Below are 288,358 nucleotides of genomic sequence, written 5' to 3'. Positions count from 1 at the left end.
CTATCCTACAGGGCATTGCATAAGAAACACAACTGCTTCTCTGTAACACTGAAGCAATTCCCACTGGTGCAGCATTCGATTATTCAAAACCGGGCGGTTCGTTCATGTGGCTCTGTTGCAAGCTATTGAAAGAAATCCTGTTATCAGCATGCAGTTCTGTGTTAGTGATGGTTGCACACAGGCACAGAGGATCTGAGCAGATGTACTGCACATCGTACACAAATGAGATGGAATATAATTTCCATGCCACACTGCTGACTACCTATTGAGAAAGTATATGGAGAGCTACATTAACTCCTTATCTGAGGGTAGTGCAGACTGAAAGGCAAAAATACAGTTATCAAGCAATTGGATGGGCAGTTATTTTCCGAAACCCTAAATGACTTATTGTCCAACATTGCTTGTTGAAATATGGATAAACCTCAGGACTGCAAATTCTCAAGTCCTATTGACGTAAAGTAAAACTACTGCAACGAGAAAGGATGTCAGGAAGCACAGCCTAGGATTTCCAAACTATGCATTGGGCTCCATTCCACATAACAAAAAACAACTTGAATAAAAATGTGTGAACTAATGATAAATGTAAACAATGTTACTCATTGTATGAGTTTGAGGAACTATATTGAATAATATTGAAAGGTATTTGTTATAAGTTCAAAAAAAGCAAATCAACTATGTCATTCAAAGACTTTAGAAGAAATAGGAAATTGTCACTCTGCAGCTGAAATCATAACTTTACTTCAATACAATCATTCATGAAACAGTAGAACCTTTGAAGAAATATCAAAGTGCATTCAAACACAGATGCCGGCACTCCAACAACTTTCCATCACACTAAAGAAATTCAGCTGATACCATGAAGTGGGTATTCCAGAGATAATACAACTTAGTTTTCAGAGTGAGCGAGAGACAAGAAGACAAAAAACAGCCTTTGTGATATTAGGTTCTACCTGGTAGGTTCTTTGATATAAAAGAGTTCAAAGATGTCTGCCAAATTCTAGTTCACATTTGTTCGAGTTTGAAGTGTGATGGTGTGTGGAAATGGCATCACGATTTGGGAAGCTCCCCATTGTGGGTTTTATCTTAGACATAGAGAACATTACCTCAATCTGCATTTATTATACATTTTATGAAATCAATATTTAATATATACATTATTTAAATGACTAAATGTAAGAAACCATAAATGTACTTCATGTCTGGGTCCATCTTGATTGCTCCCATAAGGAAACCTCTTCTACTCAGACCACATGTATAGACAATTTGGGGTTTGGGGGAAAATATCCACAGCAATGTATAGATATTTTGGGGTTTGGGGCAAATACCCCCCCGCAATGTAGATACAATTTGGGGTTTGGAGTCAAATACACTCAGCAATGTAGAGACAATTTGGTTTTGGGGGCAAATACCCATAGCAATGTAGTGGCATTTTGGGGGTTTGGGGCAAATACCCACAGCAATGTAGAGGCTTTTGGGATTTAAGGGTAAATACCCCTAGCAATGTAGAGACAAATTGGGGTTAGGGGAGCAAATAACCACAGCATTGTTGAGACAATTTAGGGTTTGGGGCAAATACCCCCAGCAATGTGGAGACAATTTGGGGTTTGGGGGGCAAATACCCACAACAACGTGTCCTTCACAAATGTAACTGGTGCTCATGTAAAGTGAATCAAGACCTCTGAGTGGAGTACAAGATGTAGAAAACAGCAAAAAATAAAGCCTAGGGTTACTTGATAGGAAATTCATACTCACACTGTTGAAACAAATGTAAGTGTTAAGTTTAAAGAATGGGCAGAGTGGAGATACCGGTGCAATAGGGACTGTTGAAAAACCACCAAAGCCACATCAGCTAGTAAATGGTCCCTTAAAAACATGTGAAATACTTGTGTACTGATGTGTGAAGACGATAGACCAGCCAGCCACAGAAGCTCAATACCTGTCTGCATGTGGGGGAATACACAATGGGGGGCCTGTTTCCATGAATCCTTATGAGCATTGAGTTCATTCAGAAAGTGTTCTGTATAGGCATGGATTGGGAATGTGCCCAATTAAGCATTGGTCGATCGGCCGTGCACCAGGCTCACCTGTGGTACATGGTTTTGGGCCTTTGTAAACCACACCAAGAGACTGAGTTAGTTCCACAGTCAACACCAGGCCACTGCAATGTGGGGCCAGTATAATGACGCTCCACAACTGTGCTGTAAATTGAGGCTGGGGTCAGCCTTTGGGACATACTCATCTTGGCGCCATGCCTCGTGTGCCCCGACAGAAGCAGCGTTATCTTCCCCAACCGCCCATCACAGTCAGGTCATGGCAGGGAGGTTGCGTTGCATGAAGCGGCTTCGCAGGGAGGCAAGTTTGATTTGGTCAGTCTACCATCCCTCACGCACCCTTGATCAGCAGCTGTGTGTATTTTTAACCCCTTCCATGCTCATGACGAGCTCAGCTCGTCATGCAGTACACTGCTTGTGTGCTCATGACGAGCTGAGCTCGTCATGAACAAAGGGATTAAATGAGTTCCAGCGCTGAGGGAGAATTGCTGTAGCATTGATGTGGTTAAAGATCCCTTGCCATGGAAATGCACAGAAGCTACAATGAAAGGAATGATCAAGGAATGTGTGGCAATGATTTTGAGAGTGCCCAAACATCATTTGGATCCCAGGCTGACCCTGGTTCTATAGTACGTTGTATATGTCAAATCAGGGAATGTCATCATCATGTATATACAGTCAGATTGCTGAATACTAGGAGAAACACAGATTTGATATTGAAACAGGAATGCCCATAGTCACACTTATGTATGTATCATAAAGTGAATGCATGAGTCCACCATAACACACTATGAAACTTCACAGGGCAACAGAACTTAAAAATACTCACAAAAGTATGTCCACAGAAACATAGTCACTGGTGCTAAGCCCGCACCTACATCCATCTGTGATTTTGGATAAATCCTAAGACTCCATCTAATTTCATAGGAAGGCACATTGCAGGAAGTGACATCATTTATCCATATTACCTTACCATTTCACAAACACCCTAGAGGAAGTACATGGTTTACTCTAGATAGCTGCCAAAGAAAATACAACATGTAGAAATCACACAGGAAAGTAAAGTCAAAAGAACTAGCTGATCTAGCAAGTAGCAAGACAATACATCCACACAATAGGATGGATGACCTAGGCCTAGCTATGTACTATCTCACACCTCACTTTAAAAAATGCACAAATTGTTGACAGAGCAATGCATGTCTACAAACAACAAATTCAATTCTACAGTTCAACCAGGGCAGACCAATCACATTGTCCCACACCTTGTGCCATGATGAGTGCACCAGTGCCAGAACAGGTCATCATAGGGAGACACAACCAGAATGGGATGTTGGATGTGTCAGGAAGAACAACATGGGAAGGACCGATCACAGCTCCAGAGCAGGACTCAAATAGATCAATCCCTTACATACAATCACAAACATGCACACAGATCAGATAGCACGTACACCCCACTCAAATACATATAGGACTGAACAATATGGGGGCACACTATGCTTTGCCAGGCCAGGTCAACACGGCCCTTGTGGACCCTTTACATACACTTATCCACTTGGCACAAAATAACAAGTTAAACCTTGTCTCACTGTGGCCCTGTCACATCCACATATGACTTCAATGCTCGATACCACCATTGACTTATGCACATCAATAACTATCCTCGCTCATTGGAAATGCACAGTTACAGTCATCTCTCACTGTAGAGGCACATACTACAGCTCTCGTCATCTGCTAGAATGAAAACCTTGTCTAAGTGGTTTAACACCTATCACAGCCACCTATTCATACCATACCTTGCACAGGATTTAACCAGTTGCATATTCTAAATCACATCATTCTATCTGTAAACACTAACATAGGGTGAATGTGGATATCTCATGTCTCCTACACAAGATCTGCCTATGCACTCAATTCATACCTTACACTCTCTGACAATCACTACATTTGTCCTACCCCCATGACGTAAGCATCTTCACTCCAACTGAAACTGTAACTACTAGTCACTCTCACATTTATCCTTGTTTAAGCAAGCTCAGCACATATAAAATGAACCCTTGATAATATGTCATGGAGCATCTGCACAGTACGTCTACTGCGATACATCCTTTCTGTGCACTGACTGTCCACTTGCCTTACCACACGTAGCACTTGACAATCCAACATACATCACAGTAATTATAGTTCAGCTCGGTGTGACATGAAATAGTATCTATCATAGCTTAAATTAACCAAATTGTCAGTCATCCACTAAAGACAAATTACACACAATCCATATGCTCAACTGCAACTGGTGTGTGTTTGTAAATATGAAAGCCAAGCTTGGACAATCCATTAGCACCATACATGTAATGTCACCAAAGAAAAGTAGGATAGCATGACTGACTTATAAATGAGTCAGCAATAGACTATTAAGTAACCCTGGCCGGTAAAGTCCGATCGGCTCGCAGAATTTGCATAATTTCGGCACTCTGCATTCCGCGTAGAATGTAGAATTAACATAAATTTTACAATACGCAGCGTAGCAGAATTATTTCCTTGATCGCGCTTAAAAATTGAGTTTTCGCTCACACGGTAGCAACTTACCGGGATACCTGCGTTCGCCGACAAGTTTTCCTATCCATTCACGTGTGCCACAAGAGTTTGGTAGCCGGCCGCGTGATCCCGCGAGAGTGTGCGATCGTGAACACGTCATTCACCATGCCAATGGACACCGCAAGAGTGTGCGATCGCGAACACGTCATTCAAACGTGCCATCGAATATCTGGCGGAAGTCTGGTGATGCTCGCGACTCCAAAAATGCAAAATTTACACACCGCAACACAGCCACACACCCACCTGGCTGCACAGCACGCCGTGAGGGCAACGGCCATCATCCAGCCACCAGGACCGCTGTGAGGGAAACGGCTCTCACCGCAGGACGAGCTAACCGGCAGCAGCGGGAGAACTACAACTCCCAGCTGCCCCGGATAGCCAGTGACGCCGGAGACGCGCCCGGAGGCGTTTGAAAACAGCGGAACGCCTCTCACCTCGCGAGTCGCACGCGGGAGCAGCCGGGAGAAGCCCGGGACAAGGGCGGGCCGTCTGTGGCCATCCGGGGCAGGAAGAGGCAGGGAAGGGCCCCATCTCTGACATCTACAGCTACAAATGGGTAAGAGAAAGAAAACACTGACCATGGAGGAGGGTGAGAAAAATGCTAAAGTACCAAGACACTCTAACTCTATAATGACATACCTCTCTTCTGCTGTGGGGGCCTTAACCAAGGAAATTGCTAACGCTGAGCATGAACTTGGCCTGTCATCTTCCTCCCCCCCTAACATTGTACCATCCCAACCCGTGGAGGTCGATGATTTAGGCTCAACTAACTCACCCACTTTACCATTGGAACCTGTTGTGACTATAGCTAATCCCCCCCTTCCCGGCCAAACAAGCAAGGATATCGCCCCTGTCTTGCATATGAACCCCACAAGACTGAACCCTCAGACGGGACCTCATCCAGCTAGGCGGAAGAAGGGGAAAAGCATCAATACGACCTCTAGTGAACAAGCGGACCTCTTAGGTGATGAACTCGAGGAACTCTTTGTGGCCAGGATCGAACCTCTACTTGTAGGAATTGCTAAAGACATTGTGGACACTTTAAACACCTGTCTGGAAGGTCTTTTAAAAAAATGCTCCCTCATAGATAGACTTGTTAACTCCTTACCCCCCATCATTGCTCCACTTAGTAAGGGCCTGATTGGGGATGGTGCAGGGAGTTTGGAGTTACCGGGCAACACGATAACTACACATCCGCCAAATAGGGTGGTGAATGAGGGTGCTAGTCCTCAGGTGTTTATACCTGCCCCCCCGTTCAATGGCCTGTGCTTCTATCATGGCGGACCAGATATCTTCCCTGCCTCAGACGAGCTCATCTGCCCAAAGTAAGGCTACCCCAAGCATATACAAACTCAATCTACCTCCAGAGGCGTCCCCATTGGTAGCAGTATTTATTAGGGTCCCACCACTTATGGAGGGGGAGAGGGAATCCACCTGGGACCTTATGGTTAAGGTGAACAGATGGCGCTCAGAGAAATGTTGCGGGGAAAACATTGCAGACATGATTATCCATGCAAGGAGGGTGGGTTGGATCGGTAAACAACCGAAAACCACGCAAGGGGATTGTGTTGTAGTAAACTTTTGTAGGGCGGACCTCGTTGATAGGCTGTTTTGGGACGGCTCGGTGATCTCTAGTAGGGACCACCTGAGACCTGTTCCCTTGGGTTTTTTCTATCAACCGCCAACCCGCACCAAACACACAACCAACTACCAAGCAAGATGGCAGGGCTTGAGGATATCATCAGGGAGGAGCAAGGCCAAAGATACTACAAAAACACAATTCGTCATGGAACCTAGTGCCCCGCTGATACCTCGCCCCCAGGCTCCACAGGATCTAGTTGAGGGCAGTGGGTTGGTTACGAGCAATCATTTTGCACCCTTGTCTGGTTTGGACGACACAGATTGACTACCAAACACAGTAACTACACCGATAGAGGGGAGTAGTAAGCTACATGGGGTTGCAGAATGTAAAATCCTAAGTTGGAATGTGGCAGGAATTAGATCTAAAATCGGCGACAATGATTGGGTTAGATTTGTCTCTGAACACAAAGTTATTGACCTACAGGAAACCTGGGATACCTCATCCCGCCTTTGGTTGGATGGATTTGCAGGTTTCGCTGTAGCTGCAACCCCCAGTAATGCAGGTAGAGCTAGGGGAGGCCTTTTGACTCTATTTTCACTTGACCTTAAAGGGCCTTTAAGGCAGATGGAATATGATTCTCCCAACTTTTTAATTGTCGAAAGGGAAATTAGCCCATCTAAGAGTACCTTGTTTATAAATTTTTACAATTCAGGAAACAGGGATTGTTGTGGTAATAACATTGCTGCCCTAGATTCCTTCTTAAATTCAGTCAGTCACAATACTCATACAAATTATGAATATGTGCTCATGGGCGATTTTAATATCCATCCTTGTGAACTTAGGTGTGGCTTAACTGACCCTAGGGGGACCACGGGACTGGAGGGATCCCACTTTGAACATTCCAAATCAGGTGAAGAGTTGGAAGAAATCTTGGCCAACTTTAACCTCTCAGAACCCACGATTACGGAAGGGGAGTCTAGAACACCTACCTTTAAGGGGTCAGTCCCAGGTACAATAATTGATTATATATTTGTGACCCCAGCTATTCTTAACAGGGCCATTTCTTACTGCACAGTCCCCTCTCTCCTTAGTGACCACAATCCAGTTTTCCTGGAGGTCGTGTGGGGGGACTCCATGGGTCCAACGCCGGGGCTAGCCATTACAGGGCCTGCGCTACGCACAATAGATCAGGGAAGAAGGCTTAAGTGGGCAAATGTGGTCCCTAACAATTTTTATGCTGACATTTGCCCGCAAATTGAGGATCAGGTCATGATCTGCCAGAACCCAATCTCTCAAGGCCATGAGATAATGGACGCCTTCCAAACCATTTGTAGTAAAATTTCTTCTAACCTAACGGTTAAACTGAGGAAGGGGGAAAATAAACACTGCCAATGGTTTGATGCCTCATGTTCAAAAACCCTTAAATCTTTAAAAATGGCGCTTAAAGCTAACCCAAGGGTAAGGTCAGACATCGCAATCTTAAGAAAAGAATACAATCGCGCTATCAAGGTCAGGCAGGATAACATTAAAAACGAGGCCTGGGAGAATTTACTCTCTATTGATATCTTGCGGGACAACAGGCAATTCTGGGCCGTAATTAACCAGCCTTTCTTCTCTGACTCGCCTAACTTAGACACGGACTGTGTCATCCCGGATGACAAGTGGTTGGCACACTTTAGATCAGTTTATGGAGATGATGACACGGCTGCTCAGCCGTTTAACACGACTGTCTCCGAGACCATCCCCATGTGCTTTAACAGGGTAGAGGTCGAGAAAGCTATTCAGGCCACAACAAGGAACAAAGCCCCTGGGCCAGACGGGGTGCCGGCTGATTTTTATATACATCCTCCAGAGTTATGGGCGGGCATCCTAGCTAACGTATTTACAGCTGCAAACAGTAATCCTCTCCCAACCACTTGGGTAACCTCCACAATTGTACCCATATTTAAGAAGGGGCACCGGGATGACCCAGGGTGTTACAGGCCCATATCCCTTTTGGACTCTGCAATCAAGATCCTAGGCAGAGTCCTCTTGGCCAGGCTAAGGGATAGTCTGGAGAGCTGTGGGGGTTTGGCCGATATTCAATACGGTTTCAGAGAGAAGAGAGGCACGATTGAGCAGTGCTCCAATTTACACCTGCTTATCTCAAAGTACACGGTGGCCAAGGAGGGGTCTCTGTACCTAGCGTTCATGGACCTCTCCTCGGCTTTTGACCTGGTGAATAGGTCCAAGCTGTGGGATATTCTCCTGAAGATTGGGATTGATGAGGCTCTGGTAAGGTTTATGGCTTCACTCCACCAAGAGCTTTTTGCAGTTGTGCGGGTCACAAAAGAAGGTAGATGCACGTCCCGTTTTAACTCTATGCGTGGGGTCAGGCAGGGCTGGCCCCCCTACTTTTTACAATCTATATCAATGGTCTAGGTATCCATCTAGATGGAGTGGCTAGAGATGTTCCGCGTGTAGGAGAAGTTAAGATCCCTGCTCTCCTATACGCGGACGACGCGGTGCTGATAGCTCGCACTGGCGTATGCCTCCAACAGCTCCTGGACGCATTTGGTTCCTTTATGGACCAACTAGACTTGAAGGTCAATTCAAACAAGTCACACACCATGGTTGTTGGTCCCCAGAGGAAAAGGGCCTTGGCAAAAACCTTTATATGTAAGGGTGAAGTCGTTTCTAGTGTTTCTGTCTTTCCCTACCTGGGGGGGCTTTTTGACAACAAGGGTACCTGGGGCCCGCAGGTAAGGGCCAAAAGCCTAGCGGTGATCAGGACATCATCGGCCGTTTTAGGCTTTGCTACAAGGTTGGGTCATAGACCGACGGAAGCCCTCTTAAAAATCTACAATAGCAAATGTTTTTCTGTGGCACTGTATGGCGCACCGTTATGGGGGTATGTTTGTCTGGATCCTATCCAAAAGGCGGAAAACAGATTTTTACGCTCCCTCTTGTCCGTACCCCAGTCGACACCTACTTTTTTCATACATGCAGAAGTGGGACTGGATTATGTTTATGACAGGTTAAATTTGGCGCCCCTAATTTTTTGGCTTAAAACATGGTTAAATACAGAATTAACTCTTAACCATTTGATAATGAAGGAAGTTATGTCTTTGGATCATAGCAGTAAAATACCGTGGATGGCCTACCTGAAGAAGTTCTTTAAGGATCTGGGCCGCCCGGAACTCTTTACAGACCCCTCTGGCATTACTATACAAGATGTAGATATCATTAAAAAGCAATTTATGTCAAGGGTTAGAATGTGTCGAGAGGAAAGGGAACTGCAAAAGCCTGCAGTAAGACGACATTATTTGTTAGTAAACTCCATCGCATTAGAACCCTATTTATGTTTTGTCACCAAGCCATTCCACAGGTTCCTTTTAACAAAATTTAGATTTAACCTCATACATTTTTATTTGGGAAATTTTAACACATGGATGAAACCAGAGTCAGCACCGCCCTGTACTTGTGATAATTTTTCTGTACAAGACACCATGCACTTTATTATGTTTTGTGATTTTTTTTCTGATGAGAGTAGAAAATATTTGTTACCTGTTTTAATGGAAGCAGGTTTCTCCCAGGTGAGACCAGCCATGTTTTATCTTCAATCATTGTGTAACATTCGCATCACATTCTGTATGGCAAATTTTTTAGTGGCGGCAGCTAAATCGAGAACACGTAAGACGTTATAAGATTTCCCCGTATGGATTGTTTTTATACTCCTTTTTAATTCTGTTTTAGCTGATACACTTCGCCATATGAATTCGATTGACATGAAATTGTTTAATTTGTGTTTTACTTGTTCATAAATGTTTTTATGCTCTTTGTATGATTTTTAACTAAATCGAATAAAGATTCTTTGACTGACTGGCAAAATGTACATTCTGTAGAAGAAGAATATCTTGAGCAGCATACAAACTTCTCTAAAACTATGATTTGGATGAAAAAAAATCCTCAGATTGACAATTGGCTGTACTTTTTTGTGCATTGAGTCCTTTTTTAAAAAAAACTTCCTGTTCCTGTCCAGCATGCTCCTCCCAGTGCTTTGTCCCCCTCCTGTTCATTCTTCACTTGGATTTGGAGCTTAAAGAATCACAATTTGTGTCTGCTCTCTGCTACATCATATATCATTGGATTGAGGACTTTTAGATTTCAGATTTTACAAGTAAGTTGTTGTTGTTGTTTGTTAGATTGGGGCATTTGAGTTGCTGCAACTACAATGTTGGTACTTTTCATCATTTGTTTAATAAAATGTATTGTGGGTAGCCAGTAGGCCCAGAGTTAGTCATGAGTGCATGATGAAACAAAAGTTCCTTTGGTGTGCGTTGAATTTATTTTAAACATTATTTAGGGCATGGATGGCATTCAATTGAATTGCAAAATGTGTATTTTTTGGGTTATTTCAGTTTTTAGGTGTGTGTTAAATAAATGCCTTTTTTGTTTGTGTGGTGTGTTGTGGACCTTCCTTGCACATCTTGTTTAGCTCTGTGGATTTTCGTTTTTGCAGTTTATTGCATTAAAGCTGTGTTGTTTAGCATGCCTCCTTTGCCTGGCTATTATAGGCCTATTTCAATTAATTGTTTTCCAGGCCTCCTGCTTGTTGCTTGTGACTGTGAATGTCCATGTGGCTGGTTGCCACTTTGCGGTGGTAGTTATACAAGTGTGCTGCTATTGCCATATAGGCCTGCATGTGTTTCCTTTGTTTCTTTTTGGCCTAGGCTTCTTGTTGTTGTGGGCCTGGCCATGAGGCTGGTGGCCATTTTGAAGCCAGGCAGTGTGATTCTGCCATAGGCCTGCAAGCTTGTGGCCTAGTCTGCCAACATACCTTTCATCCAGTAGCCTCAGAGGTAGTCTTGGGTGCATGAAGCAAATGTTTCTGTGTCTTCTATTGAATTTAAACATCATTTAGGGCATGGATGTCATTGGATTGAATTGCAAAATGTGTTTTTGGAGTATTTCACTTTTTGGGTGAGTGTTAAATAAATGCCTTTGTTGTATGTGGTGTGTTTGTTGTGTACCTTGCAAACACTGTTTAGCCCTGTGGATTTTTGTTTTTGCATTTTTTATTGCATTAAAGCAGAGTTGTTGTTTAGCAAAGCATGCCTCCTTTACCTGGGTATTATAGGCCTGTTTCAGTTCATTGTTTTCCAGGCCTCCTGCTTGTTGCTTGTGACTGTGAGCGTCCATGTGGCTGTTGGCCGTTTTGTGGTGGTAGTTATATAAGTGTTTTGCTTTTGCCATATAGGCCTGCATGTGTTTCCTTTGTTTCTTTTTGGCCTAGGCTTCTTGCTGTTGTGGGCCTGGCCAATGGCCATGTGACTGGCAGCCATTTTGAAGCCAGGCAGTGTGTTTTTGCCACAGGCCTGCATTGTCTGTGTTTGCTTTCTCATTGTTGTTGTGGGCCTGGCCATGTGGTTGGCGGCCATTTTGAAGCCAGGCAGTGTGTTTTTGCATAGGCCTGCATGTCTTTCCTATGTTCCCCTTGTCTTACAGTTTTTATCCATCCCCTTTGCTAGCTGCAACTCCCTGAATGACGTGATGAGCAAATAATGTAATGCCAAACAAACAAGTTCCACTTCCATTATATTTGTATTCTTGTTTTTGTTCTTCTTCGTCACTATCCTTCCTGAGTGTACACAGTATACCATGAAAGCCCTTGTTGTCAAAGTATCACAAATGGCTACATTGTTATGTTTTTTTTTTATAGCTTAAACTGAGTTAATACAATTTAATAATATATAACACTAACACGTGTGACCACCACACACTAAGATATATATTATATTTGTTTGTTTGTACTTGTAAAAGTTGAACCACAGCAACAAATGCAACATTTCACTGATGTTCTTCTCCTGGCTTCTTTGCTTTTAGGTGCACAAAAAGACAGATGAGGAGGTGTCATCATCACCCGTTGTACTGCCAGACAGAATTCCTGCTGCGCACAACGTCATGTGCAACTTGTGCAACAGCCTCCTGCTGACATCGGAAGAAGATGGCGCCAATGAAAGTTACCAGGTCCTCCAGTACCAAGAAAGTTGCCAGTGAGAAGAAGGAACAGAAGAAGGTAGTGGCAATTGCCAAGACTGGTGTGCCGCTCTCGTTGTTTTTTGGGAAAAAAAACTTACCCCTGCAGCAGCGGTGTTTGGCGGGGACCAAGCTAAGAGCACCACCTCCGCATCAGCGGGCCCACCCGACCAACCAAGGCCCAAGCCCATGAGTGTTGCAGAGGTAGCCAGTCTACTAACGAGCAGTTATGTTGAAATGTCATTATCGTAAAGTAGTACCGAATCAATGCAGGCAGAAACTCAGCAGATAAGTGGGCAACAACAGCCTAAAGTAGGGGCAGTTCAGAAAATCGAGCTTCCTGCAGACGAAGAGGAACACGCCACTCTTTCAGAAGAACCATTGTCTTTCAGATCCCCAGCTAGGAATAGTAGGGTTAGTCCATCAACTTCTTCTTCAAGCCCCGCTTCTGATGATCTAAATGCCACTTGGAATCCACCAGCTCAGTCTGACAGTGATGTACGCCACAACACAAGGCTAGTGAAAAGGAAGGTTCCAGAAAGCCTTAGAGATATGGAAGTAGATGTAGAAGAGGGGGATGATGATGATGATGAGCCAGTCATCATGAACATCACTCCCAGCCCAGAGGAGATGGAGACCAACATTATTACCGTATCCAAAATCGATGCAAGGGATGTAGCATGGATACCACCAAGTCAGATAACACCACCTCCAGCTTCCATATTTGCCTTTTGCTAAGGCCCAGCAGGGACGTTCATCTACATCCAGCTCAACCACCACCTCAGTAGGTAGTGGTGCTGTAAGTGCAGACTCAAATTCCACGCCCACCCTCCAGTTCATCTGACATTGAAAGTGGCACCTCCAGCAGCACCAGAAAGTACACCTCCCCAATTTGAGACTTCTTTTTGGTTAGCAGTACGGAGGAGAACATTGCTGTATGCTCAATTTGTCGAGACGCTGTTAGGCGGGGTAAGCTTGGTACAAACTATGGGACCATAGGCCAAACAAGTCATCTAAAAAAACACCACATGATACAGTGGGAGGCTCGCCTACTTCGCTTACAAAAAAGTAAAACTGAAAACATTGCTGTTGGTGGGGTTGAAGAAGTAGTAGAAGATATGATTGTGGTGAAAGGTGAACAAGAAGGAGTCATTTCTAGCCCAGTCCCCAGCAGTGTAGTGGTACCGCCCACATCCTCAGCAACATCGCTGTGGCACCGGGTCCGTAGTAAGAAGAGTCATACTCAGAGTCAGACTGAGACATCAAGGCAACCGAGTAGTGCAATGAAAAAAAGTGTGTTATGGAGGGTAACTGGGTTCAAGAAGACAGCTGCACCACAAAGGAAAATAATTCAGCCTACCATTGACAGCATGCTTAGGTCGGAGGGACAGTACATATGCAACCACCCAACAATTGCGAAGCTGGCTACAATGTTAGCGCTGGACCTTCTCCTTTCCTTTTTGTGGAAGGTGTGGGTTTCCTTGAATTTGTGTCAGCCAGCTGCCCTAAATGGAAGGTTCCCAGCCGGTCCCATTGCGCCAGAATTGCTGTGCTGGAATTGCTTGGCTAAGCTTTGCAGCAGAGTGCTGTTCACATTATCCACCTGACAACAGATGTGTGGACCAGTTGCCAAGCCACTGATTATATATGCTTCACTGCACACTGGATCTCTTTTGTGGGGGTTAGGGAAACGATATCTGAAACAGGTGCTGTTGACACTGCTGAGATTTGTAATGCTCCTCGGAAACATGCAACTGTAGCCATGTTCGCCATGGAGAAATCTCATACTGTTGCAAACATTTTGGAAGAATTTAACAGCAAGGTCTTTTTGAATGGCTGCACCCAAGAGGGCTTAACATTGGTTTTATTGCCACAGATAATGGTAGTAATATACTTAAGTCCATGGAGGATGGTGCCCATTTCAGGGTCCAGTGGTTGGCGCACTGTATTAACATTATTGTTCAAGCCTTTCTGAAAAAAGAAGCCATAGTCAACAACTTACTGACCACCTACCGAAGAATATGCACAAATTTCAGCCATTTTTTTTAAAGCCCGGAAGCAGCTGAGGATCATTCAACGTGAGTGTAGAATGCCAGTCAAAGCACTTATCCAGGAGGTGGCAACACATTGGTAATCAACTTATTACAGGCTTGACCATCTCAAAGTCAAAGTCAACATTTTTTTATTGCATGATTAATTAAAATCTTTACAATCATCCCAAGGAATAAAATGACTTTACAGTCACGATTAATAGCAAGCAACATAAAAAAATTACCCATTCATTTTATGACGTGTGATCCATGTAATTGGCTTACATATAAAGTGTTATAAAAGCGATCGTTAAAAATTAGATCTAGTCCGGCTTCTATGATCCTGCCGTCTAAGCAAGCTCTTAATATGTTTTACATTCAGTCCATGTGTTGCGGGGTTGGCCCATAAGGTCCGGGCCTGGAGGAACATTCTCCTCTGTTTTCCTCCTTCTCGACTTGCCATAAGCGTTTTCTTACCTCTGCCAGGAATTTTACTGCCCGGCAGGCCAGGATTATGGAGGAGCCTCCCAACCAGCTTATTACCGCCTGTTTGCATGTGCGAATGTTCTGTTCATTAAAGATGGGTTTTAAATATCGTCTCCTCAGGACCATGACTGCTGGGCATACGCATAATAGATGGGTTAAGGATTCCTTTTTATATCCACATAGTCGACACTGCGCTGTTAGTTGTTTGTGTTTCCAGGAAGGCTGAAGATCTTTTGAGACGTGCTGTCCCATCCGATAGTCTGTATAGCTTTTTTTTAAATGCCCGCTAAAATGTGATACTAAGTATGCCTGCGGTTTCTGTAGTTTGTAGGAGGTAATGATGGTCCACCCATGCCGGTGTTTGGAGTTTGTGTTTTTATCCTCCAAAAAAGAATTCCTTTTTGCTGCGTCATTGACTGCTCTGCCTCTGCAAATACTTGCTTTGTCTGCCCTGGTTTCCCAGACTGTTTCTAACTCAAGGACTGCAAAACAGGTTTTCAAATACCTTCCCCAGGCACTCGATGGTTCTTGGTCCACCTGATACGTGATTTCGTCCCAGCATAGACTGTCCATTAAGTCTGGGTCTGCGGACCGGAATTTTTGGCATAGCTTCACAAAGCCACTCATGCTCCGGAATTTCTGATGTTGAAGGCCAAATTCGAGCAGCACCTGTGATGGGGAGGCGGATTTTGGCAGATTGAAAATGGCCTTGTAAATCTTTGTCTGAAGGTCATTTAGTAGGTCCGCCTCCTTGCCGCACCAAGTAACTAAACCATAAGACAGGGTGGGCAAAATTTGAGCAGCCATCACCTTTAAGAGGTGGATGTGATTCGGGCAATCCAGTTTTGTTTTTAACAATCGATATGCAAAAGTTAGCGATTGAGCTTTGGCTTTTATTGCCAATTTATGCTCCTTGTGTGTTAAGCCTTGCCCTATTGTTATACCGACGTATTTGTAGGACCCTTGCTCTTCCACCGCGACCCCATTCCCCGTCCATTTGAACTTGATTTTTTTTGGATCCACTAAGCGAACAACTTTGTTTTTGCTTTGTTTAATTCCAATTTTTCCCGATTCAAATAGGATGCTAGATTATTTATTGCTCTTTGTAGCCCTATTGGTGTTTGACTTAGTACTACTATGTCGTCCACGTATTGTAATATAGTGATGGGTTTGTTGGCCATCAACTAATTTCATGCTTGTCCATCTGTTTGAGAAGTACAGACCAATCAATGAATATGTCATGCAAAGAGGGGATGCTACTGTGAAAGGCATAAAGGTCCTAAGCAAATACACAAAATAATTGGAATATAACCAATGATGGGTTACTCTAGCCATCCAGTGTCCAGCCGGACAATGGAGTTTTATTTTTACAATGGAGAGAATAAAGTCAGAAATACTTTGAACAGCATAAATAGTGAGGCACAAGCCTGTACCTTTAAAGAACCAGGAAGTGTGGGGGAAAGGGGGAATACAGAAAATCGAACAAAACCAGAAATACAGGCAAAGACTTTGAGCTTTGGCCACCTGCATTCAGTTTTAAATAACAGCACGTTTTGACCAAAAATAGATACCACAACAGTTAGGCACAATGGACATTTGTGGTTCTATTTAGAAATGTAGATGTTTCAATCCCTTGCTCATGGTAAACTCGAGTACCTGCTATCACGCCAGGAACCCCACGGCACATCCCTGCTGTCTCCTGATTCCAGCAATTATGCATTCCTAAGGAGCAAGCCCTATACCTAATCCGGTACGGCACTCACTCAATCCCCAATCTTGGATACAGGAGCGTACTGAGGAGAGCGGCGGCCGCCCTCTCGCTCCTTTACCCCCAGGACAACCATTCATGTTGTTATCGCTACTTACAGAGCTGTGGCGATCTTATTCTGGTTATTTCGTAGTCACAAACTCAATTTTTTATACTTCTGCGAACTGGCACAAACATGTTCTGAACCAGGCAAATGTTATTTTCTAGTCCTGATGATGATCCCAGTTTACCATGAGCAAGGGATCGAAACGTCGACATTTCTAAATAGAACCACAAGTGTCCATTGTGCCTAACTGTTGTGGTATCTATTTTTGGTCAAAACTTGAAATAGAATTGTTACCCGAGGTCCTCAGCCATTATTTCGGGTCCCCCTTGTCTGTTTAAAATAACTGTGAAAGGCATGACCCTTCAGATGGACCAATGGTGCCTAGTTACATGCCTGACAGAGATGCTTCTCCCTTTCAAGGTCATCACACGTGAAGTCAGGAAGGAGGACTGTACTATGGGCCAAGCTATTCCATTGTTGCACATGCTAAGCAAAAGCTGAAGGTGGTATCTGCAGGGTACAAAGGTGTGGAGGAAAAAAATTATCCCATTGCTTATCTGGAAATACAAAAGTCAAACTTAAATTGTGTCAGAAAAACATTATATTTGTGCCACAATTCTGGATCCATGGTACAAATCGGCACTGAACAGTAAGACAGCAATTCCTTTTTTAGAAGTGGACGTTGCCTGGTACAAAAGTTGGATAGCTGAGGTAGCCTCTCACTTTGAAAATGAATGGCTGGCAATTAAAGGCCCGCTACTCAAACCCACAACAAATACTGCAGCAGGGCATCCGGCGTCAAGTTCCACTTCAGAGCCTGAGGGCAGTGCGTTTGGCTCAGAGCAGTCACCAACACTATTGACAACAACAGCAAGAACCGGATCATCAGCCCCAGTAAAATCGGCACAGGATTGATATTTACAGCAAGGGCTTGCTAGGTTCAGTGCTGATGCAAAGACAGAAGAGGCCAAACAAAGTGTAGAACCCCTGAACATTGAGCGTATGGTCCAAGCCTATCTGGATGACCCTTCAGAGATGTACATTGATCAAAACCCATTGAGGTATTGTTATGGAATAGCCAGTCTGTCTTTCTGTCTCAAAACTTCGAATCACAACAAATCCATCACCACCGTCTTCTAGTTTTTTAATTGCCATATTGCAGTGACAGCTGTCTGCATTTCACTGAAGTCCACTCCTCTATCCTCCTGACTCGCCCTGAATCCTTTTCCCTCAAGTCAGATGATGATTGGATGTAGAATAGAAGAAAAAAGAAAATGTTGCCTTGTTGAGTCCCTCCAAAATAAGTGGAATAAGTGGAACATGATGACTACTATAGCTATCCTCATTTCCGAGCCTAACGATACTATCCCTTCTTAAGATGAGAAGGGACAGGTAATGAAGGATGGCATGCCAATGGACGCTGAATGAGTTATTTATGTTGTTCTTGTTTGTTGTACATGAAGTGAATTCATTGTGTACTATTATTTAATCTACACACTAAAAGTAACTCAAGTCAATGTTTTCTTTCTTGTTTTTTAATAACAAAATTGTACTTCTACTGCAGGCTGATCCATTGCATTTTGAATATGGAATGTGGACTCACTTTGTACACTGCACACAGAGTTGTACAACACTATAATGATGACCAGAGTGACATATATCTTCGAAGTCACTCAGTAGGATCGGAGATGATTGACTGAATAAGTCAGGGCGTTTCTTGAGTGGCATAAAAGGTAAACAAGTCAACAACAACCACACCAGATCTACATGTCTGTGTAGTGGTGGAGTCAAGTCAGTGTAGTGGTATGACTGACAGCGGTGCATTGATTTAGTCACCTAATTTGTAAAATGCTATGTTGCTGTATATGTGGTTTGTCAGCCTCTGTCAAAAAATGTACACTAAATGGAGGATGGGTCATGGGTGCCTTGGGCCTGGTCTGTCCTGTTGTTGTTGTTGTAGGTTAATGCTGGAAACAGAGTAGACATGATGTATCCATGCCGGCACTGAAAGTGTTTTTGTTGCACTCCACCGTAATTTATGCATTTTTTTTCTCCTTGATTTTTCAATATCCCTTTTGCTTTTGCATCTACAATTACAGTCCGGACCTTACCCTGTGCTATACTGGGAAAAACAACTCACATTTACCTTGCCAATCCACATCTGCCAGGCAGGCAGTGGTGTCACCCAAGATTGATGGATGGAGCATCCACGGAATAAAGGACCAAGAGGAATGCCAAGATACAGCTCCCCAATTTGACCAGGATAACAACATATAGTAACAGTATCAATATTCATCATCTTTTAAATGACCTGTTTCATTTTTTATCTTCAATCATTACGACTGTGTGTTGTTGGTATTATGTTTCCTCTCTGCATATAATTCATCCCTACAGATATTTTTTAATTTGTTGTCTTTAAAAGTAAGCTTGGTACAACAGGACAGAAACTATATGTAATTTGGGTCTTTCTGAGGGTAGACAGGCAAGGCACATTGCACAATATACTGCTGACCTGTACTGTGTAATTGTCTAGTAGTAGTTAGTAATTACAACTTATCATTAACCATCAAGTTATCAATATTATCATCATGCATGCATTTCCTTTTTCTCCCTTAACAGATTTATGGATATGGTCGTCAAACCCCCCTTCCCAATCATTCATCAAACTCGAACCCTCTTCCCCGGGGCTGTGTGAGTTATTGAGGTGTGCTTAAATTTAATGTACACCAATAATTGATTACATGCCTGCTGGGGCGGATGTGGCTAAAGCAATGCTAATTAAATTTCAAGGCAGGACGAGGATCTTCTTCTGCTTGCCCATCCATGATCAGTATATTTGCAAGGTAAATTACATTTTTCTCCAAAGGAACCTAATTCATCATCATTAATTGCAGGCATCAATTGGATTTGTTGTTGTCCTCCTACACAGCACTAATGGTAACGCTTGTGTCGAGTGTAGGACAAGTCGAGTGACTCGACACAACTACGGTTTATAACTTTTTGTATTAGTCTATCCTCGCCACCATTATGTTTTATTTTATTTTGGCATATTATTGTTTGGCAGTTAGTTCTGTACTGTACTTCATTCTACTCCTCCTCCAACAGCCTCTCTCAGGTGACTGACTGTCTAATTTTTTTTTTGCAAATTCTACTGCTTGTGTCTACTACTACTACCACGGTATGTTGGGAAACCAAACCATCATCACCATGCAGCCATTGATGTGCCTAAGTTATACATCAAGCACAGGTAAGAGAAGAAGTTTGGCGGAGGCATAATTAATAATGGAAATGTTTTCATTAATTCGCCCACCCCTTGAGTTCTGTTGCAGAATGCATAGACTAGGATGAGTGACTGACAGTACCAGTAGGACAAGTCACTCAGTGAGAGATACCGCTTCTATCTGTGTGTGTTGAACAAAGTCAGCCGATTATTTAAATCAAACACTGGCTGTGGCCCTGCAGCAGCAAGTGAACAGTGTGATGTAAAACACTAACCCCACCCACAAAATATTAACAACTTTTTATGTAAAGTATAAATATATAATTTAATCCCCTAACAAAAATGAACTATGTCAAAAATCCCACAACAACACCTGACCCACCCTCTCTCTAACCCCAACCATTGTCCGAAAAGAAAAAGTCCAACCAATTGAATGTCCATTTCCATAAATAAACCCTGAACTCCCAATTCCCACCCACCAAAAGAAGCAATAAAAAGGGGCAATCAAACAGGGTCTCAGTTGTTCATCGGCGGGCTTGCCTCGCCAGGACACGAATTTGCTCCTCTAGGCGGGCCATGCGGCGCATTAATGCATGATAACTGCATCCACGGGGGTCAGCAGTGCTAGAAAACAAAGTGCGTCAGCAGGCGGCTGCCAGACGGCGGCGCCGTAACACTGGAGGGAGCTTGCTGGGTCCCGAGGCATTGGAGGAGGCTGCAGCTGCTGCCTCCTCCAACTCCTCCGTTAGAACCACCAGCCTATGGTATTCTGTTTGTATGGCCTCCAGCTTCTGGCGCTGGGCCATGGCTGCCAATTCCTTCCTGTCTGGCTTCCCTTTGGAAGGAGTAGCTATATCAAGAAGACTATTGTAACAATATACACTTAGAAAAACAGTAAGGCAAATTAATTCTACACATAGTGGCACAGTAGCACTAGAAAGCACAGTACATAACATTTGTGGTATGTATCTATCCTCCCACTTCCTCGGTCTCTAACATTTGTGGGATTTTCAGGCATTCAGCCACCCATGTATCTGATTCCTATCAGCCACCTATGCATGCATCCCACGTATCCTTCTCTGCCAGTCATAAATATTACATCTCGCCCGTCCTTCCTCCTTCCACCCTTCTTTCCCTTTTTGTTCATCCCATCCATCAAGGTAATCTGATATGACTTTTAGTCTTCTCCATAAAACTTTCACAGCTGAGTTGAAGTCAGATAGAAGAGGCCATTGGTTGCCCAACACTCCCGCCGCTAATGGTATTGCTATTGCTAATGCTAAGTAAAGGGTGTCTTCTAAAACCGTTCACAACAACTTCATACTTAATAAGTCTCAACAGTACCGTGTACATCTTTGCCATGAGTGTAATGTCAATAAGTAAGGAATATAACTAACTCCCGCTCACCACTGCTGCTGGCTCACCAGCTGTAGCTCCTCCTGCAACTGCTGCATCTCCTCCTGTACGCTCAGCGGCCGCGTCGCCATCGCCGCTGGCCCTGGCACTGGTGGTCGGAAGTACGTCTATAAAAAAAATTACACATTTTTTAGATGCCATATACACCTCCCCTATATATTCTTTTTCAGTAGCAAGATTGAAAAAAAAGGTAATACATATACAACATACGTCACTAGTACAAATCAGGTAGTAGAATAGACACTAATAGTGTTATATGATCCCTAGAGTCATTCTAGTATTTGTTAAGTTAGCCTTAGCCATGCAGCCATTTTAGCTTTGTGTCTTTTATTTTTGCACACGTTACCTCGCAGCTTGTTGTGTGAGACGCCTTTGAGCCCACATGAGCTCATACTGCTAAGTCACTTTGTTATGGAGTTCTGGTGGTAGTCCGTATTGCTTAGCCAGTCAGTCAGTCAAATGCACTTTATTCGATTTGTTAAAATCGTAAAAGCAATAAAACTTTTATATACAGTTAAAAAACACTTAATTCATACATATACAGAGTCATTCCCAAATTCATTAATATTATATATTTAACACCTTGAACGCTATGGGGATTTTTCCCCTGTGCTGGAAAATCTGCAGATGCACTTTACATGACGAGCTGGGCTCGTCATGAGCGTAGCAGGAGGCTACTGCATGACGAGCCCAGCTCGTCATGAGCGTCGAAGGGGTTAAGAACAGGTGCAAAACTAGACATTTTATAGATGTTTTCAATGTTATTGCATGCTTAACTGTACAGAATCCCACAGGGGGCGTTTTTTTGATTTAATTCTATGAGCCGCCACTAAGAAACTGGCCACACAAAAGATGACACAAATACTACCTAAAGACTGTAAGTAAACTAAGGCAGGCCTAACCTGGGTAAAACCTGCCTCTGTTAGTAGAGGTGCCAGATATTTCTTCCTCCGGCCGTGTACAGGCTGCAAAACATAATAAAATACATAGAATCCTGTAGTGAGAATTCATCGCAGCTGCATGGAGGGCCACTTTCTGGTTTACACCATGAATGGTAAGTGCCCAGGGAGTAGTGTATCAAATTAAATCTAAATTTAGTTAATAAAAACCTGTGGAAGGGCTTTGTTACGATTCTGAGATAAGGCTCAAGGGAAGGCGAACTTAGTAACAAATAATGTTGTCTAACCATGGGTTTCATTAGTTCCTGCTCTTCCAGAGCTACTCTTGCCACAGCCAGAAAGTTCTTTTTGATCCAGATTACATCCTCCCGCCTAATGCTGGATGGGGCATTATATAAATCCGGGCGTCCTAGCCGTGCAAAAGTATGTCTTATATATTCTAGCCAGGGAATTTTCATTGCATGGTCTAGTGACATCACATCTTTCAGGATGGAGTGATTAAGTGTTAACTCGTCATTAAGCCACGTCTTTAGCCAGAATAATAGGGAGGCCATTCTGATTCTGTCGGTAACATAGTCATTTCCCACTTCTCCATGAATTGAGTATGTTGGAGTAGCTTGGGGGGTAGATAACAAGCGTCTCAAGAACTTATTTTCCGCTTTTTGTATCAGTTCTTGTGACACATAGCCCCATAGTGGGGATCCATACGTGACTATGGAAATACATTTAGAATCATACATTTTTAATAGAGCTTCCATGGGTCTGGCACCCAACCTTTTAGAAAAACTCAGCAAGGCTGAGGTTGCTCTCACCAGTGACAAACTTTTAGCCTTTATTTGTGGGCCCCACATGTCCTTCTTGTCGAAAATTACTCCTAAAAAGGGAAACACTTCCACCCTCGACACTGCTTCCCCCTTACAGAAAAAGGATAACGTTTTCCTCTTCTTTCTTTGTCGACCCACCACCATGGTATGTGACGTGTTCGCATTGATCTTTAGGTCAAGCTGGTCCATAACGGTACCAAAAGAATCAAGCAAGCGCTGAAGGCCCATCCCTGTACGTGCTATCAGTACGGCATTGTCCGCGTATAGGAGAGCCGGAATCTTCGTTTCTCCCATACGCGGAACATCCCCCTCCACTGCCTCTAGATGTTTGCCCAGGCCATTTATATAGATGGTAAAAAGGAGGGGGCCAGAATGCAGCCCTGGCGCACTCCTCTTAGCGACTTGAAATGACTTGTACATCTCCCTTCCTTCGTGACTCTCACTTGGGCGAATAGTTCCTGGTGCAAGGAAGCCAAAAAACAAACGAGTGGTTTGTCCACCCCCATCTGCACTAGGACCTCCCACAGTTTTGACCTATTCACAAGGTCAAAAGCCGAGGAGAGGTCCATGAAAGCTAAAAACAAGGGCCCCTCCTTGGCAACTGTATACTTAGATATTATCAAGTGGAGGTTCGAACACTGGTCCACCGTGCCCCTTTTTTCTCTAAAACCATATTGGGTGTTTATTAGGCCCCCACACCTATCGATGTTATCTCTGAGTTTGTATAGTAAGACTCTGCCTAAGATCTTAATTGCAGAGTCTAAAAGAGAAATTGGCCTGTAACACCCTGGATCATCCCGCTGGCCTTTTTTAAAAATTGGCACGATGATAGAGGTGGACCATGTGCTTGGGAAGACTTTACCCTTTGCGGCTTCAAAGACTTTTGTTAGAACCCCCGCCCATCATTTTGGGGAATGTCTATAAAAATCAGCGGGGACGCCATCCGCAAAAAGCATTGCAAACAAGTAATACACATTCCCGAACAGGAAATACTCATTGCGAATGGGCAGGAGCTCACAATACGTGACCCGGAACATGAAATAAGCATCGCGAGTGGGCTGTACAAATGAAAAACAAGATGGCCGCGCCCATTAGCGACTGCATGGGCAACTTAGCGATATATTTCCCCGCGAGCATGCAAAAACATATTGCGAATGGCCGGGACAAGCAATTCCGCGTGTTTGGGGAATTTCTGCATGCTCGATGAGATATTTTACAATTTCGCTGAATTTTGCGTAACGCGACTACGCAAATTCCTCCCACCCTTACTATTAAGACAACACACGCCTTGCCTAACAAAAGGCCGTGCACAAAGTGGAGTCCTTTTGAGGCAACAGGGTCGGAAGACTGTGATCATACTGCTTGCATTTAAACACAGCAAGGGCTCAGGAAATGCATAAAATGAGTTTACAGCCATGAAGGGATTTTGCCCACATTGGCATGCCACCTGAGGCAAGGTTGACATTGCCACTATTCCATCCGGATCTGAAAAAGACACAGACATGAGTCCACCACCATCAAGTCACATACGAATGTTGTAACATAATTCTGTGTACATGGGTGTGTTAAAAGTCACTGGAATGTACTCAAATGCTATATGTATCGAGGGGTATTGATAAGACAGTTGTCTTACTGCACATCATAAACATATGCAGCATGCTTCGACTCAAATGTTTTACTTTGATACACTTGCTCTATGTTGAAAAATGAAAGCATGACCTATGTGTAAGTGTGTTTTGAAAATGAAAATATTTGTGACTTCATGTCACATTCTTATCCAAAACTGATATTCATGATGACACCCAGGAAATATAGACACACAAATCTTGAATAAATAATGTAAAAATGCTCATACTCCATGGACCATATGCAATCCATGCCATACTAACATTACTGTATACGTAAACTACTAATTGCACATGTTATACAGTCAACTAAAAAACAGTTTGGTGGACATGGCCAATCCATCACTGTACATTGGTGTTCTGGGTTATGGTTGTCTGTAATTGAGATTGGTGCAGCTGTAGTGGTAGGGGCAGGAGGAGGTGGGGATGAGGTGTCCTTAACTATTTTGGGTATTTTGAAAAGTTTGAGGGGTGTGTCAGGATTTTGGATGGCACAGGTCTTTTTAGTGGGGGTATGGTTTGTGGCGGAGGTACTGGACATGTCTGGTGAACTATGAGTTGCCGGAGCTGATTTGTTCTTCTGAAAATGGGGGGATTTCCTGGTGTTTTTTTATGTTTAGGTGGTTTCTTCTCAGGGAGGGGGGCATATGCAGGTGCTGGAACAGGGGGAGGTATTTTCACTTCTTCGTTGGGGGTTGTAGGTTTGGAGAAGGAAGAATTCAATGGGAACAAGGTGGGGTGCCTAGGCTGAGGGTGGAACAGGAAAGGAAAGGGTAGTGGTTGTGGAGGCAGAGGGTTGTGAGGTATGCGGAGTGTCTGTGGATTTATGCGTGTCATCTTCTGTCATGTACCTGGTGAAGAGTGTGCTGCCTGTCTCCTAAGTGTGCATGTGTGTGGTTTGCAACTTGTGTCTGTGTCTTTCTGTGCTGCGTGTGGATGTTGATGTGTGTGCATGTGTGTGTTTGCCTTTGCTTGGGTCAGGAAGGGTAGTTGGGACAGTGGATGGGGAAGAGGTAGGGGCAGGAGGGACTGCTGGAGCAGGGACACTGCTGCCATCACTGTGGAGGCTAGAGCCTGATTGGATCTCTGTAGGGCAGACATGTTAGAGTGAATGCCCTCCAGGAATGAAGAGATTTGTGTAAACATAGTGGTATGTACATGGAGGATATTCAGCACGGATGTCTGCCCCACAGAGATCTGCCACAGGATGTCGTTGGGCTCCACCCTGAGGGCAGAATGGGAGACAGGGGCAGAGGTGAGGTGCCTGGCCCAAAGGAGATGGCTCCCCTGCTATGGACACTGGTACTGGAAGCAGCTGGGAGGGTGGAGACGGTAGTGGTGGTGGTGGTGGACTCTGAGGTTGAGGTTCCAGTTACTGTCTCCTGGGAGTTTTCACTGGAGCTGTGATCTTCTTCTGAGCCTGCTGATGGAGTTACAGAGCTGACCACTGTGAGGCTCCCCTCACTCTCTCCATTACTGGGTCCCTCCTCCTACGACTCATCACTGGACCCAGCCTGACAAATTACTCCTACCATATCAGTGGCACTGTCTCCTCCCCTGGCCACTGATGATGCTGTGACCAAGAATGAAAATTAATCACATAAGTCATCCACATATACTTGACATCACAAATCTTCACAGACCAAAAAAAAGACATTACATTGAGTTGTGCTATTAGCTCTTGCTACATTAACATGCATTGCACTTGTTAGTCTACCAGTTAAACATTGCTCAATCACACATGATGTGATCTGCAACATTGGGTGTATCAACATGAGATTACAGAGCCACAAAGTCCTCTAATGCACTATGTAGCAGGGTGTGTTTCGTCTTGTGCTCATGGCGGTCTTGTGTCCTGACATACCTGTCTCCTCTCCCACAATGGGAATATGATTCACAGAACTGAATTGAATTGAGACATGGTATCCATTCTGCTATCCTCCGTCATCAAATGGGGAACCATTGGCTCATATGTCACAGCTCAAATCTCTTCCTTGTCAAACATTCACATTGCGTAGTCATTGCATGAGTCATGTCACACAGATAACAGTGATTGATCCCATGTGTTTGTAACATAGATTCTCTACTGCCAGTTCACACATATGACTCTTATTGCGAAGACACCAAGGTAGTATGCATAGCTAGGGTGACAGGCACCTGGCACACTGCCCTGTGCCATCTATTCACTGTGTCATGTAGAAGAATTAGAATGTTTTGCACATTGAAAACAGCTCAAGTTTCACAGATGTGAAAAATGGTGCGCAAGCTTCCAAGTCTGATGACATCATTGCACTGGCACATCTGGGTGCATTGTCTGTAGGGACTATTGTTACTAAAGCAATATCCATCATTAGTATAGTCAACACTGTGTACCAATCATGTCTAGACTGCACAAGTCCCTTTTTGTAATGGGCCAAGTCTGAAAGTTCTGCACTTCGATTAGACATATTGCACACTTTGCACAGCTGATATTGCCACTGTTTAACATCTCATTCTGGTAACTAACTCCAAATTGAGGCATATTTGACATCTCTGAATCTAACAGTGATGCATCAAACACAAGTTTCACAAAAGCATCAAGTAGGACTAGTAAAGAACATTTACACACGTCAACTGTTGTGAATGTGTACCTCACATCATACCTCTCAATTGCAGCCATGTTCCAAACAGTGACCACCTGTGTTTGACACTGAATGACTTGAGTCCTCACCCTTACAGAGTCAGACACATGGACTCACATTTTAGAATTGAGGATTTGGAATATTCAACAATATAATGGGTAAGGCCAGAGTGAGATATGACCAGAATTAGCATAGCTTTGATTGTCCCATGGGATACATTTGATTACCCTTAGCAGCACGGATGGGACCAAACATTGGCACGCTTACCAAGTCAAACTCACCTAGGCCTGAACATAGACAAAACATTCTGCAAGAATATATAGCCTGGACTTTTCATAATTGTGTGGTATAATTACAACATACTTCAATGATTTGTTAAAACTACACTGAGTACAGGCTCACCCAACAGTCAATGTCCAGATACATGTCAACTTTGATATTACTGCTGAAGCTCATCCACATGCATATTCTTTTTTTTTTTTCCTTTTTTTATTGAAGTCCAAAAAGTTGCAGTACAATAAATACATTAAGACAAAAAAAACATCCATTTAAAAAAGATAACCTTAGGGCGAAACATTAAATTTCCATAGATTGTCAACTAGCACATAAATGTACCTAAAACAATAAAACATCAGGGAGAAATACATCGAAATCAATAGCCCCTCGCAAACTTTAATCAAAATATGTGGCCCAAATTTTTTCAAACTTCCTAAGACCACCCACCCGAAGTGCGTACGTGTGGTCACTTCTTCTAACCGCTTTCATCTTATGGACCCACTCCAGGACCGAGGGAATCGAATCTGTACGCCACCTTTGTAATAAAAGAGATCTAGCTACTGCCATTACAATGTATAAAAATTTCAACAGTTGGTCACAGAAAAGAAGATTTGGGTCAAAACCAAAAATAATTAACAATTCGTTCACTACTAATTGAATACAGCATTCAGATTCCAAGAAGCGAAAGTTGTCCTCCTAGAACTTCCGAATCTTAGAGCATTGCAACATAATATGGGACCAATTGGCTAAAGGATGAATGTTACAGCAAAAGCAGTGCGCTGAATGATTGGCATACATTTTTGAAAGAGGAAAAGGGGTTCGATAGAGTTGCCATTTACTAAAAAAACAACATCCTTTGCCAATTTGCCCCTCTTAGTGTACTAAAATTCAGTTTATTAATGGCCGACCATAAATTAATAGAAATTTCAACATCTTCATGGTCCTTCCATTTTTTAATTGCCTTCTGTCCAAGATCCATACTCCTGACAGAAGCTAGACGTTTTCTCCATGCCCCGGGATTACTAACAGATGTATCCACCAAGAGTTCAGTAACCAGCTGATATTGTTCGGCAATTTGAGAAACATCTAGTTCGCCAAGAAATAGTCAGCCAACTTCCATTCCTCAGAAAATCTGAAATCTTACGGAATGCTACAGAGGCCCATTTTAAGATGAGTTCTGGAATTTGCGTAATGCAAGCTAATGGTAAAATGCTAGATAGTAAGGTGGCTGAATTAATTACAGGGATGGAATATCTGTTATAAAGTGCCTGTCGTTTTTTTTAAAAACCACTGAAGACACTTATAACGGACCAGTTTTGGGGATTTGAAGATTAACAGAGGGGAGTGGATCTGACTTTCCTTGCACATAAGATTCACAAAAGTATTTATAAAAAGATTTGACTGTAATTCAGGTTTAAATCTAGATATATATTGTGCAAAATAAGCATAGTAATAATACCTGAGATATGGAAGAGCTAAGCCTCCTTGTTCCACTTCTTCATATAAAGTGCTCAGTGCAATATGTGATGACTTTTTTGTCCAAAGAAAGGTAGTAAACATTGACTCTACTTGGGTAAAAAAGGAGCCTGATAAAATACATGGGATAGTTGAAAACAAAAAATGAAACAAAGGAAGAACAGACATTTTAATCAGGGCCACCCGGCACAAGATGGATAATGGGAGAGAGTTCCAGCCTAAAAACAAGGCTTAAATTTTACGAAGGAGCGGGGAAAATTTAGATGGTATCGATCACTAATTCTTTCAGAGAAATATACACAGAGATATCTCTTAGGTTTGGTGTTAACGCAAGGAACGATATCAGGGTGGAGATCCCAGCTTGCTCTGCCACATTGTAAAATTTCAGTTTTCCTTTTATTAATGCGGTACTCACCTAAAGCCTCAAATTCTACAAAAAGGTGAAAAACTTTAGCCTGGACCTCTATCTCTGGCTTAATGATCAGCATAATGTCATCGGCGTATAGTTTCAGCTTCGCCATAGACGGAATTGGGGGACGGATATCCGCGCAGTTTCTTATTGCTATCGCCAACGGTTCGATAAAAAAAGCGAATAGAACCGGCGATAAAGGGCACCCTTGCCTTGTGCCTCGTTTTACTTTAACCCTCCCGATTACTGACATATTGATGATAACATTAGCTTCAGCATTCTTATATAGATTATTAATCAAAGTCTTGATCTTGGGGGGAATACCAAAATGACCTAAAATCCCATACAATGTCTCCCACACAACAAGGTCAAAAGCCTTCTCGGCATCTAATAGAAGAACTAACGCGGGTATCCTCTGTGTATCAAGGTAGTCCAGTGCCTCAGTTAAGTAATGTCTATCAGTGGCAAGCTGGCGACCTGCAGTAAAACCATTCTGATCTGAATGGATCCATTGTGCAGCATATCGATTAAACCGCAGTGATAGCAATGTGGTGGCCATTTTATAATCTGAGTTTAATAACGTTATTGGACGATATGAGTTTTAGTCCTCGCTGTTCTTATCTTTTTTCAAAAAGCTAACTATATTACCTTGCCTAAAGGTCTCTGGTATTTCCCCCCCTCCAACAAAGAATTAACTAGTCGAAGGAAAAACTCTGCAATTGGGCGAAAAAAAACTTTAAAAGATTGAGGTGGATACCCACCTGGGCCGCAGGCCTTGCCATTCGGTAGATTCCTAATGACCCCCTAACTCTTCAATAGTAAAGGGGCTTGCCATAGATGATTTTTCTAGGCTCGAGAGTCAGTAATCCATTATTTCGCAAAAAACTTTCTAACAAAGTCTGTTGTCAGCCATAAATGGATTCATAATGCTGTAGCATTATTTCACCAATTTTGGCTGGATCATCTGTACGCAAGGTGGTTAGGGGGCATTTTAATGCACAGTTTGATTTATGGCAGCTTGCTCCCTGGCCTGCCAAGCTAAAAATCTACCGGTAAAATTACTCTCCTCGTATGTTTTTTGGCGAAGTTGTTGGAAAGAGGCTTCACTCTGAGTATAGTAATTAGTGCTGAGCTCCCGCTTAGTCTGACCAAGCGGCGTTGGGTAAACACAGAGGGGTTTTTAACAAATGCAGAATAAGACACTTGGACCTTCTGTTCCAAGATTCTCTTGTCTTCCCTAGCTTTTTTTTTCAATTTCTGCATCTTTACCAATAATTAACCCCCGGATGAAAGCCTTAAGTGTATCCCACACCAAGCTCAAAGGTGCAGACTCAGTATTTCGTAATAAAAATTCCCTAATCTCAATCCCAATAAAGCCTACCTAATCCTCTTCATTAAGATACTGTCTGTTCAACGACCAATGTTTAGGGGACCTAACACAATTTCCTAGCTACACCTCAAGCACCAACATAGCATGGTCAGAGACTCCGTTATGTAGAAATCGCTGCTGGCTAAAACACAGCCTCCGGGAAAACAAAAAAATAATCAATCCGGGAAGAGGTACGAAATCTACCTGACCAGCAAGTGTACACTATTTCCGATGGCAATGTTGCACGCCAGGTATCCTGCAGATCTAAAGTTACCCCCTAATTTTGTATGGTTCTAAAGGATTTAGGTTTCAACTGCCTTTTGGCCTGTACTGAAGAGTCTATTTTAGGATTCATTGGAACATTGAAGTCATCCCCCAGGATCAACTCACCAGGTACCTGCAATAGGGACTGAAAAAGATCCTCATAGACCTTAGAGTTGTCCTCAACTGGAGCATATATACTAACAAAAGTTAATGGTCTCTGGCTTTCTTTGAGAATACAGGTAGGCCAACACCAGCGCCCCTGCTGATCTTTCTCAAAATTAAGCACCTCCGACTTAAGTTTTTTACTTAAAAATATTGCTGTCCCTCTATGGGATGCGGGAGACGAGGAAAACCCCCTATAAGTTGCCCAAGACCTAAACATCGAGAGATCTGGCAGTTTAGGAATATGGGTTTCTTGTAGAAATACCACAGCCGGGTTTTCAGTTTTAATCAATGATTCAATAACCCGCATTTTCTTTTTATTTTTGAGACCATTAACATTAAAAGAAACCACTCTCAGTACTTCTTTACTAGCCATAGTTAAAACCTAGCGGGAACCTAAGCCCCCTAAACATCTTACTCAGAATCAAATCAACCAATAAATGTATAGGAAACAATTCTACAAAACGGGGTACCATTATTTAACAGCCTACCCAGATTCAAGCTAAAGTATGGATGTATAAAAACATAAATGCATTTGCAAAGTTAAGGACTTCATTTTTTCCCTCCTTATGCTCCCATCCAACCCCACGTCAACCCTCCCCCCAAAATGCGGAAAACCCCCCACCAACCACGCTAACCACATTTCACCCCCCCTCCATGCTGGGTGTCATGTAATTACACCCAAGTGATCTTACCCCCACCCCTCCAGCGAATCGCAGTTTTATCAGAAATCATTAAGACATGCAAGCAAACGTATAATCTAAGTGATAGAACCTCGATTATGGACAATCTTAACCTCTTGAGTGCTCATGACGAGGTCAGCTCATCATGATTCACAGCGCTCCGGTGCTCATGACGAGCAACCGCGCCTGTTTGATGGAACGCTCGCACGCTGGGCTAATTCCCCTGCTGTGCGGAGCATTCCATTGGATCGGGCATGGTCATGATGAGCTCAGCTCGTCATGAGCACCGGTGCGCCGTGGCTCATGACAAGTTGACCTCGTCATGAGCACCGGGCGCCGTGCGTGCCCCCCGCCCCCCAGCACAGCGGGGGGAAACAGCCCCGCATGGAAGGGGTTAAGAAAAAAAAAAATGACAGTAACTAATATATTGCCTCCAGCAAATCCTTCTAGACCCTAGAGCCCTGTGAGATCTCTTTTAGTAAATCCTGGGCTTCGTCCAAATCGTAGAACATAACAAATTTGCCCTTAACCAAAACTCTCAATTTGGATTGCTGGGCAATAGAGGCCTGTGCCAGTTAGCTTTGAACAAGTGGAGGATCTTTACAAATACTTTTCTCCTGCGTGCTGCTACGGCCGTCATGTCGGAGAAAATAAGACATTTTACAGTTTCATTCACAGCAAACTGTCTCTGCTGAATTACTTTTGTCTATATTCTCTCTTTTATGCGATAATCAGCAAAATTTAACAATATTGTTCGTGGCATTGTGGAGTTAGGAAAGAGGCGAGCTGGAACACGGGGGCTCTTGTGATGCTAAGGTCGCCCTTGAACTCTGGAATAACCCTCTGTTTGATGAATGAGCTGACCCACTGCAAGGTTTGTGAACCCTCAATACCCTCCAGAATCCCGACTATGCAGAGGTTGGATCTCCGGTAATGTTTTTCTAAATCCTCCAGGTTGTTCTCGAGAAGATTTTAACTTTTAGCTGCCGCTTTATCTTCTCCTATTACGACTGTCATCTGATCCTCCAAAACCGAAATCCTTGCTTCAGCCTCCTAGAGTCTAACTGGAAAGTTTTACATTGTCTCTTCAATTTTCTCTAGTCGATGATGAAGAGAAGCAAGTTCCACTTTCTGAGTTCTCTACAGATCACGGACTTCATCCAAAATCAGATTCAGCATATCTTTGATATTCAACTGGAGTTCGCCGGCTGCCTCTATTTAGGGACTGAACAGCGTATGAGGAGGATCCACAGTCATAGAGAGACCCCCAGACACAATCTCCTCAGGCGGCCTCGGGTGAGTTAGAGGAGCCACTTCTTGTGGAGGAACCTGAAGGTGTGTCGGGGTCTCAGCTTGAGCCTGGGAGGTCAACAGCATACCGGGGGTACCGGTGGTAACAGCCGCGTGTCCCAACAATTCTGATGTTCCAGATAAATCTAGATGCCCCACTTGTCTCCCGACCTGAGCAATCGCCGAATTTAAGAAATTCAACTCATCCAGACTGGGTGTCTGTGCTACTGCTTTCTCCATGATTGCATGGGGATCGGGTCTAAAATTAACTTGCAACTTATCTGGATTCGCAGAGACCAAATCTGCTGGTGCCAAGGTAGGTGATAATAAGTGAATTAGAGGCTGAGCTAGGCCCCAAAGAGGGCAATTGTAACATAGGTTTTTTCAAAAATAGCGCAAATTGTTTGGCTTCTTTAGTCACTTTAGCTTTTTTATGACCTTCAGATCCCGCATTGTCCTGTAGAGATGTTGTAGGGATGGCTTTCGAAATACTTTTATCTGTCATGGCCGCAGTGTTCACCTGCTCTAAAGTTGCGACACAGGATAAATCCTCTTCTTCTGAGCTCTTGATCTGGCGGACTAGGGGTTTTCACCTTACTATACAGCCGGGCTACCTCCTTTGCTTCTTTAGCAAGAGCTCGGCGGGTTTTAACCTTAAGGCGAGCATTAAGAAGTTTCCCATTCTTAGCACTGCACTCGTGGCTTAACTTTCCAAAAGACAGTCCGCTGGCATTTACTACTTCATTCTGTGCCAATATTATGCTCAGCACCAGCTTTTTCCAGTACCATCAAAAGAAAAAAATTATAATTTCTGATGCATTTAAATAAAGCGCCAAAATGATGTGGGGAAAACACTCAATCAGATGGCATGAAGGAGACTTTACGAAGACTTGCAGACATAAGAGATTGGTTTTCTCACCTCTTAACTGCTCGGATGGCCACCAAGATGCTCAAAACAAACTGCCCATCAACAGTTGGAAATCTTCAACATTGCAGGAGGTTTTCATAAAGTCTAAAAAATGCCCCAAGAATTATAGTAGACTCGCAGACCGTCGAAGCATACAAACAATCCACCGTCCCAGAAGCCACCTAATATGCGCAAAAAACACTAGATCCCTCAGCTTACAGTTGCTCACCAGATGCTGCAAATGTGGCTTTAATCCAAGTATTCGCGCTCAATCCCAGTATCACGGTCCCAGTACAGCCGCCAGCGGTAACCGCAGCTTTTTTTTTCATGTTGCCGCTCAGTCTATTCTCTCCGTTTCTCCTCCTCTTGCCTGCCGCGGGCTCCGACCTCCGACCCTCCAAGGCGGCACAGACAAGCGCAGACGCCGCAATCAGGAACTCTCAGAGCAAAAGCTGCAGCGGCATAGAAAAACACCACGGAGGCCAGAGCCCACTTCATTCCACCGCGAAATCAACACATCGCCTCAGGCTGAGAACGCCAGCAGACCTGCACACCGGCAACAATCCACCATTGCTGGGGGAGGGGCAAAATCACAGGTGACTATGCGGAGGCATGGTACACCACCATCACCCCGACATATCAATGTCTATGCATATTCTTGTAGATCTTTCAATGTCCCTGGCCCCATGGTCTCTTTTCCTTCTTTTGAATCCTCATTTGCCACCACTCTCACATCAATGTACATCCAGGTTATCTGTACTCTCACTCAGCAAGCTGAGAGGCATAGGGGTATATGATTAAAAGAGCCAACCTACAGGTATAAAGACTTTTTTGGGTGGACATGAAGAAACCAACTGAGACAACTCTTCTGCTAAGCTCCAGGAACTAGATGGCTCTTAACATGGGGCAACCCGTACTAGAACGTAAGTTCCCAAAAAAGCCCAGGGAGTGAAGAGGCAGCATAATCATAGGACTCAGGAAAAAAAAGAAGAAAAAAAGAGGGGTTTCCCCCTGAGCCCTATCAGGATTGCAAGATGTTCCAAAAAGCTTTCTTTTTTTCTGCTGCCTGTTCTCATAAGATCCAGCTTAGCAACCACCAAAACTGAGGTCTACAAGTCAAAGAAAGAGGGGAAGTAGAATCCATCCATCTTATACAAATTTGTCTCCTGGCTAGTAAGATGGCATTAAAAGCAGTGATCTGGCAGGGCCCTTGACATTGTCTGCCAAGCCACATATGATTAGAGGTAAGTTGATGTTAACAGGGCTTGCCAAGGTATTTTCCAACATGTTTTGATACTGTCCCAAAAGGATACAAGAGCGGGGCACTCCTTAAACATATAGGTGTCGGAAGCTGAGTCCAGCAAACAGGTGAGCCTCTATTGATTTTTGAGAGTTTTATTGGAGAAAAGTGTGCATGTGTGCATGTGGATGGTAAACAGGTGGTTCCTTTTTAGCCATGCAGGTTTTACCACTTCATATACCATCTTACATGAGCTCTGCTATGTTGTATTGCAGTCCTGTGCGGGTAAAGACCCTCCCAACAAGTCCTTGGCCAGTTTGAATTCGCTGTTGACCGCCTCAAGGATGACTTGGTACCAAAAAGAGACTTCCTTCCTCCCTGGAAGCTTGGTGATGAGCTGATATTCCAGGGAATTACCAACTCCAAGTAAGCTTCCTCCAATTGTTTGAGAGAGTGAATGGACCCAACTTTTTAGCTGGAGGTATTTAAATCTAGATAAGCCAGCGTCTCCTTTATCCCTAAGTTGCTCCCAGGAAGCGAGAGAACCATGTATGATCAAATCCCTCCAAACCACCAGACCTGCTTCCCTCAGGGGAGTTGCCAGCCTACCCCGGAGGAATCCCAGAGTGGAGCTAAACTAGAAAAATAGCCGCATGCAACTGAACTCCTTAGTTTTACCCATGTTTTGGATAAGCCTTGAAGAACATTTAGCTTCATTTTTTTTTAAACTTTGGATCACCAAATTCAAACAGAAAATCCTCCACCGACAAATTAGCAGCCCTGAGCATGGCTTAAAACTTCGCACCCACTCCAGTATTGACTGGCGTTTTCAAGAGCATGCGCGAAGAAGAAAGTTGGAAGGCCCAAGCATACAGCTGAATATCTGATAGCGCAAGACCTCCCTTATTTTCTCCTGCGCCTCAATTTTTTCCAGGCGATTTATAGGCCCAGACAAACTAATTTATGTCCCTCTGCAGTTTGTCGATTAAATATTTCTCAAAGTAGAGGGGGATACAATTAAAAATAAAAGTAATTTTGGGGGGTAATAACATCTTGACCAGATTGACCCTACTAATAATGGATAGAGGGAGTGTGGCCCAAGATTTCATCAGCCTCTGACACTCTTTTGCTACTGTGGTCAAGTTAGTCTCAGCTATGCTGGTGATGTCCTGCTGAACGATTATCCCCAAATACTTCATTTTAGGACTGGTCTGGTACTGATGCTGGGATACTCCTAAATTCCAGCCCATAATCTCTGTTTTTGAGGCATTGATTTCATAGCCTGAAACAACCCCAAACTCCTGAGCCTGACGAACAACGGTTGGAAATGCTGCCTGTAGGTTTGCAGAGAGTACAAACGTATCTTCTGAATAAAGGGCTACCTTCCTCTCCCACTCTCCATATTTAAAGGGTTTGATATTAGGGTCATCCCTAAGTCATTGAGCAAATGGCTCTGTATATATATCAAAGAGGAGAGGGGAGAGTGGGCAGCCTTGTTTGGCACCCTGGAGATTTTAAATGAATCAGAGAGATTACCATTTAAAAGAAATTTGGCCATTGGAGACTGGTAACTAGATTGTATTGTGTGGCTAAATTTCCCTCCCAGATTGAATTTCTTCAAGACCTCCGACAGGTAGATCCAATTCACCCTGTAGAAGGCCTTGGTGGCATGGAGTGTCATAGCTGCCAATGGGATGGAATGTGCGGAGGCCAGGTCTATCGCCCCAATAAGATCATAAGTAGGATGGGAAAGCTGTCGACCCCTGACGAAACCCTTCTGGTCTAAGTGAAGGATATCTCCTGCCATTTGTCGCAGTCTTGCTGCCAATATTGAAGTGAAGATTTTGTAATCAGCATTCAGGAGTGAAATAGGTGTATAAGACCCACAATTTGATGGAGCTTTATCTGGTTTCAAGATCAGGACTATGGTGGCCTGATTCCAGGAAAGAGGGAGATGTAATCCCTCTTGTAATATCTGATTAAAAAGAAGTGTCATGGTGGGGACAAGCTTATCGCTCATAAGTCTATAGATCTCAGCTTGGAGTCCATCCGGGCCCGTCGCCTTGCCATTTTTGAGGCTTGAAATAGCCTCTCTAACTCAGCTTGAGAAAAGGCCTGATCAAGATGTTGCTGCTGGGCAGACTTGAGGGAGGGGAGGGAAATATCCCCAAACCACTGCTGTGCGCTGAGGTTGTCCTCCCTATTATCTAAGTATGGGCGAATTTTGCGGATCTGCGGTCCGTGAATTCGCGCGAAATCCACGAGTTCGCAGAAAAATCCGCAAACTTGCGGATTTGCAGAAATATATACTGGAGTACTTTCTACTGGCTAATCAGTACGTGCTAGCTCGTTGGGTAAATGTATAGCGCTTTTCCTACACTGCAGCTGCGTAAAGGGCCAGAAGAGTTGTCTCCAGTGACCATGTGTGTGTTACTATGCCATCGCGCCGAAGGGCGCATGGGTCCCTCGAGTGAGCTGTCCATCATAGTGGGTAAATGGCGGGAAGACGGTGCACACCGCTAGTGTGTGGGCGGGGCCAAACGAGCGTGGATTCTATGCGAGTTCACATGCAGCTTGTGTGTATAAAAGGTCAGAAAACGATCAGAGCAGCAGATGAGGAGAAAGAAGCTCCTGGTTACAGGAACTGCACGGGGATTGCGCTCCTGAAAGTGAAGGATGCAAAGGCCACCATCCAGCATCACAGCTAATTTTCGACGGTAGATATGGGGAGAAAGCACACCTTTTAATGATTTATGTTTTTTATGTAATACCTTTTTTTATATAATGTGGATATATGTTTATGTGTTGTATTATATTATTTTTATATAATGTGGATGTTTAGAAATATCTGTTTTTTAATATGAAAAGTCATTAAAAACGTTATAATTTTATACAAATAGTAATTTGTTAGATTTCTTTCCTTGCAACCACCCCTATATTTGTTTTATGATTTTTTGTGTACACGTTGGTTATTTCCCTGACAGATAAATTATCAATTTTTATCAGGGGGTCCTTGCTATTTACATTATAGAGAGAGCACACCTGCCCAGCCTCGACAAAGCTCACGATTGTTTTTGGGCTGATAAATGAGTTACTGAATTTGAGCTTCAACTAGGGCACCTGCTTGAATTATATCTGTAAGTGCTTCCTGTTGAGGTTTAATTTTTGTGACAGGAGCATCGAGCCAGAATGAACCCTGCCCTTCATATTTATCCACGAATATGCCATTGTTTTGTGCGATACCTCTAATCAACTGGAGTACTTTTTACTGGCTAATCTGTAAGTGCTACCTCGTTGAATAAATGTATAGTGCTTTTACTACACTACAGCTGCGTAAAGTGCCAAAAGAGTTGTCTCCAGTGACCATGTGTGTGTTACTATGCCATCGCGCCGAAGGGCGCAGGGGTCCCTTGAGTGAGCTGTCCATCATAGTGGGTAAATGGCGGGAAGACGGTGCACACCGCTAGTGTGTGGGCGGGGCCAAACGGGCGGGGCTTCTATGCGAGTTCACATCACATGCATCTTGTGTGTATAAAAAGTCAGAGACCGTTCAGAGCAGCAGATGTGGAGAAAGAAGCCCCTGGTCACAGGAACTGCACGGCGATTGCGCTCGTGAAAGTGAAGGATGCAGGGGCCTCCATCCAGCATCACAGCTAATTTTCAACTGTAGATATGGGAAGAAAGCACACTTGCCCAGCCTCGACAAAGATCACGATTGTTTTTGGGCTGATGAATGCGTTACTGAATTTGAGCTTCAATTTGGGCACCTGCTTTATTTATATCTGTAAGTGCTACCTCGTTGGGTAAATGTATAGTGCTTTTACTACACTGCAGCTGCGTAAAGGGCCGGAAGATTTGTCTCCAGTGACCATGTGTGCCTGAAACTTTGCCAAACTTGCGGGGCGTCTAAAACTAAAAAAAAATGCGCCCGCGAGCGGATTTGCGGATTTTTCAGCAATTTCGCTAGATTCGCGGACAGCGAAATTGTCGAAAATACGCAAATTTCGCGAGCGGAACAGATTTTTCGCCCATACTTACTATTATCTTCATGATATATATCCTGAAAAAAGACCTGTAAAGCTTCACAGATTTCATCGTCTGTAGAGTGGACACCATTGTTATTAACAATTTCCTTGATGTAACTCCTTGCACGGTCTGATTTACTCTTCCATGCAAGGAGCCTACCTGCCCCTTCTCCATACTCAAAATGAGAGATTTTACTTGGCTTCCATCTCCGAGTAAGCCGAGTGTTAAGAAAGTTTTCTAGCTGAGCCTTTAAACTATCAATCCCTGCTTGACGTGTTTGCAAGATTTTGAGGGGGACATGGCCGGAGATATCGGCTTCTGCTGCCTTCATCTTGTTTTCAATATGGGAGATCTCAGCTTTGTATATTTTATTTCTGTAGCTGGACCTACTAGTGATTTGTATCCGCAAAAACGCTTTTAATGTGTCTCAAACTGTCGTTATTGAGGCAGCACCAGAATTCACCTCCAGAAACCTTTCAATTTCTTGTGTAAGGAAGGAGATCTCCTCTTCCTCCAGGAGTAAAGTGCGATCAAAAGACCAAGTTCTGATTGAGCTAGGTGCAGGGCATTCAAGTCTCAAGAGAACCCCTGAATGGTCTGAAAGGTGAGGGGCCAAACATGAGTTATTTTTGACCATGGCTCTTAATGAATAGCTGATCAGCACAAAGTTGATTCTGGATTGGTGCCGATACTTAGAGTTACGGTATGAAACACCTAGCTGTTGGCCTGATCTGTCTCTCCAGATATCCGAGAGCATGAACTGTTTCATAGCTCCAATTAAGAAAGCTCGAGATTTGGAAGAGACCATAGCTCTATCATTTGGGGTTTTATCAACAATAGGGTTCAAAACAATGTTGAAATCCCCCGCCAGAACGATTGGTTCCGGAAAGTCCAACAAATGAGAAAAAATAGTCTTAAGGCTAGGGGAGTCATCATGGTTAGGTCCCTAATATCCTACCAGAGTTTGCAAAATCCCCATTATCGAAACTTTAACAATGACCCATCTACCACATGTATCTACTAACTGAGATAGGACCTGAGCCTTAGCCACTTTCTTAAATAAAATTAATACCCCTCTGATGTTTGCAGACTGGCTGGTACACACATACAAACTGATCCAACTCAGACGTTTAAGGAGAGAGATCGTCTCCTCCTTGAGCAAATGAGTTTCCTGGAGGACAATGACCTGCGCAAGAGAATCTCAGAGGTATTGTATGATTTTGTCTCCTCTTGGTCTAGTACGCAAGCCAGGGAAGGCTTACTTGTTAAAATCCGAATTAGTGGCGAAACTGGAGGTGTGGAGTGGCCTGGTAATAATCAAGGACCTGTCAGCTAGTCCCTCCAAGCATGTCCCACATTCAGTGACACCGATCTCATTTCTCTTCTCCACAGTTATGAGGTCCTGATGAGACCCCTCCCCACTTGTTAAGGGTTCGAAACGCCTAGACCGCCTATCCACACCATAAGAATGCTATTCTCCAAATAGCTTATTTTGATTTGAAAAAGTTGTTGTAATCGTACCAAATAAGTCTCTTTGGTGTTTTTGTCGAAAATTACTTTGTGACATGCAAAACTGTAAATATTGATTCGTGTATGTTTGGTATGTGTGAGAGAGTGAGATTCGAATGTGAATGTAAACCAACCACGTATGAATGTTGTGTCCCCATTAATGTGCACATTTTATGCAAATGTCATTTTTATGAAAATTGTATTTTGTATTGTCCGTTTTTGATAATTGTTGTGAACTTTATGGTGAACTTTAACCAACGAATAATTTGAAAACTTTCATAAATAATAAATGTGAATCATTCTGACAAATTGTCCAAACTCGCACTTAGTTCAATTCTTCGTGCGCAGAAATTCAAGTTGCTCTTCAAATAGTAGTTGCAGTACTGGCTTCTGTGTAGTTGTTTAGTGTATATCGGGTGGCATAAATCTTTTGCATTACATGTTCCTATTCTGTCTACCTATTAAACATGTAATTGTTCACAAAAACATAAATGTTTAATATTTTTCTTTGTAACAGTTGAGTATTTTATGCTTGCTCACATTTATGATGTCAGACACTAGTGTTGTGTACACTACACCACTCTAATTGCTGTGTCACCATACCTTGGTAACATGTCTGGGAAGGGTATTGTACCACCACAGGCAAATGAGGTGGTATATCGCAACCGCAAACATTACCATATCATCAGTGTCCAGGTAGTATGTTTGGCTGACATCCCCATCTCCCACATCTGTGCACATTTTCCAGGATTGGCACATAATGCATATATCATGAGGAACAGTTCCATCACCTGTTTGATGTTGAAGCTACAACATGACCATACCTAGCTTGTTGGTAGGTGATGTGGCTTGTGTGCTTTGTGTTGTGTGTTGATTGTATGTCAGATAATGCTCTGTTTAACATCAACTGATTTATGTTTTCAGTTTCCAATGTAGGAGACTCTGGGTACCCCTGCCAGCCGTGGTCACTGACACCACTCAATTACCCCTGCAGAAGTGCAGTTTAATGAGTCTCATGGCAGAAGCCGGTGAGTCATTGAGTGGACTTTTGGCCTCCTGAAGACAAGATTTCGCTGTCTGGATCTGACAGGAGGAGCCCTCCAAAATGCCGCATTGAAGGTGTGCAAGCCCATGCTCCACAACCTGGCTATACGGAGGGAAATAGAACTCATACAGGACGACGGATACCAGCAGCCAACAGCGAGGGTGGATCCTGGACTGGGACATGATGACAGTGGGGATGATGATGATGCCATGGATTTGAGACAACAGCTTATCCAGAACTTTTTCACATGAGTATAGGTATGCAATTAAAGCACGAAACTACCCCGAAATGTTTGTGTTGTTGTGTTGCTGGTGGACAATGTGTTTTTATGCTTATGTGTGTATGAAAATTGCCATGATGTTTGTTGTAAGATAAGTTTAAGATGGAAAAGTTGACATATACAGTGTTACTGTGAATCCTAGCTAGTCTCCACACTGTAAATCATGTGCTTCAGATGACATTATTTGCTAAATTGAACTAGCTCATTCCTGTGTACCTAACTGCGTTCTATGTTTGTCATTACCAGGGTACTTTGCAATGTCAACACAAAAGTTATGACCTCACCAGACCCCTGATGCTGTGACATACTCCAACCCTGGTCTGTTTTGGAAATCCATGGCCAGTACTTTCTTTTGGACTGATGAACATTTATCTTTACTTTAGAGCTTTTTGTTACTGTGTGATGTCATTTGACATTGGGTTAAGGCACCAGGTTGTATCAGGAAAATAACCCTGTGCTACACACTGATGTGCTTTGTCTGTTTTCACACATCCAAAGAATTTTTGAAAACAAAACATGCTACATGGTGACCTGGTTTGCTAATAATGATTGTTGATTGTGCTTGCAAATGGTGCAAGTATATTAAGCAATAGACTTGCATTGCATCTGTAAGTTGTCCTACGAGTTGTGTTATGACCTGGTTGTGTATATCTATCATGCTGTGACAAGGTACATATACTCACAAGTCAGTAGTTTTCATCTTTAAAGTGATGTGTTACCAATGTTTTTGACAAATTCTTCTTTGAGATGTTAAACTTCATTTACATTTTTACATATGGCATTTGAAGTCACAACATGAGCAATTTCTTTCTGCAAATTGATTTATTTTAGTGCATAACGTGATGAAATCAGTCCCCATCATGGTGGTGTACTCAACAAAAAAGTAAAAAACAAATTGAAGATAGGAGTTGGTAGTTTTTTTGGATGAGGTATTCCAAAGTAGATCCACAGTTATTTGAGTCCGTAGTCCAACTTAGACCCGTCAGCCAATGTGGGACAGTTTAGTTCCAGTCAACAAAGTGAATGCTTGGCACTCAATGGAGGATATCTGGAGCAGGTGACAGACTGCATGTTTTTCCGGAGTACCCTCAGGTGCAGGCAGCAGCGGTGCAGGGTGCTTTCCGCCAGAGTCGACATTTTTCCCTGTGGCTGGTGCAGATGTTGTTGCACTGGACAGTGTAGGCACACATGGAGGTGGTGTGGACATGTTGGTTGCCATCTGGCGGAGGCAGGTGACAATGTCCCTTTGCACCGCAGTCATGCCATCAATTTTTTACATGAACCTATCCAGTTTGTCATTTTGGGCTGCCTGCTGCTGTTGGATGGTCCTGAGGATCCCAACGACCTGGCCAAATTCTCCATGTGAATCCTCAAATGCCTGGAGCATTCTTGAGATGTCTTGGATCTCCTCATCAGTAGCACCAGCTGCATGACGGGGCCAGTCACAATGGTCCCTCCCACCACCCCTACCCACCTGAGCAGGTGCCAGTTGCTTCCTGCACAGTAAATACAGAGGCTCCTTCATTATTGACAGGGCTGTTGTTGTCCGGCAACTCCAGAGTGCCCTGTGTTGCTGTGCTGTCAGTGTTGTCCCGGGCTGCTGGGTATGTGCGGATAGGGGTCAACTGGGTGTTGTCAACTGATGTGGGAGTGGTCACAGAGGATCCTGATGTTGCCGCCGCTGGCGATGTGGGGTGACCCACACCAGATGGGCCAGGTCATTCCTCGTCGTCCGAAGATGGTTGAGAGGCATCAATGCTGGAGAGCTCCTGGTCAACAAGGGACTGGGACTGACTGTCCTGGATTGTTCCAGTGCTGTGGGTACAGAAACAACACAATGACTGTTATGAATGTCCACTGCCCCTCAAATAATATACATTACATAGACAACATACCCTAATGATGAGTTAATGTACATAGATTGACTTCCTTCATCCTTGATGCTGGCCTATATTTTTGGACAACAATGTAATTTGGACAAGATGGGGATGGATGAACATATCCAGCTAAGTGCATAAATGGGCATGTTGTGTTTATTTTACATTACATGTCCAAAGATATTGACTGGTTTGTGACACCTTGTGAATGACACAGGTGGGTTGTTGTTGTCAACATTTGTACTTTCATGGTGCCCTACATACTCTTTAGCTCCCAATGTTGGTATTCTTGAGGCCTGTGTACTGTGCTTGGTGCATGCCTTTAGCAGTCACATAGGTGTGTCTGCCTACACACTCACAGTCAGCTTATTTACCCAGACATTTGTGGGAAGGGTGTGAGTGTGGTGCTTCTTCTTCTCAACTGATTATACACATGTGAATGACTTTGTGGATCAAAATGTGTGACTGCTTAGCTTTGTGCCTGCACAGATCATGTTTTTTGTACATGTACTCCATAGTCAGATGAGATCACAAACTGTGCTTTCTGCCATTTTGTGGCAAACTACTTTAATGAACTGAGGTTTGAGTGCTTAGGCTTTATTTGTAGAAACGTACACTCTTCCTCCCACCCAGCCCAACCAGTCCACCAGGAAGAGTGTTGTCCAGACAATGTTTGTAAGTGTACTTGCAATATGGTTGTCACTGGTGGCTGGTGTTTATAGCACAAAGGCAAATTTGGAAGTTGTGATAGGTTCAGACAGCAGTCCCCAGTGTCAGCCATCTTGCTAGTACATTTACACTCACTCTCAGGAAAGTGGAGTCCCAGGTGGGCTGTTTGGGATGGGTGGGAGGAATGTGTGTGTGGGCCCAGGCATGGTTGTACTTTTATTGGCAGATGTGAGTTGCAGCCTTTCCAAATACTCCTCCTCCCACCCAGCCCAGCTAACTCCTCTGATACTATTGCTAACTGGCAGTGAGAGGAAGGGTACTAGCAAGGAGACTGACACTGGTGTATCACGTGAATCCAATTACCAACAAGGCCTTGTGCACCAACACCATGCAACAGTGTCAGCCATCTTGCTAGTGTGCTTCCATTCACTGCCAGGTAGCCATAGGCCTAGATAAAGTGGTTGGGCTGGGTGGAGGTAGGAATGTTTGCCATTACTCCAACTCCCATCAGGCTCTGTCCCACACACACTCTTCCCACCCTGGGAAAACTGACCACATAGCAGAATATTTTCCTGGCAGTGTTGGAAATGGATTATCAAGATGTGTGCCACTTGTGCCTGGTGCCTGAGTTGGCCACAAATCCCAACAGGGCCTTGTGGCCCACACACCGGTTCCCAGAGTCATCTATCTTGCCACTACATATCTGCAAATTGATTTATTTTAGTGCATAACGTGATGAAATCAGTCCCCATGATGGTGGTGTACTCAACAAAAAAGTAAAAAACAAATTGAAGATAGGAGTTGGTCGTTTTTTTGGATGAGGTATTCCAAAGTAGATCCACAGTTATTTGAGTCCGTAGTCCAACTTAGACCCGTCAGCCAATGTGGGACAGTTCAGTTCCAGTCAACAAAGTGAATGCTTGGCACTCAATGGAGGATATCTGGAGCAGGTGACAGACTGCATGTTTTTCCGGAGTACCCTCAGGTGCAGGCAGCAGCGGTGCAGGGTGCTTTCCGCCAGAGTCGACATTTTTCCCTGTGGCTGGTGCAGATGTTGTTGCACTGGACAGTGTAGGCACACATGGAGGTGGTGTGGACATGTTGGTTGCCATCTGGCGGAGGCAGGTGACAATGTCCCTTTTGCACCGCAGTCATGCCATCAATTTTTTACATGAACCTATCCAGTTTGTCATTTTGGGCTGCCTGCTGCTGTTGGATGGTCCTGAGGATCCCAACGACCTGGCCAAATTCTCCATGTGAATCCTCAAATGCCTGGAGCATTCTTGAGATGTCTTGGATCTCCTCATCAGTAGCACCAGCTGCATGACGGGGCCAGTCACAATGGTCCCTCCCACCACCCCTACCCACCTGAGCAGGTGCCAGTTGCTTCCTGCACAGTAAATACAGAGGCTCCTTCATTATTGACAGGGCTGTTGTTGTCCGGCAACTCCAGAGTGCCCTGTGTTGCTGTGCTGTCAGTGTTGTCCCGGGCTGCTGGGTATGTGCGGATAGGGGTCAACTGGGTGTTGTCAACTGATGTGGGAGTGGTCACAGAGGATCCTGATGTTGCCGCCGCTGGCGATGTGGGGTGACCCACACCAGATGGGCCAGGTCCTTCCTCGTCGTCCGAAGATGGTTGAGAGGCATCAATGCTGGAGAGCTCCTGGTCAACAAGGGACTGGGACTGACTGTCCTGGATTGTTCCAGTGCTGTGGGTACAGAAACAACACAATGACTGTTATGAATGTCCACTGCCCCTCAAATAATATACATTACATAGACAACATACCCTAATGATGAGTTAATGTACATAGATTGACTTCCTTCATCCTTGATGCTGGCCTATATTTTTGGACAACAATGTAATTTGGACAAGATGGGGATTGATGAACATATCCAGCTAAGTGCATAAATGGGCATGTTGTGTTTATTTTACATTACATGTCCAAAGATATTGACTGGTTTGTGACACCTTGTGAATGACACAGGTGGGTTGTTGTTGTCAACATTTGTACTTTCATGGTGCCCTACATACTCTTTAGCTCCCAATGTTGGTATTCTTGAGGCCTGTGTACTGTGCTTGGTGCATGCCTTTAGCAGTCACATAGGTGTGTCTGCCTACACACTCACAGTCAGCTTATTTACCCAGACATTTGTGGGAAGGGTGTGAGTGTGGTGCTTCTTCTTCTCAACTGATTATACACATGTGAATGACTTTGTGGATCAAAATGTGTGACTGCTTAGCTTTGTGCCTGCACAGATCATGTTTTTTGTACATGTACTCCATAGTCAGATGAGATCACAAACTGTGCTTTCTGCCATTTTGTGGCAAACTACTTTAATGAACTGAGGTTTGAGTGCTTAGGCTTTATTTGTAGAAACGTACACTCTTCCTCCCACCCAGCCCAACCAGTCCACCAGGAAGAGTGTTGTCCAGACAATGTTTGTAAGTGTACTTGCAATATGGTTGTCACTGGTGGCTGGTGTTTATAGCACAAAGGCAAATTTGGAAGTTGTGATAGGTTCAGACAGCAGTCCCCAGTGTCAGCCATCTTGCTAGTACACATCAACTCACTGTCAGGTAGACATTGGCCCGATAAAGTGGTTGTGCTGTGTGCGTGAAGAAAATTTGCTGTTATTCCTACTCTCATCAGGCCAAGTCCCACATATAACTTCCCATCAGCACAACCAACCAACCTAGATATATGCTTTATTAACAGTGAATGGCAATGTACTTGCAAGTTGTCTAACAGTGGGGACAAATGTCTGCCTTTAGACCACCTCCCATCAGTGGCTTGTGATCCTCACACCACTCCAGTGTCAGCTATCTTGCCAGTACATTTACACTCACTCTCAGGAAAGTGGAGTCCCAGGTGGGCTGTTTGGGATGGGTGGGAGGAATGTGTGTGTGGGCCCAGGCATGGTTGTACTTTTATTGGCAGATGTGAGTTGCAGCCTTTCCAAATACTCCTCCTCCCACCCAGCCCAGCTAACTCCTCTGATACTATTGCTAACTGGCAGTGAGAGGAAGGGTACTAGCAAGGAGACTGACACTGGTGTATCACGTGAATCCAATTACCAACAAGGCCTTGTGCACCAACACCATGCAACAGTGTCAGCCATCTTGCTAGTGTGCTTCCATTCACTGCCAGGTAGCCATAGGCCTAGATAAAGTGGTTGGGCTGGGTGGAGGTAGGAATGTTTGCCATTACTCCAACTCCCATCAGGCTCTGTCCCACACACACTCTTCCCACCCTGGGAAAACTGACCACATAGCAGAATATTTTCCTGGCAGTGTTGGAAATGGATTATCAAGATGTGTGCCACTTGTGCCTGGTGCCTGAGTTGGCCACAAATCCCAACAGGGCCTTGTGGCCCACACACCGGTTCCCAGAGTCATCTATCTTGCCAGTACATATCTGCAAATTGATTTATTTTAGTGCATAACGTGATGAAATCAGTCCCCATGATGGTGGTGTACTCAACAAAAAAGTAAAAAACAAATTGAAGATAGGAGATGGTCGTTTTTTTGGATGAGGTATTCCAAAGTAGATCCACAGTTATTTGAGTCCGTAGTCCAACTTAGACCCGTCAGCCAATGTGGGACAGTTCAGTTCCAGTCAACAAAGTGAATGCTTGGCACTCAATGGAGGATATCTGGAGCATGTGACAGACTGCATGTTTTTCCGGAGTACCCTCAGGTGCAGGCAGCAGCGGTGCAGGGTGCTTTCCGCCAGAGTCAACATTCTTCCCTGTGGCTGGTGCAGATGTTGTTGCACTGGACAGTGTAGGCACACATGGAGGTGGTGTGGACATGTTGGTTGCCATCTGGCGGAGGCAGGTGACAATGTCCCTTTGCACCGCAGTCATGCCATCAATTTTTTACATGAACCTATCCAGTTTGTCATTTTGGGCTGCCTGCTGCTGTTGGATGGTCCTGAGGATCCCAACAACCTGGCCAAATTCTCCATGTGAATCCTCAAATGCCTGGAGCATTCTTGAGATGTCTTGGATCTCCTCATCAGTAGCACCAGCTGCATGACGGGGCCAGTCACAATGGTCCCTCCCACCACCCCTACCCACCTGAGCAGGTGCCAGTTGCTACCTGCACAGTAAATACAGAGGCTGCTTCATTATTGACAGGGCTGTTATTGTCTGGCAACTCCAGAGTGCCCTGTGTTGCTGTGCTGTCAGTGTTGTCCCGGGCTGCTGGGTCTGTGTGGATAGGGGTCAACTGGGTGTTGTCAACTGATGTGGGAGTGGTCACAGAGGATCCTGATGTTGCCGCCGCTGGCGATGTGGGGTGACCCACACCAGATGGGCCAGGTCATTCCTCGTCGTCCGAAGATGGTTGAGAGGCATCAATGCTGGAGAGCTCCTGGTCAACAAGGGACTGGGACTGACTGTCCTGGATTGTTCCAGTGCTGTGGGTACAGAAACAACACAATGACTGTTATGAATGTCCACTGCCCCTCAAATAATATACATTACATAGACAACATACCCTAAAGATGAGTTAATGTACATAGATTGACTTCCTTCATCCTTGATGCTGGCCTATATTTTTGGACAACAATGTAATTTGGACAAGATGGGGATTGATGAACATATCCAGCTAAGTGCATAAATGGGCATGTTGTGTTTATTTTACATTACATGTCCAAAGATATTGACTGGTTTGTGACACCTTGTGAATGACACAGGTGGGTTGTTGTTGTCAACATTTGTACTTTCATGGTGCCCTACATACTCTTTAGCTCCCAATGTTGGTATTCTTGAGGCCTGTGTACTGTGCTTGGTGCAAGCCTTTAGCAGTCACATAGGTGTGTCTGCCTACACACTCACAGTCAGCTTATTTACCCAGACATTTGTGGGAAGGGTGTGAGTGTGGTGCTTCTTCTTCTCAACTGATTGTACACATGTGAATGACTTTGTGGATCAAAATGTGTGACTGCTTAGTTTTGTGCCTGCACAGATCATGTTTTTGTACATGTACCCCATAGTCAGATGAGATCACAAACTGTGCTTTCTGCCATTTTGTGGCAAACTACTTTAATGAACTGAGGTTTGAGTGCTTAGGCTCTATTTGTAAAAACGTACACTCTTCCTCCCACCCAGCCCAACCAGTCCACCAGGAAGAGTGTTGTCCAGACAATGTTTGTAAGTGTACTTGCAATATGGTTGTCACTGGTGGCTGGTGTTTACAGCACAAAGGCAAATTTGGAAGTTGTGATAGGTTCAGACAGCAGTCCCCAGTGTCAGCCATCTTGCTAGTACACATCAACTCACTGTCAGGTAGACATTGGTCCGATAAAGTGGTTGTGCTGTGTGCGTGGAGAAAATTTGCTGTTATTCCTACTCTCATCAGGCCAAGTCCTACATATAACTACCCATCAGCACAACCACCCAACCTAGAAATATGCTTTATTAACAGTGAATGGCAATGTACTTGCAAGTTGTCTAACAGTGGGGACAAATGTCTGCCTTTAGACCACCTCCCATCAGTGGCTTGTGATCCTCACACCACTCCAGTGTCAGCTATCTTGCCAGTACATTTACACTCACTCTCAGGAAAGTGGAGTCCCAGGTGGGCTGTTTGGGATGGGTGGGAGGAATGTGTGTGTGGGCCCAGGCATGGTTGTACTTTTATTGGCAGATGTGAGTTGCAGCCTTTCCAAATACTCCTCCTCTCACCCAGCCCAGCTAACTCCTCTGATACTATTGCTAACTGGCAGTGAGAGGAAGGGTACTAGCAAGGAGACTGACACTGGTGTATCACGTGAATCCAATTACCAACAAGGCCTTGTGCACCAAACACCATGCAACAGTGTCAGCCATCTTGCTAGTGCGCTTCCATTCACTGCCAGGTAGCCATAGGCCTAGATAAAGTGGTTGGGCTGGGTGGAGGTAGGAATGTTTGCCATTACTCCAACTCCCATCAGGCTCTGTCCCACACACACTCTTCCCACCCTGGGAAAACTGACCACATAGCAGAATATTTTCCTGGCAGTGTTGGAAATGGATTATCAAGATGTGTGACACTTGTGCCTGGTGCCTGAGTTGGCCACAAATCCCAACAGGGCCTTGTGGGCCACACACCGGTTCCCAGTGTCATCTATCTTGCCAGTACATATCCACTCACTATCAGGAAAGCATAGTTCCAGGTGGGCTTGTTGTGCTGTTTGGAATGAGTAGTATTTGCACTGACTACATCTCCAATCAGGCCCTGTTCTCCGCACAGCTTCCCAGCCTGTACAAACAGACCACCTGGAACTATACCTTCTTCACAGTGAGTGGCAATGTACTATCAAGATGTCTGAAGGCTGCCTGTTGTCAGAGTTGACCACAAATTCCATCATGGACTTGTGCTGCAAACACCAGCCCCCAGTGTCAATCATTTTGCCAATACATTTCCATTCACTGTCGGGTAAGCAGAGTTCCAGGTGGGCTGTTTGTGTTGGGTGGGAAGAGTGTGTGTAGAACAGGGTCTGCTGGGAGATGTAGTCAACCCAAGCAGCCCACCAGGAACCATGCTTACCTGACAGTAAGTTGAAATGTACTGACAAAATGTCTGACACTGCTGCCTATTGTTTGACTTGACTGCAACACCGAATAAGCTCTTCTGCTCCAGACATCATGCAGCAGTCTCAGCCATCTTGCTAGTCCACTTGCCTTCACTGTGAGATAGGAATAGGCCCAGAGGAGTTACCATTGCTGGATGAGAGGAGGAGTATTTGCAATGGCTACAACTCCCATAAGGCCCTGTGCTACATACACATTCCCACCCAGACCAAACACCCTAGCATGAGCTATGCTCACCTCACTGTGGTGCAAAATGTACCAGCAGGATGTCTGAGACTGGTGTCTGTTGTTTGTCGTGACTAAAACACCAATCAAGGCCTTCTGCTCCAGACACCATGCAGCAAAGTCAGCCATCTTGGAAGCACATTGCCACTCGCTGTCTGGAATGTAGAGTCCCAGGTAAGCTATTTGGGCTGGGTAGAAAGTTGTATTGGAGAACAGAGCCTGATGAGAGGTGTAGGCAGTACAAACACTCCTCCTCCCAACCATCACAAACAGCTCATTTAGGCCAATGGCTACCTGACAGTGAATGGAAGTGTACTAACAAGATGGCTGGCACAGCTGTATGGTGTTTGTTGCACAGGGCCTTGATAGGAGTTGGCTTCAATTTCAACACCGTTCACCAGTGTCAGCCACCTTGCCAGTACACTTCCCCTCACTGTGAGGTAAGCATAGGCACAGAGGAGTTAGCAGGGCTGGGTGGGATGATGAGTATTTGCAAAGGCTACAACTCCCATCAGGCCTTTTCCCATGCACATCTTCCCAGCACCAAAAGTCAACCTGTAACTCAGCTTCTCTGACAGTGAGTGGGAAGTTGGACTATACTTGCAAGATGTCTGACACTGATGACTGGTGTCAATTTGTACACAACTCCCAGCAGAGAGTAGTTGTCCAGACACCAGTCCAAGGTGTCAGCCATTTTGTCAGTACATTTCAACTCACTATCAGGTAAGCATGGTTTCTAGTGGGCTGTTTGTGTTGGTTGAGAGGAGGAGTGTTTGCCCTGACTACATCTCGCATCAGGCCCTGTCCTCCACATACCTTTCCAGCCAGATCAAACAACGGACCTGGAACTATGCAGTCCCTGACAGTGAATGGCTGGTACTGTTAACTGGGGTTTGGAGTACAAGGCCAAGCTGTGATTAGAAGTCAACTCTGACACCAGGCAGACATGTTGATAGTACACTACCCCTCACTGTCTGATTGCCACTCTATCTGGCGTGCTGCTGGAGCTGTGTGGGAAGGTGGGTATGAGCACATGCCTGACAGGAGTTGTCGTCACAGCAAACACTCCTCCTCACACACAGCCCAAACAGACCCACTGTAACTATGCATCCCTCACAGTGAGTGGAAATGTACTAGCAAGATGGCTGGCACTGCTGCATGGTGTCTGGAGAACAAGGCCTTGATGGGAGTTTTAGTCAAGTCAAACAACATGCACCAGTGTCAGACATTTTCATAGTAGACTTCCATTCACTGTCAGGTAGCCATAGGCCCAGATGAGCTGTTTGGGCAGTGTGGGAAGGTGTGTATAGGACAGAGCCTGATGATAGATGTAGTCAATGGAAACACTCCCTTCTCCCACACTGCTCAACAGCTCATCTGGGCCTCTGGCTACCTGAAAGTGGATGTAAGTCTTATATCAAGATGTCTGATACTGGTGCCTGTTGTTGACTTGACCACAACTCCCATCAAAGCCTTGTGCTCCTCCAGTCCCCAGTGTCAGCCATCTTGCCAGTACTTTCCACTCACTGTGAGGCTCACATAGTTCCAATGGGTCTGTTTGGGCTGTGTGTGAGAAGGAGTGTTTGCTGCAACTACAAGTCCCATGGGGCCTGTGACCAGATCCACCTTTCCATCTATCCCAAACAGCCTACCTATGAATCAGCTTTCCTGTGAGTGAGTGGATAAGTACTGTCAACATGTCTGACACTGGTGCATGATGTTTGACTTGACTACAACTCCACTCAGGCCTTGTGTCCCAGACACCATGCAGCCGTGTCAGCCATTTTCCTTGTATTCAATTTCAATGTCATCTTTATTTGATTACCTGAGACTGACGCACACGCACCGGAGTGGAAGCAGCCAGCAATATAGTCTGCAAAGACCTGTTTAAAGCTTCATTCAGGAGTGGCTTCCACCTATTTAGCTGTGACCATGATAAGGGTATACAGGTCCTACGCCGCCCTGATTGAGATAAGAGGGTAATTTTTACACTCACTATATCACGTGCACTTTATATATATTTTTTACTTGACGGTCCTGACGAAGCGCTAACGACCTATGGGCAACGGAAAGCGCGAAACATGTTGACCTTGATAATTGACATCTAGGCAAAATATGCCTCGTGGGTCAATATTTTTCAGCAGTATTGACTGCCAAGGGTATACTTTTGAACCTATCGCTGCATGTTTACCCTTGCTTTAATTTTAATCTATCACACCGGCACGTACTTTCATTACCCTCCTCTTGACCCATAACCAGCACACCCGCATGCAACATCCGGCATTCCTCTAAAAGATCTCCGATAAAGTGACCCTTCGGGGGACCCGTAGGGAATTGCAGCGCCGGCCCTACGAGGAGCAAACGCCCGATGATGAAGCATGACACTCTTCGGGGTGTGTGAGGGCAACAGAGGAAACACAGTGTCTTTCCCTATCATAAGTTTGGGTCCTTCACACCTAGGAATCCCCTTTTCTCCTTTTCCTTTCCTTTCCTTCCATTTTTTTAAGTATGGGTGACTTTTTTGCACCACAATGCATGGGTGACTTTTTGCACCCTGGCACAGGAACTTTGTCCTCCTTGTTGGTTAAACATTGAAATTAGGAGCACGGACACTGGACCTTCATTAGCTCCTTGGTCCCCCCTCTCTTCTTTTGATAAATATCTTTATTTGATTCACACAAAGTGTATCATAAAAGAATTCATAAAAAGACTCCAATTCATTAAAAACAGATATGGTACAATAAAACACAGTAAGATACATGTTACACTTTAGCATACCACAGGTAGAGACTTTATACTCCTTTGAGTTGCCCTAAGAAACCTTGCAAGTACCACACATGTATAAAGATTTGGAAGGAGCTGCAAATGTAAAATTGCTGGCCGACTTTGTTTAAAATGTAAAGATTTCAAAAAAGGTATAATAAAAGCTCTTCTCAAGGCTATATAAAATTTGCAAAAGAACACTATATGTATAGTTGATTGAGTAGACACGTTATCACAAGGGCAGAGCTGTAGATCATTTGACCAGTTGTTAACACTTGGGAAACTTATCTGGTGGTGGAATATATTTAGCCTGAAACACGTTAAGACAAATCTGTGCTGGACATTATGAACATTAAAAAGGTAAGGTTGAATTGTAGAAGTGGTCAAAACCATTTAGTTATGTTGAACAGTAGGTTTGGCCAGTTCCACGCACAATCTGAGATCCTCCAATAAATTTTACCACTCTGTCTTTAGTACTTTTCTCGAGATGTTTGTCAAAAATTCAGGTTGATCATAAAATTCAGGACGTCCAATATCTGACATAAAATTCTTAATGTCCCTTAGCTTTTGCTAGTAGATTTTCACTCACTGTGAGGCTCGCATACTTCCAGAGGGTCTGTTTGGGCTGTGTGTGAGGAGGATTGTTTGCTGCGACTACATTTCCCATGGGGCCAGTGCACACACCCACCTTCCCAGCCATCCAAAACAGCCTACCTGTGACCTAGCTTTCTTGGGAGTGAGTGGAAAAGTACTGGCAAGATGTCTGACGCCGGTGCATGTTGTTTGGAGCACAAGGCTTTGGTGTGAGTTTGTGAGAAGTATGTACATGGTTATAGTTTTGTGAGTTTTCAATTTTTTGAAAGGTATATTTGTTATCTAACTGACATACGTATCACATACTCTTTGAATATAGTCTATTTTCTATGTTAATGTTGTCATTTGTTTAACTGTATCATTTACAGTAATGTCTCTAGGGTTGTAATTGGTAACTTTATTCGAATGTGCATTGGGTATCTACCAGTCTCTGGTGCTTCTGCGAGTCCATAGATGCTCTCCGGTAGAAGGATGGTATGCACCTTCTCCTCCCAGGAAGTGAAGTGGACAGGTCGTGCAGGAGTGCCACCAACAGTCTGCTGGCTTTGGGCCTGTTCCCTGCCCAGCAGTTTCTTGACCCTCCTGCGCACACCGTAGTACCTGTTCCTTATATCATCCATTGTGCACATGCAAGATGCTTGAGCATTTACCTTGTTGACTATCCTCTCCCACATCCTATTTCTCTGGGACTGGGAGGGTTGTTGGACTTGGTTCCCAAATAACTGTGGCTCAACTCTAACAATTTAATCTACAGGCACTTCCAACTCCTTATATGTAAACCGTGGCTGTTTCCTTTTGGCCATGGTGAGGGTGAAATTGAAGGTGAGGGTGAGTGTGAATGTAAAAAGAGTGTGTGTCTGTGAGAATTTGTATAAAATAAAGTCTGTGCAAGTTGTGTGGTGTGTGATGTGTGAGTGTGTGAGGCAGAGAGGCAGAGAGCAGGGAATGTGTGGTGGACTTACACAGCCTTTCTATACTCCAGATTTGCCAAGTTGCTTGGGAAATGTGACTTAGTATTGCATTGCCTTTGTGTTATCTTGTGTGATGCAAGGGCAATGCAGCACTAAGATAAATACGGACCAATATGTAGAGCAACATGTGCATGAGAACATATAGACCCCATTTCAAATACTTGTTTAGTAACTTATTTGAGTGAGTAAGCATTGAGGCTGTCACTGTTTTGATTTAATCTGTATGTCACAAATGGATCTTTGCACAGTTGTCAAAAGCAGAAGAAATGTTACCTTAGGTGCCTCAACACAAAATGCATTTCAGGCAGACCGATTGATAAAAAATACAGTGGACAACTCCCAGCAATATTTCCTGGGAAAATATATGACTTTCAGGATATGATCTACAATCATGGACGTCAATTAGCAGTCGCTAGGGGTCATATCTATGACCCCTAAGCTGCCCGTTGCAACCCCTGCCACTTTGTGAGGCTCCTAGCTGTTTGACAGCCTTGGCAAGCACTATGGTGGCATAAAATCAGCAGCAATGTTAACAGCGCTTAATTGCACTGCTGTGTTGAAGCTCTGCCTGCAGAGACATCATCATGGCCTGCAAGCTGAACCTGGGTAGGGGATAGAACTTGTCCCACTTGTTTCTTTGGTGACCCTGGGCTGGGCCAGCCAGCACAGGCCTGGACTTGATACATTTCATGTATTTGCTGTGGGCCTGGACCAGGAAGCTGACCGAATGAACACTAAGCATGCACAGCATTGGTATTGGATATGTACCACTGTGTTTTGGGGACTGCCCACCGCATCTCCAGGCCGTCAAAATGGTAGCGTGTGAAAGTAATACCAATGATGACGACCCTGCCAAAATGAATGGACAGCCCCCACGTAGCAGTAAAAGCCACTGACGTGACGCATCCTTGGGGTCAAGCCGGATCAGTGCCTGCTGCATGGGTGCTGGGTGTCAAGACTCTTCAGTGACTGAGAAGAATCAATGCAAGTTCATGACTGAGCCATGAGTGGCTTGCTCCACTTAATTTCACTCTCTGACTGAGCCAGAAGGTCGGACCCCTGGCAGGCCGCAGGGCAGGTGAGGTTGTGTGAGAGTGAGACTGACTCAGTCGTCACATGGACTTTACTACAGTCTCAACTCTCTGAATCCCCCTGTGGTGGTGCCGGTCGTTGTGACTCCTGTGAGCTGCAAGCCCTGTGTAAACCTCAAAAGAAGAAGCATGTAAAGTAAGGTTAGAGTATCTGTCATTGGAGTTGAAACAAGATGTTCTAATGCTCTGCAAAATTTCAGAAATGATTGTTAAAGAGCACACATTTCGGGTCCAACCCTTCTAGCAGTCTGGTTGTCAATTAGGTAATGTGAATAACTCATTAATTGCTATTGTTTTATGTCAAACACTGCATCCGCTTAGCCATAGCATGCGCACAACTGTTAGTGATTCTTGATAGATGTGCCAAATAGACATTATCTGTTTTGAACACCACCAAGGCCGTAATCGGAAGATGGGCGAATGCTTCGGTGAGAGGCTGGAAGGGTGAGGGGCAGGTGTTGTTAGAGGAGGCCAATTTTGTAACAGTGCAGCAGTTTTAAATGCACTGAAAAGTTCCTTGTAAATTCTGAGGTTTTTGGGCAACAATAAAAGTGTCAAGTTAACTCTGGTGATTTGTTAATATACCTGCTGGAAAGAGACAGGAGTTTTGTCAAGTGGCAGTTTTCACTTATCTAAGGTAGCGCAGAGGGTTGATATGTCTGCTACAAAGAATGTGTACATTTTATTTGTATAGCTCAGTGGGTTACTCCTTTCTTTTATCACAGAGATTCTGTTGTTACTATGCAGTTCATAAGTTACATTCATAATGTAGCACAGTGAGCTATGAACTACCATCTAGGAGCTGCATGTAAGCTGTATGGTACTGGTTACATAGGTTATGTTTTTCCCAGTGTTTCTATCGTGATTTTGGTAAGAAAGGTTTGTTTGGCTAAAAATCAATTCTTATTATTAAAGTCAACTACAACCACTGTTTTATGTTCTGAATCCTGAGCTTGTGCTTCTCCAGACCAAGCACTCTTACAAAGTGCCAACCAGTATGAATGATATGTAAATCCTACACCTTCTAGTCTCCTTTGCCTTATACAACATATTCTATATATTGATTTGCACACATATGATTCATTGTCTCTGTATGTGTGTGTGATACATTTTGAAAATGTCGAACTTTTTGCTTTAGGTTCAGTGATTAATGGAGACATTTTTAAAAGCAGACCGTAACATCTGCATTTGTAAAGCAAGCATTCATGCTTTTGGGCAATCTGGCAATTAGATATGATGTTTGTTGCCGGTAAGGTATGCTACTGCAAAACAAGCATATTATTGACCAACACAAATCATGTACCAGTGAGGTGCATGTTTTCTGTATAAGGAATTAATGACAGTAAACCAGGAAAGGTTCAATTGCTCCTCTTCCATGTCATGGAATGGAAGGATGCTGGGAGAACTTGACCTGCATTAAATACCATTTTTATCTACGTTCCATGGCTGAGAATTAATTAAATGGTACTCTTTGTTTCTAAAGCAAATTATAAAATGAATTTATTCTGAACATTGTAGGCCCATCAACCTTCCCATTTCATTTGTTATTTGATATTGATAATAGCTGATTTCAACTTTACTAGCGTATTTTCCAGTGCTGTTCACTATTTTATAGGTTTCTAATCAATGCTAAATTATCTTGATTGTATATGTGAAAATACTACACGAAACAATGTATGTAGCTGCATTTTCAATAGTATTTGAAGTATGTATGTTAGTAGGGTACTTCTTTTGTATCTTTAGAGATGTTTCAGTCTCTTTGTCTGATGTAAGTAACCAACAGTTAGATGCATCACTTCCTGTGATAGCAGCAAGACAAAGGTCATGTAATGTCATTTCCTTTGATTTCATGGGGTCCTAAAGGTCACTTCATAAAATAGGAAATAATATGTGTTATTTAGGGTTCAGGCAGGCAAATGCTTTACTATTAATCAAAGGCCTACCACTGTTGGCAACCAACTCCAAAATGTTGAAAAACAAATACTGGTGTGACACACACAAGATGGCAGACCAAAGATGTTAGAAATGGTGGTACTTCTAGATACGATCCACCTGTTAGATTTGTTTAATTCTGTAGGGAGTGGAGCAGAGGCAGTGTATAAACTTCCACATCTAATTTGTGGTTATATAGGAAGCAAGGTATGGATTTCCGGAGCAAACTGCTGTACACAGAGTGCCAATTGTGTGGTGCAAGTGATTCATAAATGTAATTGCAGAAGAAAATAAAGGCACTCCCCTGAATGTGTAGGGAGACAATCTGTGATGTGTATGTAAGAAATTTAGGGCATCATGTTCAAAGTATTTTGACATTCGCAAACCCTCAGATTTGTCAAATCACAGGGTTTGCAACCACTAAAACACTTTTTGACTTTTGTACTAAGGAAAGGTTTTCTGAACCATTAAATGGGTTAATCAGAAAATAAAGACACTGATTGGAATCATCATGTTTAGGGCATCTCTTTTCTGAACAATTAAATGGGTTAATCGAAAAATAAACAATTGTGCATTGTGTTTAGGGCATCTCTTCCAAATCCGATTAATTATGGTATATATTAATATTCTAGGAGAAAAATCAGATCGCAAAACAATATTATTTTACACACCAACTCAAATGATGTGATAAGCCATTCCCAAGAGACAATTTCCCCCTTAGTGACTGGTGACACTGTTTTAGTTTTTTTAAGCTGGCAGTGGTATATGGCACAGGTAACTACCTAATTCTACAAAAGTTTTGTGTAACTTTCTTTTAGGTGCATCCCATCTTTTTTTAGGAACAATTGGTAGCTCTAAAAAAAAACAAAAAAAAAACGATTGCTTTATTTAAAAGCAATCATAGACATGGTGGTCTGCTGACATAAGCAGGCCTGAAAGTAAGGGGATGATCACACCCCTTTTTACCCCCCCAAAATATTACCATGGCGGGGGTTAACATGGCGGACGGAAAGTCTGTCCGACACTTTTCTGCCAGTCGGCATTCATCACGATTGCCGGCTGGGTGGAACTCGGGCATAATATGATGGGGGTGCCTGGAAGGCACCACCATCCATAAAATGATGCCTGGTGGTAAAGGTCTTTCCATTAAGGCGATGCCGCCATGGAAAGTATGGCGGGAATTGCTTTGGGGGCCTGTTGCGGGCCCCCGTGGGGGTGGGGCTGCACTTGCGGGGTACTTTGCCATGCACAAGGTGGCAGGCACCACACGGTGCTTACCACCATGTGCATGGCAATGCTCAGCATGCCTCTTTGGCATTGGGGTGGGTTCTGCTTACAGCAGCACCCATGGCAATGCTGGAGATGCGGGATGCGACCGCCAGGCTGGTGGTCGCATCTTAATTGGCAGTGCGGGATCGCCGCACCGCTGGTGGCAGGTCCCAGCACCTCTTATTGGGGCCCTAAGTGTTTAAGGGAGGTGTAAAAATTACGAATGAAGATTTTTTCACCAATGGGATTTTTTCTAACTAATTTTTAAATTTTTTTATTTTAACAGTTTCTTTTGAAAAACTTTGGAGGTGTCTAAACATCACTCCCAGCGAAATTCCGAATTGTGTCTACTTTTCAGTAATGTCTAGCTTTCCGGGTTCCCCATGGGTTACACACCTGTTTCAGTAGTTGAAGCCACATACATTTTAAAACATAGTCTACTTCCTAGAAAAATGCAAAAGTGTGATCAAAAATTGTTTTTGAATGTTCCTGAATACTGGGAAGATGGTGAACACACCATAACAAATCATTTGCTGTATTACCTGTTTAGAAAAAAAACATATGCTTTCTTTCACAGTAAATGTTTTAATTTTTAACCTGCCAAAACACCATTTGGTTATATTTTGGCATTATTCTCAGTTCCCTCCATGAGAATCCACAAATCATGGGTATCTTTAGAATTCTTTAGATATGAGGATGAAGGGCACAAATTTGGCCTGGGTACCTTATGTTTTATGTGAGATATCATATTAAGGCCTTATGGATGTAGAAGTATATGATATTGCAGAGCAGTTCAATTCTTCCCATGGACAGTATTTCGTGGTAAGCACAGATGTAGACCTAACAAACTATATATGCACTAGAAAAATACATTGTACTCCAAAAATCATTAATTTGTTCAAGAAAAATGAATATGCATCATATAAAATAATGATCACATCCAGTGTCTTTTAGCTGTAATGCCTGGAACTTTTCTAATCATGTCTGCAGAAATCTGGGAGCAGATTTACAAGAAAGTGACGCATCTGTAGAGATGAGTCACTTTCCCTGCGCCACCATGGATGCGCTATATTTACAATACAGCGCACCATGGTGCAAGGATTGACAGATGCGTTACAAATTCTGACACATCTGTTGGCACAAAAGTCACGCATTGCTGGAGTCGTTTCGCAAGCACAACGCAAGGCTAGCAATGCATGGGGAGGCCATCCTCATTGTGCTGCGTTACTCCTTACGCCTGCTCCAAACAGGCCTATGGGTTTGATGCAGTGGCGTCCCGGAAGTGGCGCAGCGAAATTTGTAGATTTCACTGCGTCACTTCTACTAGGCTTTTTTGCGTTGGAACACCCACCCTGCATACATTATACCAGATGCAGGTATAATGTGATGCAGGGCTTTACAACGTGACACATCTTCTTGACTTTGTTAAATGTTATTATGATAGCAGTATGTTATTTTTTCAGAAAAGTGAATTGGGAAGGCTTTCTTTAAGATGCAATCCGGCATGGTTGATGACTGTCCATCGCTATACGGCTCAGATGAGATTTTCTTACAGGCGCCCAGCAATGACAAACGCTGAGACAGTTTCAATCGCAGAGTTGTCTGGCGAAGTGATCATTTATAATGTACATGCTGACAGAAAAATGTGAAAAGTTCTCTCGAAGATGTGAGCACGTTGGCACCAACTAAAATGAGATAGATGACCAACATAAAGACATACAAACGTGTGAACTAATAATGAAAGGTTTTCTATGATGTTCTGAAACAATTCACCGCCAGTCAGCAATACATGTTTTGAAGTTAGGTCCTTTAGACAAACAAATCCATTTGTCAGCTTTGAAGTACCATAGCCGAGAGAACAGTGCAGAAAGAGACACAAGTCGCACCTAGGTTTATTGGCATGGCTGTAAATGTAACTGCGTGGTTTAGCAGGCTTCTGTGTGCAGGGACATCTTAAGGATTTTGGGGGCATTGGCCAAACGTACTTTAAGGGCCCCTGTTCCGAAGATGTTTGGATTTCTGATCCAATTTCAGCTCTTTCAAGGTCTCTTTGGCCTGGCAACTGACAGTGCACAGGCACACTCATCCAAATTCCAAATGTATTTGCATCTAATATCCGTTGTTTTTAATATTGTAATACAAATATTGTAATTCAGCAGCAGCTCACTAAAATAACTGCAAATAATCTCCGTGATACCCAAACATTTCTCATATCTGAGGTTTGTTTTGATCTAAAAAAAACATTTTTTATGGCTGTTGCATGAAAACGTATTTAAACCAATTTATTTAAGAATTATATGAAGTCATTGGGATAAGGATCTCCGCAGAACAGTGCTGCTCTATCAGGGGGCTCCCTGAAATGCTGGGCCAGAGCCCACTTTGCCCATGCATTAAAACATCTCTGTCTTTGTCATCTGCAGATTATGACTATCGCAAAAAGTTCTGTTGCCCCGAATATGGAAGTCTCACACACTTGCAAATCAGACTCCTGCAAATAGATTTCCTCCCCAATTGTCAATAAGACTTTTCAAACTGTTTAGATGTGATTCTTTTTAACACAGTTGACCTGGTCAAACTTGAAAATTACTGTAATAGTTTTTTGTTTTCTTTAGCAATTCTTATTCTTTACTGATTATTGACATGACTACAGTCTAAAATGTACACGTGTGACCAAGACACAAGAAGTGTCGAAACGCGTAGCGTGTGAACTGTGAATAATAAATCACCTTTCTGAAAGGGATTCCTGAGTGCGCAATTTCTTGCCTTGAGGCAACTTTGGATTTATAATTTGATTCGGCTTTTGCGGTCCGCCGGACTTCGTGCGCCACCTGACATGGGAGGGAGAATCCCAGCAGGACCCTGTTTTGGTTCCTTGGATATATAAAAAAATATATTAAATACATTAAATAATAATTAGCTATAAAAAAGAATGTAGATTTAATATACAGATTAACAAATATAGCAAATACAGTTAATTTAAAAAATGTAAACATACCTATATAAAATGTAATATATATATATATGTATTTACTTTAAAAGAATTAATAAACTATTACTTTTAGTTCATTTTATAAAAATATGAATATATAAAAATTTACAAATAAATATGGAATATTATATGCGAATATGCATAAGGCTTTATTACTGTGATACTTTGCTATGCTGCAATATAGTAGTTTGCCCACTTGGGCACTTCTTGAGGTAACTCAGCGCAAATGCTCATTTACTTACAACCCACATTGGTTTCATTGGAAATATGATATCACTTGAGATGGTGGCTAAATAAGATCAATATCAAGAAATAACAAGTAATACAAGTATCTTTCTAGCATGTACCTCGGCATCAATTATATCATGAAGGTATAGACTCCCACAATATTCGGATTGAACTGTATATGTTTATTGTTTATATTTTTTACCTATTCCAAAATGTCCGCCACACATTTTCACTTGGGGTGTATATGTGTAGTCCTCTGTTTATGTCTTCACTTTTTGATGTAAAAGGACTATCAATTAGAATCCACAACAAACGTGAGCAAGCCGTAAGGTGAAATGCGTTGTTTGTTTTTGCTGCCGAATAAATACTTTTGAAGCACAGCAACCCCTTGTGTGTCGTTGCACGTTTTCTTCTTATGGGAGAACTTTTGGATTGAGATTTGGGCCACCGGGACCCCATCAACGACCCACTCGCGAGCAGGTACTGGCCAGATACCGGAACTGTGTGTTTTGCTATTTAAAAGTGGCCGGTCCGCTCCCCTGCTGTAAAACAAACCCTGTGAAACGTCTCTAATATGCGGTTACTATTTACGAAGGAACCGCACCTCGACATCTGATAAAAAGAACTAACTGGTTTTACGTTTATCAAAGACGCTGCAAGGTACAAGGGATTATGGTCCCTGTGGTTCGACACTGCTGAGGTAACGAGACACGGAAGAGCGAACTGCTGTGCTGCCTACCCTTCATACGAGTGTGCCGGAAACGGGTGGGCTTACAGGACTCACATCTTGTTGCGCTACTCGCGGTACGGTACCCGTAATGGAGTGGAGGGCAGTCACTGCGGTTGGTGAAGTACGTGTATTGTGCCGTAGGCGTGGAGACACAGGACACTTACAGCGGTGGTAGAGAGCCGATCTACAAAAGGAGGAGGCGTCCTCTGAAATCGGCAGGAGTTGCACTATTTCAGAAGTGCGGTATAATAACAGAATGGCAGCAATGGATTCAAGACGTAAAGCAACAGCGGACAAACTTTTCTTCATGCAAGATGGAACAGTGACTGATCCGAAGGTACAAGCGGCGAATATTGGTAAGGAAGTACACCTACAGACCTTACTTTTCAAACTAGAAAAATTATACAGAAAAGAACTTGGAAAATGGTGGGAGGCCGAATCACTCCAGCGTTATATTGATGCAGGAAGAGCACCACGCGGATTGAGAATTTTTACGGTCCCTACCTTTGAAGATCCGGACCCCGATATGCTGGATGAATGGTCTAATAACTCAGCTGCATGCTCTATGATTATGATGCGCATTTTGGTTAAATATGCGCTCAAAGATCGGAAAAAACTGTTGGAGCAAATAGAAGGACTAATTAAGGAAATAATTCCGATAATGGGCAAAGATGCCTTTGATGACCATGCAAAAAACTTGGAAATCAAGATACAAAAACTTGAAGATGAAATAACTGTTAAAAAGCAAAGAAAGTTCCTAAGAGATTACAAAGACTATCAGACTGGCCGCACTCTAACCTTTCATCGGATATACAACCATCTTTTCGACAAATCAGCTCAGAAAATGATAACAAATGTAACATCAATGGCACAAGTAGAACCAGTAGAAAGCGATGCTTCAGATGGAAGCCTACAGGACCTCAACCTGGCGGGTCTCAATGAACCAACAAAGGATGATCAAGAAGAAGTAAGGAAGTGTTTTTTATTACAGTTCCAAGTGCTAAATCAGGGACGGACAGACCAACAACAAGACCAGGCAGGTCAGAGAGGTCGCGGCAGAGGAAATCGGGGAAGACCCAAAGGAACAAAAAAGCAAAAATCAGACAGCAGCGCCGGAAAACAACCCATGGGAATGATGACAAGGGGCAACAAGACTCAAGTATGACGGTAATAAATGTATCTACCAGGTTATTAACTGTGCATGAACAAGAGGTACTTTCCTTGGGATTATCGTTTTGCCCCTCTAGCAATTTTAATTATGCCCAGACAAGAATTGACCTTTTCTATTTTTCAAGAAAATTGAAATTGAAAAAATGGTTTGAAACTCACCCTTTCAAACCCCCATCTATTGGGGGAATGGGCGTAAAAAGTAATTTGGATCTAAATGACATGGAACTCATGGAAATTATCTCCTCTGGTGTAATTGATGGCAATGACTATCTATCTGATGAAGAGGTTGAGACTAATGTAAATCCAGGGAGCACTTTCAAAACTAAATCCAAGTTTATTCCGCAGATTGTATGTGAAGCTGTGGAAGTTTTTGAGAAAGGTGTCTTGTCTGACCTTAAAAAGCTGAGATCAGAATATATGCCTAACAACAAGAAGAATTTGTCCTTTGAACAACATAAAGCAATCAAAAATTTGAAAGATGATGAGAGTATTGTTATCCGCCATGCGGACAAAGGTGGAAATGTTGTAATTTTGGATAAAAGCAAATACCTAGCGGAAGGGTATAGGCAGTTGGGAGATGGAAATTGTTATGAACCAAGTACCTTTGCGGATTTCAGACATACAAAGGCTATGTTTGAAACTAAATTACAAAACTATCGTGACAAAGGTTTGCTTACATGGGAAGAGCATTTGTTTCTAAAATGTGACCATCCCAAAATTCCCATTCTATACCTCCTCCCCAAAGTGCATAAAAATGCCACTGATCCACCAGGGAGGCCCATAGTATCATCTATGGGCTCACTATTAGAGAATACTTCTCAGTATATTGACCATTTTCTAAGACCATTTGTAGCTGCCTTACCCACATACTTGAAAGACACAACACACTTTCTTAAAAGTATAGAAGGAATTGTCTGGGAAGAAACCTTCATCCTAGTTACTTTGGACGTCAGCAGTCTCTACACGTGTATCAAACATAATTTGGGACTGCAGGCTGTAAGACATTTTTTAAAGTCAAGGTCCATTGCATTTTTGGAACATTCCAACATGTTATTAGACTTGATTGAATTTTGTCTAACACACAATCACTTTATCTTTGATGAGTTGATATACCGACAGTCACAGGGCACGGCGATGGGCACCTGCTTCGCCCCCAGCTATGCCAACCTCTTTATGGGGTGGTGGGAGGAGCAGGTGTCCAACCAGGTGATCGCCTTTAACAACCAGGTTGTCCTGTGGCTTAGGTATATCGACGATATTTTTGTGATCTGGGATGGCACAGAGGAATCTGCAAGCCAATTTGTATGTCAGCTCAATAAGAATTCTATGAATTTGCAATTCACTGAAAAAATACATAGATCGAGAATAGAGTTCTTGGATGTTACTATCGAGATACAAGGGACTATGATGACCACAAGCCTATATAGAAAGACCACAGCAGGTAACAGCCTTCTAAATGCTAGAAGTGCACACCCCAGAAAATTGGTAGATAGTATCCCCTATGGGGAATTACTACGTGCGAAACGCAACTGTAGCACTACTGAGACCTTTGAAACAGAAAAAGAAATAATGATCAAACGTTTCAGGGAAAGGGGGTACAACAAAGAAACAATTCAAGGGGCGGTTGCAAGAGTGGATACTAAAATCAGGAGGGATCTCCTAGATACTAATGCGAACAAAAAAGAAGAATCTAACTTCAGATTCATAACGACCTTTTCGGGTCAGTCAAAAGAAATGAAAAAGATTCTGAATAAGCATTGGCATGTGTTGCTTACAGATCACCACCTAAGACCCCATTTAAAGAGCCATCCACAAGTGACTTTTAGAAAAAGTAGATAACTAAGGGATGAGTTGAGCCCAAACTCAGTGACAGGTATCATTAAATCCAAAGATACACCTGGATTTAGATGTTGTAGGTCATGCAAAGCATGTCGCAATAGCACCAACTGCAAAGAGATAACTGTGCCAAGCACCGGAAAAGTCTTTACTATACAGAAAACTTTGACATGCAATACTATGTATTGTGTATATTTGTTGATATGTCCATGTAATAAATGGTACGTGGACAGCACCACACTAAAAGCTAAAGAAAGAGTGCTACAACATATGAGAGCTATCAAAAACCATAATACACAGTACCTGGTTGCCAGGCACTTCTTTGAACAACACTACCAAAATGCAAGCCTTCTAAAAATGGTGGTGCTGGACAAAGTGGACTTAGGCACACGCGGAGGAGACAGAACCACGTGCCTTCGCAAATTAGAATCTAGATTCATTATTGATTTTGAATGCACATTTCCTCATGGCTTGAATAATCATGAAGAACTTTCTGTTCATCTTGAAAAATGATTAAGTATATATGAAAATGATTGTTTGAACAATAAGCTAGGGTAAAGAACTCTAACAATATCATGTCATATTTTTTGGATTTGTTTTCAGCTGTCGCAGTATACATACGTCTTTTTTAAAATAAAACTTGTTTTAAAATTCACAGATTTTCTGCACTTTGGGACATTGGATTGGTATTTTTCAATCAAGGAGCCTATTGAAAATAAGAGACATTGATGTAATCCGGACTAGAAGTATTGCTTGAGATCAAAGATGACTTACTTATCCATGTGATATATGACACAAAGGATTATTCATAGGACATGAGACTCAGTTGTATGAAAGAACTTTTTTCAATTTTTTCTATTTAGTCATTATCCGGTAATGCTACACTTAAAATACAGTGACTGGAACTTATATGTTGATATAATTTGAATCTACAAGTATTTGTGATGTGAAACTCATGCCCACTTGGGCGAAATATGGAATATTATATGCGAATATGCATAAGGCTTTATTACTGTGATACTTTGCTATGCTGCAATATAGTAGTTTGCCCACTTGGGCACTTCTTGAGGTAACTCAGCGCAAATGCTCATTTACTTACAACCCACATTGGTTTCATTGGAAATATGATATCACTTGAGATGGTGGCTAAATAAGATCAATATCAAGAAATAACAAGTAATACAAGTATCTTTCTAGCATGTACCTCGGCATCAATTATATCATGAAGGTATAGACTCTCACAATATTCGGATTGAACTGTATATGTTTATTGTTTATATTTTTTACCTATTCCAAAATGTCCGCCACACATTTTCACTTGGGGTGTATATGTGTATTCCTCTGTTTATGTCTTCACTTTTTGATGTAAAAGGACTATCAATTAGAATCCACAACAAACGTGAGCAAGCCGTAAGGTGAAACGCGTTGTTTGTTTTTGCTGCCGAATAAATACTTTTGAAGCACAGCAACCCCTTGTGTGTCGTTGCACGTTTTCTTCTTATGGGAGAACTTTTGGATTGATATATTTATATACATACACCTTTAACATAAAATCTAATAAAAATACATTATATTATAATTCAAAACATTAAACTATTTAAAACTCTTTAAATTAAGATTTTCGATCCAGTGAGTGCAACAGTAAAGAAAGTGTTGGATCGCGGCAGGATACAAATTACTATTCCCACTCCAGTTAGTGCAACATTAGGGAACATGTTGGATAGCGGAGCAGTAAAAATTATTATTCCCATTCCAGTGAGTGCAACAGTAGGGAAAGTGTAGGATAGCGGAGGGGTGAAAATAACTATTCCCACTCCAGTGAGTTCAACATTAGGGAATTTGTTTGATAGCAGAGGGGTAGAAATTACTATTCCCACTGAAGTCAGTTCAAAATTAAAAACAAACAAAATATCAACATGCACACAATATATTTTAAAAAACAAAAAATAAAACATATAAAAAAATAAAAAATATTACAAAAGGTAGTAACATATTATAATGTTAAATAGAAATACAAATGCCTAGAAAGATTATATTGAAAAAATGTAAAAATAATTTACAAATAACTCTTTTTAAATCAAAATTATTCATAAACAAAAACATTAATTATTAGATAAATGTAATATTTTTTATTTCCTACCCTATAACACAACACAATTCACAACACACATCTAAATTTAAAATAAATGTACCTCCATAATTAACATAATTAATTATCAATTAAAAAAATATTATTAATTAAAAGACAAATTAAAACAAATAAAAATGAATTGACGCGCCAAACATTACCCCTATAAAACCAAAACCCACACAAAAAATAGAAATAAACAATTACCCTAATTAATTATCAATTAATGAACTAATATTATTTATCAACTAATTATTATTTATTTAAACATAAATTACTTTCCCCACTCTACCCCAATAAACACAACAACCCACACCAAAAAAATCATTACACAATTTCCATATTTAATTTTAAATTAATATCAATTAACAACAACTAATTAAATAATTTAAAAGAAATTACTTTCCACCCTTTACCACTTCAAACCCCACAACTCACATCTCCCAGAGAACTCTTCAGGGCTATTAGATTTCTCCACTTTTGTCTGCGTCATGATATTTCCAACTCAATATTCTGTCTGTACACCATTTTCACTAGTCAGTGGGTAGGAGGTGACTTCTAGACACTCCCTACCAATGAGAAAATAATTCCCAGTGTCCGCCATTCCCACATTTGCAGCACATCCTGTTTGCTTACTACAAACTATCCTACAGTGCACTGTTCTGAGGCAACTCCAACATGGCACAAATGTTTCTGTCACTGAATGGAGTGTGTGTGTGCCATCCAGGGGCTTATTTCAGGAAATAACAAGTCCCCTTCTCCTCAGCTACACTAAGCTGGATCTGGCATCAGCTCACCCTCCCATTGGGCTGGTGCCAAACTGGTTACAGTGGGCCTGTAGAACAAAAGTCCTCTGTTCCCTAGATCGCCCTTTAACTCCAATATGAATGAGCAGGCATCAACCTGGTCCCTGTCAAATGAATAACGTTTCTGATTTCTCCCCACTTGCCCTTCTTCAGCTGTTATGTGTCACATACTTCAGCTTCAAGATGTTTTTTTAAAAGGCCTGAGGCATTGATCGGACAGGTAGCAGTTTCACATGCCATTAAGGGGAAGCTCTGGCTGTGCCATCTGCTAGCAGGCGAAAGCTAATTTAGCCCACTGAGAGCTTACACCGACAAAGGCTAACTTTTTAGAGGTCATTTTACCTAAATATTTATTACACACTGACTTCACTATTGGATTGGATTTACAATAAACTTTTAAATTAGTGTTTGAATTATTCCAGTAGCTTGTCCCAAACCATAGATGGGATTATAATTGTATTTTTCTCATAGGAAATACACAGCCCTTTTCAGTGAAAATAGCTGTTGGGATCTTTTCACAGTATGTACATGGAAACATTAAACTCTAGGCATCCTACCATTTGTGGCTACATGAATATTCAGTGGTGACTTATTTAACATTTACAAGTAGGATTCTTTTGTGTCAAAAAAGGGTTATTTCGACAAGTTGCCTGAATGCATTTGTCTTTTGCCAGCCTAGTGGATGGCAGGGCACACGTGCTGCAGTCCACAGGTGAAATTTAACGTTTCCATACCATTTGTGTATTTCCTGGACCATTTACAATGCCTTACTTGAAAAGCAAATATGCCAATTATTAGTTAGTCAGAAAATATGCAGTAGGGACTGGCCAGCAGTGCCCCAGTGTGAGTTAAAAAGCCAGCAACATCAGTCTAAAAAATACAATAGGGGTAATGATACAAAAAGAGGCATGTTTTCATACTAGACAGCTCACATATAATTGTTTTACATCCCACACATTTACACAAGTATACATATTAATTACCATACAAAATGAAACTACCTGTGGCACAGGGAAATGAAGCAGTCAGGTCAGAATCAAACATATTTTACTCAAATAAATCTAAATAGGAACTGAATTATCTGATACACTAAATGATCAACTATGCCACTGGACTAAAAGTTCATTTAAGAGCTGGGTGGCAACCAAGCCCACACCAAACATTTGTGTAAGCTGCCTCAACCAAGCTCTCGGTTTCCCTGCACATTTAGAAGTGGGGCAACCTGCTGTGTTTTCACAGGCAGAGTGTGAGGGCTTGATTCAGAGCAATAAGTGTGCACTTTTGTGCAAGTTTGTGCTTGTTTGCTATTCTCAAAGGGATTTATGTGTAGCATTCTTTAGGGCTGACCTTCCAACATCACAAACATCTTTTCTTTTTATATGCCAAAGACCTCCATTTAAAGCAAAAGTTATTGCTGTCCTCCATGAACTGTGCAAAACTTAACATTGCATGTGTGGCATTGTCTATTTGTCTTTTTTCATAATCAAACTCCCACTTCAAAGTTGTGTCTTTTAGAAAGGAAAACAGATCCTGCATGCCCTTAATGCTGCCTTATAGAGGATTTTTACCCATATTTTTCAGATTCAATGAAAACGGTCCTGCCATCTCTGAGGAACCTCTTTTGATGGAAATTCTCACCATGCCAATAGAATGTATATATACATTGGGAGGACTACTGTTGTGCTGGCAGAGACAATGCCTTCGCTACATAATCCGTTTGGCAGTGCACCATCTGACCTCTAAATAAGGTTCAACATGTTCTCTTAGCTTGCTAACATTTATTTTTTATGTATGAACAAATAAATGATATTGAGGAAGGCAAAGATGAGTATCACATCCCTAACAAAACACTAATACAAAGAAGAAATGTGTCCCATTTTTAAAATGTCAACATTCCTCTCAACTGCTTTCTTTAAAGCATTTGAACATTAAATCAAAGTACAAGTAAAAATGAATTACTAGAACTATGAACACTAATATAATGCAATATATCTTGCCATCTCTATGGTTGCTTCTTTCTTAAATCCATTAGCCCAATTTATGAAGGTAATTATAAAGGTACTATTAACACAGGCATTTTCAGATATGTAAAGCAGTAGTCCAATAGTACTCTTTTAATTATGTTTGCATACATTTGTCAAGTGGCCCCAACAGGTTAAACATAGCAATAAAATAGGAATAGTCTGCAAACATGTTTATATCATTGGTATAAATAGAAAGGACATTATATCTCTGCACACTTACACTAATAGTGAATTGGACATTTCGGTACAGGTTCAAAATGCTGTCTATGAGTGACTAAAAGAGTAATATTACAAAACAAATAACTGTGGGTCTCAAAAAGAGAAAGGTGTCTATGTGTATATTGATGACTCTGTGTGTGCCTTAAACTAAAGGCAAACAACTGGATATTTACACTGTGTGAAAGATATCCATCAGTTACTTTTCCTGTGCCGCCCAATTCATCATCTGGACCACTTCACAGAGTGGGAAGTCCGTGTTGTAACCACCTCAAAAGATATTATGATGAAATGGTTGACTACAATGATGTTGGTGCCCAGAGTGATCAGTGGCTGTTATGTAGTTGTAACTGGAAGCAGTGCTTAAAGAATTGTGAAAAAGAAAAGTGCTTGTGTTAAAATTGGAGAGTGTACGCAATAGTAACTTTATTCTGGAGCCATCCACTTACAAAGATATAAAAACATATGAGTGCAAATAGGTCAGCTAGTTTAAACAAATATCTACTGACTGGATTTACTGGTCGACATGTTTCTGCGGAGATTAAAGATCCAAAATGGTATCTACCGCTTCTTCAGGACCCATTAAATATTTGCTACTGCTCAAAATAATAAACATACAGTGAACGCAAAAATGATGATAGTATCACCTGTTCACTCTGGTGATCCTCCTGATTGAATAGAAGATATCCAGATGTCGAAGTTATCCAAACACACACACATAGACATAGACAAGAACAAATCAGGATAACAAAGCCAACATTAGTATAAGTTATCACAAACTGCATTTTAGGTTATTGTTCTTTTAACATATGGGTTCAACTGAACCTGATTAAAAACAGAGTTTAACCTCAGGCTCACCTCAGATGTGAGAGGAACGTGCTTCTCCTCACCTGGCATACAGCTCAGGATAATGGGCCACCGCTCTGTAGTATAGAAAAATATCTAGTCATGATAATCTTCGCGACCACTGAACAGATAAAGACTCTGTAGGTTTATTTGTTGAAAGAGTAGACCGAGAAACAATTCTCTCTCATTTGGTTCTCTGTACACAAAACCTAGCATGAACCTCTCTGAAGATCTTATTGATGATACAATTAAAAGGAAGGATCGTCTGTGTCTTCAGTTATAGAGGACTTAAGATGCGAGTCAAAAGCACGTACATTCTTAGATGTATGTGTTAACATAACGCCCATGTTGCATCGGGACGGTGCAGTTAACGTCCTACATTCCTTAGCGACATATCTACGATTTTTCGGGAAGTCACAGAAATAAGCGCCATTTCTCAGTGGTATCATGCTCCCATAAACAACACTGCTCTTAGCTCAGCCCTGTGTGTCAGATATACTTAACATGTAGTTTCACTAGTTAGTGTGCCTAACAGTTCTGTCAGGGTACGCAAACCATATGAGCTCCTCTCTGTTTGAACTAAAAATATTACTGCTATTGTCAGCTTTTAGTAATGAACAGGCAAACGCTGACGGTAATGTCATGCTCTTGGACCAGAATCGCTGATTCAAAAACGCTTGATGCCCAAAGCGCTTAGCCGCTATATTCATTAAGGGCATCAACCGTGGTGGGTAGCGATAATCCTACATTCGTCTGTGTAAGTCCCAAAAGAGGCAATATGTTCCATTGGGCTCGAAGGCACTATATTATGTGGACGACACAGGGAAGAGTTGCAATTAAGCCGTGTGCAGTTACAGGCAAGATGGACAAAAGAACTAAGCCATCTGCGAACTAAATCTATTATCCGCGTTACACTGACCTGTCCATCGGTACTCCTGGCAGCCAACTCGGCTGTACGGGGAGGTACCGGGACAGAGTCTTCCTTGTTTTCTCTTGCCGTCATCCGATTGGGTAGGGATGATGTCATAGTCCCGCGACACAGCATCATGGGAAATGTAGTTCTTAGCACAATACCATGGCGTGACATGTAGAATTGGTAATTGTTGTCTGATCTAATAGAAAATCATGATATCCTGCATGGTGCATCCTTGCGTACGTAGATGTAATAGTTTAATGGCAATTTCTCGTGAGATGTCTGATCTAGTAGAAAACTATGATGTCCTGCAATGTGCGTTCTTACAGTGTGTCAACTTCAAGTTAGAATACATGTAGTGTATTTGATGGTATCCTTAAATCCTGATTACACTGTGCATAGGTAGGTAGGTATACTCGAACATTCTTAATCACTCAAATTCCTTCTCTAGAGTGACATTCAAGGGATATCCTCGTTAATGCCAGCCTTATCACAGTTCAATTTATATACCCACTTCTGCTCTATTCTGAACAGATGCTTGGACACGACATCTGGATATCTTCTATTCAATCAAGAGGATCACCAGGAGTGAACAGGTGATACTATCATCATTTTTGCGTTCACTGTATGTTTATTATTTTGAGCAGTACCAAATATTTAATGGGCCCTGAAGAAGCGGTAGATACCATTTTGGATCTTTAATCTCCGCAGAAACATGTTGACCAGTAAATCCAGTCAGTAGATATTTGTTTAAACTAACTGACCTATTTGCACTCATATGTTTTTATATCTTTGGAAGTGGACGGCTCCGGAATAAAGTTACTATTGCGTACACTCTCCAATTTTAACACAAACACTTTTCTTTTTCACAATTCTTTAAGCACTGCTTCCAGTTACAACTACATAACAGCCACTGATCACTCTGGGCACCAACATCATTGTAGTCAACCATTTCATCATAATATCTTTTGAGGTGGTTACAACACGGACTTCCCACTCTGTGAAGTGGTCCAGATGATGAATTGGGCGGCACAGGAAAAGTAACTGATGGATATCTTTCACACAGTGCAAATATCCGGTTGTTTGCCTTTAGTTTAAGGCACACACAGAGTCATCAATATACACATAGACACCTTTCTCTTTTTGAGACCCACAGTTATTTGTTTTGTAATATAATTCTTGATAAGGGGGATGTAACTGTGCAGAGGTCGTTAAATATTCCCTTGGACCCTCAACCCATCTTTTTGTTCTTTATATGACTAAAAGAGTAACCATGCAGTACTGATTCCTGTATTCATACATGCTTTCATGAATCTGCCCTTAAATGTAAAGATCTAGTCATTTATAATTCTACTCATACATATTTGTAAATATTCAGTTTTTGGTTATTCCCATTTCAGCGTGGAGATTTAGGCCTAGGTTTCAATTGATGTAGAGGTGGATACTCCTCTTCCTATTTAGTGGAGATGTTTGCTACCGGAGTGGAGATTTCTGTCACCTAGATGGAGACTTCCAAATGTACGGAGAATAGCAAATACATTACATGATATCCAAATCACACACCCTTGACACCCATTCAGTCAAAAACACATACGTTTAACCACACAGTAGGCTTTGCCCTCTTCCCCTTAGGATACACATAGACTTTATACACGCACTCTAACTCACACTGTCAATTGTGATACTATTAATATTAATCAATGTTTACTCTTCCTTCCTCTCATACAGTCACCATTACAGTAATGTGGTTGCTAGAGATGGAACAGGAGTTTTTCTTATTGTGGCTGAGTGACACATGGGGCAGGCTCCCAAACCCAACCCTACAACAGACATGAGTATGCCTTTATGCCTTCAATGTAACTAACTCATTATAGGGGATTTGTATTCCTTTGTGTTTTGGGCTATAACAGTTTGGGGGCTGGGATTCTGTTTGATGAGTTACTTTGCTCAACTATATTGTACATTGTTATGTTTTTAACACATATATTCTAATCCACTTCCTGCTTATCCACTTTTAAGGGCCTGTGTTGTTGCCTCATCCACAGCTTGCCACCACCTCTACTTCTGCTCCTAGTGCTGCACCTAAACGAGGACTGGCTTTAATATTCAATAGTCTGGTAGAGACTTCTAAGTATACATATGTCCTTTTGGGTTGGAGTAAAATATATATCTTTCTTCATAAGTGACAGGCTTAAGACAGGATAAGTGTATGTCAACTCTCACACATTCCTTAATCTGCCCAAGGTTCCATTTTATTTTATTATGGACTGTAATAGCATCTGCGACTATTTTGAATGCTTTTCTGTGGCCTTGCCCTGAAAAAAAGTATTCAGGAGAGGACCCTGTGTGTCAATTTTACTGTGTATCCAACATGTCATCATACCATTAGAATTAATTCCCTTGGGTGTCTTATTTCTCTCTATAGGGCAAGGTTTTGTTGTTAGTAACAGTGAAACAACAGTCTCTGGAGTGCACATTTCATCCACTACCACAGATTACATCAGGGGACAGCCTGGAAGTAGAATGTTGTCCCTCTAGCATTTAACTGTTTTGGATTATTTTTTATCCTACATCCATATCTCGCTGCATTTGCATCATTTGAGTCACGTACATTTTTATCCCCTATTCCTAACTCTTTAATTCAGATTTCACATTAATTTTCCCCCGCCGACTGGATCAGGAAATACAATAACATCACGACTTATTAGGATGCTAATTAATCAGCTGAAGTCAAGGGTTCATCCGAAAAGCAAGTATCTATAACTGGAGTAGGTGAGTTGCCAATGCATTTACATATATTCTATGCAAGGACCCACACGTACATTCAAATGTCAAAGTACACTGTCACGTCAAGAAGCTAAAGTGTGGCTTTTTTCAGAAATCTGTTGTGAACAAGTCTGAATTGAGCACAGACTCTATTTTACGGATTTCAGCTTTTATCAGCTTCCTCTAGCAGCTACTGAGACAGTGAACTTGGCATTAATGTTGCACTAACCTCAAGTGGAGGAAGGAGGGCCTCCAAGCAATTATTTCAACTTTTTTAAAACTCTCTGCAGAAGATGAAAAGTAGAACCGAGAAGTCTTGGAGGAGAAGAAGGAAGAGGAAAAGGGTGACTTTGTTGGCCCCACACTGAAACCATCAGCCAAAGCCACCTCACATTTGGCCACCAGCCTTCATCCAGTGTCCCATCTAAAGATTGCTAGTCCCCAGCCACTGGTTAAGCAGCTGTAGATGCCTGTCACAGCCAAACAAGACTCACCTCTACACACTCCACAATTTATAGGTACCTCAATTGACTTTGCTTCACACTCTTTCCATGCAGGTGTATTTCCAATCTTCACCCAGTCATCAGAGGAAGAGTACAACCCTGATGAGGATATGCTCCTCTCCCTTTATCAATTACCTCAAGACCACTTACATAGCAACCCTCTACGTGATGGACAGCATGCTGGTCATGTCAATTGTCAAGATTCTACTCAACTAAACACCAGGGTTCCCACGTGAAGTCCACCATCCACCTGAGGCTAACCCTCAACACACAATGCACAATGGGTTTTAGCAGGTGGCCTCTAGGGAAGGGGGTTAGAAGAGAAGGGTTCATTGACTTGTGGCTGCAGAAACCTCTGGGCTTTCTGTGAGCTGGGCATGCTCAGTTTCTGGGAACTCAACCCCTTGTTTGTTGGGTCTTTCAGTTTATTCACTTTTCCTTTCAATTTCAAAGCATAGATGTGGCTTCCTCTAAAAAGCAGAAAGGGAATAAGCTGTGAGGATTATTTTTTGAAGTTGTCCTCCCCTAGTGCAGTATTGGGGTCTAGAAAGAGATACTCCAACTGCAACACCCATAAACCAATGTCCAGAGTTCACATCACCTTTAGGTCTTGAGTCTTGACCAAAAGTTCCCAACCTTATGGCTGTTACCAAGTGTTAGTATGTTAAAAGAACATTGAGTGCACTGAATTTTTTTTCTATGTTAGGCATGGTCAAGCTGTGTCCTGATCAGTGTAATTCTCTCTTTTCTTTTCTTGCAGGATATCAGTGATGGAGGGTAGAGTCCAGAAGAGCAGCTTGACAGAATGAAGATTGCTGCTGAAGAAAGAAGATCATGTTCGATGAAGGGCTGATTGTGCTGAAATTAAAAAGGTAAGTTTCCCAGAGAGCCAGGACAGGACATTTTCCAAGCAGGTGAAGTGGAAGCCAAGTAAAGCTATAGAGATGTGTGTAGTCTTTAAACTACAACATCACAAATGAATGCCAAATCTTGTGAAGTTGCATGTCTCGCATGATTTTGGGGCAAATATGAGTTGCAGCAGGAATTGGGGGGTAGCAGGAAGAAGACCTTAGCAGAAATGGACAACTGCAACTATTGTCATGAAGGGAGCTAGAGGGGGTGTAGAGAAAGGCAAACGGATGTGTATAAACACTGTACTTAAAATAGGTTGTGAAGGAAAGGGCCTGGAGTCAACGAAGACTACTGCCAGATTGGGGAGGGATTTACATTTCCAACAGTACCAGCAGAACAGAGAGCACAACAGCGCGAGTCGTGATAGTCAGATAACCACAAATGGAATAGTTGGCAGGGTCAAATCCTGTCCTCTGACAATATCAGTTTTTCAACAGCAATCCACTGTGTTGAGGATATGTGTAACAGGATGGCAATTCTGCATAAGCCTGTGCACCACTTTAAGGGCTCCCCCGGATGGCTGGAAAAAAAGACCCCTGCCATAGACATTGTTGTGAAATTTTAACAAGGCAGGTCGAAAATGAACCTTGGGTATCTATTTATATTTTTATGATGGAAAAGAGTGCAACGCAATATGCCACAAACATGAAAATAAGAGAGGTAATAACAATAATAAATAAATGCCAATGTGCAGGGTGAAGACATGCACAAGATTTACATGAGGCACCAAAACCTATGAGGCACACACCACTAGCAAATTCTGATGTTAATCCCTTTGCAGCACCCCCCAAATCATGCATCACCACCATAAACCACACCGTAAGCCCTCAATTTCCAGATGTGCAAATAGTACTGCATAGCCCAAGGTGTGGACAACTCACCACAGGAACATAGTAAAAACAGATCCCGATTCACTAAACTACATTCTTAACACTGACTTAAACACACATTTAGACTTATTATTGTCTGAAACTTATTTACACACCCATAACAATTGCAACTGTGACGATATTTGCAAATAAAACTTTGTAATACCTAGCCTAAAGTAAAATAGATGTATATGTCTTTATTACCATGTTAAGTGTTTATGCTGGGAGTATGTGTGAAGTGAAGATATGGAAGTATCTCTATACACTTTATAATCATGTCATATAATTACATAATCATCTATTTAGAACTACTTACTCCATAAATATATCAAAGTTTTCTTTCAAGTGTTAGATTTTTTTGTCTCAAAACAGTTGAATACAAAATGACATGAAACTAAAGAAATCATCCCTTGGTATTGAACAAAATTACAAAACAATGGTGCTTCATTTAGAGGGGGGAGTTAAACTTGGTGGGACAGGTAGTTTATAAACAGTAATGTATGGAACATCTGGGACAAAGTCCATTTACAACTGGTTATAAAAAAGAAGCAATATAAAAATGAAATGCCAGACAAATAAGTTGAACATGGTGAAAAAGTTCTAAAAGAAAGTCAATTGTCAAAATAGTAATTAAAGTCACTCCCATTAACCAAATGGGGTATCAGATCAAAGAACAAATATCCGGGTTTGGGAGCAAAGTTCCTGGTCATTGCTTCTCACAAACACAACATTAATTTCCTCCCTCAAATAGAGGTATGTGATTTGCCATTGGAAGACCAGACATTCCCTGATAAAGATGATGCAGAAGGCTAGAGGGGAAAGCAATGTAAGCAATTTACTTGGAGGTGTGACAACAACATATGGCAAGGGTTGTGGAGACAGATGAGACTTAATGCCTGCAATCAAATATGTCAGAACAAGTACATACATTCCTATGTTAGTCAGATAGTGAGTGACGACAAAAAATAAATAGCTGGTGCTTGTTCTTCCAGATGAGGCAGAATCAGTAACGCTGCCATTGGAATAACAGACAGATTTGACTTTGATGAAATACCAACTGTGTCTGTTGTGGAAAAGGTGTAATTTGTGATGAGATGGATGGAGTGTCACATGGGTACAATCAACGGCTCCTAGCACACTAGAAAAATGGCATAGCTATAAAACTATATTACTTTATTTTGCCTTTCTGTCAGTGACTATATCATGGTGATAAACTGGTGCACTCTGCTGGTGATTCATCTCACTACCTTGTAAAAAATGTGGAAATTGGCTTGCCTGTGAAATGCCTGCATTGTCAGAAGTGATCCTCTGGATACACCTAGTGGCCAGGAAATTAACTGCAGACAGTATTTTGATATGGACTGACATAATGAACCCAAAAAAAACTATTTAATGGGCAACTTCATTTCTATGTGATCAACCTGCATGAGATTGATATTTTAGTGAGTTTCATCTGTATTTGGGTGAAGGAGTCCTCACTCCCTTCTTGTGATAATGTTATTTTAAGAAATTTGTAAATAAAAAAATGCTAACTACTGTTAAGAAAATGTTCATGAGGTGTATATTTATCTTTGAAAAATTGGTCTTGTTTTCATTTGTTTTCCTATTATTCTAGCATATTCTTTAATGCCTCATTTGATTTGTATGAGGTGTGTTGCAGTTTCATTGATTTTCCACTTTTGGTGCTTGACTTACTCCAAGGCTTAGCTGGATTATATTGGAAGCATACATAAATACTATAGGCCCAAAACATTTATGATCTTTGGGTTGAAGATACAGACTAAAGTTTACATACAAATTATCACATCACAAAGAACTACGTTTGTATGCCTGTAAGTCGTGGTTTCAGAATATACAGGATTGGGATTGACATCTAATTGGGAGGCACCCTTTCACATGTTATGGATTTTTGGTAGGGTTTGACTTAATTCTTTGGTATCTTGAGACCATGGGAGGGATCCTGATTGGCTAGGGTGTGAACACTATTTGGTCATGCTGCAATTTATGACATTTACTTTTGTATTATAGTGTATCCTGGGTTTTTGACTGTAATTTCTGATTTTACTCCTCCAGTTTGGCAGACACTAGTGGATGGATGAAGCTGGTAAGGTTTTGTATATGATTTTCCTGTACGTGTCTGTGATGATGCCGCACTTCTGTGGAATGCAAGGCTGTATGCATGCCTTTCCATCTCTCCTTTTGGCTTTTGTTCTTTTTCTTTTTGTATGTTGTTTTAGGTTCCATTTTGTCTTGACTTTGTGATTAGTGTATTTTTTCAGAAACAATTTGGGATTATTGGTGGTCTCCTTTGAAGTTTTCTGGGCACTTATTGTCCTTTTCACTTGATGGGCTTTCAGATAATATGCATTAAGAGTTTCTTTGGTTTCTAAATTCTCCCTCCATCTTTTCCATGGTTTTACTCAGTATGAAAATGTAATTGTTTTGTGTATGCTATATTGTATTTGATTTGTATGTATGTGTGTGTTCATGTCTGTAGACATGATATCACGTGCCTCTTTTGAATTAGGAGACTTTTTTAAAGGCTTCCCTTTGAAGTGCTTGGAGTTTCCTGCCTTCCCTGATCTGGCTCTGGTCTTACTGCCTAAACAATGAGGTAGTGTGAAGTATTTTGTGTAAAGGCAGGGCTCAGCCTATTGACTTGTATGTGGGTCTCTGCACAGTTCTGCCCCTTCTCCTGGTAGTGATGGCCCGTCCTGGCACACCTAATCCATGTATTGTGTGGCTTTCTGGGAGGAATATGCAAAGTCTGATTGCCAACTACACCCAGTCACGTGACCCAGGATCAAGCAGCAGGAACCAAATAGCTGGGGGAGAAAAATGTCAACTTTCTAAAGTGGCACTTCCAAAATTGTAACTTAAACTCAGGCATTTCATTAAGGAGCATTTTTTGAATAAAATTTCTTAGACACCAAATATAACAATTCTACCTGTTTCCAATCAAAGGTTAGCACTTATTAAATGTAATAAGGCAACCCAGTGTTATCACATGTGAGAGGTAGAAAAAGGAATTTTGCCAACTCAGCGATGCAGTGCATGCAAGGTAAATAGCTTTATTTATTTAATTACTTACCTTACTCCTGTCCTTTGTATGTCTGTCATATGTTGGACTCCACTACTCCCCACCCTGCCTCTCCCAGAAGGGCCTAGCTAGTAGAATGCATCTGCTTCTCTAGTATAACTGTCAGGCTAATTTTGCTGCTGCATGGAGAAGTAACTCTCCTCCCACTTTGTTGAGCAAGCAGATCTTGTATGCCCATCTTAGTCATTTTTGCATGCTTACATGAGCCAGGACGGCCCCTTGGTCTAATGCTGAGTATGTAACCCTCAGCATGTATAAGGCCTCTATTTTCTGTACTCTTCAGACTGCCTCATTCAGTTGCTAAGGCTTCTGTGTGACGTAGTCTCACTCATTTGAGGTTAATAAAAATGCTCTTTTATATTTTAGCTTCTGTGCCAATTTCTTCTTTGTTGGTTTAAAAGGACCAAGTATCAGTGGGACCCATGTTTCAGGTTTCAATGTTCTTCAAATGGCGCTCCAACGTGGACCTCATCAGAGAAGTGGCTATCTGAGGGAGTGATCTTGTCAGGAGACGGAAATCTACTGTGGAGGACAGGACAGGACTCTACTAAAGAGGTACTCTGTGCACGGAGATTCTGGGGATTCTCTGTCTCTGCAGCCCAGTATATTTCTGGTCTTCCTGATTTTGATCCTCCACATGATGTCACCCCTGACTGAGAACATTTTTGGCGTGAGTATTTAACAAAAAGAAAAGACCGTTAGGTCATTCAGAACTTGGCAGTTGGAATATGGACAACCATTTGTTTGGTAAGAGTCGTTCTGCGGCTCTTGCTGTTGGTTTTGATGCCTTGGATTGGTAAGGTAGTTTAGTAACACTTACTGTGGCTTAGATTTGTGTTGGCCAACTTTGGATTAGTATGGGATAGATATGTAAATTGCAATTTATGTAGGCAGGTAATGAGGAGATTTTTCTCTGTCTGTTTGAACGGTGCAACGTACGAAGAGTACCTTAAGCACTACTTTGATTATAATATCTGCATATTTTGCAATATTTTTGGCATGCCTGTTTCAAGCACACATCGAAGAATGTGTTGCTTTTTGGAGGTACCTTAGTGAGATGTGAATTAAATTAGCCAGCTCCCTTGAGGGAATAGCTAGATGGGTTTAGGCATAAAAACATATTTCTTCCTTGGTGATTCTGTATCCCCAGGGAATTAAAATGTGGATCCTTTTTCTGCGCAATTTTATGAATGGAGATCTGTAGATCGATTTTCTGGTGTTCTGCCAGCCAAAGCTAGTGAATTGAGTGTATTTTGGCTTCTTGGAAATAAGACAGTCTGTTGGGCTGTTTTTTTTTTTGCAGTCTTCTGGAATACTATTGAGAACGTTTCTTGTAAATATGACTTACAACTAGTATTTACAAATGGTTTGGTTTAAGTACAGTCTGTAGGCTGTCCTTTGTTTCTATCTTAAGTGTTAATCTGTGGGTTAAATGTGTGTTTAAATGTCTATGTGGTTCGTGGTTTTACATTGCAACTTCTGTAAGTAAATAGCGATTGCACTATTTATGAAATAATGGCTATTAAAGCGCGCTGTATCATGTGTCCTGAGTGTTTGACCCTTCTGTATATGTCTAAAATGAGCTCAATGCGTGTGTTTGTGGTTTTTCTTGTTGTCTTCAGTCTGTTATGCAAAATGTCATTTAATTAATATTAAATAAAAATTAAATAAAAATGAACCATATGATATGCTAAATAAATTATATGTTACTATTTAAATTATAGAGTATGCAACTATGCACATGTACAAACTGCTAATGCTTAAAAGATAAAATTAGAATTCACATTCAATAGGAATAAAAAAAGGCCTCAAAAACGAAATTGTGTGTTTTGCAATAAATAAACTTACAGCATTTTCCTTAGATACACTGTATTAGATATTAACAGGCAAACACTTCATCTGAAGTACATTTTTGCTGGACTAAAATGCATATTATAGAACACGCATTGAAAGGCCTCAGTTTTAAATAGACAGTCACCGTGCTTCCATTTCAACATTAAGTAAAGCTTTCCTCAGCTGTGTTTTTACTGCCGCTAAGCAAGCAGCTGTTGTTTTTGTATGCCACGGAGAGACAGGAATGTTCACTCAGCCAGGAATTTGTCAGTTAAACATGGGTAAAAACCTGCATGTCAGACTGCTGTTTTAAAAAAAGTTACAAAAATCAGGTTCATTATTTTGTATAACAAGAAAACATTTCAAGTGAGGATTTCCTTTCTTAAAGCCGTTTCATAAGCACATTCTTGGTTCTGATGTTAAATAATTGTCCTTTTAAAAAAAAGTGGCGCAAAAATGTTTCATGTTTCAAGTTAGGCTTCTGTGCTTAGGCTTATGAATGAATGCGTCTAAATATAATAGGCAAGGGATGTAGCTTGCTTTTTCTATGTGGAATTATCAAAAATGATTGATATAATTAAAAAAAAATATATATTAATTATGAAATATTATTTAAAAAATAAGTGCTTTTAAATTAGTTTTTTAATATTTATAAAGCTTAATACACATACTGTGACCTCCTAGTAATAAAATTAAATTTAAGTTGTGTTGTACCGCATAATGAGGATATTTGCATATGGAATTTCACTCTACGCAGGCGTAAAAAACACATTTATATAAGGGTAAACGAGATATTTCTGATGTCTAATCTCTGGGCTATGTAGAGAACATTCTGATAATGAATATTATGCGAAGAAATTATAGGATATTCATTTTTAAGTGCCCCAAACATCAAGGTTGAAATTGGGTAAAAAGCACTATTTAAACAGCATTTTTTAAATTTAGAATAGCTTTTAAAGTGCCTTAGGCTTCAGTAAATGCATACATTTAGGTATTAACCAAATAGCTGACCTTTATATTGCTGCAAAACTATACTGCGCCCTGCTTATAATTGAAAATATGTATAAAAAACCAGCAGAAGTTATTAAACTGACAAACAGGGGAATGGGTCAGCTTTCCGTTTTCAGGGTGATTTTGAATAGGGAAAGCTGCATGGAAAATTTGCACACAGAATAGGATAGCTGGGAAGAGTTAAATGTCAGCTCTGTATTTAGAAGCCTGGCAGGGCTCCCAGAGAAGGTCTACGTTGACATTTTGTTGTTGGCAGAGCAAGTTTTTATGGATTCATATCAAGATACCACAATACAATTGCATATGTAAGCTTTGCCATATTTATACAGCACTAATGCTTACTAGGGCTGAGCCAATGGGATTTAGTTTGAATTCATTAGCCCTCATGTTTTATTTGTACATTTGTTAAAAGGATTGGGGTTTGGGTATTCATGTGTTTTCTAGCTCTCTCAAAAGTGCTATGTACCTCCTATAACTTTGTTTATGCCTAGTTGCTACAAATAGGAGTTGATAGTGTTGACAGAAGTGAAACCTGTTTCTGTGTAAATAAACTGACAGTCCTTATTAGAGCTGATGTTGTATAGTTTGGATCATGAATAGTACAACGCAGGGAAGATGCCCATGTGATCCTTAGGGAAAAAATGTTTTGAAGGAAATATTGTTTTGTAGATAAGAACCCTGTTAAATTAGCAGTTTTAGATGTTCCTGTTGCTCCTATAACATGAGAGCATGGTCATAAGCATACAGTGTAAGTATAGCCCTCAAATCTGTCACACCTATCTCACTTCTGAGCACTGAAGCTGACTATGATTGTAATCATTTACATGTAGGAGTAAGGGTAAGATGTTTTATTAGAACATTGGAATGTTGGGAGCTCCATTGAAAACAATAGAGTGCTCTGGGCTTATGATGGCTGGTATAAGCCTGGAGCTCCAACATTCCAATGTTTCTTTGTTCACAGCTCTGGCTGTGAACAAATGGTTCAGGGAGCCTGAGGAGATTCCAATCCCCTCACGCTCCCAAAAGGCTTTTTTTTTTTTTGTTAGAACATTCTGTCCTCTAGTGACAGAATGTTCTAATAGCCTTATAGCCCTTCGTAGATGGGCTATACCGCTATTAAAGTCCCTCTCCCTTGTTAAAGGCCCTCGCCTTCGGCTCGGGGCCTTTAACGCTGGAGAGGGCCTTTAATAGCCGGTATAGCCCTCTACGGCGGGCTATAAGGCTATAGTATTTCTCTGCATTTTATGTTGGTTTGTAGACCTTGTATACGCTGTAAAGCGCTCTGTCTGATACACTCACGGGTCAAGTTCGCGCTCTATAAGACACTAAAATAAATAAATAAGAAGAATCATTTTAAAAGTGTCTGCAGTCCTGTACAAGTAATGTAAAGTTTATGAGCAAAAGTGTGGAACATTTCTTTTTTTGAGGGTTTTCAGATTAGTACACAGGAATACACCAATGTAAGGATTTAGAGTATGTCTGTGTTGTTTTTCTATGAGTTTAGTAAATTAATATATGGGGCGTCCCAAGACTAGGACATTTTGAAACTATCCTCTCTGTTGATAGACTGTTTCTGTTCCTTGTCTAAAGACCTATTGTTATGTCATGTCCACCAATAGATATTTGCTGCTGTACAAACCACTACCAGAGGGGCCCGGACATCAGATGCAGCCTGGGGAGTCAGCATCAGCACCAGTCCAGCTTGAAGCCAAAGTGAAGATAACCAGCACAGGCATTGCTGGCAACTAGGACCTCACTGAAGGTGGAAGCCCTGTGATCAAGCATATACCCCTGCCACTGTCTTGGGCAAAAGACGGAGTCACAAATCAGAAAGGAGAAATTGTGTTTGATGCCCAGCTGAGAGTCACAGACCGACCAGAACGGCAAGGAGGCTTTGCTTGAGGTGACCCCTTTTGAAACAAGGATTGCTTCAGAGATCCTAGCATCAGGCCTTAGAATTCTGGTCGCAAAGTGAATACAAGTTTGCTCCTTTGTTTGTTGGTTAAGAGATACCTGGGTTCACTGGATGTAATATGTGGCCCCAACAAATGAGCAGTGCGCCAGCAGAGCAATACAGGAGTTAGGGAAGGACTTGAGATTAGGGTACAGGTGCTGTGTCTCTGGTGCCTGTTAGATTGAAGTGAAGAAAACTGGTGCACTTCCTGAGAACCTGGACATGATCGCTAAGAGCATTTGCCTGGTGGGTGACTGCCCTATCCTGAAAGAAGAGACTTTTTCCTTGAACCTGGACTGGGATTTTTGAGTTGTGAGTTGTGCAGCTCCACCATGGAAACAACAAGAGCCTGCCTGTGAGGCTCAAATGGACACAGGGAGAAGACTCCCCTCTGGCTTGGTTGTACAGCAGCTTCAATTTCCCCAAGGACTTTTTTTTTCTTTTTCTTGTCATTATTGTACCCCTTTAGTCGTCTCATTTTTGAGGAGGATTAGCCCTTTGCAACTCTTTGTTCTAATTCCTATCGCCCTGTGTGGTCCTCCTGGTCCCTTGGAGCCAGGATTGTTTTTTTAATAATATGTTTAGTCGCTTTAATATTTGCATTAGTTATACTTATTATGCACGAATAACATTTTTCTGAGCAATTGAAAAATGTGACATTGCCCTTTCCTTGAATGTATTAAATTGATGTTTTAGCCCTCATAAAAGGAAAATGGAACAGTCTAGTGAAGATATTTTTATTAGAGATGTCCTGTTAGCTATTCTGAAATTTAAAATGAATAGTCACTGAAATGCATATGAGCCCTAAAAATGTTTACTAGATGATTTTAGGATTTGCTTTAGCTTAGGACTAGAAAAATGATAATTCTGTTTGTGATAGTCGTCATTACTTTCTCCTGCTATCTGAATGTTAATTATGACCTAATGCTTCATTCCTTTGTATTCATGTTTATACCCGCTTAATGAAATGTTTAGAATGGAAAAATGCCCACCTAGCAATGAATTAGGATATTGATAAATGTATGAAAAATTAATATGAAAATATTTTCTATGTTCCTACTGGATCATAGGAATGTCTTTAGCTCATGCTAAAAAGACCATCTGTTAAATATTGCACGGATTTGTTAGCATGAGCTGAAAGCCATTTTGTATTTCTGGCAGCCATTTTGTTTGCCATGTGCTCGCCATGTGCTCTGTCCTCCCTCAGTGTTAACTGCTCTTGAAGTCTGCCTAGAGACAAATTATATTTAGCATCTTCTACCTTCGCACATGCCCAGAAGAGCCTAGCAAGGTTAGGTTAGGTTAATGACATTTGTTAAGCGCATGGTTGCACAAAGAACAGTGCGTCCCCGCGCTGACAGCCCTATCTACATCTCATCAGCTGGAACCCAGAAGGAGAGCCTGGCCTGCTATGCTGAGGTTAGCTTGGGGAAGAGGTTGGTTTTCAGCCTCTGTCTGAACCTGGTTTCAGACGGCTCCATCCTCAAATCGATGGGTAGGTTATTCCAGTCTTTGCTGGCATGATGTCTAAAGGAACGAGAAGAATGCACCTGCTTTTCTAGTATAACTGCCAGGCTATTTTTGCTGCTGCATGGAGAAGTAACTCTCCTCCCACTTTGTTGAGCAAGCAGATCTTGTTTGCCCATCTTAGTCATTTTTGCAGGCTTACATGAGCCAGGACTGTCCCTTGGTCTTATGCTGAGTATGTAACCCTCAGCATATATAAGGCCTCTGTTTTCTGTACTCCTCAGACTGCCTCATTCAGTTGCTAAGGCTTCTGTGTGACGTAGTCTCACTCATTTGAGGTTAATAAAAATGCTCTTTTATATTTCAGCTTCTGTGTCAATTTCTTCTTTGTTGGTTTAAAAGGACCAAGTATCAGTGGGACCCCTGTTTCAGGTTTCAATGTTCTTCACCTGTACAGTGCTTCATTGCCTTCTGCTTCCTTGCCTTCTGGATAGGTTTGCACTCTAGAAATACCACATACATATATTCATAAATACAAATAGTTGATACACTTATTTTTCATAATGTGCCTCATGAAATGTGGATGAACAACAGTTGTTTGTGTTATAAATTACTTGTTGCCATTCCTCTTCCCTAGCTGTGTCTTCTCTACTGCTCAGCCAGGATGAGTGCTGGAATGTGTGATGATGTCACAGAATGTTTGGTTGCCTGGATATGTGTGGAGTGTCCATTGGTGGATGCAGGCCGAGCAGCAGGGATGCTGCTCCTGTTGGGGCTATACTTCCATCTACCTATCTTCTTCTACTAAACGTACTCTGGAACTAAGCCAGAATAAACCTATGCTGTTTTATACACGTGGCTAATGGACTTTCTATTTACTACAGTTTTTTTCGGATTGTGCATATCATTTTAACACCTACCATTAGCATTTGTGAAAAAATCAGAATATATGAGTGCAAAAGTGGCACAAAAATATTTGCATCTATTATGCTCGTTTTGTTTAAGGAAATCTAACTTACGAGTAAATTAGTGTTGATATCCAGGTACAAATGCTACATATAGAGTGGAATTTCATTGTGGATGATTTACGGCTGCGGTCTCAATGCCTCATTTGACTTAGTACTTTTATTTGAGATCACATTAAAATTTACTCACTCTATAGATGTCAAAAAATATCATAGAAAATACCTTTTGAAAATGTGTGCTTTAATTTGCGGTAGAGCATAGTTAAAAGGCCTTTCTGGTATATCTGAGTAGAATGTAGCTTGATCTTTTTAAATCCATTTGTGATTCAGAGCAAACATTTGTGGTAGAGTCACTATATTATTGTGGAAATATTGACGTACAAAATTGACTGGCACTAAATTGTAGAGATATGTAATTGTGTACGTAAAGATTGAAAATTGGTACCTCCTCATATATTCTTTCCATAGCACCATAATAATATTGTCAGACTACAGCCTGCTAAATATTGCTGCCACAGAGATATCCTGTGAGGACGGGCAATTGTGACGTCGGGTATTCACATCGAGTTTCTTTTACCGCAGCCGTTCATTACACAGCTGACACAGACCAGTTTGGGCTTAACTGCCAGGCCCCCTGGGTCGCTTGCATATGTCCGCCGTAAGCACCGAGATCTACAAGGTTACACAACATCAGGGTGAAGGTTGGGCTTAGCACCGCACACGTTAACGGCCAGTTTGCAAGGACTCATTCTAGCTGGGGAACCTATTATCATCCCTGTGATGCCCTACACATTATATAGGGGGGGGCTCCTATCTAGATGACTTTCATCTACTCATCATTAAAACAAGTGTGAACATTAAAGCAGCTGTTTTCCACTTGAAAGATAACAAAAATATATGGCTACCTGATGAAGGCTCAGCGGAAACGCATACGATACGCATACGAAATGTATATTAAATTTCGCCATGAAATTTCTTGATGATTCATTTTTTGTGTTATCTGTTGGTACGAGTTTTTTTCTGTTCTTTTCTTTTTTATAATAGAATGTTTATTTGAAAATTCGAGTGTACCATAGTATAATTGGCGGTCTATCAATTAAATGAATTTTTATGCCAATAAGAGACTGATCAAGATACATGTTATCGTCAGCAGTATAATGAATGTATAGACATATACATATGGTTTCACTGTTTTATACTACTGAAAAAAAGTTTTTGTATAAATGAATTATGAATTTCTATTGATTAGTTTTCCTTGGGTTTGTGCATTTCTGTTTAAAGTACTGTGGTCCACATTTCAAGCTGTTTCCTATAGAGTTATTTACATACAATGTGTCTACCCTGATATAGGAAACGTTACCAGGGGTACCCTTTTTGTTACAAATTAAATATTGTATTCAAAACAGATTTTACAAAAATATTGACATGTTTATGTCATTATTTCTGTAGACGATATTATGAAATACATCAATATAATCACCTTGGTGATATAGTTGTATTCAGTATAGTGGATTCTATATTTTTGTAGATTGACATTAGTAACTTTGATATAGTGACTTACAACAGCAGATGTGGCGCTCAATTAACTTACCAGACAGGCAATTGAACAAGGGCCCCATAATGTTTTAGAGCAAAGTCCAAGTTCAGTGATGTCACTAATGACAGATCAGGCTGAACACAAAACTGGTTATCTGTAACCTCTGATAAAAGTCTGTCTACTGCAAATATTTGTGAGTGCACAAAAATGATAAATGGTGAATGCATTCATGTACGTATGTCGATGTTTATCTAGCACAAACCTAACTGTGAAGCATCTGAAAATTAAAGCAAGTTTAAAGCAGGGTAGGAAAATGATTCAAGGTCGTTTTCTATACTGGAGTCGCTTCAGGAACAAGGGCGTGGAGGATAACCACTTACTAGTACTTCCACTTGCACTCAGCATTCTTGGAACATTGACAGTACTGAGGTATAAGGTAATCTTTGGATGACGTGTCTGGAAATCTTTTTTAAACTGCGAGAGTTATGAAAGTCTTTAACACTAGTAAACCTTGTCCGTGTAAATTCTCCCTTCTGTTACTGTTGATTGTGCTAATCAAGGTAGAGTTAGTGAATTCATCAGAGAAACTTAAAGGCTGCTGCGTGGAACAAATTAAACTTACTCTTCAGTGTTGCTCAAAGTCAGGGTACAGAACATACGAATGTTTATTTATTAATTGCAAGGCAACTGAGGCTACCTTTCAGTGGTGCAGTCGTTTTCTAATTAGTTGCATGCATTCTGTTATATGTGTCCTTTCCAAATGATTATTTGTGTACATTTTCTGTTTTTATTAGATTATTTGTTTGCCTACAAAATAGCCTTTAGTTATATAAATCCAGTCTTAGATCGAAAAACAAGACTTTTATTGAATTGTAATACTTCTGGGAATACAATGGTGCATTGAGTGTCGTAAGACATTTTCAAGATGAATGACATTCGCATACTATGTTTATTTAGCAATATGATTTAATTGAAAGACACATTTAACACCACAAACAATGGACAGCTAACATGCAATTCGCAATGTATTCTGTACAATGCTGAAGTGGACTCTGATTACATTTTAACAATCAGTAGAGAATTCATAATTGTTACGGGCTGAAAGAATGAGTGAGGCAATCCATGACATTTAAATGTGAAGGATAAACACTTCACATCTCTCATGCAAAAGTACAGAATCAATTGTATTGTTTTTCCTATGTTTTTCTAAATATTAATTGTTTAGGAAGACATCATTTTCATGGCAAATGCATATTTCATCTAGAAGAAGGATGTAGGCAAATTATGTTCTTTAATGGGCGATAATTAGTTTAAACAAATACATGATTAGTTTATTATTTGAAACAATCGTTGTCAATTGGCTGCTGAAATGACACTGGAACTGCAACTGAACAAAACATATAATCAATTCAAGCTGATAAGTGAAGGAAATATGCAAGAACAATCTTCCTCAAAGTTAATTTTTTGACATAGAAATACTTTGAAACCACTGTTTCAGAACTGTGTCTCCTTGTGGAAATATTGCTCAGGCAGTGTAATGATGCCAAGGTCAGTGTGCCTGCATTAATTATCTCCTCTTATCTGCTGTGGTAGATGTTAAATCTACCCAGGGGCAAAATTTAGGTTTCACACACGTATATATTTCAAAATCTTTCAATATGTATTCATAAATCAATGTCACTTGATCTTTAATGCCAGGTCTTTCTTTTTTATCTCCCTTATTTTTGAACTTTAGTCTCCCCTAGAGCTTAAGGTGCACCATAAAAGGAAGCCCAAATACGCAATAAAATATGCACAATATCTTCAAAGTTGCATATAATCCAGCATACTGAAACCAGGTTCAGAAGAACTGAATTGTTCTCACTTTGTTCTTTTATTTTCTAGCGCAGTAATGTATGAAATAAAAGTCAGTAGGATGCGAGTTGCACAACACTTGTTCTAAAACATTTGAATCACAACAAAAGGGATCAAACTCTCTCTCATTCCTCACACTACAAACTTTACATTATTGTCTTCAGTACACGGGCATTCAGCCACTAAAGTTGGTACATATGGGCCTTGGTTTGCAAATGACCGCTAGTGTTGAAATTACAGTTCGCTGGATGTGTAGAGAAAAGTCTCTTGATTGCAGTACAGGTTTCTTTATTTGCCTCTGTGCAGACAGTTATTCAAGGTTTCACTATGGTGTTGGTCTCAGACAGGGACCTTACCCTACACTGTGCTGAATTCCACCCATAAGGAGGACTAAGTGATCAGTGCTCAAATGAATGGCCTTCACCGACGCCAAGCGTTTGTTGGCTGGAGACCCACTTGTGATGCCCGGTGCAACAATCTTTTTTGTTGCACCTCTAATACCTCTTTCTCCATGAATTTGCTCACTATCACCCTCCAACAATGCCCCTCGCATCTCTATAGACCCTCTCTCACATGCATGTGATTGTTTCAGTGATACCCATACCAGTGTAGAGTGTCACAACACTTTACATCCCACATACACTATACAGAGACAGTGAATCATATGTGTAGAAATCAGTCTATTGGAAATATTACATAAGACAATAAGGATTACATGGTGTAGGAATCACATGTCATTCATACTGGTAGGCAGAATATTTAAAGTGTTTTGTCTCGGAGAAGCACAGACTCAGGATGTAAAATGTACCACCGCGATTAGGTTTGGCTTTAGTAATAAAATGTATTTCTCTCCAAACAAACTCTATTTAGCAATATTAGGAGAATGAAATATTGTGGAAATAAACATGGTGTTCTAATCTATACGTTGGAGTTTGCACGCATCTCTTTGATGGCAGTTCATAGGCCACTGTGTTGTATTAGGATTGTAACTTATGAACTGCATGTTACAAAGGATCTCTGTGGCACAGGCAGTAACCCACTGAGCTATCCACATAAAGGGCATATTATCAAGGCGGGCGATATGAGATTATCGCCGATAACATCAGTTAGCGACAGCTTTTAGGTAATCGCGAGCGGTCTGGGGCCCGCTTTGCATGTCAGCGATATTTATAGCTAATGACATGCAAAGTGGGCGTACCCAACCTGTAAGCGACTGAAAGCAGTCGATAACATCGTTATTGCCTATTATCAACGCAGGCATCGCGATAAAAAAATTTGCGCTAAGTGCAAATATCGCCCAAAACCTAACGCCTGCTCAGACCACTTCTTAACCTGTATATTCAATGGGAGGTGGATATTCAGGTTAAGACCCTATTAGCGATAATGCCTGAATATCGCTGGAAATCCAGCGATATTCACGCATTTCGCCGTTATCGCCGGATATTTTATCGCATTTGAGATAAACGTTGCTAATAGCACGTTATCTCTGCGATAAAATTTGGCGATGCACGGCGATAGAGAAAATGTTGCTAAGCTTATTTAGCAATAAATATCGCTAGTTGTTGATAATATGCCCCACAGTTCTGTATGGTGGATGTTCTTTGCAGCAGCCATATGAACCTCTGAGCTACTTTATAATCAGTAAAAACTGCTGCTAGACTACACTTTAATCCCTCCCCAGCAGGAACATTAATTATCAGAGTTAACTTCACATTTTTATTGTTGCATGAAAATTGATGGACACTTGAGGATCTCTGGAATAGCTGCTTGTAACCCATACGTTTTTTTCTAAAATCAGCCCGCCCTCCCCCGCCTGATCTTTGCGCCAGTTGAATTTCTCACTTTGGAGTCAGTGCTAGCTTTCAATCACTGACCTACAACACTCCTTTGAAGCCCACAGAATCTACAAGGGCCAGCGCCAGGGGACCCCAGCTCCCAGAGTCCCCAGGGGCGCCAGAGGTCAGCAGCATCAGCGTGCGCCAAGAGGCGCTTAAATTACGAATTGGGCTCCCGCAGCGTGGGTTCCGTCACTGCCCTACAACACTCGAAGCCCGGGCCAAGGACAGGCCCATCCGCGCCCGTCAAAGCCCGGAGAAGGCTGGGCAGGGCCATTTCTCTTGGCTCTTCTTTTTTGGACCCAATATATGAAGATGGTAAGAAGAGCTTTATATGTACACACAAGAAGAATATACTAGATTTTATGAACATTGATAGTGCGGACATCTTATTCTTTTTATACTTGAAGAATCTAGATTCACTTTTTGAGCGTGTATTATTTTTTATGAGAACTTATTTGTTGTTGCCAGATATTTTGTAGTTATTACTCCTTTTTTCTCATATCTTGGATATATACATACTTAAAGGTACAAAACGAATTGTTGAAGCCTAGATAATTTATTCTGAAATAATCTATTGTGTGGTATCCCTGCTTGCTCAGTATTTCTATTTCTATTCCATCTATTAGAGTGAGTTGAGGTGCCATTTTTTAATTGTTTATACGAAATGGGGAAACGGAAAGCATCTGATACGATCATGGGGAAGAAAAAGATTGCTAAAAAGCAAAAACAATTAGTTCAGCGGCTGAGAATTGCACACTTGATGCTATTGATGAGTTGATTGAGGAGGTAGAAAGTATGCTATCATCAGGGAAAGAGATCAATGGTAAGGGAAAAGATAAGATCTCTTATTATAGCAGGAAAGAAATAATTGATACTAATCAAGTAAAAAGCCCTGCTATCGTTATCCACCAACCGCACAATAAAGCTCCTATACAAGCATTAAGTGTCCCCCCTTCAATTTCGAGATGGGCTATGGGTACATCCCCTTCGCCCGCCCTAAGCAATTATGGCACCCCAGGGAAGGAACAAGAGAGTATATTAGATAGTGAAGCAATTAACATAGAATACTCAATTAGATATTTGCCCTTAGCAACCAGTGAGGAAGGAAAACAAGGTGAAGACCCAGTAAGTGAAGTTGTAATCAGACAAAATAGGCTGGGCTTGGTAGAGGAAGATATCCAGAACATATTAAACCCCACTCATACGTTGGTGCAGGATCTTTATGCAAAGCTTAATATTGTTCAAGCTGAGGTTAATTCAATTAAAAGAATGATTGAGGTAATAATTAAACCCCCCCATGGATCCTGGAGTAGGAGCTATTGGACCAGGGGACACAAATATTAGGGGTAAGAAGGGTGCCCCCCAAAAATATAAGAAAATTGGGATTCAAAACTTTTGTTAGCTGTAATGAAAATCAAAATGCTAATCAGTTTGCCAACTATAAGTCCTGCCCCTTGCAAAGGACACAAATTAATCCTCTGGAAACCTCGGAGCCATCCAAGAAAGCTCCAGCAATAGAGCAAGTAGAGATCATTAACACCCTGGACTCGAGTAATTCGCACTACCAGGGAAAACAAAATAGTAGAGGAAATAGAATGGATGGATATGCAGATAGAAACTGGGAGACTCAACCTCCAATTGGGACTGGAATGGGGGTACCATGCCGGGGAAAGTGGTTGGACAATAGGGAGGTAGATTATAGACTCCCCCCATCTTTCCACATTATACCCAGACACAAGCAAAAACCACACTCTGTGTACCTAACCAGTGTACCGAGGCTAGCCCCGAATACCAGCGAAGATAGGGATTCCCTGGTAAATAAAGTAACCCACTGGTTTAGAAAGGTAAGGCAGTGTCACTCTATAATAAGATCCGACATAAAGAATGTGGGAAGGATTCCCCAAGATAACAGGAATCTTGATGATATAATGGTTTCTTTCTGGTCTAAAGATATCGCTGAGAATCTAATTGTTATGAACCTGAGATCTCATTCCCTTTGCCACTCTAAAATTGGCATTAGGCAAAGTAGAACGGACGGACCCATCTATTGGAATAAGTCTTATAACCAGCAAGGTTATAGCGATCTAGAAGCTATTGATTGACTAACACAACCGGTGCCCATTCATTCTAAATCCAACCCCTGATTTCAACTGCTGACCCATGTATTGATCCTTTTCCATCCTTTTCCATCTGAAGGCTCCAGGTCTGAGGGTAATCGGTTAGATGTTAATCTGCTCTTGGGGGCAGCAATGTCCCCTAACATCGATATGCAACTTGAAGCTCCTAATATGGGTGATAACTTTGATACTATAGCTGCACATCTTAAGATGGTATCTTGGAATATCGCGGGCCTGGCGGGAAAATTGCAAGAGCCGGATTGGCAGACTTATATCGACCTTTTTGATATTTGCCTTTTCCAAGAGTCTTGGGCAGTGCACCCATTATTTAAATGTGGTTATAGTACCTTCAGTATAGAGGCGGACCAAGCAGCCAGAGGCCGGCCATCTGGTGGCCTCAAAATCTGGATAAAAAATAACATCAATGTCTCCATAGCCACTATTCCTACTGCCTCTGATGACATTCTGAGCCTCAGATTTGAATTTCCTAGCAAATGTACATTTTACTTGTTTAACATTTATATAAGGCCTAGAGACTGTTATATGTTTACTATGGGAACTGTATCGATACTCCTATTCCTGACCCTTGTCCGGTTAATAAATCACTAGTAGCCATACAACGGCAGAGAAATCCGTTTTCTGATTAGGTCATAGCGCATGCTATCACATTAGGTAAGCACTATTCCTACAGCCCCCCTAGAAAGCATACCAAGTTCTCAAAACAAATCAAACCTCCAGCAGACCTCGGAAATCCCCGCAGCTATTGTTTTGATTCAGCCGAGAACTCTAGTAAAGAATGTAAGAACGACCAGTTCTTATGACATCCTTATTGACGTATTTATGTCCATCCTTACGTCAAACTCGGCACCTTTCAGGTATAAATATCACCGACATTGCCCTAAGCAAGACACGGTGGTGACGAGCTTGGAGCAGCGCTACTTGCCGGAGAGCCCAGCTGATGCAGGAAGCCCACGGACGCTGCCCCTCCCCTTTTGACGCGCTGAGAGAGACGCTGCCTTTTCTCCTGCCGAGAAATCCAGCCTCCGGCGTTTCCAGCCTCCCTCGCGGGTAACTGGGATATCGAGTCCTGAGACAGAGATACCAACCCTCCAGCCTTCTAAATCCCAGGTACTGAACTGACTAACCCCTTACAGAGAATTCTTGAGTCAGATCCTTGGCAAAGCAAACTTAACTTAAACTGCTACTTACTTACTCCCGCCCACGTATTAGCCCTAGGTCAGGTACACCGGGGTAGGCGTAGTTAGAAGCACAGTTGAGTACGATTAGTCAATGTATATATGTATGTATATCTTTTATCCATTTTAAGTATCATATGGCTAAGAAACCATATCAATGCTTTTACAGTATTATTTTATAATCTTGCTTTTACTGTATGCACTTTACTTAACCTTAAGTATTGCAATAATAGCGATTCATTTCTCTTGTATGAGAAAAGAGACTGATCAATAAATAACACCTTTTTATTGAACACGCCCGTCTCTTCCTTTTCTCTACAAACTGGTGAAACTAAGAATGCACGTACTGACTGAGTAAAATAAGTTGTCTTTTGTTTTCACACGACTCTAGAGATATACTCTTGATCAGGGAGAGCAAAGTTGTCATGTTCTATGGTTGTCAGAAACTAAATCCCTTCTTGTCTATCCAGGGAGGTTAAACTCCTCCTTGCCTATTCGAGAAAGTTTCTAGTGAACTCTGAGCTAGCTGGCACACATAACTTTAAGTCTAATATCGTCAGTAGAAGACCTAGTTAACCTCAGTCCTACGTCTATACTATTGAAGATATTATTCCAATGTGCAGAGCCTATTGGGAAAATAGGAACTACACTACATGGCTTGGATAGGCGATAAATCTAACGCAAGACATTAGAGTAACTCAGTCGTGCTTTTTCACACAGACCCTTTTTTCCCATAAAACTCCAAAGACGTCTGGAGTGGGTGAAAGGTTAAATCCGCTAAACTTAGTAGGAGGAGACTCCTATGTATGGTTCTTGGTTTATTCAACGTTGAAGGATACACTGTTCCAAAATATTGTGCATCTAATCTTTGTTTCCATAGAAACCTGATCCGCAAACAAACAGAAAAACCTACCTGTCAGTAAAATGTCAGACAGTGAAGTAGAAAGGGAGACAGCTAGAGTAGCAGCTCAACTCCTAGCGGATGACACAAGTCTTCTACAGCAAGACCCAGGTGCAATACTCATCCCGGTCAGCATAAGAAACACTATAACTTAAAAACTTATAGAAAATGGACTAACACCAAGAGGTGGTACAGTCATATTCGTAATTGAGGCACACGAATATCGGCAGACAGAGGTATTCTATTCATGGATATACTTTCCAGCAGCAAACGCTGTAACAAAGGAGTTCCACTATTACAAAATAGAGAAACCACCGGATATCTACACTCCTTTCGAGGAGGTGGAAATACCACTCAAATACCAAGAGCACCTGCTCTGGTTTAATGGTGCCCTAAAACATAATAATCACATCACCAGGCTCGGTCCACTAGGTAGACCAGGAGCAGCGTGGCCGGTTCTAGCCGGCTACACACCACATCCAGACATAGAAGAAATGTCAAATCCAGATCTTTTAGCACAGCTAAAACAACTGATTAAAATACACAGACAATTAGTCCAATATGTAATGCGGGTCTCAACAGTACAACCAGCTATTAAAATTCCACACCTGACCACTCATCAGGGGAATACAAATAAAATTACACCACAGAACATACAGTCCTGTCTAGGTAAAGTACCCGTTAAACGAGAACAAATTCCATTCTGGTAAGCACAAAAAATCACTCAAATAGAGGCGGTATTTCCAGATACCACCCCTGTTGAGAAACACAGAATTCTGACTATCTGTCTTCCAATGGGGATCGCACCACATGTGGAGGACTGTGACACTTGGGACACAGTCTTTGCTTCCATTTACACAAAAACACATGGTGTTCCATCCATGTCGGTAATACCAGATGTGCTAAAACAGATTCAAAGCGAATACGGTCCAGAACCTGCCTTAACTCTGGGTATGAAATTACTGAAAGACTTCAAGCAGGTCTCGGCAATATTACTAGCAAACATAAAGGGGGAAGCAGCAAATGTGGCGATCCGCCAGAGGTTGAAAGAAACAGATATAGCAGACCAACCATTTGAACTTGCCAGAATCATAGAAAAATCCTATGAAGAACTAGGAAGAGATAGTTTGGGTGGGAAACCAGTGAAACCCCAACTAATTGAAAATCCTGAAAAGGTATTTATTAAAAATAATCTAAACACTTCAAAAAAGAGCTGGGATGGAAATAAACAATCCACTCCCAAAGAAAAAAGATTCCAGTCCACAGGAAGGTCTCCTCGGCGGAGAGAAAGATCTCCGGACCAAGGACAAAATGTCTCCCCAGAGGGAGCCCTCTGAGAAAAAATACAACCTTAGAAATAGGGATAATCTGAAGAAACCTGATAGATATCAAGATATTGATACACGTCCCTCTCGATCTTTTCAGACTTCCTCGCAGAAATCGGAAAGAAGAGGACGGTCAGAACACAGGGAAGAGCACGTCAAGTCCAAAGACAAAGAACCTGCTCATCAAAGTAAAAAGTTACAATTTCCAAAGAAGAAGGTAGCTAGCATTAAAATAATCAAACATGCCGAGGATCCTGAGGACTCAGCTGAAAAACGGAGAGTGGGCTCAGACAATGCTAGACAGCGCAGCAGAAGTGAGCATAGCTCGCAAGATCCTGATGAATCATCTGGAGACAGTGGACACGAATGAATACATTCAAGTGGAAACTGCAGATACCAGAGTTAGCAAACCTCATAAAATATATGAAATAACATTACGTATAGAGGGAGATAAGACTAGGAAAATAAGGGGTCTATTTTGGGATAATCTCTCCAAGGGCTATGACATCCTTCTAGCTGAAAAAGACTGGCCACCAGAGTTTGTCAGGGAGTGCCCTCATGGCGAAGAAATGATTATGCCTGCCTTCTCAAATCATATTCCAATTCATAAAAAATATACACTTGCAAGAAAGTGGGCAGTAGCCCAAGCTCCTGCATTATATAAAAACCATGTGGGATGAGATGAGGACTCTCCTCCTCACAAAATCCAGTTAAAATCTCAACCTACTGCACAGAGGCAGTACCCAATTAAGCAAGAAGCTAAAAAACAGGTAAAAGAGATCTTATATCAACTTGAATACCAGGGGGTGATTGAAGCTTGCACCTCACAAATGAACAATCCTTTGTTTCCTGTCTCCAAACCAGATGATTCATATCGTCTAGTTTTGGACTACAGACACTTGAACTCATGTTGCAAAACCTTTGCAGTACAAAATTCACACAGTGCAGCACTAATGAATAACATAGTGCGCAAAAGATATAAAACAACATTAGACATCTCTAATGGATTCTTTTGTCAAAATATAGCACCAGAAAGCAGATATTTGACCGCGTTCTCATTAAACGGCTCGCAAAAAATTTTCTGTCGTTTGCCACAGGGGTTCAAGAACAGCCCAGGATTATTCTCAGCAAGGGTAACAGAGTTACTACAAATATATGATGATGAGGCATTATCTTATGTCGATGACATCTATCTAACAGATGATGATTTGGATACTCACTTGAAAAGAGTGAACACCATAATACTTGGGTTGGCAGCAGAGGGTTACAAATTTAACTTCAAAAAATCAAGAATTGCCCATCTAACGGTCCAGTTTTTAGGATATGAATTATCAAGTGAAGGCAAAAGCCTGGCTGACAATTTCCTAGCGAAATGTGCTGTAATCCAAGCACCTAGAATGCTGAAAAACTTACAATCAATTCTAGGTTTCCTAAATTTCGGAAGAACGTACATTATAAATTATGCAGAGAGGGTCAAACCCCTCTATGATCTAATAAAACCAGATTTTAAAAGAATCAATTGGACTCAAAAACACACACAAATTTTGAGAACTTTACAAACAGACATGTTAGTTAAAACAAAACTGCAAACACGCGATAACACACGCAACCTTGTAATTCGAGTCATCCCAGGAAGATGCGGATTCACGTACCTAACCTCTAATGAGGGAGAAACGGTACCAGTAGCATACAATTCACATTTGTACACAGAAGCTGAAAAAAGGTTCAGCATTAAGGAAAACATTGTTCATGCGGTTCAAACGGCTATAGCAAGAGAAAAAGACCAAGCTGACGGTAGACGTATTACAGTCAGAACAGCAGAATTAGCTTTCGAGGCGTTAACAAGCCCATGTAATTTACCTACTATGGCATTACATCCAGAATGGATACAATGGGAAAATTCTCTTGCTACAGACAAAGTAAAATACTATTTTGATCCAGAAATTAAAAAATTAAAAAATCTAGAATATGAAAGAGAATATCCTCTGCCAATCGACATTCTGCCCATACGACAGTACGCCTGTGTAATATATACAGACGGACATGCTCAAACCTCAGTTTGGGGAGAGCAGGCATACAACTCCACTTGCGAGATTGTAAAAGACGTGTGGCGCGGAGGTAAATTGAGACCTCTATTGACAAAAACACACTCAGTAGAAAATAATTCAGAAGAACAAACTGAAATAATAGCGTTAAAAATGGCGCTAGATAATGCCGATCGCGAATTCCCGACACTAATAGTGTGCGATTCGTATTACTGCGTCAAATCATACAATAACGATTTACAGAAATGGATTCAAAACGGTTACAAAGATGACACAGGTGCAACAATAAAGCAAAAATCGCTTTGGGAACAAATAGTTCTTTTACAGAAAGAACTACCAAAGACTCACGTGATGCACTCACTGAGTCATCAGTGTGATGGCGTTCACGCTGCAGGGAATTCATTGGCTGAGACAGCCACAGCGGAAACAACCAAATCGGCTTCCGTAGCTACAAAAAAGCGTTCAGTAAAATACATTGACGGGGAAATAATGCTGGCGGTAAAAACGTCATCAAAAGGCGACTGCTCAGCGCTACCCATCAATTATCCACTCAATTATACATACATAATCGATGCAAACTCCGTTCCTTTTGCTCAAATCCCTGGAGTGGGGGGTAGAGTAATTCCAAACATGAACAGGAGAGTCTTGTTAATAGCAGACGCATATATGGGGGAGGGTCTTAGACACCTTAAACTTAAGGATTCTCTGGAAGAATTACAATCAACATACTGGTGGCTAGGAATGAGCCTGGAACATCACCTATTCGCAAGAAATTGTCCGAACTGCAACAGAGATCGCAGTGATGACCGAGACGGTGTACTGCCATGGCGTTTCACCCAATAAAGATTAGGCTATCGACATAAAATACCCAGTATGAATAATGCGTCATATTAACATGTAGAGACTATTTTCACTTATAATGTAGACCACAGCTCTCGGCTGACGTCTGAACTGTTATACAAAGATTTGCGAGTCTATAATGGCATATACGCTAGGAGCATGCTACGTTCTGACCAATGTCTTGCCTTTAGCTCTCGAGCTTATGGGGAGGGCATGGCCAGAATGAGCATTGCATTGCGGGACTCTTCTCACTTCCTTTCTGAGGGAAACGGGATGGTGTAAAGAAAAAACCAGAGGCATAGAGCAATTTATAATGGCAAAGGTATTAGGTTCGGGAGCTGGGTGGGTCAAACATTTAATAAGTGTCCAACGTAGTCTTAATAATCTGCCAAGAAATTCTCTGAGAGGTCTCAGTCCGTACAAACTATTGTTTGGGACTAGAATGTTAGTCCGGGACCTTGATAGTCAGACTTCAGTGGTTAAAGAAAAATGCTTTGATATCAAAGATCGTTTGGCTATTTTACAGGACTTAAATGAAACAAGAAAAAACCTGAGCAACATAAAGTTGAAACAGCAACCAACAACCACTGAAGAGAAACCACTTGTCCCAGCAAGGCCTGTCTGGATTCCAAAAATCAGGGATCTGGTCAGAGAGAAGATCGCGGTTAAGAAGGAATTTGGGCCTTCTTACAGAAAAGCAGTACCTGTCTTGTCTGTCAACGGGACAAGATCAGTAGTATTACCGCCCCTTGCTGGTAAAAAGGAGAACCGAGTTGTATCCATCGACCTGGTTAAACGACAATCATGTGGCCGATAACAAGTAGTAGGCCAAGTGGACTCCCAAGAAGTAGCAGAACACCAAAGTTTGCTACAACCACAGCGGTTCAAACTGAAAGACTAATCACACCTGATAAACCTACAGTGATTCAACAAGGACTATGCAACAAAGCAATGGAACTTAAACCTCTTGAAACCCAAATCAAAGCTTTACATCAAGAAACTCCATTCTACAGTGATGTAACCACAGACTATGCTAATGAAACAAAGAAAATTCCAAAAACAAAAAGGAATCCAGAAGCAATTGAAACAATTGACAGAACAGCATCCGGCTACTTCATCAACTTCGATGATTTTTCTGAGGATCCAAGTGAACCTGAGGAACAGCCGACAACAAGAACTTTTAAAGACAAAGCAAAGGAACTCTTTCATCAACCAAAAGAAACCTATCTGATTTCTCCATGGATTGAACTTTGGGTGGCACAAGGTGTATTTGTCCTCATACTTTGGCTTATCATGGTATTATGCTTGGGACATTTCATTGAGGGAAAATATGTTACAATGGACACAGCAAGTCAGAAAATCAACTTGGTCCTGAAACCACACAAGTCTTCACACATAGAGAAAAGAGAACTTTCTTCAGTAAACTTCACAGCCAATCCTATACCCGGTGGGGTAGCATGAGACAAAACTGATTACGAAATATATGGTCCGGTTGAGCTCTTGAAGTATCCACATCAATTTAAGATTTCATTGAGTGACTTTGTAAAACCAAGCACATTCGCTGATGATTGGGACTTTGAAGGTATTAATGATATGATGTCTGATCTAGTAATTTCAGCTAAATTTACAGAACACGATTATTTGCAAGGTTAATCTAATTATGATCAAATGTTTTGTTACAACCATTATAGTAACCATTATCTGCATAAATCTACTCAACCTAGAAATGTTTTAAATTTTAACCAATGGGAACATTGTGCAACTCCACCAAAAGGCAGTTCAAAGACATTTTCTGAGAAATATTCATACTTTTCAGGGTTTAACACAAGTAATGCAGAAACATTTTATTTCAAATTGTTAAATAAGACAGGAGTGAAAACCATGCTTACAAACACAAAATTGATATATTCGGACTCATTTTTTGAAAAAATGAATACATTCGGGTTTGATTTCTGGAACAATAACATTGAAACGAAAACGATCTGGGGCACAAAAGATTGGCAAGTGCAAGGTATAGAATCATTATTTAGAGCCTGCATGATCCCAGAACAAATTATATTTTTGAATGACACAATTCAACAGACTACCTGTCTTGGCCTAGCCAAAATCAAACACTTAAACAAACCGTCTATTCCAAAACCAACACCTAACAGTAATAGCACTACGGATGTTGAGATAGACGTATCCCATATTTTAAACCCAAACAGAACACATCCTGATTGGAAACAATGGTTGATCTGGCCCACAGACACAAATAACTGTCAAGACAGATTCCTGAACAAAATACAGGGGTTCACATTGACCAGGCCAGACCCTAGATACTCCCAGAGACAACATCCAGGGATTGTAACTACTTACAGCGTGGGGAAACTCCGCCTTCAATGGCTACATACATCCACACTGTCAGAAATTAAGCAACACTTAACTTTACTTAAAGAAGGTGCTGACTTGCGTGATTTCATTATGGGACCACGCAAACAGCGTCAAAAACGTTTCATAGCGGCCTCTATATATGCAGCTTATAACGAAGCTTGGAAAGAAACTCAAATTGAGACAGCAGAAAAAATACGGGAAATTGACCGTGTTAATTTGGAAAAATCACTTTCTGTTGTGGACAATGGGTTAATGACTCTGTCTTCCAGAATATATTCACTGGACAGTATTGTATCTTCTGCAATCGATATAATAGAACAAGACTTACTGATGTTGCAACACGGTCAGTCTCAATTACGTTCTATTGTACAGCTTGGCTGGACGTTACAAAATCTGCGTTCATGCTATGTGCCTTGGCGTTTAATCAACACAACGTCACTATTTAATATCTTTAACCTTACTGATAAACAAATCAGTTTGGCACAAAAGGGTGCTGACTATACAATTCTGAGCATTGAAAAACTTGAGAGATTACCATTGACAATGTCAGAACGACCTGTCATTGAATGGATAATACATGGGATAATAAATATTCCGATAACAACTTTCCAGTTTCAATACTGCCAAAAATATATACAGGCAGGCCAGTATGAAAGGTTGGGTAAAGGATACATTAAGTCAACATGGAACTTGCCCTATACACACACATGTGTCAGTAATAAAGGACAGAGTGTATTTCTTAGTGGTACTAATTGTGAAAAATCACTAAGTGGTATACTTCTGTGTCAGGGTATAAGTTTGCATGGGGCCTGTGAAGGGACTTCAAATAACCTTTCATGTCACCAGCTAGGCACACCTGCAACACAAATAGAACCATTCTTTAGAAGACTTTCGAACGGGAGTTACATTCTAATTGTAGATCACAGATGTTGTGGCTTGTTGCCAGGAAAACCTTATCTCATAAACGTGACTACCAGGGTCATGTGCTGTGAAAGAGTATTGTTCCCGAATGATGCTCCAGACAGGGAGGGAAGGTTATGGCCCAGTTTAAAAATCTCTTCTATTCGAATTGATACTTAAAGCAGAATGAAGACTGTGCTCCTACAGACGCCAACCCAGTTGACGTCATCAAAAGAAACGTATGATCTCCAAGTTGCAAGGACAACGGCAGAGATTCATTCGCTGTTATCAACAAATTGCCCCCTACACTTCGCAGAAATGCTAAACGAAATCTTAAATATTTCTGATACAAGTGGTATCGCAAGTGTATTTAAGACAGTTTTTTCAGGCGCTTTAACCCCATTCAAAGCGTTCCTGGGTATTTTTCCAAACTTCGTCCATTCCATCTTTGGCGGACTTCCTCTTCTGTTGGGACTAGTAGCAGGCATCCTATTTTTGCTACTATTGCTTCGCTATGGCAAGCCATGTCACAGACAAGACTCCAGCAACAATGGAAGAAACAATCCTAGCTATTCGCTACCGGGACCGCATAACTAAAGTCCTTGGATTAGCCCGGCTACGAGATCTGAATATGACTTGGTTTCTTTCATTCAGACTCTTGTGGCAGAATTGTGTTATGCCTGTATTAAGGTGCATGCTATGCGGCGAGGAATGCGTGTTGGACACCTGTCTCACACTACAATCAGAAGTGCCATTGGATGCAGAAACTTTGTTAAGTCCAGTAAAGGCTCATGCATTGTGCTGTCCCCAGCGGCTACCTATCCTGATGACGGCATTCGTGGAGACTTCACCACTACGATTGAAGGGTATTGAAGTACTAGATGAAAGCAGCATGGACCAGGTACGACCTTCTGTCAGCTATGCTGATCAAACCATCACTGAAAGCAATGATGCACATGACTGCATGGTAGCGACATTTTCCAATCTAGTCGAACTTTCACCAGAAGCTGTTGACTGTTTTTTCGAAAATCTAAATGATATGATGTTTTCACCAGAACAGAGAGAATGACTTTAAGCAACGTGTACACAGCGTTCCCTGAACTCTGAATTTGGCCTTCAACTTTAAAAACAAAGCCACTAAGAATTTTTTTCGAGTCTGCTCCTGAAAACAAGAACTTTTTCTCCAAATCCAAAATATTTACCTTTTAGGCACTTATCTTCTGCTTAAAGTAAAACTATTCTTAGAGAACAGACATTCTATTTTTAGGGAGCTCTAGAGACATTACCTCAACCTCTTGCTTATTTACAAGTAAAGTTGTATTTTTTGTGTGATGAAATAGTCTCGCACTTTTTCTTCTGTATTAAGAGCCATTTCATGTGTTATTTTCACAATCATTCATGCTGATATAAAATGTGCATCCTTTTTGAATGATTACACTGCTTAAATGCATACAGTAGCTATACTCATTTTCGTGTATTGCGCAAAAACCATTTTTTAAATGCAAATTAATGTATTTTGGGGTGGTTTAATATACACATACACTGTTAGTTATGTTTACTATGCTTAGGTTAGTAAATATGGACATAGATTCCGTGGAGTGGGTGTTATATGTTTACTATGGGAACTGTATCGATACTCATATTTCTGACCCTTGTCCGGTTAATAAATCACTAGTAGCCATACAACGGCACAGAAATCCGTTTTCTGATTAGGTCATAGCACATGCTATCACATTAGGCAAGGACTATTCCTACAACCCCCCTAGAAAGCATACCGAGTTCTCAAAACAAATCAAACCTCCAGCAGACCTGGGAAATCCCCGCAGCTATTGTTTTGATTCAGCCGAGAACTCTAGTAAAGAATGTAAGAACGACCAGTTCTTATGACATCCTTATTGACGTATTTATGTCCATCCTTACGTCAAACTCGGCACCTTTCAGGTATAAATATTACCGACATTGCCCTAAGCAAGACACGGTGGTGACGAGCTTGGAGCAGCGCTACTTGCCGGAGAGCCCAGCTGATGCAGGAAGCCCACGGACGCTGCCCCTCCCCTTTTGACGCGCTGAGAGAGACGCTGCCTTTTCTCCTGCCAAGAAATCCAGCCTCCGGCGTTTCCAGCCACCCTCGCGGGTAACTGGGATATTGAGTCCTGAGACAGAGATACCAACCCTCCAGCCTTCTAAATCCCAGGTACTGAACTGACTAACCCCTTACAGAGAATTCTTGAGTCAGATCCTTGGCAAAGCAAACTTAACTTAAACTGCTACTTACTTACTCCCGCCCACGTATTAGGCCTAGGTCAGGTACACTGGGGGAGGCGTAGTTAGAAGGACCAGTTGAGTACGATTAGTCAATGTATATATGTATGTATATCTTTTATCCATTTTAAGTATCATATGGCTAAGAAACCATATCAATGCTTTTACAGTATTATTTTATAATCCTGCTTTTACTGTATGCACTTTACTTAACCTTAAGTATTGCAATAATAGCGATTAATTTCTCTTGTATGAGAAAAGAGACTGTTCAATAAATAACACCTTTTTATTGAACACGCCCGTCTCTTCCTTTTCTCTACAAACTGGTGAAACTAAGAATGCACGTACTGACTGAGTAAAATAAGTTGTCTTTTGTTTTCACACGACTCTAGAAATATACTCTTGATCAGGGAGAGCAAAGTTGTCATGTTCTATGGTTGTCAGAAACTAAATCCCTTCTTGTCTATCCAGGGAGGTTAAACTCCTCCTTGCCTATTCGAGAAAGTTTCTAGTGAACTCTGAGCTAGCTGGCACACATAACTTTAAGTCTAATATCGTCAGTAGAAGACCTAGTTAACCTCAGTCCTACGTCTATACTATTGAAGATATTATTCCAATGCGCAGAGCCTATTGGGAAAATAGGAACTACACTGCAAGACTCTTCAAAGGAATCAATCATCATTACCCAGTTAGAGGATATCATTGAAACCATCCATCTGGAGGATGTTGTTGTGGTGGGAGGCGATCTTAATTGTTGCTACGAGCCATTGCAAGGAATAAATATGGTCATTGAAGAACAAGACCTAGCAATGGGTGTTCCATTATTGGCAACAGAGAAAATTATACCACCTTCTGTTTCCTCATTACAAATTTTTTATTTCACTATCAAGAAGGGTTTTAGGTCATGTAACGGTAGAAGCCAATCAGATCTTAATTGCTCAAACACCTTTACAAGAGTGAGGTTCCGTAAAAATTATTACGACGTTCTGGGCATTTCCGACTATGGACGAGTTTGGTATCTACGAACCGTAAATGGCGAGTTCGGCAAGTGTGTGTATTTTCGCTACGCTACCTGCCAGGGTTCGTCTAATATTACACGTTCTTCATCTAAACCCTCGGGTTCCATTTTAGATACGGCATCCATTTTGTTTCTTGCCCTCACGTAGTCAGCGAGCAGGTAACTGTTCGCCCTCTGACCCTCTAGTTCCCAAAGCCTTGCGGAAGACGCATATTCCTTTCATGCGTCTTTATGGCCGGAGGAATGACACAGCGAAGGCAGATGGCCCCGCTTGAGGGTAATCTGGTTGTGCCGGTCTATTGTGACAGCCTTGCAGGCGATGGATCCAACTCTTTGATCCTACGATCATGCTTCCGATATTACCCCCACACTCTTTTCTCTACACGTGTCTGACTTCCTTGCAGCTGCTCTTGTCTCTTCTTCTTTGTCATTTACAACTCTAAATAGGTATGCCTAATGGTGGGAAGATGTACTTTTACAGTTGGGAACCGGCATTGCTATTGTAATTATGTTCCGGGATTCTGAACACATGAAAGCGACCTCTTTGAAGTTTACTGTGAGAACCGGATTGTAATCTTTTGTCCACATGTTATGCAATGGCAACATTCTGTATAAAAGAGAGCGACCTACAAACACAATTTGAAGCAGACTCGCAGAACCTACATGTCCATGTACTTCTTATGACTCCTGTTTCCCTGCAGTAATAAAAGCTGATCTTTGACGCCGAAGGAAGTGTCCCGTGTCTCTGTAGTTTGTGCGCCGAAACAGGTATCCCATGAAGGTTATAGGTGTTACTCCCTGGCACCGCTGGTACTGTTAAAAGTCCAGTCCTTCAGTTGGCGCCCAACGTGGGGCGACTTCAGCGGTACCGGTCCAAAGCCTGATGATCGTGAGGAACTACGTGTGAAATCTCCGAGGGAAGGTGCACCCCGCTTCATCGATCCTGTTGTCGAAATAAGTGGCCCGAAGTTTTTCCCTGCGAAGATTCCCGCCTCCTGACGGCTGCGACGGACCGATGCCCTGACTGTCGACCTGTCTTCGAAGCCCGGCGCAGACCTTACGTACAAGCGAGACGATAGACGGGCCTTCCTGGTGACGCCATTGAAGTTCTGAGTTAAGTATTTGTGGGTCGCTCCCAGTCCTTAGTGGTTGTTCTAGCTTCTTGAAAGCTTTGTTGTAGCCTTTAAGGCTTTGTTGTAATAGCTCACTGAGCTTTGTTATAGCCTCCTCAGGCTTTGTTGTTAGCTCTCCGAGCTTTGTGATAGCCTTAAGGCTTTGTTGTATTGCATGGTTCCATTGCATTTGTGGTTCTTAGTATTGGTTCTTAGTATTATTTGACAGTTGCAATTGCCAAAAACCGAGGGTTTTGACTTACACGAGGTTTAAATTACTTCGGTAATCCTTGAAGTTTGATACTAGGTTAGTGTGCACGATGCCTAGCCATAGTGGTTTGTTTCGTATTTTCCAATGTTGCGCAATAGATTCCCGGTTGGAGGACTCGTGTCCGATACCTCCAGTTGGAACTCTGATACATGATCTTTATAGTCGACATGGTGTGGGTCCTATAATATATAATGATTACTGGGTTCGCTATACAAAGAAAGACGGTGACCTTAGATGGCCACCACATGGAACTTTTGAACTTTCGATTTTAGATAATCTTGAGGCTAAATTATTTTTAAAGAAAGCTAGGCCAGCTATGTTTGATTCCTTTCGGATATGGCGTAAAGAGGCCAAGCAGAAAGAAATCAAACAACTTAAAAAGGATCAAAAGCAAGGGTTTGTTCCGATAATGCAAACTATACGAGAATGTAAACAGGACAAAGAAGAAAAGGAAATGGAAATCTCTACTAGATTGCATCACATGAAAATAGATAAATGTTACCCGGTTTTACCGAATAATCTAGAAAAGAAAGATGAAGATTTGAAGGAGGATTCCTTGTTGTCATATTTGATGAAATCACCACCTCCTTATGTACAGGGTGCTACTGCTCCTGTAGCTGCTCCTGTTGTACCCCTTGTTGCTCCAGCGGCTGCGGGTCAGCCCGTTGTTAACCCTACGTTTGTTCCACCACCTGTCCTTGTTCCTACTGCCCCTATACCTGTACCTTCGCAGACTGTTGTTTCTGCTACTCCGACTACCTTGTCCGTTCCTACTATGCCTTCCTTCACCTCCAGTGTTGTTGCCCCTGTTTTTCTTTCCCCTTCTGTTCGTAAGCGTGTTCCTAACTCTGTTGCAACCCTTTATTCACCTCTTTCTGGTCCATTATTTTCGAGTTTATCTGAAACTCCTCAAAGACGGAGTCAGATCCCTAGTGGTAGGGAGAAAGAGACGTTAGTAACCATGGCACATAGGTGGATAAGACATCCTGCTAATTACACTCCACGTGTGGTCTTCGACACGTTTTCTCAGTTTAATGAGCCTACGCAGAGATTCGTATTTGAAGAGATGTGTAACTTTTTGAGGGAAGAATGGTATAATGATGATGTAGATAATGTACCGTCCGACATAATTGAACTTCAGAATCACTTTTTGAACGGTATGATTATAGGAGAAGATGTACAACGTGCCGTGGAACGCTTATTAGCGTTCAGACCCACAGCACATTCTCGGGTGTCATCAGATGATACCACTGAGAACTGGAAAGCGGTTCCTGGTCAGTATCCCATGAGAGAGGTTCCGCCACTTTGGGTGCCTGGTGACCCTGCTGCTAACCATCCGGTTCTAGCCCATTTTCGAAGGGTATGGATACATCTTCCATGGAAACGATCGGAAGTTTTGCAAGTGAAGCAATCCTTACCCGATCCGCGTAAAAATCCGGCTGGTTATTATAAGGAGTTATCGCAACTGGTGGAAGCTTCTATTATGAACCTTGCCGATATCGACATGTTGTTTGGCAATGTTGTACCGCAACCAGTTTGGGCTAAAATTCGTCAAGCCGATCATGCAGTTGAATTAGGAGGTGATTGGGCTGCACTGATAACGGCTGATGGACTACAAGTTGGTGGGGCTAAGCCTGACCAGCTAATCTTAGATTTGCCTCAGAAAATAATTACGCTCATGAAAACTCTCATGCCAGCGATAAAGGTGAACTGGGATAAGTTATCGGCTTGTAAGCAAAAGAAAGACGAGAGTGTCTCGGATTTCTTTACAAGGTTTGAGGAAGCGTTTGTCGACCACAGCGGCCAGGACATGGGCGCTGAGGGAGGCCAGCGGTTATTTGTTGACAAATTCGTGTCGAATTTGTTGCCTGAGCTAAGCAACAAATTAAAGAATTCAGAGAGTGCGTGGGCAGTTTCAACCCCTGCGCAAATACTAGCAACGGCCCAGTATTATGAGAATAGGGAAAAAGAAGAAAGTGATCGTGTAGAAAAGAAAACGAAGGAGCTCAAAATGAAGGTTTTGTTGCAGCAAGCATACCCTCCACGATCAAACCAAAATGATTCACAACAGCAGTATCGACCACGAGCACAGCCTGATAGGATGCAGCCGCGCTCTGACAACTTTGATTACAGATCTTCACTTGGGTATAATCAGTGCGCATATTGTAGGAAAGAGGGACACCTAAAATATGATTGTCTTGCCTTACGGGACCGCCTGAATGGTGTGTCGACACGAGGAAACCGTGGTGGTGGTCCTCAACAGGCATCACGAGGTAGAGGTCGTGGTTCATCCCAAAATCAGATTGATCGCCATCAAAATCAATCGGATGCGAATAATTGTTTTGACCAGCGAAATGCGGGGTCAGTTCGATCTGCACAGTATAATGTGGATGATTATTACGTAGAGCATGAGACTTTTGCAAATGACCATTACTAGGACAGCCAACGACAAAGAGAGGGAGTAGTGTCAATTCCGGTCGATCAGAGTGGGCCTTACGTTGCAGTGGCTACATCGGGTGTAGTTGAGCCTTTTCTGTTAGACACTGGTGCGACGAAAAGTTCCATCATGCATTCGAAACTCCCTGGCGCACCTTTGTCTGGCTTAACGAACATTTCTGTTGGATTCTCCGGCGCCCCTGTTAGTAACCCAGTCTCTAATCCTTTGCCTCTTATGATTGGACCTTGTGAGCTAACGGCTCCACTGATTCTATCTACAGGTTGTGGTGAGAATCTTTTGGGCCTGGATTTGTTGAAACGATTATATGCAACATTGTATTGTTCCCCCGAGGGAGTGGAGCTTACATTGGGACGGAGAGTGATCTCTCCCATGTATTTGTCGGTCGATAAATTCCCACCGGAATTGAGTTCCCTCCCTGCGTCCTTATGGGCCACAGGTCCCAATGATGTGGGCCTGTTAGACATTCCACCCTATGTGATTCAATTGAAACCAAATGCGCGATTACCACGTTTACCTCAATATCGTATTTCTCTTGAGGGCGAACGAGCGCTGTTAGCAATCGTTCATGATCTCATTGGAAAAGGTGTTGTTGAAGAAACTCGTGGAAACGTGTGTAATAGCCCTGTATTGCCAATTCTGAAACGAACTGACCCAACTAAACCTCCTGTGTATCGTTTCGTTATAGATTTGAGAGAGGTAAATAAAATAGTGGTTCCACAATTTCCTGTGGTTCCTGACATTACGGCCTTACTAACAATGATTCCGGCATCTGCCTCCTGGTTCACGGTGATCGATCTAAAGAATGCTTTCTTTAGCATTCCGATTGCAGAGGAAAGCAGAGATCTATTCGGATTCTCATTAGGTGGTCGCAGTTTTAGGCTAAAACGCGCTCCACAGGGCTACTGTGAGAGTCCGTCAATCTACAGCCAAGCACTTAAAGGTCAGCTTGATGCCTTTGTTTTACCGACGGGTGCAGCTTTGATTCAATACGTTGATGATCTTTTAGTGGCAGCTGATACAGAAGCTATTTGCAAAACGGTTACGGTATCATTGTTACACTATCTACATGACTTACACCACAAGGTATCGCCTTCCAAGCTACAGTATTGTTGTCAAGAAGTTACCTATCTAGGTCACTTATTGTCAAGAGAAGGGAGAAGGTTGACCCCAGAGAGAATTGCAGCGATTACCCAAATGACTGTGCCAAAAACCCAGAGAGATGTTCGTGCCTTTTTAGGTATTACGTCCTACTGCAGACAATGGATTCCAAATTTTTTATTGTTGGCAAAACCATTGATAGCTCTTACGTGCAAAGATATTCCATCCCCATTGCCTTGGTCTGAAGAGTGTCAGAAAAGTTTTTCGGAATTGCGTGATGCGTTGTGTTCGGCTCCTGTGTTGGGTACTCCTGACTACAGTAAGCCGTTTACACTATACGTTCATGAGAGGGATGGTTGTGCGTTGAGTGTTCTGACACAACCTTTTGGCGACAAACAACGCCCATGTGCCTATTTTTCTTCGACTTTAGACCCAGTAGCAAGAGCCTTGCCAAGTTGTTTAAGGTCTACAGCGGCAGCTGCGGCGTCCATTCGACAGTCCGCAGGTCTAGTCATGGATAATATGCTTACGGTAATGGTTCCGCATGCAGTTGACACTCTATTGAATCGAACGAAAACTCAACATCTGACGAGCGCAAGATTGTCTGGATATGAGTTGACGTTGCTGGCCAGTCACATACGGATAAAACGATGTAATGTGTTGAATCCAGCAACATTGCTGCCGATCGACACAGAATCAAGTGGTGAAGCAGTACATGACTGCTATCTCAGAACTGAGGAGGAAACTAAGGGTCGTATTGACCTAAAAGATACTCCATTGATAGATCCCGATGGTACTTTGTATGTGGATGGTTCCTGTTTTAAGTTGCCGAACGGTGATGTGACAACTGCGTATGCTGTAGTAACATTGAGAACGATTGTGGAAAGCGCAAGATTAAGTCAGAATTCGGCTCAGGCTGCCGAGTTAATCGCATTGACGAGAGCGTGTGTGTTGTCTAAAGATAAACGGGTGAATGTGTTTACAGATAGCCAGTATGCGTTTGGTGTGGCACATAGTTTTGGGCGACTGTGGAGAGAGAGAGGATTCCTTACGTCGCATGGCACGAAGATTCAACATGGTCAGCTTGTAAATGATCTTTTAGATGCACTCACATTGCCTAAACAAGTGGCCATAGTCAAATGTAGTGCACATCAGAAAGTAACAGATGATGTGGGTCGTGGTAATGCATTTGCGGATGAAACGGCTAAAGAGACGGCTAAAGATTTGACGAATAGAATGTATGTTACGAGCTCAGTGAGATGGCCAACAGAGACTGGTATGTGTGAAGACACATTTGAAAGTGTGAAAGGAATACAGAATGAAGCCACTGAGACGGAAAGGACTAAATGGAGAGAGAGCACGGGAAGATTGGATGAGAATGGATGTTGGGTTGATTTATCAGAGAAGCAGAGATGGATGTTACCGGATGCGTATGTGCTCGCTGTTGTTACAATGGCTCATGGTATGGCGCACATCAGCACTAAAGGCATATGCAAGTTGTTGTCTCATGTATGGAAGAATGATGGGATTACTAAATGTGCAGAGAGAGTGGTTAAGAATTGTATGGTGTGTTTGATGCACAACCCTGGTAAGGGCACCCCCACTCCACCTGGCCATTTTGCCCCTCCTACATACCCTTTCGAAGTCATCCAGTTGGACTTTATCCACATGGACCGATGTAATAACTTGAAGTATGTGTTGGTTGTGGTGTGTGCATTCTCTAGGTGGATTGAGGCCTACCCCCTTAAGGATAATACGGCTTTATCCACGGCAAACATTTTGCTCAAAGAGTATTTTCCCCGCTACGGAATGCCTCGGGTCGTATGGTCGGACAACGGAAGTGAGTTTGTTGGGAGTGTGATGAAGAGTGTGTGTCGCGGTTTAGGGATAGTACAAAAATTTCATAGTGCAAATCATCCACAATCAGCAGGCTTGGTGGAAGGATATAATGGCACTCTAAAACTGAAATTGGCTAAAATTCAGGCAACAACTGGTTTATCATGGCCCGACGCTTTGCCTCTGGCTCTCCTGTCGACCAGGGCAACTGTACACTCTCGAGTAGGGCTCAGCCCATATGAGATTGTGTTCGGCCGTCCTGCTAATGTATGGGGAGTCCCAAGACCTAAAGAATTTGATAGAATCGAATACCCTATGTTGATTGATTATCTCTATGATCTGACTGCTAAATTGAGTTTGATTCATCAACAGGTCTTTGAGTCTCTGCCGTCACAAACAGAGGGTCCTGGTCATCGGCTCCAACCAGGGGACTGGATCCTTGTCCGAAACTACGGCCGAAAACGAAACCTTGAACCAAGATTTGTGGGCCCGTTTCAGGTGCAGCTGGCTACGAGGACGGCGGTTCGACTACACGGACGCCGGAACTGGGTACACGCTACCCACACCAAAAGAGTCCCGCTTCCTTTACCGTCGGACACCTGGAAGAAAAGAGGTTTTTCTTCTTGTGAAACAGACACTCCACAACACTTTGTTCCGTTCAGCGAAGCTCAGTCCATAGCTGACACCCCTCGAACAATTTCTTTGCCATCGCCATTGGAGAACTCTGAAAAATTGCCTGAACAAATGAACACTCATTTACCATCCAATCCACTGTTTGAAGATCAGACTTGCCCTGGAAGTAGCCGATATTTTCTTCGTCCACGAACAAGCCACAAATAAAAAGATTTTTTTTTGTTTCTAGGTTCTACATTGTTCTGAAAACAGTGGATATTATATATTGTGTATCTTTTTCTTTTTTCGTACAGCCAAGAACATTATTTAGCTAGAACCTACCATCCAGGTTGACCGTAAGGCCGTGCGGGTACTTCCTTCTGTTTAGCAGCTATCGACACAAGGTCGGTTTCTATTATCAATTTCTGGGAACTCCTGGGAATTGATAACCGCTACTCAGAACGAGGTGCGTCAAGAACGTCGCGGACGGTCGTTAGGGGATGGAATCATCATTGTCTGAGCTGTCGAAAAGAGAGGAAATTTTGGCGCAAAGATCTGCATTGCATAAAATATTTCATACGAAATGGTTTTTCTTACAGGTGGTCATACTATTCCTGACTATATCTATGTTGCTGGTGGGAGGAGTATATTATGGGTCCCAATTCTTATTGTCTTCTGCTACATCCACTCTCCCATCTCGTGATCTATACTTCGTTTCTACTGTCTCTCCACATTCCTTTTATCTACTGCCTCAACACGAACAAGTCAGACGTGCGGAATTCAGAAACAACTCTTTTATTCAACTCTTGCATCAGCATCAGTTGGTGGTAAACACTACCAACTGTTGGGTGTGTGGGTTAATGCCACATACCATGGATAAAGGTATTCCGTACTTAGTTCTGCCTTATAGTGCACAAGGGTCAGCTCGAGCATTACAAACTATGTTCCGTAGCGCACTAGATTCCTACCCCCATCGAGAACCACGCTCAGCAAACTCTGGTCCTGGCCCGTACCACAAGACTCTGGCGAGAGCTATTGCAGACTTAGATAGAGATATTTTTGACGCATCGCTCATCCCAGAGGAAGAGGTGCGAGCATATAAGGAACTAAGTGAGGCTGAGTACAGCTTATCAGTGGGTGAGAGGCAGCTTAAAAGCTCACCACCGATATGGATTGTACCTCACCTTGGTAATTTCTGCTTGAAAGGTCTTGGTCGAAATCCGAGAGCTCAGTTTGGGGAGAGTGCTTGTACCGAGACGTATGTCTTACCGACGCTCTCCTCCCCTGTCTTCCTGCCTGCCACGGGTACTTACTTTGTATGTTATGATCGAGCCTATACGTGGTTACCTCATGACTTCTCGGGTACCTGCTATATTGCAAATCTTTTGCCTCCGACTTTCACTGTGGCCTCTGATTACCACAGAAATAGAATTGTGAGAGGTGTGGTTAGCAAAGAAGATACTTCCGGACAAGAAGCGGGAGACTTCTTTAAGGGTTTCCTACCGTTCTGGGGACCGATGGTTAATAGCAGGAACTTGAGGCAGTTAACTCGTGTAGTAGAATCAACTGCCAACATAACTGCAAATGCCCTTGGTAATTTGACAGCCGAACTCCAGGCGGATAGACTAATGACGTTGCAGAACCGTATGGTTCTAGATATCGTTCTAGCAGATAGAGGTGGGGTTTGTAAAGTCATCCATTCGAGCTGCTGCGTATTCATACCTGATAACGCCCCAACGGTTTATCAAGCCATCTCTAAATTGCACAAAATTTCGGAGTCCATACACGTGGACGAAGGAAATTGGACGCTTCTGGGATGGTTTTGGGGTCTGATATCGACTTGGGGTTGGAAGATTCTGATGATCATAGGGGTTGTTGTAACATTTCTGTTCTCATGTTGTCTTTGTGTGCAATGTGGTCCTGCCTTATGTGGCCTTTGTGCTACGACGTGTATAAGGCAGCCCGTTGTCACCAAAGAGGCATTGAAGGATAGAATAATGTATCAACAACATCTGGATGATCTGATGAGTATCGAAATCGATTATGATTCCGACTAGTGTTTGCCTACATGAGGGCAAAAGGACCGTCTGAGGTTCCGTAAAAATTATTACGACGTTCTGGGCATTTCCGACTATGGACGAGTTTGGTATCTACGAACCGTAAATGGCGAGTTCGGCAAGTGTGTGTATTTTCGCTACGCTACCTGCCAGGGTTCGTCTAATATTACACGTTCTTCATCTAAACCCTCGGGTTCCATTTTAGATACGGCATCCATTTTGTTTCTTGCCCTCACGTAGTCAGCGAGCAGGTAACTGTTCGCCCTCTGACCCTCTAGTTCCCAAAGCCTTGCGGAAGACGCATATTCCTTTCATGCGTCTTTATGGCCGGAGGAATGACACAGCGAAGGCAGATGGCCCAGCTTGAGGGTAATCTGGTTGTACCGGTCTATTGTGACAGCCTTGCAGGCGATGGATCCAACTCTTTGATCCTACGATCATGCTTCCGATATTACCCCCACACTCTTTTCTCTACACGTGTCTGACTTCCTTGCAGCTGCTCTTGTCTCTTCTTCTTTGTCATTTACAACTCTAAATAGGTATGCCTAATGGTGGGAAGATGTACTTTTACAGTTGGGAACCGGCATTGCTATTGTAATTATGTTCCGGGATTCTGAACACATGAAAGCGACCTCTTTGAAGTTTACTGTGAGAACCGGATTGTAATCTTTTGTCCACATGTTATGCAATGGCAACATTCTGTATAAAAGAGAGCGACCTACAAACACAATTTGAAGCAGACTCGCAGAACCTACATGTCCATGTACTTCTTATGACTCCTGTTTCCCTGCAGTAATAAAAGCTGATCTTTGACGCCGAAGGAAGTGTCCCGTGTCTCTGTAGTTTGTGCGCCGAAACAGGTATCCCATGAAGGTTATAGGTGTTACTCCCTGGCACCGCTGGTACTGTTAAAAGTCCAGTCCTTCAAGAGGGTCCTCATCCTCTCGTAAAGATTATATCATGATAAACATCTGCAATTGGTCCCTTTTTCAAGGTTTCAACGTTGATACGAGTAGAAGAGAAAGTGATCACTACCCCGTGTGTTTAGATCTGAAGGGGGAAGCATTTTTGTTTCATATTTCATACTATCCAGATATGGATTTAAAGGTGTTAGAGCCAGTGGTTTCCAATAATAGGAGGGCATTAAGATGGTGTTCTATTTTAGATAAGATCGAACCATTAACACATGTATATAATATTTTTGCTGATTCTGTATTAAATTTCCTAAAAAACCATTCTGGTGAATAGACAATAATCTCGGTACATCATAAATGAATGGATAGTATAAGACCTTACCTAACCAAAGCAGTTTCTGCCAATGGTAAAAATAACGCTAAGACTGAGCAGTCCAATCCTTGGTTCGATATTGATTGTGCATCTGCTAAACGAAACTTGGTCAATGCTTTGAGAACAAGAAATTCGGCTTTGATAAGGCGTTGTAGGGACAACTATCGTAAAGTCCTGATAGTGGCGCGCATGAGGTGGGAAGATGATAGCTGGGGTGACTAGGTAGCAGCTATCAAGAAGGGTGACCAGTTTTTGTTCTGGAAGATCATTGCCAATGGTTCTAAGGCAAATGTTTCGGCCCAAAACTACAACTTGGACCCTAAATCTTGGTATCACCATTTTGCCCATCTATATGCTGCCCCAGGCCATGCAACTTTAGATCCTACAATTAATATCAGCACACTCTTGTAAACTAATCCCTCCTCTCCTCTGCATTCTAGCATGGCAGATACAATAAAGGCAATTGCTGCTATAAAACCGTCTAAAGCACCTGGAGCTGATAAAATTCCAGGTGATTTATTTAAACATGCGGTGGATGTATGGGCTCCCTATATTAATCTCGGACAGCCCATTCCTGATTCATGGAGAGGAGCGGAGATCGTCCCAATTTACAAGAAAGGTTCGAGGGACGAGCCAGCAAATTATAGACCAATTAGTCTCCTAGACATTTTGCAAAAAGTTTATGCTAAACAAATTCTAGACCGACTGAGTGAATGGATTGAAGACAATAATGCGCTCTCTCTCCCTGCTAAGCTGGTTTTAGAAAGAAAATAAGCACCATAGATCAGGTCTTTAGGCTTTTAATTTTATTATGGAAATATACAAGATTGCGGCATGGTCACCTTTATGTGGCCTTCATAGATTTGAAGGCCGTATTTGATTCTATACCTGGAGACCTTCTTTGGGCTAACCTACTAGGGCAAGGAGTTATGAACAACATTGTAACGCAGCTTGTTAGGCTCCACGAAAACACATATGCAAAAGTGCGTGGGGGAAATCAGGAGAATTGATGAAAGAGATACCCGTGCAAAGGGGGTGTGCGCCAGGGCTGTTTCCTGCGCCAACCCTATTTTTACTCTACGTCAATGACATGATTGAAGTTCTCAAAAAATCTACTCATGATTTCCCAAAATTAGGAGGTGAGCACATTTGTGCGCTAACTTTTGCAGGTGACACCATCTTGTTATCACAAACATCTAGGGGCCTCCAGAATATTTTAAACGCGTTGGATGGGTATTGTAAGCAAAAGGGTCTTGAAATCAATCCAGTAAAAACTAAATATATGACCCTCAGACCCCATAATTCTTTTATAAGTAAACTGCGATTAAATGACGTAACTTTGGAACTTGTCCCAAATTTCGTATATCTTGGGGTTACCGTCAATTCCGAATTATCAAGGAACCCCCAGATTTCGAAATCTAAACTGACTCTTATTCAAAATGCATCTCTAATCCTAAAAAAACTTTTTTATACTATGTCAAAAGCAATTATACCGGCACTGCATGTATATAAATCTAGAGCACAGTCAGCAGCCCTATATGGTTCAGAATTGTGGGGGGGGGGTACTATCACGATTAACTACTGGGGAAAATAAAATTATGATAAGATTCACTGCCCTCCCGCAAAATACCCCAGTGATTCCCCTTATGCTCGATCTTGGCATTAAACGTATAGAGCATAGGGCTATCGGGATGACCCTTTCATATTGGGTAAGAATATGGACAACGGAGGAACTTCATGTCTACAGGCAAGCTTTGCAAGAACTGCTTAGTTTGGATGCCTTTTTAGATGAGGTGGAGCCTCTTTTAGCTAAAACGCTGTATCTAAAGTTTAGATACGGCATATTGCAAATAAAGACATTTACTTCTAGATGGGGGACAAAGAGCGATCAGGTAGAAGATTGCATTTGCACAGAGTGTCTCCTGGGAAGAGATGAGGATATAGCTCATGTTTTATTTTTTTGTAAATTATATGAATTTCCCAGGAAAAAATGGATTTAACCTCTGGGCAGGAATTTTGGTATTAGAAAATATATTGAGATGCTGTGAATCCTCAAGTCTGACACATCTAGATTGGTTGTATTTGGAATGAGCAGATTTTTATTGGCTACTAATTTTATTAGAATAAAGCGAAGCTTAAGGTTTTGATGAACAATGAATTTGATAAATTAAGATTATGTGGTTCTCTTTGAAAGGAATGTACTTTTATATATTGATACTTTCATAATTGGATATAAAGGTAGCAAACTTTTGTAGCTTTGCTGATTCTTGAATTTGATAAATTAATTAATTTAATTGGCACTTGCACTTTATGTATCTAAGACTTCGCAGATGAATTCCTAATTGAATTATTGATATGGAAAATCATTTGGAATTTTTAAATAATTGCCCCAATTATTGTATCTAAGAAAGATTGCTGGTCTTGTGCTTTGTTAATACCATCTTATACTGCTAATTTCTAAAAATATCATATTTTTGGATACTTTTTAACAAGTTATTGTGTGTACTAAAAATCTGTCCTTTTGCTGCTAATAATCCAGAGTTTTAGAAATTGTTTGGAAGAAGATATTTGTTCGTTTTTATGTAAATGTGTTTTTCATTTTACTTTGATGATTCTGTGAATCGAATAAATATGCTTGAACAATATAATAATGGATTATATTGGTGCTAGCTGATGACACATTTGCTACATTGGTGGCTTTATCCGCTTGCAGGAGAATGGTGTAACTTCCACCGTTTACAAACTGTAAAATATTTTACATACTTGATATTTTACATTCAATGTCATATAATTCCAAAAGGAATACAATATGTCCTGTTATTCAACTTTACATTGCCGCTAATAAAACTTACCTCTTGAGACAACATGTTCCATAAACATGTCCTTCTCAATCATTCATACCATCCTACATGCCAAGAGTTGCAACACAATACTGCTTTCATCTGGAGAGTTACCTTTTAGAGGACAGAGAGGTGGCTTTGCCCTATAACCCCAGTGTTGAAAAGGATGATTAAAGGCACCCACTGTGTTCACATGGTGAATGGCAATGAAATCTTTGTAATATTTTAGGAACTGGACAAAATTAATGTTTAAAATCAGTAAACCTCAAAGGCCTCCTCTTCATTTTAATGCACAACACATTTCTGCAAATGTATCCTTAGATGTAGTCACATCCCGAATGACAATAATTGTGGCCGATTACTGTGAAACCTGCGCAATCTCTCTCAACTAAGCAATTTTCTAGTCTCTGACATTAACCTTCACTTATCACCATGATGCATGAAATAAAAAAGGACTCCTAAGCAGTCGTTGTTCATATTCATGTATTAATACTGCCTTAATGCACAACAGTAGAATAAAAAAAACAAGTGTCAATATTAGTTCCCTTCTACAGTATCTATAGTATCTAAAATCTAAATAAAGAACTGGTTTGTAGTAGTTTCAACAAGTTTAACCAACAAAGGCAGAGAAGGCTATGCCAATTAAATGAGCAAGGTTACTTCTCATGTTGCTGATGGTGAGCTGCTGTTTGAGTGCTCCTTACACTTCAGTCATAAACATAATTCATTCAATGTTTTGACAGAACTTTGTTGAGCACTAATTTGATGAACACCCAGTGTTACTGGTATCAATAGTCATCCCTCCCTCTAAGCAGTGTATATTCTATGTTCCTTCTGGTTAGTTGTCTCAGATAAACTTTGGGGTATGCAGAGGTTGAGCTAATTTCCTAAAGCAGTATTTCTTCTCATTAGCAAGGTTGAACAACCAAGCCTCATGACTGTGTTGCTCCCATCAAGCAAAGTCCCTGTTGAAGAGGTCACTTCTGACACCCTTAGGCCAGCACCGCCTGGTCCAGGCCCTGTGTTTACTAGATCTGCATACAGTTTTGTTCCTGGCCGGGAGCCCAGCGGGGAGTTAGGAAGTGGAAATCGTGATCCCGGGAGGTCGGGACACGTGGCGAAGTAAGAGCAGTGGGCGGCCTGGAGGCTTCATCCACGAGCGGGTGGAGGATGGCAGATCCATGAAGGAGAAGCATTTGAGTAGCCGGGGGCACCTCTGGACGTGGAGAGCTCTGTGGAGGGATCGGGGGAGGCCTCCTCCCATTGAGCCTTGCTGCATTGCCACGATCGGTATGCTGAGACACAGGGGATCTGCCATTTTGGAAATGTGGGTGAACCGCGACATAGGTCGCTAGCAGAGGAAGGCCCCCTGAGTTGACTGGCGGGCAGTGGCTGGTGGATGGGGCGTTGCTGCACCGGGTGGTGTGCTTGGCGGGAGCCCAGACTAAATAGGTGAGAAGGGGCTGCTTTCACACATCGGCGGTGTGGCTGGACCTGGTCAGGCTGTGGGGGGGGGGGGGGCCAGGAGCGCCGGATGGTGCTGAAGTGATTGGAGTGGTGGAGAACCTGCCCCGGGACGTGGTGTGTAGTGGAGAGACTGGCGAGGCTCTCCTGCCCCGGTCTCTGCACTACTGCCTGTAAATGGGAAATTGATAGAGGACCTGGACGCCAGATTGGGGGACTACCTGCCCAGGAGACATTGCACTAGGGGACAGGCAGGGGGGTGCATGCAGTGGCGGTTGTTGTGGCCCCTCCAGGAACTGATACATGATAGCAAAATGTGGAATCAGTGGTCTTGCAATTTTTGCTGCTGCCGTCTCTAGGTAGAGAACGTGCCTGGGACCGGAGCGCCTGTTGGGACCCTGAGGCAGAGTAAAATGACCAAAGAGGCAGCAATAGAGCTAAGGTGGACAAGGGGTGGTAGTGACCACTACCTAATCAACACACAATGACAATCTCTGAGCATACTCCTGATCCCTATCCTGACAGTGGAGTCCGAGCACTATGTCTGACGCCCGGTGGAGCTACTCTGTTCAGCTATTGAGGAGATCGGCCTTGGTTCATCCCCTGACCGTCACCTACCCAGCCGGACTTTGGGCACAGTTTTTCTCCCCATCTCCCTGCCTTGCCCACCCCCCATCGTATTTCTGAGACCCTGCTTTTTCCTTGTCTCCTATCTATCTGTTCCTATTCAGCATTATTTGTTCTTTGTCTACTTCCTTGCTCCTATCCCCTCTCACCTGAATCTTTCCCCTTGCCTGCTTTCACCACCTAGCCCCCTGTCTATTTGTGCCCTTTGACTAAGCACTCCTTCTCCCCTTTTTGGGGAAAGATCCCAGTGAGATACGCTGGAGTCTCTGCATACCCAGTGAGAGAGTCCACAGTGCCAAGGGAGCCACTCACAATTGAGGTATGGTACGGCACCCCTTGCCAAAGCACTCCCTCTCCCCTTTTTGGGGAAGGATCCAGTAAATAAGCCTTGGAGTCTCAGAGACCCCTTTGAGAGAGTCCACTGTGCATAGGGAGCCTCTCGCAACAGAGATGGGGAAATGATACCACTCCCCCTGGGATCACAACTTCTGGACTTTGGGCACAGCTTTGACTCGTCTACCGATTTGTGTCCCTGTCACCCTCCCCCTCCTCTGGCCATGCCGTGTCTTTAATCCCTCCCCTCCTCTTTCCCTCCTCCACTCTTTGTCTACTTCCCCTACTCTTACCCCCCCACTCCCGGAATATCTCCCCTTGCCAGGTTTTTCCCCTACCTATATGTTCCTTTTTGTTTGTCTCAACCTTACTAGTAACTAATATTGCCATGCTCTAATAACTGTGTAACCTTTGTAAAGCTGTAACCTGCAATTTATTGTCTGATACCCATGTAAAGTGCTCTGATTCCTCCGGGTCTAGCCAGCGCTATATAAAACCTTTTAAATAAATAAATAAAAATAAATAATGTGCCATATATCTATTTTTTTATCTTCATTTTAGGAACCTTCTATAATATTGTCAATTGTGGGTGTGCTCCCATTTGTTGGCCAGTAGTTCTGTACAGGGTTGATCACTAAAATCTAACATTCAGTAATAACAGGACATTCATATACTTGACGTAAGACTCCGGGATTCGTACAGGTGCTTCAAAATCAAGCTTTTGTTCAGGTACATTTGTGCACTTTGTAATATATTAAGGATTAATCCAATATATGCAGTCACTGTAAATTGTTAGGACCATTTAATAAATCCCCTGAAACATGCCATTTTGTTCTACCCTTCACATATTTCTGTTCATTATTGATCACCTATATACCTGCTTAACATCAATTTCCTTCGCTCCCCAATCTAAAATGTACATATAAGTGATTAGTTTGTGACATCCTTCTTCTCTTATCATTGATGCCCCAACCCACAAAATGTCTCCAATGTGGATATAAAAGTTCCTAATACAGTTTTTAGAATGTTTAACTGAGGTGAATCTGTATGTGCTACTTCCAGAGTCTGCAACATCGATATCCAACCCATAGAAGCCCACTCCACTGGAGTGGCGTAGTGGGCAAAACAACAATCGATTTAACCCAGATCTTTTGACTGGGGGAGAATGTTTGCATTGTCAGCATTCCGTCTATCATTTGTTTGCTGTAACACTCCACTGGAGTAGCATACTGCACCTTTATGGTACCCTGAGCCATCAATCATGAATGTGATTTCCTTGTTTGTATAATGGTTTGTATAACCCAGATTCAATCACTGTACAACATACTTACCACCACACATTAGCCAACCAAGTCCAAGAAAGAGACTTCCCAATTATTCCTGTCTCTGGTATGCATCTCAATCCAAATGCTTGAAGTAGTGCAATCACTAGTCAGCTTTCATTCAGTTTTCATTAACAAAAAAAATGCAACAGGATTTTAGTGAGCAGGCCAAGAATTTAGGCACTTATGATTATTGTATTTAGTTAGCTAGCAGAAGGCAAATCTGTTTATGAGTTGTACTGTAGGCTATACGGTGGAGTATATATATTATCAAATACTCCAACTCCCACAACCTTAGATACGAATCAAGAATTCTGTAACAAAATGGCTGATTTTTTCAGGACTAAGGTCACAGAAATCTTTGACAAATTTAATAACATTACAGAAGTGGAACCCCCGAGCTCACTGAACAACATATCGCCCACTACTCCCTCTTTGGTTGAATATAACCCTCCATCTCTGCTAGAAATAAAGGATCTCATTAAAGCCACCATGTCGGGTTCTCCTCTGGACCCCTGTCCACCGGCCATTATAAAATCATCCATCGACGTGGTGGCCCCAATATTGGAAAATATTTTCAATACTACCTGCAAATCAGGGAATTATCCTCAAAGCTGGAAATCAGCTATAATAAAGCCACTTTTGAAGAAACCTACTCTTGATACCTCAGAACTAAAAAGCTATCGTGCCTTTCCCTGCCAAAATACTTGAAAAGGTAATAAATAAACAGCTAGCGAGCTACATTGACCAGAACAACATGCTTTACAACACCCAGTTTGGGTTTGGAGGAGGCCATGGCACGGAGACAGCGCTTATAAAGGCCTCTGAGGAGATCAGACAGATCATGGACCAGGGTGGCACGGCAGTCCTGATTCTGCTGGATCTCTCAGCGGCCTTTGACACGGTCGATCATAACACTCTGATCGACCGTGTCACCGCCATGGGCATACAGGGCAAAGCTGTCGAACTCCTGGCTCTTTTCTGTCGAACAGGGAGCATTAGGTAAAGATGGGAAGTTTCTATTCGCCGACCTTTATGTTGCCCTGCGGAGTCCCCCAGGGATCCTCGCTAAGTCCGACACTCTTTAACATCTATGTGTCGGACTTGGCGAGGGTCATCAAAACCTTTGGGATAGGAGTGACTTCGTATGCAGACGACACTCAACTGGTGCTGGCAGTGAGAAAAAACGGTAGTGAGGTCGCAGCTAACTTCCAGTCAGGCATGAGAGCAATTAGTCAATGGATGGATAGGAAGTGCTTAAAACTAAACACTGATAAGACTGAGGTAATGGTGTTTGGAGATCTACAGCCATCTTGGTCTCCAACTTGGTGGCCTTCGGAGATGGGTAATCCACCTATCCCGGTTCCGAAGGTCAGAAATCTGGGAGTGTTGTTTGATAACAAGTTAAACTTTACCAGTCACGCCAACGCGGTGGTATCGTCATCCTTTTTTACGCTTCGTAAGGTGAAAAAGTTGTTACCATTCCTTCCTCTATCGGCTGGAAAAACCCTCATGTCCTCCTTGATGTTGTCCAAGGTGGACTATTGTAATGGGCTTCTGTTGAATGCCCAGGAGCAGGTTTTTAACAAACTACAAATGGTGCAGCTGCATGAATTCTGACCAAAACCCCAAGGTTTGCTTCCATTTCCCCCATTATACACCAACTTCATTGGCTCCCGGTCAGAAAGAGAACTACATTTAAAGCTTTATGCATAACCTACAAAGCATTAAACATCTTGGGACCTGAGTTTTTCAGGGAATCTCTGTGTAGATATGTCCCTAACAGAGTCTTAAGATCTGCCTCTTCTGCGGCTCTATGTATTCAACGGGTGAGAACGGTCACATGGGGAGACAGACGCTTCCTTGTGGCCGCATCTAAACTCTGGAACTCTTTGCCTACCCACATAAAAAGCAGCCCATCTTTGATGATTTTCAGAAAGAAACTGAAGACATGGCTATTTACTCAATAATTTACAGGGAGTGCCGCCTTTTTCTTCTGCTAACTCAGCGCCGAGACACCACTCGTGGTATTTGTTGCGCTCTATAAATCTTAAAAATAAATAAATAAATACATCACAAGCCAAGTTATCAACTCTGCAATGACATTCTTTAAGTTCAAGATAAGTGAATGTTTGTGACCCCATTGAAGGAAAACTCTTCCTCCTATTTAGTAGTTTAGTACAGTCAATAAGAACCCTCCATTCTTGCTCCTGATTATTTGGACGTCTGAGACACCCAAACTGGTCCACCATGCCTAGGGCTATTGGTAAACGAATCCTCTGTTCTTTCAAATAAAGCAGAATTTAATCTGCATGAATGGAAACAAAAATAGAGTAAATGGAATAGACAGTGGCTATGTCTTGTCAGCTCTATTCAACACATGACAGCGAAACTTTCAATAGCTAGAGAAATGGGCATTTCTTTAATCATCCAAGTGTCAATGAGGTAACCCCTCTGTGGTGGGGCATTCCCAATTCCCAAATGCCTCAGTACTAGCTAAAATAGGAATGTATGAAATTGGATTATTGGTTGAGTGGCTGGAAGGCCCACTCAGACATCAACCACAGTGCTTGACAGGGGAATAACAAAACACACTAAACGAACCTGTGCTTAATCCTCTGCTAGCTTGCCAGGCAGGGTTAGAATAGAGGCAAAGTGTGAAGTATTTATGCAGCACATAAACAAGAATAAAGTTAAACAAACACTGGACAAATCTCAAACCAATTTAGAGAAATAAAGTACATTTGAATAAATAAAATGAGACCAAAAAGGCAAAATGACAAACTCCCAATCAGTAGAACCAGGAACAAGCCGTTTCAGTAGTTTAAGGAGATATAGCTCCTAAAGGTGTAAAGTGCCATTCAAGGTCATCAGGCCCTGCTAGACCGGGAAAAAGACAAGCACCGGCCCACCATGATGGAGCGCGGGTCAGATACAGGTACCAGGTTTGTTGCAGTGAAATAGTTGCCTTTTCATAGTCCGGCTCAAGAGTTCAGTTCACGGTGGAGGAGTCCGAGAGGAGCAGGGAGAGAATTGCAGATAGTTGTTGCTGTAGCATGAAGAGCAGTCCTGGTGTTGTGGATGGTTGATGCTGTTGTACGAAGATCTGGTTGGGCATCAGAAATTGTCATTTATGGAGTTTCACATTAGCAGTCACTGCTGGCTATCATTGCTCTAGCATAAAGTGCCGATTTCGCATTGCTCTTCACTGCTGGTGGTCAATGTAACATAAAGAGTCAGCTTCATTGGACCTTTTTTTTACAATCATCACAGTCGGCAGATTCTTGATGCAAACTGGCTCCTTCGCAGTCACAAAGAGCCTAAAACATCAGGATTTAACCTTCTATTGTAGGGAGTGCACTTTGAGGCCAGTCAAGGGTCAAGGAATCACGGAATCAGGGACTCACTATAGCAGAGGCTAGCAGAGCTCAGTCAGGTCCAGTGCATCAGGCCACTGGGCAGTTGAAAGGAGGACTCTGAAGCTTGTTGTATCCCTGTAGCTTGGAGCAGAAGGTCAGCTAACTGACCCTTGGCGTCATTCTGGCTGGTCTGAGATGAAGGGAGCAAGTCCAGTCTTCCTACTCAGAGAGCAGGTCAGGCCTCAATCAACACGGCAGATCTTTGGGAAACAAGGTAGTTCTTCTGTGATGTCCACAGGTACAGGAGTGTACTGAAGTGGAATTCTTGGGGTCTAAAATGGCTACCTGGTGCCAGTCTTTGAAGAGGATAATTCCATGTACTAACCCCAAATCTGGTTCTGGAAATTTCTTCTCTTACCCCATCAAGGACCCACCCACTCTGGATCTCTACAAACTATTGTCAGATTCCTTAGTGTGTGCTGGGGGCAAAACCCTTTGAAATATTAATTGGACTGGGTACAACTCAACCACCAGCATTTCAGACAGTATAGTCCATCATGCCTAGCAGAAGGCACAAATGTTTTAGACAAGAAAATACCAACTTTCAAAAAGTGGCATTTTCAGAATTGTCACTTAAAATCCAGCTTTACTATTAAAGAGGATGTTAAATTATAATTCCTTTGAGTCTAAACAGCATATATGTATCTGCTCCGAATCAAAGGTTATCACTAATTAAATGTAATATGGTAACCCCTCATGTCAGTCAATAGGAGATGGCAGCCGCTTTTCACCGAACGGCGGTGAACTTTGTATTCGACATCTGGTGCTCCAATGTGGCGAGTGATTTCCGCATTTGGGGGCTAGTCTGAGGCAATCCGTGCCTCTCTCATTCATACACGCCTCACGCTGCAGGTACAGGAGTGTAGAACGGGGGCTATAATCCGAGCACGAACCGTCCGGCCCGCCCTCCGCCCTGGACCAGCAAACACACATGGACACCGCACTGCAGACTGGACCCTGCTCAAAAGCCTCGAAGGGAGGGCACATAGGCACCCCTCATCATCACCATCATGGGGTCTACCCAAGGTACAGTCCCGCACCCTCTGCCGCCGAAGAAGCTGCCCAGAAGGGAAGCTAGCCCGGAGCCTTGAGGGCTCCACATACCGAGTCCCGGTCCCGCGATGGGAGACCAGGTAAAGACTGGCACTGTGAAGGCGGGGATCTCGTGAGGAGAGAGAGCCCCGCAAGCGCCGCCGCAGGTGAAGAGACCGGAAGGAGAAACTTTCCCCAGAGCCGGTGAGTGAGGGCTCAAGGGGACGGGATGGTTCCGGTCACGGGACAAATTCCAAGCGGGCCCGCCACGAGAGCAGGCCGCTCCACCGTTGGTTAGCCCCCGCTTACCCGGGACCCGAGGAACCCATTCTTTCATTGTGCATGGGGGAGTAGTTGGTGACAGAGTCCCCGGAGGCTTCAACGTGGGGTACAATTGCTTTTCGAGCCCAAGTGGCTCCAGCAATGGCACTATTATCCTATGGTTGACCCAGAGGGGCCCATGATTTTCTCCCGCAATTGCTCCAGCCTCGGGCATACTACATTTTAAAATGCGCTAGTACACTCCACGTTCTTGGGGGCATTATTTGATATACAGAGCCCAGGTGGCTCCAACGTTTGGCAATGATATTGTCAGAGCCAGATGGCTCCAGCATTTTAATAATTATTTACTGAGCCCTGAGTGGTTCCAACAAAGGGGGACACGTTTGTCCTGAGGGCCAGTGGAGCCCATGCTGCATTTTCGCTTTCACAGCTGCCCAGCAAGTAGCGGGCAGCTGCACCATTTAGGTTCTTCTTTATTTCAGGGGACATGTCTTTTTACTCCAGGAGTGAGACATACTCTGTTGCCCCATCCCTACCTTGGCCTGCACAGCTGCGCAGCACTTAGTGCCAGCTGCAATGTTTAGGCCCTTCATTGCAGATTCCCAGATGCCCAGCAAGTAGTGGGCAGGGTCCACGTTTAGGTTTGCACCAAGTGCGCCCCTGTGACCGTCGCTGCTTTAGCAGCGCGCCCTGGCTTTTTGGACAGAGGGCATTTGAGATACATAGATGGCCAGTTGTCCCAGGGGACTATTTGGTTTGTAGGGAGCAAGGCCCTAGTGTACTTTTTATAGGTGCTAGGAAATATAATGTTTGTAGTGTAATTTATGCACCTTGATTGATGCTTATTGATGTGCGTTTACGCTTACTAGATTTTACATACTGTCTTATGTTTTCTACTGTGGTCAGGGTTTGGTTTATTCCCTACTGCAGGTTATGGTACTAAGTTTAAGTTTATTTCCTATTGCAAATAATGTTTAGGAGTTGTGGTCCACGAGATTTAGGCTTATGAGGTTAGTGCAGAATAGGGCTCCCTGATAATTGCAGAATGACTCTGGAGACGCCACGCCAGACCTGCCACTCACCCCCTCTGAAGACATGCGGAAAGTGGCCCTGTCCTCCTGCTGCTTCACGGCATAGATTACACCCCCTATGCTTTGTGAATTTTGGGGACCGACTGAACTTAACACCAAGGTCTCAACGCCCCTGCCTGACCTCAAGTTGGCAGCCTCAGTTGGTCTCTGCACGATGCTCTAACGCTCCCGGACAATAGATCTGGTCAGCGTCCTGAGCTTAACCACATCCCTCACCTGACCTTGATCCTGCTCTCCCTCCTGGACACTCTGAACCTTCCCTCGATCGTAGAGACCCTGCTATTTGTCCGATGTCCGGTGGAGCTACCTGTTTGCTGAAGAGGAGATTCCCCCACGGCTGTCACCTACCCAGCTGGATTTTGGGCAGACTTTCCTTCGTCTCTCTGTCGTTTCCCCCTCCTACCCATTCACCCTTCCCCCTCTACGCTCCCTTCTTCTCACCCTCTTCCCCTTTAATGTTTTTCTGTTGAGACCTAGCCATTTGACCGATGCCCGGTGGACCTACCTGATAGCTGAGGAAGAGATGGGCAGAGGATTCCCCCTCGGCCGTCACCTACCCAGCCGGACCTGGCCAAACTTTCCCTTCGTCTCTCCGCTGTATCTATACACTACCCCTTTTGACCTCACCCCCTTTACATTCCTCACCCCATTTTCCTTTTCTTCTATGCTCCTAAAAAAAATTCTGGTATCTTTTGTAACTATTTTGCCCTTGTCTCTACATCCTGCCTTCCTCCTACCCCTTTACCCTAACCCCTTGCCCTTCCTGCTCCATTTAACTTGTCCCCTATGTTATTTAAATGCTTTTCTTGATGCTTATGTAACATTTAACAGATGTAATTTGCTACATTATTGTCCCTCATGTAAAGCGCTCTGATTCCATTGGGTCTAGCCAGCGCTAAATAATAATTCTTTAATTAAATTTGTTCCCATTCGGTACTCTTTCTCCCTTTGTCTACCTCCCTAGCTCCTAGCTCCTATCCTCTCTCCCCTGAAACTCTCATCTTGCCTGCTAGTCTGCCTAGCCCCCTGTCCTTTGTGCCCTTTGACCAAGCACTCCTTCTCCCCTTGTTGGGGAAAGATCCAATATTTATACTCTGGAGTCTCAGCGTACCCGCTGCGAGAGTCCACTGTGCCAAGGGAGCCACTCACAGCTGAGGTATGGTATGGCACCCCTTGCCAAAGCACTCCCTTTCCCCTTTTAGAGGAAGGATCCAGTATGTAGGCCTTGGAGTCTCAGAGACCCCTCTGTGAGAGTCCACTGTGTAAAGGGAGCCTCCCGCAACAAAGATAGGGAAGTGATACCACTTCCCCTGGGATCACAGCTTACTGGACTTTGGACATTGCTTTGACTCGTCTACCAGTTTGTGTCCCCGTGGCCCTTTCATTCCTCTTTCCATGCGATGTCCTTCACCCTCCCCTCCTCTTTCCAGCCTTCATTACCGGTCTACTTCCCCAGCTCCTTCCTCCTCCCCTGAATCTTTCCCCTTGCTTGCTTTTCCCCTTTCGTATGTGTGCTTATTGTTTAACTTAACCTTACAAGTATGTATGTTGCAATGCTCTAATAACTGTGTAAACTTTGTAATGATGTAACCTCTAACTAATCTAATGCTCATGTAAAGTGCTCTGATACCTCCGGGTCTAGCCAGCGCTATATAAAACCTTTAAAATAAATAGGCCTGACAGAAGCTATTTTTTTCACTTAAGGATAATTAAAAGTTAAACCCACATGTTATACGTTTTAAATAGAAGGCATCCTGCCCTATGAGTCTTTAGGACCTACCTAGGGGTGACTTATATGTATTAAAAAGGAAGGTTTAGGTCTGGCTGTATGTCCAAAGGTTTATTCTGCCAGGACAAAATGAAAACTTAACACTGCACTTCAGGCTGCAACAGCAGACCTGAGACAAGTTTTAAAGCTTTACTTTAGTAAATGGTATAATGAGTGCTGCAGGCTCACTACTAGTATTTAATTTACTGGTTCTGGGTACCATGTAGTATAATATACTAGGGTTCTATAAGTACGTTAAATGGGCCAATCAAGTGTAGGCCAATTTTTAAATGTTTTAGGGAGAGAGAGCACACACCCTTTAGCACTGCTTAACAGTGGTAAGGCTTACAAAAATTATTTCAGAAAGCAAAAGTGGTGAAGGGAAAAGGTTTGAGGGTAACCCTGTAGTGAAGCCCAGGTCCAAGAAGGTACGACCATAGCACCAAGTCAAAAGCTTTGACAGCATTCTAAAGTGGAATATACTGCTTCTTTCCTCCTTGGCACAGACTGTGGACATTAACACATCCTGTGATATTGGAGGCTATCTATCTCCCTGATATTCATTCTGCCTGGTTAGCATGCACTAGCTTACCTGCCACTGAGACCATCTGAAAGCTATAATTATACCTCAGAATTTATCATCTGTATTTATTAAGAAAGAGAGATATGATCACTTTTCACAGAACATTTACCCCAGATTCATCAAGAACACATTTTGCTAATCCTTAATAGCGAAAAATACCGAATCGCCATTAAGGAATAGCAAAATGCTATGCATCAAGAAATCACAAAAAAAATAGCGCTTTCTAATAATTCCTTAATTGCGACTCGCAAATTGCGAGTCGCAATTAAGGAATATCTCTCCATTCATTCCTATGGGCCTACAGGCCCATAGGAATGAATGGGAAGACAATCTCAATTTGCTAATCGCAATTAGCGATTTGCAAATTGAGATTGCGATTTCAAGGGTGCAGGGGTGTCCAAAGGACACCCTGTTGCACCCCTGAAATGATGTGTGCACATATGTTGCGCACACACATGCCCTTAGGGCATGTGTATGCGCAACATGAAACTTTGAAAAATGCACTTTAGTGCATTTTTCAAAGTTTTTGCAAATTAACATGAAGTTGTACTTCATGGTAATTTGCGTGCCCTAATAGCGAATACGCTATTTTTTTCACTTTCATGCATTGGATTTAAGGAATTTCAATTTGAGATTACTTAAATGCAAAGAATCGCAATTTAGCGAATTCTTAATTAGCGATTTTTGCATTTGGGATGATGCATCCCAAATGCAAAAATACCGCTCGGAAAGGGCCAGATTCTCAGAATCTGGTTCTTTGCGAGCTGATTTTTGTTTGATGAATCTGTCTGTTAATGCAGATTAAAGAACAGTGAAGCTTGCCTTGGAATCTGGTATTAGCTTCTTCAAATATTCTCAGTAATTTAAGCACTAATGTTACTGCAGATGCCTTAAAAGATGAAGCATGAGCCCACTCAAGCCCACTGATTTCCTTGAATTAACGTCTAATATGACTTACACTCTATTTGCCACCGTCATTGGTTCATCCTGATTGGCCATATCTCAAGCCTCCATCCTTGTTAAACTTAAATAGTTCATACATGCATCACTTGTCTTTATCTTCTGACTGTATTTCCGTGACAAAATTCCCCTGAATCATAGTAATTGCCCTTCTTGTTGGGGGTAATTTAACCCTCCCACTGATTTTATGATTGCTCAGCTCTCCCAATCCTTGCTGAGGTACTCTCCATTCGATTTCCCTGTGCTTCTGGTTAGGCCAAGTGGTTCTGTGGTAAATGTTTGATTGCCCTTTTTGCCAGCTTATTCGATTAGCTTTTAATTTCCTTCCTAGCAATCAATGTGGCTTTGCCTTCATATTGCAGTTCAACAATTTTATTTTCCCTTTAGTCTTTTTTTGAAGTCCTGTTGGATGGACTTTAAAAGTCCCCTCTCCATGGGCAAGCACATGTCCCTAACGAAGTCCTTAAAAATATACCATAAAGTGGACGCTCACAAATCAGGGCATTCCTTGGCCTAAAAAGCATAGGGTATTGTGTTCAATCAATGTCAATTAAAATAGAAAATCAATCAGGAACTCTGCTTTAAACTAGTGGTGGGCAGAGCTCACCGAGTTTCACTCTGTCAAATTCGGCAGACTAACATAAAAAAATCTGTGGGATGCCGTGGAGTTCTGCAAGCAGGCAGATTTGGGCACATTGTGCTAGATTTTAGCACCAGCAGCTTGTTCCGCACTTCAAATCACCACAAATGGTAACGGGTGGCATGGCTGAGGGTGCTGCTCCTTCTGCTTCTCTAGTAGATTTTCTACTCAAGCTGCAGTTTTCTCAACAAGAACAAGTGCGACCTTCCTTCAACCACTCGTGTTTAGAATTTGTTTTACCAGTAGGCATTCTAGCACTTGAGAATCATGCTAGGGGATGCAAATTCTCACTCATGCTCACCAACTGAACGTTGTCGAGCCATGTGCAAGAAAAAAATCCACCACGGGGCGCATGTTGGAGTTTTTCTGGGACGCCACGATACTCACAGAGTAACTCGCAAACTGCGCAGGAGGAGCAGAATTGTCCACCCACCCCTACTTTAAACAGCAATTAGGCAATACAGCTTCTACAGGGCTGTGCTGTGAATTATGTGTGCTATAATTATGTCTTAGATCTGTTGAACAAATAATGTGTTTGATTCTAGATGATGAGTCATAAACAAATGAGTAAAATTTAAATTGACATTTACAACCACTTAGTTCCTAGCATACATTTCAAAGTTCATACATCTTCATGCTTTCCCGTTTGGCTATTACTTTAGAGTCCTGCCTGTTCACTGCGGTGGGCTTACTAGTCTAATCAATTTATTAATGTTGCAATCCAATTTCTCTTTCATAATATCAAATGCACACAATATGGGATAATGTAACGCCTGTTTATCAGTATAAGGATATTGCAAGGCACCATATAGAGAAAGGAGGCGGAGGGCCAAGTTCCTTTGTAAAGTAATAGAGCTCAGATAAGAGCCTTTTCCAGCTGCAGACTGAAACCAATGTCAGTGGTGTGCAGTGCATCATGTGTGACTGCTTGTCACTGAACTGAAAGTAGCCAAAGCCAAACACTTTGACTGATTTTTGACTGAACTTTTCCTGGGGGCATAGCTCAGACAATGAGCACAGATTAGAACAGGAGAGGTACAGGTGGAAAGGTGAGACTCCACTTTCAAGTGGTAACTCTTCCTAATGGATCCTTGCTTAGACATGGCTGCAGGAGGGTGGTTCACAAGCAGGGAACCAACCACTAGCCAACAGGGATAGTTTGAAGGGAGCTAATCCTACAGAAACCTTGCCAATAGTTCCTCCCAGCTATCCACCCAGGGGTCAGAAAGCATACCAGGCACCAGAGACAGGAATTAAAACATTAGGTTGAGGTCAATCTGTCCTGGGATCGAGCTGTAGAGTTCAAATAGTTTTTCTGCCCCAGGGAAATATAGATTCAGGAATTTTACCCAGAGAGTGCAGAAAAAGCTCCAGACAGCATGAGTTTGTTTAAAATTAAAGAATGGAATGGGGTTGATCATTCCTGACATTGGTTTAGTTCCCCAACCTCTAACGCCCAAGCCGTCTTTCGGTCTCATCAGGTCATGTTTGCGGATTTATGCCTAACCTGTCCTTACCAGGGGGACGAAATCACATAATACAAGTTGTTTCTTTTTTAAAGAAAGAATAAAGGATGGGGTGGCAGCTAGACCATCCTGTTATCGGCATCTGGCTCTCTAAGACTGTATGTCCGTCTGTTCCTTGCGCCTTGATGCCCTTTCGGGCTAAGTTTGCGCATTATAAATCTCATATTCATTCATCTGGCCACACTCCTAGTCCCCTGGATCCCAGAGCGCTCCGCCAGAGATCAGATTGAAGATTGTACGACCAACCTGCCCTCCCCGGGGGAAATCAGAAAAAGTGATACACAACAGACATTATTTTTTTTGTTTTCTCATTGACATGGAGTGGAGGCCTGCCCATCCTGGCAAAGGCCTGCAACCCACACCCTGATGCTCAATCAGTCGTTATGCCCCCCACAATCAAATTGATGGGTTTATCACCCAGGATGCATTAAATACACTGGACACCAGGGGCCTTATTTTAAAAATGTACCACTGGGTTACACTTGGTGTTTGCATTTTGCGCCACACTCCCCTGCCTCTACCTACTCCTTGTGCCCTGGTGCACTTTGGTATTACTGAGATAGCAGCAGATGCTTACCTGATCCCTTTCATAATACTGATTTTGTGAGTGCACTTCTTGCACCAGCATAATCATGAGAGGGTTCCCATAATACGGTTTGGCCCCTTGCAATGGGAGAACACTGTGCAACCCAAAAATATTAAAGACACAGGCAAAAGACCTGTCAGGGATGTCACTGGCTGTGCACCATGGCGGCATTAGGTCCATGCACCCCTCCATGGCAGCCCTTGGGATGTTGCCTGAGTTAACTGTGTGCATTACTTGAAAAATGTTTTAACACTCTTGTAACAGAGCTAGCTGTAATTGGCACAATGATAAACAATGTTAATATAGAAAAACAGCGTGGTCAAAAATGTATGTCCAAGAATATTTTCATGGTTTCACGGAACACAAACATTTCAAAACAATTTCAAACGAATTACACCATATGTTCTAATACACTTAATACGTGGTACAAAAACATGTGATTGAAGTACAGTCTTCTTGTTTCGTGTTCCACTCAATAGCGTGATACCCTATGCATTTCCGGACCGATCGCTCCACGACAAATTGGACCTAAGTCGCATTTTATAAACACCTCAATGTAGCCTAATGTTCTTTGTTATCCTCTCCACTATTTTATGTCCCCAATCATTTCATGGAATTGGTATCTATTGTGTCCTAGTGATCGACAAAAGCACTGACTGCGTGCTCATTTGAGAAGTAAAGTTTATTAACAGAGAGGGGCAAGTGCGTCTGCTGCCATACAATAATTTTCATCCAGTGGCATGATGCAGCACGCAATCCCGTCAGGCCCCACGGGGTCACATGGATCCTGATGTCAGGGGTGCAACACTAGAGTGCGACACCACATATCTCCCCCTTTTATCAATAACAAGAGGATTACAAAAAAGTCCACACATCTGAGGTAGTCCTGCCCCCTGGGCTGTGGGTGGTAGCTGGGGGGAAAGGAGTTCAGAGTGGGGAGAGGTTAGGATGTGAGTATTTAGTGGGACGTACCACTAACCGTCCTGTATGGGTGCGAGTGCCAGAATTTTGTTCCCTTTCGGGTGTGATGCCTGTGTTGTTCGGTGCCTGAGTTGTGTGCCTCCCTGGTCTGCTGGGGTGTACCTTGCTGAGTGTTGTTAGTGCTGGCACTTGGCTCAGGGCAACCCCCTGTCCCCCCGTCAGAGCCAGGGCGATCTGAGTTTCCAGACGGGCATCTGTCCACTGTTTCCTCTACTTCCCCATCATAATCCACTTCTGTCGCAGTGCCTTCCTTGCCCCATAAGAGGACTTTGTTGAATTTCGCCATGCGGCTGTGTGACCAAATTCTTGAACTTACAGTGGTTTGCTGTATTTGCTGTCTCCTTTCATGCAAAGTTGGCCCAGCTTCACCCTGGCTGGAAGAGGTTAGTTTCAGACTGGATGGGTGAAGTGGGATCTGGTGGTACGCTGCCGTGAGGTCAATTGTGGAGAACCATTTGATATCTCTGGTTTGGGCCAAGAGTTTGCAGATGCGTGGCAGGGGAAACTTGTCTACGAAGATATTTTTGTTTAATTCTCGAAGGTCAATGTATAGGCGCACATTCCCGTTGGGTTTCCAACCATTCGGCACTGTCTATGGGTTCAATGACTCCGCTCTCTTCGAGGCGTTGCAATTCTTGTTGCACGCTTCCCATCAGTTGAAAGGGATGTTGTGCACCTTGTGGCTGACAGGCACAGCCCCTTCTTTCAGAACAATCTTGTGCATATATTGGGATAGTTGGCCTATGGTGCCTCCGAAGACGCTGGGAAATTCTTTTCGCAATATGTCTTCTGCAAGGGAGGGAGGCTTGACCGTCATGAGGACCTGAATGTCTCATCTGGGATTGAGTTGGATGCCCAGGGCGCCTTGGTCAGCCATCCCAGAAGCAAGCGGCCTTACTCTGTGACATACAATTTGCCTGGGGCCACTCTGCCTTTGAACTCAAATGTGAGGGGCCTGAACACCACCATGGGGATCTTCTCGCCGGTGTAGGTGACCGGGTGTATGATTGTAGGGTGGAGTTGGGGTCGTATGATGTAGGCAAATTCTGAATTTCCAGACAGCCTTTTGTATTATGATGAACAGGGAACCTTAGTCCACCACCATAGGTACCAGGATTCCTCTAATAGTCAGTGTGCATGATGGTTTCTTCTTGGCGTTGCAGTCGATGCCCCATACCTGGTCGTCGATACATAGTATGCAGTCGTCATCCCGATGCCCTTCTCCTCCTCGGGTTAAGAGTCCTACATGATGCATTTCACTGACGTGTTACTGGGTCTTCTCCTTCAGGCTTTGCCGAAATGTCCTACTACACCACAGAAGGAGCATTTGACGCAAAATGCGGGGCAACGTTAGTTGCTGGCCATGTGGGCGGAACTGGTGATAGGGTGTGCAAACAGGCAGCTTGTCACTTGACCCAGTGGAGTCTCTAACTTTGCAGACGGCATGTTTTTTTTTTCCTGAACGTTGGAGCTTGTTGTGTGCATTATTATTTGGTCTCTTATTAAATCATCATGCAAGTGCCCAAATTTGCGGTTTATTGTTTATTTCTTGAGTGCGGCCACGTAATCGTCCACTGTTTCCATGTCATTCTTTTTCTGCTGGAAGAAGGTGTACCTATCAATGGCCATACAGATGACTGGCTGGTAGTGGGCGTCTAAGTCCTATAACGCATGTTGGAACATATCCACCTCAGTAGGGGCTTGCGTTTTTTTCACCATGTTGTCATAGACCCGCAACCCTTCCGGTCCCAAGTTGGGTAGTAGAATCTTCTTCCTGCATTTGCTGGAGAGCACTTCCTCCCCTTCATCCTCCATCGCCGACAAGTAGTTTAGGAAGTACCCCTTCCAGTCTGCCCACTTCATTGCCTGTTCCCCTTGTTTCAGGAGGAACGGCACCGGGTTCGTGAGGGAGAAGGCCAGGGCACACATTGCAATGGGTAGGAGGCACCCTGAGGCGAGGAACACCCTGGACGTAGACGCAGGCCATGTGGACTTCAGGAGCACAGGCGGCAAGGCTTGTTGGCCCTCAAGTAGGGTAGTGGCTTGTAATAGAAGCGGCTGTCAGTGGTGTGCTTTGATGAAGGCTGTTGCAGACTAGTAGATGGTGGGCTGAGGCATGCAGGACTTCCTGGGTCATTGGAGCGGATGGTGCCTTACATGCACCGGTGGCAGGTTGTGACCGCTAGCGGTGGGAGTTGCTGGGTAATGCCTTGTGGGAGGTTGCTGGCTCCCCCTGGTGGATAGTTCCTTGCTGTGGGGCACGTGTGTTGTTTACAGGAGGCCTAGTCAGGCTGTATGCAGGGGAGCGCCGGCATCTGTCTGTGCTGTAGGTGCTGTGAGGAGCTTGCGGGGATCACAGCTGGTCTGCTGTGTGGCGGCAAGGTGACTCATTTCCTCTCTCTCGTAGTCCGTGGTGGCTGCATGCAGCGATCCGGGAGTGCGGCCGGAAGCTGAGAAGTACATAGAGGCCCAGACGGTAGGTCTGAGTGCACTCGTTGCTAATTTATAGTGTCATAGTGATGGACAAAAGCACTGACTGCGTGCTGATTTGAGAAGCAAACTTTATTAACAGAGAGGGGCAAGTGTGTCTGCAGCCATTCGATAATTATCTTGCACTAGCGCAACGCAGCACGCAATCCCGTCAGGCCCCACCGGGTCACTTGGGTCCTGACGTCAGGGGTGCAACACTAGAGTGCAACACCACAGTATCCTTTTTATTATTCCACGTCCTTGATCACCACACATAATAGGATTTAGTTTTTTAACATGTATTTTCATACATTCTTTTATTGTTCTGTGAATGACACTATTGTATATATGGTTTTAATGACCCTGTAATATGTTTGTTGATCTGAATTCAGTTTCAGTTGTTGTTGTTTATATGTGATGTTACACCCATTGTAGTAATCAATCACTCATGACCAACAGATGTAACTAATTTAATAGAATGGTGTTTTATTTTTGGACACTAGTTTTGTCCGACAGTATGGTACAATTCAATGATATCCCCGATCAATTAAATCAATCAATCAATCAATCAATCAATCAGCAATTTGTATAGCGCGCTACTCACCCAGTAGGGTCTCAAGGCGCTGGGGGGAGGGGTCCGTTACCGCTCGAGAAGCCAGGTCTTGAGTTGTTTCCTGAAGGAGAGGTGGTCCTGGGTCAGCCTAGGTGGATGGGGAGGGAGTTCCATGTCTTGGCCGCCAGGTAGGAGAAGGATCTTCCTCCAGCGGTGGCTCTGCGAATGCGTGGTACGGCGGCGAGGGCCAGGCTGACCGATCGCAGCTGACGGGTGGGTGTGTAGAAAGTGAGGCGGCTGTTGAGGTACTTCGGGCCCATGTCGTGGAGAGCCTTGTGTGCGTGGGTGAGGAGTCTCAACGTGATCCTCTTGTTGACGGGGAGCCAGTGCAGGTCTCTCAGGTGGGTCGAGATGTGGCTGTGGCGAGGGATGTCCAGGATGAGTCGTGCGGAGGCGTTCTGTATGCGCTGGAGTCTTTTCTGTAGTTTGACAGTGCTTCCCGCATAGAGGGTGTTCCCGTAGTCCAGTCGGCTGGTGACGAGTGCCTGGGTGACTGTCTTCCTGGTTTCGGTGGGGATCCATCGGAAGATCTTACGGAGCATGCGCTGGGTGTTGAAGCACGATGACGAAACGGCGTTGACTTGTCTGGTCATCGAGATGGAGGAGTCCAGGATGAAGCCCAGGTTTCGTGCGTGGTCCGTTGGCTTGGGGGTGGTGCCCAGGGCAAGGGGCCACCAGGAGTCGTCCCAAGCGGAGGGCGATGATCCCAGGATGAGGACTTCCGTCTTGTCTGAGTTCAGTTTCAGGCGGCTGTTCTTCATCCACTCGGCGACGTCTTTCATCCCTTTGTGTAGGCTGGCTCTGGCGGTGGCGGGGTCGTTGGCGAGGGAGAGGATCAGCTGGGTGTCGTCGGCATAGGAGATGATGTTGAGGCTGTGTTGGCGTGCGATGGCTGCGAGGGGGCTCATGTAGATGTTGAAGAGGGTGGGTCTGAGTGAGGATCCTTGTGGTACGCCGCAGATGACTTCGGTGGTCTCAGATCTGAACGGGGAGAGTCAGACTCTCTGGGTTCTTCCGGCGAGGAACGAGATGATCCACTCCAGAGCCTTCCCTTGGATTCCGATGTTGTTAAGGTGCTGTACTAGGTTGCGGTGGCAGACAGTGTCGAACGCCGCAGATAGGTCGAGGAGGATGAGGGCCTCTGTTTCCCCGTTGTCGAGCAGGGATCTGATGTAGTCGGTGGCTGCGACGAGGGCGGTCTCGGTGCTGTGGTTGGCTCGGAAGCCGGACTGCGAAGGGTCGAGGGATCTGTTTGTCTCGAGGAAGCTGTCTGTTGACGGTCTTCTCGATGATTTTGGCAGGAAAAGGGAGGAGAGAGATGGGGCGGAAGTTCTTGAGGTCGGTGGGGTCCGCTGTTGGTTTCTTCAGGAGGGCGCTGAGCTCGGCGTGCTTCCAGCTCTCCGGGAAGCTGGCGGTGTTGAAGGAAATGTTGATGATGTCCCGGAGTTGGGGTGCGATGATGGTGCCGGCCTTGTTGAAGACGTGGTGGAGGCGGGGGTCAGTTGGTGATCCAGAGTGGATGGTGTTCATCGTGCGGGTGGTGTCTACGGTGCTGACCGGGGTCCAGGTGCAGAGGGTGGTGGTGGGGGGTGTTGGTTCGATGTTTGGGTGCGTGGTTTGTGCCCCGAAGCTGTTGTGTATGTCGGCGATCTTGAGGTGGAAGAAGGTGGCGAGTGAGTCGCAGAGGTCTTGCGAGGGTGTGATGTTGGTGTTTCCGGCGTTGGGGTTGGAGAACTCTTTGACGATGCTGAAGAGTTCCTTGCTGTTGTGGGTGTTGTTGTCCAGTCGTTCTTTGAATGTTGTCCTTTTGGTGGTGTGGATCAGCTGGTGGTGTTTGTGGGTGGCGTTCTTGAGGGCAGTCATGTTTTCTGTGGTCTGGTCGTGGCGCCAGGCTTTTTCAAGGGTGCGGCAGTTTTTCTTGGATGTTTTGAGTTCGTCGGTGAACCACGAGGCTTTCTTGCTGCCGGGTCTGCTGGGAGGGTTCTTCAGTGGTGCGAGGTCGTTGGCGCAGTTGGTGAGCCACTGTGTGAAGGTGCGGGCTGCTTCGTTGGGGTCTGTTGCGCTGGCGGGAGGGTTCAGGCTGAGGGAGGTGGTGAGCTGGTCGGCGGTGATCTTGCTCCAGCTCCTGCGCGGAACCTGTTGCGGGTGGTGGTGGGTCGTGGTTCTTCTGAAGCTGAAGTGGACGCAGCTGTGATCCGTCCAATGAAGTCCGGTGGAGTGGCTGAAGGAGATGTGCTTGCTGGAGGAGAAGACAGGGTCAAGCGTAAGGCCGGCGTAGTGGGTGGGGGTGTTCACCAGTTGCTTGAGTCCGAGGTTGGCGAGGTTGTCCAGCAGGGTGGTGGTGTTGGTGTTGTTGTTTTTCTCCAGGTGGAAGTTGAGATCTCCTAGGAGGATGTAGTCAGCTGAGGGGAGGGCGTGCAGGCTGATGAAGTCTGCGATGTCTTCGCTGAATGGGTGCGTGGTCCCGGGGGGTCTGTAGATGCGGGTGCCTCTGAGGGTGGTCTTGGGGTCGGTGTGTATCTGGAAGTGGAGGTGCTCGGCGGCGGTGAAGGTGTCGTCGGAGTTGGTCGTGATGCGGGTTGTGTTCCTGTGGACGATGGCGATGCCTCCTCCGGTCTGGTTGACGCGGTCCCTCCGGGTGATCTTGTATCCGTCCGGGATGGCTATGGCAATGTCGGGCGCTGAGGAGGCGTTCATCCAGGTTTCCATGAGGAAGGCGACGTCTGGTACTGTTGTGTCGAGTAGGTTCCAGAGTTCGACGGCGTGTCTGTGGACGGAGCGGGTGTTGAGCAGGATGCACTTGAGGTGGCTGTTGCTGGTGCCTGGTCTTTTGGGTGCGGTGCAGGTCCGGAGGCAGGTGAACTTGCAGGCTTGGCAGCTGAAGGGTCCGTGGGTGCGTTTCGGGGTGGCTCGGTAGCAGGCGGGGTTCTGGTCGGGATTGAGTGCGTTGAGGGTGGCGGCGTCATAGGTCCGTTGTGTGGGCTGGCATCGTCGGGGGCCAGGGGTCCTGGCGCTGGGTGCGGTCCAGGCACGGACGGGCGTAGACGGGCTTGCCTTTGGCGCGCCTTAGGCGCACAATCGGCGCACCCGCTGCACCCGTCCGCTGCGCTCCCGTGCGGCGACCTCCATAAATGGCAAAGTGGGAGGGAGGAGCAGCTGGGAGGTGGGAGCGGGGTGTCCAATGGGCGGGATACAAAAAAGAAAAGTGGGCAGGGCCGCAGGGGAGCAGCGGCAGGGAGCGGGGAGTGGGAGAAGCGGCGGGAAAGGGCATGGGGACGGTGAAAGTGCGACAATACCAGCAGACAGGCACTACAATAGAACAAAACTAAACAGCCTAAAAACAGGGGCACAGGATGCAATTAAGCAAAACTAAATACAGGGGCGCAGGTTACAATAAGCAAAACTAAATACAGGGGCACAGGCGAAGACGCAGGCTGAAGAACTGGCAGCAGCGCTCCAGGCACACAGCTGTAGCGGGATAGCAGCGGAGGGGTCCTGGCACTCACGGGGGGAGCCGTGCGGTGTGTGGAGCGACCAACCCTGCAGGCAGGGAAAAAGGTCCCTGCAAGTTACATTTTGGAATTATTACTTATATACATTTTCAATTCAGACATGTGTCTTACTCGTACCAGTAGTAGATACGATTTTCGCATTGTTCATATTCTTTACGTTAAGTTACTTTAGACTCAAATCACCAGTTGTCTTTTCGGCAGGTGGGTTTACTTTTTTTGCCACCAGCACTTTAGACTATGCACAGTATTGTGGTACTATACACCTCTTTAAACATCGCCTCCACCATTGTTTAGATGTTGAGACGGTTTGCAATCAGGGTGTTCATGTGACCTGCACTAGACGGGCACAGTCACCACTTTATATATATTCTGAAAACCAATAGTCAGCCTCTTCTCAAGCTCGCGTACTTGCCGTCTTTAGCGGAAGATTATTCTCACGTTCCGGTAAACCTAGCTCTCCAGGGCAACTAACTTGCTTCTTGCAATTGGTTATTTCATGGTGCTGACGTGCAAGTTTTCTTTTTACGCATTCCAGACTCTGCCAAGTGTAGCGGTTATTGCAACAGGTATTTTGTGCAAAACTCTCCACTATGTACTGCATCTATCATCATACTTAGTTTTAACATACATGTGGTTGTGTTTTTAGGAAGACACAGCCTCACCGTTCCCTCATAAATTCTCCATGCAGTCCTCATGTGACAGTAAGTATAGAACGCTTCATAATTATAAAGGACAAGTTCAACCATCTGATAAGGGGGACACTAATGGCTCTCAACCTAGGTGAGAGCTACTGAGCGCCAGTGTCTGCGTGTTCCAATGTCCAGTTTGGTGAGCGTATGATCACCTAATGTGGTGTACATGTGGTGTCCTGATTGTGTTCTAACCACATGTGGCATCTAACTTTGTGATATTTTGGGAACATGCACCTTTGGCCAAACATGTTTTACTAGGGCCAGTCTCCTGGGTCCTGTTTGTGGGTTGACTACCTATCCGTGGGATCAATCAGGGTTTTGCCTGGGTGTGCATTTGTCTTTGGGCTAACTCCACCTGCGACCTTTCAATCACAAGGCTTGGGTTTGGGCCGCAGGGCCTGTCTGACTATGTATTTCTGATCTAGAGTCCATGGGAGGTCATCTCATATGAATCCGACAGCAATGGTATGGGTATGTGAGTGCGTGCATGTGTAACATGGTGGTCATTGATATCACATTTACCAATATTCTCATTATCATACATAAATTTGTTACATTGTACATTAACTTTGCATTCACTGAGAAGGACGTCATTATGTGTGCCTAAGTTACGGTGCACATCAACATTGAATTTACTGGTATTTACATCATTGTGCAAGCATAGGGTACAGCGTACATCGGCATCTTACTGGTATTGACATCATTTTACTTTCATAGATTACAGAGTACAATGTTATTGCATTTATTGGTGCTGCCACTGGTATGTGTACATAAATCAGGGTGTACATTGCTATTTTATTTGTCAATCTCAGCAATGTCATTGATGACATCACTGATGACATCTCAAAATACATCTTTACAGAAATCACTGATCACATCTGCTCGGGGAGTGCTCTTCTTTCATCATAACTTCTTTCCGCAGTTGGTATCCTGGCCAAATTTGCATTAATGTTATTGAAGATAAATGCACCCATGGTTTGTGAATTCCCCTTGATAAAACTGAGAAAATGGGCAAAATATCATTATTTGGGGAGAAATGAAGAACTTTAGGCAGCATCAGAAATTGTATGGCTTCTTTTAATAAAAATGTCAACCAAAAAGATTTGCTATGCTAAGATTACCCTCTTTACTGTTTCAGGAACAGATAGTTATAAACAATAATTTCCTTCAATTTTTTAATTTTCTTAAGTGGTAGTCCATTTTTCCAATTTTTTTAGCTTTTACCAACTTGCTATTTGGTTTTGAAACAGGTATGAAACTCATGGGAGTGTCTGAAAAGCTGTGCAATTTGGAATAGGCAAACTTCAGAATTCAGCAAACTGTTGTCTGTGTAGCTCATTTATGCTCTAACAAAATAAGTGAATCATTGAAAGAAAAAAATAATGAAATAAGTAAGAACAATAAATAAGTAAAAACAATTTCAAATTAGTGGTAATATTCCCATCTGTAATTTTAGTTTTTTGGCCTGATGGACTGGTGGAAACTGGGTATTAGTTAAGAGGGTTGTGACCCACCTTAAGTAATATTCCTGGTGGACGACCGCACTGGGAACAGCTCCAACACCCAACGATCACGCACGCAACCTAGGGGTCATCCTCGACTCCACCCTAACCATGACTAAGCAGGTCAATGCTGTCTCTTCCTCCTGCTTCAACACCCTCCGCATGCTCCTCAAGATCTACAAGTGGATCCCCACCAAAACGAGAACATTCACCCAGGCCATCGTCAGCAGCAGGTTGGACTACGGAAACGCCCTCTACGCTGGAGCCTCGGCCAAACCCCTGAAACGGCTGCAACGCATTCTGAATGCCTCTGCACGCCTGATCCTCGACATCCCTCACCGCAGCCACATCACAACCCACCTGAGAGACCTGCACTGGCTTTCCGTCAACAAGAGGATAACCATCAAGCTCCTCACCCACGCAAAGAAGGCACTCCACAACACCGGACCAGTGAACCTCAACAGTTGACTCAGCTTCTACGCCCCCACCCGCCAACACCGCTCCGCCGACCTCTCCCTCGCCACAGTCCCCCACATCTGAAGAGCGACCTCCAGTGGCGGATCATTCTCCCACCTCGCCGCCAAGACCTGGACCACCCTCCCCATCCACCTACAGAAGACCCAAGATCCACTGACCTTCAGAAGACTCCTCAAGACCTGGCTTTTTGAGCAGTAGCATCATTCCCCCCCCCAGCACCTTGAGACCCTCACGGGTGAGTAGTACGCTTTATAAATGCTATGATTGATTGATTGATTGATTGGCAATCTGTTTGGGTGAACCAGTAAAGTTACAAAACTGATTAGAGCTCAGCCCCCTGGTACCTAAAGAGCAGACAGGCTTAACTTAGAGGGATGTGTAAGGTATTAATGCAGTACCAAACCCATAATAAAGTCAAAACACAACATAGGCCATCCAAACCAATTTATATAAATATAAAAAATATATAGTCAATTGTAATAGATACACTGATACAAAATGGCAATCCAATTAGGGAAACAAGAAATATGATTTTTTAAAGTTCAAGGTTCAAATAGTTCCAAAAAGCATTTCACACCAATCACAGTCAATTGGTTGCGGTAGACTATGACCTAGACACAACTTGAGGCAATGATGGACAACAGGTTGGCTAAAGAAACTAGCTTCAACCATGTCAGAAGTTTTATCTTCAAACTAAGGGGCCCATTAGGATGGCGGGTGGCTCGCCACCGCCGGCCCGGCGGGGGCGATCTGGCCGCCATCCTTCCATGACTGACTCCCCGCCACATTAGGATGGCTGGGGTGTCCACGGCGGACGGAAAGACCGTCTGCCGCTTTTCTGCCGGTCGACTCGTTGACCGGGAGGAAAACATGTGTAATATGGTGGCGGTGTCTGCAAGACACTGCCATCCATATTATGATGATGGCGGGAATTGGCCTTTCCATAGCGGCGATGCTGACATAGAAAGGCAAGCGGTCTTCTGTGTTGGGGGCCCGTTGAGGCCCTCTCGGTGTTGGGGGAGTTGGGGGTGCACTTGGGGGGTACCTGTGGTACCCCTCTACATTGGCATGGACAAGGTGGCACGCACTGCGTGGTGCCTGTCACCTTGTGCACGCCAATGCACAACATGCATTCCCAGCATTGTGACCGCCCACCACAATGCTCGGAATGGGGGATGCCCCGGTGGCATCCTAATTGCAGGTACGGGACTGCCGCACCCCTGGCGGATGGTTTCGCATACCGTTACGGTGGCGGGCGGATCATAATGATGCCCTTAGACTCTGAAATGGAAGACTCTGAGGCAAGGCAACAGGCTCTGACTGAGAAGTGCTCCTCGAAGTCGGAGAGCTGCTGGATGGGGTCACTGTGAAGCCAGTGGCTTTTGGCAGGAATGCTTATGGCAGGAGAAATTTGAATTTCATGCACAGAGTTTTGCTGGGCTTCGGCTCAGTACCAAAACTATGCTTGGGACCATAGAATGTTAGACGGTAAGGTCTGAGTCACCATGCCACCTCAGTCCCTTGGAGCCCTAGTCTGACTAGCTATAGTGTCTCACTTGCCCTCCTAACCATATCCAGGGAGACAAGTGAATTGACACCCCAGAACACAACACTCCCGACCCTCTCAAGGATCGAGATAACACTCTCAAACTTGTACTCATCCACAATAAGATATACGAGAGACATAAAGGAAGTTTTAAATGTTTATTTTAACTATTGTGCTCTAGAATGCAGTATTCGTGCCACAATAAGACAACAAATACTTAACAAAAATATCATCAGCATTGTCAAGTCAAGTCAAGAACACTTTATTCTATCTAACAAACACATAGATCATAAAAGCACAAATCACATAATTTTCATATAAAACGATGTTTTTAAAAATTCATCATCTTATTAAAAAGGGAATAAATATATCAAATAAAATATATCAATAGATTGACTATATGTCAGCATTGTCAGTAAACCATATATTAGGTAAAGCCCTGTCTTATTATAAAACAGATTAGCCTACCCCCTTCCCCTTCTACAGAAGCAGAATGATCATTTAACAAAGATCTCTGGGATTAGTAGCAGACCTCGTACCTTAGCATCCACAGATGGACGTTCTACATCTCAGGTACAGCTGTGTACTATCAGTAAGTCTCTCTCTCTCTATGTATGTCATATTAGTGCGCATACCTATATGACCACAAACAACAGCTGCACACATGTGTTGTGTGTAGGTGCTAGTGCCTGACCAGAACAAAATAACAAGGGACATTATTGTTTGACCTTCTCTGCTGTGTTCAGACAAAAACCAAAAAAGAAAGCTTAAACAGCTTCAAGTTCTGTCTGAAAATACAATGTGGTACAAAGATAAACGTGTTTATATAGTAGCTTGTGCAAAGCAGATGCAGCCTGTAACATGCACAGTTAGGCTAACAAAGGGAAAACTACAATGGGCGATGCACATGACACTGTATACTTTTGGCGCCTTCATCCAGTGAAGTTTTCTATGTTCTAACATACAGCCAGATGTAGGTGGCCAAATAGCGAGCACTAACGCTGAAATTCGCAGAATTTCAGCATTTGCGATTGCTATTTGCAGTGAGCAATGTAGGTAAGTCGAAACCTACTAGCAAAATAAAGAATCGCAAAATTGTGATTCCTTATTTTGCTCTTGCATTTAAGGAATAGCAAATTGTGGTTCCTTAAATGCAATCTAAGTAGCACAAAAGAAAGTGCACTTTAGCCTTAAGGAATCACTAATTACCACCAACTTCAAGTGTTTTGCTTTTTTTCAAGTGCCATGTGGCACACATTCATGCCCATAGGGCATGGAGTTGTGCCACACGTGCATACATGCACATTTCAGGGGTGCAACAGTTTGTCCATTTGGAACCCTGGCACCCTTGAAATTGCAAGTGTCTCTTGGTGACTCGCAAATTACGGGAGCAATTCCTATTCATTCCTATGGGCCTCTTGGCCCATAGGAATGAATGGGAAGGTATTCCTTAATTGCGAATCGCAATTTGCGATGATTCACAATTAAGGAATATTAAGGAATCGCTAAAAATATTGCGATTCCTACCTACATGGCATTTTGCGATTCCTTAATAGCGATTCCCTAAAAATCACTATTAAGGAATTGCAAACATGCATTTACCTACATCTGGTACCTTTTTGGAGCTCGGATTCTTCAAAGGGGGCAAGACTGGACATTCCAAGCAACCTTGAAGGGCTCCACAAGGTGGCATACCTTGTCTACAAGGTCCCATTGAATTAGATGTACTGCTGCAGAAAATCTATGGAACCTGAATCTTCAGAACAGGCAACATCCCTTGGTTGTGTCAGCTTGACAGGTTTGTCCTGGTCCTCTAGATGTCTTGGGAGCCAAACCTTTTTTAACCCAGGTATAAGGAGATGCTTGGAGGTGTACAGTTGGGCACAACCAAGGGTTTTAAACCACTGGAACCGCAATTGGGAGTCAAAGACTCACTCCAGCAGAAGCCACCAGCAGGGTCTTGGGCAGGTCCAGTTAAAAAGGGTCAGCTGGGCTGTTGCAGGATACGCCTCTTGTTGTGTCCATGTAGCTTATATAGTGGATCAGCCTTATGACTCTATGAGTCTATTTCTTTGTCTGGGGGCATGAGGCAGAGTAGGTCCAGGCTTCTAAGCTCTACTCGGGTCTCAGTTCCGTCCTCTTCTGCTCCCCTGCAGGTCCTGTAGTGTTATGAAGAGGGCACTGTTGATGCTGCATTTATACTTGCCACCAGCATGTTGGTGTGAGTGATTTCTAGCCCCTCCCTAACCAAAAGAGTAAAGGTCCTTGGGGAATCCACCTACCTATGTTTGCAGCAGTTCCTGTGTGATGTGCCCTACAGCAAACCATCCCTCTCTGCCTAATTCAATATAGCGAAACAATTATTTCCCAGTTCAGAGTTTGTGTGCCCACCCCAGAGGTTCAGCAAGGGAATTGAGCAGACCCTCCCATGTGGTCATTCAAAACCAATTCTGATAGGATTCTTCCTGGATGCGGGAACAAAGGAGGTCCCTGTCCAGGTGTCAGGTAAGTGACAGGGTAGTATGTCTTTGCAATTAATCAGGTTCCTGAGCACAGCCCAAATGATCATCTTACTAGAGGAACAGAAGCGCCTCCCGGCAGTCTAGCCTTTGCCTCCTGCTCTGGAACAATTTTCACATCTCACTTAGGGTTAAGCATTCAGAGGGCTGCATCTGGAGGCTAGTGCAAATTAGCCTCAAGAGGCTTTACGCACAAAAAATGTTACATTTAACTGTACTTTTCTGGTAATATTAATAAAAAATATGACTTTCCCAGTGAATTGGGCTTTTAATACATATTTAAAAGAATTCAGGAATGTATTTCCCAGCGGCTTCCTAACCGACAGTAACATAACTAAATGTAGTACTGCATTCCAATGCTTACCTGTGGAACAGTCAGCTTTTCTACAGAGAAAATAGCTTTTGATGCTGATTCACTGTAAGGCATGTGTAACATTACATTCCAACATGGCCTAATTTTTAAATACCATGTTTCCTGCGTTATGGACAGTAAGGCCTACTTAATGGTGACATAAATATTTAAAAGGAAGGTTTGAACCTGTCAAAGAGTTAATTTTGACAGGCCGAATTGCAGCTCAAAACTGACACAGCAGCAAGGCTACAAATGATAGACCTGTATTCATGTTTGAACCGTCACTATAGTGGATGGCACAATGGGTGCTGCAGTGCAAATACGTCATTTAGCTCACAGGCCATGGGTATACTTTGTACCAAATATTAGGGACTTCTAGGAAATATATGGAGGCAATTAGAGGTACACCAATTTCATCATGGAGAATGAGCACAGCCATATAAGTGAATACAGTTCTACAGCCAGTGAAAACAGTCAAGGCAATAATCTGGGATATACCACGTAAAATATGGTACTTTTCGAAATGGCAGATTTGCAAAACTCATACACTGTTATGTCAATCAGATCCATCTAGCCTCAGGGATAGAGAGGTCTATATTATACGTTTCAAACCATCACACTTGCACAGTCAGTGAATACCAATTCCAAAGGGTTTGCTACCTAACAGCTTTTAGGGGCTTTTACCCTGCACAGCTGGATCAATATTTACAGCACATTTAAATACTGAATGTGTGCTATTTACCAGTTGTGGTAAATACCACATCCAATGAATAGCACATGCACAAGGTTTCAAGAAGTGCTTATTTTCAGGCATTGCAAGTTCTTGGAGTAATTCAATAAATCCATTGGGCATGCAAACAGCCAGAGCAACATACAGAAGGACCTCAGGACACCCCAAAGCACAATTACAAATTATACTTCTCTGGAAGTGTGCTGGTATTTGTTTCTTGTAAACAATGCACCTTAATACATTTACAACTGAATTTATCGTTATCTGATATCACAAGCAGAGTTCTGCTAAACTCTTTCATCATGGATCCCAGCAATCTAAGGAAGTACATGGTATCTGAACCTGAGCTTGAGGTGTGGCGTTGGAGGAAGTAAGAAACTATAACTATCCAATGTGCCATCTCATGCAGCAGACACCACCAAAAACAAATAAGACGATGCCTCTGAAAGGAGATAATAGACAGAATCAATACAACATTAACATATCCACATTGTGTTGACAATAATAACAGGTTCCAAACCTTAACATGCTAGGCAAGGTAGCTACCAAGCACAAGAACAAAGGTGCTGCAACCAATGGTAGTTCTCTTCCTCAAGCCTTAATAAGAATATATTATGACCATACTCAACATGTCTAATGTGGAAGCCATGAAATAAGGTGTCAGGTTTGGAGGAATCCAGACCAAGATACATGGGAATTGTCATGGAAGTACATGTAGTTGTTAAAAAGTTGACTTGGCTGAGAATTATCATCATTGTGCGGAAAGACCTATGTAATTTGTCATACATATTCAAACTATTCCATGTAGGTGCCGCCATAACAACCCCCTTATGGTTTGCTGACAGATATTGGGATTCAACTGCAACAATCATTGTAATCTTAATGATGAAGAGTTGATTTATCTGCCCAGTACGTTGAGGGCAATCAGTCAATGCAGTATAACTAATCTTGCTTCTCCACAAGTTCATTGCATTGTGTTGTGAGCCATGTCACCTAAAACAGCAGCACTGTATACACGGGTCCACTTCACACACATTTTAATTTTGCAGCGCATTGGTTCCTATCTATTTGAGGGTGCCCGGTCTACATTAATGCAGTCAATTGACTACAAGGTGTCAAAAATCCCATTGTGGCATAGAAGTTTGCTTTGCTGGCATTGGGTGGGTACGTGTCCAAGGAGAACTGTATGTGCTGCCCAACTCATTTTTAGCATAATGCCCATTACTTAGAAGACTATTTTACTGATGGTCTATTGAAATGTGTTGGAGAAAAAGCATTCGCCAATCCTACTGTCTATTGTGTGGTGCCTTTTGCATAGAATTCTAGCTCTGCTGAAAGGCTCCAAAGTATCCATAATAATTAAAATATGTTTTCCATGTTGCCCATATCAAGCCTACAAATCCTTCGGATCTCAGCATGACTCGTGTTCACAGTTTCCAACATTACTCTGTCAATCCTGGCTCTCATCCTTGTAGGAAACTGGGATTTATTTGCACTTTTTGCCCCCTTTTTTTGACTACTAGATGCTGGTTTTCAACTCTGGTGGCGCACCGAGGCCTCCTAACAAAATGTCAGTGCTCTTTCCCCTACAACAAGGTAAAGTTGAATTGTAACCGAATTGGCAAGAACTTTAGCACCCCTGTAAGTCCTTAGTAAATGGTACCCCTGTTACCTATGGCATAGGTGCTAAAGAGGGTCCCTCAGGGCTGGTGCATGTCTTATGCCACCCTAAGGGACCCAGACACAAATTACATGCAGACTGCCATTGCCGGCTGTGTGAAATGGTGTAAACCAATCTGAAAACATGAATTGGCACCATATGTATGTGTCACCCCTACAGAAGGACTTGGATCCCTAAGGCAGGGTGCTTTATAATATATGTAAGGACGTACCTGCATGAGCAAATATGCTGCTGTGATGTCTAGTTCTATTATTAGTTATTGGAAATGCTTGGAGATGCCATTTTAAGATATATATCCGTGCTGGATCACAAGTTACTCAGCTACATGATGGCATCGGTGAAAATACCGGCGTTTGGTATCAAACTCCTTGACTCAATAAATCTACTCTGTACTAGATTTATTATAAACTGCACCCAGAAGACACCTTAGAGGTGTGTCCTAAAACCTATTAGCCCTTTAGTGTGCTGGCTGACTAGTAATGCACAGTCTGCCACCACAGACAGGTTTCTGTCCCCCTGTAGGTGAGACACTAGGGTCTCTGAGGGAAGAAACAATGCCTGCTCCACAGTAAGGTGTTATAACCTCCTCCAGCAGTGTGTTAGCATATCAAGGCCAAGAGCTTTAAAGCCCCTGCCGCCTTTGATATGTGACCCCCGACTTCCCCCAGAACTGGGAAATGCCACCTCCGGCCCGAGGTACTTTTGGCACTAGAACAGGTGGGAAATTTGCTATGCATTAGGAGTGTTGCACCACCAGGCTAGTGACACCCCCACCCCCAAGGTGGGCTATCTGATGTGCTCAACAAAAAAATGGTTCCTTCAACTTGCCTTTGCTGAAATTAGGAACAGGCTTATGCCCACTCTCCACAGGAAGTGGTCAAATAGGGGGTGTAGTGACCCCAAGGGTCAGTAGCCCTTTGACTACTATTCTACACTCCCCTTACCACCCCTACATTGAGTATTTAGGTGTCCCTTTGACACCAGGAAAACATATTCACCTGACTTAAGAAGAAGCACAAAGAAGAGACAAACCCTACCTGCCTGCTCCTGTCTCAACAAATGCAAAGACCAAACTTATCCTGCAGCTGTGCATCCTCAAAAAGCCTTGGAGGTCTGCCAGCACTTTTCAAACCGGCCAGCATCTCCCGTGAAGTGGAAGAGCCACTTCCCTGCAGCCTGCAGACACTGGCTGCATCAATCCGGTACCCTGATCTGCGGACCATCGGGTCCTCCAATGCAGCAGCCAATAAGGAAGAGGTCATCATTCTCCAGGAGTCTGATCCATCTCCTTACCAAGTTTGGAATTGCCAGGACCCCCAGGAGTCACCCAGCATGAATACCAGGGGTGGTGGACCCCTTGCAGAAGCCAAGGCTTGTTCAGTGTCCAGCTTGGACACCAACACCGTCAAAACCGCATGTTGGACTTTTTTCTGACCTAGTGTTTGTGGTTTTAGGACTCTGGGCACTTTAGAACTGCTGTCCAGTGTAAAGTGAATGTGCTCTCTGTGGTAAACATGGTAAGATTGCTCTACACCTGTTTGGTGGATTTAATTTGCCCGTCAGTCCCTTGGAAACTGATATCTCAGATACCCAGGGCCAGTAAATTAAATGTTACTGGTGGGCTTGCAGCTCTGATTGCGCCACCCACCAAAGTAGCCTTTCAAAACTGTTGCAGGCCTCTGGCATTACAAGGCCTGCGCATGCAGTTTACTGCTGCTGTGACGTGGCACAGAAAGTGTGTGCCACATTTGTGACCCCCTTTTACTGCAAGTCAGTAACCCCTAAGGTAGGCCCTCGCTAGCCTAGCAGGGTGCATTGTAGGTAAAAGGTAGGACATGTACCTTAAGTGTGTGACATGTCCTGATTGTGACAAACAGCCATTTTGGTTTCTCACTGCTGTGAGGCTGTCCTGTCATATGAACGCATTGGGGATTCCCTGATAAGTGTTTCAGTGGTAATTCCTGAAATGAAAGGAGCAGCTTGGTCAAGTTTGGTATGTTTGAAATAGTGATAATAAATGCAGATTAATTATCACTATTTTAGAAATGCCACTTTTAGAAGTTGGCATTTCTTTGTGCTATGCATCTTTGCCTTCCTGATATGTATTGAATGTCTGGTTCTGGAGTGACAGTAGCTGGTGAGGTGTGTGGCTCCAGAGGTGCTGAGTGAGTCAGAGCTAGGCTGAATGGGCAGATCTGCATTTGGAGTAATGGGAGGAGTATCCCCTGACCCAGAATAGGTCTGTGCCTGCCTTGTTTAATGCGGACTCTGCCCCCCTGTGGTGTGTCTGAGTACGGAGCCCAACCTGACAAAGGAGGGTGTGAGCACTGTACACAGGGACTTGTCTTTAGGGGCTGGATGAAGTGGTTGTATATATATATATGTGTGTGTATATATATATATATATATATATATATATATATATATATATATATATATATATATATATATATATATATATATATATATATATATATATATATATATATATATCACACTGTATGGCTCGTTTTTTCCCCAGAACGGCGCTGCAATTGTGGCCGCGGTATTCCTGCGGATGAGCCCGCCCGCTAATTATTCAAAAACAAGGATTCCTCCGTCAGAGGATATCGTGGAGTCGCGGGAAAATCCAAATATAATCCACACGGTTTACTTCAAGTTCGTTTTATTTGTAATCCATTTGGTGTCAAAAAAACAAGGCAAAAACCAACGCGTTTCGACAGCCTCCACTGTCTTGGTCACGGTCACTTCCCTGCAGCCTGCAGACACTGGCTGCATCAATCCGGTACCCTGATCTGCGGACCAACGCGTTGGTTTTTGCCTTGTTTTTTTGACACCAAATGGATTACAAATAAAACGAACTTGAAGTAAACCGTGTGGATTATAATTGGATTTTCCCGCGACTCCACGATATCCTCTGACGGAGGAATCCTTGTTTTTGGATATATATATATATATATATATATATATATATATATATATATATATATATATATATATATATATATATATATATATACTTGCTCCCAACGATACACCAGCCTGCTGCACTCACGAGCGGGTGCTCCCTTAGGTGGGGGTGTGCCCATCCGATTAAGACCCCCACATAGGTTTTGGCTTCCTCTATTGTCCCATCAAATATAATCAACAGATCGTCGATGTAACGATTCCATGATTTGATTTTCCCATTCCATGTATCATTATTGTCATTCCAGGCTATCTGTTCCTCCCACCAGCCAACGCTCAAATTCGCGTAGCTGGGGGAGGAGCAAGAACCCATGGCTACACCTGACTGCTGTTTGTACAGTTGTCCCTTAAAGACAAAGATGTTGTTGTGTAGACCAAAAGTTATAAATTCCATGAGCATTTTATTATGCTCATAGTATTCCACACCTCTAGTTTGTAGAAAGCTGTGTATGGCCCGTAGACCATCTGTGTGTGCAATACTTGTGTACAAGCTGGTGATGTCCATCACCAGCATACAATAACCTGGTTTCCATGTGAACTCATCTAGTACATTTAGAAGATGGGTGGTATCCTTCAAATATGACTTCAATGTGATAACAAATGGAAACAAAAACGAGTCCACATACATAGATAAATGTTCTGTTAACCCCCCTAGAGAAGATACAATCGGTCGTCCAGGAGGGTTTGTACTGTCTTTGTGTACCTTGGGAAGATGGTAAAAGGTTGGAGTAATGGGGTTCATACAACGAAGAAACAGAAATTCGTCACTATTTAGCATATCTTTATTGTACCATTTGCTGATCATGTCATGATAGTCTCTTATGCTATTTTGGTAATCCAAGTTCGTAATTTTGATATAGCATGTGGTATCATTTAATTGTCTAAAAGCTTCATTCTCATATTGTGCGACTGTCATGAGTACGATATTTCCTCCTTTATCTGATGGTTTGCATATCAGGGAAGACTCATCACACAAATCTTTGAAAGCCATTTGTTGTTTTTTGTTAAAATTCATTTTCTCGTTCTTTTGATAATGTACATCATGTCTTAGTTTTCTCAGATCTTTGATCACCGTTTCTGAAAATATATCTATGGCATCCGTTGTTGTTGGAGGCATAAAGACCGATGCTGGTTTGAAAGAGGAGATCCCTCCTTTAAGTTGGACATCCATTGCTGAAACCATTTGTGTATTTGAGATGTTTATATTTTCCTCTCCCAAGCTTTCTGCTCGCAATTCCTCCATGGTAATGATACCACTTAGGTCTTTGCATAGAAGGCCTTCTGTGCATTTTTGTGGAGCTTTCTTGGTATTGGGTTTTGTTGATATCGGTTTCAATTTGTGGAATTTATGTAGCTTTAACTTCCTCACAAATTTGAAAAGATCAATGCGTGTTTGCGCAAATTCAAATTTCCTCTGCGGACAAAAGGAAAGACCTAGTTTCAATATATTGGAGCACATGCGTGCCATCAGCAACTTAGACGAGTCGTATCCTGTGGCACGACACTTCGACAAAATGCATGGTCGCAACAGGGATCTGTTGGCCTACTTTTGTCTAGATAGTGTCCCACCCTTACCTCGTGGGGGTGATCGCCTACAAAAATTACGGCGGCTAGAGTCACGGTACATTATAGACCTACAGAGTAAGAGTCCTCATGGACTTAATACACATGAGGATTTAGCAGTCCATTTAGGATATTAATACTATGTAGATATCTCAAATCACTGAATTTTGAAACACTAATGAATTGGTCTTGTGCTTCTTGTATGTTCTTTTCTTTTTCTCTGTCCTTTTCTTTTCTTTTCTTTTCACCTTAAAAATCTTTTTTATTTTTCCTTTATGTGTTTTCATCAGAACATGGGTTGCTTCATAAACTGCCTTTTTAATTAGTATGTGTGTATGTAATCATGTCAGCAAAAAGTGGTGGCAGAACATAAGCCCATCCAAGGGCTTAATTATATGTGGATAAGATATATGCCCATTCAGGGCTGTATTACATGGTTTGGGGATGGCCAAATATGTATTTGACGCATTCATACCCCTAACTACAGGAAAAGCGAGTGATATATATCTTTGTCGTTTTTCACTTTTCAAATGTACTCTCAAGATGGCGCTCATTGTAGCCCTCGAGTAGTCCTTTGTTTTTGTCTATGCCATCACTGTGACGATTGCATTGTATGTGTTTTAAAAGTAATGGCGGCGCGTTCCAAGTTGCAATTGACGAAGGCTCATCGCCGAAACGCGTCTTGTGTGTGCTGGTAGCCAAATAAAGAATCTTTGGCTTTGTACCCCCCTGTGAGTGCCGTTTCTAATTTCGCAGGACTGCGTATTGGATTTTGTAGCAAGAATATATATATATATATATGTATATATATTCACTAAAAATAGGTTTCACAATCATTATAGTTAGGAATTAGCATTTAAAAAACCTTTGAAATTCACTGAAAAAACCATAGGTTTCACACCAGTTATAGTTGGCTGAACATTTTACTCATACAAGACCATTGAAATTCCCACGTTATAGTTAGTTGGACTCACTATAACTCGCGCGCCCGCAATCCGCTGCTGATGATGTCAAATATTACATAATTCATGACATGGTCAGTGACATCACTGATGAAATCACTGATGACATCTCAAATGACATCACTGATGACATCACTTATGACATCATCCAGTGTCTGTGTGTTCCTGTAAAGTTAAAATATGTTTTACATATTGAAGAATGAGTGTATGCATGAGTGTCTGCATGAAGGATTTAGTAGGTGCGTAACTGACTGTATGAGTGAATGATTAAATGTGTCTTACTGAATGCATAGGTTAGTGACTAAACTGTCTGAATGTGTGCATCATTATGTCTGTTGTGTAAGCTGCTGCATGTGTTGATTAGTAGCTATATGACTGGCTATATGGGTTATTGATTGGTTGCCCATGTATTTGTATGTGAGGGTGAGTGTGTGTGGTAGTGGCTGGGAGGTGTGTGACTCTGTGCATAGATGTGTGAGCAGTTGATTCACTTGGTGTTTGGGTTCAAGAGTACATGTGGAAACAGCTGTATGTGCGGTTGACTGTGTGCATGGGTGTGTTGGTGAGTGAATGGATTTCTCAGTGCTACATGTCCAAGTAAGTACATATTTAAAAAACAGTGCATGTGACAGTTGGCAGATATCAATGACTATACATGAGAGCCTGTGATTGCGTGACTGTATGGATCAATGTGTACTTGTATCAGTGATTGTAAAAGAGAGTAAGTATGTGTTAGTATATGTTTGAATAAGTAAGGTTATGTGTGTATAAATGTATAGATGAGGAAATGGGAGTGTGATTGATTCTTTTCATTACTGAGTAGATTAGAGAGTAACTCCATGGATGAGTGGCACTGTGTGAAAATCTGTATAGGTGTATGAGTGCATATGATAGCGTTCTATTGATGAGTGACTGTATGTATGAGTGATTGTATGGGTGAATGAGTGGATGTGTGTGTAGACTTATGAATCAGTGAGTGTGTATGTAGTAAGTGGTATTGCTGTGTCAATGGTTTCAGGAATGGTAGTCTGTATTGAACACTGCATGTATAAAAGGTTAGATTAGAGTGTGAGGAGGTGCATCGTATTATTACATGGATGATGTCATCAGTGATGTCATCAGTGATGTCATTTGAGATGTCATCAGTGATGTCATCAGTGATGTCATGGACCATGTCATGAATGATGTAATATGTGACATCATCAGCAGTGGATTGCGGGCGCGCGAGTTATAGTGAGTCCAACTAACTATAATGTGGGAATTTCAATGGTTTTGTATGAGTAAAATGTTCAGCTAACTATAACTGGTGTGAAACCTATGGTTTTTTTCAGTGAATTTCAAAGGTTTTTTAAATGCTAATTCCTAACTATAACGATTGTGAAACCTATGGTTTTTTAGTGAATTTCAAAGGTTTTTTAAATGCTACTAATTCCTAACTATAACGATTGTGAAACCTATGGTTTTTTCATTGAATTTCAAAGGTTTTTTAAATGCTAATTCCTAACTATAACGTTTGTGAAACCTATGGTTTTTTCAGTGAATTTCATATTTTTTGTAAAAGTTAATTCCTTTGTATATCGACTTTGTTACCTATGTTTTTTTTAATTTTTTTATTAGCTGTTTTTTATAACTATTAATTATAATTATTTTTAAAAAAAATTATTTGTTCACTGTATTTTTCTTTATTTTTTAGCATTTTTTCCTGGCGCGCGCACCGGTAAGCTTACCCGTGTCATTTTGACTTGGAGCGATCAGGGTGCGCGCACCGGTAAGCTCTCCCGAGAGCGCTATTTCTGCGTTCGTAAAAAAAAATATGTATGAAAACTAAATAATAATGCAAGACATTCAGTACCATGCTTATAAAAGTAGTATTTTTGATTTTCCGAATGAAAAGGATTTAGCATTTCCGTAAAGCTACCAAAACGTCACTCAGGCGCGCCGCGTAAGCGCCCCCTGTAGTGTAGTTCCTATCTTCCCAATAGGCTCTGCGCATTGGAATAATACCTACAGCAGTAAAGGCCTAGGCCAGACGTTAACTAGGTCTACTACTGTCGATACTAGACTTAAGTTTTGGGTTTGCCAGCGTAGCTCAGAGTTCGCTAGAAACTTTCTCGAATGTTCAGGAAAGAATTACCTCCCCTGATTAGACAAGAAGGGATTTAGTTTCTGACAACCATAGAACATGACAACTTTGCTCTCCCCTAATCAAGAGTGTATCTCCAGATTCGTGGGAGCACAAGGCAATTATTTTACTCAGTCAGTACGTGCATTCTTAGTCTCATCAGAATGTAGAGAAAAGGAAGAGACGGGCGTGTTCAATAAAAAGGTGTTATTTATTGATCAGTCTCTTTTCTCATACATGAGAAATGGATCGATATTATTGCAATACTTATAGTTAAGTAAAGTGCATACATTAAAAGCAATAGTATAAAATAATACCGTAAAAACATTGATATGGTTTCTGAGCCATATGATGTTTAAAATGATTAAAATATATTTACATACACATATACATTTGACTAAACGTACTCAACTGGTGTTTCTAAATACGCCTACCCCGTGTACCTGACCTAAGTCTAATGCGTGGGCGGGAATAGAAAGTTACAGTTTAAGTTAAGTTTGTTTTTGCCAAGTGAATAACTAAAGAATTCTCTGTGAGGGGTTATTCAGTTCTGTACCTGGAATTTAGGATGAATGAGGAATGGTATCTCTTTCTCTGTTCTCGATATTCCAGGCCGCCTGCGAGGGCTGCCCGAAAGCGCCGGTGCTGGGTCTCTCAGCAGGAGATAGCAGCGCGTCTCTCAGCGCGTCAGGAAGGCGGGGCTGCTGCCAGCGGGGTCTGCTCTGCTCTCGGCTTCGGCAAGTGTGGCTGCTCCGTCTTGTCACCACGCGTGTGTTTGCATAGGGCAAGATCGGCAATATTTATACCTTAAAGGTGCCGAGATTGACGTAAGGATGGACATAGATACGTCAATAAAGATGTCATACGACTTGCTCGTTAGCACATTCTTTTACTGAAGTTCTCTGTGAAATCAAAACAATGGCCGCACGGATTTTCCAGGTTGTCATAGGTTTGATTTGTTATGAGAACGTCGTATGCCTTATCAGGGGCTGGAGGAATGTCGCTTGTCTAATTAGATCTCAAGCGTTATGACCTAATCAGATAACACGTTCCTGTGCCGTAGTGTGACTGCGTCAGATAACGGTATCTGCATCATGGGGGCTTGTCTTGCCTCATGGGCTGACTGTTAGTTAACTTGATAGTTAGTTTAACCAGAATAGGGTCAGGAATAGGGGGATCGATTCAGAACCTATAGGAATACATGACACCCACTCCACGCTAACTATGGTCATATTTACTAATCTATGCATAGTATAACATAGTACAACATACTATAGAGTATAGTGTATACCTTACCACCCCAAAATACATAAATGCATTTTGAAATTTTCAAATATACTGAAAAATTGCAGTCATATATTTTGTATGCACTCAAGCTATGAATTAAACGCTAAAGTAAACACGCATTTGTATACATTATTGCTTATTTGGTATATGAGAAATACACATGAAATGGCTCTTAATATGGCTATACAGAAAGAAAGTTCGAGACCATTTCATCACATAATAAAATGTTTGTGAACATACCAGCGGGCAACTAAAGTTTATAAAGTATCTAAAAATAGAAATCTTAGTTCTCTAGGAATAGTTTCTTACTTTAAGCAGAAGATAAGTGTCCCGAAAATTTTGTAAAAAATAATTTGGGGCTTCTAAAAAATTGCTGGCCGTGAACTGGTGGGAAAAATTGTTCATGTGACTTTATTTTTAAAGTTGAAGGCCGAATTCAGGGAACGCCGTGTGCGAGCTTGCTCAAAAGTCTCTATTTCTGTTCTGGAGAGAACATCATATCATTAAGGCTTTCGAAAAAACTGTCAACAGCTTCATGGGAAAGTTCCACTAAGTCGGAAATAGGTGTAACCATGCATTCGTGCGCATGATTGTCTCCATTGACATTCTGATTCGCATTGCTGACAGAAGGTCGTACCTGTTCGATGCTGCTTTCATCTTGAACTTCACTACTCTTCAATCGTAGTGGTGAAGATTCCACGAATGCCGTCATCAGGATTGGCAGCCTTTGAGGGCAGCACAAAGCGTGAACCTTGGTAGGAACCAACAATGTATCTGCATCCACTGGCGCATCCGATTGTAGCGTCAGACAGGTGTCTAACACGCATTCTTCTCCGCATAGCAGACACCTCAATACAGGTAAAACACACCTTTGCCACATTGGTCGAAATGATAGAAACCAAGTCATGTTCAGGTCTCTAAGCCGGGAGAGTCCCAGGATTTTTGATATCCGGTCCCGGTATCCAATGGCTAGGATTGTATCTTCCATTGTCGCAAGAGTTTGATCTGTGACATGGGTTGCCATAACGAAAAATAAGGACTAAGAATAGGATTCCTGCAATTAGTCCCAGGATCAGGGGAAGTCCGCCAAAAATCGAATGGACGAAATCTGGAAAAATACCCAGTATGGCTTTGAATGGTGTTAATGCCATCGAAAATACTGTCTTAAATACCTTTGAGACCCCTGTGGTATCAGAAATATTTAAGATTTCGCTCAGGATTTCCGCGAAATGTACGGGGGAATTAGTTGATAATAATGTATGTATCTCTGCAGTCGTCCTTGCGACTTGTAGATCATACGTTTCTTTAGATGACGAGAGCCTTGTAGGCGTCTGAAGAAGCACTGTTTTCATTCTGCTTAAAGTATCTATTCGAATAGAAGTAATTTTCAAATTGGGCCATGCCCTTGCCTCCCTGTCTGGAAAGGAGCTGGGGAACAAAGAACGTCCACAGCACTTGACCTTCGCAGTCGTAGTGACTAGATAAGGAGTCCCGGGCATAAGACTACAACATCTGCGGTCTACAATAAGAATGTAACTCCCATTATAGAGTCTTTGAAAGAATGGTTCTATTTCAGTTGCAGGTGCGCCTTGCTGGTGACATGAAAGGTTGTATGAATTCCCTTCACAGGCTCCATGCAAACTAATTCCGTTACACAGAAGCGTGCCGCTTAGTGACATAGCACAATTGTTGCCACTAAGAAACACTTTCTGTCCTTTATTACTGACACATGCATGTGAATAGGGCAGGTTCCATGTTGTTTTAAGGTACCCCTTTCCCAATTTCTCGTACATGCCAGCCTGTATATATTTTTGGCAGTATTGAAACCTGAAGGTTGAGATTGGAATATTTATGATTCCGTGTATTATCCATTCACTGACAGGTCGTTCTGACATTGTCATTGGTAGTCTCTCAAGTTTCTCAATGCTCAGGATTGTATAATCAGCACCCTTTTGTGCCATACTGATTTGTCTATCAGTAAGGTTAAAGATTTGGAATAGTGACGTTGTGTTGATTAAACGCCAAGGCACATAGCCTGAACGCAGATTTTGTAACGTCCAGCCAAGCTGTACAATAGAACGCAATTGTGACTGACCATGTTGTAATAACAGTAAGTCTTGCGATAATATATCGATTGCTGACGACACAATGCTGTCCAATGAAAAAATTCTGGAGGACAGAGTCATTAACCCATTGTCCACTACAGAAAGTGATTTTTCCAAATTAATACGGTCAATTTCCCGTATTCTCTCTGCTGTTTCAATTTGAGTAACCTTCCAGGCCTCATTGTATGCTGCATATACAGAGGCTGCTATGAAACGCTTTTGACGTTGTTTGCGTGGTCCCAAAGTGAAATCACGCAAGTCAGCACCATCAGTAAGTAAAGTTAGGTGTTGCTTAATTTCAGGCAGTGTGGAAGTTTGTAGCCATTGAAGGCATAATTTCCCCACACTGTAGGTTGTTATTATCCCTGGGTGATGTCTTTGGGGATATCTAGGGTCTGGCCTGGTCATTTTGAACCCCTGTGTTTTATTCAGGAATCTGTCTTGACAGTTATTTGTATCTGTGGGCCAGATCAACCACTGTTTCCAATCAGGATGTGTTCTGTTTTGGTTTAATATATGGTTTACATCTATCTCTTGATCTGTATCAGAGCTATTGCTAAACATTGTTGGCTTTGGAATAGACGGTTTATTTAAATCTTTGATTTTGGCTAAGCCAAGACAGGTGGTTTGTTGAACAGTGTCATTTAAAAATATCATTTGTTCTGGGATCATGCAGGCTCTAAACAAAGCTTCTATACCCTGTACTTGCCATTCTTTTGTACCCCAAACACTTTTCAATTCAACATTTTTGTCCCAATAATCAAATCCAAAAGTATTCATTTTTTCAAAAAATGAGTCTGAATATAACAATTTTGTGTTGGTTATCATCGTTTTCATCCCTGTCTTGTTTGACAATTTGAAATAAAATGTTTCAGCATTACTTGTGTTAAAACCTGAAAAATATGAATATTTGTCGTAAACGGTTCTGGAGCTCCCTTTTGGAGGTGTCGCACAATGTTCCCATTGATTATAATTTAAAACATTTCTAGGTTGTGCAGATCTATGTAAAAAGTGATTACCATAGTGGTTATAGCAATACATACTGTCATAATTTGTTGAACCTTGCAAATAATCATGGTTGGTAAATTTAGCAGACATTACTAAGTCAGACATCATATTATTAATGCTTTCGAAGTCCCAATCATCAGCAAATGAGTTTGGTTTTGCAAAGTCATTCAATGAAATCTTAATTTGGTGTGGATATTTCAGGATCTCGACCGGACCATACATTTCATAGTCAGTGTTGTCCCAGGCTACCCCACCAGGTATCGGATTGGCTGTGAAGTTGGCTGAAGAAAGTTCCCTTTTCTCGATGTGTGAAGATGTGTGTGGTTTGAGGACCAAGTTGATGTTCTGACTTGCTGTGTCCATTTTAGCATATTTTCCCTCAATGAAGCGTCCCAAAGTTAATACCATGATGAGCCAAAGTATGAGGATAAATGCACCAAAACCCACCCAAAATTCAATCCATGGAGAAATCAGATATGTTTCTTTCAGTTGGTTCAAAAGTTCTTTAGCTTTGTCTTTAAAGGTTTTTGATAATGGCTGTGTCTTTGATTCACTGAGGCTTTCAGAGGAATCATCGAAGTTTATGAAGTAGCCGGATGCAGTTCTGTCAATTGTTCCAATTGGTTCAGGATTTTTGTTTCTTGCATTTTCACTACTTCATTGTAGATTGGTGTGTCTCTGCTAAATGTTTTTATTTGGGTTTTCAGAGGTCTTAGTTCTATTGCATTGTTGCATAGTCCTTGTTGTTCTTCTGTAGGCGTTTCGAATGTGATGAGCCTCTTCGTTAGGACCTCTGTACTGGTAGCAAACCTTGGTGTTCTGCTACTTATTGGGAGTCCACTTGGCCTACTGTTTGTTATCGGCCACATGTTGTGGTTTTACCAGGTCGATGGATACAACTCGGTTCTCCTTTTTTCCAGCAAGTGGCGGTAGTACAACTGATCTTGTCCCGTTGACAGACAAGACAGGAACTGCTTTTCTGTAAGAAGGCCTAAATTCCTTCTTTACCGCGATCTTCTCCCTGACTAGATCCCCGACTTTTGGAATCCAGACAGGTCTTGCTGGGACAGGTGGTGATTCTTCAGTGGTTGCTGGCTGTTGTTTCAACTGTATGTTGCTCAGGTCTTTTCTTGTTTTGTTTAAGTCCTGCAAAATAGCCAAACGGTCTTTGACATCAAAGCTTTTTTCTTTAACCACTGAAGTCTGACTGTCGAGGTCAGAGATAATCATTCTAGTTCCAAATAATAATTCGTACGGACTGAATCCCTTCAGAGAATTTCTTGGCAAGTTATTTAGACTACGTTGGACACTTATTAGATGTTTGACCCACCCAGCTCCCGAACCTAATATCCTTTCTATTATAGATTGCTTTCTGCCTTGGTTTTTTCTTTACACCATCCCGTACCCTCAGGAAGGAAGTGAGAAGATTCCCGCTGGGCTGTGCTCATTTGGCCATGTTTCCCCCCAGGCTGGTGGGCCTGAGTGAAAACAATGGTCAAACGTAACATGCTCTTAGCGTATATGCCATTTAGACTCGCAAATCTTTGTATAACAGTCCGGACGTCAGCCGAGTGCTGAGGATCTACATTATAAGTGGAAACTAGCCTGTATATGTTAATCGCAAGCCATTCTTTTTACTGGTCATATTATCTGCCGTAATGCGACGAGGTATCAAACTCTTTCTCTCCCCACTGCGATCTCTATTGCAGTTTGGGCAGCGTTTCACAAACATGGTGTGACGCAGGCTCATGCCTGGCCACCAGTACCGTGATTGTAATTCTTCCAGAGAATCTTTTAATTTAAGGTGTCTGAGACCCTCGCCCATGTGTGCGTCTGCGATTAACAAGTTTCTCCTGTCCATGTTTGGAATCACTCTATCCCCCACTCCAGGGATTCGAGCAAAAGGGACGGAGTTTGCATCGATTATGTATGTATAATTGAGTGGATAGTTGATCGGTAAAGTTGAGCAGTCGCTTTTTGATGACGTTTTCACCGCCAGCACTGTTTCACCGTCAATGTATTTTAATGTACGCTTTTTTCGAACTACGGGAGCCGATTTAGTGGCTGCCGCTGCGGCTGTTTCAGCCAATGAATTCCCTACAACGTGAACGCCATCACGCTGATGACTCAGTGAGTGAGTCACGTGAGTCTTTGGTAGTTCTTTTTGTAAAAGAGCTATTTGTTCCCAGAGCAGTTTCTGCTTTATTGGTGCATCTGTGTTATCTTTGTAACCGTTTTGAATCCATGTCTGCAAATCCTTGTTGTATGATTTGACGCAGTAATATGAATCTGACACTATAAGTGTCGGGAATTCGCGATCCGCATTATCTAGCGCCATTTTCAATGCTATTATTTCAGTTTGTTTTTCTGAATTAGTTTCTACTGAGTGTGATTTTGTTAATAGAGGTCCTAGTTTACCTCCGCGCCACACTTCTTTTGTAATCTCACATGTGGGGTTGTATGCTTGTTCTCCTCAAACGGAGGGTTGAGCATGTCCGTCTGTATAGATTACACAGGCGTAATGTCGTAGAGGCAGAATGTCGATTGGCAGAGGGTATGTTTTTTCATATTCTAGATTTTCCATTTCTTCTAGTTCTGGATCAAAGAAGTAGTATACTTTGTCCGTTGTGATTGAATTTACCCATTGTAACCATTCTGGATCCAATGTTGTTGTTGGTAAATTACACGGTGTTGTTAATGCCTCAAAGGCTGATTCAGCTGTTCTGACTGTGATATGTCTACCGTCAGCTATGTCTTTTTCTCTAGCTATTGCGGTTTGAACTGCATGAACAATTTTTTCTTTGTTGCTGAATCTCTGTTCAGCTTTTGTGTACAAGTGTGATTTGAATGCAATTGGTACCTTTTCTCCCTCATTAGAGGTTAGGTATGTGAATCCACATCTCCCTGGGATGACTCGAATCACAAGATTGCGTGTGTTATCACGTGTTTCTAATTTTGTTTTAATTAGCATGTCTGTTTGTAAGGATCTCAAAATTTCTGTGTGTGTTTGAGTCCAACTGGATCTTTTAAAGTCTGGTTTAATTAGATCATAAAGGGGTTTGACCCTTTCTGCGTAATTTGCAATGTATGTTCTTCCAAAATTTAGGAAGCCTAGAATCGACTGTAAGTTTTTTAGTGTTCTAGGTGCTTGGAGTACGGCACATTTCTCTAGAAAATTGTCAGCCAGGCTTTTGCCTTCACTTGATAACTCATATCCTAAGAATAGGACCGTCAGATGGGCAATTCTGGACTTATTAAAGTTGAATTTGTAACCCTCTGCAGCGAACCCAAGTATTATGGTGTTCACTCTTTTCAAGTGAGTCTCCAAGTCATCATCCGTTAAGTAAATGTCATCGACATAAGATAATGCTTCATCATCATATAGTTGTAGTAATTCTGTTACTCTCGCTGAGAATACCCCCGGGCTGTTCTTGTACCCCTGGGCTAACCGACAGAATTGTTTTTGAGTGCCATTTACTGAGAATGCAGTTAAATATCTGCTCTCTGGTGCTATATTTTGACAAAAGAATCCATTGGAGATGTCCAAGGTAGTTTTGTATTTTTTGCGCACTATGTTATTCATTAGTGCAGCACTGTGTGAGTTTTGCACTGCAAAAGTTTTGCAACATGTGTTAAGGTGTCGGTAATCCAAAACTAGACGATATGAATTGTCTGGTTTGGAGACCGGAAACAAAGGATTGTTCATTTGTGAGGTGCAAGTTTCAATCACCCCCTGGTATTCTAGCTGATCTAGTATTTCATTTACCTGTTTTTTAGCTTCTTGCTTAATTGGGTACTGCCTTTGTGCAGTTGGTTGTGATTTTAACTGGATTTTGTGAGGAGGAGAATCCTCATCCCATCCTACATGATTTTTATATAAAGCAGGTGCTAGAGCCACTGCCCACTTTCTGGCAAGTGTATATTTTTTATGAATCGGGATTTGATTCGAGAAGGCAGGCATAATTACTTCTTCGCCATGAGGGCACTCCCTGACAAACTCTGGTGGCCAGTCTTTTTCAGCTAGAAGGATATCGTAGCCCTTGGAGAGATTATCCCAAAATAGTCCCCTTATCTTCCTAGTCTTATCTCCCTCTATACGTAATGTTATCTCGTATATCTTGTGGGGTTTGCTAACTCTGGTGTCTGCAGTTTCCACTTGAAGATATTCATTCGTGTCCACTGTCTCCAGATGATTCATAAGGACTTTGCGAGCTATGCTCACTTCTGCTGCGCTGTCTAGCATTGTCTGAGCCCATTCTCCGTTTTTCAGTTGTGTCCTCAGTATTCTCGGCATTGTTAACTACCTTTCGTTTTTTAGGTGAGCAGGTTCCTTGTCTTTGGACTTGGTGTGCTCTTCTCTTTGTTCTGATCGTCCTCTTCTTTCCGATTTCTGCGAGGAATTCTGAAAAGATTGAGAGGGACGCGTATCAATATCTTGATATCTATCAGGTTTTTTAATATTATCCCTATTTCTAAGGTTATATCTTTTCCCAGAGGGGTCACTCTGGGGTGACCTGTGTCTCTGGTTCGGAGATTTCTCTCTTCGCCTTGGAGACCTTCCTCGGGACTGGAATTTCTTTTCTTTAGGATTGGATGGTTTGTTTCCATCCCAGTTCTTTTTTGGTGAATTATTATTAAAAAATATTTTTTCTGGACTTTCAGTCAGTTGCGGTTTTACTGGTATTCCACCTAAACTGTCTCTACCTAGTTCCTCATAGGATTTTTCTATGATTCTGGCAATTTCAGCTGGTTGGTCTGCTATATCTGTCTCTTTTAACCTCTGGCGGATCGCCACGTTTGCTGCTTCACCTTTTATATTGGCTAGTAGTATAGCCGAGACCTGCTTGAAGTCTTTTAGTAATTTCATACCAAGAGTTAAAGCAGGTTCTGGACCATATTCGTCTTGAATTTGTTTTAGCACATCTGGTATTACCGAAATGGATGGAACACCGTGCGTTTTTGTGTAGATGGAAGCAAAGACTGTACCCCAAGTGTCACAGTCCTCAATGTGTGGTGCGATTCCCATTGGAAGACAGATAGTCAGTATCCTGTGTTTTTCCAGCGGGGTGGTGTCTGGAAACACCGCCTCTATTTGGGTAATTTTCTGTGCCAACCAGAATGGTATTTGTTCCCGTTTAGCCGGTACTTTACCTAGGCAGGATTGGATGTTCTGTGGTGTAATTTTATTTGTGTTCCCCTGGTGAGGGGTCAGCTGTGGAAGATTTATCGCTGGCTGAATTGTTGAAGTCCGCATTACATACTGTACTAATTGTCTATGAATTTTTATTAATTGTTTTAGTTGTACTAAAAGATCTGCTGCAGGCATTCTTTCGAAGTCTGGATGCGGTGTGTATCCGGCCAGTACCGGCCACGTTGCTCCTGGTCTACCTAAAGGACCGAGCCTGGTGATGTGATTATTATGTTTTAGGGCGCCATCAAATAAGAGCAAATGCTCTTGGAATTTGAGTGGTACTTCCACCTCCTCGAAAGGAGTGTACATTTCAGGAGGTTCCTCTATTTTGTAATAGTGGAAGTACTTTGTTACAGCATTAGCTGCTGGAAAATGTATCCATGAATAGTATACCTCTGTCTGCCGATATTCGTGTGCCTCAATTACGAATATGACTGTGCCACCTCTAGGTGTCAGTCCATTTTCTATAAGCTTTAGGGTTATAGATCTCCTTTTAATGACCGGAATGAGTATTATCTCCGGGTCTGCGTCTTGCATAGTAGCATCCGCTGCTGCGAGTTCAGTTGCTAATCTAACTGCCTCTCTTTCTTCATCACTGTCTGTCATTTTACTGACCGGATGGTATTATATTTGTTTGCAGATCAGGTTTCTTATGGAAACAGAGATTAGATGCACAATATTTTGGAACAGTGTATCCTTCAACGTTGACTATACCAAGAACCATACATAGGAGTTCCCTCCTGCGAGGTTTTGGAGGATATAACCTTTCACCCACTCCAGACATCTTTGGAGTATGTGGGAAAAGGGGTCTGAGTGAGAAAGCACGACTGAGTTACTCTAAATGTCTTACGTTAGTTTTATCGCCCTTTCCAAACGCGTTGGGCGCCATGTAGTGTAGTTCCTATCTTCCCAATAGGCTCTGCGCATTGGAATAATACCTACAGCAGTAAAGGCCTAGGCCAGACGTTAACTAGGTCTACTACTGTCGATACTAGACTTAAGTTTTGGGTTTGCCAGCGTAGCTCAGAGTTCGCTAGAAACTTTCTCGAATGTTCAGGAAAGAATTACCTCCCCTGATTAGACAAGAAGGGATTTAGTTTCTGACAACCATAGAACATGACAACTTTGCTCTCCCCTAATCAAGAGTGTATCTCCAGAGTCGTGTGAGCACAAGGCAATTATTTTACTCAGTCAGTACGTGCATTCTTAGTCTCATCAGAATGTAGAGAAAAGGAAGAGACGGGCGTGTTCAATAAAAAGGTGTTATTTATTGATCAGTCTCTTTTCTCATACATGAGAAATGGATCGATATTATTGCAATACTTATAGTTAAGTAAAGTGCATACATTAAAAGCAAAGTATGAAATAATACTGTAAAAACATTGATATGGTTTCTGAGCCATATGATGTTTAAAATGATTAAAATATATTTACATACACATATACATTTGACTAAACGTACTCAACTGGTGTTTCTAAATACGCCTACCCCGTGTACCTGACCTAAGTCTAATGCGTGGGCGGGAATAGAAAGTTACAGTTTAAGTTAAGTTTGTTTTTGCCAAGTGAATAACTAAAGAATTCTCTGTGAGGGGTTATTCAGTTCTGTACCTGGAATTTAGGATGAATGAGGAATGGTATCTCTTTCTCTGTTCTCGATATTCCAGGCCGCCTGCGAGGCCTGCCCGAAAGCGCCGGTGCTGGGTCTCTCGGCAGGAGATAGCAGCGCGTCTCTCAGCGCGTCAGGAAGGCGGGGCTGCTGCCAGCGGGGTCTGCTCTGCTCTCGGCTTCGGCAAGTGTGGCTGCTCCGTCTTGTCACCACGCGTGTGTTTGCATAGGGCAAGATCGGCAATATTTATACCTTAAAGGTGCCGAGATTGACGTAAGGATGGACATAGATACGTCAATAAAGATGTCATACGACTTGCTCGTTAGCACATTCTTTTACTGAAGTTCTCTGTGAAATCAAAACAATGGCCGCACGGATTTTCCAGGTTGTCATAGGTTTGATTTGTTATGAGAACGTCGTATGCCTTATCAGGGGCTGGAGGAATGTCGCTTGTCTAATTAGATCTCAAGCGTTATGACCTAATCAGATAACACGTTCCTGTGCCGTAGTGTGACTGCGTCAGATAACGGTATCTGGATCATGGGGGCTTGTCTTGCCTCATGGGCTGACTGTTAGTTAACTTGATAGTTAGTTTAACCAGAATAGGGTCAGGAATAGGGGGATCGATTCAGAACCTATAGGAATACATGACACCCCGGAAGCGCCTACGTTTGCACCGCGTAAGGGCCCCCGGAAGCGCTCCGGTGCGCGCAGCGTAAGCGTGTCAAGTCATGTGACCTTAGAATAACTCTTTTCATTGGTTGTTAACAGTTTTTTTACAACTAATGAAAACCCCACCCTTTTCCTTCACTTCTTCTTTCACTTTGGTGAGAGCAAGACCTCTTTTTTTCTGTGCTAACAATTTGTGGATAGAATGGCTGCCAGACCATCCAGCAGCAGTGAGGATTCAGATGGTTTCATTGATGAAGAGCCTCCTCAGCCGAAGGTGAAAGAACATTTTATTTGGAAAAAAAATTCTATACCTGAGGGACTTAAAAAAGTAAATGCACCAAAAGTTGAATGCAAAATCTGCCAAACTGTACTTTCCCGAGGAGACCCCAGAAGGAAGTACAGTTTTGGTAATTCAACCATGATTCGACACGTCCAGAGGAGGCACCCCCAGAACTATGCCCGGGAGAGTGTCAGGGCTCTGGCACGAGAGGCTCCAAGGGATGGTGCTTCTACTTCAACTGGAGGAGCAACTGTATCGGTGAGGGGGCGACCAGAACAGCTGATCCCAAATATTCAGCCTGTTTTTAATGAAGCCACAATCAAATGCAAACATTGTGATCAACTACTTTGTTATGGTGAACAAAGTATTTTGAACATTGTTCGAGCAATAGAGAACCACCGCTGCCGTCCCCAGCCCTAATTTTGATTATTTTTTTTTGCTCCTGTTGAGCAGTTTGCCATTCCCTGTTTTTGTTTTTGTTGAAAAAAACGAAAAAAGAGGAACAAAAAAAGTTATTTTTAGAACTACCTCCAATTCTCAAAAAAGAGCTGTATTCGTAAAAAAATGAAAAAGAGTAACTGAAGTGGAGTGCAGTGAGAGAGGAGAGGAAAATGAGTGAGAAAGCATAGAAAGGGACGAGAGGGGAAGGGAAGTGAAGTAGGGGGACTGAAAGAAGGTGAGTGTAGGGAAGTAGAGTGAGGAGAAGAAGAGTGAACATGGGGAATGAGGATAAGTGAAGAAAATGTAGTAAAGGAACGGGGGTGTGGAAGGGTAAGAAAAGAGCAGGGATGTTTAGGAAAGAGTGGAGATACAGACTGGATAAAGACAAGTGAGTGTGAGACAAGTTGAGTAAGGGAGTGAAGAGACAGAGAAAGTGAAAGAAAAAGTGAGAGTAGAAGACTGAAGGCCTCATTTATGAGGCCATGCGTCACTTTCACACCGCCGGTGCATCACTTTTTGTGACGCACCAGTGGTGTAAAAAATGCACCTTGTTGAGTCATATTTACAAAGTGACGCATCTAGGTAGATGCGTCACTTTGTAAACCCCTGCGCCACATTATACCTGCTCCAGGTGTAATGTATGCAAAGGAAGGGTCGTAGAAGTGATGCAGTGAAATCTATGAGATTTCACTGCGTCACTTTTAGGACGCCGTTGCGTCAAAATCTTGCGCCTGCCTCACAGCAGGCGTAAGACTGACGCAGGCCCTTTCACAAGGGGCTGGTCCCATGTGAAAGGATGCATTGCTGGAGTTGCGTCACTTTTGTGACACACTCCAGTAATGCATCACTTTTGCGCTTACAGATACGTCGGAAATACTGACGTATCTGTAACTCCTTGCGACATAATGCGTCATTCATTAAATATGACGCATCAGGAATGTCGCAAGGAGAGCGCACTGAGAAGTGATGCATCGCTGCTTTCACGCAGCGAAGCGTCATTTCTCATAAATGAGGCCCTGAGTGAGAGAGGAAAGAAACATAAGTGAGGGAGTGTGGCTATGTTATAGGGAGTGAGCGTGATAGAAGAGGAGTGACAGACTAAGGGGTCAGAGAGAATGAGGCTAACAGAGAGAGAATGAGGGAAGGGGATTTTAGAAGTAAGAGGACAGAGGGAGTAAGAGAAGGAATTAGTGAAGTGGAGTAAGGAGAGTAAGGGAAGGGAAAACAGTGAAGGAGCGAAGGATGGGAAGAGAGAGGAAGGAAAGTAAAGGAGAAGGTCTGACAGAAGGTGATTATGGGAGTATGGCTGAGTTATAGTCAGTGAGCGTGATAGAAGAGGAGTGAGAGACTAAGAGGACGGAGAGAATGAGACTAACAGAGAGAGAATGAGGGAAAGGGAGTGTAGAACTAAGAGGACAGAGGGAGTAAGAGAAGGAGTTAGTAAAGTTGAGTAAGGAGAGTAAGGGAATGAGAAGGAGTGAAGGAAGGGAAGAGAGAGGAAGGAAAGTAAAGGAGAAGGTCTGAAAGAAGGTGAGTGTGGGAGTACGGCTGAGTTATAAGGAGTGAGCGTGACAGAAGAGGAGTGAGAGATTAAGGGGACGCAGAGAATAAGGCTAACAGAGAGAGAATGAGGGAAGGGGAGTGTAGAACTATGAGGACACAGGGAGTAAGAGAAGGAGTTAGTAAAGTGGAGTAAGGAGAGTAAAGGAAGGGAAAAGAGTTAAGGAGCAAAAGAAGGGAAGAGAGAGGAAGGAAAGTAAAGGAGAAAGTCTAAAAGAAGGTGAGTGTGGGAGTATGGGAGTAGTAAATTATGAAAATTCTGAACAATAAATTAATATTTACAAATTCAAAATTAGTTGACATATTATTCATTTTTATTTCTAATTTATAAAGTAGTAGCGAAGTGATTGTATTGAATTGAATTTTAGACTCTGCATCGGTACCTACTTGTAGGTACTTAAATCACCCACATAACACAACAGCTCTTTTTAGAGCTACCCTACCTCTAAGCACTCCAAATTCTTATTTTACACTATTTTCTTTCAATGTTTTTCCCTGTGGTACGCTCTGGGTGCGCGTACCGGTGAGCGTACATGGGAACGCACACAGCGCTTACCCCGCGAAAATTGAAAAAAAAAAGTTTTTTTGCCCTTCAGGGTCCTTCTAGGCCCCCCTCAGAAAACCTAAGGGGTCAGGGAGTGTCTACCCTGCCCCCTTTTAATAATATCCCCTTTTTTTTCACCTCTTGTGTCTCGATTCTACCGAGACACAAGATGGCGGACTCTCCGAACTGTTTAGAATGTTGACAGACATCTGACAGCCAATCAGCTTTCCGCTCGCACACTCCCGTAGCGCGCCGGGTTTTTTTAAGTTAATTTTCACTGGAGCAATTTTCACCAAATATAGCAAAGGCACATCTGCGTACCAGTCCCTACAATTTTGCAAAGTTTGGCGTAATTCCGTTCAGCGGTTCGGGCTGTAGACGTGTCAGATGGAAATTAACATGGGGAAAACACGGCCCCCACTTCACGAATCCCCCCAAAACTTTCAGGGAAGGAGCGGAGCGGAGCGGAGCTGGCCAAAATTTTGGAAAATTACACACAAATTCCTCAACCGGCGCCAGAGTTATTCCCAATAGAATGTTGCGGATTTCCTATGGTACCTAGGTCCTAACTATAACTACCTACTGGCGACCGCCAGTAGGTTATATATATATATATATATTCACTGAAAAAACCATAGGTTTGACACCAGTTATAGTTAGCTGGAAATTTTACTCGCATAAAACCAATGAAATCCCCACGTTATAGTTAGTTGGACTCACTATAACTTGCGCGTGCAATGCACTGCTGATGACGTCACATATTACATCACTCATGACATGGTCAGTGACATCACTCATGACATGCGAGTAAAATTTACAGCTAACTATACCTGGTGTCAAACCTATGGTTTTTTCAGTGAATTTCATAGGTTTTTTAAAAACCAAATTCCTAAATATAACTGATGTGAAACCTATGGTTTTTTCAGTGAATTTCATAGGTTTTTTAATAGCAAATCTCTATAGGTATGAAATGTAATAATTTTTATAATGAATTTGATATTTTATAATTATGTAATATTTTTTTTTAATGTTTATTTATTTATTTCTTTTTTTGTGTCCCGGAGCGCTCCCGGAGCGCGTACCGATGCGCTCACCGGTGAGCGCAGTGTTACGGTGCGCCCCAGGGCGCGTACCGGTGAGCGTCCCGTTAGCGCTATTGCCGCGAACGAAAACAACATCGTGACGTATCGCGTAGCCGCGTGATGCGTCATATGACGCACGGCGTAACCGCAACCGGAAGCACCCGAGCGCATACGATCGCGCAACGTAAGCGCCGCCGCGCGCGCCCCAGGGCGCGACTACGGGCGCGCCCCCGGGCACGCACCGGGGCGCGTAGCGTAAGCGCGTCGGGTCATGTGATCTGAAAATAACACTTTTCATTGGTTCAGATCAGTTTTGGTTTCCAAATGATGAAAGCCCGGATCATGTGACTTGAAAATAACACTTTGCATTGGTTCAGAACAGTTTTGTTTTCCAAATGATCAAAGCCCCCACCTTTTTCTTCATTCTCACTTTGTTATTTGAGTGAGGAAGACCTGCTTTTTCCTTATAGAGATGGCTACAGTCATATCAGCAGCTGGAGCATCTGCCCCAGCAACACCACCACCACCATCAAAAAGACCACCAGAAGATCGCATTGGTGGTCAAGAAGAAGAGGAGGAGGATGATGAAGAGGAGGAACAGACAAGGCACTTCCTGCCTGAAAATAATCCCCCATACAAACCCAAAGAGGACTTCATATGGGAGTATTTAAAAATCCCAAGGGGTTTCAAAAAAGTCAACGCTGCGAAGGTGACTTGTCTGATCTGTGGTGCTGAGCTGTCCGGGGGGAACCCTAAAAAAATATTCCTTTGGGAATCATACTATGATTCGGCACATGATGCGTTTGTACTCTAACAACTATCCTGCAGCAGAGGTAAGGGACCTCTGCAGTAAGCTACCCCAATCAACAGCCAGACCCTCAACATCGAAAGAACCCACTCCATCGGGACCAGATGTAAGGGAGACAGTCCCAAATATACAAACAAAGTTTGGGGATTACAAAATTGTTTGTATATATTGCAACAAAACAATTAATTATGGTCAGCAAAGCATCACACTAATTAATGTTGCTATGGATAACCACAAATGCCCGAGGAAACCATCATTTTTCCTGATTTTTTTTGTGCTCCAGTTGAGCCATTTTCAATTCCCTGTTTTTTGTTTCTCCCCAAAGAAAATACAAAAAAATATAAAACTGTTCAGAAAAGCCAAAAAAAGTTAAAATGTTCAAAAAAAATAAAAAAAATATAAAACAACAAAAAGCATAAAAAAAACAGTTCTTTTTAGAACTACCTTTAATTTATAAAAAAAAATACATTTTTAAAAAACTCTGTCATTCTTTTTTCTCAACGGTACGCATACCGGTACGCTCCCCGGTACGCGTACCCGGGCGCGCACCAAAAGAAAAAAGAAAACAAAGAAGAGTGAAGGAGTGAGCATGAGGGAAAGGGACAGAAAGAGTTATGTTAAGAGAAAGAGAGCTAGAGGGAACAACACAAAGGGACTGTGTATTAGATAGTAAAACAGTGAGGGAGGATTAGAAAAGAGAAGTGACTCTAAGTAAAGAGCGGTAAAAGAGGGTGGATAAAAGTGAATAAGGGTAAGACTTGGGGAGTGACAGACAGAAAGGAGAGAGACAGTAAAGGAAGGAGTCACTGAAAGGGAGTGAGTGAAGCAGCAAACAAAGGTAAGTGAGGGAGTGTGGGTGAGTTCTAGGGAGTGAGCATGACGAAAGAGTATTGACAGATTGAGGGGAGAGAGACAGCGACGATAGAGAGACAAAGTGAGGGAACGGAAGTGAAGAACTGTGAGGACAGACGGACTGAGAGAAGGAGTGACAGGAGTAAAGTAAATGATTAAGGGAAAGGGAATGAGTGAGGGAGCAAAGGAAGGGAACAGAGGGTAAGGGAAGTAAAGCAGGGGGACTGAAAGAAGTTGAATGTGCGAGGGGAGTTAGGGAAAGGGGAGTAAACATGGAGGATAAGAATAAGTGAAGGAAGCAGAGTAAGGAAACAGGAGTGAGGTAGGGTGAGAGAATAATAGTGAGGTTAAAGGAAAGGGTGATGACAAACTAAATGTTTTTAGTCATACTTACCATATAATTAATGTAACTTTAATTACATTTTTTTACTACACTTTGTATCTGTGAAACAGAGAAGAAAAATTAAGTTATAATTATTAAAATATGTATTTTAAAATAAAAGATACAAATGAAGAGGTTAAAAATCATAACAGTGTATTTAGAAATAAAGTAAGAGTGAAGGACACAGAAAGGGAAATAAAGTAAGGTAGAAGGACAAAAAGAGGGAAAAAGAAATAGAAGGAGAGCAAATTACTAAGAGTAAGGCATATAGATTCACTGACAGAGAGGAAGAGAAGAAGAGAGAAATGAAGGTAAGAAAGATACTAAAAGAATGTGAGTTAGCAAAACTAAATCAGGAAACAGGAGTAAGGAAAAAGATAATGACTGAGAAGGAAGGGAGTCTAATTAAGGATGCATTTGGAAGAATGAGGAATGGAAGATAACTGAGAGTAAGTGAAGGAGAGTCATAGAGTGAAGGGATGAAAGGAGAGAGGATAATATAGAAGGATTGAGGGAAAAGGAGTGAGGAAGTTAGTAGACAAAGAAACTAAGGGAAGGACTGAGTAAAGTGGAGTACAATGAGTGAGGAAAGGAAATAAGTAAGGGAGCAAAAAAAGGAAAGAGAGGAGAAGAGAACTAAAACAGTGGTACTGAGAGAAAGTGATTCGGTGATGAAAGTAAAGAGAAGGACACTGAAAGATAGGAAATGAGGGGTAGTAATGGAACCAGAGTAAAAGAAATGGGATGAAGAACGATGAGAGAGGAGCAGAGAAGTTGTTGTAAGAGAAATGATAGAAGGTAGATAAACACAAGTGAACATAACACAAGGAGAGTGAGGGACTGAGGACATAGAGGTAGTGAACGGAAAATAGAGAGAAGAGGTCAAAAGAAAGGAGCAAACAAAGATAAGTGAGGGAGAGTAGGTGAGTTATAGTGATAGAGTGTGACAATACTGCTCAGTGAGTAAAGAGGAATTACTAAAAGAGCAAAGGAGGAAAATACGGAAAAGGGAAGTAAAGCAGAGAGACTGAAAGCTGAAAAGTGGTGCAAGGGAGAGAGCGGATGTAGACAGTTGAAATGAGAATGAGGGGTTGTGAAAGAAGTGGAGTAAACGAATGGGTGTGAAACAGAGTGAGAGAAAGGCAGTGTGAGTGAGTAAAGAGAGCTGAAAGAGAGAGGAAAAAGGAAAGTGAGTGTGAGACAATGGGAATACAATATAAATCACACAATACAAACTGTAGAATAATTTATGCAACATGTTAGATAGTTTATTTTTGCTGTTCTCAGAACATATTGAATTTCAATAAAAACAGTGAGTTCAAACTATTCATCATATGACAGCGGGAAAAAAACACAATCAAAAAGATTGTGTTTAAAAAAAAACATATAAACTTACAAATCACATATCTACACTAATCTTTGATTCACTTACTTTTCCTTTAGGCCAAATAGTACATCATGAAGGTCCTTTACGTTGGAAGGTACTCTGCTGTTCTCTAAAAATTCCATTTCATCGACCCTCTAGAAAAAAAGCTCCAAGAACATCTGAAATATGTTTCAACGTTTTCATATACTCCTTCTGTTCAGTCATGACTCTTTCCTCATTCCTTCACCTTTCCTTAAGGCCAAATAGTGTCAGATGTATCAGTATATTTTCAAATTAGTTAAAACAAACTCTAAAATTACCGTTTTCCCGACGTTCTGAAAGAAAGGCTCAAACAACATTTTCACAATATTTAAATATTCATAATTCCATCTCTGGCTCTCTCATGTTGAACATTTCCTATAATACTGATATCACTTACTATGCGATCCACTTACCATACCTTTATGAGAACTATAATTTTTATATTATCTTCATCACTGTTACTCACAATATAATTTTAAACAGCAAACTAACTTTTATTAACCGCTCCCGTCTTCATAGGGCAATTACCTTTACTTAAATGTTGGTTCTAAAAACACTAGGTGTGATTTTTTTAAGTCAAAAGGCAAACATTGTTTGAAAGTCAAATGAGTGTCATTACAGTGGGTCCAACCTTTACGACATTTTAAATAGCATGTGTAATGCCCTGATGTTGTTGAAGGACCGTCATGATAAATAATAGCTACAGTTGCAAAAGTTCTTCCTGAAATTGATAACTGAGAAGCCACGAAATTTTTAATAGAAGTTGTCAATTTACTTCCATCAGGTCTACATCGTTGGAACATTAAAATGACATACTGACCATCATTTTGTATAAATAATGTGGACAGCATTGCAGACTTACATTGGCTACACACCATATTGTGATCAGCTGCTTTAACTAGATCATTAAAAGACACTGATTTGCAGTCTGGTAAAGTCAAATATATAAATCTTTCAGTGTCTATTGTAGTACTACTTGATAAACTACAGTTGTCGCAGTCATGCTGCCATTGATAAAAAAGGCTAAAAAGATTTTTTATATCTACACCTTCATCTTCCAATACATCAAACATATACATCAAAAATTCCTGACAATCCTGCTGAATATTCTGTGAAAATTGATTTTGACCAGAACATATGTCTAGAAGATTTCGAATTTCTGAAACACTTTCTATTTTTGCTCTATCACTGCTACATTCTCAAACACAGAATTCAATAAACAGCAGAATGTTTCATCCCGATTTTCTACAATCTGTTCTTGTAAATTTTGAAGAAAAAAAACAACATTAACCACTACATTAGCATAGCAGTTGACACCAGAACTGTTTTCAAACTGAAATCCAACAACATCTTCAACAGAATCCTTTTTCCTTCTGCTTACAATTACAGTTTCCTCTACTTTTTGTCTTTTTGCTACTACCTCACTACAATTATTCTCATTTCTTCTTTTTCGGCCTACCACACGTTTTTCAAACAGAGGATATTGAGGCAAATGTGGAGCAAACTCTCTTCTTAACCTATTGTATTCTTTAACACAATCTAGATCTGCATAAATCTTTGTTTCATCACACTCAATCAAGTATGCTCTATTTTATCTATAGCTTCCAGTTTCACAATCTCTTCATTTTCTAACTTTAACATTTTGTTGTTGAAGATGGAACATTCTTTCAGAGTTGGCATCAAACATATCCAAGATTTCTTCTCGTTAATTTTCTTAAAAATATTCTCTGGAAGAATGTTTTCATTTGGGTACAAATTTGAAATTAATCGTGCATGTAAATCTTCTTTCCCATGCTGACTTACTTTTCCGATTCTTACATCTTGTAGAATATTTTTATAATCTTCATCCTTTGCCTGTCGCATATTTTGGAGTAGTTCTGCATATTTGAAATTTAACCATATATTAACGTTTCCAATGCTTCCTAGGCACTTCCTGGTATCTTCATGCGTGACCATTTTAAACACTGGTTGTCCTTTCACTGGAGTCAACTGCAGTAGATCTCCAAAAACAATAATGTGTTTCCCTCCAAATAACACATCATACTCTGTTCTAAGAATTTCTTGCATTCTCAAATGCACAAAAGCAAGCATTAGATTTGAGACCATGCTTACTTCATCAATGATAAGAAGTTTCATTTTCTTCAGGACTCTGGAAACTTCGGAACACGCATCTCCAGATAGCTTGTGGTATTGTCATTTGTTATCATGCTCGACTGGTAGCATCAGTAAACGATGTAAAGTAATCCCTTTAATGTTATGAGCTGCCAGCCCAGTTGGAGCGGTAACAACACAAGACAACGGTGATTCAGTCCTTTTCTGCAGATAAGTTGCAATTGCTTTAATCAGAAAACTTTTTCCAGTTCCCGCTTCTCCACTCACGTACAGTCGGACAGGCTTAAATGATGTACATGAGCACTCTTTTTTCTCATGACTGAATCCATGTTCAATCTGTTCTGTGACTTCGTCATATATCTGTTTGTGCTCAAGGTTTAGTTGTTTCACCAACTCTTCTAAGTTAACTACATCATCTTGAGCTTGTTCCATAGCTCTTTCCACCTCATCCATGGCAGTGGCAGCTTCATTTTGAATAATTGGTCCTCCAAGTGGATCCTGACTCAATGAAGCAGAACTCTGACTGTCTTGAGAACTGTCTCTAGCAATCTCTACAGCAATTGTGGCTTCTTGCTCTATTTCTTCGTTCAACATTTGCAGATAATTTGGAAAAACAGGACATTCTATGGTATCCTTGGTTGCATTAAAAGAATCTTCGTAACAGAGAAAATCTCCAAGTAGTTCCTCTTCTGTACGCCATGGCTTAAAGAGTTGCAAAAGAGCAAAATAGTAAAATTCCCTTTTCTCTGGATTTTCGCAACTCATTTTTCGATGATTAATGAAATGGCCTTTTCTCTGCTTCACTAGACATTGTTCACAGCCAATGACAGCATATATTCCATTATTGATATCTTCTCTGATGTTCCTCTTATAAATATATCTTTGCAGAACTTCAAAGAGACAAGCGTTCTCAAGGTAAGGACTTCTATTTGGATAGTATGTATCCAACATGTTTGTCTTCAAAATATCTGTACTTTCTGGTTCTTTCTCCGCCAAATACTCTATTTCTTGTACAGATTTCAAAACTCGGTTTCGTGTTGCAGCAAGACCTAGACTCACCCAAATGATGGTTCTAGATTTGGCATATAGACTTGCTGATGACAATCGATCAGAACATTCAAATGCTCCAATTTCTCGATGTGACAACATCTTCAGACTGTAACTGTATAATTTCTTGCTTAGACTCTTTTCATGTGAAATATCCTCCCACATTTCCTTCAGTTCTATCTTTTCTTTTTTTGTGATGTAAGACGTCACATATCGAGCCACAGCAATAGAGTTGTCAGCAATGAACTGAATATCCATGTTAGCATTCCACATGGACAAAATCACTGGGTTGTAGTCGTTGATGTACTTGGACTCTTCGTTTCTTTTTAAATTGTATGTATTTTTTGGTGATTTCCTCGTCACAGTATGTCGCAGAGAAGACATCAAATTATTTACTCTTCCTTTAGAAATCACTAATCGTGGAAACCCGAAACGACATTTTGTGTAGAACTTGTCCTTGTTTTTGAATTTTCGACGACAGTACTTTCCACAACGATGGGCTTGAAAGCATAAAACTTGTTGCCTTAAACTGTTTTCTTCTGTAGTTTTCGGAACAGCACATGTTGAATACTCTTCAATGAACCTCATCACTGTCTCAACCGAATCTGTTCCAAATTTGGGTGCATCTTTAATCCACAACAACATATGTATGTGAGGAGCACCTCTTGCTTGATACTCCTTTCTCCAAAAGAAATCCAAAACCTCTCCAAGGGGAGGATTTTTTTTGTTGGTAATAAAAGACATCATAGCTTCAAATCTATGATTGAAATATCTGCATACATTCACTGGATCCAAAGAACACAGTTCTCCAGCAGTTTTGAATTCTATATTTTGTATATTTACATTTGCCTCTCGTAGAAATTGAAGTAAGTCGTCCCATGCATACTCTGCACAGCTAAGAGTGAGGAACCATGTAGGAGTTCCTAAGTTTCTTAGCATACATTTCAATTCCCCATGACGACGGTACCAATATTCATTTGTACCACGCTGACATGCCATGAGATTGATTAGATGAGATTCCAAAATATTATCTTGCAGATTCACTTTCTCCATAAAGTCCCTCGCCGAAACATTTTGAAGATGTGCTCCACTTTTCAGTATATGGTTTACTGCATAAGAAAGCCCAGACAAGTCACTTTCATACAGTAGATGAAACAAATATGGAATGCATTGACGAAACCTTGGATCTTCAGCATATAATCTTAAAGTTCGATATTCAGATGCAGGAATTTGAAGTGGTCGATCGTCATATCGTCCACCTCGACCTGTTGGAAATAAATGTGGAAAACAACGAGCTTCCAAACTTTCTTCCCATACACTAATGGGACTTCCTTTTGCTGCTTTCATTTGAAACAAGTCAATTGCATTCCCCATCACTTCTTTGGAATGCAAAGGATGAACAGTATAATGTTCATATATTTCTTCACTTCTAGACACATCAACTTTTTCAATTTGGCCAGCTGAACAATCACTGTCTTCATCTGCAGCTGTTTCCTCTGCTTCAACACATACATGTTTGTAGTACTCATTGTTTTTGACCAAATACAACGTTGCCTTTTTGACTTTTCTAACATCCACTAAATCTTACCAGATTTTCTTACTCTTTTTCGGAACCCCATTAACTAGAATAACCAGAGGTTCCTCTTCCACTTTCTCTACACCAATGGTATCAATATTTTTCTTGAAATCTAGAGGCAAATAGACAACTCTTCCCCTTAATCCTCTCTGTAAATCTGAAGGAGGCAATTTCCCTATCTTAGGCTCCATGCAAACAATAGCCTGAAAAGGATGGACACATTGAATCAAAATAGACTCATATGTATTTAAATCCATCAATTCAGGAGGAATGTCTACCAACTCCAGATTATTATGAACAGCTCTAGCAGGCATTCTGTTTTGATTTAATTTATCATAACAATATTTACAAATACGCTGATCAGAACTCAAATCAAAACAGTTCTCCACCCACAAATAAGTTGCAAAATCCTTCCGCTCATAATTATTTATCTTTTCACTTTTTACGTATAAATCAACTAATCTAGTTTGATGCTTATAATGAGTTTGTCGACAACACACACAAGTAAAATTCGGCCTTTCACTTGATTTCAACTTAAACCTGGTCATTTCCTGGTCAAACTTTTCTGTACTTGAAATCTGTACATTGTCTTCCACATTACCTTGAATTTCTGTGTCAATTTCTACACTGTCCTCTTTTTCACCAAAATAACAAATCTCAATTTCTTCACAAATCTTCTTCACATCTAATTCAGTTCCATGCAAAAGAGCACTGTTTAATTGTTTAAGCTTAAGTGCTGGACTTTTTGCATAATACAACCTTCTTACTAATTTCCTCATTTTGTTATGATGCACTGCTAACATCCTAAAATGATGAAAAACACTCTGACAGACTTTTCTAGAAAGACAAGCCAGCGAATGCCCTTGCAAACCTGTGTTTTCTCTCACTCTGCGAGGATCTAAGGGTCCGATTCACAGAATGAACTTAAGACTAAATCCTAAACTTACTACTATTTGGTATTCCCAGAATGCACTTACTACTTTCGGGATTCACAGAGTGAACTTACTACTTTCGGGATTCACAGAATAAACTTACTACTTTCGGTATTCACAGAATAGATTTAAGACTACTAACTCTAAGTCCGAAATCGGGGAGTAAATTCCGTCCCGGAGGCGGAGCTTCCGGCCCGGAGTCGGAGCTTGCGGCCCAGAGTTGGAGATTTCAGCATGGCAAAAATCCCCACCTCCGAGCCGGAAGCTCCGCCTCCGGGCCGTAAGCTCCGCCTCCAGGCCGTAAGCTCCGCCTCTGGGCCGGAATTTACTCCCCAATTTCGGACTTAGAGTTAGTAGTCTTAAATCTATTCTGTGAATACCGAAAGTAGTACGTTTATTCTGTGAATCCCGAAAGTAGTAAGTTCACTCTGTGAATCCCGAAAGTAGTAAGTGCATTCTGTGAATACCAAATAGTAGTAAGTTTAGGATTTAGTCTTAAGTTCGATCTGTGAATCGGGCCCTAAGTCTTGCAACATCTTCATTTCTGCTTTAGACTTTTCTTACTATATGTACGTAAGAAATTACAAAACAAATCGATTGATTCCTGTCGCACACTACAAATACTACTACACTTCCAAAAGTACACTGGACCCTTAGTATGTCTCCCTAAAACTTCATCAGTTAACACCTCTTCTGGTTCTCTAGGCACAAGTTTCTCTTTTTCAATCGGACAACCGTCTTTCACCTCATATGCTCGACCACTGGCATCAACTGCATGCACTAAATCGTTCTCCTGGAAGTAGCTCTCCTCATTAAAAAATGGCTCACAACTTGAACTGTGCATCCATTCTCCTGAAAAAACTTTACAAAAATTAGTCCGATTAATTACTCTTTTCCATCTACTGTTTGATTTGAAAACATCAATTGTCTTGTTAAGTGTCCTAATTTTATTGATTATTAAAATAAATAATTTTTTCTTAACTTCAAAAGCCTGATCAACAATCTTCTCTACACTTTTCTTTTTCTTATAAAAAGCAGCTCTCTGTTTACCTTTCCTAATGTTTTTTAACAAATTTAAAACCACCCTATTGCGAAACATTCATTTACGAATGTCTCTAAACTGATTCTGCCTTCTATTTCTATACATATTATTCTCTCCTGCTCCAGTAGTAACATTTTTTGAGGGCCTCTCCTTCCTTTTCAAATTTGCTCTCTCCTTCTCTTTTTCTACATTCTGTCCAACATTTTTTTTTGATGTACATATGTTCCGTAAGAAAGACTTAGTTGTCTTACCAGCAGCTTTTTTCCTGTTTTTTGAAGTATTTGTTGTAGAGGAGTGCTGTAATTCCGTTGCTGTTTTTGATTTTTTCCGCTTCACATCTTTCCTTCTCCTCTGCCTTGAGGGCATATTTCCTTACAATTGAAATCTTGATTTCAATATGTGGTAAAGAAAAAAATACCACATTATAGACTACTATTACCAAACAACAAAGCAATGGCAATAAGCAAACGGTCTATTCAGGGGTACAGATCAGGTGAGGATTGTCCAGGGGTGCAGAGGAGGTGAGGCCTGTATTGAAGAGTGTAGTGGAAGAGAGGTCTGTCCACGGGTACAAAGAAGGTGAGGCCTGTGTCTAAGAGTGCAATGGGGGATAGGCTTCATGAAGTCTAGTCCACTCCACTCTTACACACAGGCTTCACCACCTATGCTCCCCAGGAAAGGCCTCTCTCCCACTACAGTCTTGAACATAGGCCTCACCTCCTCTGTACCTCTGGACATGCCTCACCTCATCTGCACAATCTACTTCCTAATCTGACATAACACAGGTGACATCATTGTGAAAGGTTGAAATATATTTATTTAATCATGCAGACACTATTTATTCCTTCTCAAAAATCTAAAAGTCATTGATTTGCCCCAAAATCGTTTTTTAAATAACATTTTAGACACAGAGTGCAGGACCTATGTACAAGCATTCAGTGTCCATGAGTACAGTGGAGAGGACTGACCTCCTCTGACCCTTGGACAAGCCTTACCTCATCTGTGTCCTCTGGACAGGCCTCAATGTATTGAGTATAATTGATGGTAACTGGGTGCAGATGAGGTGACGCATGTCCAGGGGTGTAAATAAGCTGAGGCCTGTCTAAGGAGGCAGATTAGTTGAAGTCTATTCAGGGTTGCAGATGAGGTGAGGATTGTCTAGGGGTGCAGAGGAGGTGAGGCCTGTATTGAAGAGTGTAGTGGAAGACAGGTCTGTCCAGGGGTACAAAGAAGGTGAGGTCTGTGTCTAAGAGTGCAGTGGGGGATAGGCTTCATGAAGCCTACTCCACTGCACTCTTAGACACAGGCCTCACCACCTATGCTCCCCAGGAAAGGCCTCTCTCCCACTATAGTCTTGAACACAGGCCTCACCTCCTCTGTCCCTCTGGACATGCCTCACCTCATCTGCACAATCTACTTCCTAATCTGAGGTAACACAGGTGACATTATTGTGAAAGGTTGAAATATATTTATTTAATCATGCAGACTATTTATTCCTTCTCAAATATTTTAAAGGTCATTGATTTGCACCAAAATCGTTTTTTATATAACATTTTAGACACAACGCGCAGGTCCTATGAACAAGCATTCAGTCTCCATGAGTACAGTGGAGAGGACTGACCTCCTCTGACCCTTGTACAAGCCTTACCTCATCTGTGTCCTCTGGACAGGCCTCAATGTATTGGGTATAATTGATGGTAACTGGGTGCAGATGAGGTCACGCATGTCCAGGAGTGTAAATAAGCTGAGGCCTGTCTAAGGATGCAGATCAGTTGAGGTCCATTCAGGGTTGCAGATGAGGTGAGGATTCTCCAGGGGTGCAGAGGAGGTGAGGCCTGTGTCTAAGAGTGCAGTGGGGATAAGGCTTCATGAAGTCTAGTCCACTGCACTCTTAGACACAGGCCTCACCACCTATGTTCCCCAGGAAAGGCCTCTCTCCCACTACAGTCTTGAACAAAGGCCTCACCTCCTCTGTACCTCTGGACATGCCTCACCTCATCTGCACAATCTACTTCCTAATCTGAGGTAACACAAGTGACATCATTGTGAAAGTTTCAAATGTATTTCTTTAATCATGCAGACACTATTTATTCCTTCTCAAAAATGTAAAAGCCATTCATTTTCCCCAAAATCGTTTTTCACATCACATTTAAGAAACACAGCACAGGTCCTATGTACAAGCATTCCATGTCACTACTGAAACTTCACAATTTCACAAAATACAAATCCTCTATCTTGCAAATGTTGATACCAAGCATTATCAAAAAACATGACACAAACCAACAGCAAAGAAGCTCAATCTGCTTCCTAATCTGAGGTAACACAGGTGACATCATTGTGAAAGGTTCAAATATATTTTTTTAATCATGCAGACACTATTTATTCCTTCTCAAAAATGTAAAAGCCATTCATTTTCCCCAAAATCGTTTTTCACATCACATTTAAGAAACACAGCACAGGTCCTATGTACAAGCATTCAATTTCACTACTGAAACCTCACTATTTCACAAAATACAAATCCTCTATCTTGCAAATGTTGATACCAAGCATTATCAAAAAACATGACACAAGCCAACAGCAAAGAAGCTCAATCTGCTTCCTAGTATGAGGTAACACAGGTGACATCATTGTAAAAGGTTCAAATGTATTTCTTTAAGAATGCAGACACTATTTATTCCTTCTCAAAAATGTAAAAGCCATTCATTGTCCCCAAAATCGTTTTTCACATCACATTTACGAAACACAGCACAGGTCCTATGTACAAGCATTCAATTCAACTACTGAAACCTCACTATTTCACAAAATACAAATCCTCTATCTTGCAAATGTTGATACCAAGCATTATCAAAAAACATGACACAAACCAATAGCAAAGAAGCTCAATGTGCTTCCTAGTATGAGGTAACACGGGTGACATCATGGTAAAAGGTTCAAATGTATTTCTTTAATAATGCACACACTATTTATTCCTTCTCAAAAATGTAAAAGCCATTCATTTTCCCCAAAATCGTTTTTCACATCACATTTAAGAAACACAGCACAGGTCCTATGTACAAGCATTCAATTTCACTACTGAAACCTCACTATTTCACAAAATATAAATCCTCTATCTTGCAAATGTTGATACCAAGCATTATCAAAAACATGACACAAACCAACAGCAAAGAAGCTCAATGTGCTTCCTAGTATGAGATAAAACATGTGACATCATTGTAAAAGGTTCAAATGTATTTCTTTAATCATGCAGACACTATTTATTCCTTCTCAAAAATGTAAAAGCCATTAATTTTCCCCAAAATCGATTTTCACATCACATTTAGGAAACACAGCACAGGTCCTATGTACAAGCATTCAATTTCACTACTGAAACCTCACTATTTCACAAAATACAAATCCCCTATCTTGCAAATGTTGATACCAAGCATTATCAAAAAAACATGACACAAACCAACAGCAAAGAAGCTCAATGTGCTTCCTAGTATGAGGTAACACAGGTGACATTATTGTAAAAGGTTTAAATGTATTTCTTTAATCATGCAGACACTATTTATTCCTTCTCAAAAATGTAAAAGCCATTCATTTTCCCCAAAATCGTTTTTCACATCACATTTAAGAAACACAGCACAGGTCCTATGTACAAGCATTCAATTCAACTACTGAAACCTCACTATTTCACAAAATACAAATCCTCTATCTTTCAAATGTTGATACCAAGCATTATCAAAAACCATCACACAAACTAATTGCAAAGAAGCTCAATGTGCTTCCTAGTATGAGGTAACACAGGTGACATCATTGTAAAAGGTTCAAATGTATTTCTTTAATCATGCAGACACTATTTATTCCTTCTCAAAAATGTAAAAGCCATTCATTTTCCCCAAAATCGTTTTTCACATCACATTTAAGAAACACAGCACAGGTCCTATGTACAAGCATTCAATTTCACTACTGAAATTCAACCATTATCAAAAAACATGACACAAACCAAAAGCAAAGCAACTCAATGTGCTTCCTACACTGAGTTAACACAGGTAACATCATTGTGAAAGGGTCAAATGTATTTCTTTAAACATGCAGACACTATTTATTCCTTCTCAAATATGTAAAAGCCATTAATTTTCCCCAAAATCGTTTTTGACATCACATTTAATAAACACAGCACAGGTCCTATGTACAAGCATTCCATGTCACTACTGAAACTTCACAATTTTACAAAATACAATTCCTCTAAGCAAAGAAACTCAATGTGCTTCCTACACTGAGTTAACACAGGTAACATCATTGTGAAAGAGTCAAATTTATTTCTTTAAGCATGCAGACATTATTTATTCCTTCTAAAAAATGTAAAAGCCATTCATTTCCCCCAAAATCGTTTTTGACATCACATTTAAGAAACACAGCACAGGTCCTATGTACAAGCATTCCATGTCACTACTGAAACTTCACAATTTTACAAAATACAATTCCTCTATGCAGTAAAAACTTTTTACCAAGCATTATCAAAAAGCATGACACAAAGCAACATTAGAAAACCACAATATGCTTCCAAATCTTCTCCATAGAGTATACAACTCTCTAACTATATTAAATGAATCATTACTCACCTTTACAAATGCTTTAGGAAATTGAGAACAGTGTCAGACACACACACCAATATTTCTTTAGCAAAGCAAAAGGTATGTACTCCAGCCACTGCAACCATGAATGGCACAGAGAACCTCTAATTCTACACACATATTCCTCATGGTAACCAATCAAAACTCTTCCCTCTCTATTTTCAAATCAACACCCTTCCCCCCCTCAGCCCTTTCTACCTGTTACCATAGCAACTCCCTCCTCACTGAGCTCTCAGGTTTACAACCAATTAAAATGTTACTTTCATTTTCTACTTTTTTTTCCTGACATTTGATTGGTTATGTACATAAATATAAATGAAAAATAAGAGGGAAAAACGGCCATTTTGACTACACCTACCTGAGGTACATCTTGAAAGAATTTTCTCCATTTATCTTCATCGCCATTTAATAAGGTAAGTTGTTAATTTGTAAGGGGCACTTTAAGTTAATTTGTAAAAACGTTTTCTAATAGTTATTTACTGTCCCTCTGTTATAGTTATAGATTGAGATAGGCTTCTCTGTTATAGTTATAGATTGAGTTAGGCTTCTCTGGTATAATTATGAAATTACTTAGGCTTCATCACATACACTTTTTTGATATTTCTACTTCCTGCCTGATACCATACACTGCCCAAAGATAACTTCACTGTTAAAAAATCAGAACTACCTGAACTTAAACCCAACAGTGCCCTAACTCAACTGATAAAGTTATTTTTTATGCAATTTACAGAAAGAAAATGGAAGAAAAACAACAATCCAATGTTATTTCTTTCGAAGTAAAGATTGAAAACAATCCAGATGAAAAATCAGAAGACTTGAATTTCATGGATGACTCTATAGACCAACAATTAATTGACTGTTTGGAACAAATTGAATCATGCAATGATAATTATGAGGAAATTCCAGACAATATAATGTTAGAAGTTTTATTAAATTTTGAAAAAGAATCAGAAGAATACATTTATATTTATTAATCAAAAATTGTTTGAGACATTATTCATTTTTATATGTAATTCATGAAGTACTACCAAAATGATTATAATATAAAGTGAGACTTATAGTATTCTGTGCAACTTTTTTGTCTTACATAGTAAGTTTACTCGTTTTCATCATCATAAGGGAGCAGGATAGACCACACATGATTTGATTTGATTGATTTGATTTGATTTTAAGTTTTCTTAAGCGCGCAGCTACCCTGGGGCATCCCGGCGCTGAAAAAGACTACGGAACTGAGGGAAGGAAGGGTCAGGAGGTGAACTCAGGGGAACAGTAGAGTTTTTAGGCGTTTCCTAAACCTGAGGTAGTTGTGTTCTTGCCTCAGGGAGAGGGGGAGGGCGTTCCACAATCTAGGAGCATTATAGGAGAACAGGCGACCGCCTGATCTGGCCTTCCTGATTCTGGGGACATTGGCGAGGGAAAGAGAGTTGGACCTCAGATGGCGACTCGACTGTTGTAGAGTCACCAGTGTCCTGAGTATGGGAGGGCCCTCATGATCCCCTAGGTCTTCTCAGGGAGTGCTTAAAGTATCTATTTCTGCTTTCCTGACAGACTATGATATGGATTCCATATACCACAATAACTTCTGTAACAACATGCAAGATATCTACAGAGGAAGTGGTGTACATTAAATTTAAGACTCTGCATTGGTACCTACATGTTGGTACTTAAAACACCCAAACAACACAACAACTCTATTCAGAGCTACCCTACCTCTAAGCACTTTAAATTATTATTTTACTGTTTCACTGGGTTTTCCCCATGTGTGTGTGGGGGGGTGAGGTGTGTGTGGGGGATGTGTGGTATGTGTCTGTGAGGTGTGTGTGTGTGTGGGGGGGGGTTGAGGTGTGTGTGTGGGTGTGTGGGGTGTGTGGGTGGGGGTGTGGGTTTGTAAGGTGTGGGTGTGGATGTGGGTGTGTGGGGTGTTTGGGTGTGGGTGGAGGTGTGGGTTTTTGAGGTGTGTGTGTGTGTGTGTGCGTGGGGATGTGTGTGGGATGTACTTGTAGGTACCTAAATCAGCCACAGAACCCAAAAGCTCTTTTCTCAGCTACCCTACCTCTGATCACTCAAAATGATTATTTTACAATAACTTTTTTCACTATTTTTCACCAAAGTACGCTCCCTGGTACGCTCCCCGGTGCATTGCGGGGGCGCAAGTTATAGTTAGCTGAACTAACTATAATGGGGGAATTTCTATGTTTTGTACGAGTGAAATGTCCAACTAACTATAACTTTCTTTGAAACCTATGGTTTTAAATGATAATTTCTAACTATAACGTGCCTGAAACCTATGGTTTTTCCAGTGAATTTCAAAGGTTTTTAAAATGCTAGTTTCTAACTATGCCTAAAGAGCTAGGACATGTGATGAAAGAAGTTGCAAAGCACAGAAAGAAAAAAAAGAAAGCAACAGAAGTCCACAAAGACGAAGAAAAGTGCAGGAAGAAGAAGAGATGTTCAGAAAGAACCATCAGAGGAGCAGAAAGTCCTCCTGTGCCCACAACTTTTTCAGATGGATACTGGTGGTAACTGACTCTGACTAACCAGGCCTAGAGCCAGTGCTATGCTAAAAGACACTTAGAATACAGTGAAAACACCTACATACACTAGGGAACACTATGCGTTGGGGTACCCCTGTGATTAGCATGACCTCCTCAGTAGGACCCTAGTACATAATAGGGCAGAGGGATTAAAAATACCTCTTAAAACGCGCCACTGGGCGCGTTTGCACACTGGTGAGGGGAGGGGGGCCTGAGGTGACGTGTGCAAACATGACCTGTGGCCGTTTTAGGTTGGGGGATAAAGTCCCCTTGAATCCTGAGGGTAACTTGGGTCCAACTAGCCCACCAGGTACCTCCAGTAAGCGCCACAGAGCTGCGTTGCAGAGAGGTGTAAAAGGGGACACGGCCTGGACCACCTCTCTACAACACAGCGCAGTGGCGCTTACTTGAAGCACCCGGTGGGCAAGTTGGCCCCCAGGAGTCCTCGGGATTGAAGGGGAATTAATTCCCCAACTTAAAACGTGCCACAGGGCGTGTTTGTACACGTCACCTCAGGCCCCGGCCCCTCCCTTCACCACTGTGTAAACACGCCCTGTGGCCATTTTAAGTTGGGAGATTAAGTCCCCTTGAATCCTGAGGGTCCCTGGTGTCCAACTAGCCCACTAGGTACCTCCAGTAAGCGCCACAGAGCTGCGTTGCAAAGAGGTGTAGAAAGGAGCGTGGCCTGGACCACTTCTCTGCAATGCAGGCCTGTGGTGCATACTGGAGGTACCTGGTGGCCTAGTCGGCCTCCAGGGGCCCTCAGGATTAAAGGGGACTTAATTCCCCAACTTAAAATTCACCATGTCACCTCAGGCCCTGCCCCCTCCCTTCCCCACTTTGCAAATGCGCCCCGTGGCACGTTTTAAGTTGGGGGATTAAGTCCCCTTGAATCCTGAAGGTCCCTTGGGTCCAACTATCCCATGAGGTACCTCCAGTAAGAGCAACAGAGCTGCATTGCAGAGAGGTGTAAAAAGGGGCATGGCCTCTGAACACCTCTCTGCAATGCAGCTTCCTGGTGCATACTGGAGGTACCTGGCGGGCTAATTGGCCCCCAGGGACCCTCAGTATTTAAGGGGAATTAATTCCCCAACTTACAACTCACCAGGGGGCACATTTGCACAGTGTTGAAGGAAAGGGGCGGGCCTGAAGTGACATGTGTGCAAACACACCCTGTGGCGCGTTTTAAGTTGGGGAATTAATTCCTCTTCAATCCTCAGGGTCCCTGGGGGCCAACTAGTCCACCAGATACCTCCAGTGTGCGCCACGGTGCTGCGTTGGAGAGAGATGTTCAGAGGCCATGCCCCTTTTTACACCACTCTGCAACGCAGCTCTGTGGTGCTTAGTGGAGGTACCTGGTGGGCTACTTGGCCCCAGGGACCCTCAGTACTCAAGGGGAATTGGTTACCCATCTTACAACGTGCCTGGGGCGCATTTGCAAAGTGCTGCAGGGAGGGGGCGGGCCTCTGGCACGATGCCCGTCTTTTTTTAATTTTATTTTTGTGGCCCCCCTTCCTTTCAAATGTTATTGGCCCTGGGGACCCCATCCCCCAAGGGCCTGACCGTTATTTATTTTTTCCTTAAAAAATTGGAAGGGGGCACCCCTCCCCAGGCCTTATTCGGCCTGGGGACCCCATCTCCTGGGGCATGGCCAGGTTTTTTTAAATTAAATTATTGGTGGGGGGCTGTGTGGCCCGCCCTCCTCAGGTCACTTATGGCCCTGGGGACCCCATCCCCGGGGCCTGGCATCTCTTTGGGGACCGTGGGTGGTTCCCAATTCCCCCACGTCCCACCGGCTCCCCGCCTCCTGCGGGAGCCGGCATTGCTTTTCCTCACAGGGAGCTGCTAAGATGCAGCTCCCCTTGTGGAAAAGCAATATGGTTTGGATTTTGAAAGCGAGAGCAACTTTCAAAACCCAAACCAGAGTTTGCGATTACAGGGCGGGAGCTGCAAGGCACACGCCCTGTCATTGCAAACAGCAGTGTCCCGGTGGTGGGCACCCCGGGACACTGCAGGTGCCGGCCCTAGGGGGTGGCGGTCCCCAGGGCCATCACTGGCTCCAGCTAGGGGGCCCCCTCCCAACATTAGCAAAGCCCTGGGGAGGTGGTGGTCCGTAACAGACCCCCAAATTTGCATAGTTAGTTGCCCCGGGGAGGTGATGGTCCTGAGCCATGTGGGGGGGCTCAAACCCCCCACACAGGTAGGAATTTTTTTTTAAACAAGCCCCGGGGGTGGCGGTTCCCAGAGCTACGAGGGGCATGTGCCCCCTCAAATATTTAAGGAAAGCCCCAGGGGGTGGCGTTCCCTGGGGCTTGGGGTGCCTTGGAGGCCCCCCATCCATTTAAGATACAAGCACCGGGGGTGGCAGTTCCCGGGGCTGCGGGCGGCTGTGTGCCCCCACAAATATTTATAGAAAGCCAAATATATTTGAGACATGCCCCCGGGACTTGGCCCACCCGGGGACTAATTACTAACAAAGCGTGATTACCCATGCTTTGTTTTTTTTCATTTTCGCAGCCAGATCCGCGGATCCTCCACGCATCTTGCAATTTTTTAGATTTTTTTAAATGCTTTTTTTGGCCCTGGGGGTCCTTGTGGGACCCCCTAAGCAGGCCTAGGGTGTCAGGGTGTTTCAACCCTGTCCCCTTTTCTTGTTTTATGCCTTTGTTTTTCTGTTTTCTTGTACCTCAGTTACCGAGGCACAAGATGGCTGCCAACACTTCCTGGTTTGGAGTGTTGACAGCCAATTAGAATGCAGCTCGTGATCGGCAGGGTGCGAGGATCCACCAAGTCTCTATATATCGAAACTTTTATGTTTTGATTTTCTCAGCAACTACTTAACAGATTTACACCATTTAAGAAAAATAGTTCTTTCTGAGGCTACGGCTACCTTCATGACAAATTTGGTTTAATTCCGTTCAGCAGTTCGAGCTGTAGCCGTATCTAAATTTGCTATGGAAAATGCATTTTTTGACCTCTTTTTTTCAATTTCTCAGTAACTACTGAACGGATTTATGCCAATTAATAAAAAGAGTTCTTTCTGAACCAAGGGCTACCTTTTTGCCAAAGTTGGTGTATTTCCATTCAGCAGTTCGGGCTGTAGCGTGTCTAAAGTTTCCAATGGGAGTTAACATGGAGAAAACACATTTTGGGACCTCCTTTTTACTCACCTCCCCATTCCAAATCCCCCTGAAACTTTCAGGACAGGAGCTGGCCGGAGCGGGCCATGGGTTTTGAAAATTTCGTGAAGATTCGTCAACTGGAGCCAAAGTTATTGGGAAAAGAAAATACGCTTTTCCTATGGACAATAAGTCCTAACTATAACTGGCGACCACCAGTAGGTAACATATATATACATATCCTCCAACACGTCCTGAATTACAGCTTTGCCACCGCAATACGTTCAGGTACAGACCACTCAGGCGCGATAAGCTCCAATAATTACAGCTTTATTTCTCCTCTTCTCTCCAGCATGACGCGTTTCAGCTGCATCACTGCAGCCTTGTATACATATATATATATATCCTTTACTTCTCGCTATCACCTCCAATTCGCTTATGGAAAAACGAGCGTAGACTAAGCATGGGCGGATCTAGCGGATCTCGCGTACGCGAATTTGCGAATTTACGGATTCGCAATACGCAAAATCCGCGAACTCTCGCGGATTAGCGGATTTTTACGTTTTTTGTGTTGGCGAGCGTTCGCGAGGATTTGTGGACCATTTTGCAATTGCGAACTTACTTTTCGGCTCGCAACGGCCGCGACTATGTTGTTTCTACGTCTGGTTTATCATCACAGGTTCACAGCACCCTCTGTTTCACCACTGCCACCCTCTGGTACACCCATGCCACCCTCTGGTACATCCTCACTGCCACCCATTATGTTTGTTTATCACTGTAGATTATGGGGGTGAAAAAAAGCAAGCACACCTGCCCTGCTTCAACTGCCATGAATTAATTTGGGGTTGATTAATGTGTCAGTGATTTAGAAACTTCCAGTCTGGCTGGCACCTGCTTCCTTCCTTATCTGTAATTTGCTTTCTGTTGCAATGAAAGCAAGCACACCTGCCCTTCTTCAACTGCCATGAATTAATTTGGGGGTGATTAATGTGTCAGTAATTTTGAAACTTCCAGTCTGGCTGGCACCTGCTTCCTTCCTTATCTGTAATTTGCTTTCTGTTGCAGTGCAAATTTTTTTCACAGGACCTTTATGGTCTACTTGTAGCTATTCTATGAGCCTGCTGTTTGGGTCATAGCAGGGTCATAGAATAGTTGCAAATAGGCAACTGAACTCTGGAGGGGCCCCTCAGGAAGCACTAGAGTGAATGGTTACTAATGTTAAGTTTGAACTTTTGCACCTGGTGATTGCTTTCAGTTTAGCAAAAAAAAATTTCTGCAATTTCGCGCAATTTGCGGGGCGCGAATCCGTGCGAGATCGATTTCGGAAGCCGCGAATGCGTACGAATACACAAATTTTTTTTTGCGGCATGTATGTTCGCGTGATTTTTTACGTGTTCGCAAGGCGCTTGTACTGATACGTTTGCGAACTTACCCACGCGGTCGTACACGGGCGCGGCCATCTTGTTTGCGTGACGTAATTCCGTTTCCGGCCGCTATGTGTAATCTCGCAAAGTGTGCTGCTCGCTAGTACAATTTCGCGCGTGATCGCGAGGAAAATCTCGCGCGAACTTACCCACGCGGTCGTGAATGGGCGCGGCCATCTTGTTTCTCATTCATTGCTATGGTTCTGGGCATGCTTTCTGTATCCTCTCTGAATCTCTGCCATCCTTTGCTTGTTTGAAGTTTATTTGATCTATTTTACTTATTATCTATCTTTCTAGCTCTATATTTTTGTGTTTTCTGCTACTTTTAGTTAATTTTAAACGACTTTTTTAAACTCTTTTCTTTTCTTCTTCCCTATTCTATTTCTTCTTTATCATTTAACTTCATTTCTGCCCAGACCATGGTAAAGGGAGCCGGGAAGCACCCTGAGAAGGGGAAGGGTCCCGCACCCCGTGCCCGGCTCCCGTGCGGGCGTTTGAGGGGGGAGCAAGTGATGCCACGGGAGATCTTTAGCGCGGAGGAGGTGGGCGCACTAATCTTCTACGTCCAGCGCCGCCTCCCCAAGACCATCCTGGGAGGCGGCAAGATTGCAACCGGCTATGGCATCCGGGAGCGCCGGAAGCGGTGGGAGAAGGTGTGCCGAGCCATGTTTAAGCTCTCTGGGGTCCGGCGCACCTATAACCAGGCCACCCACCGCTGGACGGATGTCATGGACCGGGAACAGGACTTGCTGGACGTGCTCGGCGTAGAGGTCCCCGGGCTCGGTGAGTAGTAGTAGCTATTTCTAGCTATTTCATCACTACTCTGTTTTATCCGGCTCTGTTATTTGCAAATCTTTGTTCTTTACCAAGAGCAATAATGCTGCCGATTACATTGTAGGTAAATTATATTTCAAAATCTTCTATGCATTTCAGGTGCACTGCTCTCCTTCTCAGTAGCCTTGCTTGCTACTATGCTTATTTGTTTTGTATTTTGTGTTCATTTCATTGGCCTGAGAAATTATGTATGAGTGTAGTGTAAAGATAAGAACTGCGTAATGCTAGACACTAAGGGTCATATTTTCAATTACCGGCGCATCCCTGCAAAGTAGCAGGGATGCGGCAGTAATTGTGCGCCATGCCACCACCACCCATTGGCCCAAAACGTCACAGAAGCCTTACGCATCTGTGCCGTAAAGGCGGTGCATTGCTGGAGTTGCGTGCCAACGATGGCGCAGCTCCAGCAATGCTCTGGGGTGCCCTATCTCCCCAATGCTGCATCAAGCCGTACGTCGGCTTCAAGCAGGCGCAGGGTTTGAGTCACGAATCATTGTCCTAAAAGTGACTGATTGACATCTTGTAGATTTCCCTCAGCCACTTTTACGATTCGTTCCTGCACAGGAACGCCCTCCCTTGCGCCGGAACGCCCCCTGATGGCGCAGGGCTTTACAGCGTGATGCATCTCCCATATGCGTTTTTTTTAATATATACGCCGCACCATGGCGACTCTTTTGTTCTGCCGCTGCGTCACAAAAGTCACGCAACAATGGAGGAAAATGAGCCGCAAGGGACTTCTAAATCAGCCCCAACAGACTGAAGTCCAGTCCTTCCTTTAGACACATGGCTATAAGAAGAAATAGTGGTGGTGGTCGGTGGATTGATAGTTTGAGTATTCACTGATCTGCAAGCAGGATGGACTTTGTCTGTCACTTCGCGTGCTGCAGACTACTGCCTGCCAGGCCTAGGCAAAACTTTTTAGTAGTCTGTTTATTGAGTTACATAGGAACTTTCAAAGTCAACGGTCCGCAAATCAGGCAATACGAATAACGTAGTATACCACATGAGATAGGTCAATATATCCCGTGGAATAGTTGTCTATCTATTTGCTATTTCTCCAAAATATTTTGTTATTGTTCTTTTGAAATGTTTGATTTGGTTGACAAATCTCATCCATGTTTTCTGGTCTTTCTTTCTTTCTTTCATGTTGTACATCAGCTCCCCCAAGTGCAAGAGGACACAGGAGGAGGAGGAGGAGGGTGCTGTTCAGGAGGATGCAGGCCAGGATCGGGCAGGCGAGGGCTCCTTTGCTGGCCCCAGTAAGTTTTAATTTTAATAAAGAGTACCTATTTTTTCCTAGCGTTCCTCATTCGATTTTTTCTAAATCGTCTTTGATCTTCTTGTAGACTGGATCTAAATTCTTATCCTGCCTGGACTATGACTCCCTGTGTGTAGGAAGGTGGCTACCTGACTATGGTTACCCCAGATTTTTTGCCTGTGTTTAGCTGGTTTTTTGACTTAGTTGACCTGGTTCCCTGCTAATCAGGGCCCCAGGCCATCTGCTCTCTCTGTAAAATGGATTCCATGTACCCTAGGTACATACCACAATTGGAAATGGACTCCTTGTCAGCCCCTGTATAATGCACTATAGGTGCCCAGGGCATAGGGGCCACCAAGGCCTACCAGGGGCTGCAGCATATCTTTTGCCACCCCTGGCTGGTTCTTAAATTGACACAACTGGCTGATCACTCAGCTGGGGTAAGGTGGTGTAATCACCCCTTACTTAGATATAGTATACCTATATCTAAACCTATATCTGGACACATATAAACCTGTGAGCCACTCCTATGGAAGGCCTCATCAATCCTGGAGGCAGAGTGCGTGGTTTCATGTGAGATGGAGCTCTAGCATGAGCTGAGCCTGTCTGCAGCTGTCGGGAACAACTCCCTAAGCTGTTTCAGGATAACGCCATACCATATACTCTTAAGTGCCTTATAATCCTCGCGGTTATATAGCATCTTTGGTTTGGCTTTATCAAAACATGTCGTGTAAGGTGTCATACGATTTGGAATACTATCCCCTCGCCAGTTCTGGCGACGGGGATAGCATTCCACCCCTCTAGCGGGGTAAGACATGTTACTTTACTTAAATGTGGTTAATTTCTAAAAGGGCCTTAGATCCACAAAATGGATGCCTCTGCCACAGACACGGGTCTGGACCCCTGCAGCTGACCGAAACTCCGCCAAATGGGGCCTGGACAAAGGGTTTCCTGTCGCAGGGGGGTTTTACCACCCTCCAGACAGGAGATAGTGGATTGTAGCAGGGAGGTCTGAAAGAAACCAGACACTGCTTGGGGCGCACAAGGCTGCCCCTTGCACAATCCGGCCAAACCGGTTCTGGGGCACTCCAGCCCTCGTGCCAGGGCGGCCTGGATCAAAGGAAGGGGGTGTATCCACCCACTTCCTGGGTCCCACCCATAGGGGGGGACCTAGCAGGTAATCACGCCCCCCAGATTCGAATAAGAGTGGGAGCAGTGCCAATGCACTTTAGATTTCCTGACGAAACATAAGAAACAAAACTCTGGACCCTTGGACCTCCTACTCAACGTGGAAGCCCGAAGAATCTCCCTTGTGGTCAAGGAGTGACCACCCTGTGTAAACAGGCACCATCCAGCCCTCGACGTCTATTTTGTCGCAGTTCCCGCCGGAACTCGAGCGACTGAGATCGACGAGATCAAGCTTGCCTGCCTTCCTACAGCCCGATCCACAGTCCCTGCAGAGCTGAGACCCGTGGAGACGACCGGAAGCGTGGGGCACGCCATCTTGAATTGACCACGAGATGCTGACCGTGCAGCCCACGAGTGACCCTCGAAGCTGTACACCAGGGTTTGAGAAGCCCCAACCCTGAGCCACTCTTGCAACGAAGTTCAGCCCTCCACACTCGACGAGTGCTGCGTGGGGCCCTTCTGCTCCATTTGGCTCAACGCGTTGGCCCGGTCACTTGCCAGCCGGCTAGTGGTCCCTGTGCCGACGAAACTACAAATACGACTTGTGAATCTGGTTGCTCCAGATCTACACCCGCTCCCCTGAAAAGGAGCCCCCACTCTGACCCTCCTGGTTCGAGTGAGAAGCAATCTCCCGGTTCCGCGTGGATTGCTTTTGCCAAGTGTTGTTTGCTCCAATCTTAAAGCCGACAGCGCCGACGGCGAGAGCCTGCGTGGGACAGATTGTGACCCGCTCCTGAACATCGCAGATGCCCCAGAGCCCACGTGACAACGGAGAGAAGCTCCTCGACGACCACCTGATTGCGCCCGACATTGCCTGGTTCCATCCTGGTTCCACCCTGGTCACTGCTGAGTGACCCAGACTCTGTCCCCTCTGCTTTCAGGTACTTTTCGACTTGAGTCCACCCTTGGACTCCACCGGACACTTCTCTTTCACCCCGCCTGCAGCCCTTTCAGCTTCAAGCACCAAGAGCCTGCGTGACGAAACCCGACTCAACTTCGACCCTGTGCACCCGCTTCCTGTGGGTGAGGTAACTTTGCTCCGCCGGTGTTCCCACACTGGTACACATCTCTAGGGTCTGTGTCTTAAGTTTTGTTCCTCTAGGTTCAGCGGAAGTGTCCTTAAACTTTAACTTTACAACTTTTACGCACCATTGGTTAACATTGGTGCACGCGTGTGCTTTCCGCACTGCACCCGAATCCCGTGGGCCATTCCCGACTTCAGCATTGCTTGTCCCGACTGCTCCCAGCGATTCCCTAGGCCCTAGGCCTAACCACTGTTCGATTGGTATCTCTTATACCACTTGTTTAGTATATGGTTTGAGTGGCCCCCGCCCTCATCCATAATCGTGCAACTTTGTATGTTTAAACAGTGCTTTTGATTTAACGCTTGTGCCCCTTTATTCATAAAGAATACTGGGGATTGTTTTTAGTAATAAACACATATATTTTTATAATATATACTTGTGTGGTGTCCTTTCATTTGATATTACAGGATTGTATGTGGTAAAACAGCTCGCTTAACACGACCTCTTAAGTTAAGCCTTTAGGCTGCTTAGTCCATGCTACCCCTAGGATAGCTTGTCTAATAAGGTTGACTTACAACCAGACACCATAAGGGATTGTTTGGTCTGATAATCGGTGGTTCCAGAATTGGAAACATCACCTATCAGGCCAACTTCTCACACTGTGGTATTACTAGATCATTCTTATTAGTCTGTCTGTGTAGCTAAATAAGATTGCACATTTGGCAATTCCATTGGACTCCCATTCTAGTCAGCAATAGCTCTATGCACTGAGTGCAGTCCTCTGGGATTGTCCATAATGTCTTTTCAAGTCTTCTAAATGTTTATGCTTTGACAATTGCCAACAATAAAAATGTGAATGACCACCAAGAAATAATAAGATACTACTTTACTTTTGGTTTGGATAGGAGGACAATCCATTCTACTACTGTTGCAGGGACAAATCTGCACAAACCGAACTATGAACACTAAATAGTGCATTGTTTATCAATTATATTAGGCACAGGTAGACTTTCTTTCCACATACCTCAGTGATATCAGACTTTGAAGAACCCCCAATCTCCTTACTGACTAGATAGTGTGGCAGAGTCATTTAGCTCCCTAAGTCACCGATGATTGATCCCCAATGATCATTAGATTATCCTACGCAGGACAAGAGTACGGAGTCACAGTCAAGAAGTGTCAGAGGCACTCATGCTGGCAAAAATTCCAAAACCTTTAGCTCATCCACTCTAGTCTGGAGGACCAAAAACCACAGGGTCTATTTAAGTTTAAAAGCTTTATTAAAACTAAACACATTTATTAAAATCAACTTTGTCATAAAAGTAAACGTTTAACTGAAAATGGAAAAGTGCTTAGTGCTAACGATTAATTGGACACATTTCTTGTGGTCGAGCTGAGCTCTCACCTGGTTTGAACTTGAGCTTGACCCTGATCATGTTCTTAGAAGTAAAGCTTCTGTTAGGATAAAAAGTGTTGTGTGTTAAAAATAAAAAGCAAGCATTCATCAGTTGTGCCAAAAAGTGCAGCAAGACAACAGCCTTCCCTGGAAAAAGGGACATTTTTACTGTAGAGTATACAGTTACAAATTATTACATTGTATTTCGTTTTTTTTAAATTTCTTTATTCCTCCTAGACCAAATATTATATAGTAGTGAGTGGTGTATTTCTAACATTCTTAAATGTACTTTGTAGGTGTAACATCTGGCGGCGGGGCCAGCGCGGAGGTGGTGGTGTTGGGCGAGGACTCTGGGGAGGATGTGGTGGAAGTGCCGGCGGACGTTCCTGTGAGGGTTCGCGCGGTGGTGGCGGGAAGAGGTAAGCTATATATTCCTTACTTATTGAGATTGAAGACTGCATAGTGTGCTTTCTGCACGGGTGTATTACAAATCAAACAGGTAGTAGCCTCCTCGAAATGTACTTCGACTTAGCTGTGAAGTTTTTGGTGAGAAGAATCCCAATAAGATCTTAGATGAACTTGATGGATGGGATGAACGAAAAGCGAAAGAAGGGTGTAAGTAAGTGTGGAAGGACGAGAAATTTTATGATGGCTGGCAAAGAAGAATGATATGTGTTTGCTTGGCCCCCGAGGTGGCTGGGAAGGAAAGAATATGGTATGGTGCATGGCTGGGTCAATGATGAAGCAAGGATGGGTGGAAGGACAACAGCCTGGGTGGGTGAAACAGAAACTGTATGTGTGCATATACTTTGAATGGATGGATGCCTGGAGCATGGTATTATCTGACTCTTAGATAGCACATGTGTATCTAGAGAGAGTAGATGGTCGCTGGATGAACTAAGTGTTACCTTGAAGAGCATGTAACAACGCACCCGCACGTCCGTTCCAGTGTAGGGAAGGCAAGGAAAAGAAATTGTAAATTTGTCCAATACTACCATGAATAGTAGCAGTAGTTTGTATTGCAACTGCAAGCACAGCATATATCCGGTTATTACGGTGGACACTCCGTACCTCTCTTAATAACTTTAGTTTAGTAGTAGTACGTCATTCATGTGTGGGTGTATCACTGTTCACTCAATAATAAGCAAAGCACCTAAAGTCATCCCATATGTCATCAAATACATCCCATGTGAAGTGATAGATAATCTAATTATTTAGCTTCTTCATTTTCCTTTTCTAGTACTCATTTGCACTGTAGGGTGAAAGGTAAATTAATTAAGCAGTAGCCCTTGTAACAGAGTATTCTCAGTGCCACCCGTAATAGAAAAGTAATAGCTTCACCACCTGCATGTACTGGACCGGTACAGTAACGCAAGTCTGTCTTACTCATCATGGTGTGCGTCTGTTTTTCTCGGGTGCAAGTTCACTGCGCTGGCATTCTGCCGGCTTGCATAAGATAACGTACCAATTTTCCTAAACAAGAGAGAAGAAGAAGAATAAGACTGGTGTACTGTCATAGTCGACTGTAATGGAAGTCCATAGTGGTCGTAGAATTTGTTCATTAAACTACCACTAATGTTAGAGCAAGGATGCAGAAGTGGGAGGTTAGATAGATACTGTCCTCAATAGTTATGTACTGTGCTTTCAATTTGCTACTTGTACTGTGACACAACTTTCGGCTCAATCACTTTGTGTTATTAATGTTAAGGAGCATTGGTTACAGACTATGTCTTTCTTTCTTCATATAGTTGCTCCTTCCAAATTGACATCACGGAGGGAGCAGGCTCGAATGGCCCGGCAACGGAGGCTGGATGCCACTGTCGCCGAATATCGGCGGCTGGTGGCCCTGGAGGAGGAGGAGGACACGCAGTCGACCGGTGAAACCACAACATCCTCGACTGGGACAGCTGCATCCTCCTCTGTGACCCCACGGGCTGCCAGCCAGTGCAGTGCTCCAGCGGTACAGAGCCGGGCTAACAAAGCCAACCGCCACCGCCAAGCAGCAAAAAGACCAGCTGACCCCCACAGGAGCTGCAAGGCACGCCAGCGCCGCCTAGGAGTCAGAATGTCCTACCTGGAGCAGGAGGTCCTTAGGTACAAGAACTTGGTGGAGGGCCTCCGCTTCGACCATGCCACCCTCCGCAAGGAGTATGATGCCCTGGCCGCAAAATTCACCAGCACCCTCCAGTAGTGGAGTGTCCCTTGCCCTTTTTTTAGAGACTTTTGGGGGGTGGGATTTGGGAGTTGGGTTCTTTTTGGGACTTTTCAAAGACAACCGTTGGGGTTAGGGAGGGTCTTGAGGGAGATTATTTTGTTAGGGCTACATAAATATACTTTTTTAAACTTTATCTGACCATAGCTGTTTTTTACTGCTTTTCAGTCTGGTGGGTGGGGGTGTAACAGTAAGTTTGTTTTCCTGAAGAGTCCTAGGACTTTAGTAGTACTACCGTCAATCTCTCGTCTAGTCCTAATACTCCATTATACTACCTCCCACCAAACGCTTATCTTACCTGAAATTTGTGTTAGAAATTAGGGCTAGGCCCAGGGCTGGCTCCACGGGAAATGGGGATTAAGGTTGGCAATCCTGGGCGGATGAAATTTCCTCATTGCGGTGGTACTAGTGGTGTGACACAGTGGCAGTTGTATGCCTATGGAAAAAAAGAAAACGAAACCTGGTTTGTCCTTACTGTAGCATTACAACGGTTACGGTACGATAGAGAATATAGCAGGTGACAGTACACTGGAACAGTGCCACAATGTAGCCTAACAAATGGTAAAGTATTGCAAGTATAACTAGTACTTGCGTTGAATTTATTTGACATTGGCTCCTACTACTACAAGAAATAGTACTGAAGCTGAGTAAGTCTAGAATATATCCTCGTATTCGTTCACCAGCCTGTTGCTATGACCTTATCCTCCCCAGCAAGTGTGTGGAATTATTGATGTCATTTAGTCAGACATCAAGCAAAACCGCACAGCCCGGGGGAAGAGGGTTAGGGTTTGGAAAATGGATGGGAAAGGGGGTTTCTTTTTGGGTAGGTTTTGTTGAGAGAAGAAAAAAAAAGCACAGCATGGACAAACAATAATTGAAGATAAAGAAATATTTGGGTACAAACTAAAGCTAACCACATGCAGTCACACTCATAGAAGAAAACAATGGATACTGTATCTGTATTCTGTATGTTGTTGCAGTTGTCCTGTTGAATTTGGTAAGTAAGTTGCATGCAGCAAACAATTCCTCTTATTAGCGGCACTCCTCCATTCCAGCTGACGCTTCGTCCATCAATGTTGGTGACCACTGACAGAAGACACCCTGTCCACTGCCTGCCTGGCGGATGTTGACTGAAACCCGGCCTGTAATTATTGAACGGAAAACAGGAAGTGCTATTACAATACCACTGATAAATAAATATAAGGTATGTACGCTGTGTGGTGCAAAAAGTCACACTTTGATTTTCCCAATAGACAGTACAATATTTTTGAAATTGCGTACTCTGTTTGAGTCACCTTTTTAAGGATAAATAAGTATGGCCAAATTAATTTAGCGGATCTTTCCCCTCAAGCTAGGTGTACTGTAAACTGTGTTTTAGAACAAAATTAGACCTTCCCAGCAATGCTCCCACCAAGACCCTTACTAAAGCCAGTCGCAAAAATGTAGAAGACCCCCAATCAGATCTCAAAAAACGAGGCCTAGCAGAAAAATGGTGACAAAACGTACTTTGAAAGTAAAAGTAGGCCCAAATACACCCTTACCCACCGTGGATTGTATTCAAACCACTTGCAAGCAAGCAAAAGTATCCATAGCCAGCATCGCTCCAAGAGTGCTCTAAGACCCCAGAACTCAGTTGCAATAGAACACCCCGAAACACATGCAATCCTGCTGCTAGGGCTAACCCTAACGAACCCTAAGTTACAAAAAGTGCCAAAAGGCTTTTCCTTATGGATTTTGTCCAAAACACTTCTATTAGACCTTCACAGGAATGCCCCAAGAGACCCGCCAACCCACCCGCAAAAAAGCACGCGACAACAACCCCAAACAGCCAAAAAGCAAAATCTCATACTTACAATATCTCTCGCTCTTCGGTTCAAACGCGCTGTGCAGCTAGGTCATCATCATAACTCCTGTTTTCCACCACGGATTTCCTGAAAAGCAAATGCAATCAAGATTAGACTGTCGCAGCAGTGCTTCGACAGAGACCCCGCAACCCACCCACAAACACCAGGAAGCCCCCCAAACAGGCTCCCGAAAACGCTACATTGAGCAAGATGTCAGAAGAAATAGCAAAAAAAAGGCTTTTCCTTATGGATTTTGTCCAAAACACTTCTATCCGGTATTAGACCTTCCCAGGAATGCCCCAAGAGTAAGACCCGCCAACCCACCCGCAAAAAAGCACGCGACAACACCCCCAAACAGCCAAAAAGCAAAAACTCATACTTACAATATCTCTCGCTCTTCGGTCCAAACGCGCTGTGCAGCTCGGTCATCATCATAACTCCTGTTTTCCACCACGGATTTCCTGAAACGCAAATGCAATCAAGATTAGACTGTCGCAGCAGTGCTTCGACAGAGACCCCGCAGCAACCCAACCACAAACACCAGGAAGCCCCCCAAACAGGCCCCCGAAAACACTACATTGAGCAAGATGTCAGAAGAAATAGCAAAAAAAAGGCTTTTCCTTATGGATTTTGTCCAAAACACTTCTATCCGGTATTAGACCTTCCCAGGAATGCCCCAAGACCCGCCAACCCACCCACAAAAAAGCACGCGACAACACCCCCAAACAGCCAAAAAGCAAAATCTCATACTTACAATATCTCTCGCTCTTCGGTCCAAACGCGCTGTGCGGCTAGGTCATCATCATAACTCCTGTTTTCCACCACGGATTTCCTGAAAAGCAAATGCAATCAAGATTAGAGTGTCGCAGCAGTGCTCCCAGACCCCAAAACTCACCCACAAACACCCGGAACCCCACCAAAGAGGACCTCAAAGGCAAGCAAGTCAGCAAAAACGGCAAGAAATTTCCGCCTCATATTTGGTCCAAAACACTTTTATCCGTTATTAGAGCTTCACAGCAATGGGCCAAGAGCCGTCAACTCACCCGCAAAGAAGTAGAACACCCCCACAAGTGCTGAGTCTTTCTTCATTGGGCGTAATCCAGCCCTCTGCTTTGAGGGAAATCAGAGTCTGGAGAAGGAGGATAGAGGAGCATGTTCTTCTGAACTTGTGAACCTGAGGAATGTAGACTGCGGCACCTTCAAATCAATAAGCAAACAAGTGAAGACAGTTCTGCTGATGGGCTTGTTTTTGGGATTAGGTGATTAAAGTTTGAATTAAATTAACTGTGCAAAACAAAGAAAGACAGACACACAGGAATAAAAGTGAATAAGGACGAAAAAGAAAGTTATTGATTCATTGTCTCATTTTTAGGGCTCGGTGTCAGGGAATAAGAGGAAGACTTCGTCCTCATACTCTGCGAATTCAGGCAGGATGAGGTCAGCGTCACCGAACAGAGAACAAATCCCCTCATCTACGTTGCTGGCCTCCTCGTCTTCATGCGGCGTGCTTTCTCGTACTTTGTAATCTGGTGGTATGAGGTGCTGATTCATCTTGATCATTGTTAGCCTCTTCACATTTTTGGGCGAGAGGCGGCTCCGTTTGGGAGTTACAATGCCACCAGCAGCACTGAAAACACGTTCAGAAGACACACTTGCGAGTGGGCAAGACAAATAGTTTATAGCCAGGTTGGAGAGCTGTGGCCACAATTGTTTTTTCCCATGCCAATACTGCAATGGCTCATCATTAATAAAGACCTCTGTTGAGTCATTCAGATAGTCCTGCACCATCGACTCAAGGTCCTCAACGGTTCCTCCACTTTGCTTACTTTTTGCTGTGCCTGTGACCTTTTTTCGAGAACCATACCCAAGCAAAGTTAGCCAATCCTCTTCAGCAGCCAATGTTACTCTTGTGTGTGGTGCAGATGATCCAGTTGCCGGTGTCTTTAACGGCTGAGAGGTCACTTGTGCCACAGCCACAGGTGCAGAAGTGGATTCTTTTGACTGGGGATGGCCTGCTGATGCTGATGTACTGCCTTCTCCTTCAATATCCTGCCGTTCTTTTTCAAACCTCTTGGCAGACCAGGCTAGCCAACGTTTGTACGTTTTAACATCTTCATCAGCAAAAGGAAAGAATGCTTGGCCTGCCAGCGCCTTTTTGTAGCGTCGATCCAGAATAGTAGCACAAATGTAATGCTGTTCTGAGTTGATCTTTTTAAGACGTTCATCACCACGTAGGCGCTCTAATAATTTCTCCGACAAAAGAAAAGCGTCTTGTTTTTTTCATCTTTTTCTAACTCAGAAGACACCGCCTTCAGTTGGTGCTCCAGCATGCACAACAATGGGATAGCTTTTCCCAAATTACAGTCCTCCTGGCTGACTGCACGCGTGAAGAACTCAAAAGGACAAAGCATGTCTGTCAGGCTTTTAACTATGTCCCATTGCGCCGCACCCATCCGCAGGTCCTTCTGAGCTGTACCCTCTTTTAAGAAATAGTGATCGAGTACCGTATACTGCTCATACAGACGCTCAAGCATGTAGAAGGTTGAGTTCCAACGTGTTGCCACCTCCTGGATGAGTGCTTTCACTGGCATTCGACGTTCAAGTAGCCGGCTCCTCAGATGCTTCCGGGCCTTAAAAGAATGGCTGAAATGGTTGCACATTTTGCGGCAGGTGGCCATTACCTCGCACGCTGGACTGTCTTTATCACTCAAGAATTTTTGAACTACCAGGTTGATACAGTGCGCCAAACACGGCACTCTGAAATAGTGACCCAGCGCCATGGCCTTAACTACATTGGCGCCATTATCCGTGGAAACATAACCAATCTGGCGTTTTTTGGGGGACAGCCAGTGAAAGACCTTTTTGTTAAACTCGTCCAAAATGTTTTGTGATGTGTGACTTTTCTCCAAGCCAAACATGGCTAGTGTTGCATGTTTCCGAGCAGCTTTAAAAACTTGGTCCGGGTCAACACCTGCATTTAGCTTTGCTTTAACACCTGAAAAAGAGACCCAGTGTGCAGTGATGCACATGTAATCAGCGCCTGCGCCACTGGTCCACATGTCTGTTGTCAGATGTATAGTGTGAACAGCACTCTTCTGCAAAGCTGCCCCAATCGCCTCCAGCACATCTTCATGTAGTGCTGGAACCGCAACTCTGGCAAAATAGAACCGGCTAGGAACCTTCCATTTAGGGCAGAGCGTTGCCACTAATTCTAGAAAACCTACCGCTTGTACAAAAGAAAAAGGGAGAAGGTCCACAGCTAGCATTTTAGCCAGCTTAGTGTTATACAGACGCGTCAGTGGGTGGTTGCGTTCATATGGCGCGTCTGAAGAAAACATGGTTCTAATGTTGCCCTGGACCAAGCATTTACGGGATGATAATGACTTCGTTGACCCAATTATGCTCGCTGGTGAAATTTTGCGCGTTGGTGTCTCACTCGCTCCAACACTCTTAGTGTGCCTCACATTGTGTTTGCTGCTGACAGGGGTACTGGGTGTAAGTGAAGTGTTTGACACGTCTTCTTCCTCCTCGTCATCATCAGATGCAACATCAACGTTTTCTTGACTTCCAATTCGGGCTTCCTTGATCGCCTTTAGGTGCGCAAACCATTGGACAGTGTGCTGTCTCCTAAGATGACCTCTCTGGCCTCCGGTAGTTGGTACCTGACTTACCACGACTAACTGCAAGCTTACAAAGGGTACAAATGGCGAACTTTTCCCTTTTTGGGCAAACAGTTAAGAAGTCCCAAACTGGGGACTTGAAGTGTCTGTGGGGCCTGGAGGAGGCGGCGATACTGGTGGTGGTGGTCATGCTGCTAATGCCAGATGAAGTGGTGGATCTGGATTGCCCAACTTTTGTACGTTGTGCACTTTCACCGCCACTAATTAAGGTCGAGGTGGATGGAGGTCCCTTCTTGTGAGAAAGAAATATGGAAGCGGTACGAGTTGGTGTACTTAACTCCAATGATTGTGGTGTTTCCACTGCCTCCTCGTCGACAACATCATCATCATCACGCTCAGCAGCTTTTCGGGCTAGGGTCAAAATGTCTGTTTGCTGCATGCCCGCTGGGGCTGCAGTGACCTTTATGATGACTGGGTCGTCGTTGTCAGAGTCTTCATCAGCAGCAGTATCCGCCACTTCTTGTTGAGCCTCATCATCACACTCCATAACTCTGAGATTTTGGACGAGCTTCCTTTTACGCTTAACTACCTTTGTCAGATCATGTGCCTCACTCTCAGACAGCAGTGGTGCTGGTTCCCAATTTTGATCCGTATCATCAGAAGGAGGTGTGCTTGAAGAAGATGTAGACACCACCCTTGATCTCTTCCTTGCTAGGGGTCTGGAAGACAATGAATGATCATCAGGAGGAGTGTCTTCCTCAAATGATACCTCGCCTTGATTGTCGATTTCCTGATGTGCCCCTACTTCGGGAGTAACAACTATTGTGGGCACTTGTGACCCTCCATGCACCTCTGCTTGCGCATCTCCTTGCGCTGCCTCTCCTTCCACATGTACATGGGCTTGTACTTGCACATGTGGTTTTTGTTGCGGCTGTGGTTGTTCAACACTCATCAGATGAGTTACAACAACCTGTGTTGATTGAGGGACATTGCTGCTACTTTCTTGCGATGAGCCAACATCACTGGTCGATGGTGATTGAACAATTATACTAAGTGCCACTGCAGCACTGAAGGGCTTGGACTTAAGTTGGCGTGGTGGTGGTGGTGGCACTGAGCCCAATGGAGCGGGGGTGCAGCTCCCAGCTTGGTCCCCAGCAGATCCCGCTGCTGCTGCAGGCATACTTTTTTTTTACTCCCAAAAAAGGGGCGGCCGGCACACCAGTCTCCTTGGTAACTTGCTTCTTCTGCTACTTACTGGCAACTTTCTTGCTAGAGGAGCTACGGGTAACTTTTTTTGGGGCCATCTTCTTCAGAACAGCAGGCAGCAGTTGCACGAGTTGCAGAGTTGTCTGTGTCCAGACGTGACGTCGCGTGACGTTATGCTGCACACACACACCGCTGCAGGACTTCTTCCTGGCACTGGTGGTTCTGTAGAGTCTTGTGCACCTAAAAGCAATGGAAGACAGAGGAACATCAGTTCAGTTATACACCCCAAAAAATGGAAAAACACAGAAAAATAAGCACAATCCCATGCCATCCATGATGTTTACATTCAAGACACCCCACAGAAAGACTAGGCCCATGCAACACTCACTACCCCTGGGGATAATGGATGAAAAGTAGGCAAAATAAGTGCAGGCCTCAGACACTGCCTCTCTTCAAAATGGCCCCTTGCACCCCAAGCACATGTTGCCTGTACCAGCCAGCACTCAAGATGGCCACCACCACCACCCAGATGGCCAGTCCACATCAACAGTACACCCCAAAAAAACAGAAAAACACCCAAAAATCACCACAATCCACTGCCATCCAGGATGTTTACATTAAAGAGAGTGAGACCCCACAGGCACACTCAGTCCATGCACCACTACCCCTGGGCAAAAGGCCACACCAGCAGCCCCCAAAAAACGACAAAAAACACAAAAAACAGCACAATCCCAGCCCATCCATGGCCTCAATGGTGTTTAAATTCAAGAGGACACCCCACAGAAAGACTAGGCCCATGCAACACTCACCACCCCTGGGCAAAGGGCCCCACCAGCAGCCCCAAAAAACGACAAAAACCACAAAATTCAGCACAATCCTAGCCCATCCATGCCCTCAATGGTGTTTAAATTCAATAAGACACCCCACAGAAAGACTAGGCCCATGCAACACTCACTACCCCTGGGGATAATGGATGAAAAGTAGGAAAAATAAGTGCAGGCCTCAGACACTGCCTCTCTTCAAAATGGCCCCTTCACTACCCCTGGGGATAATGGATGAAAAGTAGGCAAAATAAGTGCAGGCCTCAGACACTGCCTCTGTTCAAAATGGCCCCTTGCACCCCAAGCACATGTTGCCTGTACCAGCCAGCACTCAAGATGGCCACCACCACCACCCACATGGCCAGTCCACATCAAGAGTACACCCCAAAAAAACAGAAAAACACCCACAAATCACCACAATCCAATGCCATCCAGGATGCTTACATTAAAGAGAGTGAGACCACACCACAGGCACACTCAGTTCAAGCACCACTACCCCTGGGCAAAAGGCCACACCAGCAGCCCCAAAAAAACGACAAAAACACAAAAATCAGCACAATCCCAGCCCATCTATGGCCTCAATGGTGTTTAAATTCAAGAGGACACCCCAAAGAAAGACTGGGCCCATGCAACACTCACCACCCCTGGGCAAAGGGCCATACCAGCAGCCCCAAAAAACGACAAAAACAACAAAAATCAGCACAATCCTAGCCCATCCATGCCCTCAATGGTGTTTAAATTCAAGAAGACACCCCACAGAAAGACTAGGCCCATGCAACACTCACTACCCCTGGGGATACGGGATAAAAAGTAGGCAAAATAAGTGCAGGCCTCAGACACTGCCTCTCTTCAAAATGGCCCCTTCACTACCCCTGGGGATAATGGATGAAAAGTAGGCAAAATAAGTGCAGGCCTCAGATACTGCCTCTGTTCAAAATGGCCCCTTGCACCCCAAGCACATGTTGCCTGTACCAGCCAGCACTCAAGATGGCCACCACCACCACCCACATGGCCAGTCCACATCAAGAGTACACCCCAAAAAAACAGAAAAACACCCAAAAATCACCACAATCCAATGCCATCCAGGATGCTTACATTAAAGAGAGTGAGACCACACCACAGGCACACTCAGTTCAAGCACCACTACCCCTGGGCAAAAGGCCACACCAGCAGCCCCAAAAAAACGACAAAAACACAAAAATCAGCACAATCCCAGCCCATCCATGGCCTCAATGGTGTTTAAATTCAAGAGGACACCCCAAGGAAAGACTGGGCCCATGCAACACTCACCACCCCTGGGCAAAGGGCCATACCAGCAGCCCCAAAAAACGACAAAAACAACAAAAATCAGCACAATCCCAGCCCATCCATGCCCTCAATGGTGTTTAAATTCAAGAAGACACCCCACAGAAAGACTAGGCCCATGCAACACTCACTACCCCTGGGGATAATGGATGAAAAGTAGGCTAAATAAGTGCAGGCCTCAGACACTGCCTCTCTTCAAAATGGCCCCTTGCACCCCAAGCACATGTTGCCTGTACCAGCCAGCACTCAAGATGGCCACCACCACCCCCCACATCGCCAGTCCACATCAACAGTACACCCCAAAAAACAGAAAAACACCCAAAAATCACCACAATCCAATGCCATCCAGGATGTTTACCTTAAAGAGAGTGAGACCCCACAGGCACACTCAGTCCATGCACCACTACCCCTGGGCAAAAGGCCACACCAGCAGCCCCAAAAAAACGACAAACACACAAAAAACAGCACAATCCCAGCCCATCCATGGCTTCAATGGTGTTTAAATTCAAGAGAACACCCCACAGAAAGACTGGGCCCGTGCAACACTCACCACCCCTGGGCAAAGGGCCCCACCAGCAGCCCCAAAAAACGACAAAAAACACAAAATTCAGCACAATCCTAGCCCATCCATGCCCTCAATGGTGTTTAGATTCAAGAAGACACCCCACAGAAAGACTAGGCCCATGCAACACTCACTACCCCTGGGGATAATGGATGAAAAGTAGGCAAAATAAGTGCAGGCCTCAGACACTGCCTCTCTTCAAAATGGCCCCTTGCACCCCAAGCACATGTTGCCTGTACCAGCCAGCACTCAAGATGGCGACCACCACCACCCACATGGCCAGTCCACATCAACAGTACACCCCCAAAAAACTGAAAAACACCCAAAAATCACCACAATCCAATGCCATCCAGGATGTTTACATTAAAGAGAGTGAGACCACACCACAGGCACACTCAGTTCAAGCACCACTACCCCTGGGCAAAAGGCAACACCAGCAGCCCCCCAAAAAAAGACAAAAACACAAAAATCAGCACAATCCCAGCCCATCCATGGCCTCAATGGTGTTTACATTCAAGAAGACACCCCACAGAAAGACTAGGCCCATGCAACACTCACCACCCCTGGGCAAAGGGCCCCACCAGAAGCCCCAAAAAAATGACAAAAACAACAAAAATCAGCACAATCCCAGCCCATCCATGGCCTCAATGGTGTTTAAATTCAACAAAACAGTTGTATCATGCACCCATAACCAACACTGGTCCTACTTGATACTGTGGCTACCCACAATATATTTTATTTAATGTTCTGAAAAAGTTCCAAAATTGTAGTTGCAGCAACTGTAATGCCCCAAACAAACTTACTTGTGAAAGTTGATTTCTAATCCAAAGGTGATCCAAAGAAAGTCAAAAAGGCCTCAAATCCAAATATCCAGCAGCACCCACAAAAAGTAATCCTTCCAGGTCAAGGTCCAAATGAAAGTGACCAGCACATGAAGAAAGCACTGGGAGGAGCCTGCTGGACAGGAACAGGAAGTTGGAGACTGTGGGGCACTCCCCCCCCCCCCCAAAAATGGACTCCTTGCAAAAAAAAAGGCCATGCAAATGTCAACCTGAGGAGTGAATCTGATAAAAATCATCATTTTCTGAAGGTTTATCCTGTTTGCTGGTGGATTTCTTGTGCAGAATTGCAAAATCTCTATTTCGCGAGTGCGAGATTGTTCCTTTCCGCTGCAACTACGTGTTTGCAATTGCGAACTCTCGCGAGGCGTGCTGTGCAAGGTGGCAAGCCGCGATTACGTATTCGCGGGCGCCAAACTCCCGCGGGATCTCGCAGCAAGATCCAAAATGGCGCAGCACTAGCAAAATATGATCGAGAAAAACAACTCGGCAAACGCTGAATGACGGAAAGTGAACGCCGTGCACCACGCCGCGCGCCGCAATATTGTATCACCAATCAAAAAATCCGCCGCGAGCGAATTCACGGATTTTCGACAAATTCGCGAGAGTTCGCGGATTGCGAATTTGCCAAAAATCCGAAAAATCCGCGATCTGAGCGGATTTTACGCCCATGCTTAGCGTAGACCCAATTTCTTCGTGCATTCATTTATTTAGCCATTTGCCGCCATTACGCATTTCGGGAGATCCCTCCCTTGATCACATGACATGACATATATATATATATATATATATATGGTCATGTGATCAAGCCTCCTTGGAGGCGAAACGCGTCATGGAGGCAGCGCTGGCATTTATTGAATAAATATCACTTTTCATGCACCAGCAACTAACGGGTTCACTCCTCGTCATTTACATTTACAAATACTTGGGCAATCAATCAATAACCCATATAGTTACTCATATAGCTACTGACCAACACATGCAGCAGTTTACAGAACAACAGACATAATGATGCAGAAATTAAGACAGTTTAGTCACTAACCCATGCACTCAGTGAGACACATTTAATCACTCACTCATACAGTCAGTCACTCACCTAATAAATCCTTCATCCAGACACTTCTACATCTACTCATTCTTCAATATGTAAAACATATTTATACTTTTCAGAAACACACAGTCACTGGATGATGTCATCAGTGATGTCATTTGAGATGTCATCAGTGATGTCATCAGTGATGTCACTGACCATGTCATGAATGATGTAATATGTGACATCATCAGCAGTGGATTGCGGGTGCGCGATATATAGTTAGTGCAACTAACTATATATGGAATTTCAATGGTTTTGTGTGAGTAAAATAAGGTTTTTTAAATGCTAATTCCTAACTATATATGGTCTATAACCTATGGTTTTTTCAGTGAATATATATATATATATATATATATATATATATATATATATATATATATATATATATATATATATATATATATTACCTACTGGCGGTCGCCAGTAGGTATATATAGTTAGGATTTTTTCCCTATGGGATTTTTGAAAATTCTATGTCTAATAACTTTGGCGTTTGTGGACGGAATTGGCTGAAATTTTCAGGAAAATGGCACATTTTGTTTCTGAGCAGCCCTTGAAAATTTGGGGGGGTTCGTCAAGGGGGGGCCGAGAAAAAAGGGGGGTCCCAAAACGTGTTTTTAACATTGAGTTTTCCATAGGGCGGTTGGCCTCACTTTTAGCCCGAACGGCTGAATGGATTTGCACGAAACTTGGCAAAATATTAGGGACTGGTAGCCCGATGTGCCTTTGCTAGGTCTCAATATATGTGCTCCAGTGGATTTTGAGAAATTAACGTTCAAAAAAAGATATATATCTGTAACGGAGGTTTGCGAAGCTGATTGGTTCTCCGGCGTCTGTAAACATTGCAAACAGTCCGTAGCGGCCGCCATCTTGTCTCTCGGTAGGATCGAGAGACAAGAGGAGGCCAAAGCGAAGGGGCAAATGACCATAAGGGGGCATAGTAGATCCTCCTTGACCTCTTAGGTTTGATGTGGAGGTTTTAAAAGGGCCCCGCGGGGCAAAAAAAAAATAATAATAATAATCGAACGGCTGAATGGATTTGCACGAAACTTGGCAAAATTGTAGGGACTGGTAGCTCGATGTGCCTTTGCTAGGTCTCAATATATGTGCTTCAGTGGATTTTGAGAAATTAACGTTCAAAAACAAGATATATATCTGTAACAGCGCTCAGCTTCGCGGAGATAAAATTATATCTGTATTACCTAGCTGTTGCTAACACCAGTTAGCGACGGCTAGTAGGAGATAGCGACCATCTTGGGCCCCACTTTGCATGTGAGTGATATTTATCACTAATGACATGCAAAGTGGGCATGCCAAGATGTTAGCGACTGGAAACAGTCGCTAACATCGCTATCTCCTATTATCAACTTTTGGAAATATTCGAGATAAGCGCGAATATCTCCAAAAGCTAGCACCTGCCCTGAGCAGTTCTTAGCCATGTTATCCAATGGGAGGTGGATAACATGGCTAAGAGCATTAGCTCGGTAATGCATGAATATCGCTGAGTTTTCAGCGATATTAATGCATTGCGGTCGTTTATTATCGTATTTGCGATAAACCTTGATAATAGCAAGGTTTATCTGCGATAATTTCTGACGATGCTTAGCGGTAAAAAAATCGTTGCTAAGCATCGTTAGGGATAAATATCGCTTAACTTTGGTAATATGCCCAAACGTCTGTTAACGTTCGATTCGAAGGAAATCAGGAAGTGTTGAAAAACATTGTCTGCGCCATCTTGTCTTTTTTCAAATGCCACACTTTTGTCGTGCACGGCAGCCATTTTAGATGCCTTGACCAGACCCACTCTGTGCACGCTGTCGATCCTTAGCATGGCTCCCCACCCTCGCAAGCATCTCCCCCAGGCAGTGGTCACCCCCGCTCTCTGTCTTATGCATGGGTAATAAACCTCCCCCCATCTGCGCTGCTCTTCCCTGAGAATCACACCCTGTGCCCGCCCGACACCTCCCTTTCGCCCTATTCACTACCGCACCCTCTGACACTCCTTTTCCTCTGTGTCCGCTTGTCCAGGCTGGTCCTAGGGTATCAGCTAGCCCTGCAGATGTAGTTTATGGCCCCAGCTGTAAAGAATCACCCCTCTTCAAAGGAGTTATAGTAGATCAAGGCCCACACTCGATGAGATCCGTCACAGCAGAAGCGTTGCTATTATCTGAAAACCATCCTGTATTGTGATTGGGGAGGGGACCGAGCCTGAAGCTGAAGATTCCAGGGATGACTCTTTGTACATCAAAGTTTTTACAATTATGTGTCACATTAAAAATATATAGCACTCCGACAAAGTAGTAAGATTATAAAACTTTAATAATTTATAAATATATACAAGAAAACAAAAATAGTAATAACATATAAACATTTTTAGGGAAAAACAACGAAGTAGCGGTCGGCTGTGCGAATAGTCCCAACGCAGCACAACGTCCAGATTTCCGGCGTGGGGCGTCGCGGGGGGTGGGTCATCAGTAGCAAACTGTTGTGCGAATAGTTCCAAGGATGTCCAGTAAGTTGCCGCACTGGTTTTGGTATCCTACAATGCTGCTCCGAATAACGGCGTGGGGCGCCCCGGGGGAGGCGGCGTGAACGGGCCTCTCCAGGTGGAGTGTCATCTGTTGTAGTGGGGCGCCCCTTTACCGTTTCAGTTGCCATTCCGTCCGTTTTTGGTCCACTGTGTCAAAAGCCGCAATTCAGCTGAGTTGCGCCCACTCTTGCGGTGCAGCGATAGGCGGCTGTCACAGGACTCTCAAAATGGCGGCAGGCTCTTTCCTTTTTGGGCCTGGTCCACTGAAATGGCCCTGGGACACCTTGGAAATCGGACGCTTGTCTGCTAGGTCTTGGACCCCATTCTCGAAAGCGTCCCCTCCGCCTTGAGGATTCATCAAAAGTTTTGGGGGCCCCCGACTCCTGTAGGCTTCTGGTGGGGAGCGGTTGCCATGATTGCTCGCGGAATGACCACGACGGAGCTACGAGATGGTGGTGCTCTCATGCTGACGCCAGCTTCAGTCTGAAACATCCAGAAACAAGGTGGGGCTTTCATCGTTTGGGAAAAAAAAAAGTTTTCATCCAATGAAAAGTGTTGTTTTTAGGTCATATGATCAAGCCTTCCATCATTAGGAAACCAAAAGTAAAATGAACCAATGAAAAGTTTTATAAACAAGTCACATGACCTGTTATGCGGCATAGGGTATAAAATGCGGAGAAAATACGTTGGCACGTGAGGCGGCGTCAGTAGCGGACCGATGTGCGAATAGGCCGAAGGCAATACAACGCGCCAAGATCCGGATGACACCGAGGTGGTGTCCAGCAAGTTGCAGCACTGGTGTGGCCATCCTACAATGCTGAAAGTCGGCGTGGGGCGCCCCGTTGGCCTGTGAGTTTGCGTCAGTAGCGGACCGATGTGCGAATAGGCCGAAGTCAGCAGAACGCGCCAAGATCCGGATGGCACCGAGGTGGTGTCTAGTAAGTTGCCGCACTGGTGTGGCCATCCTACAATGTTGAAAGTCGGCGTGGGGCGCCCTGTTGGCCTGTGAGATGGCGGCAGTAGCGGACCGATGTGCGAATGGGGCCAAAGGCAGCGCAACAATATTTTCGGAATAGAAGACACCACAAGGTGCTGAGATGCCAAGATCCAGATGGCACCGAGGTGGTGTCTAGCAAGTTGTGGGACTGGTGTGGCCATCCTACAATGGTAAAAGTCGGCGTGGGGCGCCCTGTTGGCCTGTGAGATGGTGTCAGTAGCGGACTGATGTGCGAATGGGGCCAAAGGCAGCGCAACAATATTTTCTGACTGACACCACAAGGCGCTGAGATGCCAAGATCCGGATGGCACCGAGGTGATGTCTAAGTTGCGGACCGATGTGCGAATGGGGCCAAAGGCAGCGCAACAATATTTTCTGTATGGAAGATACCACTAGGCGTTGAGATGCCAAGATCCGGATGGCACCGAGGTGATGTCTAGCAAGTTGCTGTACTGGTGTGGTCATCCTACAATGCTGAAACTCGGCGTGGGGCGCCGCATTAGTCTGTGAGATGGCGTCAGTAGCGGACCGATGTGCGAATAGGCTGAAGGCAGCACAACGCGCCAAGATCCGGATGTCACCGTGGTGGTTTCATAGTTGAGAGGCACTTCATCTGCAGTGGGGCGCCGAGATCCGGATGGCACCGAGGTGATGTCTAGCAAGTTGCTGTACTGGTGTGGTCATCCTACAATGCTGAAACTCGGCGTGGGGCGCCCCATTAGCCTGTGAGATGGCGTCAGTAGCGGACCGATGTGCGAATAGGCCGAAGGCAGCACAACGCGCCAAGATCCGGATGTCACCGTGGTGGTTTCATAGTTGAGAGGCACTTCATCTGCAGTGGGGCGCCGAGATCCGGATGGCACCGAGGTGATGTCTAGCAAGTTGCTGTACTGGTGTGGTCATCCTACAATGCTGAAAGTCGGCGTGGGGCGCCCCATTAGCCTGTGAGATGGCGTCAGTAGCGGACCGATGTGCGAATGGGGCCAAAGGCAGCGCAACAATATTTTCTGAAGAGAAGACACCAAAAGGCGCTGAGATTCCAAGATCCGGATGGCACCGAGGTGGTGTCTAGCAAGCTATGCAGTTGAGTTGTGTGCGCACTTGCGGCGAATAGGTCGAAGGCAGCATAACAATGTTTTCTGAATAGAAGACACCACAAGGCGTTGAGATTCGGTTACCACCGAGGTGATGTCTAGCAAGTTGCCGCACTGGTGTGGCCATCCTACAATACTGCTCCGAATAACGGCGTGGGGTGCCCGAAGGGGGGGGGGGGAGGCGGCGTGAACGGGCCTTCCTAGGTGGAGGCTCGTCTGCTGTAGTGGGGCGCCCCTTTACCGTTTCAGTTGCCATTCAGCTGAGTTTCGGCTGCTCTTGATGCTACAGCGACAGGCGGCTGCAACAGGACTCTCAAAATGGCGGCCTGTATAGTTATGGTAACTATACCATGCATCGTCATATGGAGAGGTGGCACCAATTAATTATAGTGCTGCATAAAAGAGAGATTTGGAGGAGAACCCCTGACCTGCTAGTACATTCATCAAAGAAGTGGCACTGACAGCATCAGAGGCAAGGGAAACGGTCCCAAATATTTAGAAGAACTTTGGAAAGATTAAAATGACATGTTTAGATTGTGGCAAATTAATTTCATGTGGACAGATGAGTGTTACTCTAATAAATACAGCATATGAACATCATCATAGTCGATGGTTGGTAGAGACATTTTGACTATATCCTGGACCTGCCCGTCCTCGCCCAAAATGGCGCCGGAATAAATGGGACTCGTAACTCCTTGTTGTGTACTGGTTGCAGAACCTTGAAATCACGAGATACGTATGCAGTTTTGAAGCACATGGCGGGCGGGGACGAGAATTGATTGAATATTTCGACATCCCTCAGTCTCCCATACAAATACTTGGGCAATCAATCAATAACCCATATAGTTACTCATATAGCTACTGACCAACACATGCAGCAGTTTACAGAACAACAGACATAATGATGCAGAAATTAAGACAGTTTAGTCACTAACCCATGCACTCAGTGAGACACATTTAATCACTCATACAGTCAGTCACTCACCTAATAAATCCTTCATCCAGACACTTCTACATCTACTCATTCTTCAATATGTAAAACATATTTATACTTTTCAGAAACACACAGTCACTGGATGATGTCATCAGTGATGTCATTTGAGATGTCATCAGTGATGTCATCAGTGATGTCACTGACCATGTCATGAATGATGTAATATGTGACATCATCAGCAGTGGATTGCGGGTGCGCGATATATAGTTAGTGCAACTAACTATATATGGAATTTCAATGGTTTTGTGTGAGTAAAATAAGGTTTTTTAAATGCTAATTCCTAACTATATATGGTCTATAACCTATGGTTTTTTCAGTGAATATATATATATATATATATATATATATATATATATATATTTGTTTCCCAAAGTGCCCTAAAGCTTTGAGAGGTCACTCAGCAGCACTCTCACCATTCGGCATTTAGATGCAGCTCGCCTGGATGTTCCGGTCTTTACCATTTTCGCCGACGCTTTTCGAGGTACATTTCCTCTTCTTCCTGGGCTGGTAAAACAAACGTGCATCACAGCTCACATTTGGACATCTTTTAATTCCAATTACCTGCCCTCAGTGGGCTGTTCTTATTGCAGAGTTCTTATAGTGCATTATGGGTTACATAGTTCCTAATGCGAGTATCAGTGTTACCTCCAGTAGGTTGATGCGCATTTGTATTATTAAAACCAATTATTGACCTTAGTAGGCACTGGAACATGCAAGATGAGCTTAATTAGCATATGGAGTGCTGCGCTGTCTCGGTGTGAAACGGTTTCACTCCACAGCTTCACAGGGTTCTTGATGGTGCTCCTCTCCACGGCACAGGCAGCCGTGTAAATGTTTGTTTCCCAAAGTGCCCTAAAGCTTTGAGAGGTCACTCAGCAGCACTCTCACCATTCGGCATTTAGATGCAGCTCGCCTGGATGTTCCGGTCTTTACCATTTTCGCCGACGCGTTTCGAGGTACATTTCCTCTTCTTCCTGCGCTTTCAAAAGCTTTCGGGCACTTTGGATGACAATATATATATATATATATATATATATATATATATATATATATATATATATATATATATATATATATATATATATATTACCTACTGGCGGTCGCCAGTAGGTATATATAGTTAGGATTTTTTCTCTATGGGATTTTTGAAAATTCTATGTCTAATAACTTTGGCGTTTGTCGACGGAATTGGCTGACATTTTCAGGAAAATGGCACATTTTGTTTCTGAGCAGCCCCTGGAAATTTGGGGGGGGGTTCGTCAAGGGGGGCCGAGAAAAAAGGGGGGTCCCAAAACGTGTTTTTCCAATGTTAATTTCCATAGGGCGGTTGGCCTCACTTTTAGCCCGAACGGCTGAATGGATTTGCACGAAACTTGGCAAAATTGTAGGGACTGGTAGCCCGATGTGCCTTTGCTAGGTCTCAATATATGTGCTCCAGTGGATTTTGAGAAATTAAAGTTCAAAAAAAGATATATATCTGTAACAGCGCTCCGGGCAGCGCTCCGCTTACTTTTCGCGTTACGGAGCTTTGTGAAGCGAAGCTGATTGGTTCTCCGGCGTCTGTAAACATTCCAAACAGTCCGTAGCGGCCGCCATCTTGTCTCTCGGTAGGATCGAGAGACAAGAGGAGGCCAAAGCGAAGGGGCAATGACCATAAGGGGGCATAGTAGATCCTCCCTGACCCCCTAGGTTTGATGTGGAGGTTTTAAAAGGGCCCCGCGGGGCAAAAAAAAAAAAATAATAATAATCGAACGGCTGATTGGATTTGCATGAAACTTGGCAAAATTATAGGGACTGGTAGCCCGATGTGCCTTTGCTAGGTCTCAATATATGTGCTCCAGTGGATTTTGAGAAGTTAACGTTCAAAAAAAGATATATATCTGTAACAGCGCTCCGGGCAGCGCTCAGCTTCGCGTACTTTTCGCGTTACGGAGCTTTGCGAAGCGAAGCTGATTGGCTCTCCGGTGTCTGTAAACATTCCAAACAGTCCGTAGCGGCCGCCATCTTGTCTCTCGGTAGGATCGAGAGACAAGAGGAGGCCAAAGCGAAGGGGCAAATTACCATAAGGGGGCATAGTAGATCCTCCCTGACCCCTTAGGTTTGATGTGGAGGTTTTAAAAGGGCCCCGCGGGCCAAAAAAAAATAAATAAATAAATAATTCGGTTTTTTTGGTGTGGTGCGCCCAGTTCGCGTAACGGGAAGCGGACTGGGGAGCGTACTACAAGGAAACAAGAATTATTGACTTTTAACTTATTGTATGTTTATAGACTTTTTTTTTCTTTTTTTTCTGCTGAGTGACGTCTCGGCCTATCTCCACGGGATACAGTCCCTACCATCTCGGCGTTTAAGCCCAGGGGGACCGGTAGTGTGGGAGAGATAACGTCTGTTAACGTTCGATTCGAAGGAAATCAGGAAGTGTTGATAAACATTGTCTGCGCCATCTTGCCTTTTTTCAAATGCCACACTTTTGTCGTGCACGGCAGCCATTTTAGATGCCTTGACCAGACCCACTCTCTGCACGCTGTCGATCCTTAGCATGGCTCCCCACCCTCGCAAGCATCTCCCCCAGGCACTGGTCACCCCCGCTCTCTGTCTTATGCATGGGCAATAAACCTCCCCCCATCTGCGCTGCTCTTCCCTGAGAATCACACCCTGTGCCCGCCCGACACCTCCCTTTCGCCCTATTCACTACCGTACCCTCTGACACTCCTCTTCCTCTTTGTCCGATTGTCCAGGCCGGTCCCAGGCTATCAGCTAGCCCTGCAGATGTAGTTTATGGCCCCAGCTGTAAAGAATCACCCCTCTTCAAAGGAGTTATAGTAGATCAAGGCCCACACCCGATGAGATCCGTCACACCACACGTGTTCCTACTATCTGAAAACCATCCTGTATTGTGATTGGGGAGGGGACCGAGCCTGAAGCTTAAGATTCCAGGGATGACTCTTTGTACATCAAAGTTTTTACAATTATGTGTCACATTAAAAATATATAGCACTCCAACAAAGTAGTAGGATTATAAAACTTTAATAACTTATAAATATATACAACAAAACAAAAACAGTAAAAACATTTAAACATTTTTAGGGAAAAAGAAGGAACAATGGTCAGTAGCGGTCGGTTGTGCGAATAGTCCCAAGGCAGCACAACGTCCAGATTTCTGGACGGCACCCAGGTGATGTTGCCTGGGTGCCGCACTGATTTGGGTATCCGGCGTGGGGCGTCCCGGGGGGTGGGTCGTCAGTAGCGGTCTGTTGTGCGAATAGTTCCAAGGCAGCAGAACGCGCTGAAATGTGGATGGCACCAAGGTAATGTCCAGTAAGTTGCCGCCCTCCGAATAACGGCGTGGGGCGCCCCGGGGGGGGGGGGGCGAGGCGGCGTGAACGGGCCTCCCCAGGTGGAGTCTCGTCTGCTGTAGTGGGGCGCCCCTTTACCGTTTCAGTTGCCATTCCGTCGGCTTTTGGTCCACTGTGTCAAAATCCGCCATTCAGCTGAGTTGCGCCCACTGTTGCGGTGCAGCGATAGGCGGCTGCCACAGGACTCTCAAAATGGCCGCAGGCTCTTTCCTTTTTGGGCCTGGTCCACTGAAATGGTCCTGGGACACCTTGGAAATCGGACGCTTGTCTGCTAGGTCTTGGACCCCATTCCTGAAAGCGTCCCCTCAGCCTTGAGGATTCTACAAAAGTCTTGGGGGCCCCCGACTCCTGCAGGCTTCCGGTGGCGAGCGGCTGCCATGATTGCTCGTGGAATGACCACGACGGAGCCACGAGATGGTGGTGCTTTCATGCTGACGCCAGCTTCAGTCTGAAACATCCAGAAACAAGGTGGGGCTTTCATCGTTTGGGGAAAAAAAAAAGTTTTCATCCAATGAAAAGTGTTATTTTTAGGTCATATGATCAAGCCTTCCATCATTAGGAAACCAAAAGTAAAATGAACCAATGAAAAGTTTTATAAACAAGTCACATGACCTGTTATGCGGCATAGGGTATAAAAAGCGTAGAAAATCCGTTGGCACGTGAGGCGGCGTCAGTAGCGGACCGATGTGCGAATAGGCCGAAGGCAGCACAACGCGCCAAGATCCGGATGGCACCGAGGTGGTGTCTAGCAAGTTGCCGCACTGGTGTGGCCAACCTACAATGCTGAAAGTCGGCGTGGGGCGCCCCGTTGGCCTGTGAGTTCGCGTCAGTAGCGGACCGATGTGCGAATAGGCCGAAGGCAGCACAACGCGCCAAGATCCGGATGGCACCGAGGTGGCGTCTAGCAAGTTGCCGCACTGGTGTGGCCATCCTACAATGCTGAAAGTCGGCGTGGGGCGCCCCGTTGGCCTGTGAGTTCGCGTCAGTAGCGGACCGATGTGCGAATAGGCCGAAGGCAGCACAACGCGCCAAGATCCGGATGGCACCGAGGTGGTGTGTAGCAAGTTGCCGCATTGGTGTGGCCATCCTACAATGCTGAAAGTCGGCGTGGGGCGCCCCGTTGGCCTGTGAGGTGGCATCAGTAGCGGACCGATGTGCGAATAGGGCCAAAGGCAGCGCAACAATATTTTCTGAATAGAAGACACCACAAGGTCGCTGAGATGCCAAGATCCGGATGGCACCGAGGTGGTGTCTAGCAAGTTGCCGCACTGGTGTGGCTATCCTACAATGCTGAAAGTCGGCGTGGGGCGCCCCGTTGGCCTGTGAGGTGGCGTCAGTAGTGGACCGATGTGCGAATAGGGCCAAAGGCAGCGCAACAATATTTTCTGAATAGAAGACACCACAAGGCGCTGAGATTCGGTTGGCACCGAGGTGGTGTCTAGCAAGTTGCCGCACTGGTGTGGCTATCCTACAATCCTGCTCCGAATAACGGTGTGGGGTGCCCGAAGGGGGGGGGGGGGAGGCGGCGTGAACGGGCCTTCCCAGGTGGAGGCTCGTCTGCTGTAGTGGGGCGCCCCTTTACCGTTTCAGTTGCCATTCAGCTGAGTTTCAGCTGCTCTTGATGCTACAGCGACAGGCGGCTGCAACAGGACTCTCAAAATGGCGGCCTGTTCTTTGGATTTGGGCCTGGTCCACTAAAATGGCCCTGGGACACTTTAGAACTCGGACGCTCGAATTTTTTTTCCTTTCCTCTACATGCAAAAAAAGGTAAATGCCCGGTACGTTACACGCTTCATCTGCCACGATGTACTCTCCAGAGGACCCGAAAAAAAATATAGTTATGGTAACTATACCATGCATCGTCATATGGAGAGGTGGCACCGATTAATTATAGTGCTGCATAAAAGAGAGATTTGGAGGAGAACCCCCGACCTGCCAGTACATTCATCAAAGAAGTGGCACTGACAGCATCAGAGGCAAGGGAAACGGTCCCAAATATTTAGAAGAACTTTGGAAAGATTAAAATGACATGTTTAGATTGTGGCAAATTAATTTCATGTGGACAGATGAGTGTTACTCTAATAAATACAGCATATGAACATCATCATAGTCGATGGTTGGTAGAGACATTTTGACTATATCCTGGACCTGCCCGTCCTCGCCCAAAATGGCGCCGGAATAAATGGGACTCGTAACTCCTTGTTGTGTACTGGTTGCACAACCTTGATATCACGAGATACGTATGCAGTTTTGAAGCACATGGCGGGCGGGGACGAGAATAGATTGAATATTTCGACATCCCTATTGATATTAAGTTCTGATGTGTTATTGATTACTGTACTATTGAAAGTTCGAATTAACGTCACCCATGGTACTTGCCCGCAAATGTATATCTAGATAATTTTATTGTAACTGGCCCTGTCGTATTTTAATTATAAAATGTACGTCCACCGATTCCGCAACTGTTAGACACCTTAGTTCTTGCAACCTAATGGCCCGCCCGTTACGTTCCTCTACAGTGTAAATGTCTACTCATCATATACGATTACAGTTTGCTCCGTGGCCGGCCCACGTGGTTATAGGCCCGTATTTGTATACTGACATTTTCACAATAAAGGTTTTTAAAAGAAAACATGGTAGTAGTATTTACATTGGTAAAGTTTTTAATAATAGTCACTGTTTTAGAATCAGTAAAAGGCAAGTGAAATAAAGCAGTCCAATTACATGAAGGGTAAAAGGTATAATTCGCAGGAACGCAGTAAAGATAAATGGTCAAGGGCTGTTGTGTTTTCTACTCCTGCAACATAAAGTGATCGATAAGAATCTCATATTCAGGCGTATCGGCGACTAAGACAGCAGGCCGACCCTCTTTTGCTCAACGGCTCCGTCATGGGACGAAGAAACGCCCTTTTTCTCGAAAAAGGAATATATTTTACTTGCAGGACAGTTGTAAATTTTCCGGGAAAGTACATTAGCCTGGAACATTATAACATATGTTTAAGAAAAAATAATGTTCGAAAGTAATAAAAAGCGTAATTTTTAGGTCATATGACCAAGCCTTTCATCATTAGAATGAGAAAAGTAAAATGAACCAATGAAAAGTTTTATTAACAAGTCACATGACCTGTTATGCTTACGTTACGCGCTGCGCGCCGCGCCCCGCGCCACGGATCGCGCCCCGGATCACTTCCGGATGCGCTAACGCGGCGCGTCATATGACGCATTACGCGACAACGCAGGTCCAGAATATAGTCAAAATGTCTCCACCAACCAGCGGTCGGAACACAACCCCTTTCAGCAGGCTAAATAGTTCTGTTAAATGACAACAGAAGGGACAGGCAACAAGAACCATCAGTCAAAGAGGGGAGGGCAAGTTCTTCTCTACCGGGTCACGTTGTTTCTGGATGTTTCAGACTGAAGCTGGCGTTAGCATGAGAGCACCACCATTTCGTAGCTCCGTCGTGGCCATTCCACGAGCAATCATGCTAGCCGCTCCCCACCAGAAGCCTGCGGGAGTCGGGGGCCCCCAAGACTTTTGTAGAATCTTCAAGGCTGAGGGGACGCTTTCGAGAATGGAGCCCAAGCTCTAGCAGACAAGCGTCCGAGTTCCAAGGTGTCGCAGGGCCATTTCAGTGGACCACGCCCAAATCTGAAGAGCCGGCCGCCATTTTGAGAGTCCTGTGGCAGCCGCCTATCGCTGCACCGCAAGAGCGGGAGCAACTCAACTACATGGTGAGCGAGACGCTGTAGTCGAAAGAGCGGGCGGTAAACAGCTGAATAGCGGAAGAGGCACAGTGTAGCAAAAGCGGGCGGAATGGCAACTGAAATGGTAAAGGGGCGCCCCACTACAGCGTGTCTTTAGGTGAAACGGATTGTGGGACAAGGTCAAGAATGGAAGAGTTACCAAAAGGCAAAAAGTTCCGCTTGATCCCGGGAGCCGGCCACCTATGTCGGGGGCGATCTCAGGCCACACCAGGAGAACACGACTTGGGGAGGGGGCCGGAGCCAAGCGCCCCCTCCGAGTCCGCGCCATCACACCGTCCCTCGGGGGACTCCGTCAAGCGGTTCAGGGTGGCACCGCATCACATTGTTTACAAATGCAGTCACGTCCTCAAACAGCCCCCAATTACTTTGAGAATAGTGAAGCTGAAGCAAGTGCAAATAGGCTTCAGACAGTGTTACAAGCACTCCTCAAAACTTTGAACCATCAGAGTGCATGAGTTTCATGCTCGATCGATTGAGCTAGCCGGATCGGGCAACAAAAAGTATAAAATAGTTATGTAAATAGTTGTTTAATAAAATGTTTTACCCTGTTACTTTGCTGGTGTGTTGTATATATTTGTAATATTTGCATAGAGTTTATCGTTATTTTGGGCGGGGTGGGTGGCGGAGCCGAGCTGTCTTGCAGCCATCATGGTGTGGAGTTCAGTTCATCTCACTAGTTTCGTATTTGTCATGAGGGGTTGTTCCTAATGTTTCTATTTTAGCGAGGTCAAAAAGAGATCCCATTAGTGGCCTACTGATTTTGCTTGATTCCTTTTGTTTTTTTACACGATTTTTCGCTATCTGCAAAGACTAAACAGAGTATTGCGACTCTGTGCTTGTTTGTAAATAGAGAATGAACCAAAGAGAACCAATTCTAAAACAGTAAATGCTTGGATAACAATCAATCAAATGGAGAGAGAAGCAGGCACGACGGATTACAACGGGGGCAAAGGCCTGCGTTAACTACCCTTCACTATCTGCAAAGAGAGAGTACTCCTAATAGAAATGAGGGGGGGGCAGCATTCAAAGCAGATCAGTGTGCATAAACACGAAAATGTTTTTTCTTACCACCTACTTGACATTCGACAGCTTATGATATTTGCTATTAAAAAACCATTGAAATTCACTGAAAAAACCATAGGTTATAGACCATATATAGTTAGGAATTAGCATTTACAAAACCTTGAAAATTCACTGAAAAAACTATAGGTTATAGACCATATATAGTTAGGAATTAGCATTTACAAAACCTTGAAAATTCACTGAAAAAACCATAGGTTATAGACCATATATAGTTAGGAATTAGCATTTAAAAACCCTTTTTTTACTCACACAAAACCATTGAAATTCCATATATAGTTAGTAGTACTAACTATATATCGCGCACCCGCAATCCACTGCTGATCATGTCACATATTACATCATTCATGACATGGTCAGTGACATCACTGATGACATCTCAAATGACATCACTGATGACATCACTGATGACATCACTGATGACATCTCAAATGACATCACTGATGACATCTCATTTGACTTTACTGATCACATCACTGATGACATCATTCATGTGATAATACGATGAACCTCTTCAGACTCTAATATAACCTTAGATACACTCAGTGTAAACAGACACTCACAGACTGTCACTCATCCATGGAGTTACTTACACACCTAGTCAGTCATACAAAGAATCAATTACACCTCCATTTCCTCAACTATACAGTTATACACACCTTACTTATTCAAACATATACTAACACATATTTACTCTCTTTTACAATCCCTGATACAAGTTCACAATCATCCATACAGCCACTCACACATTCACTGGCTCTTATGCACAGTTATTTATATATGCCAACTCTCACATGTACTGTGTTTTACATATGTACTTACTTTGACATGTAGCACTGAGATATCCATTCACTCACCAATGCACTGATGCACACAGTCAACCACCCATACAGCTGTTTCCACATGCACTTTTGAACCCATACATCTAGTGAATCAACTGCTCACACATCTATGCACAGAGTCATACACCTCCCAGCCACCCACACACACACACTCAGTCTCCCATACAAATACTTGAGCAACCAATCAATAACCCATATACTTACTCATATAGCTACTGATCAACACATGCAGCAGTTTACAGAACAACAAACATAATGATGCACAAATTAACACAGTTCAGTCACTAACCCATGCACTCAGTGAGACACATTTAACCACTCACTCATACAGTCAGTCATGCACCTACTAAATCCTTCATCCAGACACTTCTACATCCACTCATTCTTCAATATGTAAGACATATTTTAACTTTACAGAAATACACAGTCACTGGATGTTGTCATCAGTGATGTCATCAGTGATGTCATTTGAGATGTCATCAGTGATGTCATCAGTGATGTCATTTGAGATGTCATCAGTGATGTCATCAGTGATGTCATTTGAGATGTCATCAGTGATGTCATCAGTGATGTCACTGACCATGTCATGAATGATGTAATATGTGACATGATCAGCAGTGGATTGTGGGTGCGCGATATATAGTTAGTACTACTAACTATATATGGAATTTCAATGGTTTTGTGTGAGTAAAAAAAGGTTTTTTAAATGCTAATTCCTAACTATATATGGTCTATAACCTATGGTTTTTTCAGTGAATTTTCAAGGTTTTGTAAATGCTAATTCCTAACTATATATGGTCTATAACCTATGGTTTTTTCAGTGAATTTTCAAGGTTTTGTAAATGCTAATTCCTAACTATATATGGTCTATAACCTATGGTTTTTTTCAGTGAATATATATATATATATATATATATATATATATATATATATATATATATATATATATGTCATGTCAGGACCTAGTTTCCATAGGAAATCTGCAACATTCTATTTAGAATAACCTTTGCGCCGGTTGACGAGTCTTTGCGAAATTCCTTAAGAAGATGGGGCGCTCCGCTCCGCTCCTATCCCGGAAGTTTCGGGGTGATCCGTCAAGCGGGGGCCTGAGAAAAAAGGGGCCCAAAATGTGTTTTCCCAATGCAATTTTCCATAGGGACATTTAGCCGCGGCTACAGCCTGAACTGCTGAACGGAATTACACCAAATTTGGCAAAAAGGTAGAGTTTGGTTCACACTTTTTGTTAAATGGTGTAAATCCGTGCAGTAGTCCTGAGAAAATCAAAAGTAAAATCATTGATATATCTATGGGCGCGTAGGGTGCGCGTATCCTCCAAGGATCATGCGCTTACCGTTACGAGCACGAGCTGCATGCTAATTGGCTGTCAACTGTCTTTCAACACTCCAAACCAGGTAGAACCGAGGGACAAGAAAACTGAAAAAGAAGTGTGCAAAAGACACAAAGGGGGCAGGATAGAAACACCCTGACCCCCTAGGCCTGCTCTGGGGGTCCCACAAGGACAAATAATTGCCTGCTATCTAAAATATATATAAATAAAAAAATATAAAAAAAAAAAAAACAATATTACAATTTCAATATTTTTTTAAAGATTTTTTTCAGTTTTTATTAAAAATATGTAATGTAATTTAAAAAATAAAATATCTAAAAATAAATACTTTAAAACAATGTAGTAAATCAGTATAAAAAATATAACAAATAATACATTTAAAAATTATCATTTACAAAACCTTTGAAATTCACTGACAAAACCATTGGTTTCAGCCACGTTATAGTTAAGAATTAGCATTTAAAAAACTTTAGAATTTCACTAAAAAAACATAGGTTTCACACATGTTATAGTTAGCTGGACATTTCACTCATATAAAACCATTGAAATTCCCCCGTTATAGTTAGTTCAGCTAACTATAACTCGCGTGCCTGCAATGCACTGCTGATGACGTCACATATTACATCACGTATGCAATGGTCAGTGACATCATTCATGACATCACTCATGACATCTCAAATGACATCACTCAAGACATCACTGACGACATCATCCTTGTGAAAGCGTGGCAGACCTCCTCTCACCCTAATATAACCATTGATACACACATTCAAAAATAGACACTAAAATTTTCAAAAAAATTGAGATACCAATACCAGTGACAACAACCTATTCAGTAATTCCAACATCAACATACACATCCACTCATTCACCAACAGTTCTATATAGTCACTCATACGTGTACTCACTCATCATATGTACTCATACACCTAAATATCTTGTTACACACCGATACTCATCCATAGAGTTACTCACACACATACTCACACATGCAAATAAACTATCAAACATCCATTTACTTGCATATACAGCTATACACACCCCACTACACTTACTTCTACAGAAATGTACACATACTTACTCTCTTAAACAATCACTTATAGAAACACATTCTTATTTATACAGGAACTCTTACAATCTCTCACTCTCACATATACTCACTTATATACATCAATACTCACATATACTAGATTAAAACATATCTAGTTACCCATAAAGATACTATTGAGACAGACATTCACTCAGTAACACAGCCATACACACAATCATCCCCGCATACAGTCTTGCACACATGGTGTCTTCAAAACACATACAAACAGTGAGTCAGTCATTCATGCATCTGTGCGCTAAGCAATACCCACCACCAAACCATACAGACACTCATTCTGATACTCAAAAACACATCTAATAACCCATATAGACACTCATGTAGCTACTCACCAACCCATGCAGCCACTTATACACAAAGTGAGACACTGATACAGATATTTACAGATATTTACATATTTAAACATTACCCGCTAATACATGTATTCACTTAGATATACTTAATAAGTCAGTTATACAATCAATTTTACAAAAAAAACATCCATTTAGACACTTATTTACCCATTTATTCTTCCATCGACCTTTAGATATACATATATAAAAAATATTAATTTTTCAGAAAGACACACATTCACTGGATGATGTCATCCGTGATGTCATCAGTGATGTCATTTGAGATGTCATCAGTGATGTCATCAGTGATGTCACTGACCATGTCATGAGTGATGTAATATGTGACGTCGTCAGCAGTGCATTGAAGCATTAAAAATGCAATAAGTCTCGCCCTCGTTTAAGTTAAAGCAATTCTGTTTGTAATTAGGTGGCTTTTTAGCTTTGCTTGTATTAGTGTTTTTCAAACTTTCATGTACATAACATGCATATGTATGCATATAGGTATCTGTATGCACGCATTTATATTTGTATTTATATAGATATGCATTTTATATATATGTTTATATATGTATGTATATATTACCTACTGGCGGTCGCCAGTAGGTATATATAGTTAGGATTTTTTCTCTATGGGATTTTTTAAAATTCTATGTCTAATAACTTTGGCGTTTGTGGACGGAATTGGCTGAAATTTTCAGGAAAATGGAACATTTTGTTTCTGAGCAGCCCCTGAAAATTTGGGGGGGGGTTCGTCAAGGGGGGGACGAGAAAAAAGGGGGGTCCCAAAACATGTTTTTAACATTGAGTTTTCCATAGGGCGGTTGGCCTCACTTTTAGCCCGAACGGCTGAATGGATTTGCACGAAACTTGGCAAAATTGTAGGGACTGGTAGCCCGATGTGCCTTTTGTAGGTCTCAATATATGTGCTCCAGTGGATTTTGAGTAAATTAGGTATAAAAAAAGATATATATCTAGAGCAGCGTCCGGTACGCGTACCGGGGAGCGCTTCGGGCGCGTCACGCGACTTGCGCACGGCAAGCTGATTGGTTCTCGGGTGTCTGTAAACATTCGAAACAGTCCGCAGCGGCCGCCATCTTGTGTCTCGGTAGGATTGAGACACAAGAGGTGGCAAGAATCAAAGGGGGGAAATGAGCAAAAGGGGGCAGGGTACACCCCCCTGACCCCCTACTTTTGATGTGGGGGCCATAAAAGGCTCCCGCGGGTGAAAAAAAAATAAAAATAAAATTTCGATTTTCGCGGGGGGGGGGGGGGGGGAGCGCCCGGTACGCGCAGCGGGGAGCTTACGGGGGAGCGTACCAGGAGATAAAAAATGACACTTTTTTAAAACAAAAAAAGCTTCTTTTTATAAATTGGAGGTAGTTCTGAAAAGAACTTTTTTTTGATTTTGTTGTTTTATATATTTTTTTTTGTTTTTGTTGTTTTATATTTTTGAAGACTTTTTAAAACAATTTTATATTTTTTGGGGATTTTTGTCAAGGGAAAAACAAAAACAAGGATTCCAAAACTGCTCAACAGGAGCAAAAAAATTTGAAAATTTAGGGACTGGAAGAGCAGCGGTGTTGCTGTTTCTTTAGGGCAATGAGTTCAACACTCTGCTCCCCATAGCAGAGCAGTTCGTCACACTCCGTGCACAGAAATTTGATGCCTGCAAACACCGGCTGAATGTTAGGGACCATTCTTGCACGGGGTGGTCCCGAAGGTGTTGCTCCACCAGTGGAGGTGCTGCTGCCATCTGTGGGTACATTCCGTGCCAGCTCTCGGACACTCTCCCTGGCAAAGTTGTTAGGGTGTCTTCTTTTCACATGCCTGATCAAATTAGCATTTCCAAAACTATATTTTTTCAGAGGATTGCCTCTGGATAGACTACTCCCACATATTTTGCAGGTTACTTTGGGAGCGTTGACTTTTTTCTGTCCTTCAGGGATGTCGTAAAATTTCCAGATGAAATGGGTTTTTTTCTTTTGCTGAGGAGGGTCCTCATCTACAAATCCATCTGAATCACTGCTGGATGACTCTCTTGCAGCCATTGCTGGAGATCAGAAAAGTAGGAGATAAACAGAGTAGACAGAACAGCTCTTGCTCTCTCCAAGTACAAAGCAATAGTGAGAGAAATGGGTGGGTTTCACACAATTTGGAAAAAAAATAAGTTCTGAACCAATGAAAAGTGTTATTTTGAAGTCACATGGTTTGACGCGCTTACGCTACGCGCCTCGGGGCGCGTCCCGGGCGTGTATCTTAAGCGCATCGGGCCGCTTACGTTGCGCGATCGTGTGCATTTCCGGGTGCGCTTACGCGGCGCGTCATAAGACGCATCTCGCGGCTACTCGATACGTGTCTTATGACGCAAGGCGTGGCGGCTACGCGATACGACACGATGTTGTTTTCGTTCGCGGCAATAGCGCTTCCGAGACGCGCATTAGTACGCGCCCCGGGGCGCGCCGCAAGATTGCGCTTACCCGTGCGTTCACCTGTCCGCGCCCCGGGAGCGCACCAAAAATAATATTAAAAAAAATAAAAAAATTATAAAATATAAAATTCGATTTAAAATGTATTATTTTTATAAATATTTGCTATTAAAAAACCTATGAAATTCACTGAAAAAACCATAGGTTATAGACCATATATAGTTAGGAATTAGCATTTACAAAACCTTGAAAATTCACTGAAAAAACCATAGGTTATAGACCATATATAGTTAGGAATTAGCATTTAAAAACCCTATTTTACTCACACAAAACCATTGAAATTCCATATATAGTTAGTTGCACTAACTATATATCGCGCACCCGCAATCCACTGCTGATGATGTCACATATTACATCATTCATGACATGGTCAGTGACATCACTGATGACATCACTGATGACATCTCAAATGACATCACTGATGACATCACTGATGACATCTCATTTGACATCAATGACCACATCACTGATGATATCATTCATGTGACAATACAATGCATCTCCTCACATTTTAATATAACCTCTGTTACACCCAGTGTTAAATACAGAGTATAATTTTTGAAACCATTGACACACCAATACTAGTTACTACATACGCACTCACTGATTCCTACGTCTACACACACATTCACTCATTCACCCATACAATCATTCAGACATACAATCAGTCATCTTTACAACACTATCATATGCACTCATACACCTATACAGACACTCACACTCTGCCACTCATCCATGGAGTTACTCACACACCTAGTCAGACCTGTAAAGAATCAATCACACTTCCATTTTCTAATCTATACAGTTAAACATAGAGCACCGTACTTTTTCAACCATATACTAACACATACTTACTCTCTTATACAATCATTGATACAAGTACACATTGATCTGCACAGAATCACACACCTCCCAGCCAGCCACACACACACTCAGTCTCCCATGCAAATACTTGGACAATCAATCAATAACCCATATAGTTACTCATATAGCTACTGATCAACACATGCAGCAGTTTACAGAACAACAGACGTAATGATGCACAAATTAAGACAGTTTAGTCACTAACCCATGCACTCAGTGAGACACATTTAATCACTCACTCATACAGTCAGTCACGCACCTACTAAATCCTTCATCCAGACACTTATACATCTACTCATTCTTCAATATGTAAAACATATTTAAACTTTACAGAAACACACAGTCACTGGATGATGTCATCAGTGATGTCATCAGTGATGTCATTTGAGATGTCATCAGTGATGTCATCAGTGATGTCACTGACCATGTCATGAATGATGTAATATGTGACATCATCAGCAGTGGATTGCGGGTGCGCGATATATAGTTAGTGCAACTAACTATATATGGAATATATATATATATATATTTATATACACACATGTTTATATCTGTATGTATATATATATATATATATATATATATATATATATATATATATATATATACACACATGTGCATATGTGTGTGTGTAGAGAGAGGTAGAAACGTAGAGGTGTAGAGATATAGAGGTGTAGAGGTAGAGAGGAAGAGGTAGAGATATAGAGGTGGAGAGGTAGAGGTAGAGAGGTACAGACTAGTAGAGAGAGAGGTAGAGAGGTGGAGAGTAGAGAGTGAGTAATAGAGAGTAGAGAATGAGTAGTAGAGAGCAGAGAGAGAGTAGCATAGAGTGAGTAGTAGAGAGTAGTAGAGTGAGTAGTAGAGAGTGAGTAGTAGCGAGTGAATAGTAGAGAGTAGTAGAGAGTAGTAGAGAGTGAGTAGTAGAGAAGGAGTAGTAGAGAGTAGTAGAGAGTGAGTGGCAGAGAGAGTAGTGGAGAGTGAGTAGTAGATTGAGTAGTAGAGAGTAGTAGAGAGAGAGTGGTAGAGAGTGAGTAGTAGAGAGTAGTAGAGAGTGAGTAGTTGAGAGTAAGTAGTAGAGTGAGTAGTAGAGTGAGTAGTAGAGAGTGAGTAGTAGAGAGTGGTAGAGAGAGAGCAGTATAGAGGAAGTAGTAGAGAGTAGTTGAGAGTGAGTAGTAGAGAGAGAGTAGTAGAGAGAGAGTAGTAGAGAGTGAATAGTCGAGAATGAGTAGTAGAGAGAGAGTAATAGAAAGTTGTAGACTAGTAGAGAGTAGTAGAGTAGTAGAGAGTGAGTAGTAGAGAGTAGTTCAGTAGTAGAGAGTGAGTAGTAGAGAGTGGGTAGTAGAGTGAGTAGTAGAGAGTAGTGTAGAGTGAGTAGTAAAGCCAGTAGTAGAGAGTAGTAGAGAGCGAGTAGTAGAGAGAAAGTAGTAGAGAGTGTGTAGTAGAGGGTGAACAGTAGAGAGTAGTAGAGAGTGAGTAGTAGAGAAAGTAATGGAGAGTGAGAAGCAGAGAGTGTAGTAGAGTAGTAGAGAGTGTGTAGTAGAGAGTAGTAGAGAATGCGTAGTAGAGAGTGAGTAGTAGAGAGAAGTAGAGAGTGAGAAGTAGAGAGTGAGTATTAGATAGTGAGTAGTAGAGAGTAGTAGAGAGTGAGTAGTAGAGAGAGAGTAGTAGAGAGTGTGTAGTAGATAGTAGAGTGAGTAGTGGAGAGTGAGTAGTAGAGAGAGAGTAGTAGAGAGTGAGTAGTAGAGTAGTAGAGAGTGAGCAGTAGAGAGTAGTAGAGTAGTAGAGAGTGAGTAGTAGAGAGTGAGTAGTAGAGAGTGAGTAGTAGAGAGAGTAGTAGAGAGTGAGTAGTAGAGAGTGAGTAGTAGAGAGTAGTAGAGAGTGAGTAGTGGAGAGTGAGTGGTAGAGAGTAGTAGAGAGTGAGTAGTAGAGAGTGAATAGTAGAGAATGAGAAGTACAGAGAGAGCTGTAGAGAGTGAGTAGTAGAGTGAGTAGTAGAGAGTGAGTAGTAGAGAGAGAGTAGTAGAGAGTAGTAGAGAGTGATTAGCAGAGTAGTAGAGAGTGAGTGGTAGAGAGTAGTAGAGAGTAGTAGAGTGAGTAGTAGAGAGTAGTAGAGAGTGAGTAGTAGAGAATGAGTACTAGAGAGTAGTAGTAGAGAGTAGTAGAGAGTAGTAGAGAGTGTGTACTAGAGAGTAGTAGCGAGTGAGTAGTAGAGAGTGGGTAGTATAGAGAGAGTAGTAGAGAGTAGTAGAGAGTGAGTAGTAGAAAGTGAATAGTAGAGAGTAGTAGAGAGTGAGTAGTAGAGAGAGAGAGTAGTAGATAGTTAGTAGTAGAGAGTAGTAGAGAGTGAGTAGTAGAGAGTAGTAGAGACTGAGTAGTAGAGAGAAGTAGAGTAGTAGAGAGTGAGTCGTAGAGTAGTAGAGAGTGAGTAGTAAAGAGTGAGTAGGAGAGAGTAGTAGAGTGTGAGTAGTAGAGTAGTAGAGACTAGTCAGTCAGTGTCAGCCAGTGCCAGTCAGTCACTGTCAGTCAGTGTCTGTCAGTCAGTGACAGTGTCAGTTAGTCAGTTTCAGTCAGTCAGTCAGTGTCAGTCAATCAGTGTCAGTCAGTGTCAGTCAATCAGTGTCAGTCAGTGTAAGTCAGTGTCAGTCAATCAGTTTCAGTTAGGGTCAGTCAGTCAGTGTCAGTCAATCAGTGTCAGTCAGTCAGTGTCAGTCAGTCAGTGTCAGTCAATCAGTGTCAGTGAGTGTTAATCAGTGAGTGTCAGTCAGTCAGTGTCAGTCAGTCAGTGTCAGCTAGAGCAGCTCTGCTGGCCTGGTTCTCTGGCTCTAAAGCAGCTCTGCTGACCTGGTTCTCTGGCTCTAAAGCAGCTCTGCTGACCTGGTTCTCTTCCTCTAAAGCAGCTCTGCTGACCTGGTTTCTCTTGCACTACAGCAGGTCTGCTGACCTGATACTCTGGCTCTAGAGCAGCTCTGCTAACCTAGTTCTTAGGCTACAGAGCAGCTCTACTGATCTGGTTCTCTGGCTCTAAAGCAGCTATGCTGACCTGGTTCTGTGGCTCTAAAGCAATTCTGCTGACCTAGTTCTCGCCCTCTAGAGCAGCTCTGCTCACCTGGTTCTCTCCCTTTAAAGTAGCTCCACTGACCTGGTTTATCTGGCTCTACAGCAGCTCTGCTGACCTGGTTCTCTGGCTCAAGAACAGCTCAGCTGACCTGGTTCTTAGGCTCTAGAGCAGCTCTGCTGACCTGGATCTCTGGATCTAAAGCAGCTCTGCTGGCCTGTTTCTCTGGCTCTAAAGCAGCTCTGCTGACCTGGTTCTCTCCCTCTAAAGCAGCTCTGCTGACCTGGTTTCTCAGGCTCTACAGCAGCTCTGCTGACCTGGTTCTCTGGCTCTAGAGCAGCTCTCCTGACCTAGTTCTTAGGCTCTAGAGCAGCTCTGCTGACCTAGTTCTTAGGCTCTAGAGCAGCTCTACTGACCTAGTCTCTGGCTCTAGAGCAGCTCTGCTGACCTGGTTCTTAGGCTCTAGAGCAGCTCTGCTGACCTGGTCATCTGGATCTGAAGCAGCTCTGCTAACCTGGTTCTATGGCTCTAAAGCAGCTCTGCTGACCTGGTTCTCTGCCTCTAGAGCAACTCTGCTGACCTGGTTCTCTGGCTCGTAAGCAGCTCTGCTGACCTGGTTCTCTCCCTCTAAATCAGCTCTGCTGACAAGGTTCCCTGCCACTAGAGCAGCTCTGCTGACCGGGTTCTAGGCTCTAAAGCAGCTATGCTGACCTGGTTCTCTTGCTCTAGAGCAGCTCTGCTGACCTGGTTCTCTCCCTCTAAAAAGCTCTGCTGACCTGGTTCTTTGGCTCTAAAACAGTTCTGCTAACCTGGTTCTCTGCCTCTAGAGCAGCTCTGCTTACCTGGTTCTACAGCTCTAAAGTAGCTCTGCTGACCTAGTTCTCTGGCTGTAGAGCAGCTCTGCGGACCTGGTTCTCTGGCTCTAAAGTAGTTCTGCTGACCTGGTTGTCTCCCTCTAAAGCAGTTCTGCTGACCTGGTTTCTCTTGCTCTACAGCAGCTCTGCTGACCTGGTTCTCGGCCTCTAGAGCAGCTCTGCTGACTTGGGTCTCTGACTCTAGATCAGCTCTGCTGACCTGGGTCTCTTGTTCTAGAGCAGCTCTTCTGACCTGCTTCTTAGGCTCTAGAGGAGTGCTGCTGACCTGGTTCTCTGGCTCTACAACGACTCTGCTGACCTGGTTTCTCTGGCTCTACGGCAGCTCTGCTGACCTGGTTCTCATTGCTCACAATGCACGCACCCGACTTCCCGAAAATATATTTTAAAATAATATAAGTTTATTATAAGTACAAATATATTATTTTTATGAATATCTTAGATAATCTCTTGCCCTAATGTGTATATTAAAGACACAAACATACCATTTTGGAACATAATTATTTTTTGCAGGAATCACGCACCCAGCGCGCCCCAGCACGTTTATGGCGTCACGTGGTGCCCGCTACGGCACAAGCGTTTTGTACCGTAATGCGCATGTGTCACAAATGCACGGGAGCAGGAATCGCAGACTGGTCGCATACCTATTGCGCACATTAAGTAATATTAAATGTATATGATGTAACTTAAAAACACTCAGCCGTCGCACACAGTACGCGGATCCCTCACGACTTTTTTAAAATGGCGGCTAGAATCCGCTCACCCACCGTGATGTGTACGCTTTGAGTGCGAGACTCTGAAAAAAATTGGGATTTTCTTTTTAAAGAAAATAATATAAATATATTAGGATCAAAAAAGAAAATAAAAAAGTAATCAATATTTCAGATAGATTTTCTTTTTTTAAATTCGCAATTTTCAGAAACTATATAATGTTATTTAATGAATAAAGTATTTATAAATAAATAGTTAAAATACTGTAGAAAATCAGTACAAAAAATAGGTATAACTACTATCACACTTAAAAATTAGCATTTAAAAAACCTTTGAAATTCACTGAAAAATACCATAGGTTTCAGAGACGTTATAGTTAGCAATTATGATGAGAGAGCGGACAGCCGTGGTTCTCCAGAGCTTCATCCAAGCGGACCCCTGCAGAGAGTGGCAGCATCCCTCGGTGCGGCTGCACCCCGGCCCGCTCCCCTCACCAGCCGCTCATTCGCTCCCTCCTCCTCTCTGCTCCTTCGTCACACTGACCCCTATGAAGCCACCTTCACTGCTCCCCATTCTATGTGTGCTCCCTTCTTCCCCATGAATCCCCTCTGTTGACAAATTTTTATGCCACCTTCTTTCTTCCCCCCCTCCCACGCATTGCACATCCTTCCTCAAGGCTCCCGGGCATGATGCGCTTCTCAGCCGGCACCACTGCCCCTCATCTTCATTTGGGAAGACTCCGGCCTTTTGCCATATAGACCCACGCTCAGGGTTGCGTATATGTTCTGTTCTACGCCTCCTTACGCCTCCCGGGTGGCCATTATTTTCCAGTATCACTTCATCACGATAGACAACCCCCTGCAACAAGGCCTTACAGCCTCAACTTCCTCCAGTGAGCTGGTGACCAGGACTGGCAGCTGAGGCGCCTTGAAGACGAGCACACGACGGAGGCGGTGGAAGAGGACACAGCACCTGCTGATGGTGAGTACCTACCTGTGTGGGCGTAAGATGAGGCCGGTGGCCCTCGCAGGTCGGGAACCCCATTGTGTAGAAATGCACTGGCGGGCTGCTACTAGAAATAAATAAATACATAAATAAATAAATACCATCAGTTGCCGCGACCGAGGCTGGATGCACGCTCTGCCTCCAGCTAGGTGTTTTATTTATTTATTAATGCGTTTTTATATGGCGCGGACTTTACCCGAAGGTGTCAGAGCGCTTCACAATAGGAACAGTAATGATACATGAGGAGAAAATGACAAGTAAACAAATTACACAAGCAAACGTTAAGTTACATGAGGCAAAAGTGACAATTATGAGCAAAGAAAATACATGAGGTAGCAAACGGTGCATTACAGGAGGTAAAAGTGACATGTGTGAAATTTACAAGATAAAAAGTACAATTAGAGATATAATACTGCAATATATGGTAGACACTCAAGTACAAGAACAAACGTTACGTAGGCAATGGTGGCACTTGTGCAAGTATCAAAAGCAAACAAAATGTGAGAGGTAACAAACAGTGTGTTACAAGAGAAAAGTGGTGTATGCATGTTACAAAAGAGTACCAAACACAGGTACAAGGATAATACTGCAGAGGGGTGTGGTCTGAGCGCCAAGGGAAAATGGTGGACGCCGCTACACGTGACTCCATCAATGCTTTTATACCTCTTTAATTATTTTTTGGAGCACAGAACGACAGCCTCTTACGCCCGATGATGCGGTGAGTCTTCAGGCTAATTTTCGGGTGTCTGCACATCGTCGTTAACCCATTTTTCAGACACGGCAATTTCCACTAGTCAGAGATGCGAGCCGCCGCCATTTTAGGTCGCGCTCGAGTCTGAAGATTTGCCGATTTTTGCCGTTTTCCGGGAGGAACCTATCTCTATATATTTAAACCATTGTTTTCCTGCTGCAATGTTGCTCCTATATGCCTTTAAGGTCTAATTCAACTGGCTCTTGGCATTTTATGATGGCTTTGGACCTTTGCCCTTTGTGCATTTGTTAACTCACCTCAGTGTTTCTTGCTCCTTAGTCTTTTCATTTACTTACTCAATAATGGAGGAAATGATGCTACACTATTTCCTAATAGTGTTGTTTTTATTCTGAGGTGACTTACACTTTACTAAGCTGTTCCTAATTCATGGCTCCTTCCTCTTGTCAGAGATGCGGGCGGCCGCCATTTTTGGTCGCTGAGCTCGCGTCTAGAGTCCGAAATTGTTTCATGCCATTTTTGAGGAGGAACTTGCTACTGTACATGCACCTCACTGATTTCATGCCAGCCTGTTACTGTTTTGTGCCCTCAATGTTTCCTACAGTCGGCTCTTGGCACTATATGGTGAATTTGGTCTTCTACTTACAATTTTCAATGTTCCTTCCTCTCCAGCCTTTCCAACTATATATTTAATGGACTGAGGAATTACTGCTGTATTCTCTCCTGCTGGTGTTATTTTTCATATGAAATGCCTTCACCTTTACTGTGCTGTTACTAATCTGCAGTACTTCTATTCTATCAATGATGCAAGCGGCTACCTTTTTGAGTCGCTTCGCTTGCGTATCAATATGCTTCTAGTGCTCAGCAGCTTCTGGTTTCCTCATTTATCATTTTTTTCCTCATGCTCTTGCCAATAACATGAGGTTTTGGTGCTCCTCTCTTGTTCAGTTACTCTTCACATTCAATTTTTGAGGAATCTATTTGTGGTTCAGTGATTATTACTACAGTTTGGAGGATTTTTTTCGTTTGTTTTGCATCTTGAACAAAACGATCAATACAACTATCCTAATTTGGTTCTCCTGCAGATCTTTACTCTTCCTCCGACAAATTACCGCTGTTGCAACCCACAATGGCTAATGACATTCACAATGCTAGATCAGCCATAACTGGGACAAAACCAAAAAGACATAAAAATGATCCACCCTCTCCCATTCATTCATCTCACAATCCTGTTTTAGACTCTATACTTGATGAAGTTCATGGTCTTCAACCCTTCATGTCCACGAACAACGAAAAACTAAAACAGATTGAGGAGCGATGGATTGTTATGGAAGGTAAAGTTCTGGATTTGGAACAACGTGTTAGTGACCTTCAAGATGTTTCTTAGAAGATTCCTCTATTGGAACTGGAAATACATAACCTAAAGATCCATACTGAGGACCTTGAAAATCGAAACCGCAGAAATAACCTTCGCCTTTATGGTCTTCTGAAAAATATTGAAGGTCCTGATATGGTATCATTTCTGCAGAAATTCCTTCCAGAACTTCTAGAACTTCAATCTTCGGTTACTCCCCTCAACATACAAAGAGCTCACCAATTGGGTCATCTGAACTCTAACGCTACCAAACCACGTGGTATCATTATGCTCTTCCTTGAATTTACAGAATTAATGCATGTCCTAAAAGCTGTAACTTAAACATCGCCTCATTTGGTCTGGCCATAATATTTTCATCTCTCTGGATATCTCCAATGCAACTAAAGCATGTCGTAAAGAATTTCTAGCTCTACGACCTCAAATGAGACTTCTTAACATCCAATATGGCATCCTCCATCCATGTCTCTGCAAGATTACACATAATGGCCGATCTCGCTCCTTTGAAGATCCGGAAAAACTTGAATGAAAGTTCGATTATATTCTAGTATTTCCGGTTATAAACTTAACCTTTCAAAGACAGAAGTCGTGCCCTTAAACTCTGTATGCTATCAATTCATGTTTAATTATACTAATTTTTCTTGTAGTCCTTCTGAAATTAAATACCTCGGAATTTGGTTTTCCTCATCTATAGCTTCCACTATTAAATTCACGTTTCATGCATTACTCACTAAAATCCAAACACTCCTCCTAACTTGGTTCCCCCTATATCTTTCCTGGTGGGGCAGGTTAGATACCATCAAAATGATGATTGTATCTCATGTATTGTATACATTGTCAATGCTACCTATTCGAATTCCCAATGCCTATTTTTCCCGAATTATCTCTACTTGTATACATTTTTTATGGAACAATAAATATCCACAAATTGCTTTAAATAAACGTATCCGTCCCAAGAATGAGAGTGGTGTACGCTCCCCAAACTTTAAAGCATATCATTCGGCTTTTTTGATTAAGCAATCCTTCGCTTTACCCTATGATTTTGTTGACATTCCTTTGCCTAGATGGATCCTTTTTGAACGTTCTTTATTAAAAGATTTTTCTTTTGAGCATGTGATTTTTATGTTAAATTGTACTTTTCTGTCTACTAACCCTATTTTAAAATACTCTCAAACTTTACTATACAACACATTCTCTAAGGATTTCACCCCGCTTCAATGTTTTTTGTTTTCCACTATATGGTATAATACATTTCCTAAATACAAAGGTAAATCATTTTACTACAAATATTGGAAAGAAAAGGGTATTATTTTTGCACACCAGTTAATTCACCAAAATTCTACTATTCCCTTTCATGCCTTACAAGTACAATATCAATTGCCGGATTCTTGTCTCAATGAATATAACATCATTTTTAATGCATTACATTCTCATCTAACCACTTTTCTTCTTCAAACTCATACACCATCTCTATCCCCTACCCCTCCTCTATACCCCTTATTTTCAAATCACAGGCTGCTCTTGTATATAAGTTATTGTTATCAACTGTTATTAAAAAAACCCACATCCCATATTGAAACTGCATGGGAAACTGATTTGTCCGTTTCGCTTCCTATTACAACCTGGGATAAATTGTTGTCTAAGTTATTCAAAGTTTCTGCTGCTGCTCGTATAACCCAATCTCATAGAGCTAATATTACTCCTGTTTCTATCTCTAAATGTTCACCTTCTTCTTCTCCGTTATGCTGGTCCTGTTCTAATGATACGGACACATTGAAACATCTACTCTATGAATGTTCTAATGTTTTCTCTTTTTGGAAATCTGTTTGTAATATTTGCATGTCAATTTTTAAATGTGATGTTACTTTATCATTACAAAATGGTTTTCTAGGATCTTTATCATCTGATTTTGCTGATTTATCTTCTGTTTCTATGACATTTGACCTTTTTATTGCATTAGTTTTTAAAGTTATTCTATCTTCCTGGAAAGACAACTCTAAAATATCTCTAGTAACTTGGTGGAATTTTATTTGTAATTAACACAGGATAGCTACTATTTCCTCCGTTTCTCTTTCTACAAAAATTAAATCTGATCTTCTTTGGCTTCCTTTTACTACATATCTATCTACTAATTCTCCTATACACTAGCTCTCTTCTTTCTTTCTATATACTATTTTCCTATACAATTTTGGTCCTTCCTTCTCCTTCTTTTTTCTTTGTCTTTCTTTTCTCTTCTTTCTCCTTTTCTCTTTCTTTTGCTTCCTCTTTCTCTCCCATTGTTACATTCATATTACATCAATATGTTATTTGCCTAGATATATATTTTAATTATGCTATATATATTCTATTTTTGTTTTTCCTCTTTTTCTCTTATGTCTTATGCATTTGAAAACTCAATAAAAACTTCTTAAACAAAAAAAAAGGATAATACTGCAAAAAATGCCAAACACTCCAGCCACAAGAACACTCTGGGGGAGATCCTTCTGCGGCGTGAAACAGGCCGGAATAGGCAGTCAGACCGAGATGGAGACTGGTTAAGAGATCTGTTGGCAGTGGTGTAGCCAGTGTGCCAGGCACCCAGGTGCAGGGAAGGAAATGGCCCCCCCGGGCCGCAGTCTCAACTGTGAATTGCAGAAATAATCAAGGTTTAGTGGGCCCCTCTCACCTCTGTGCCACTGCTCCTGCTGCACCGTCAGCTCTGTAGCCAATGTGCCAAGAGCCCTGGGGAAGGGAAGGAAATGGCCCCTGGCAGCTGTGAGAATTATGAAATTCAGTAATAACTAGGGTTCAGTGGCCCCTCAGTCCTTTGGGCCCCGTGCCACCACACTTGCTGAACCAATAGCGGCTATGCCCATGTCTACTGCAGGCGTCAGTCGAGGCTCAATCACCAAAGGCAGATGGATCCTACTAAAGCTTTCTGTAAGATCTGTTGCCTTTCCATTTGCCCATTGCTTGGAATGCAGCACCAAGCAATTGTATGATGAATTCCTTTGTAGACGTGGCCCCCTGGAGGAGGTGTGGTCTCGGAGAGGAATATTTTTTTTTAGAGCTTAGTAGCAAGACGCAACACGGGTGCAAGTGAGTTTGCTATGGACTCGAGCCTCGAAGTAAGCGTGCCAATGAAGGCTCAAGCCTGCCCCTGCCGAGAAATCTGACCTGCCTCTATCTCGGTCCTTCCTCCCACAGGACTGCTGAGTCAATATAGCGCCTAGCATCCTACCTCATGTCGGCAACCCTAGCAATTTCCAATGTCTCTCATCCCGAAGGCACTATTACATACAGACAGAACTCAGCACCCCCTCAGGACAGCTGGATCTTCTGCTATGCCAAGGCGTCATTCCAAACAGAAAAGTGTGTTTCTTTGTGACGTTTTTCCACTGCATAGTAGCCACGTGAAAGCGTACCTACAGGCTTCAGCGCTGCCGCACTTGGCAGGTGTATTACATTGGAAGCCTGTATAATTCTCTTCCCTACATTTAGCTTTTAACTCAGCTAATCTGCAGCATGCACTTTTCAACCTCATCGTTAGCTAAACTGACCTGCACTCCTGTCCTGAAAGTCAATCCTCTTTTCTACTTTTTCGCCCTTTGAGACTGACTCAAAATCGGTCCGCTTAACTTCTTTTTAGTAAGATTTTTGCTTTTATTTATGTATCATGTGGTTGTGCACTTTGCAAGCCTGCGAAGTGAGCTCTGCCTGGGCTATTTTTTTTGTAAGACCAGTATGCAGAAGAGGTTGATTTCCGGTGTAAAATTGGATACCTGGGAACATAACACTCAGTGAATGCACAGCAGACTCCTATTCCCGCTACCCAGCTAGACCAAATTGTGTGATCTTGGGCAAACAGCATCACTTCACTGCCTCTCCTTTTACATCACCGCACCATTCAAAAGCACATATGAGCGATTCAGCTCTAAGTGCACTTGAAAAGACATACTCAGTTATTTTCAAACTCTGTTTGTGTAAGAGTTAATAATTTTGATAGCGCAATTTGTGAAAGTGGAGTGATTATTCAGAATGAGTTTCACGTGCAATAAATCCATGAACGTTTTCCATGAGCGTTCATTCTTCATTTCTTGACATGCCCGTGAGCATTGTGTCCTGGCTATACAAATGATTCTGCTGAGCGCGGGTCTCTGTGATCCACAGGTGGGTATGTGGTAATCAAAAGGTGACGTGGAGGGCCCAGGGAGAGGAGGGGCGGGGTGGTGGGGCTAGGTGGGGTGGGATCAAATGCTCAAGCGCATAAGCATGGATGTTGCAGAAAACTATGAAAGTTGAATGCATTGGTACTGAGACATCCACAGATCTTTACCAGTCCACCTCTATAAATCAACATATAATATGCGCCATATGTATCATTGAAATTCGCATTCGCAAAGGCCGAAATTCGCAGAATTTCGGCCTTTGCGAATGCGAATTCTCAATATGGTATGCATTAAGCAAATGCGGTTCAAAATAAGGAATCGCACAATTTGCGATTCCTTATTTTGCGATTGCATTTAAGGAATCGCAATATTTGAGATTCCTTATATGCAATGTATGATGCAAAAAAATATTGCTAATTGTCCCTAAGGAATCGCAAATTACCACCAACTTCAAGTTGGTGGTAAGTTGCGAATTCCTTTAAAAAAGCATTTTTTTAAAAAACAAAAGGTGCCATGTGACGGTCATACATGCCCTTAGGGCATGTATGTGCGCCATATGCGCACACATGTCATTTTCAGGGGTGCAGCAGGGTGTCCTTTGGACACCCCTGCACCCTTGAAAATGATCTCAATTTGCGATTAGCCAATTGCTAATCGCACATTTCCCCTTCATTCCTATGGGCCTCCTGGCCCATTGAAATGAATGGGAAATTATTCCTCAATTGCGATTAGCAATTTGCTAATCGCAATAAATGAATTTTAAGAAATCGCTAAAATGAAGCTGATTTCTACATACATACCATTTTGCGATTCCTAAATAGCGATTCCTTAAAAATCGCTATTTAGGAATAGCAAAACAGAATGTTGATACATATGGCCTTAATACCTACCACGGTCCTTATGATCCTAGACCTCCGCTATATAACAAGCTCTTACATCCAGGGCCACTAGAATTAAAAGATTGTGCGGCGTTTTTTGAATTTGTATAGATTTGCCGCATTTGCAATACAATCCATCATCTGCCACATAATGTGCAGATTTAGAAATAAAATGTTTCTAGCTCAAATGATTCTATAGTTAAAAAAAAAATGCAGCAACACATGTTACTGCGCAATGGAAGGCCACTGATAATCTTTCTGCTGCTTACAGCTATAATTTAGTGTTAAACTGATACTAATGAAGTGCAATTAGTCCCCATATAGTGTTATCAAGTTTCAAAATTACGAAAGAATGAAGCAACATTATTACAAAACTTACTGCATTATGCCGCATAATTTGTCTTTTCTTGTTGAATAATTTACTCAGAACTGCTGCATAACGTGGCCGTCTCCTGCCACATAACTACAGTTGCATTGCTTACAGTACAGTCTCGTCAGACCCACCGCACGCGCCATTATAGTAAGGAGACATACACCAAGTTCTGACATTTTTCCTTTCCACTTAGCTGCAGTGCACACTGGTTTGTCAGTACTCAGATATTCACCGAGGATCTTATTTACAAACTCTGTGCGCCGCTGGAATTATACTTATATAGAGAACGGAGGTACAGCACCCCGATTTATAGTTCTACTGAAGTTAATATTATTGTTGAAATGTCGAGTAATGCCACCCCCAAAAAGGGCTATCTATGGTGGTTGTGTTTTAAGCAACAAGGATGTGTTTAGTGCCTTAAATGTGTGGTTGGTTGCAGCGGCAGCATCACGAGCGGAAGTAGCAATAAATAATTGCCCCAATTTATGGCCGAGCAGCAATGTTATTATTAATGAGAATACATGTAGTGAGATGAACATGAGATCCCCAATCTGCCGCCCTGGAGCGATTTACTAACGAGAAAGGATGACCCAGTGCCGTCCAATACAACGTCCCCGGGTGTTATTATTAAGGTGGAAGGATGTATGTAATTTACCCCTCCCACTCTATGACCTTAGGGCAGGTTCAATGCTTGAGGTAAAGGATGCCCCAAGGGTTTGTTATGTATTGTATTTGCATTTAATAGCTCTTACTACCCCCGCTGAGATGTTGAAGCGCTTTACAGCGAGTAGCACGGAACACCGAAACCAAAAGCTAGCGGGATGATGATTTTAGAGAGGACAAATACAGGCCAGGCCAGCATGGCGGAAACTGGACGGGGAGGTGGGCGATCTTTGGCAGGGACTCATGTCAGAAAGGTGCACTCTGTTGTGTTCTAGCGTTTCCACGTCCGTGACGTAATGGGCGTGGTACGTCAGGACATGTAACGTGATTGAATAAAAGGGTCTCCGCCCCGACGTACACCAGTTGGTGACGCCGGGCAGACCAGTTAAACACACCACTGTGTCCGTGCAATTATTGAAGTTTCCCACGTGCAGGGCCTAGAGCCTAGAGGGTCGCCCCACCCCACAACACAACACAACAGCTGGCGACGAGGGTGGGATCGCCCTCGCTGCATGGTGCATCCTCAGTATCGGGGCGGCCGCGAGCTCCGACATCGGCTCGCGGCGCTCGTGCCTTGGAGGCCTGCTGTGAAGCCGTATCGACGACAGATGCCCGAGGTGAGCCGCAGTGCCCCCGCGACCTGCCACGACCCCGCTGCGCTTCCGCGGTGCTCCAACGCCCACGGAGGTGCTCCGCTCAGCCAAGCGCACACAGCCCCGAGCTGCGCTCCCAGCCTAACCACGAGGCTTCGGAGAGGTGCGGAGAGAGGAAGCGCTGAGCCCCCAGGCTTCGGACATGCCCCCGGACATCGCGCATGCCACAGGGAAGATATTGTTGGATTTCAGTTTGAGAACAGTTCTGGTGTCAACTGCTATGCTAATGTAGTGGTTAATCTTGTTTTTTTCTCCAAAGTTTGCAAGAACAGATTGTTGAAAATCAGGATCAAAGTTTTTGTTGTTTGTTGAATACTGTGTTTGAGAAATGTAGCAGTGATAGAACAAATATAGAAAGTGTTTCTGATATTCGAAATGATTTAGACATATGTTCTGGTATAACTCAATTTTCTGAGGATATTCAGCAAGATTGTCGGGAATTTCTAATGTACATGCTTGTTGTATTGCAAGAGGAAGGTATAGATGTTGAAAATATTTTTGGCCTTTCTTATAAATGGCAACATGTCTGCGATAATTGTTCCTTTTCAAGTAGTACAACAGTAGATATCGAAAGATTTATATATTTGACTTTACCAGACTGCAAATCAGTGTCTTTTAATAATCTAGTTAGAGCAGCTGAACAAAACATGGTTTTTACCCAATGTAACTGTGCAATGCTATCAACATTATTTATACAAAGTTATGGACAGTACGTAATTTTAATGTTCCAACGATGTAGACGTGATGGAACTAAATTAACAACTTTAATTAAAAATTGTGTGGCTTCTCAATTATCAATTTCAGGAAGAACCTTTGTAACAGTAGCAATTATTTTCCATGATGGTCCTTCAACAACATCTGGACATTATACAGCTTATTTAAGATGTCCAAACGGTTGGACTTATTGTAATGATACTGTTTTGACTTTCAAAAAACGTTTGCCTTTTGACTTAAAAAATTCTTACCTGGTGTTTTTACAACCTACATTTTAGGAAAAGTAATTGGCCTAGAAAGATTGGAGCAATTAATAAAAGTTAGTCATCAGGATACTATATGATGTTCGGATTCTGATAGTTTACTGGTTGTTTAAGGTTTTATGGACATGATACAGATCCTTGGATGGAGATATAAATTTTGTTAGGTGTTACGAAAGACGTTGGAGCTTTTCATGTAGAAGGTCGGGAAATGGAAGGTCAGGAGTATTATTAAGTATTTTCCAAAACAAGGAATTTTTACGTACTATTTGGCCATGTGGTGACCAGTGTGCCTCTCGAGGCCGGGTCACCCCCTTCACTCGCCTGCTGCCCTGCTAGCCAGCCTCCTTGCCCTGCCTGCCTGCCTGCCGCCTGCCTGCCGCCACCGCCGCCCCCCAGCACCCCCGAGCGGCCCAGCCACAGCGGAGCCGGCCGCTCGCCACTTTTCCCGCCGCTGGCCCCTGAGGCCCCGCCCACCACCGGCCCATTGGCCCGGACGCTCGCCCAGCCCAGCAGACCCGCCCTCCCGTCCCCCTTCTTATGACGCCCCCTGAGCGACCGCGCAGCGGACGCGCGCAGCGGACGCGCGCAGCGGGAGCACCGAGTGAGCGCCGAAGGTGCGCCAAAGGTAAGCCCGTCTGCGCCCGTCCGCGCCTGGACCCCTGGCCCTCGCAGACCCCAGCCCACCCGCCGGACGTACGACGCCGCCACCCTCAACGCACTCAACGCCGGCCGAACCCCTGGATGCTACCGAGCCACCCCGAGACGCACCCACGGACCCTTCATCTGCCAGTCCTGCAAGTTCTCCTGCATCCGGACCTGCACTGCACCAGCGTCCACCAAGCAGAGCACCAGCAGCAACCACCTGGGGTGCATCCTGCTCAACACCCGCTCCGTCCACAGACACGCCGTCGAGCTCTGGAACCTGCTCGACACCACAGCCCCAGACATCGCCTTCCTCACGGAAACCTGGATGAACGCCTCCTCAGCGCCCGACATCGCCATCGCCATCCCGGACGGCTACAAAATCATCCGGAGGGACCGCGTCAACCAGACAGGAGGAGGCATCGCCATCATCCACAGGAACACCATCCGCATCACGACCAACACCGATGACACCATCGCACCCGCCGAACACCTGCACTTCCAGATCCACGTCAACCCCAAGACCACCCTCAGAGGCACCCTCATCTACAGACCCCCGGGACCACGCACACAATTCAGCGAGGACATCGCCGACTTCACCAGCCCGCTCGCCCTCCCCTCAGCCGACTACATCCTCCTGGGGGATCTCAACTTCCACCTGGAGAACAACAACGACCGCAACACCACCACCCTGCTGGACAACCTCGCAAACCTGGGACTCAAGCAGCTGGTGACCACCCCCACCCACGCCGCCGGACACACACTCGACCCGATCTTCTCTTCCAGCAAGGACATCGCCTTCAGCCACGCCACGGGACTCCCATGGACGGACCACAGCTGCGTCCACTTCAGCTTCAGAAGGACCACGCTCCACCATCACCAGCAACAGGCTCCCCGCAGAAGCTGGAACAAGATCACTGCTGACCAGCTCACCACGTCCTTGAGCAAGAACCCTCCCACCAGCACTACGAACCCCAGTCAAGCAGCCACCAACCTCACGAAATGGATCAGCGACTGCGCAGACGAACTCGCCCCGCTGAAGACCCTGCCGAGCCGACCCGGCAGCAAGAAAGCCCCATGGTTTAACGACGAACTCAAGAGCTCCAAGAAGAACTGCAGAGCACTCGAGAAAACCTGGCGCACAGACCCAACACCGGACAACATGACTGCCCTCAAGCTCGCCACCCGAAAACACCACCAGCTGATCCGCGCCACCAAGAAAACTGCATTCAAGGAACGTCTGGACAACAACGCACACAACAGCAAGGAACTCTTCAACATCGTGAAAGAGCTCTCCAACCCCAACGCCGGAAACCACGACATCACCCCTTCGCAAGACCTCTGCAACTCCCTCGCCTCCTACTTCCACAACAAGATCGCGGACATACACAACAGCTTCAGCACTCAACCGACGCACGCCACGACCGAACCACCGCCCCCCACCACCACCCTCCGCGCCTGGACCCCGATCAGCACCGAAGACACCATCCGCACGATGAACTCCATCCACTCCGGATCTCCGACAGACCCCTGCCCTCACCACGTCTTCAACAAGGCCGACACTGTCATCGCACCCCACCTGCGGGACATCATCAACACCTCCCTCGACATCGCCACCTTCCCGGAGAGCTGGAAGCACGCCGAACTCAGCGCTCTACTCAAGAAACCATCAGCAGACCCTACCGACCTCAAGAATTACCGCCCCATCTCGCTGCTCCCGTTTCCGGCCAAATCATCGAGAAGACCGTCAACAAGCAACTGGCCGCCTTTCTCGAGACGAACGGCATCCCTCGACCTCTCGCAGTCTGGCTTCCGGGCCAACCACAGCACCGAGACCGCCCTGATCGCAGCCACAGACGACATCCGAGCCCTGCTCGACAACGGAGAAACAGCGGCCCTCATCCTCCTGGACCTCTCCGCGGCCTTCGACACTGTCTGCCACCGCACCCTAGTACAGCGCCTCAGCAACGTCGGAATCCAGGAGAAGGCACTGGAGTGGATCACCTCCTTCCTCACCGGAAGGACACAGAGAGTCCGCCTCCCCCCGTTCAGATCGGAGGGCACCGAAGTCATCTGCGGCGTCCCTCAAGGCTCCTCGCTCAGCCCAACTCTCTTCAACGTCTACATGAGCCCCCTCGCAGCCATCGCACGCCAGCACAACCTGAACATCATCTCCTACGCCGACGACACCCAGCTGATCCTCTCCCTCACCAATGACCCCCCCACTGCCAGAGCCAACCTGCACGAAGGGATGACAGAAGTAGCCAAATGGATGTCGAACAGCCACCTGAAACTGAACTCAGACAAGACGGAAGTCCTCATCCTGGGATCCTCACCCTCCGCCTGGGACGACTCCTGGTGGCCCCCCGCCCTGGGCAACGCACCCAAACCAACTGACCACGCACGCAACCTGGGCTTCATCCTGGACTCCTCCCTCTCCATGACCAGACAAGTCAACGCCGTCTCCTCGTCGTGCTTCCACATCCTGCGAATGCTACGCAAGATCTTCCGATGGATCCCCACCGAGACCAGGAAGACGGTCACCCAGGCCCTCGTCACCAGCCGTCTGGACTACGGCAACTCCCTCTACGCCGGAACCACCGCCAAACTCCAGAAGAGACTCCAGCGGATCCAGAACACCTCAGCACGACTCATCCTGGACATCCCCCGCCGCAGCCACATCTCCGGACACCTGAGAGACCTGCACTGGCTCCCGGTCAACAAGAGAATCACCTTCCGGCTTCTCACCCACGCACACAAAGCCTTACACAACCAAGGACCAGGATACCTCAACAGCCGCCTCAACTTCTATGCTCCCATGCGCCAGCTTCGATCGACCAGCCACGCCCTCGCCGCCGTCCCCCGCATCCGAAGAGCCACCACAGGAGGAAGGTCCTTCTCCTACCTGGCCGCCAAGACTTGGAACTCCCTTCCGACCCACCTCCGCCTGACCCAGGACCACCTCGCCTTCAGGAAGCAGCTCAAGACCTGGCTATTCGAGCAGTAGCGGACCCCCCCCCCCCCCAGCGCCTTGAGACCCTCCGGGTGAGTAGTGCGCTATACAAATGCTCTGATTGATTGATTGATTGATTGATTGATGTGGGAAAGCACATCAATGAAAAATGAGTTTCTCGGGTAAATGTTGATAATATATGTTTTTACATAATTTTGTAATGATACTCAATTGATTTTCCAACAACGTTTGCCTTTTGACTTAACAAATTCTTATCTAGTGTTTTTAGACCCAAATTTTAGTGAAAGTAATTGGACAATGAAGATTGGAGCAGTTAATAAAAGTAAGTGTGTTGTTCAAAATTAGTTTGTGAGTGAAAGTGATCAAGATAATTAGTAAACTGGTAGTTGTCACAGAGGTAGTATAAGTGTATCTCATAGTGAGTGATATCAGTATAATAGGAAATGTTTATCAAGAGTAAGTCAGAGGTGTAAATAACATTTTTGTTAGATGATGAAATAGATGTTGGACTTTTCATTCCGAAAGTCGGGTAAATGGAAGTTTAAAACTACTAATAAGTAATTTCCAAAAAGAGGACTTTCTGTATACCATTTGGCCATGTGGAAAGGTATGTAAATGAAGATTACGTATTTCGGGTAAATGTGGTTAATATATGTTTCTATATCACTTTAGTTTGAGAGTATAATAATGAGATACTGTATCTTAGAAATTGCTGTTTGGAAGAAAACATTTAAGATATGTTTTTTCTACGTGTTATGGGTTTTTTAAACACAATCATTTTGATTGTGTTTTTTTTTTGCCCGCTGTAATATGATGAGTAGTATTGAACTCACTGTTTTTAGTGAAAATCAATATATTCTGAGAACAGCAAAAATAAACCATATAACATGTTGTACACGTTAATTTGCATTTTGTATTGTGAAATATATATTATAACTGATTTCTTTACTCTCTTCTACAGATATTACATTTATAAGGTAAGTACGACTAATAAAAAATACATTTTCATTACTTTTTTATTTCTGTTTCTCTCTATCCTTCCCTTACTGCCTCTCTCTTAACCTCACTGTTTTCATTCCTTCAGTTTCTCACTCCCTTTCTCTTATGTTCACTCCCTTTAACTCATCCACATTTTGACACTGACTTTTTTTTGCTCTTTCACTCAGTCCCCTTCTCTCACTCTTTTCTTCTCTCCCCTATTTCCTCACTCTTTTACTTTTCTTGTCTCATGCTCACTTACCTTTATTCATCTTCTATCATCTCTGTTTCGTCAAACTTACTGTCATTCTGCCCATACTTATCCTCATTCCCTATACTTCACTTCCCTTCTTCTTAGTCTTCTCACCCACTCATGATACGTCAGTCCCTCTGTTTCACTCCCCTTCACCTCTCTTTCCTTCCTTTCCTCACTCACTAATTCCTCTTCTGTCACTCACCTAACTGCACTTCAAACACACCTTCATAAAACTCCCTGTGTCCTCTTACTTTCTCTGTACTCTTCTATCACTCTCTCTCTCTTAGACTCACTGTTGTTAACGCACCTGCACTAATTCCCCCTTCCCTCTCCCTCATTTTCCTTCCCTAACTCCTCTTTCCTTTTTCTCCTGTTTTGTCTCTTGTATTGTGAATAATGTATTATAACTGATTTGTTTTTTCGTTTCCACAGAAATTTAATTTATAAGGTGAGTACGACTGACCCCAAAAACGTTTTTATTTCTCTTTTTGTCTATCCTTCCATCGCTCCCTGTCTCTTAGCGTGACTCTCTTCATCACCTCATTCTGTCACTCCTTTTCCCTCACCTACACTACCTCATTTTCCTTTTTTTGATCCCTCACTGAGTGTCCTTCTATCACTCCTTCATTCACTCTCTGTGTGTAGTCAATCATGCACTCCCATTTTCTCACACTCACTCGAATTTATCCACCCTCTATCATTTGTCTTTCTTCAACTTCACTGTCCTTCTCTCACTCACCTCTCCCTTGTTTCGTTAGGTTGCTTCCCTCAGTACCCATTATTCCTATCCTTCATTCCCCTTCTGCTTTCTTGTTTCCCTCACTTACCTTTTCTCAGTTCATCTGATTTACTCCCTTTCACCCCTCTTTCCTTCTTTTGCTCCCTTACTCATTAACCTTTCCTCACTCACCTTACTCCACTTCACTTACTCCTTCTGTCACTCCCTTTGAACTCTGACATCCTCACTTCTCTTTCTTCACTGTCTCTCTGCTAGCCTTACTTCCTCTGTCCCTTCACTGTCTCACTGCCCTTCCCTTACACTCACTCTCTTTAACTCACCCACACTCCATCACTTGTCTTTCTTTGCTCCCTCACTCAGTTCCCTTCTCTCACTGTTTCCTTCACTCCCTCTGTGTCCTCAGTCCCCTTGTCTCACGGTCATTTGCCATCTCTCTTTTGACTGTGCTATGTCTTCCTTTGGCTGTTCCATGTTTCTCTCTGTGTGTGCCATCTTACCCTTTGTCTTCACAATATATACTTGTGCCTGTGTCATCTTACTCTCTGCTTGCACCATCTCACCTTCTACTTGTTCTATCTCACTCTCCGCCTGCACCATTTTACCCTCTACCTGTGGCATCTGTCCCTCTGCGTGTGTCATCTAACTTTCCCATCTTTTAATCTTCTTCCTTCTTTCTTGTATTGTGAAATATACATTGTATGCATTACAATTTATTTTTTTCTTGTGTTTTACAGATATTATATATTTTTTAATTTCCTTAACTTTTTTATATCTTAGAAGGTAAGTATAACAAATAAAAAACTTTTTTCGCAATAGTGTCTAAGTTTTTATTATTTATAAGGTAAGTATGAGAAAGAAAAATATGTTTGTTATCACTCTGTTATTGTGACAGAATAACTGCCTCACTCTTTCTCAGTCCCTTGCTCTGTCTCTCTCTACATATCTCTCCCTGACACTTAGGGGCTCATTAGGATGGCGGACGGACTTGCGTCCGTCCGCCACCCTAGAGTAGGAGGGACCGTCCGCATGGGCTGCGGCGGTCCCTCCGTGCAAATTAGGATGTGACCGCCACCCTGGCGGTCACATCCTGGATATTTAACATTGCGGCGGGTGCAGCTTCAAGCTGCACCCGCTGCAATGTTAAAAAAGCATACATTGCATATGTATGCAGCAAGCAGCAGGCACCGCGCGGTGCCTGCCGCTTGCTGCATACATATGCAGGGGGGTACCATAGGTACCCCCCATGTGCACCCCCCACCCCCTTCACCCAGGGGGCCCGCAAGAGGCCCCCGCAGTGAAGCTCCATATGCTTTTACACGGCGGAATATCCGCCGTGTAAAAGCATTTTTTTCTGTGCATCCTAATATGATGGACGGTGTCTGAGAGACACCGTCACCATATCAGAGCTTTTTGGCCGCGGTTGTAAGCCAACCGCGGCGGAAAAGCTGCGGACGGAAACCAGGACCCACCAGCCATCCTAATGTGGCGGTGGGTCTTTGGTGGGTCCGCTGCGGTTTTTCCGCATCCTCCGGGCCGGCGGTGGATTCCGCCGGCCCAGAGGATGCGGAAAAACCGCCATCCTAATGAGCCCCTTAATCTTGTATGTTTTCTCTTTCTACCACTCCTCCTCTTTACCTCAGTCAGTTTCCCTCTTTCTTTATTTGTTTGTGTTTGATCATATTTTCCTTCCTTCACTCTGTTATCCATTTCTTACCTGTTAGTAAGCCTTCATTTATTGGCACTCCACTTTCCCCAGTGCACTTCCTTGGTAAATCTAGATGTAGGTGGCACTGAAAACAGTGCCACAGGCCCTTAAGTATTCGTTAGTTACCACCAAATACTATTCGGTGGTTAATAACGAATTCCTGTGTACATGCACATCTGTGCATGTACATTTGTGCCATGTGGCACACATACAAGCCGTGAGAGCATGTATGAGTGTAACATGGCACACAAGTTAGAATCAGGGGTGCAACAGGGTGTCAAAGTGATAACCTGTCCCCCTTGACAATTCAGTTATTTTACCAAATCGGTATTTACTGGTTCGGTAATTGCCATTGATTCCTATCGGCCTCAAGGCCTATAGGAATCAATGGCAATTACCGAATCGGTAAATAATGATTCGGTAAAATTACTGAATTATATAGATTTGGTAATTTCAAAAGAGAAATTAACTACATCCCATTTACCTACTCTTAAATGTTGAACAGGTATGTTTTGGTATTTAAGAGTAGGTAAATGGAGATTACATACATGTGGCCCATTGAGTTGTAACATATTTATATACATATGTTACATTTCAGTGCTTTGGAAGTACTACAGTATACTATAGGTAAACACCCTATAGATTTATGCTGTACCACATCCTTATAGTTTTGCACTTTTACATTTACTATAACAAACTTTAACATACAAACATAGAAATATAGTTCTTTTTTTTACCAGTAGAGGTAGTTCTAAAAATAACTGTTTTTATTGTATTTTTTTTGGTTGCTAGCAAAACGGTGTAAAAAAATGAACTTTATAACCAAAACAATTGTTCAACATGAACAAACCTTGAAAAATAAAGAAAAAAATTATTTGGTGCACTTGTGGCTCCAGTTTTTCTGCAAAATAACTTCTACGGACTGTTGTCCAAAGGCAACTCATTTATTGCACTGTATGCACTGCATCATAAAATTTTTCAATTCCGGCTGGATATTGGCAATCGTGGAAGCTGGCATTGGTGGTGCTGTTGAATTACTAGGAGCAGAGCCCTGCTCTTCAGATCTACGCACCACAGCTCTAGCCCAATTGTTGGGGTGCATATTCTTAACATGGCGTTCCATGCTATAGGTTCCAAAAGAGTATTTTTTAATTGGATTGCCTCTTGACAATACTGTGTCACAGATTTTGCATGTGACATGCGGTGCATTGACTTTCTTCAAACCTTCTGGGAATGAAAAAAACTTCCAGACTATGGACTCTTTTTTAGATGGATGGGGGTCCTCTTCCACAAATTCTTCTAAAGAAGAATGTTCTGATTCCTCGCGTTCAGCCATTTCCAAACAAGCCAGGAGCTGTTGAAAGTAGATGTTGCTTCTCTGAAAGCCAAAGAAGAATGATGAAGATGGGAGGGGTCTGTCTACAATTGGAGTAGGAAGTATTATAAACCAATAGAATGTCTTGTTTGCAGGTCACATGGTTAAACGTAATCTTAGGGAGCGTTTACGGAGCGCTTACGTAAGCTTACATAAGCTTACGGTGCGTTTACATATTATTTACGGAGCGGTTACGTCATCTTGCGATGCACTTACGTAATACGTACCCTCATGAGATTTATAATTGCTTATAAAACTTTCGGGGGTAAGAGCTCGAAGCTTTTACGGTGCGCGGATGGAGCTCTTACGTTGCGTGCACGTGCGACGCACCCTCGCATGATTTGTTACTACTTTCAAAAGTAATATACTGTTGTTAAAAGTTTTAAAAAACCATTTTCTACATTAAAGCATTGTCTACCTTTAAAATCAACGTTAAAAACGTAGATATTATGTTTTAGAAATTTTAAAAAATTTGTCGGGGTAAGAGCTCAGAGCGTTTACGGTGTGCTTTCGGAGCACTCACGGTGCGCGGACCCTGTAATTATATAAAAAAAAACTTGAAAATAAAAATATATATATTCACTGAAAAAACTATAGGTTTGAAGCCTTTCATAGGGGTCGATTAGGATCGCGGACGGACTTGCGTCCGTCCGCGACCCCAGAGCAGGAGGGAACCTCCGCATGGCATGCGGAGTTCCCTCCTGTGCAATTAGGATGTGACCGCAAGGGTTGCGGTCACATCCTCTATTTTTAACATTGCGGCGGGTGGAGCTTCAAGCTGCACCCGCCGCAATGTTAAAAATGCACGCATTGCATTTGCATGCAGTAAGAGGCAGGCACCGCGCGGTGCCTGCCGCTTTCTGCATGCAAATGCAGGGGGGTACCATAGGTACCCCCCATGTGCACCCCCCACCCCCCCTTCACCTAGGGGGCCCGCAACGGGCCCCCGCAGTGAAGTTCCGTATGTTTTTCCACGGCGGAAAACCCGCCGCGGAAAAGCATACTTTACAGGCCATCCTAATGTGGTGGACGGTGTCTGACAGACACCATCACCATATTAGAGCTTTTCCGCCGCGGTTGTAAGCCAGCCGCGGCGGAAAAGCTGCGGACGGAAACCAGGACCCACCAGCCATCCTAATGTGGCGGTGGGTCTTTGGTCAGTCCGCTGAGGTTTTTCCGCATCCTCTGGGCCGGCGGTGCCTTCCGCCGGCCCCGAGGATGCGGAAAAACCGCGATCCTAATGACCCCCATAGTTAGGTATTAGCAATTAAAAAACCTTGCAAATTCACTGAAAAAACCATAGGTTTCAGGTCATATATAGTTAGGAATTAGCATTTAAAAAACCGTGCAAATTTACTGAAAAAACCATAGGTTTCAGGTCATATATAGTTAGGTATTAGCATTTAAAAAAACATTGAAATTGCTCCTATATAGTTAGTTGGACTAAATATATTTCGCGCACCCGCAATCCACTGATGATGATGTCACATATTACATCATTCATGACATGGTCAGTGACATCACTGATGACATCACTGATGACATCTCAAATGACATCACTGATGACATCACTGATGACATCTCAATTGACATCACTGATGACATCATTCATGTGATAATACGATGCACCTCCTCACACTCTAATCTAACCTTTGATGCACCCAGTCTTAAATACAAACTACCATTCTTGAAAACATTGACACACTAATACCAGTTACTACATACGCACTCACTGATTCCTAGGTCTACACACACATCCACTCATTCACCCATACAATCACTCATACATACAGTCACTCATCAATACAATACTATCATATGCACTTATACACCTATAGAGACACTCACATACTTTCACTCATCCATGGAGTTTCTCACACACCTAGTCAGTCATGCAAAGAATCAATCACACTCCCATTTCCTCATCTATACAGTTATACACACAACACCTTACGTATTCAAACATATACTAACACATACTTACTCTCTTAAACAATCACTGATACAAGTACACATTGATCCATACAGCCACTTGCATAATCACTGGCTCTCATGTATAGTCATTTATATATACCAACTCTCACATGCACTGTGTTTTACATATGTACTTACTTGGACATGTAGCACTGAGATATACATTCACTCACCAACACACCAATGCACACAGTAAACCGTCCATACAGCTGTTTCCATATGCACTCTTGAACTCATACACCTAGTGAATCAACTGCTCACACATCTATGCACAGAGTCATACACCTCCCAGTCACCCACACACACTCAGTCTCACATACAAATACTTGGGCAACCAATCAATGACCCATATAGCCACTCATATAGCTACTGATCAGCACATACAGCATCTTACACAACAACAGACATACTGATGCACACATTCAGACAGTTTAGTCACTAACCCATGCATTCAGTAAGACACATTTAATCACTCACTCATACAGTCAGTCACACGCCTACTAAATCCTTCATCCAGACACTTATACATCTACTCATTCTTCAATATGTAAAACATATTTAAACTTTACAGAAACACACAGTCACTGGATGATGTCATCAGTGATGTCATCAGTGATGTCAATTGAGATGTCATCAGTGATGTCATCAGTGATGTCATTTGAGATGTCATCAGTGATGTCACTGACCATGTCATGAATGATGTAATATGTGACATCATCAGCACTGGATTGCGGGTGTGTGAAATATAGTTAGTCCAACTAACTATATAGGAGCAATTTCAATGGTTTTTAAAATGCTAATACCTAACTATATATGACCTGAAACCTATGGCAATGGTCTGAGTTCTTTCTGATAGGAAAGATTTTGTCCAATTTAGAGCCTCATCTGTTATACCATTTAATTTCAGCCCATCAAGGAGGATTTTATGGGAGATGGTATTGAACGCCGCCGATAAGTCAAGAAGAATCACGACGGCGTTCTTCCCTTCATCCTGTACATTTCTGATGGTATCCGTTAATTCCATGAGAGCCGTCTCCATGGAGTGTTTCGGACGGAAGCCAGATTGATGAGGGTGCAGAATATTATGTGACTCCACAAAATTTGAAAGCTCTTTATGAACCATATGTTCAGTAATTTTACCAAGGACTGGAAGCAAGGAAATGGGGTGGAGATTAGAGAGGTCTGAAGGGTTTTTATTAATAAATCTCGCGAGGGTACGTCGCACGTGCACGCAACGTAAGAGCTCCGTCCGCGCAACGTAAAAGCTTCGAGCTCTTACCCCCGAAAGTTTTATAAACTTTAAATCGTTATATCTACGTATTCATTGCACAATGTAAAGGTACACATTATCTGGGATAATAAAGAACATGTTAATTTAAACTTTTACTGATCATATATAACTTTATTAAAGCAATTATAAATCTCGCGAGGGTGCGTACCACGTAAGCGCATCATAAGAAGACGTAAGTGCTCCGTAAATAATACGTAAATGCACCGTAAGCTTACGTAAGCGCTCCGTAAACGCTCCATAAACGCTTCGTAAGCTTACGTCCAACCATGTAACCTCAGAGCAAAAGCTTCTATTGGTTTATAATACTTCCTACTCCAATTCTTGAAAGACCCCTCCCATCTTCATCATTCTTCTTTGGCTTTCGAGGAAGAAACACCTTTTTTCATCAGCACTTTGCTCCTGAAAAATCTATTGAAATGTCCGAACAGCAGCAACCTGAGCATTCAGAACATGAGGAACCTTAGCATTCTGAACACCAGGAACTTGAGAATTCTTCTAGTTCATCTTCAGATGAGTTTGTTCCTGAAACCCCTAGATCACCGAAAGAGTCCATAGTTTGGAAATTTTTTCAATTCCCAGATGGACAGAAAAAGGTAAATGCGCCTTTTGTCACATGTCAAATCTGTGACACGGTACTTTCCAGAGGGGATCCACAGAAGAAGTACAGCTTTGGAACTTTTAGCATGGAACGCCATGTCAAGAATATACACCCAAACAATTGGTGTAAAGCTGTAATGAAAAGATCATCAGAGGAGCAGGACTCTGCTCCCAGCACCACCAATGCAAGCATCAACGATTGCAATTATCCAACCAGAACTTAAGAATTTGATGATGCAATGCATTCGTTGCCAGAAATTAATAGCCTTTGGACAAGAGTCCATTCAAGTTATCCTGCAAAAAAACAGGAAGCACAGGTGCATCCCATAATTTTTTTCTTTATTTTTCATAGTTTGTTCCGGTTGAACAATTATCTGCCTTAAAAAGTTAATTTTTTTACATCGTTTTCAAGCAAAAAAAAAACAACAAAAAAAACAGTTCTTTTTAGAACTACCTCTACTGGTTAAAGAAAGAACTACATTTCTATGTTTGTATGTAAAAGTTTGTCATAGTGAATGTCAAAGTGCAAAACTATAAGAATGTGGTACAGCATAAACCTATAAGGTGTTTACCTATAGTATACTGTACTACTTCCAAAGCACTGAAATGTAACATATGTATATAAATATGTTACAACTCTGTGGGCCAGATGTACGTAATCTCGATTTACCTACTCATAAATACCAAGGGCCCGATGTAGGTAATCCCAGAATACCACTTCTTAAATACCGAATGATACCGATTCGATATTTAAGAACTGGCAATGGGGATGTAGGTATTTTTACCGAATGAATTACCGATTCGGTAAAATTCGGTAATTACCGATTCGATAATTACCGAATCTGTATTTCCCATTGATTCCTATGGGCCTTGAAGCCCATAGGAATCAATGGCAAATACCGATTCGGTAATTACCGAATCGGTAAATACCGAATCCTGCCAGGGGGAACAGGGTGTCACTTTGACCCCTGTTTTTGGCTTGTGTGCAATGTGACACACATACATGCCCTTAAGGAATGCATGTGTGCCACATGGCACAGGTGTACATGCACAGATGTGCATGTACACAGGAATTCCTTATTTACCACCCAATTGTATTGAGTGGTAAATAACGAATTCTTAGACGCCTCTAGCACGATCAACAGTGCTACCTACATTAGAATTTATAGATTTGGTATTTTTACCAAGTCTGTATTTACCGATTCGGTAATTTTACCAATTCGGTAAATACAGAATCGGTAAAAATACCAAATCTGTAAATAAATGCCTCCTACATAGGAAAAGGCATTTACCAGTCGGTAACGGCCAAATTCAGCCGTTACCGACCAGTAAATGCCTACCTACATCGCGTCCCAAATGATACCACTTCAATATTTAAGAGTAGGTAAATGGGATGTATGTAATTTGTCTTTTGAAATTACCGAATCTGTATAATTCAGTCATTTTACCGAATCAGTATTTACCGATTCGGTAATTGCCATTGGTTCCTATGAGCCTTGAGGCCGTATAGTATTCGGTGGTACCTAACGAATATTTAAGGGCCTGTGGCACTGTTTTCAAAACAAAGAAGTGTAAACAAAAGTGAACACAAAAGGGAAGAGGTGTGAGAAGGAAGTGCACTGGAGGAAGTGCAGTGAAAATAAATGAAGGTTTACTAACAGGTAAGAAATGGATAACAGAGTGAAGGAAGGAGAATAAGATCAAACCTAACAAAATAAAGAAATTGGGAAACTGACTGAGGTAAAGAGGAGGAGTGGTAGAAAGAGAGAGCAAAGAAGATTAACTGTAAGGGAGACACATGTAGAGAGAGAGGGAGCAAGGCACTGAGAAAGAGTGAGGCAGTTTTTCTGTCACAATAAGAGAGTGATAACAAACTTATTTTTGATTCTCATACTTACATTATAAATAATGAAAACTTAGACACTGATGCAAAAAAGTTTTTTCTTTCTTATACTTACCTAAAAAAAAATATTTTTTAAAAATATAATATCTGTAAAACACAAGAAACAAATAAATTATAATGCATACAATGTATACTTCACAATACAAGAGAGAAGGAAGGCGATTAAGAGTCAAGAAAGATAGATGGCACATGCAGAGGGACACATGCCACAGGTAGAGAGTAAGATGGTGCAGGCAGAGAGTGAGATAGAACAAGTAGAGGGTGAGATGGTGCAAGCAAAGGGTAAGATGACACACGCACATGCATATATTGTGCAGACAGAGGGTAAGATGGCACACACACACAGAGAAACATGGAACAAGCAAAGGAAGTCATAGCACAGTCAAAAGAGAGATGGCGAATGAGCGTGAGACAAGGGGAGTGAGGACACAGAGGGAGTGAAGGAAAGAGTGAGAGAAGGGGACTGAGTGAGGGAGCAAATAAAGACAAGTGATGGAGTGTGGGTGAGTTAAAGAGAGTGAGTGTAAGGAAAGGGCAGTGACACAGTGAAGGGAAGAGGAAATAAGGCTAACAGAGAGACAGTGAAGAAAGAGAAGTGAGGATGTCAGAGTTCAAAGGGAGTGACAGAAGGAGTAAGTGAAGTGGAGTAAGGTGAGTGAGGGAAGGTTAATGAGTAAGGGAGCAAAAGAAGGAAAGAGGGGTGAAAGGGAGTAAATCAGATGAACTGAGAAAAGGTAAGTGAGGGAAACAAGAAAGGAGAAGGGGAATGATGGATAGGAATAATGGGTACTGAGGGAAGCAGCCTAACAAAACAAGGGTGAGGTGAGTGAGAGAAGGACAGTGAAGTTGAAGAAAGACAAATGATAGAGGGTGGATAAAGTCAAGTGAGCGTGAGACAATGGGACTGAGTGATTGACTACACTCAGGGAGTGAAGGAAGGAGTGATAGAAGGAGACTCAGTGAGGGATCAAAAGACGGAAGGTGAGGGAAAAGGAGTGACAGAATGAGGTGATGAAGAGAGTCACGCTAAGAGACAGGGAGCGATGGAAGGATAGACAACAAGAGAAATTAAAAGGTTTTTTGGTCAGTCGTACTGACCTTATAAATGAAATATCTGTGAAAACGAAAAAATAATTCGTTATAATACATTATTCACAATACAAGAGACAAAACAGCAGAAAAAGGAAAGAGGAGTTAGGGAAGGAAAATGAGGGAGAGGGAAGGGGGAATTAGTGCAGGTGCGTTAACAACAATGAGTCTAAGAGAGAGGGAGTGATAGAAGAGTACAGAGAAAGTAAGAGGACACAGGGAGTTTTATGAAGGTGTGTTTGAAGTGCAGTTAGGTGAGTGACAGAAGGGGAATTAGTGAGTGAGCAAAGGAAGGAAAGAGAGGTGAAGGGGAGTGAAACAGAGGGACTGACTTAACATGAGTGGGTGAGAAGACTAAGAAGAAGGGGAGTGAAGTATAGGGAATGAGGATAAGTAAGGGAAGCAAAATAAAGGGACAGGGGTGACGTAGGGTAAAAGAATGACAGTAAGTATGACGAAACAGAGGTGATAGAGGATTATTAAAGGTGAGTGAGCATGAGACAAGAAGAGTAAAAGAGCGAGAGAAGGGGAGTAGGTGAAGGAGCTAAAAAAAGTCAGTGACAAAATGTGGATGAGTTAAAAGGAGTGAACATAAGAGAAAGGGAGTGAGAAACTGAAGGGATGAAAGCAGTGAGGTTAAGAAAGAGGCAGTAAGGGAAGGATAGAGAGAAACAGAAATAAAAAAGTAATGAAAATGTATTTTTTATTAGTCGTACTTACCTTATAAATGTAATAGTCTTAGCCCTGAAAAAGTGTGCATTTGATTTGATTTTTGACATTTATTTTCAAACTTTGTCCACATTTTAATACTGAGAGCCTTAATTCCTGAAATGGCCGCATACTCATGCCGTATATTCACACTGTCTACAGCGCAGCAGATTGCTTGCTGACGCTGGGAAACAGAGGGAGAGCAGCAGCCATATTGGGGGAAGGAAAGGGTGGTGTTCCAGTAGCTGGCCGCCTCCCGCCCTCCCTGGCTATTTAATCACCTTGACAGCGCGAGCGCGCCGACTTAAACTATAGTCTTACCCCTGAGGCGGAAGCCGGGGGCTCTGTCTCGCTATTTTAAAAAAGTGTGCATTTGATTTGATTTTTGACATTTATTTTCAAACTTTGTCCACATTTTAATACTGAGAGCCTTAATTCCTGAAACGGCCGCATACTCACGCCGTATATTCACGCTGTCTACAGTGCAGCAGATTGCTTGCTGACGCTGGGAAACAGAGAGTGAGCAGCCGCCATATTGGGGGAAGGAAAGGGTGGCGTTCCAGTAGCTGGCCGCCTCCCGCCCTCCCTGGCTATTTAATCACCTTGACAGCGCGAGCGCGCTGACTTAAACTATAGTCTTACACCTGAGGCGGAAGCCGGGGGCTCTGTCTCGCTATTTTAAAAAAGTGTGCATTTGATTTGATTTTTGACATTTATTTTCAAACTTTGTCCACATTTTAATACTGAGAGCCTTAATTCCTGAAACGGCCGCATACTCACGCCGTATATTCACGCTGTCTACAGTGCAGCAGATTGCTTGCTGACGCTGGGAAACAGAGAGTGAGCAGCCGCCATATTGGGGGAAGGAAAGGGTGGCGTTCCAGTAGCTGGCCGCCTCCCGCCCTCCCTGGCTATTTAATCACCTTGACAGCGCAAGCGCGCTGACTTAAACTATAGTCTTACACCTGAGGCGGAAGCCGGGGGCTCTGTCTCGCTATTTTAAAAAAGTGTGCATTTGATTTGATTTTTGACATTTATTTTCAAACTTTGTCCACATTTTAATACTGAGAGCCTTAATTCCTGAAACGGCCGCATACTCACGCCGTATATTCACGCTGTCTACAGTGCAGCAGATTGCTTGCTGACGCTGGGAAACAGAGAGTGAGCAGCCGCCATATTGGGGGAAGGAAAGGGTGGCGTTCCAGTAGCTGGCCGCCTCCCGCCCTCCCTGGCTATTTAATCACCTTGACAGCGCGAGCGCGCTGACTTAAACTATAGTCTTACACCTGAGGCGGAAGCCGGGGGCTCTGTCTCGCTATTTTAAAAAAGTGTGCATTTGATTTGATTTTTGACATTTATTTTCAAACTTTGTCCACATTTTAATACTGAGAGCCTTAATTCCTGAAACGGCCGCATACTCACGCCGTATATTCACGCTGTCTACAGTGCAGCAGATTGCTTGCTGACGCTGGGAAACAGAGAGTGAGCAGCCGCCATATTGGGGGAAGGAAAGGGTGGCGTTCCAGTAGCTGGCCGCCTCCCGCCCTCCCTGGCTATTTAATCACCTTGACAGCGCGAGCGCGCTGACTTAAACTATAGTCTTACACCTGAGGCGGAAGCCGGGGGCTCTGTCTCGCTATTTTAAAAAAGTGTGCATTTGATTTGATTTTTGACATTTATTTTCAAACTTTGTCCACATTTTAATACTGAGAGCCTTAATTCCTGAAACGGCCGCATACTCACGCCGTATATTCACGCTGTCTACAGTGCAGCAGATTGCTTGCTGACGCTGGGAAACAGAGAGTGAGCAGCCGCCATATTGGGGGAAGGAAAGGGTGGCGTTCCAGTAGCTGGCCGCCTCCCGCCCTCCCTGGCTATTTAATCACCTTGACAGCGCGAGCGCGCTGACTTAAACTATAGTCTTACACCTGAGGCGGAAGCCGGGGGCTCTGTCTCGCTATTTTAAAAAAGTGTGCATTTGATTTGATTTTTGACATTTATTTTCAAACTTTGTCCACATTTTAATACTGAGAGCCTTAATTCCTGAAACGGCCGCATACTCACGCCGTATATTCACGCTGTCTACAGTGCAGCAGATTGCTTGCTGACGCTGGGAAACAGAGAGTGAGCAGCCGCCATATTGGGGGAAGGAAAGGGTGGCGTTCCAGTAGATGGCCCCCTCCCGCCCTCCCTGGCTATTTAATCACCTTGACAGCGCGAGCGCGCTGACTTAAACTATAGTCTTACACCTGAGGCGGAAGCCGGGGGCTCTGTCTCGCTATTTTAAAAAAGTGTGCATTTGATTTTATTTTTGACATTTATTTTCAAACTTTGTCCACATTTTAATACTGAGAGCCTTAATTCATGAAACGGCCGCATACTCACGCCCTATATTCACGCTGTGTACAGCGCAGCAGATTGCTTGCTGACGCTGGGAAACAGAGGGTGAACAGCCGCCATATTGGGGGACGGTAAGGGTGGCGTTACAGTAGCTGGCCGCCTCCCACCCTCCTCAACACTGGACAAAAGGGTAATACCATCGCGTCCGCGCAGCGGGCGGGCGCAGCGGGCGCGCCAAAAAAAGCCGGGCCAGTACCGGGCCAAGGGCCACTCCCCCTGGCCCAATGGCTTCGGACGATCGTCTAACATATTCTAGATCACATCTATTAGAGTTGGGCTTATCCCCAATCCACTGTACAAGGCACGATCTGGAGTCTGCCATAAATTCGACATCATTGAGCTGTCCTCAATGCAACACCGTCATTCCCATCTACAGTAGCAAGGCATATCCTACTGGAAAGACCAATTCAAAAGTGGTCAAGATTTGTATAGGACTTTTTAATGCTCGGTCCTTGGGAAAGCATAGGCAGGAAATAGCGGACCTAATCACAGATAGGACATTAGACATCCTGTTGATCACGGAAACGTGGATGGATGAAGCATCTGATCCGGTTCTAGTGATTGTGGTTCCGCTAGGATATAAGCCCTACCGTCAAGATAGAAAGGGCAAAAGAGGAGGTGGGCTGTCCATAATCGCCAGGGAAAGTTACTTAGTAAGGACCTTGTCCATCCCTTCTTTATGCTGTGAGGCTTTACACTTTCACATTAAGTAATCTCGTCTTACAATTTTAAAGGAGTGTTATTATATCGACCTCCAGGAGCACGTACAGGCTTCCTTTCCAATCTAGGCTCGTTACTGGAGTCATTAATGACTGAAGAATCCTATACAGTCATGGGTGATTGGAATTTCCATTTAGAGCAACTTGATGATAAAGACACCTTCTCCCTACTCACAGACATGGAAACGTGAGGGCTCCACCAAGTGGTCACATCCCCCACCCATGAGGCCGGCCATATTTTGGACGGCATTTTTTTCAATCTTGAGGGATTGTGTATAACAGATATCCTCCCTATGCCATGGTCTGACCACCATCCCATCTTAAGCAGAATTACAATTACGGAGAGCCCGATCCACAGAGCCATCATCTCCAGACCAGAATCGTTAAAGGTCTGGAAAGATATAAATAAGACAGACCTAAAAGAGTTACTGGACAGTACTCGCCCCACTTTAGCCACTGATCCTAACATTGCCACGCTTCAATATCAGGACTGGCTTGGGTATGCTACTCACTCACTAGTACCTACTAAAACATTGTCAAGAAATAGGGCCCCTCCCTCGGCCCCATGGTTCACTGACGATTTAAGGAAACAGAAACAACTATGTAGGAATAGGGAAAGGCATTGGCGAAAATCCTACAACTTAGAGAGTAAAGCTAGTTACATGGAAATTCTCGCAACATATAAATCTATGATCGTAGAGGCAAAGAAGAAGTTCTTTGCCGAACGAATTGAGAAGGCGAAAAACTCAAGTAAGCAACTTTATGAGATCTCAAGGCAGCTTGCTGGAAATGTTCACGATTTAATACCTCCACCTTCCCAATCACTTTGTGATGCGCTTGAAAATTTCTTTTTTACAAAAGTAAATGATATATATTTAGCTTTCTCCTCTAAAATAGATGTCATCTTAAACTCTACCAGTAACATCTCTTCACACCTTTTATTCACGTACTTTACTGATCTCACGGATGACCCAACATTGGAGATTATTACATCCCTTAAAACTGGATCAGCTTTGGACCCATGTCCTTTCAAAGTTCTGCCCCCGGTGATGGACTCCCTTGTTACGGTTATTACACAAGTTTGCAACTCCATGTTTAGATCTGGGATCTACCCCGATATACTGAAAAAGACTCTTTTAAAACCCCTTTTAAAAAGCCGCTCCTGGATAAGGATGAGCTAAAAAACTTATCGACCCATAGCGAGTCTCCCATTTCTAGCAAAAGTAGCCGAAAAAGCCATGAACCACCAGTTATCAGATTTCATCGAGAAACATCTTCAGCTGGATAGTACCCAGTTTGGATTTCGAAAATTCCATGGTACGGAAACAGCTTTAATTAAAGCAGCCGATGATATTAGAGCTATCCGGGATCAGGGAGGAACAGCTGTCCTGGTGATGCTTGATTTGTCCGCAGCCTTCGACACGGTCGATCATAAGATCTTGGTCGACCGTGTCGGAAAAATGGGAATTCACGGGGTTGCAAAAAATTTGTGGGCCTCATTTTCAGCTGGGAGAACTCAGGCGGTCTCCCTGGGACCTTTCCAATCATCCCAGCTGTCATTGCCGTGCGGGATTCCTCAAGGCTCATCCCTAAGTCTGACACTGTTTAATATCTATGTGTCGGACCTGGCCAAAGTCATCAAAGCTCATGGGATGAGCCTAACCACTTACGCAGATGACACGCAGCTGGTTATGGCAATAAACAGTGATGGAGACAAGGTGGCAGATAGTTTTCAAGGAGGTATGTTAGCAATTGGAAAGTGGATGGACTCCAATTGTCTTAAACTTAACTCGGAAAAAACGGAGGTCGTCATCTTCGGTCCACTCCCACCAGGCTGGTCCTCAGTCTGGTGGCCTTCATCCTTCGGAGCCCCCCCTAAACCGGTCTCTAAGGTGAGGAACCTGGGAGTGGTTTTTGATGAAGGCCTCAATTTTATGGCCCATGCTAATAAAACTGCAGCCATAGCCTGTCATAAACTTAAACTAGTGAGGAAAATTATTCCTTTTCTTCCTGACACAGCTGGAAAAACTCTAGTAAGCTCCCTAGTCCTATCCTCCCTGGATTATTGTAACGGTTTATTGGTAAATGCCCAGATTCGTGTGACTAATAAAATGCACCCATACAGAATGCAGCTGCCAGACTCCTGTCTAGAACACCTAAATTTAAATATATCTCAGAAACAATAAGGAACTATCACTGGCTGACTATCCGCAATCGGATTAAGTTCAAGACTCTATGTATAGTCTATAAAGCACTCCACAATCAGGGACCGCAGTTCCTTAAGGATCAATTGATTCCCTATATTCCCTCCAGACAACTCCGTTCTACCACCTTGAATCAATTAGTGGTGCCCCGCACAAAAACAGTTTCCTGGGGCGACCGTCGCTTTTTGGTTTCTGCTCCCAAGTTATGGAATACATTGCCACAGTCAATCAGGACAAGTCCTACACTTTTGCTTTTTCGCAAACAGTTAAAGACGTGGCTCTTTAACCAATAAAACCATAGCAGCACTTACTGAGACTCATGTAGTTGGTTTTTAGCGCCGAGACGCCTACGGGTATTCGTTCGCGCTTAATAAATATCAATAATAAATAATAAATAAATAATAAATAATATCTGTAGAAGAGAGTAAAGAAATCAGTTATAATATATATTTCACAATACAAAATGCAAATTTACTTGTACTACATGTTATATAGTTTATTTTTGCTGTTCTCAGAATATATTGATTTTCACTAAAAACAGTGAGTTCAATACTATTCATCATATCACAGTGGGCAAAAAAAAACACAATCACAATGATTGTGTTTAAAAAACCCATAAAACTTATCCTAAATGTTTTCTTCCAAACAGCAATTTCTAAGATACAGTATCTCATTATTATACTCTCAAACTAAAGTGATATAGAAACATATATTAACCACATTTACCCGAAATATGTATTCTTCATTTACATACCTTTCCACATGGCCAAATGGTATACAGAAAGTCCTCTTTTTGGAAATTACTTAATAATAGTTTTAAACTTCCATTTACCCGACTTTCGGAATGAAAAGTCCAACATCTATTTTATCATCTAACAATAATTATATTTACACCTCTGACTTACTCTTGATAAACATTTCCTATAATACTGATACCACTCACTATGTGATACACTTATACTACCTCTGTGACAACTACCAGTTTACTAATTATCTTGATCACTTTCACTCACAAACTAATTTTGAACAACACACTTACTTTTATTAACTGCTCCAATCTTCATTGTCCAATTACTTTCACTAAAATGTGGGTTCTAAAAACACTAGGTAAGAATTTGTTAAGTCAAAAGGCAAACGTTGTTTGAAAATCAATTGAGTATCATTACAAACTTATGTAAAAACATATATTATCAACATTTACCCGAGAAACTAATTTTTCATTGATGTACTTTCCCATATGGCCAAATAGTATGTAAAAATTCCTTGTTTTGGAAAATACGTAATAATACTCTTCACCTTCCATTTCCCGACCTTCTGCATGAAAAGCTCCAACGTCTTTCGTAACACCTAACAATATTTATATCTCCACCCAAGGATGTGTATCATGTCCATAAAACCTTAAACAACCAGTAAACTATCAGAATCTGAACATCATATAGTATCCCGATGACTAACTTTTATTAATTGCTCCAATCTTTCTAGGCCAATTACTTTTCCCAAAATTTAGGTTGTAAAAACACTAGGTAAGAATTTTTTAAGTCAAAAGGCAAACGTTTTTTGAAAGTCAAAACAGTATCATTACAATAGGTCCAACCTTTTTGACATTTTAAATAAGCTGTATAATGTCCAGATGTTGTTGAAGGACCATCATGGAAAATAATTGCTACTGTTACAAAGGTTCTTCCTAAAATTGATAATTGATAAGACACAATTTTTTTTAATTAAAGTTGTTAATTTAGTTCCATCAGGTCAACATCGTTGGAACATTAAAATAACGTACTGTCCATAACTTTATATAAATAATGTTGATAGCATTGCACAGTTACATTGGGTACAAACCATGTTTTGATCAGCTGCTCTAACTAGATTATTAAAAGACACTGATTTGCAGTCTGGTAAAGTCAAATATATAAATCTTTCGGTATCTACTGTTGTACTACTTGAAAAGGAACAATTATCGCAGACATGTTGCCATTTATAAGAAAGGCCAAAAAGATTTTCAACATCTATACCTTCCTCTTGCAATACAACAAGCATGTACATTAGAAATTCCTGACAATCTTGCTGAATATCCTGAGAAAATTGAGTTATACCAGAACATATGTCTAAATCATTTCGAATATCAGAAACACTTTCTATATTTGTTCTATCACTGCTACATTTCTCAAGCACAGTATTCAACAAACAACAAAAACTTTGAACCCGATTTTCAACAATCTGTTCTTGCAAACTTTGGAGAAAAAAAACAACATTAACCACTACATTAGCATAGCAGTTGACACCAGAACTTTTCTCAAACTGAAATCCAACAATATCTTCAACAGAATCCTTTTTGTTTCTGCTTACAATTACTGGTTCATCTAGTTTTCTTTTTTTTGCTACAGCCTTGCTACAATTTTTCTCATTTCTTCTTTTTCGGCCTACTACATGCTTTTCAAATAGAGGATATTGAGGTAAATTTGGAGCATACTCTCTTCTTAACCTATTATATTCCTTTACACAATTTAGATCCGCACTAATCTTTGTCTCATCAAAATCAATCAAGTACAATCCAGATAAAGTTCTGACTCGAGATAAAGCAATATATGCCATACCCTCCTTGAAGACAGAACTTCCAATATTCATCAAAGCACTATCTACACTTAAACCTTGAGAATTATGAATAGTTACTGCATATGACAAACAAACAGGAAACTGTTTTCGGCAGACATATAAATCTTTCACAAGCAAAAATAGAACAGAACAACGACTAAACTGTTGTACTTCTTCAATTCCATCAAATTTAATTTCCAAAAATTCAATTCCATCTCTATTTTGGTAATGTAGCAGGGTTTCCGTTCTCCCACAGAACTGTGCATAGAGGATTGGAACCTCAGCGAATTAGGGTGACCCAAAACTCACCTTAGTACCCAACAAACCCCTTACCGAGCTAGCTACAGTGTCTCATTGGTCATAATAAACTCCCAATGTTTAGACAAACCAGAACATGAGCTTACAATACCTCAGGTTACATGGAACACATGAGCACTCTTTCATTATACAATCATTTCAAACCAGAACGTGGAGTAAAGAAGAACACGTGAACATTTGAAATATTTATTTACTAATGCCGTCTTCTCAGGCGCAGTATCTTAGATAATATAAGGAAACATATTATCAGAAGCAAAGTTATCAGCATAGTTACTAGTCCATAGAAAGCAAACCTTGACCGCATGCTAACATGCTGTAATGAATAAGAGTTAACGACACTTATTTCTCACCCTCCCTAACACACATATTATATTAATAGCTAAGAAGGTCTCTTTGGGTTGAATTAGGGCGGGCCCCTACCTCAGGATCCTAGTATGAAGAGATCACATCAGCATACACCAGCTCTCTCTGCATGGGAACAGCATCAAGTGTGTTTATGTGCCTCAAGCAAAGCAATATAAAACCCGCCTAAAGCCCATAGTTGGCAGAAGCTGCACTTATGTTATGTCTATGAAGGCGCGAAGATCAGACCTCATAACAATTCTGTATCGTGTTATTCCTGAAGCTTCAGCACTCTCTGTACAGACATAGTTTATTAAGCAAAGCTGATATCAGAGTAATAACAGATTATTCTCATGTAAACCACAACGAACTACTGGGTTGAAAGCTAAAGCAACAATGAAGTGTCGTGTGCAGAAGCAGCAGAAGGAAAAAATGGCGTTTAAACATGTAATGAGCCTATGCTAACTTAACGCATTATAAAGATATACAGTAGCAATATGACACCCCCCCATGATCCGAGGACGGATAAGATAAGATAAGATAAGGGCAACGTCATGAAAGCAGAGTTCAAGAACTATGAACAACCTTATAATTTTGAAAACTACAGTAATCAAACAAAAATATAAAAAATGTCAATTTCAGAATTCAACAGCACTCAAGCCAATAGGACTGGGAGGTGAAAAAATGCCAAAAAAAAAAATTGGGGCATGATCATAAACCAATAAGGTCCATCAAGGTAAGACCGAATATGCAAAATATGCAGCAACAGCCTCCAACAGGAAATCACCGTCTTCATCCGAAAACAGTTCAGCCATCCAATTCATGAGGGGAAAAGAACAAACGTGTTCTCCCAGTACAGGAGCCTCTATTACCATCAGAGGACAACTCAGTGGGTTTTCAAGAAAGCTCAGTGCCAAGAAATCTCGCGCTGCTGTAAGAATGTTCCAAGGACCCATTAGTCCATGCATCGCTGCTAAGGCCATAATCCTGTCGCCAGTACAAACCAACTCGTGAGTAACGATGGGACTCATCAGCTGATTAAAGTCGACTTCAGGAGAAACCGGTCAGCAGAGACACAAATCAATGGCCCAGTCAAAATCACAGCTTAGGCAATGAAACACAGGCTGGGCACAGGTGAAGTAGGAAAACCGAAACGATAATCCATAAGCCGTGCTTAAAATCGCAAGCGGCAGCGTGCCATAATATTCAAGCATCCGGTTGCGAAACAACGCCAGGAGGGGCTGGGCGGCTCCTTCCACATGTGGGGCATCCATATTTAAGGAAGCAAACAACCACTAAAACGGCAGCCGCTAGTGCCAGTATAACCGGGAATCCACCAAACAAACTCGAAAAAATGGAATGGAAGAAAGCAGGGATGACTCCAAAGATTTTTTCAAATTAAGTTACAAGACCACTGCTAACAGATTTAAAAAAATGCGCCAGCCCAGTTGTGGAGGACGCGTTAAAGATAGAATGTACCATTTCGCTGAAATGCAACGGTAAATCAGTATTTAAAAGGGCCTGAACCTCAGACCGGGTGTTAGCTATGTGAAGAACGAAAGTCTCCCTAGCCGAACTCAAGGCCACTTCTTTCTGGGACAATAAAGCCCTTATTCTGCTCATGCCGCTGAATTCTGCTTTCAAGGTTGGGATGCGTGGCCAAATGGAAACCTCCCTATTTTCATATGTGGGAGGGTACAGGACATTTCTGCAGCAAACGACACGCTCAGTTACGGTTACCACATAAGCTACACCTATAATTAACCCGCAACAATCTTCATTATTTAAAAGTAAATAACTTCCGTTCCCCAATAAGGTAAAAGTCGGGGTGATCGCTGGGACAGGCGTTCCTTTCAAAACACATGCTAAGTTTGGTCTGTCCTGGTTGCAAGAACCGTGTAATTGTAAGTGCCTACACATTAACGAGTGATCTGGAGTTTCTGTACATTCCTCCCCATTCAGATAAACTTCCTGGCCGTCTTTCAAACATCTATAAGTGAAAGGAAGGGACCGTACTTCATGGAGAAATGCACTACCTAAAGGCTCATATCGACCTATGGCAACATATTTCATACAATTTGTAAATTTATACAAAGCAAAGGGTAAAGTTATCAAAACGTGGATAAGCCACGTTGCAGCGGAGGCTTCTGCCACAGAAAAAGGTAAGGACTCTAATCTTTCAATATGTAACATAGAAAAAGAAGCATCTTGCATAGAAAGCAAGCACTGCTTGTCAGTTAAATTAAAGGGTGCAAACAGAGAAGAAACATTCATGTAGGTCCATGGCACCTTGCCAGATTTAAGCGTTTGAAGGGTCCATGCAAATTGCATGATAGAACGTAATTGATTCTGACCATGGTACAACACAGAAACTTCATCATGCACAATATCCACTACAGAAGACACAATGTTATCTAAAGTGTAAATGCGGGAAGAAAGCGTGTTAATACTATTGTCAACCACAGCAAGCACTTTCTCTAGATTTGCTTGATCTATAGCTCTAAGTCGTGTCGCTGCCTCAATCTGTGAGGTCTTCCAGATTTCATTGTAAATAGCATATATCCATCTTTTTGATCTACCACTAGCCGGGCCTTTTATGAAATCATTTAAATCAACATCATCATTCAGCTTCGCAAGATGTAATTTAACTGCAGACAATTTAGAATGTTTCAGCCAACTCTGACACAATTTACCCACAGAGTAAGTTGTGACAGAATGTTCAGTTTCAAAACGTGGATCAGGTCTGACCTGTGTAAAGCCATCAGACAAACCCAGAAAACGGTGCTGGCATGAATCAGCACTTCTGTGCCACACCAGCCAACCTTTAGGGTCTATACTGGAAATGTTAAAGGATGAATTCAGCAATAGGGTCTGTAAGTCCCTAATCGAAAACTGAGTATAATTACTCCAGCCAGAATATTCTTCTAACTCCGGGATAATAGGAAAATTTTGTTTTTTAGAAGTAGCCAATCCAAAGCACGTTGTCTGTGAAATAGTGGAATTCAAAAACAACATTTGATTCGGGATGAGACATGCACGGTGCAAAGCCTCAGTGCCTTGTACCTGCCAGATTTTCGAACCCCAAACTGATTTTAGGTCAATAGCTTCCTTCCATAATTCATAGCCGCCAACAGCCAGTGGATCTAGAAAGGACTTCGAGTACAATAATTTAGTATCAGTAAGTCTAACCTTGGACATAGGCTTCTGTGTCATTTTGAAAAAAAAGGACTCGGGATTAGACTGATTGAAGTCAGTAAAATAAGTGTACTTTTTCAAAAAAGTACTAGAACTGCCTTGTTTAGGAGCTGGGCAATGTTCCCATTGTGTATAATTTACAGTATTCTTTCTGGATGTTGTTTTATGCAAGAAGTGATTGCCAAAATGTTGAAAGCAAAACAAATCACCATAATTAGCAGATTCTAAGTATAAATCCTCAGCATCAAAGGTAGCATAGTATTTCAAATCAGAAAACAAAGACTCTACGGCCTGAACATCCCAATCATCAGAACGTATGTTTTGTTTCACCACATCCCCCATATTAACTCTAAGCACATTAGGGACATTAACAACCTCAGTAGGCCCATGAATTTGAAATCTAACGGCATCCCACACTATCCCACCAAGGACAGGCCAAGCAGTGATGTTAACAAAAGTCAAGTCTCTTCTCAGTCTGTGTGCAGAATGCGATGAGGACAGGGGGGCCAAAGTTCCATTGAGATGTCGAATGCATGTTCTTTCCTCGACATAGTGTCCATTTACCAAGCGGAAGAAATAAAACACAAACCCAATTGACATAAAAAGGTAAATCGAAAAAAGCACCAGCCAAATGTATGTCCAAGGGGGAATTAAAAAATGTTTTTTAAATAAGCTGACATAAACTGCAAAACGTGAGGGTTTCTTTGAGCCATTGGAAACAGTGTAAAATGAAAATCTGGATTCTGTGGCCAAACGTGCTTGCAGGTCAGGCATGGACAAGTCAGTGGGGTAAGTATAGTCTAATTCATCATGGTCTGTACCGGGCAAAGGACTTAATAAAGGACTGGAAATTGCACGTAATTCGATGGCCACCTCAGTTTCTCGATCAGAAGCAGTGTGCAAAACTGAGTTTCTCACAATGGAAGGACAGGAAACAGCCGGTGTCATGCTAAGAAGAATCGGCCACTCTGTGTATCTTGACATTGTCAATTGAGATAAACCTGTTTTCCTTACGAGCAGGAAGTGGTGGTAAAATGACTGTTCTTGTGCCCTTCACTCCAAGTACTGGAACCGGAGCTCGATAGGAAGGACCAAACTCTTTCTTGTTATCGATCTTCTCCCGAACAAGTTCTCCAACTTGGGGTAGCCAGCCGACTACCGGGAACTGCAACGCAACATCCGACGTGGAGGGCAAATGTTCCTTCGCAAGACTGTCTCTGGTCTTTTGTAGATTCTGTAAAACATTGCAATGTTCATCTGCGTCAAAGGAAGTGGCGCGAACCACACAGTCTAGACCGTCAAGGTCAGGGACGTACATCTTGATGCCAAAGAGCATTTCGTATGGGGTCCGCCCACCCAGAGACCTTCTAGGGAGATTATTAAGAGCACGCTGCATGCCATTCAGGTGGGCCAGCCAGTTTCTGCCAGTGCCTATAACTCGAGCTGTCAAAGATTGCTTTAAATCACGGTTCATTCGTTCCACTACACTATTACCCTCAGGTCTGTAGGGAGACGAAAACTTGACTTGGACCCCCATCGAAGTCATGGCATTCTTATACGCGAAAGCCGGACCCTGATCCGAATGGAAGGTACCACAGGCAAAAATCCCTACAAAGACACGCAAATCCCTAATGACAGTCCGTGAATCAGCACTGCTATGGGGCCAGACCCACACAAAGCGTGTGCATGAATCAACTGCTACTAAGATGTACTTATACGCAGTATCAGAGGAAAAAGGACCGCAGTGATCTAAATAAACACAACCTAGTGGTTTATTAGAAATGTACAATTGTGTCTGTGGCGGACGCGCAGCAGTTGAAGGTTTAATCTGCTGGCAAATGTCACAAAGAAGGACATAATCACGCGTCTGTTTGTACAGTCCCCACCACCAGAAACGTTGTTGTAATTGAGTTACAGTGGCTGAGACGCCCGCATGCACAGACGCCACACCTTCATGAGCTGCTGTAATCAAGTCAGCCCTGCGATCCGAGTTGGGAATCAAGCGATCTCCAACTTCAGGAATTTTCACAAAAGGAACCTGTTCGGGACTTAAGTGGTATGTGTACTTCGAAGGGAACCCCGTAGGATGTTTACTACCCTTCTCAGTGGCAGCAATTGCCGCCAAGATGTCACTATCAATCTTACTTTTGGACCGTGTAACCGCTGCAACTAAGTATGTAGACACCGCTAATTTCGCTGCTTCATCAGCAAGCGAGTTACCGACAGCGTGAACTCCTAGACGCTGGTGGCCGAGAGTATGAATTACAAAAACAAGCGGCAATTGAGCTTTAAGCTCTGCCACTCGAACCCAGATCAAATTTTCATTTTAAGACTGGACACAGTAGAAAGAATCACTTACAATAAGAGTAGTAACACTAGGATCTGCGTACTCCAACGCTAGTAAGAGAGCACGAAGCTCTGCCAATTGTGCGGTACAATCACCCAGTGGCAACGTGTGCACTTCTCTGGAGATCAACTCATCGTTCAACATAGCACCGACCACAATGGCGCATGCGGAAACGTAGGCATGTTTAGAGCCATGCGCAACCTGCGCCGAACCATCAGTGTAAATGATACAATGGAAGTCCTCCAAAGGTCGCATAGCCAGAGGAGCAGGATGAACAAACTCATACTGCAAGTACTCTTGCGACCGCAACGAGGCGTCAAAAATAAACGTGACATCTGTGGACGTCAAGGACGCAGCCCACTGAATCCACCGAGGGTGCAAAGCTTTTGAATTTGGTACACTGGCTTTCGTGACTGCCTCCAAATGAGGACAGGGTGTAACAACCAACATGCGTTTCCCCTGTGACAGAGCTCGTTCTTTAAGAATAGCCATCTGCACAGCTGTTAAAACCTTTTCCACAGTGGGAAACCGCATCTCTGCTGAAGTGTACAAGTGTGACTTGTAAGCAATAGGTACTGTGTCTCCTTCATTAAAAGTCAAGTACGTGAAACCCACCGTCCCAGGAATAATTCTTATCACCAGGTTGGTGTGGTTATCACGAGTCAATCAAAATTTAGAAGCGAGCAGATCAGCCTGCAAAGATTGCAAGACGGCTGAGTGCTCAGGCAGCCAGCATGATTTAGAAAAAGTTGGTTGTATCAAAGCATACAAAGGCTTGATACGCTGGGCATATTCCGGAATGTATGTCCTCCCGAAATTTAAAAAGCCCAGTAATGACTGTAATTTCAGAGTTGTTGGAGCGCGCAACTGTGCGCATTTCTCCAAGAAGTGAGGAGCCAAACCTCTTCCTTCATTGTTGAGCTCATAGCCCAGGAACAACACTGTGTACTCAGCAATGTGCGATTTTGCAAAGTTAAATTTGTAACCCATATCTGCAAAGGTACAAATAATCGAATTTACGCGACACATATGCTCCCAAATTTCGTCGTCTGTGAGATATATGTCATCCGCGTACGAGCAAGCATCTGGGTCGATTCTCTCCAAAAGAGAGACAATGCGCGCGGTAAAAATACCAGGACTATTCTTATAGCCCCTTGGGAGACGCCGGAATTGTTTTTGGACCCCAGCGCATGTAAAACTGGTCCATTGGGAGCTTAAGCCATCCAAACTATGGGCATAAAAACCGTTGGAAATGTCAAGCGTAGTTTTAAAACGCTTACGCACTAGACTATCCACTAGGGCAGAGCCGTGAGTATTCTGTACTGCACAGTTACGGCAATGCGAGTTTAAATGCCGGTAATCCAATACCAAACAATATGATCCATCAGGCTTGGTCACAGTAAAAAGAGGATTATTCATCGGTGACACACATGTTTCAATAACTCCCTGATATTCCAATTGTTCAAGGATTTCCGCGACGGAAGATTTTGCTTCACGCCGAAGGGGATATTGAGGT

This window comes from Lissotriton helveticus, chromosome 8 (genome assembly GCF_964261635.1).
Source record: "Lissotriton helveticus chromosome 8, aLisHel1.1, whole genome shotgun sequence".
Taxonomy (NCBI): domain Eukaryota; kingdom Metazoa; phylum Chordata; class Amphibia; order Caudata; family Salamandridae; genus Lissotriton; species Lissotriton helveticus.
The sequence above is the reverse complement of the archived record's forward strand: the minus strand, read 5'-3'. Positions refer to the sequence as shown.